A 288,358-nucleotide genomic window follows, 5' to 3' on the forward strand; every position below is an offset into this window, starting at 1 on the left:
ATTGCAATAAGGTTGGTTGGTTCTTTGTTTAACGCCACACTCAGCAATATTCCAGCTATATGGCGGCCGTCTGTAAATAATCGAGTCTGGGCCAGACAATCAAATGATCAACAGCATGAACATCAATCTACACAATTGGGATACGATGACATGTGTCAACCAAGTCAGCGGGCCTAACCATGCGATCCCGTTTGTCCTATTTTACGACAAGCATGGGTTGCTGAAGACCAATTCTAACCCGGATCATCACGGGTCGTATTGCATTAAGGTCAATGAGTGATCACGATCAGTGGTTATGATCAAATGTCTGATCACCCCAAAATGTCATCAGCTGTCGACATGAACACATTAACAATTTCACGTAGGTTCTGTATGTTCTGATCAATGTACAATCATAAGTAGCATGCAGAGAGAACAGTAACCAACTGAAGATAGATACCTGCTCAAACAGTAGTGCTTTTGTGTGGAAATGTGGCTCAATATAAAAGGTCATAGTCTTATTATTACTCTTGATTATGAAGCAAAATACGGATACCATTAACAAATCATGCTCCATGGTTTTCAGTGACAAATACAACTCTCTGTAACACTGTCATGGTGCTTAATATTGTAGCTGACTTACGCGAATTATTTTCAACGTTTCGTTTATCTTGAGCTCTTCCTGCATAACCAGCAGGTCAATTCCACACGGGATCTGCAATTATTCTTAAGATCTGCATGCTCTGATAACTATACAGTCATGAAGAACAATACAGTAGAGATACATCTCTGATGGGACTTGCCTCGCCAAAGGGCTGCAAATAAAGATAGATATTCACAAGAAAACATGTTGTTTTTCAGTGGACAGCAAGAGTCCGTCTTGTCATTTTTTAAACAATGTTCTTCCAAGAATAATTACACACGTATCAGTTACATCCTTGAAATATAGTCTTGTGTCTGCTACATAAGCGGGGAATAGTATGTTTTTTTATATGTACGTCAGGTTGCATGTTGAGGTAATGGAATAGGCATCTTCTTGACGTCAAGGATGTGTTACATTAACTATTGAATTACACATTTATTTCAATAACATGTTAATTTGACATGATATGTACTCACTGATGTTCACCTGAATAGAGTTTATGAATGTTATGTATATATCAGAGTTCACATATCATGAACAAAGGACTAAGTAAAGTAACTTATTACCGCTTTCATATGCGAAATGATACTATACATATATTGCTTTTGTTCACATGAAGGTATCTGATTACCATGCTGGGTTTGATTCCATTACACAGTATGACTAACCCATGTTTTGAGATCAACCCGTCAAGATCGGAGTTAGAATTGGTCTTCAGCAGCCTATGTTTGTAAGAATCCACTAACAGGATCAGGTGGTCAGGCTTGCTGACTTGGTTGACACATGTCATTATATCCCAATCGATGTCCATGTTGTTGATCACTGAATTGCCTGGTCAACACTCGATTATTTACAGACTGCCGCCACATACTTGGAGTATTACTGAGTGCGGCGTTAAACATCAAGCAAACAATTTTGTCAGAGACGAATGCGTAAGTGCACTTGCTGTATGCAGTGACAACTAAGCAGTGTTTTGACAGCACAAATGCTGGCTAAATTAATAAGAAACAACAACGTTATACTTTTTACAGTGTGCTCTCTACGCCAGCATACTCTTTGTTTCAAATACAACGATAACATCTAAATAGCACAGTTTTCCCATCAAAGTAACTGAATTTAAAGTTTGGGAACCACGAAACCAAGAGTGATAGTCCCCTTTGTCGATAGGGAATATCTTCAACAGCACATTCAATGTCAAACATTTTTCGATTTTTGAACTTGCCATGTCCATTTACACCATCTATTATCCAATCGGTGATTGGTCTCTCCCATCCTGTCACAATCGGAGCGACTTCTTTTGATAACTGTTGGTTTAAGTATGGTTTTTAATCTAATTTCCCACTCAAGACGTTTCTATTTCCTCTCTTGTTTTAAAGCAACATCGAGAAAATTGATGTCACTTACAAACTTGAAAAAGGGTCAAATTTCATAAAATAAATAACGTTAAAGTAGTTTGGTTCGTGGTAGATAAGCAAGTACATTGTGGCTCTGATATATACAAAAAAGAAAATGGTATGTATCCTAGATAAACCTGTAATAAAAATTGTCATCTTTAAAGTCTATATGCCATCATCAGTAATTACATATGTGATGTATTTTTATCTTTTATCTTTTATCTCAGCGGAGAAAAGAGTCATGTATTACTGGTGCAAAATATTTACCTTTTTATTTTTTCACTCGCATTCGGTTTTGGGTCTACCATTTATATTAAAATGATATGAATTATATCTGTAGATATTTCTCGCAGGGACGATAGCTTCCTCTCATAGTCGTCACTTCATTCCAGACACAAACGTTACGACAGTTTCTCCTTGGTTTGGACAAGAGGACAACCATGATGGAGTATAACTGGGTGGATGAGGTCATCAGAATCCTCATCCTAATGTCATACTACCAATTCGTTTCCAACTGGTTCAACATGCATCATCCACGTTGATATTCGAGCAAGGTTGCTCGTAGCTTATTTTTTATTCTGACGAAGAGAGTAGATGAAGGCGTAACAATGACGTGCCCTCCGTGTAATGTTCCAGGACCAGCTTTCTGGGCATGTGCCATCCAAATACAAAAAAAGCATCAAAACATTCCAAATAATGCAATTAGTCTGTTTAAGAAGAGCGAAACAAGTAAAGTATACTGATATTCCTACAACATTACAAAACCAAACTTTGCATCAATTCAAAAGGGGTATTTGAGCTTTTTTTGTCAAATTTTACTTTGAAGTCTATAAAACAAACAAGGATTTTTGCATTGTTATCAACAATAGAGTGAATGATTGATATTATCTGGTGGTGAGCGTAAAGATTGAAATCTAGTTTGCACATCACTCAGGAAACTCATCGTTTCTTGATATTTGATGTACCAGTCATTGAATACACTGGGATCTTCTACTGAAAACCGACGGTTCGAAGGTGGTCTATATGTAGACATCATTCAAACTTCTCTGCAATGTTTGTCCACTCATTGTAGTAGTTTTGTACAGGGTTACAAGGCTGCCCATGTGAATTGTAATTTTTTAAATAGCTTTTACACGAGGACAACGATTTCAAAAATTAGGCTTGTGCATATTCAGACCAACACCTGTAGACTTGAGATAATTTCCTTGCATGTAGCAGTGTTTCTCTGCCGACAAGGATTTATTAAAATACCAAACGACAACCTAGCTTTTCAATTAGTCCACACTACTTAAGACGCTTGGTAAAGACGTTGAAAGGTCATGTTTCTCTTCTAACATTCAAGCACGTTCTTCGAACCGTTTTTTCAGGAAACTACAATGCCACTCTTCTGTAATTAAACTACTTTTCTTTAGTTCATGGTTTATTGTTAATTAAAATCTCGATCCTACTCCACACGCAAGCACATTTTTATTGGTTTATTTCTGTTCTTTTGATCCAGGCTAACAGTCATTTGGAACAAAGCGTTGTTTGATGTAATTAAATGTGTCTTCGACCGAGGGAAACAGCCCAATCTTGAGAGTAGATCTAGATGTAAAACTTAAAGGTGTTTGTTTTATACAATGTTTTAGCAGAATAATTGCAATTAGAAAATATCACACACAAACGGAGCCATAGATTTGTTCCTCAATTGTAGATACTGATCCTTTGTGACATCTGTTATCCTTTTGTTGACTTTGGTCATCTGCGTCACATTAGTTACACCCATTTTTTGTGTTAGTCTGGGAGGATTCCGAAATAACACAAATGCAACCACGACAGCAGCGTATTTGTATGACACAGAATATACCCATTTCTGTTGAGCTAATGATTTGACAACCTTCTGCCTTGATTCCAGTATGCCCATTTAATTATATGGTTTATTGTTACGTGTCCTGCGTGTGTACAGCAACGACACATACTACATAACCAGTAAGAAGAAACTGCCATGTGAACGAATGAGGACCTGAATGTATTGCAAACGTGCCAATACCAGAATGTATATGTTCGTCAAATATGACGCGTCCAGCTCACAAATTATCAGTGAGAGTGAACTGTCCCAATCTTCACCGTAACTAATCACCATAACCAACATTTGGACAATTATGATACTTTCCAGACGTGATGCCATCGACATTTCTATGTCTACCTCTCGATGTTTAATTTCATAACGATATTGCCAGAATATACAGAAACATGGAGAATTGGCAAGTGGTGTATATTTTTCCTAGTTTGTTTTTGGTCTATTCCAAAATATCGAAATGTCATTTACAACAAAAAACCATCAACACGATCAATAACTATAATATTTACTTACTCACTCTGCCCTTACGTGTTGCAATTCAGGGAAAAACGATGAAACCGCAAAGGCCAATTAGATGCTTGATTGTCTCAAAGGCCAGTTGTCTCACTGTTTGTTGACAATATTGCAAAGACTAACGTTGAAAAAAACGGGCAACTGACCTGTCACATACTGTAACATTTGGATACGTTTACTTCTTGGATTTAGTTTTCCGGCTTTTTTGAATCAATACCCTATCTGATGCCATTTGAAGTCTCCTGCCAGGCAAAGAGACATTGTCCATAACAGGTAATTGGAAGCCAATGTCACATATCTCTATCGGGTTCGGGGCTGTTACCAATGAATCATGTATATACCAAAACAAATCTCCTTCACGAAGGCTTTCTGTGAAAAAGGTGAACATTTGGCTGTCAGTAAAACGGTCGGCACTACACGTCACTTACCTTCGTCAGCTTGAATTGTACTCAGGAGAATTCAGCGGGTCGAAAATAGCCAAGAATCTGTGTTTAAGCCAGTTAGAATATTTCTAAAGACAATTCCTTTACACATTCTATTCACAGGAGAATATACGACCATTAAAGCTTCAGTTGCTGTTTGTGGACATGTCTGTCGATTGAGTGAATGGAACCATTACATACACGTTAAATCACGTTATTTGCTGACGGGAATGACACTGTCGTTCTTTTGTACCATTTAACTCAAATGGTGACATAAATAAAGTAGGCTTGCATTTAAGAAATGAATGAACAAAAGATACATCTCAGTCTCACAGAGCGACAGTGTGTGAAACCAATTCCAACAGGTGACTTCCTATGAAAAGAAGTTTGTTAATTGTGAGGATGGTTCCGTGACCTCCGTTTGTGTTCTGAAAATGTAAAACTACACTCATTCAAGCAACATGAGAATGAAAAACTGTTTCCCATAAACTAACAATGTAACACCGGATTTCCTGTTTAGTTATTGTTTTTCCAGACATATGCATGACGCGTGAAGAAATTACGTCAAGGCGAAGAATTGACACACACAAGTGTACAGCGCAAATGGATAAATGGACAACAAATCACCCTTTCAAAGTTAGAAAAAAGAAAAATAAAATGCTCATTCATGCCTTGACCATCTTTCTGATCGCACACGAATAAGACCAGTGTCGCTAATAATGTTGAGGTATTTGGGTTACCATTTGCATTATCAGCACATGTTGCTTTTCATGATGAATTGCAAAATAACTCAACATCGGAACAAGTCTATTATAAGGTAATATAGTACACGTCAAAGAATGAACTGTGCTTTACAATAACTACTTTTTAAACATAACGGGGAAAAATGGTTTAAGAAACTATCTCCATTACACCGGATAATGACATTGTATTTAGGCAAAACCCCACTATTACTATTCAGGCATAATGAGGTAAAAACCTGTCCAAATTCACCATAAATGATGCTTAGAGTAGGGACTGTTGTATGATTCCAAATGTATTATAAGCATGTGTTAGCGAACTACCCGTAGGGATCAGGGTTTGCATGGATCTGCAGCAACCTATGACCGTCACAAGAGGCGACTAACGATATTGGGTGGTCAAGCTCCCTGACATGGTTGACACGTCAGATCGATGCGCTTGAAGTCAATCAACGGGTGGTCTGGTTCCTACCCGATTATTTACAGACCGCCATCATATATCTGCTATATTGACGAGTGTTACGTAAAACTTCATTAACTGTCAAATCTGAGGGAAGGAGTACAAAGCATCTTTCTCTTTGGAATATACGTTTGATGTTTTCATTTTAGAAAACCATAATTCCAATTTTTATAAAGAACATCAATAATTAACTATTTAAGCACATTGTACCGGTGTATCACCTTGGCTTTAAGAACCTTCTCCGTTCCAGAAATCATCTGAACAGCTCTATGAAATATCCATTTTCTTTATTGTTTTGTTTCTCATATGTAATTTCCTGTTTCGTGGCAGTTCCATTTCCTCTGCTGATCATTTCAAAGTCTCAAAACAAAGGTTAAGCCATGTCGGTCAGATCCTTGAGTGACTCCGTTAAATAGTATAAGTATAATATCGGAAAAAAAGGTCAAATGATTACAAAATCGGAAAAAGAGAAAGAAGGTTACATGGAAAGATGATAAATGTGTGACACAAACTTGTTTCCTCATTTCAAAGTGTGTTTCTTGTCGAACGCCGCCCTCAGCTTTATTCCAGTTCCACATGGTTCAGTAACACACTGAGTCTAATGAGTGAGTGAGTATGGTTTTACGCCAGTTTTAGCAATATTCCTGCAATATCACGGCGGGGGACACCATTAATGGGCTTCACACATTGTACCCATGTTGGGAATCGAACCCGGGTCTTCGGCGTGGCGAGCGAACGCTTTAACCACTAGGCTACCCCACTGCCCCCTGAGTCTAATGATCGACAAGGACAGACATTGATCATCGAACCTGATCACACAATCCGTTAGTTGCATTGGCGAAATAACACAATAGCTGGAGTCATTGTAACCCGGAATTTTCTTGGGGTACCATGAATGTAGTTACAATTACATTAAGATGCTTGAAATGTTTACAGACTTGAATTCATTCTCGTCGTTGAAGGAAAACGGATTTACATGGATTTGTTTGTTAAACAACTGTGTCATCTTTACCGGTTCCATTATTCATATATTGGGTATTTGATGGAATTGTGCTCCATACTTAGGCATGAACATATACAATGTTGAAAATTCTGAAATATCATATTTAACCAAAACAACTAAGAGCAGTGAGGGCATATTGTACACATGTGATGGTGTCATACAAATTAGTTATATTCCACCCAGCTAATGGGTATAATGCCATAGTTCTCACATTGCAAACTGTTCTAAACACTGCTAAAACGCATTTCATAGCTGGCAAGTCTCATATCTGATAACGGCTTCCTGAACGAAATGTCCAAATTCCAAGACATTCACATAGATAAGTTCCATTTTGTTCTTGTTTTTCCTTTCTTCAAGGAAAGTCGAACAAAACTCATACCAAATGTTTTTAATCATTATCCAACACAGCAAAAGTTGTTTCAACTCATGTCTTGCACAAATGTAAACATAATCAAAGGTTTACCATTTAGTTTTAAAGAAACACGTATGTTGTAGTTGATCTCCCACACCAAGTGTACATTTATATCCATACATTTTGATATGTATGAACTTCTTTGTATTTGTACTCAGTACTGAATAAAGTCTCCCTCGTTCTCTCATCCATTTGTGTACCACACCGACAGACAATTACAATATACGTTCATTTAATTACATCACAATTATACAAAAACAACAGTAGATGGTTATTTAGTCATCGGTTCTACTTCAGCATCATCCACAATTAATATTTGTACAGAAATGAGATAAAATATCAAAATATTGCCTGCATTTTCTGAAACATCATGCAAATAACATTGAACTGCAATGCTAACGGTATATCTCCCTCATGATGACAATAATCCTGAAGTCAGTATTCATTTATTGTACAGCCCAGCAATACACACATCCAAATCCAATAGTACCTTCCCCAAAGCGGATCTAGAAGACTTTGAAAGTACACAATATAAAAACGTGATTGTTTTCAAACGCGCCTCTTTGACTCGCGAGTATTGTACTGTCGTAAACACTTGCCTATGTCCTCTCCTAAGAGAACAGCAGAATTTACTGACTGCCACATGAAATCAGGTTCAAGGTTCCTATCTGACAATTACATACGGGTCATTTAATGGATACTGACAGGTTATTCAGAGGGGTATCGCAGCATGACAAAGTACATGAGATAGATTGGTCAGGGAACGTGAAACGAGCTTCCGAGGGACGGCACTGCAGGGCATTAAATATCGTGTTTATCCGATGTTATTCATTTGTTATTGTAGGCATTCTCACATCACATTAATTATTACTGAAATTATGCGAAGCCTTTGTAACTAATACAGAAATGTTTCGTGAGGTTCTGAGTATGTGTAAATGTTCCATCTAATTACGAACACCACAATATACAATAGTGTGTGAAAGCTGGTTACGTTCTGCATATTAACCGCCTTTGTCTTATGTTAGTTTCCCCACAAGTAGAACAAGTTTCTTCAAGTATTGGAGAAGGCTCTGTCTCGAGCATTGACGCATCGACTATAGATAATGAATAATAATTTCACAGCAGGGTAGGGTGGGAATTGGGAGCAAGGTCAATTCGTTCCTGTAGGGGGTAGCCTAATGGTTAAAGCGTCCGCTCGGCACGCTAAAGGCTCGGGTTCGATTCCCGAAATGGCTACGATGTGTGAGGACCATTTCTGGATTTCCCCGCCAACATATTGCTGGAATATTACTGAAAGGAGCGTGAAACTATACTCACTCACCCAAGTAGGGAGGACTTCTCGGCCTAGGTCTTTGGGGTATACGTTGTGGGTGGTGGATGTTTGGGATGTCTTGAGGGAAGTGTTCTTTTGATTATGCTTCGTTGTCAGTTGCACAAGTTGGCACGTCTAATATATGTGGATGATGGTTGATTGGGTAGTGGGTATAGCGACGTCCGATACACTGGCGATGTCGTGAGGTTGTGATTGATGGAGGTGTCAAATTTGGTCATTTTGGCAGTTCTCATCTGTGTACTCCTTGGTGAATAGTTTGAGATGCTGGGTGTTATATACAGTGGTGAAGCTGATGGCGGAATTGTGCTTTGACGTAAAGATTGTGAAGTTGTAATCAACCTTTCTGAACCTTCTGCAAACGTGCTGGTGGAACTTATTTTGCGAGGTGATTGAGGAGGATGTCTCTCTCTCTCTCTCTCTCTCTCTCTCTCTCTCTCTCTCTCTCTCTCTCTCTCTCTCTCTCTCTCTCTCTCTCTCTCTCTCTCTCTCTCTCTCTCTCTCTCTCTCAACCTAGCCTTCAAACGTGTAGTACATTCAAGGAAATGTTCTTCATCGCAATCTATCTAATGATAGAACCTTGATTCATTGATGTACGGATACCATATTATGATCTATATTTAAAAGGAACGTGAGACATTTACCAGGATTAAAAATATATTTCGTAGAGTATCGAAGAGTTTTATTCCCACTGAGGGGAAATTGTGAGTGACATTTGGGGGTGTCATCAGTGTCCCCGTCAGATTTGAATCATTTGGGCCCACCCAGAAATCTTCACCAAATTGATACTTCGTAATTCTTAAAAAAATGTTACTTGATATTTCGCACTCATCAACCAGTATAAATCGACTAGAGACGGATTGGGTTACAACATGCAATCATTCCTCCGTGGCTGCTGAAGTAATACGAAAGTAACAGAATAAGCAGAGTGGGCCAGAATGGTTTTGCCTCGTGCCAAGATGTCATGCTGACTTGCTCCAGCAGCCAGTGTCTGGGAAAGTCGTCCACGAGGCCACACGTTTGTATTAAAGTCACTTAACTTTCATATATGTCAGGAAAAATACGGTCATGTCTGCAGCGGCGCCAAAACATCATGAATGTGATCGTAATTGGTTAATGCCTCACGTTTCAAAGGTAATAGCATTACGCCTACGCAGCTCTTATGGAAATTGCGAACATTGTACACTAAGGATGTATGATACAGTTACGCAATATTGCATCATGTGCATCTGCACACGTCATTTTACTGACTTATTTGCCCATCTACTACAAATAATAGTGTGAAATGGGACAATAGTCATCATGGTGATAATTTGTTCATCTGACAATGAGGATAAATATATTTGTCATTCACATTGTACATGCTTCTCCATAAAAATCATCACCACCACCCTAGCCATAAATTATGAACGGTCCCTAAAGTTAGTAAACCAAGCTAGATAGCATAGCAAATGATTGTATAAACAATTCAATTAAAAACATGAAATGATTATTTTTTCAGGAGTGTTGTTTTCCAAGACCAGTTCTGTAACGAATCCATGTATGCATGTTTCGCACGAACGCAGCATTAAGTACATTCTCTGCTCCCCTATTTAATGAAGTTAACTCCACCTGCCGTTTTTGCCACTTGACCCCCGGGTCATGCATATGTAGAGTAGCTCAGGTCAAGCTGAACGAGCTGTACTGAAACAGTTGTTTGTGAGTGAGTGAGATATTTTAAGCCGCACTCAGCAATATTCCAGCTGTATGGGGCGGTCTGAAAATAATCTAGTCTGGACCAGATAATCCACTGATCAACAGCATGAGCATTGATCTACGCAATTGGGATACGATGACAAGTGTCAACTAAGGCAGCAAGCCTGACCACCCGATCCCATTAGTCGCCTCCTACGCCAAGTATGGATTACGGAAGATCAATTCTAACCCAGATCTTCACGGGTCCTATTGCATTCAGGTCAATGAGTGATCACACTCACAGGTTTGCGATAAGTATATCTGATATCAATAAATAGGCGTGGTTAAAACGAAACGTTATCGACAATATTATCCAACTCATCCCGGATCTTCAAATGAAGATTGACACAGGGACATATTCACTGTCGATGAGACATTTGCAGAGTGCTTAGGTAATGTAAACACGAAAGTCCCCCGGGCTATTGGGACATAATTTTCTATTCCATTTGCTCTCTTGGGTGCCCTTCTATTTAGTGACTTAGATGTAAAGCTGCGTTGAAGGTTCCGGACTGACTGAATACATGTGTGGGTTTACCGATTGGTACTGACAGATCGTTCAGATTCACGTCAATGGGGTAATATCCAGACTCAGTAGTTTGGGCTTGACACCAATCATGGTAGAATTAAGTGTGCAAACGTTATCATATTGCCCCTGTTATGCTATGCCTTATGAAATGAATTATCGGGTGATTTGAAACGAAGCCGTTAATAAAGGAATCCAATCACCCACGAATGTATTTGAAATCAGCACATAGTCAAGTTCAATGAATAATCAATATATTAGTTTCTAAAACGCAGTTTAGGTCTAAAATTAAAGAAAGAAAAAACACAAACAAACCAAAATACCAAAGCAATACACAGGTTTAATCTGCAAGCCCAACACAGACATGAAGTCAAACGATCCTTTTTAAATGGAACTGAAAAAGTTACTACGTGTCATTGAAAAAGAGTCAAGCTAAAATGACTTTTCTTTCGCCACAAAGGATACAGAATGGAGGATCTGGTTTTCAAAAAGTATTCATGAATATATCGTGCATGACCAACAGTACATCGTTGCATAATCTCCTCCTCAAGTCTGAACTGACTACCCAGTAGTTGTGGTTGAGAATCGATTTATAGAGAATGTAATATTTGTGTTCCTACTGGCACATCCAACTTCTTTGCATTTAATATCTGCTACTATCACAGGTGTAAAATCACCACATGGGTGAAGAAGTATCTCATATTTCGTTGAGTGCTGCTTCGGTCGCAATATCAGCTATCGTGTTACCAACGATTCCAACATGTCTGGACAACCAGCCAAACGTGGTTTTGTCTCATAGGAAGATAATTATGAAATTTAATGTTGTCACGTAAAACCAGATCTGACATGCATTATCTTTGATAGCCTAAAGAGAGTGCAAGGTGTCCAGAAATTAAGTGAGACAGTATATGTATATATTCCAGAGTTGTTAAAATGTCCTTTGATTCGGCTGTAAAGGCAGGGTGAAAATGAGTTAATGTCAGTGAATGAGTATTTCGCAAGATTTTGTTTTGTGTAATTCGTCACGAATAAATATTGAACTGATTAATAATTCACATTAGGCTTTGCTGTTACTTCCTGTTGCAGCCGCCGTCATGAGTCGAAATTTTGCTGTTTGCAACTGTAAGCAGTAAACTTAAAAACAAGCTGGAAGCGACGGTTATCCCCGTCGTCAGTTGTGAGATCTTCATCATTCATTATTAATTCAGAACTAGTAAGAGTCTTTCAAACGAAAATATGCATCACTTTCATAAAAAAAACGTCATTTCATTGCCCTTTGCATCGCCCTAGTGCATATCATTTCATCTTCATTTAAGGCATCACAAAATCATTTTTCAAAATCATCCATCACGGTTAAAACCGTCCGCCTTCGAAGTAAAGTCTTTGACAACTTCTGAGTGTCAACAAGTGTTTATCAATAAGTGTGAGTGCCCTGAGGTAAAGTGAGATTTTTTGTCGTGACCTAATTTCCTTTTCACCACGCGTGAAGGAGGCACATGAAAATGTGCCGCAGCGAGTATTATTGCAAGATATTTTTCATTCTATTGACAAAGCAGCAGAAGCTGAAGCGACATTGGGTTGTTTGGCGTCGTTGGATTTAAATAGAGTCTCAAATGGATTTTAAATTGCCAATAAAGACGTTTACATTTTACACAAGTAGTTAACCACGTAATATATTCCTTTTACGGAAAAAACTCAAGAGCTCTAACGCATCGCTATGGGAAGGTCTGATTTCCCCCAACGGAGCATAGCAGTTCTCCACCTCCAGGATTGGACAAGAGGATGACATAGAGCTTCTATATAATGAATGATGTACGCAGACGGATGCTTTGCTGTTACCTTATTGTGGGATTTGACGAAAATGAACTTGCATAATAGCACTCGTCCCATGCGTTTTCAAGATGACGATACACATAATCTGTGGTTTGTTGTACTGACCCTTCTCAGTCAGATATTGTGTTTCGTGGTCATGTCGAACCAGATGGCTATTTGCTTCTTACTTGTGCCTTGCTGTCAGTTAAAAACTGAATACTAGTAGTGACGAAAGGTACAGTTGCTCAAATAGTTATAGTAATTGAAGTAGAAAAGAATTAAGTCCCAAAGTGACCCAGATCAAATACAAAGACTATGAAAACCAGAAGTCGCTGGCTGAACGGCCAGAAAAGTCCTTGTCAGAAGTTAAACCATGATGGCCAGACCTGTAACCTTGACAGATATTTTTGGGTGTGGTTGGGTAGACACTGTAGAAGGCTGGAACTGCCTGTTCGAGACGATGTTAGCCAGACTTGTGATTTTAACTCACTGGGGCTCTTAAGAGTGAAGAGAGAATATTGGAGAATCCTTGTACGAAGGGTACATATCTCTTGGTCTCAGCCAACATCTGCACGATCTGGCTTTGTGATTCTTGTGACAATTAAAATAAATATACTGAATTAAATTCAACGACCGAACAGGTTCAATGCTGGCATCAAGACCAAGAAGTTAGTTAAAAAATGTCACCGAAGATATATATTGATACCCCATATTCCAATCGAAGTAAAATGTTATGACGGTATGTAGAATATATGTTACTGAAGGTAAAGTATCCTTGATGGCGAGTATATAAAAATTAAATAAATAAAATGAGATTAAAATTTTGCCTTCAATTATATTGTCTTTCACAAGATGACCCAAGGAGAATTGTCCTTCATCTTATATTGTTATGTTATGGAGTAAAATTATTATTAACAAATAGGTAAATGTGTAGGTGCTTCGATCCTCAATGATTGGTCATATCCTGAAGAAGTGTTTTGATGCCGAGAGATTTCTTCTGACTTGCTGGGATAAGTACACTCCGGAGTAGTTCTAGTATCAATTGACTCTTCAGTTAATCTATCACGGGACAGACTAACTTAACTTAATCCAACCAAACCGGCGCTGCACTCTGCTATATTTAAGTATATGGTCACGGCTTTTCAATAATCGAGACTTTCATAGAACAAGAGATTGATACTCTCAGCACCAATTCACGCCACAGAGATCGATAACACACAACGGACCAAGCCAACAAATCCGACAGCCTGATCCATTAAGTTGCCTACAGCGACCAGAAAATGTTGCTAGAAATCAGCTGAAGCCCAGAATGCCCAAGGGAGCAATATTACTCCAGAAAGTCACATACCTTTACATAATACATGGGCCAATTGACTTCCTTCCGAGGATCCGTTTCAGCTTGTAGAGACGGTATTGACCAGAAGATGATCTATTTCGCACTTTAACTTATGATGTCTGGATGTATGAAAGGAACACTTACAACTGTAACATGGTGGAAGATACGTCTGACGAAAAATCGATATTTCTCTGGAAACATATTCATCCATTTTGGTGCAAAACGGATATTGGGATCTACGCATCTTTCTCAACTGACTCAGTGATATATCAGGTGGCCGTTCGATATCACTTTATCACATTCAACTCAATATATCGGCCCGACAGACATTTAAAGTGTTCGTTTCAATTTCAGGTAATATGGAAAATAATCAGATGAGTCTACATTTTATTTCTGCTAGAATCCCTCTCAAGAGACTTGAGAGACTAACGCTGTACTATTTTTGGTCAATTGCTGGAGTGTTTTTCAAAAGTTATAAAACTTGACGCTTCACAATTAATGTTTCTCATGGCCATATGCAAGTTAGTTTTGCAGAAAGGTCTCCCAAACGTTTACACGTAACCGGATACGATTCGTCTTGACTGGATGCAATGAATATTATAGTTTCATGTAACTCTGATTTTAAGCCGTTTACAAATCCTGTTGAAGAACTTTGGCTTGTATTTATGAGGGGCGATGTGATTTAACCTAGTGGTTAGAGCGTTCGCTCGTCACGCCGAAGACCCGGGTTCGATTCCCCACATGGTACAATGTGTGAGGTCAATTTCTTGTGTTCCCTGCCGTTATATTGCTGGAATATTGCTAAAAGCGGCGTAAAATACCTTACTAACTGTATTTATGAATTTGGTGATAAAATGACAGAATACATTATAGAAACAGTGATTAGAACCTCATGACGCCGCACTCAGCAATATTCCAGCCATTTGGCGGAGTCTGTAAATAATCCAGTGCTGAACATCAGAAGCATCGACCAATGCAATTGGGATACGATGACATGTGTCAATCAAGTCAGCGAGTCTGACCACCCGGTCCCGTCAGTCGCCTGTTACGACAAGCATGGGTTGCTGAAGATCAATTCTAACCCGGTTCTTCACAGGTCTTTTCCAGAATGCGTACACGCAGGTGATGTACTGTTCATAATGGCGTCTTGTTTACTCTCAGTACAAAGAAACATCTATGTGAATTGGACACAGCTGAACAGTAACATATTCATAGGTGTTCGGAACTTAGCTGTGTTGAACATGTCTTGGTGTAGTTGCTGCTCTGTGTAGCATCTATTGTGCCATGTCTTCACAACACACTGAATAATACAAACTGTTGAGCCTTACAATGCAGCCGATTGTTGCATTGTAGGAGGGAGGCATTGTGAATAGGTTTACTTTGCCAAGGTGAAGTTCTAAACAGCCTATGAGAAACAGTTCTATCCAGAAGACTATAACGGGTTCATATACATCGGTAGTTAGTCCGACATCCTTGACAAATATATAATTGATCGCTTTTTGTGACGGCAGCAAATTGAATTCCACGTACACATTTAACATCCTGGGCCTAGATTTTCGAAGCTCTCTTAGCTCTAAGATAGTCGTAAGGTAATGTTAATGTATGGCACTTACGACTATCTTAGCGCTAAGAGAGCTTCAGTTGTCTAGGAGGTGGCGTGTAACGTCTACGGCCAACACTGTGGACTTGAGCGAATGTCCATATGTCCACACACATATCATGTCAGTCATCAAAGCTTAATACTGCAGTATCTATAACATCAGCAAAGTACGCCGCTTCCTTGGCATTCAGATCTGGTAAATACTATTGCACTGTTTTGTCCTCTCTAAACTGGACTACCGCAACCCTCTTCATGCAAGCATTACAACCAGATCCATTCAGAAGCTTCAGAGAATTTAAAATTCGGTGACTCTTGATATGATCACATCTTCCGTTCATTTACTGGCTCCCCATCTTTGCTTGAATCAACTTCAAAATTCTCATCCTCAACCATGACTTGAAGGTAAAGTATCCTTGATGGCGAGTATATAAAAATTAAATAAATAAAATGAGATTAAAATTTTGCCTTCAATTATATTGTCTTTCACAAGATGACCCAAGGAGAATTGTCCTTCATCTTATATTGTTATGTTATGGAGTAAAATTATTATTAACAAATAGGTAAATGTGTAGGTGCTTCGATCCTCAATGATTGGTCATATCCTGAAGAAGTGTTTTGATGCCGAGAGATTTCTTCTGACTTGCTGGGATAAGTACACTCCGGAGTAGTTCTAGTATCAATTGACTCTTCAGTTAATCTATCACGGGACAGACTAACTTAACTTAATCCAACCAAACCGGCGCTGCACTCTGCTATATTTAAGTATATGGTCACGGCTTTTCAATAATCGAGTCTTTTATAGAACAAGAGATTGATACTCTCAGCACCAATTCACGCCACAGAGATCGATAACACACAACGGACCAAGCCAACAAATCCGACAGCCTGATCCATTAAGTTGCCTACAGCGACCAGAAAATGTTGCTAGAAATCCGTTGAAGCCCAGAATGCCCAAGGGAGCAATATTACTCCAGAAAGTCACATACCTTTACATAATACATGGGCCAATTGACTTCCTTCCGAGGATCCGTTTCAGCTTGTGGAGACGGTATTGACCAGAAGATGATCTATTTCGCACTTTAACTTATGATGTCTGGATGTATGAAAGGAACACTTACAACTGTAACATGGTGGAAGATACGTCTGACGAAAAATCGATATTTCTCTGGAAACATATTCATCCATTTTGGTGCAAAACGGATATTGGGATCTACGCATCTTTCTCAACTGACTCAGTGATATATCAGGTGGCCGTTCGATATCACTTTATCACATTCAACTCAATATATCGGCCCGACAGACATTTAAAGTGTTCGTTTCAATTTCAGGTAATATGGAAAATAATCAGATGAGTCTACATTTTATTTCTGCTAGAATCCCTCTCAAGAGACTTGAGAGACTAACGCTGTACTATTTTTGGTCAATTGCTGGAGTGTTTTTCAAAAGTTATGAAACTTGACGCTTCACAATTAATGTTTCTCATGTCCATATGCAAGTTAGTTTTGCAGACAGGTCTCCCAAACGTTTACACGTAACCGGATATGATTCGTCTTGACTGGATGCAATGAAGATTATAGATTCATGTGACGGTGATTTTAAGCCGTTTATAAATCCTGTTGAAGAACTTTGGCTTGTATTTATGAGGGGCGATGGGGTAGCCTAGTGGTTAAAGCGTTCGCTCGTCACGCCGAAGACCCGGGTTCGATTCCCCACATGGTGCAATGTGTGAAGCCCATTTCTGGTGTTCCCTGCCGTTATATTGCTGGAATATTGCTAAAAGCGGCGTAAAATACCTTACTACCTGTATTTATGAATTTGGTGATAAAATGACAGAATACATTATAGAAACAGTGATTAGAACCTCATGACGCCGCACTCAGCAATATTCCAGCCATTTGGCGGAGGTCTGTAAATAATCCAGTGCTGAACATCAGGAGCATCGACCTATGCAATTGGGATACGATGACATGTGTCAATCAAGTCAGCGAGTCTGACCACCCGGTCCCGTTAGTCGCCTGTTACGACAAGCATGGGTTGCTGAAGATCAATTCTAACCCGGTTCTTCACAGGTCTTTTCCGGAATGCGTACACGCAGGTGATGTCCTGTTCATAATGGCGTCTTGTTTACTATCAGTACAAAGAAACATCTATGTGAATTGGACACAGCTGAATAGTAGCATAGTCATAGGTGTTGTGAACTTAGCTGTGTTGAACATGTCTTGGTGTAGTTGCTGCTCTGTGTAGCATCTATTGTGCCATCTCTTCACAACACACTGAATAATACAAACTGCTGAGCCTTACAATGCAGCCGATTGTTGCATTATAGGAGGGAGGCATTGTGAATAGGTTTACTTTGCCAAGGTGCAGTTCTAAACAGCCTATGAGAAAACAGTTCTAACCAGAAGACTATAACGGGTTCATATACATCGGAAGTTGGTCCGACATCCTTGAAAAATATATAATTGATCGCTTTTTGTGACACCAGCAAATTTAATTCCACGTACACATTTAACATCCTGGTCCTAGATTTTCGAATTCTCACTAAGATAGTCGTAAGGTAATGTTAATGTATGGCATTACGACTATCAGCGCTCCAGTTGTCTAGGAGGTGGCGTGTAACGTCTACGGCCAACACTGTGTACTTGAGCGAATGTCCATATGTCCACACACATATCATGTCAGTCATCAAAGCTTAATACTGCAGTATCTATAACATCAGCAAAGTACGCCGCTTCCTTGGCATTCAGATCTGGTAAATACTATTGCACTGTTTTGTCCTCTCTAAACTGGACTACCGCAACCCTCTTCATGCAAGCATTACAACCAGATCCATTCAGAAGCTTCAGAGAATTTAAAATTCGGTGACTCTTGATATGATCACATCTTCCGTTCATTTACTGGCTCCCCATCTTTGCTAGAATCAACTTCAAAATTCTCATCCTCAACCATGACTGCCTCTGCAGTGAAAGGTTTCCCACTTATTAAATGGACCTTATCTTTCTCCTCAGTGAAGTCGTCTATCCTTAAGTGACTCTCAATTCAACTAACTCAACTGAAATCACCACATAGCCTCTGACCATGCCTTTCCTTTCTGTAGCCACACGCTTTGGAACTCACTGTCTAAAGAAATCAGAAATATTCCTTCCACGGATACTTTCAAGTCACTCAAGACTGTAGAAGCAGCTGTCTGAGCCTCCCGTCGTTGTACTGTACAATGCTTTAACCTTTTCGATCCTTGTAATCGAAGGGTGCCACTTGGCACCTTTGAGGTTGATATAAGGCACGCTACGAATGTATTATATTATCATATAATTATTATTCGCATTTCTGAAAACAAAGTATGCTTTACGGAGAATAAGTTACTCCATCCACGCTGTGTCTGAGACGCAACCATCAAAATGAGTGGCATGTAACAGACACCAGCTGGCCAAAGATGCTGAGGTTAGGAACAACCAAATCAATTCCAGAGTGAGACATTGTGAGCTCCACGACAGGTCCCGATTATTCTGTGTCATCTCGGTCTCGTACCTCACGGATCAACCCTGTGGGGAAATTAGATCAGCATGTCGATAACATGCTTCTTTGGAGATTAAATGTCGCATTCATGCAACCTTTACTCCAGCATTGTGTGCAAGATAGTTCATTGGTAAACAATGGAACTTTGTTAAAAGACAGAGGGAGAAATTTCTTTACAAAATCCCTGATATACTTTCATTATTTATATCCATATAGTCCATATCATACTTGTCATAGTTTTCGTTTACACACTGTTGTTATTGTGAAGAGTGTTCTTTCCCAATATGATTCTTCATGTTAGATAATAGCATGTCTTATTTGCACACATATAATACTTTATTTCGAGGGCTAAACAAAGAAGAATATTTGCTTGAATTTTGAAAGAGATTCCAGAATGTGTTTTCTATGAGCTGGCATGTCTTTCTAAGTAATCGTATGTTTCCACAAATCCGACTCGTAAGACTAAGCCACTTTTATATCTACAACAGCGTTGCACTGAAATAATAAAGAATTTGGAAATTGATGCAATCGTATCAGCTGAGTCATAACATTTATCGAAATGCTCAATTGCATACTGGACAAGATATCAAAGTAGTCCTGTTCTCAAGGCGTTCTTAGACTGTGGAGGAATATGTACACAATGCCGTTGCTAGAACACTAAGAACAGCAAGCGTTGTAAAACCAGCAGTTTTCGCTTTTGGAAGAAATCCAGAAGTAATAATAGATCTCATGAGTAAGAACTGCTCTGGTTTCAACGGCGATAAAGTACATTGAAAGAAAACAATTACTCCTGTTTCTGGATAGGAACTGTCTCAACGTGAATGATCAATCACCGTCAGCCACACCGCAGCTGTGTATTATCAGCATCAATTCATAAGAGCAACATTGCGAGGTGCTGGGCCAGCGGAATTGATGCAGTTGAACATTGGCACCATAGATGCTGTGATTGGAAACACGTATAATTACCAACATTTGTAGATGACAGTGAAAGGAAAGTTCCAAAGAATACATGAACGAAATGTGTAATCTTTGGGAAGTCGATGAGTTTGTCGTCTTTTAAGGTGGCAGCGGTTTACAGATGATGGGTGAAAAGTCATTTATTGAATCAATTTCCTCAAGTGAACATGACGAAATGCCTCATCCATCTTCACGGCAATATTCAAGTGATGGATGGATTGAAACAGATCAATGATCATGTAACATTGTAAACAAGAATGAAAAACTATATTGGTTAACACAAACTTGTTTTATCGTTCCCCAACGGTTTTTTAATGCCCAGGTCGCCTTTGTCGTAATTCTTTGACATTTTAACTTCTTCTGGGTCATAATTGTCACGCTGTTGAAGTTTACCTTTGATTTTTATGACTCAAATTATCAGCAGTTGGTTGATAGTAGATGTCTGTTACATCCACGAGACAAATATATTCTGTGAAACCCATTTTTAACGTACCCTATGGTGAGATTGCTTGAAAACCCGCAGACCCTTCCTCCCTCACTGTAGATCCCTTATTAGTGAGTGAGTGAGTTTAGTTTTACGCCGCACTCAGCAATATTCCAGCTAGATGGTGGCGGTTTGTAAATAATTGAGTCTGGACCAGACAATCCAATGATCAACCGCAGGAACATCGATCTGCAGGTCCCTTATTAGCATTGTACATATATGGCATAGTGGGCAAGTGCCTTCATTACACTGTGGCGACCACTGAAGTCTGTAATTGACAATCACTTCCTTCCATCCATCAATACGTCTCTGGGCTGGTTATTAATTAAGGAAGCCCAGAATAACATTCCACAGAGATGTTGCACCAATATAGACATTCCTAATGGATCTGTTTGAACATTTTGTCTGGTCAGTGTGTTTAGACAGCGTCACTTAGATACAAGGACGCGTGGTATGTGTAGGCTCTGTAGCATCGTTATCATGGTGGAAATTTTGGTAACATGATTTACAATTTTGAACAATATACACATGTAAATGTTTTCTGAATGTCATCAGTTGTGATTGTGATTCATGAGTGAGCGAGTTTAGTTTTACACCGCACTCAGCAATATTCCAGCTATATGGCGGCGGTCTGTAAATACTCGAGTCTGGACCAGACAATCCACTGATCAACACTATGAGCATCGATCTACGCAACTGGGATACAATGACATGTGTCAACCAAGTCAGCGAGCCTGACCACCCGATCCCGGTAGTCGCCTCTTACGACAAGCATGGGTTGCTGAAGACCAATTCTATCCCAGATCTTCACAGGTCCATTATGATGAATGAAGACGAATAATACACATACATATGCTGAAACCATTAATCCTGGGAAATCCAAATAAGAATCTTGATTATGTATAATTGTCGTCAAATAGGTCAACCTTACTTTACTTACTGCACTTAGTCTCTGACTTTGTATCACACCCATGAGGATCTCGGTTAGAATTGATCGTCAGCAACCTATGCTTGACATAAGAGGTGAATAACGGGATCGGATGGTCATACTCGCTGACTTTGTTCAGTGCGGAGCTAACCAACAAATCAACCAATCTTGGTTCACGTTATGTTACACCTCTACCTACCAAACCTGACCGACATGGTCAAACAGGGAAACTGGTACAGATGGTCCCACATTGAAAGAGACACTGCTCAGCTGGTTGTTGTGTTGACTACAGCCGATCCTTCGCCAACGAGTACATGTACATGTACGTTATGTTATACCACTACCTCTGACCGACATGGTCAAACTGGGAAACTGGTACAGATGGTCTGACATTGAAGGAGAGACAGCTCAGCTGGTCGTTGTGTTGGATACAGCCGATGCTTCACCAACGGCCAGATATACGATGAAGAATTACCGCGCGTCTTCCTGCAGACTTCCTGGTAGTAAATTACAGAGCAGGATTGTGCACCAGGACCATTGGTAACACGGCTTCAGTGTACTGCCACGCTATTACCAGCATGCACCCTGCAACCGTTTTCACTTGCTTTTATGATCAATGTCCGTATGTCTAATTAGTTAAAATCGTCATCATCTGCATTCATACCAATTTCCAGTGAATTTCCAACATTGCTGGTGACAGGTACACATCATTTCAAACCGTCCAAGGATTATTGTTCGACAGAAAAGCGTCATATCACGCATCTTTCTGTCATCAATACACAGAACTGAAATCAGTCCGTGCCAGTCCTCTCTCCTGGGGATGCTTCGATATCTCCCTGTCATGAGAAAAGACGCCAGCAATGAATTCAGTCAGAAATATGCGAGGGGTTCTATGATTGAATCTGACACGTCATGTAATGCCTCGTCACTCCAAACGAGTGAAGTAACTGTATAAAGAAGGGGTTGATTACCAGCATGTACCCTGCTACTTTTTTCACCTGCAGCCTTAGATACCAACCCGCATTCCGTAGCATAATGACATACACAACATGGGAATTTGCCTGATTTCACTTCTCCAAACTAATTCAGTAATTAAGGGTAGACTGAAATCAGCGTAACTGCTTCCTCAATGTGAAAAAGATGCAAGAGGAAACTGGATTCAATATGGTTGCAAACAGTGCGTTTAATGGAATGAAATCAACTTAAACCTACAACTCACCGCAATGTGAAAACATGAGAAAAAAGAACCGATATTGAATTTATACAAATCAAAGTAGTGCCTGAAATGCGTTTTGTTTGGAGGATTGTCCAACTCCTTATCGTAGTCTGAAATTTCTGTGAGATAAATCATGGAGCCAATCACAGATAAATAAATAATACTTGCGTCACGAGTAAGGTGTGAAGTAAAACTTTAAAAGTTTTTATTTGTATTAAACGAATAAGCGAGCGGGAATTTCTGAGCGACGACAGATAAAACCACTTAAAATCCCTAGTGTTACTGATCTGTTTACAATAGCAGACTGAAAGTGTAGCGCCTTAAATTGAAGCGTCACAAGAAAGTGTCAAATTCTTCATTTAACTTGGTTTAAAACAAATACACCACGATAAACTGTTTGTCGGAAATTACCTCCAAGTGTGCTACACCGTTATTTCCTGATAGGAGAGCGATTTAGAGACTCTGATGCTTTGATGTCGTGTAATCATAAAGCGGCAAGACCAAGTTTCATGACAGAAAAAATATTGGCATATTTAATAAAGTTAATTACAATACTGTGATGCAGACACGAAAGGAATTCAGTTCGTAAATTCATCAATCAGAATGCCCCTGTGCCTTGGTGATAAACGGACCAAGGAGCATGGGCATGCATATCAGCAAAATATGTCCAAACAATATTAATCAAATATCATTTAAAAGTGTAAATGATTTCATTAATTCGTCATTAGTTGAGGTTTTACAAACAAGATATGAGGACAAAAAATGCTCAGTTGGGCGATAATGGCAATTTGATCTCACTGGCAGAATGTGATTATAACTGACCGCTTTTTGTACAGTTGCATGGGAAAACTTCATTTACATCCATTTAGACAATATTTACTTTTCTTGGCTTTTACTATAAGCACTAAATTAACCGAGCATCATTCTGTGTCCCCAGTCGTGATATTGCTGGAATATTGCTAAAGGCGGCTTAAAACTAAACTCACTCGATTTTATCAAGAGGGTACACTTGGAGGGTTGGAAATTCAGTTGTCATTGCTGATGAAACTGGTTATATGATTGGGGATGATCACAAACTCATCATGAATGCAGAATTCTCCGATGGGAGAGTACAATACCAAATATAACGCGTTTGAAGGACTCATCACACTACATGTAATATATCAGGCTTCTCTCATAAGTGTCTGCAAGCTGGATTCCAAGACGTTTTACTCCTTAACAGAAACGAGTCAGGTCCAACTTCTCTCGTTCATATGTAGATCAACTTGCCAGGTGAATATTGGGTTCACAACTACCAGTCAGAGACTAAACCACGGTCAAAGCAGTGGAAACTTCTGCAGTATCTAGAACGCTCTCCAAAGTTGCGGAGTGTGTCCCAACACCTGGCATGGCAAATTCTTCGAGCACCTCACGATTGGTCCGATTCTATATGTTGAATGTTAAGCTACTAGACTTAAACACCTGTAAGAGAGAATATGAGAACATCAGCAGCACACGTTATGGAAAATTCACTAAACAGTTGATATTTCACCAATTCATTGCACCTGTGGACAATAGTTAAGTCGTCATGGCTTCAATTATTGTTGATTTGAATTTTGTGAACATCCTCCGTATTCATCATTAGACATGCTCCGCATTCACCAGCTTTTGAACCATAAGATTTTACTCCTTTCCCAGCTTGACGTAAAGAGCTGCTTATCGAGCATTATGCAAAAGATGATGACATCGTGTCTACCATGTGGGACGTGGAAGCAGGAGAATGCCTTTCATACCGGTGTGATCTAGGTATCTGACATCATTGTAAGACGTTGATTATGTTGGAACAATCATTAGAAACTAACTCCTTCAGGGAAATATGTAATATACAAAGTCTATAATAGAGTCTGTCACAGTAGGCTACTCCTGATATTTAATCCTTTTCATCTAAAGTCACAACATATTCCTTCTGCACTTTCACTCTTTTTCTGCGATGCTTGACTGTGTTGTGTTTTCCATCACAAGGGATAACCATTTCAAAGTAAAAACAGTAAAGGATCTGTTTAGCAATTTGGTTATCCTTTAATATTATCCTTTTAAAAGAAATTGAATTATTTCATGAATTTTGATGTAACTGTCTTCTTTTATATATAGGTAGGATATGATTATAAACTGAGATTATTAGTGGCTGTGCCCTTGGCGGGGGTTGATGCATTGTAAAATTATTGTCCCTCGGAGAGGGTATATTATAAGTTGTTCACTGGTCTCAAGGGGGACATTGGCTGATGTACCCTCAATGTTTGTTTATGTTCCCTGAGCCCGAAGTATTTATCTTACCGAATACCTCAATGGTAATTTTGAACTGTTTGAAGCACGGGTATTGGATCATAGTATGGAGTACCAGACGACAAGAAGAACAATTTAGAGTTATCTCCATTCCATTGATTTGCATTCGCAAAACATCGGTCATTTCCGTTCATCATACGTGATTCAATCATTATGTTATTCGAGATAAAGTGAGTGAGTGAGTGAGTTTAGTTTTACGCCGCACTCAGCAATATTCCAGCTGTATGGTGGCGGTCTGTAAATAATCGAGTCTGGACCAGACAATCCAGTGATCAACAGCATGAGCATCGATCTGCGCAATTGGGAACCGATGACATGTGTCAACCAAGTCATCGAGCCTGACCACCCCATCCCGATAGTCGCCTTTTACGACAAGCATACTCGCCTTTTATGACAAGAATGGGTTGCTGAAGACCTATTCTACCCCGGATCTTCACGGGTCTTCGAGATAAAGGATTACTACTACGAAGTACTAAGTGAGTACGGCATTCCCAGCGGGGTACATAGAAAATGTTACTCGCTTGTAAACGGGATATATTGAACATAATACCAGAGCGCTCAGCCAATCAGAAAACGACATTTATGTGTGAGGCAAGATAAAAGACTATGTCTTTCAAAGTGTTATTATATCTACCTGAAGTTTTAAAAGTGATGAATAATTGTTCAGTTTTAATGTCTGGCTAAACCTTTGACAACTGGCAGTTACAAGGTATAAATCCGTCTAGGAAACCATGCATACGTAGGAATCAAAGGTACCGTAAGTCCCCATGGTCCCTAGTATAGTATCAGTAACTGTGTTGCTGGCGTCCTCTAGCCCCATATTATGTACAAGTGTCAAATTATCAGTTGTAATGTTCTACAAGTAGTCTTAAAAATAAATATGTGATATACTGCTAGTTGTTTTTTCTGTCTATCAATGACAGTTTTTAAAAATATCGTTAACTTTTTATTGAGCAAGACAACTGTAAAATCTATGATATCCAAAATCATATTTCCCAGTTGAGAATGTTTCTGTTTCATCCACGAACACTCTGACAACCAGCCTTCAACGTGAATGACATATAACAGACTACAAAGTCATCTGGTCAAAGACGTAGGGTTATCTCTGTCTCTAAATCAATTTTAGAGAGAGAATCCTGTTCCCCTCATCCGACAGTTCCCGATCACCCTGTGTCATCGTGGGCTTGTACTTCCCGTATAACCCGTGGTGAAATTGGATCTTTATCACGATTGAATTGGCGTTTCTTCTGTCAGTTGGTAAAAGAACGGCATGTTCGTGATTGAGAAAAAAGAAGGAACGTGATTCAAGAAGAGGACAAATACTTACGGTATTAAAAAGTGTGAATACCCCATAGCGTGTGTTTCGACAGTCCATGCATCCTTTCTATACTTTGATACATTGTAACATACGAAGATAAGGCAAGATCTTAAAGTGATCTTAAAGATCTTCATCACCTCGAAGGTCCAATTTCCCCACATAAGTGCAATGTGTGAAGGCAGTTTCTGAAGTACAAGGCCGTAATATTGTTGTTATATGGATGAATCGGGCGTAGGATCATACTCACTCACCTTTATAATAATATGCCATCAATTCGTTGGGGTATTCCATTTTGGGGTGTCATTATTTGGGAACCAAGTTGCTGGTGATCTTCAGCCTGTTATTATATAGTATTGTCCCTACTATTTAGATAATTTTAAAGTTACATGCTAGCTTTAATTCTCTAACTGTGATAATCTAGTTGTTTTACATTTTGTTTTAATTCAATTGTGTTAATTTATAACTTTTTAAGTCACAATATGGCTGAAATATTGCCGAGGTGACTGTAAATCTTAACTCACGCACTCACTCACTTGCTATGGATTTCGTGCAAATACTCCAACTTCGTGAAATCGTTTTAAATGATGTTGCACGTGAACATGGTCGGGGTCAAATTGAATTTTACAGTGAAATGTTGCTGTACATTTCAGTGATAAAAACATACTGGCAGTTGTTTATTGTAGCCCAAGCAAGTTTGGAAATTCACAGATTGCAATCATTATATCGACGGAGACAAAAAGCTTTGATCACAGACGTCGATCTGGTTGACCAAGGGCGACAAGTGGCGCACGAGACCGTTTCATGAGAACGACTGTGTTACGAAACCGTGCCTCTCTAATTGGAGATGTACATCACAGAGGCACAAGTGTTAGAGTTAGACGGCGGACGATCCTTAATTGGCGACACAGATGGAACTTGCATACGCGACATTCACATGATATCCCGCTTTTGACGGACCGCCGCATTGCTGAAAGACGTCGTTGGTGTCCAGAACAGCAGCGCCAGACCAAACGTTAGGGCTATAACGATGCAGTGAACTATCGATGGATTGCAATTGTTGAGTCTCCGATAGCAAATAATCGATAGTAGAAGCGAAAAACTATCGATGCATCGATAATGATAAATGCGCAGCGCAAAACACAGGAAGTATCAGATTCGTTCACTTTGATTTAGAGTTATCCGCCCCTATTACCTCTTAAACAAACATGACTGTTTATTTGATCTGGGTTTCAAGTTTCTTGTCATATATTTAAAAGAGACTGAAACTACTTCAACTTGTTTTTGTTTCATATAAACAATACAATCATTTGGGAATGACTTCAAATCGGAGAATTCAAGGAGAAAAAAACTATTGCAATGGTATTGTTGAATAATGAATAGACTGTCGCTATCGCAATAGTTGATTCCCCCCCAAAATTTACCCTAGCAAACGTTATGTATTCGGTGGCATCAATGGTTACTTTGCAGTTCCTTGACAGGCACAAGTGTAGTGTACACGGAATGGGCGTTCTCATTCCGTTGACGTTGGACAAAACGATCGTTGGTGGGCTTGCTTAGTAATGGTGTGGGTTGGGAACACTGTGACTGGCAGAACACCAGTCTTTCACGAGCGTCTCACTGGGTAGAACTGCTGCTGAGACAACATGCTGGAGGGAGACGTGGTGCCATCTGTACGTCGACTTGAGCGTCGTTTTGTGTTTCAGGATGACAATGTACGAGCACAAAGGGTTCGTATTGTTACTTTGGTGTGTTTGTTGTTTAACGCCATACGTTGTATAATTGCAATCATATGACGGCGTATTGGTACTGAGTACCTACAACAGGAGAACATAACCACCTTACTTTGGCCAGTATACGTACTCACTCCAGACTTGTCACCCTCAGAACATGTATGGGAATATACTTGGACGGCGGCCTTCACCGTCAACAAACACCGACCACGTTATAGGAACTTGGCGCTGCCCTGCAAGAGGAATGGGATGGAATGAACCAGGTTGACATTGGACGATTGATCAGGAGTATGTCTCGTCGTATCCGGGATTGTCCTGAGAAAAGTGGCGGATTCACGCGATAATAGTGTGTTGCAATTTCGCGGTACTTGACTTGATGGACAGTTGGGCGCTCTGGCCAATCATCTAACCAAACGTGAGATTTACATGACTTATATCACTGAAATATTATTTTCAATGACAGCAGTAAACAGTTATTCGTTTTGGAAGTGTTCTGACAAGAACACCATGTTGCGTCCCCTTCATATAGCATAATTAAACATATAAATCCAGGAAAAATGCAAAGTGACATACACTAAACGCCAAAAGAAACGTTTCCCTCCTTCCTTAATGACGGGGTAGGTACCTATCTTCAGCTGGCGTTGTGATGCGGTGACCCCAGTCTGTCTAACGCACTGAATAAGTCTTATAACCGTGATACGGTGGCATCCGAGGGCGTTGGCAACAGCATTGTATGCCGACCCCATCTGCATCATCCCAATGGCTCTTTCTCTCCCTTCAGCTGTTAATCGTGCATATTTCTCGTACTTGTGTATCAGATCATGTCTTCTAGGCTCTCTTTATACCCTATACAATCATTCTACATGTGAAATGGATGTAAATACTGCTTGAATATTGCTGCGTTTTGGCGATTGATATTGTTATGTGTAAACAGAAAATGGAAAATGTTACTTTGCAAGCAAAAATTGTTAACATAGATAATTTTAGATGCTCCTATACATTTTTCACAATATCAAAGACACGTTTTACTTGTCTTCACTAATGCAAATCAGCAGAAAATGTTTTAAAAGACTGAAATCATAGGAATGATTATTTTGCAATTTTACACACTCTACAACAGTTGTTTCTTGTTTTAATAGTTGAAAAATGGTTTATCATTGTCCCAAAAAGCATTTCATCTAAATATGAATAATGCATTTGAGAATTGTTTTTCGTGATTTGCATAAAGCTGTGTTGTTAAGCTTTTTGTAAACTAAAACCTTCTAAAATATCTTTGATACTTTTTCAGTAATTCATAAAGGTAGGAGGGTAACGTTTATTTTGGCGTCTAGTGTATAAGAGTTAGATAAACTCTTCTTTGTAATACAGAAAATACTATTCAGGTTCAGTATATCATATGCCCTGTTGAACGGAAACGAAGTATGTTTTATTTTTACTTGGCTACATTGATTTAGAATCTCTTTAATTGCTCTATTATATGACGTATTAATCTGGTAATTAACCTCATGTGACACATCGGTTTGTTTCCCCGATTTATCAAAATCAACATTTGGCGTGAAAATGTGACATTTCCCGGAGAGGTGTCACGTTTGTGTTCATATGTGGAAACGAATTCAAAATGACAAATAATATTATAAAATAGCTACTTTATGACAAAAATGCCAACATAATCGTTGCACCAAATTAAGAAAAATCAAGGATGCCAGTGCTAATAACAGTAGCAAACACACATACAACATACGATCAGAGAAGGCAGTCAGTTAACTTGTTATTAGCATGAAGTTTGCAAACTGTCTGCCTTCAATGTTTCGTACTCTTACACATAAAAACAAGGTTTATATTATATATGAAAATAATACATCAGCCATGGGCGTGATTGCCTACATTGTGCGTACAGCTATCATTTTTATATCATCGCAGGCGCCAAAGGTCTACAATGTAATTGAGTTTGTTTCGCTGAAAAACGCTCCCACCTTCACGAGAAGACTCTGCCAGCTGGGAATGAGTCGCGGTACATGTCCCCGAGCTTCCAAACAGAACTATCATCAACCCTTCTTTGTACAATCACTTCACCCGTTTCAAGTGACAAGACATTACATGATGTGTCAGATTCAATCATAGAACCCCTCGCATATTTCTGACAGAATTCATTGCTGACGTCTTTTCTTATGACAGGGAGATATCGAAGCATCCCCAGGAGAGAGGACTGGCACAGACTGATTTCAGTTCTGTGGATTGATGACAGAAAGATGCGTGATATGACGCTTCTCTGTCGAACAATAATCGTTGGACGGTTTGAAATGATGTGTACCTGTCACATGCAATGTTTGAATTGTAATTGATATGGTTTGCAAATAATGACGAACATATTTAATTAGACATATGAACATTGATGATAAAAGCAAGTGAAAATGGGCGTAGGGTGCATGCTGGGAATGGAGTGTCAGAACGTAAATGTACACTGAATGTATACTGAAGCTGAGTGACCAATGGTCCAGGTGCAGAATCCTGCTTTGTAATTTACTACCAGGAAGTCTGCAGGAAGACGTACGGTAATTCTTTATCGTATATCTGGCCGTTGGTGAAGCATCGGCTGTATCCAACACAACGACCAGCTGAGCTGTCTCTCCTTCAATGTGAGACCATCTGTACCAGTTTCCCAGTTTGACCATGTCGGTCAGAGGTAGTGGTATAACATAACGTGATACAAGGCTGGTTGGTTGTTGTTTAACGCCGCACTCAGCAATATTCCAGCTATATTGCAGCGGTCTGTAAATAATCGACACAATGTGTCGGTAGCAAGTCCAGCAAAGAACAGACGACAACCATATTTATTTTGCAATCGCATTAATTCTATATTTTATTCAGTCACTGCATCAATAGATCTGTTAAGGATAAGGTCGTGTGAGTTTGTTCACTTGTGGTTGTGACGTTAATGTGTTATTTTAAATCACTTGGGATAACAGGAGCGTATCCTGGTAAGATTTAAGTGCATGCGAAAGATGAATGGTAACATGTCGACATGTGAGGACCACTATTCTTGATTCAATATGCGTTTGCAGTTCTTGAGTGCAGAATAACACAAGCATTGAATTACAGTTCGACTGAAAACAGACATAAATAACATCATTTCCCTCTTTGCTATCTAATGTCTGTCTGTATGTAAACCACCCGCGAAGTTCCGAGTTATAATTGGTCTTCAGTGACCCATGCTTGCCGTAAGAGGCGACTAACGGCATCGGGTGGTCAGACTTGCTGACTTGGTTGACACATGTCATCGTATCTCAGTTGCGTAGATTGATGATCATGCTTTTGATCACTGGACTGCCTAGGCTCGATTACTTATAGACGGCCGCCTTGTAACTGGAATATTGCCAGTTGGTTGTGTATATTTGTAGTGATCATCCAGTCTATCATGTTACATTGTGTTTTATTTAGTTCTAGTTCTATGGACGATATGGCTGCAATATTGCCGATGTGACTTTAAATTTTAACTCACTCACTCTAGTTCTATGGACACTCAGCATGTTTTCGTTTCTCGATGTTCAATGACACAATGGTTGCTTCGTTGTAAGATCTCTTCGTGTTTCAACCGAAATCGAAATGACTTCTTTCTATATGTACGTATGGCACTAACCGTTTCGTCAACACCTGATATCATCACTGTTCGATATTTTCATTGTATAGTCGGAATCGTATAGGAACACGATAGGAATAGATTACTTATGATTATGGAAAACTGCGTGTGCTTACGTGCATTTATTGAAAATGTATATCCCCAGAATCCAACCAATTACACCCAACTGAAATGTTACATGATTAAATGAAGTCAAAGTATAAAATGTTTAATACATAAATATTACAGCATTAGATGAGGAACCGAGTTTTTGAGTCGATTTGTCTGAAATTTCGAATTAAACCTTGTAAAATGGTGGAAGTGTTACTGAAACTGATTTCAAAATGGATCCGTTCTACAGCTGGTGATGGCATTCTGGAACCAAGTCTGCATCATCGCCACATCACAAGTGAAGTGAATTGATTGAATGACACACGGGTCAGATCACCAGACGATCATGTCAACGAGGACAACGTTCCCGAAATATTCCGGTAGAATACCCTCGTGGTTAAAGTGCATGTCAAGGAAACATTCAACGACAACGGAGAATGTGATGCTAGTTTTTGCTATTGTATTTGACATGTCTTGTGATTTTTGTCAATAGGCAAGATTAATTCACAGGATAATCGATTGTGACAGGTTAAGGGAAGAGGTGTAATATGTATTTGCATATTAGTGTCTTTTAATGCTACATTTCATGGACAGGTGCATACTTCTACAAATATGTTGGTCATTTAAACAAATGCGATAGACTCAGGAATAGGTCAGGTGGTTGTTTTGTTGTTTAATGCTGCACTCAGCAATATCCTAGCTATTTGGTGGTTGGTCTGTAAATAATCGAGTCTTGTCCAGACAATCCAGTTATTAACAGCATGAACATCAATCTACGCAACAGGGATACAATGACATGTGGCAACCAACCACCCGATCCCGTTAGTCGCCTCTTACGACAAGATCAATTCAAACCCGGAGAAAAGGGAGTCTTTCTACGGCAGACATGTAGATTCTAATAGTATTAGGGAAACATTCTGCAAGTCAATCTGAACTAATTTCACGAAGTTAATTTCTACAATAAATTTGTAATTATTAGGGATTTTGGGGACCCTAAAATAAGTTCGACACAACCGGGAATTCGACACATCTAGTTCGAGACAAGAGGAGAAAAATAATCATAAGATATAAGCAAATCGTCAGGGACCGAGACATGAGTTCGACGAAACCGGGAATTCGTCTCAATCGAGTTCGAGAGGCTGAGGTTCGACTGTATACTCTCGAATGTCATATAAGTAAAGGGGGCGATGGGGTTGTCCAGTTGGTAAAACATTACACTCTCTCAACATCAGCGTTTGAGTCGGTTCCCGTACAACATTGCCAACAATAATATTTTTGCTCTACTCCAACGACACTCTGACATTCAATCTAATCTAAACTCTCCTGCTCAGTATGCCTTGTGCCTGTGTTCTGAACATCAATACGTTCGTCTCGTACAGAATTACATTCACAACATTAGTATACCATTGCCCCTCCGGTCCAGCATGACACTCGAAACGTAAACGTTTAAGTGTTCCAAAAGTAAACGTACAACACAAAATACAAGTGTAATTTTTTTTCAAAACCCCGAAGTAGTTGAAATATCTTGTGCCTTGGATTGCTGGTCGTGGTCTATTTGTGGAAATAGAAATGTTCAATGATAGATGCCGATTCGATTCTGACTATCTCTGCCCGGATTTTTCTTGAAAGCTTTCATCCAGTAACCATAGTTAGGAAAGCATTGTACTGCAGCAAAAAGGTTCACATTGCATATTCATAACAATCATATATTAACTAGGTGACGAAGAGCGGATTACAGATGTATTTCATTACCTGTGGGATTTGGCTTCCCGAAGAAAAAAGACAAATAAAAACATTATGCTGAATATTGTAAACCAAAGTTGAATAGTGCTTGGAGACAGACTAGGTGAGAAACCAGGAAGGCATTTGGGAGTTTAATGCATTATCGCTGTGTATATAACCGTAAAGATTACTGTTAACATTTGTAAGTTTCTTGAAAAACCACGTGTGGCATTTAATCGTCACGGCTCGTTCAACAATACCTCTCTTCACAGTCCAAAACTATTTTGGAAAAACTATAGCTCCACCCCATAAGAACTGTATGACAAACAGAAGTGTTCTGTCATTTGATGAATCTATTCTCAAAGGAGGATGGTGTTTATGATGTTGACAATGAGACTTTAGTTTAGGATACCGATTATGTGAGTACAGAGTAAAGTAGATAGAGTTTAATGTGGACATGTCTGAGAAATAGAGGTTTGAAAGGGAAATGACGTTATCATAAGATCGAGGTATTCAACTGTAAACTCATCGTTGTGTTGATGTTGTAAGTTACCATTTGGATTGTCCTGAAAGATGTGTTTTAAGTCCAAAAGGTTTCTCAGTGATTTTAAACGAGTTATATTTTCATAATATGAAATGTGGTAAACATGCCATTCAGCTTTCTCCTGATCCAGTAGAACAGTTCATACTCTAAAGAGTATTATGCAATACAACTATTTGCTTGACTGTAAAACGTTTCGTAACGTTGGCATGTTAACACCAATAGCTATGGCTTGACGGTGAATGGATGAGCTTGTACATTGTACAAATTATCCCAATCTCGTTTTTAAAATATTGGAGTGAAATACTGAATAGATCTGAACACCATTTACATAAAAAGCCAACAGTATGCTTGTACATCTTGATAATCTTAGTAAGATTACTTTGGCATCATATATGCGCATATTATTGTTTAGACATGACTTTGGTTGTATCGCAGACAGTTGGCAATATAAATATGTTTCGTATGCATGCCGTCGAGATGTGTAGGTAGGAATGACATTCATCTGTTCAGGACGGTTCCAGGTATGATTCCTACCGTCGTAGCTAACCCATGCAAAAGGAATGTTCGTAGTGTCCGTGGTATAGTGATTTAGTAATCAACTGAGGACGATATTTATCTACTGAAAAGAATAAGAAAGATAATTTTCATTGTGTAACGTTATCAAACATGATTATCACTGTTCAGTTTTGTTTGCATATACAAGCCCCTAATTACTTATGATGCATTTTTATTCAGAAATAAATTCATACAGTAAATTGGACAATATGTGTTAATGGTAGTATGCATCTCTTGCCTATGCACTTCCATGCACTAAAGCTTTGAGCTGAACAGAAACAGATTTATCAAACAACGTAAGACTATGCAAATCTTGTTTGGTCAGATTTCACATTTCGACTGTTTCGATCGATTGTCTTTAATTAGCTAAGTGAGACATGTGATTTTCATTTTAGAAAATATATGAGAAATCCAAAAGCTGTTCAACTTGATTCAAATTCCTTGAATATAAAAACATCACATTACCTCGTTTTTGGCCAACGTAGCGTTACCCTTTTAAACATGTGTTCCTTAAAATAATTAATTAGTTTTTCCGTACTCACACCAACAATATCCCGCATGGCCTCTGAAAAGAGTTATTTTTCTACTTGACGGGAATGCTTTACAACACAGATGAATCACTTTCCCTGTCAAGCTAACCTTGTATGGAATTCCCTTCTCATGGGACAATGTTCTGTTCCAGAAGATTCAGAGCTGATTGAACAATCTGTTTTAAATCAGTTATCCCCCTTCATTCAGGACTTCTGTAAGTCAGCTGCCAATCCCCTTGATTTCATTTGAGCTTATTCAAGTTTGCCCATGGGCCACCAGCTGAATAATTGTCTTGCTCTGTGAATTGAACCATCCGAACGGAATCCCATTAAATATCCTACTTCGGCATTTATCACTATCAATCGAGGTTCGAAAGGGGTTGTTCTTCCTTTGGAAGCTGCGATCATCATTTACGTGGCAACGCTAGTGTTTCAGAAAAGGACGCCAGGTTTTCAACACTATCGTTCAATTTGTTTCCGTAAATTAGTTCAATCAATCAAAGGAAGCTGTTCAGCTGCAGCCAGTACACAATCAATGACAGCACTATTTGAACTGTAGAGGTATTACATCTCATGCATCTCTCAAGTGTTTAGTTATGAAATGTGTTTTCAAAAGCATTCTGTTTTCACTAAGTTGTATTAAAATCATTTCAGCCAAACAGTCTCTATGGAAGCTAAGCCAATCCGGGTTATAATTGATGATTAGCAACCCATGCTTGTCGTAAGAAGAGACTAACGTGATTGGGTGGTCAGGCACGCTGACTTGGTTGATGCATGTCAGTGACTGTTTGTGTTGACCCAACTTGAATAAGAACCATTAGCAAAGACTAAACATCCATATCGGTTTATATCCTATGTAGCAGTAGAATTCACTGTGGAACCGTGAGTCAGTGGTTTTGTGCCTCTTTTATCAACATTCCCGCAATATCACGGCGGGAGACACAAGAAAATTGGCTGCAAACAAGGGAATCGAACCTTGGACTTCGGTGTGACGGGCGAACGCTTTAACCACTAGATTACCTCACCGCCCCGTTGAAGAACAGTGTTGAACTTGTATTATTACATGTACACTGTTTCTGTTGAGATTCATTGGATGGATATGGTGGGTTGGTTACTATATTTAGTCTATGAGTTAAGACAGGAAAGCTTCCACATCAGAATAACATTGTGTAGTTGCAATTGGCATGTTACAGAAAGTTCCAGAACAGAAACTTCTGGACGCTCTTTATATACACATACAGAGACACACTTCCTTGCATTGTCCATGTCACAAACCATTCCCTCCTACGTCAAGAACAGAAGTTTTGTGAAGATCACTGTTCACCTTGCATTCCTAGCCTAAGCCTGTTTACCACTGTTACAGAAAGGTGAATGATGTTGTCACTGTCTTTACTGTTATCGCTGTCATATTGTGTTACTGTTGCATTTGTACTGCCATTCAATTTATGCTCCCACACTAAAAGCAAGTTGTATGCTTCTCTCGATGGTAATAAGGTCTGATGTATGCCTTTTTGTAGCAGTGTCATCCCTCGCCTACCGGCTCGTATTTATCTTACTGCCATGTTAAATGTACAAAATATCATTTATTTTATTTTGAAGATCGATAATGTATATGACATGTACACAAAATAGCCTCAGCCTCTCGAATGGATTTTGAAACATATTCTGACAAGCTTAACGCTGCTATGAAAATGGTTTATTATGTTTAAGTTGAGTGTGCAAACGATTCAATGTTTAAACTAGTTTAATTACAGCAGTGAAAGTCAGTAAAATAAATGTGTACATAGTGAACTCAAAAACAGAGTTTTGCACTACATACGTCATATTTCATATTATGACGTCATACGATTGTAGCGATACAGCTTCTCTGCGGAGAGTTTGGCGGTTACCGTGGCAACGGGTAACATTTTTGCGAGTTCTCACCCTCCTGGGAGGGGGTGACGAGGAAACTTGTTAAAGCGCCATTGATCAATGAAATCAAAGTATTTCACATTTGGCAATATTATATTTAGTATTGCCATTATATTCATTGTGTGACAGTCTTAACAGAACTATATTTACCTCAGTCTGTGTCTCGGCCTCAGATGTACAATGTGAGAAGAAGTAGCATTTGAATTCTTTTCCAACGTAGATTATGTTGCATAAATTGTACCACATTCTTTTCTCGATATGACCGATGTAAAATGATGTTCTGAAAAATAGTAATTTACGTACGATAGAGAGTGACTCATACAACAAACAATACTAATATATCAGCGGTCCTTAGTATGGTGATCAACCTTCAGTTGCTGGGGATCTATAGCCCGTTCTTATATTGTACTGTTGTCTCTCGTGATATATTTTTATGATAGCGTACTAGTTTGAAATTAAGAGCTGTGATATTCAAGTAGTTTTACTGTCCTTCGATGACAGGTTTTTACGTTAATACATTTATTGATTTGAATATTGAAATAAACTGTTCTCGTCACGATATGGCTGCAATATTGCCGATGTGACGTTAAGTTTTAACTCACTCACTCACTCTAATATATCAACATAATTCATGAATTTCTCTTCGCTGTCTTTTGTGACAATACAAATCAATTACTCCAGTTGTAATGGACATCATGAAGAATCTACTTTGACAATATAATCAACCACTTGGTTTCATGGTCAAAGTCAGCTTTAAAATCTAACACCAATTTGTTAATTAAATATTGTTTCAAGGCTTATAATTCCTGTATGAGCACTGGCATATTACTCTCATATCATTGCTATCAAGCTGCTATATTGCCCATGTGGTATAAACGTCGATCTTAATGACTATGTTTGGATATATGTCCAAGATGCCATAAAATGCTTACATTCCGGGACAATCGTTTTGTCAAGGTGTTTCCAAGCACATAAAACTATTCCCCTCACCTCAGATTCAGGAAATATGTCAGTATGTAGAATGTGTCCCTTACCATAATGGAACTTATTGTGTCCATGTAAGTGAAAATTACAGGCCACTTGCTACCTTCAATGACCCGAGCTTACCGTAAATACCAACACACACACACTTGAAAAGATTGATAAACGCTACAACAGTCAGTGCCAAGACTGGGTTAAAGACTGAAGGGAAAATCTAAATCAACAGCGGCACCCCAGGACTCTCAGATCCCACATATACATCAGAAATAGGTAGGGTTGTCTGCGTGGCGTCTCTCCGATTCAGCCCCCACAAATCAAAAGAATCACGCAAGACGTCTCATACACAACAACACAATGTACACATATACTTCAGGGTCATTAACAGGGGTCAATAACAGAGCTCTGTTACCGTCTCGTATTACATGGCATAATTTCTGAAAATCTTGACTGACACTGAATTATTTCTGCTGAATGGTCAGTAAGAAACCATGCAGTTTACTCATTCAAAAACAAATAGGAAAAATACGGATATTTCAACGAACATTTTGACTACCCTAAATGCTATAATGCTTTTCCGTTTACTTCGCATTTCTTGAAAGCAGTATTTCAAATGAGATGACCCTTCTCTGGTAAGGAATCAGCTGCACCAAGAAAGCATTCAGTGAAAAACTTCATACATTGTTTTCATGTTGTGTTGTGGGTGGAGGCAAAGGACATTACAGTCGGTTTGAGATGCACAGCACTCTTTATAGATTCATCATAAACAACTAATGTTTGGTGATCAATGGAGAATAATACACAAATACTAGTGCACATATTTCTTGTAGACTGTAGCACTCTGTGAATTGTTGTCCATATTATGCCTGACCCTTTATCATCGATTCATCTCAAAACATCAATTAGGCTACGTGTGTCATCAAAGTATGTATACACAGCATGATTAAAATATTACTTAAAAGAGTTTTAACAATTTATTTAATTTCAGTTATGCAATAATGTGTTGTAGTGGTGTTCCGATTAATTGAAATAATCGAAGATTGGTCGCAGTGACCAAACGACCAAGCAATCGATCACATTTTCTCATAATCGAACACAAACGATTTTGGAACTACTGTTTTAGTCTTTGAAACACTTGTCGATGGAACATATCTTCGAGGTTGTCAGGGCCTGAAAACATGTTTACTTCTTAGAAGGCTCATTTCACTGACTCAAACGTCAAGACTGATTATTTCTTGAAGACTCCAGGAAGTTTATGTTCATGATATATAAGTCATAACTTTAAGGTAACAAGTTGCATCATGTTATACTTATCTGCAAAAACAACCTGAATAGGAACATCTGAGAAATGACGCAAACCAATTTCTTGCGATAATTTCTCGTTGGTAATGAAGCAATCATCAATTGTGAGATTTCAACCAATATCCAACACAAATGTGTTGATAAATATGCTTTCAACAACAACCATCAATAATAGAATGGGATTGGCGTCTGTTTTTGTCAGAATCACTTTTCCCAAATGAGACATTTGATATTCCATCCACGTTATGTCTGAGACTCAACTCTCAACATGAGTGGCATGGAACAGACACCAGACGATCAACGACGTAAAGGTTAAGTATGTCTACAAATCAATGCGATATTGGGAATGTAGTGTGTCAGTCTGTCGACAGTTCTCAGTCATCTGATATCTATTCGGTCTCACAAAATACACGTTATTTGGAAAGTGGATGCTGTTGCAGTCGACAGTTTCGTGTTCTGGAAAGATATATAAGAACTTCCATTCGCTTTATGCTGGATCAATAACAGATACAACAGTGCTGAAGACACCACTGTCTCTTACAATTTCTCCTGGATTGATTCATGATCTATTCATTCGTAATTTTACTTCATTAAATGAATAACATCTGGATAATATTTTGCGACTTCTTGCAAATAACGATTTAATTAAACGAAACAGGAATTATATCTTGTCTTCCTATTCAGATATAGTAGAGGTTCGTCAGGCAACGACTATAGTAAGCCAATGGTAAAGTAAGGGATCTACAATCATATGTTACCGCTATCTTAGGGGTATATGTTACAATATACTTGGGTGAACTTTCTGATTATCGATGTCCGTATGCGAAAGTGAATGAATATGGACAGTCAGGCTATTGTCAAGCAACATTACGTCATTTAGATAATGGACACGTCTTTCACAGTAACACGTCTTTCACAGTAGTAAGTTATTTATTTATCAATCCTCGTGTGTGTGTGTGTGTGTGTGTGTGTGTGTGTGTGTGTGTGTGTGTGTGTGTGTGTGTGTGTGTGTGTGTGTGTGTTTTGAAGTAGCGTAAAGTTATTGTCCTCCTGGGAGGATACGTAAGTCCCAATACTTTTAGTTATGCTTACCTGATTTTTAGACGTAGTGTATTTGTTCTTTTGGAATTCGGCTGGACTCTTCCTACAGTCGCCAGCGGGTGGAGGGATGGTGTAGGTCCAACTGCGGGTAGCAAAGGTACTCTAAGTGCCCATGGTCTCTAGTATGGTGATCTACCTTCGGTTGTTGGCGATCTATAGCCTGTTTTTATATTGTGTTGTCCCCTATAGTTAGAATGTTTTAGACTTAATTACTAGTTTTACATGTATTTCTGTGATACTCTAGTTGTTTAACTGTCCTTCGTGGGCAGGTTTTTAAAATATCTATATATATTCTATTTCAATGTCAAATGTTCTCGTCACGATATTGTTGGAATATTGCCGATGTGACGTTAAATAATAACTCACTCACTCACTCACTCACTCACTATTTACTTATCAAAGGTTAAACATGATTGAGGACATGGCTTTCATCACAGTTTGCTGCATAAAATAACATATTAAACAATCAGGTCTGATTCTGATAATGCAGTTATCGATATTGCGAGCTATGACAGACGACGTGAGGTTACCGTAACAAACAATGAAACAAAATCATTTGATAAAAATCAACTGATTTCATATACCGGATCTACCCGTGATGGTCCGGGTTAGAATATTGATCTTCAGTAACCCATGCTTGTCGTAAAAGGCAACTAACGGGATCGGGTTGTCAGGCTCGCTGACTTGGTTGATACATGTCATCGGTTCCCAATTGCGCAGATGGATGTTCATGTTGTTGATCACTGGATTGTCTGGTCCAGACTCGATTATTTACAGACCGCCATATAGCTGGAATACTGCTGAGTGTGGCGTAAAACTAAACTCACTCACTCATATACCGGATCAATATGTGTGTACCTATTAGGATATGGTACGGAATCCCAAAGTTGTAGAGGAGCATAGGTAGCTAACCCAGAGTCCAAAAGCGGCAGACCAGAATACGTAGCTGGCTACATGAAGATCCTAGTTAGAATTTGTCTTCAGCGTCTTTGACTTGCAGAGTGTCACCTTACTACTGTCAAAATCCACATGTCTGTGAATGTGTGAAGTGCCTTTATCCAAAACGTAGAGAGACTCCCTTCCCTCCGGGTTAGAATTGATGTTAATTAACCCATGCTTGTCGTAGGAGGCGACTTTCGGGATAGGGTGGTCAGGCTCTCTGACTTGGTTGACACATGTCATCGTGTCTCAGTTGCATACATCAATCCTTTTGATGTCAATCACTAGATTGTTTAGTCCATATTCGATTATTTACATAGCTTGAAAACTGCTCTGTACGGTGTTAAACAAACAACTACAAAAATCTAAGCTGGATCCAAAAAGGTTCTGCCCATTACCATTCACTGAAAAGTGGCGTACATGAAACGTAAATAGTAATGCATTATTTCTCCCCATGAAATCTTGTACAGTGTGTCTGGCATTTTCGATATCAACACAAACATCAAACTGAGCCTTTCAGAGTGTTTTCAATCGATTCTCTGAGTACACGTAGGTCAGATTGACTCTATAAACTACTTGCAGAAGGCTTCCCTAGACTGTTGGCTTCCCAATAATGCCTGTGAAATGACTGAAGCGACTTTGTAAAAGCTTTCCTTGAACCGATTGTCTCCTAAATTACCCACCCTCCAAAGGAAAGCAGAAGGTGGGTCATTGAAGGAAATCTCCACGTCCGTCATTGAGACACTCAATTTCCGGGACTGATAAGGTAATACCGTTGGGTATCCGAAACAATGTCTTGGCATTGCCACGTCCAGCGAGAAGGAAATTCACCTGTAACAAGGGCGCCGAAGTAATTCACTTAATGGGAAATGTTAAGTTGCCTTATCTCAAACGGAAGGAAGATAATCCAGGAGTTGATCGACGGGCAACTTCGTATAAGCTTTCACAGCTTGTGGTGTTAGACGGCATGATTAATGTAGGTTTACAGATTTGGTGTGCGGTGGCTCTCATATCGCCAACTAAATAGGGGTCAATGGAGAACAAGAAGTAGACACTCTCTGCAGGATAACGCGGATTAATGTAAACTGTGTCACGTTGTGACGGACAACCGGCGCTGATGTGCATATTTGTAATGCATTTATCTCTGGTCCACTTTCAACAGCAACGACTACAATTAACAAGGGTGACCATGCTGAGTAAGGACGTCCACGGAAGCTACAAATGTTACCTCACGCACAAGACTGAAAACTGATGAAATGTCATGTACCAACAGTCAAAATCGGTTCACCGAATAGAAATATAATGGTTATGTAAGATTTGTCCCACGATTACTCTATACCACATGATGATGTAAATATAACGCCATTTGAGTTTCAGTTATACCTTGTAGAAGAAACACCTTGACATTTATCTGAATATCTGCTTCCATTTTGCTCAGTGACGAGTGGTGTTGGGAATAGAGAAAAACGTATATTCTCTCATATAGGGTTCAAAAACGAATTCTGCAATTATTTTTTGAAAATACTTTTCACCCAGATGTTTTCTGCAAAGGCAAGGTACTACTAAATTATGATATATTAAACTACTGTTTGCAGTATTAAACTTCGAACTATGCAGATTGGGTTTGTTATTTATCCATTTTAAAATATAATATGCATTTTTAGGCATGTTTGGATACTATTCAGCTTGCATATAATTTAATGAGAAATGTTACTCCCAAAACAATGTTTAAGCATAGATCCCCCATATATTGACCTACAAGTATTTGGATGGTCAAGCTAGCTGATTTCATAAACCTACTAAATGGATCAATTGTTATGATTGTAATGACAGTATTATGTGGCCAAGACTCGATTATTTACATACCCTCATGTTACAACTGGAATATTGCTGAATGTGGCCTGGAAAAGAACATATTCAAATCTGTGTCAGCTTAGCCTATTAACTTGAGTACTTTGAGAACGCAAAAAGAACTAAGCAGCGGAACAGCACTAAGTTTAAAATCGGAAAGGCTCCAGATGGAACCTGCAAGAAGTATTTTAAACAGGACTTCACAAATATTCTTCTTTTAATTCACTTTATTATGAAACAGGCTTGAAAGCACTATCAGAGCGTAGAAGAATAAGAAACTTGTCTTTGTTCTATAATATTCAAAACAACAAAAGTCCAATCTACCTAAAAGAAATAAATCCTCAGCGCATGGGCTCAAGGAGTCAGAAAGAAATTCAGGCAATATCTGCTTGCCAAGAACAACAATAAAACATTCTCACGGGTCGTTCTTCCCATCGGCTATTAGATTGTGGAACAATTTATCTACAGAGGAAAGAAATTGTACTTCACTATCAAAATTTAAATCGACCATAATACGATCATATAACTCAGCTCCACTGTACTTTCTTACGGTATTGGAAAATTTAACATATTACATACGCAAATACGTCATGGAGCTAGTAGATTGAGTTACGATCTGTACAGAGTAGGACTAATCACTGATCCACCCTGTGCATGTGGTAACCCATCCGAAAATGCTCATCACTATTTCTTAGAATGTTCTTTATACAATCAACACAGAACGATCATGCTTACAGCTATTCAAGATGTATGCGCTAGTAATTCTGTGATTACACTATCTGTTATTTTAAACGGCATTGCAAATCTGACAAATCATAAAAATGAAAATTATATTAAAAAATGTACATCAGCATATATGAAAATCTAAATGATTCCAGTAGTCTTCTTTCTATACACCTTTGGTATGATAACATTTCCCCTGAACTGTCAATCTTCCTCTGTCTCTGTTTCAAATAATTGTTTGTGATGTAATTAGTTATTGTAAATATCTTTAGAGAGATGTTGTAAGAACTTGTATTAATGGTGTGGTTGAAAAAGTTCGAAGGACAATTATGGGCAATAACATCCTGTTGAAACTAATTTCATCAGAAAACCCCTTTTTTTCTTGTAAGTTGACACATACATAGACAAATGCAATTATAGAATGATGTTTCTTTCAGTTTGGGATTTCCGAATTCTACATTTTTTATCACTGCATCCAGCCGCACATCTCCTTTCATTGTTTGAACCAACTTACTAAAACAGATCGAATGATAGCATCAGACACCCGGTGTTCTGTTGAAACACAAGCATTGCCACCTAAAGGATGATCGCCCCACTCAGCGAAAGAACTAACCCCTTTGAAACCTCGATTGATAGTGACGATTGCCGAAGTGGGATATTTAATAGGATTCCGTTCGGCTGGTTCAATTCACAGAGCAAGACAATTATCCAGCTGGTGGCCCATGGGCAACTTGAATAAGCTCAAATGAAATCAAGGGGATTGGCAGCTGACTTGCTGAAGTCCTGAATGAAGGGGGATAACTGATTTAAAACAGATTGTTCAATCAGCCCTGAAGCTTCTGGAACAGAACATTGTCCCATGAGAAAGGAACTCCATACAAGGTTAGCTTGACAGAGAGAGTGATTTATCTGTGTTGTAAAACATTTCTGTCAAGTAGAAAAATAACTCTTTTCAGTGGCCATGCGGGATGCTGTTGGTGTGAATAAGGAAAAACTAATTAGTTATTTTAAGGAACACATGTTTTACAGGTTAATCCTACGTTGGTTAAAAAACGATGAGATGTGTAATTCGTATGTCCAAGGAAAGTGTTACAAAGTGAGCGCCTTTTCAATTTAGAATGTTCAATTATATCACATCTTACATATACAGTCTATAGTCGATATGGATGATTTGTACTTGAAAGAAGTTGAAGCTGAAACACCATTTCGTGTATTCCAATGGTCTGGTTTGTAAATCTGCTCTCTTTTACACATCAACCTATTCAAAACACATACAATGGATGACAACTTGTTCATTGCATTAAGCGACGTTTCGATGTAGATTCTGACATCGTTATCAAGCTAAAAGTGACTACAACATAATGGTGAGAAGCATATATAGATGGTATGTTATGACAAGCAGCAGATGAACATTAACAAAAGCAGGTCATTATTTTAGTTAAAATTCATAGTCACTTTGGTAATATTTCAGCCATAACATGACTAAAAAGGGTCATATTTAAATAATTTATAATGTTAGATCGTAAAATGGTAATTGAATAACAGGTGATACATCTACTGTGTTATTCAAATGCACCTGCTACAACAAATCTCCTCAGTGAAATTGCGATGTCAACACTTCATTTTGGATAACAAGTTTCATTGCCTGTAACCACGATCCAGAATGTCCTTTCCTTAAATGAATCGAAGTAAGTGCAGAGTAGTAACCATATATACATACACACACTAACATATATGCGTCAAATACGTCATACCTTCAAAGATGCAGTATCAAAAAGTGACAACCGCCAGTGGTGATGTTCATGCTATGTGAACAAGGAAATCTGTCCTTGAATACTTTACAATATAATATTTCTTCTGTGAACACAGATATATGAAAGATTAGAATACACCGCTGTATGTTTTCTTACTCACCCATAAACAATTCGACAGTTTTAGAAAACACGGATACAATGTATAAACATTTACATTTGTGGTAATGCAACATTTCCGTCGAAACACCCTATCATGTGTATATAAAAATATTGGTTACGGTATTGGTGTTTGTCTTTTCGGCTGTAGAAAATGGATGAATGTTATTTACTGTACATCTGCAACATGTATTTGTGAAACAGTTCACAAAAACGTACCTACTCATGAATAGAATTTGTATTAGACATGTGCACACTCACATCATGATATACATTAACACTAAAGAGTAATTTGCTTGGGGTTTGTGCTTAACTATAAATGTATAAATGATCTCAAAGACAGGCAGCAGTCGGTCTCCATAATTTGCAACATATTTAGTTGTACGTACAGGGCAAAAGACTGGTGAAAGTTACATAAACTGATTTGGTAAAATTACTCATGGTACCTGGTGTCCAACGAACATGGAAATCATGTCCTACTGTATTGCAAGAAAGGTACGACCGAGTTTGCGACTGACTGGATATAATTGATTAATGTTCCTAAACTACGGATGAAATTTTGTGACAGTCACTTAACAATAATATTTGTTCAATTTATTACTCTGGAATAGAAAAAGAGACAGAACCAGCTGCTTGATCTGTATTTTCATAACATAAATCAAATAGACATAAGGGGAATTCGGTTGAGAGTTTGTATGTAAACGAATTTATCGTATTTGGCATACTTGCAAACAAAGGTGGGGTACACTTACAAATGACATCATATTGTTAAGTGTCATATTGCGCTGTCTACGTAGGGAACAGCTGCGCATCATATAATTTCATATAATTTCAGCTAGATTCATTTTTTGAACCTTTGTAGTCCCATGGACCATTCCTACTCAGCGTGGTGACCCCTCTGCAGGTTCCTTCACTTCTATGAATTGTAGGGGCGGTGGGGTAGCCTAGTGGTTAAAGCGTTGGCTCGTCACGAGGAAGACCCGGGTTCGAATCCCCACATGGGAACAATGTGTACAGCCAATTTCTGGTATCTCCCGCCGTGATGTTGCTGGAATATTGCTTAAAGCGGCGTAAAACCAAACTCAGTCAGTCAGTCAGCCTATGAATTGTACAAGTCGATGCAGTAGAAACTGTACCACAGATAAATACAATACAGATCCGGCTGTCCCTCACAACGTCACATACATGTAGTTTATGCTAATCCGCGTTATCCTTTGAAGAGTGTCCACTATTTGTTCTCACTAACCCTGTTTAAGCGGAAATATTTTGACTGCTGGTACATAAATTTTCATCAGCTTTCAGTGTTCTGCATAAGGCAAACCTTGAAGCTCCCATGGACGTCCTTAATCAGCAGGGTCACACTTCTGCTTGTTCCTTCACTTCTGTTATTTGTAGTCGTTCCTGTAGACAGTGGACCAGAGATAATTGCATTGCAAATATGCACATTAGAGCCGTCTATCCGCCGCAAAGTGACACAATTTATGCTAATCCTCGTTACCCTGTGAATAGTGTCTACTGCTCGTTCTCCATCGATCCCTGTTTAGGTGGACATATGAGAGCAACCGATTACTAAATCTTTTATTCAAATTTCCCCGTCCATCAACAGCTGAATAATCGTCCTTACTATTGAGATAATGCAACTTAACATTTCCCATAAAGTGACTTACGTAGGCACCCCTCAGAACACATTTCCGGAAGAAGTCCTTGTTCTCGTGGAAGTTGATGTCTCCAAACCACTGTTTCTGATACCCAAATGGTATTACCTTATCAGTCCCGGAAATTGAGTGTCTCAATGACGGACGTGGGGATATTCTTCTATGACCCACCTTCTGCTTTCCTCTAGAGGGTGGGTAATTTAGGAGACAACCGGTTCAAGGAAATCTTTTACGAAGTCGCTTCAGTCATTTCGCAGGCATTATCGGGATGCCAACATAGATGTCTAGAGGAAACCTTCAGCAAGTAGTTTATAGAGTCAGTCTGACCTAAGTGTACTCAGAGAATCGATTGAAAACACTCTAAAAGGCTCAGTTTGATGTTAATGTTACTATCGCAAACGCCAGACGCACTACACAAGATTTCATGGGGAGGAGTAATACATGACTATTGAGGCTTGTTCATATGCCACTTCTCCATGAATGGTATAGTGTAAACCCCGTGAGGATTCCGGCTCAGGATTATGTTCGATCAGCATAAAATGGTGGTCTACAACGTTGGGATACTGCCTTAGAATAGGTCCCAAGCAGCTTCGTCTGGTGTAACAACGTGGTCTCTTGGTGCGTGTCATCGTATCCTAACAACTTGTGTCATTGATCACAATACTGAACACTGTATTTTCTGAAATTCTTCAAAGGCATTTAGAAGTTGGTGTAGTAATACAAGACAAATCTTATGGATAACAACTTCTTGATTTATTTTTTCACAACGTTCTGTATTTTCTGATCCTACTTGATTATTTACAGGTAGGTTGGATATTGCCAAGTGCGACAAACAAGAGTTAAAGACATGTCCTCTGTATTCTAAGTTCACTCTAATTTCATGAGTGTGTGTCACAGTGACCGGAAAGGGATGATCTTTGTATATATTATCAATCGCCGATTTCGTGGCACAAAACAATATTCAATCTACTTGACAGTAGGACATCCTGCTACATGGATGCAAATTCTATGAATGACTTGACGACTAATGAAGAGAGGATGACAATCTATGGATGAACAACTTCTTTACTACAGCGAGAGCGTCATTTCTGTGTAGGCTCTAACACTGCTATCAAGCAAGTGACCAGAGGAGATGTACATACCCCTGGTTCTAGTTTGGCGGTGCATGCGTTATCTTGCATGGCACCCCACATTTAGATGTCCAACTGGATATGGCAGTAACAACATTCTCTTTAACTATTATTTTTGGCCATGCTGTTCACATCTCATTAGTATCCCCAGTTGTTAGACCACATAACTGGGATATTGCTGAGTGCGGCGTAAAACTAAACTCACTCAGTTGTTATGAAGACGATAACAAAACTCACAAAATACATTCGACCCGTATAGTATTGAAAAGGAAGACAGGATATGATATACGTTTCTTATAATTCTCTCTAATTTTGTGTAAAGCTACACAATCGTCTCGTAAGTAATTGCTTAATGAAGTTAAAATAGGAATTACTAGATTGCAAGTCAATCAAGTAGAAACCTTTAGGAAACAGTAATCTCTTCAACACTGTTCTAAGTTCTAATATGTCCACAGAAACAAACTGCCGACTGCAACAGCATCCACTTTCTCCATAACGTGTATTTTGTGAGACTGAATGGATATCATATGACTGAGAACTGTCGGCAGACTGACACACTACATTCCCAATATCGCACTGATTTGTAGACATACTTAACCTTTACGTCGTTGATCGTCTGGTGTCCGTTCCATGCCGCTCATATTGAGAGTTGAGTCTCAGACATAACGTTTATGGAATATCAGATTTCTCGTTTGGGAATATTGATTCTGACAAAACAGAAAAAAAACTAACAAAGCAGGAGGCAACACATTGAAATACTTACATTGAAAGTTTATTTCTGGAGATGGTTTTATATACATTTCACTTTTTAAAACGTTCCTGCCATAACCAATATTTTGTGATGGCGGCTGTCATTTCTAAGTGAGAAATGGATACACTTTTGATGTGTGACTACAACACGAAAAGGCTATTTGATGTTTAAGATGAATCCATCAATATGAGCAGGCACGACTTAGCAGTAAGTGATACTGATCTTCCAAATATGCGCAGCAATGACTCACAGGGCAACACGAAACTATTTATTCAGAGATTATATTCAGTATTTGCACTAACTGGTTCAATTACTCAACTGTCGTTTATCATTGTTGCTACTATTTGAATTCCCAAGTTAAACAAAAATATCTGCATGAGTACTTTTATACGTTTTTTACTTTGATCTTCAAAAATTCATGAGATAGTCTTTATCCATTTGATTTGTATACTTTTTATGTGTTCTATAAACATTAGCATCTGCATGAAAATAAATCACTGTGCCCACATACGTTCCACGTCAACTTGGCCAATAAGTAGTATATTCATGTAACTGTACCCGATAACGCATCCTCAGGACCTGCCTTCTGATTGAGTAAGTGAGTAAATATTGTTTTCACACCGATTTCAGCAAAACATCGGCAAAATCACGGGACACCAGAATGGGCTTCACACATTTTACCCACGTGGGTAATCGAATCCTTGTCTTCGGCGCGACGAGCGAACGCTTCAACGTCAAGGCTTCCCCACCAGCCCGCTTTCTGGTTCCCTGATTATGCGCAAACCTACTATTGCATGTATATCACATGCCATGTCCGTGCTGATATACAGTGCTTCTATTGTCACGTGATTGTTAGATTTCTGTACGGAAAAACTCAGGAAACACAGCAATTGCATGGTACTCTCTGGCAGCCACCAATCTTATGTTATGCTTGCGAGATACCGTAACGGTGCGCTCGGGTTACTGATGCTAGTGACAGAAACATTTGTTGCGTTTAGTAACCTTCATTTTTTTCAGATTTATACATTCTTCATATTTGATGATTTCCTGCACCAACACTCAACATTATGTGAGTGACGTAGCTAACGTCTCATCGGTAACAAGTAACGTAGCTAACGTCTCATCGGTAACAAGTAACGTAGCTAACGTCTCATCGGTAACAAGTAACGTAGCTAACGTCTCATCGGTAACAAGTGACGTAGCTAACGTCTCATCGGTAACAAGTGACGTAGCTAACGTCTCATCGGTAACAAGTGACGTAGCTAACGTCTCATCGGTAACAAGTGACGTAGCTAAGGTCTCATTGGTAACAAGTAACGTAGCTAAGGTCTCATCGGTAACAAGTAACGTAGCTAACGTCTCATCGGTAACAAGTAACGTAGCTAACGTCTCATCGGTAACAAGTAACGTAGCTAACGTCTCATCGGTAACAAGTAACATTACTGCTCATAGTGCAACCACTGATAGTAAACATTATGACAAATTAAATCCACAGGTCCATGTACAATATATATAAAAACCCAAGTGTGTTCCTTTTGGAACGATCATTATTTGAGAACAGAGTAATGGTGTAATCGTAATGACCATACATTTTGTCATAGTTGATATTCATGTTTTTGATTATTCATCTCAGATTGCCAGTAAATAGTTACAATTTTACTTCAATTGTAATAGAGTGAAATCTGGTACACCTACCGTTTTCATACGCGGTCTTTGGTAATCTGTGATACGTATACACCGACATGTCGTGTTTGTTTTCGTATCACACAAAGACGTGACTGGTGCTTGATTAATCATCATGTTGGTATATCAAATCATAGTTCAACTTCATCAGCAGATAAAAACACATCCCAACTACGACTGGCTTCGATAACACTGAGAATGGTAACCTTCGAGTAATTGAATTGATATCCCTGATGTCAAACTCATTTGTGGAGCCATTATGTAGCTATTTATCCAGCTGGTATCCGTTCTGTGCCACTCACGATGTGGGTTGAAATAACAGGATTCTCACGTTTCTTATGAGCGACAGGTGATTGTGAAAGTGGAACAGCCAGTCTCGACTGTCGTCCTAAAGAATTTCCATTTGGTGTAAAAACGAAATATTAGCGAAAAGTACATGACTGGATCAATGAAAATCAATGATGAGAAGAGGCTTTTGAGAAAACGCCCAACAAAGGTTGAAATATTGAACACAAATTTTGAGTCTCAGCAACACTTGCCTGAAGGAGTGTATTGTATATAGGTTTTGTGAGTGTTATATTCCAAACTCTTATGTAATATAATTCTAATAATGTCCTTTGGTATCAAAGGATAAAACACTTGAATGCTTATACAATCTTCTACAATACAAGTACAATGCAATTGATTCTTAGACAGACAAGCATTATCTCCCATGACACATATTGAGTTCATGATAGTAAACAAAAAGAATTGTTTAAGCACTTTAGGATGTTTATGGAAAAGCTCTTTTATAAACTGCGATATGTATCATTGCATTTTATATATGACCTCTGTACGTACAAACTGTTTAGCGGATGACCGAACATTCATCAGAGATATGCTGTTATGCCTCCACATGTTCTTACATTATTCCAATGGTGTTTAGATTTGTGTGTTATACGAGACCAGCTACATCTTTGTTAATCAGAAGAGTATTGGTCTATTATCATACAGGAGAAAAACTCTCCCTTCACATTGTCTTGTTGTTGGTGAGACATCATGTCAAGATGTACTTTTTCTGTCTTTGGCCAAAACGTATACGAATGTTTCAAACAAACCACAACCTACTCTTGAGGTAGTGTTTAACTGGGAGTCCCTAGAGTGGTGCTGTCGATAATTATAGCTCTTTCTTGATGTCTGAAGCAAAATACTTCAGACGCTGCTAAAAGCAGTGGAGATGGTTAACACATGTGTAAGAAGTAAATCTTTATATTGACACTTTTAATTCCCAATTTTCGCCAGCGGAAACGAAACATAACCCTGCGTCGCCACCGCGGATGTTAGCCTGTCGACAAACAGAAAAGCAGATATCGTTAAGTGACGCCAGAGCATTTCCTAGACGCTTCCTTTTGTGCTTTCGAGACGATGGCAGAGACAGCTATTAGATTATTCTAAAGTAGAACCCTCGACTCTGAAACCCAGCGATGACATCAAACTTTCTAGCAGTCATCCATCTTTTCACTTGCTGGTCGGATAGTATTTACAGTGAGCTCAGGTCATTAAAAGTAGCAATTGAAACGGGATTTTTATTCCCGCTGGATACAATAGGCTCCATTATCGTAAAGGACACATTCTTCTACTCTTATGGATGTGGAAAGGGTTTTGTCGCTTCTGTCTACATAATGGCATACATCCAAAGCTGGGGTGAGTTGGAGTGAGAGGAACATCTCTTCGTTCTTGCAAAAACATTAAGATAACGGGTTTAGTGGAATGGATGAGCAAGTGGAGCAATCTTGGACATTTTATGTGTAGCGTGAGTGAGTGAAATCGAAGTTGAATGCCACAACGTCAATATAGCAGGCGGAATTTAGTAATAAGTCGTTAATATAGAATTGAAGCAATTCTGAAAAAGATACATGGAAGGGCAATGTTCATGTTGATGAAATTTGGGTTTAAGTCTAATATAGATTTCTAGTCCGAAAACGAAATCAAAACATTAAGTGCTATTGGTTAATTAGTTCATAAGAGTATGGTACATTCAACCAAGCATTAACTAATGTTCTGAATTATTTGGATGAATACTCGGGGATGTCACCTGACTGTCTGGAGGATAGACCTCCAGGCAAACTTGTCGCATGACTGCTTTGAATGTTGAATGGACTTTCATAACTGCGGGAACACCCTGAAATCATGACTCTTTGTCTTATTGGCAAATGCAATATCAAGCATTTTGTGGGGAGTAGTCAGGCAATCGTAGCTGATTAGTATATAGATGTAAAGGATGATTCTGTTGTCAAAGCTGGTTCATCATGTTGTCCATTACAGGTTGGGATAACGAGGTGTATTGTCACAAGTGGCAGTGAAAGACATGTTGATCGATGAATAGAATAAATCGCGCTTATAGACTGATTTCATGCTGAACATTGTTCATTGAATGTGTCTCTCACTTTGGCAAGATAATTACTGACCTTTTTCAGAACACCATTAACTGCTTACGTGTTGAGACGTGAAAATGACACAGTACAGCCATAACAGTAATATTGCGAACTTTATGTGACGCGTACTACGTTGGGAAAGAACTGGATTACATGTTTTAACTACATTGCTAACATTGGAATATCATAAGCTAAAATGCGAATTACAAAGCGAAACAAAGTCCAGGGAAGATTGACGTCACTAAATTAACATTCTGTATCGTATCAAGTCACTCTTAGGGTATGCAAAACGCTTTTCGGTATTTGTGAACTAAATACATTACTTGTACAATTTAAACGTTTCTTGTTCTGACCTCTTAAATGTCCGGTTTGAAATAAATCGGAAGCAACATATGTCATGATTCATCGGGTGTTTATGTCTGATGCAGGTGACTTGGGATATATTTGTGACGGATGATACCTGTGTCGTAGGATATGATTACTAATATTAACAATAATAATAACCAATAATTGAATGCCGATGTGTATAGAGTCTTACCCATGTCAGAATATCTGTATCGACCCCCGACAACTAACTGGTACCGTTATTGAGCTGGTACCTATGGCTACAGTGGAATAATCATTGATTTGCAGACATAATATATAGGATATAAGAATAACATTTTGTCTTGTTACACTTCCGGGAGAAGTCAAAGTCACAAAGGTGGGGGATGAGGAAGGTGATTATCACTATAAATGCTGAAATATATTTCAGTCGCATGTAGCAAATGGAGACGTTGCTAATTTCTTGCGACGGACATGCAGCAACAATGCAAAACTACGTGAATGCATGTAGGAATAACGCCGCTTGTGAAAAAGGTTTAACGTCACTTTCAACGTCTATCGCGGCGTTTTATATCAATATGGCAGTTACGTTGAAAGTATGGTCCTTCCTTTGGAGAAATAAAGTGCTGACAAACCATGGAAAATATTCAGTTCTAATTGTCGATTGAAACACTTACAAGAGACGCCACTCTTCAAAATGAATTGCATCTTCTCCAACGGAGTCTCATACTTATGTATGGGAAGTAAAGATGAAGAATGTCATGTCTTCTGTTGGATATTGAGACGTCGGACAACCACTCCTAAGTCAGTATTGTTGTGACCACGAAAGCGCTTAACATATTTAACTGTTCAAAACAAATTGCGGCTCCATAAGTAACTCGACTATCTTCCCCGCCAAGGGGAAAATAAACTACATCATTCAAAGAAAATGATGCAATATTCCCGGTCGTTACACCACAACATAGAATAGTAGTTCACCCCCACATCCACCTAAGTAAACTTTTATCATGATCTGCGTGCAATTTTGCGGCGAATAGCTATCGATTACCAGAAGCCTACAACTGACCCGGGTCGAGAAAGAGATATTTCATCAAGGCAGTTTAAAGTAGATATGATTAATTATAGACAACTTCGCACTCAGTCATCTGCCAATAACGTTAGCATGAAATGTCACGATACACAATTCATGACTGGAGAGACCAACAGGCAACAGTTATGCGGCTATCAAGACACAGCCCCTGCGATGTTAAGTTGTCTGAACAATGGTTTACTGAAGGTAAACTTAAAACATAAGGAATGCGTTACACGCGTGGGCTTAAATTGAAAATACATAGCTTTCTTCAGAACATGATACATTTCAAAAGAAAGGACATCCCATCAGTAAGACAAAAATATCTCGTAATAGACATAAATTGTTCTGCTGTTACAGGTGAAAATAAAAGCGACAAAGCACTGTTTGTATTTACATGAAACGTCTGTCAAAAGGAGAATCAACTGTATAAATCAACTGTCTATATAAACATAGTCTGAACACGATAGTGCGCCATCAGTGTTTGGATATTGATAAACATATACGAACATGTATGGATCTGACTATATTCAGCATAAGACAAAATATAAGAAATTGTAATAAGAAACTCCTGCGATGTTAAGTTGCCCGAGTAATAGTTTACTGAAGGTAAATAATAATAATAATAGTAGGTTTGTATTGTGCTTTTTCCATACTTGGATATTATGGCTCAAAGCGCAGTGAGGATTGATCAGAAGAAAGCTTGTCGGAAAAGATTGGTTTTGATAGATGTTTTGAAGGCAGAACAGGTTTGACATTGGCGGACATCAAGGGGAAGATTGTTCCAGGCAGTGGCTGCAGCATATGCGAACGATTTCTTCCCATAACTGAAGAGTTTCACTTTTGGAACATTAAACAGATGTTTGGATTCAGACCAAAGTGTTCTGCTGGGACTACAATTGAAGTAAGTCGCAGAGGTAATGAGGGGCTGTTTGAGAGTAGCATTGGTATGCCAGACAAAGAAGCTTAAAGTCGATCCGTTGTTTTACCGGAAGCCAGTGGAGTTCTTGGAGGATGGGTGTGATGTGGTTCGACATGGGTGACAGAGAGACAAGGCGAGCAGCTTTATTTTGAATCCTCTGGATTCTGTTTAGGATGATATTTGGAGAGTTGGCAAGAAGACTATTGCAATAGTCAAGTCGAGAAATGATAACAGAGAGAGACAGCGTTTTTGTAGCTTCTTTAGTGAGACAGAGTCTGATCTTGCCGATATTCCTTAATTGTAGGTTGCAGACTGTAGAGAGGTGACTGATTTGCTTGTCCAGACTAAGATCAGAATCGATGACAACCCCGAGGTCTTCCACATTGGATGACAGAAGTATGGTAGAATTGTTCACTCTCATCGAGTGAATTTGGCATTTCTGACGCCTCTGTGATGGACCAATGAGAATTGCTTCTGTTTTCTCGGCGTTCAGCTGTAGCTCATTGTTGGCCATCCAAAGTTTGATTTCTTCGCAACAATCAGATGTTTGGGAGATGGCCATGGCAGCAGCAGAAGGACATGGTGTGAAAAGATTACACAGCTGAGTGTCATCAGCATCCAAATGGTGTAGGAGATCATGTTTGCTGCTGATGTTGCCAAGAGGTAAAGTTAAATGCGTGGCAGAAATTGAGAATACATAGCTTTCTCAAGGACATAATACATTTCAAAAGAAAGTGATTGGATTCTTTTAATTTGCCCCACACAGGTTTCCAACGTCACCGTGTCTGATAATACCACTTTAACAAAAGAGTGAACAACATTATGGTATCAAGGCTTGTATGTGTCAGCTGAAGATAGAGCGTTTGCCAAGCATGATAATACCATAAACCTTTACTACACATAAAAAGCACGGTTACATTTGTATAGTTATTAAAAGGGAACAATGAACATCTGGTCTAACCTGGTAGCCAGTACGACAACCAATATTATTGTATTTAATACTGCCAAGGGCATCCTCAACGTCGCAAACATCTCACGTTATTTATTGGAGGAAATGAATTGTAAATGTAAGCGAAGAGATTATTATTCTTGGAAGTAGTTCCTATATCGCATTGAGTACATGGGTCGTATAGTACTTGCTAGAAACTATGTTCTTTGTATGTCTTTTTTTTCACTATCATTTATCCAGGACTCAAACCTTGGCGTTACAACTGTGTCGTATTAATCCAGACACCATCTTTAATTTTCACTACTAAAGCCCTACCGATATTATTTTGCAATGGAATAAGCATGCATGCTTTACAGTTGTCACTACATTTCGTTGCCGACGTAAAAGGTCACATAGTAAGGCCCATGCGTCTATATTCCATCTGATGTCATATTTAGCATTACGTTTCATGTCCTTCTAGAGATCGTACCTTATACAGGTTATCATTGGCTTATTCATGAGTTAGACAGGCAGAGTTTCTCGAGGTTCCAGTTTTAATGTTCCGGAACCTAGAAAACGTCTCGAAGTATTTGCAGATGGCTAAACAGGCATGTAATAACAGACGACTGTCTATCTTAGTCTCTCTGCTTTCACTCAAGGAACTATTCCGTGTATATATTAAAACGTATGTGAATAACAACCCGACCATAACAAACATGCAGGTCACACAGGAATCACTGTATCATTTATGCGGAACACTGCAAGGCACGTTGCGTTTATATTTACACTCAGATTATACCTGTACAGTTCTTATACCTAACAGGTTTGAACACTGTCTTCAGATTAACCAAGTTTCACTGTTCGGGTAGTCCATTCATACCTCGAGATACTCAGAGCAAGCCTGTCAGTCAGCAGCTATTGTTCGAACTAGTTCCTATACCGCAGAGTACAAATGTCAGAAGCTCCAAATGAAGGTTTACAATTTTCGTTCCCTTCCAATACTACGACACAGCATTGTAGTTGCCAATACCAGCACAAAAGCATCAAAGCAGCTACTTCCCTTTAGCTCCGAGTTCCTATCGTAAAATTATCGAACTTATTCAAGTTTCCCCGTGGCCACAGACTAAATGATTGTCCTTCTTGAAGAATTGAATCAGGCAAGGCAGGGCAGGGCCTTTTAGTCATCAGGCTATGCTGTTATCCAGAACATCCAAAGTTCCTGATAATATCCATTTTTTAGCTGAATGCTGGCGTCAAGTTGGACACAGCAATGCCACCATTTCCTACAACACATTATCTAGCCAAAGTAGCATTTCTCCACCCCATACACTTTCTCCATACTTATATAAAATGCTCATTCCATTATTGTTACTTTTGTCATAAAATGTATGTCCGGGGTTATAATGTTTATGTTTTGCTGAATTCTTAGCAAGTAAACATTCACATATAAAGCTTGGCCTATATTTGAATGTAAGTGTTTGGTTTGAGAGTCCCGAGAGTAGTGGTGTCTTTAACTATGAGCATTTCTCGACATCTGAAGCCAAATACTCGAGACATCCGACTGAAAGCTAGATTGGAGATGGTTAGGACATGTGTGAGAAGTAAATCTTAATCTTGGCACATTTAAGCCCCAATTTACGCTAACGGAAACGGAACACAAACCTACGTCACCAGTGATATGTTTCCTTGTGGGCTAACAGAAAAGCAGATCTCCTTAAAGTAACGCCCAAATATTTTTCAGACGGTGTCTTTTGTGTATTTCGAGACACTGTCAGGCTTGGCTATTAGATTAATCTGAAGTAGAACCCGAAACTCCAGCGACAGACTTACACTTCTTGAAGTTATCGATCAAGGCCTGGCAGGTGCTATTTACAGTCAGCTCAGACCATTACACTTTGTAATTGAAACGTTTTCTTAAGTCCACATGGACACAGTAAGCTCCATCGTAAAAGACACTTTCTTAGCTGTATTGCTTTTCTTCCTGAACCTGGGGTGAAAGGATGACGGGAATAGGTGCATGTTATGGGGACCACAAGAAGGTAAGGAATTTGTCGAATAGGTCACCAAGTTGGACATACACCCAAAGTGAGTATCAGTGAAAAGCAGATTAACCAATGCTTTTAGCGTTAGAATACCTTAATGAGCAGACTGAAACGTACGTCCATGCTTGCATACGTTCTCGCAAACTAAGGGCCATATTCATAGTGCATTGTGTGGGGAGCAGAACGTCGACAATTGGCATCTCCAAACAATGTATTACCCGTAACACAGGAGCCAAATAGTGAATCAAAACAGATTAATATAATTAAATTACCATTTATTAATTACCATAAGAAAGATAAACCAGCACTAATCCACCTGTACTGGCTTAGAATAATTTAATATTTCTTTGATGCCTCTGACGTCTAGCTGAAACACAAGACGATAGGTGTTGAAGAAGGTTCCACCAAACGAATTACAACGCCACGAAGCAAGCTCCATTCATTCCTACGGACACAGTTGAAACACATGCAACATGAACGTTTTTCCAGTTTTGCCGATTAGTTTTTGAAGAAAATATTTGTCCAGATAGTTAAAATTGATTGATTATCTTGTGTCTGGATTATGCATGAGATATTAAAACTGAAACCCGATGCTCACATATGATTCAAACTTTAAACCTTAAAATAAAGTCTGACATGACAGTATTGATGTTGATTACACTGAAATATTTAAACAGTCCTAATCACGAAGACTTGACAGCATTTCGTGTCATGCTCTTCTCTTGAGAGGTATTCGATTGCTAACAGTTACACGATTTGAAGCCATTCTGTCAAAACATATTACACAATTTCTGATTGGTACTGACAGTTCGTGAAGGTACACGTGATGATATGTGCGAAATGATTACTGTCGATCCCCGGGGATGGTCACAATGAGAGATGTGAATTTTTCCATAGTTCAATATAATGTTTAAAACGGGAGATTTCACACGACGAAATAATTATACTCATGAAGACCTGAAAACAATTAGAGTTCTTGTCTTCGCTTGAGAGTGGTTCTAAGTCTAAATGTAAAACGATTTGAGGCCAAAGTTCGTTCCATTAAACATTGCGTCAAAATTATCAACTGGAATGAAACCTCTCATGAAAAGTGATAAAAAAGACTCACTTTGTAATCAGCGATACCTGCATAGGGTTTTTCCCAGTTGAGGTGAGGTGTGAGGTGAGGTGAAACTGGGTTTAACGTCGTGCTTGAGAATATTTCGCTCATATGACGACGTGCATGCGTGTGTATGTGTATGTGTGGCTGCTTGTACTAGCCCAGACTTAAGCTGGTTTTATAGTGCTAGCCCACTGAGATACCATGCCGCAGTGAAGCATGAATACCCCACTCAGACACATTATACTGACTCCGATTGATGTGGTTCTCTTCACATCAGATGAACCGTGTTACCTATTATGGGTTAGATGATAGATATTTATTGTCAAAGTCGGAATGAAAAGGTTGAAATGATCCACTTTTTCTTAAACCTGATTTGGATTTGAAAATCATCAGTGTATTTACCATTCTCTCTCGCTAGCAAACAAATGTTTTAATCACATCTTGCTTTCGCCTATTAATCGAAAGAGGTATTACATTTTCACTAATAATTGAAATGTCTTGCAATACGTGTATTTCCATTTCTAATGAAATGATAGCAACACCCGTGTTTTTATCATGTAATGCTAGTATGTAATCTGCGGAACATACTACAATATCAGCACCAATCTCAATCGACGGAAATTCGTGTTCTAATGACTGCATGTTAGCATTTCTCGAATAATAAGAAAAATGTTTCATCCTATGGTTAACCACTCTCCACACACTCCATCTGCTTCTAACATTGAAGAATGAAACATAATGACAATTATCATCAACTCAACTTATCATCAACAAGGAAGTGCTTCTAACATTGTTTACATCACACGCCAAGGTCTTGTCAGAATAGAGTGTGCAGAGGAAGGACATTATCAGTTTAAGGGTTGAAACAGCTCCAACCTCACTCTGTGCGGATATAGTGGAATGAATAATTCGGATGTTCAGGGTACATTACCTGGAGGATTACCTACCCCAACCGATCGAAGTTGATCTTTGTTCATTATTCTGATCACTGTCCTGATCTGTCACATATCTGGTCCATTGTACCATCACACGAAAACAAAATAAATCTCCTTCCAAGAACGCATCGAATCTAAAAAATAACGACTACCACTGTAACAGCAACATCTTCGAACTTCACAGATCATATTAGACTCACACAATCTCTACTGTAGTCAGTTGAAAGCCTCAACATGAAGATACATGATTCCCAAGGTGCTGAACATCTCTTTGAAACTTTTCTTGGCTCTAGATTTACGGGACAACCTTGAATAAGCTTTTATTAGATTAAGTTCATGTATCTCTTGATGAAGTCAACTCGAACTGTCGATCCCATGGGATACGGATGCGGGAAAAATATCACCTTAGTGACAGAATCGGATATATCTTAAGGGAACAAGAGAGTTAATACATTTCGCTTGCGGGACTGGCAGCCTACTTTATTCCAAGAAACCAATGCTACATGGATGGCGGTTGGATAATGCCATTCTGAAGAAGTTAATATGATTGAGTGAGTTGCATTTAAACCTGTGTTATATATCGGCTTGTCAGCTTGATGTTGGCGGAAAAGTGAAGTGGGCCTTTAACATTTTCCACTTCAGATAAACTGACTGGCACAAGCAAGGTCCAGGCAGGATCGCATCGTCTTGTCACGAGTGGAACATGTACAGTAACTGTTTGCATTTCAGACGACTGGTCCACCTAATATCTACCATGGATGTGGGTCATGACTGTTACACTGACGATACTCAGTTGGTGAAAGCATTCTTTCCAAAGGATTCAGTGTTGGATGGATGTTAATATGCAGAAACTCAACACTGACAAGACGGAAGCCATGTTAGTCGGGACTCGTAAGAACAAAGAGACAGCAAATATATCAACGATATGTGTTGGAGAGTCTCACGTCCAGGTATCAGACTGTATCAGGAACCCGGGAGTCCTTCTCGACAGTGATCTCTCAATGGAGCATCATGTTAGTATGATCAGCAAAGCATGTCGTTGTCATCTGAGAAATATTGGCAGTATCAGACACAGACAACTCCTGACCACTGACGTCACTCACATCCTTGTCAGAAGACTAGTCCCATCAAAACTGTACTACAATAATACTAGTAGTCTGCTGGTTAACATCTCCCAGGAACAGATCTCAAGACTTCAGAGAATACAAAACAGGACAAAGAAGTCAGCACACATAACACCTGTGCTCATCAATTTACATTGGCTCCCCGTACAAGCACGTGTGCAGTGCATACCAATGTTAACATGGATCAGCCGCATCAGGTCGAAATCACACATGTGTATAAACCGTCCAGAGTTCTTCGTTCAGCAGACGAGCATCTCTTTCACATACCGATGACTAATGTGAAACGATTTGGTCGAAGATTTTTCAATTATAATGCTGCAGTTCTATGGAACAAACTCCCAACTGAAATCAAAGAAATCGAAAGAATCTCGCTTTACAAGTCCCAGGTAAATACATATCTCTTCAGACAGTCATACCTGGACTTAAATCTACTGCCTTGTGTTTGGGTCCCATTGACAGAGTTTAAAGGAGAATACGAACGAAAACAAAACTTTTGATATATTGTTAAGAATATTCTAAAAGTCATATTCCGTGATTAAAATTGAACAAAAAGTTTGTAAAATAGCAATAAAAACACAATATAAGTACTCGTATTTCCGCCTATTACGGAAACACCTGACAGTTAATGAACAGAGGGGGTATCACGTGACATGACGTCATATGTGCCTGTTGCTGATGGCTTCCCCTATGATTTTACCTCACAACTTAACAGTGTCCATGGATTCTGAAGCAGCAAAAGATGTTCCTGATGTTATTTCTGATATGGATGTTAGACCGTATCAATACGATCCGATTTTATATCTTGCAAGACAATCTTCCAGTGATGATGAAGAAGAAGAATCAAGCGAAACGGAGGCACCGCTTGAGGTCAAAATAAATTCAAAAATAGACCATATCATTTAATAAGAATACTATTTGTCAGCAAAATGTGATACAGTTCCAGCCAGCAAACCCACCCTTATAGATATATGACCAGTCCCTAAGAAATATTTTTTTAAACATGTGATTGCAGTTCTATTTGTGTCAAACGGGTGACTATATGGTGTTTAAAAACAAAATAAGTATGCTTCAGACGGGGGAAATAGAAATTATCTACTTCAAAAATTACACTTGAATTGTTTTGTTGAAAAAAATTAGGATCCTAGTTCTCATTACTAACGTATGAAGTCTCCATACAAGATCCCAGCCTGGTCGAGCAGAGATAACATTTGCGACGCAGATAAGTTATTCCCCGAAACTGGTGAATTATAAAATACTAGTCAGGACAATTCATATCTTTCCCTAAATTTTGGTTAAGGAAATAGTTATGGTACTCGGTCATAGCCTTAGAATGACATCTTGTCAGCCAATGAGAATACAGAACAACTTTCACGGCACACACTACAGACAAATGGCGAGTCTGATGCCGACATGCGTAATTGAACAAATTGGAAAACAATGAAAGCAACAAGTACTTCATGATTTGCCGTTGTGTTCGGCAATGTTTCGGGTAGACTGCAGCATTTAGGGCTCCCAACCGAAAAGACCGTTATATCGAAACATTTTCAAGCTCATGTAAAATCTCTTACTGATTTTGATAATATATATCTCACTGCCCCAGCTACAAAATGCCACAGCAAATTTGGGCAAATTTATTTAAAATGATTAAATATATGCCGTAAATGCATAGTTTTTGTCAACTTTGATATTATGTTCTTCATAAAAAAGTTCTTAGGAAGTAATATTTCTGAAAAATGTTCCATTAGTAAACTTATAACTATGTATATCATTTTAAATAAATTGGAGCAATTTTGACTACCCCCTGGGGCAATATGACCAAACCTTTGGGCAATTTGACTAAAGCTGGGGCCATTTGTAGCGGGGGCAATTCGACTGGCAATCTGACTTTAATCTTATTTATGTTAAAAATACCACTGACAGTAAGTTGTAACAGGGAATGATGGAGTATAAATGAATCTCGTGGGTACTTCTTCCTTCTTCGGCCTATAGCTTTGGGATTTTTATACCCCATGTGTGCATGTCTCTTTCATACACGTCCGACTCGGAATGATCGGAACATTTCTCCTGCCTAAATCTGTCTCTTTACTTGGAAAACGGAAGAAATTGTGGCTGTTTCCATTGTTCGATGATTCCGTGCATCCCCAGGCAACGGTATACATCATCGTACCATTTACAAAAACGACAGAAACAACCCGATTTGTATTACTGTAGCGCTGTTTCTTTGGCAATATGGCGGATGCTTGTCACATACGACGTCACAAGCTCAGATAGCAGAAACTGTTTTCGCGATAAAAACATATTAATAAACCATAGTTTTGAAATAAAAATTGGGGTACATGTTTCTGATGACTTGATCTTTCACCCAGCAAATTATTGCCATTGTCTAGTATTCTCCTTTAAATTCAGATTATAATATATTTGCATGGATTTTGGGCAATATAAATGGACTCATTAATATCATTTTATTGTGTCATAGGTAGAAAATGATCAAACGTCCACTATCTCACCGGTAAAAACATACCAACCAAAAAATAAACCGTTACGTTTAAACGGGAAATAATTTATTCAGTGTCTACATGCCATCAAATAACGAGAAACAGCTTCCCACACACCTAAGATAACGTTAAACTTAAATGTCACGATAAACAATTCATGATTGAAGGATGTAAATTTGTTGTTATCAAGAAACGATTTCCAACAGTGTCAAGTCAACTGAAAATTATTGTGCAGACACTACATTTAAAACGCAAGAATATGCTTGAGCAGATGAATATGAAACATTTCTCAATATAGTGTAAGCAAAGTGAGAAGAAAGAAATGTACGGCAGTTTAAGATATTGGATGACATCTATGAAATAATCATATATGCATCACTGAAAATCGCGGTAGGCATTACACATACACTAAAATGATAAATGCCCTTGCAGTTCAAGAAACATAAATCTGCTTTCAACAAGGTATTCATGTGATTTAAAGTATTGAATCCAAACATCACGAATCAGACCAAATGGAGGTGCCATATGGTCTGCCTATACTAGTTTTAGGTAACAAAGTAATGAAACGTAAACCTAGTTCCAGGGATACCACGATGTGTATAGTGCAGTTAAAGTGAAACACATCAAGTGACAGCAAATGCATTATGGAGAAGAAACGCCTTGAGATCTGTATATGATACATTTGTATCATATTAATCTGAGAAAAAAACATCTATGGAATAACAAATACGAGGGGCGATCAATAAGTTTGCAACTTGGGCATACAATGTAAACTTGTGGCAGGTGTGACACAAGTCATAACATGAGGTTGACACGTGTCATAACAAGTTCCAGACACAACAATAAGTTGGATATGATGGCTTCAGTCACTTAAGGGTGGTGACAATCATGGATACCCTAAAAATGAACAATGCACTGTACTAAACGTCCTTTAAATTACCAAGGAGGGATGCAAAGCAAATGAAATGCATGGTCGCATGTGCAAAGTGATAGGTGAGGATGCTCCTGACTATTCCACTCAGTGCCGTTGGCCTCAAAAGTTTACCCTAGGTCAGGCAGGCCTTCATATACCATCCAACCGGAAACCATAGGAGCTATAGAAAGCAGTTTGTCTGACTGGCTAATAAAAGTATCTGAACTTTCTAAGGAACTCCAATGTCAGTTGGAACTGTTGAAGTCAATCTTCGCGAGCATCTTGGTATGTCCAAGGTATCTACAAGATGGATACTTAGAAACCTCAGAACTCAAGATCACCATCAGAGAACTGAAAGTTGTCGAGAGTTCCTGGGTATCTATGCTGCTGATGAAGCATGATTTCTTTCTCGTGTTGTGCTAGCTGATGAAACATGGATCCACCATTGGGACCCAGAAACTAAATTGGAATCCATGCAATGAAAGCACCCCACTTCTCCGTCACTGAAGAAGTTTCGCACTCAACCAGGCACTGGCAAGGTAATGGCCACCATATGTTTAGATGCAAGAGGCATATTACTGATTGATTATATGCCACCAAAAACTACAATCAATGGACAGTGTTAAGTAATTTAATGAAAGATGTGAAAAAATCTGTTTGCATGAAACGCTGTGGGATGTCAACACATGGTGTTCTACTTTTGCATGACATCGCCCCGGTTAACAAGTCGAGAATTGCACAATCAGTTATACATCACTGACTATTCGAACAGTTAAATCAACCACCCTACAGCCCAGATCTACCCCCAGTGACTGTTTCATTTTCCGGCACTGAAATCTGCCCTACGCTTTCAGGTTGACTGAACTGAACTGAACTGAACTTTTATTCACTCAAGCTGCAAACTGCAGCATAAGAGGTACATAAATAATATTTACATTTATATACAACATACAAAGTATATACAAACGGTATGATAGGTGTAATGTACATCGAGCTAGTTACATATTAAGTTAATGAAATTATTTCTTAAATAAAGCCATAATTATTTTACAAAAAATTGAGAGTTTTCTTAAAGTTCCTAGTTTGTTGGTGTTAAAAAGGATATTCATTTTATACATATTTGGTCTAATATAATAATACTTTTGGATATATTTTTCTCTTTCTAAGTCTAATTTGGGACATATAAATAAATAATGAAATTCGTCTCCAATATCATTTAAGTTACACATAGTACACCTTCTATCATTTACTGGGATTCGTCGCCATCTCGATTGGAAGAAAATGATTTGAAGTTCGAAATTATTAACAAGTTATTGTAATGCAGAAAATTTAGGTATGGTTCAAAGTTGAGAGATGGATTTTTGAAAATGTTATAAGTGGTTGCTTTGGATGAGGTTTCAATTGTTGAGATCCATGTCTGCTGGTAAATATCTTTTAATTTACTTTTGATAACAGTTTTAAGCCAAAATATACTTTTAAAATTTTGGGATTTCCAGATAATCGTTAAAAACTCAGTCCAAGATTGTCGAAAATTCTCTCAAGATAGATTATTCATTTATGTTCACACTTGCCACAATATATAATCGTTAAATATTCATTTATATATTAAGAGGCATAATTTTGATGATTTTCCGGTTAAAGGTTTAGCCCCCAAACATATCATTCTGCTTTTGATAACATTAACAAGAGGGAATCTACCAAACTCGCCATATAACATAAAGTTAGGTGTACTTTTCCTGAGTGATACTAAATATTTGAGAAAGCGTAGATGGACATTTTCAAAGCAAAAAATATGGTCTGTTGGCGAAAGAAGTATTTTCAAAACCCCAGACCTTAGTAGTGATTGGTCTATAATTTTCAGGGTTTTTAGGATCGCCTTTATTTTTATAAATTGGTTTGATGATACCAGTTAGCCAAGTACAGTGTTTAAAAGTTTAACATAAATATCTAAGAATATATCAATCGTAGTAGAGATATTTTTCATTTACCACATAATCAATTCCAGGGGCTTTACTATTTCTAAGATTTTTAACACATGATACTATTTCATCAAAAGTAATTTCAGAGTTTAGTATAGTGCTATTCCCATTGTCGACATGGGGAAGATTATCATCATAATTATGTTCGACAGGTGGCTCTTCATTTTGCGATTTAAAAAAGTAAAAAAAGAATAAATTTGTGGAGAATGTTCTGAGCCCTTTTCTGCTTTACATTTTTTTAGTATTTTCCAAAAGGAACGTGAATCATTTTTCCGAAGTTGTGAAATGATTTCTATAACAGTGGTATTAAAAGCTTGAAGGACAAATAGAATAAGTGTATTGAGGTGAACGTAGATTATAATGGAGATTATAAGTGCAAAATGATTTCTGCGACTTGGTCTTATATTGAAGTTGCAAAATATATTGAACGTACTAGCACACTATATATAATGCACCTATGTGTTTTCTTGCATATGTACTCAAAATAAGATGAATGACAACAATCTGCTTTGAAAACCAAGATGTAATAGTGCTATGGTTTCTTGCATTTCCTTACCATTGACGGAATCAAATGGTCATGTGAACCTTTACAACGTATTTTGATCTGACAACACGATATTAACGAAAGCGTGAGTGATGGAGCATATATTAAAGGCGAATACAGAAGTTAATCCTTGAAGTCATTGATCAACTGTATGACCAGATATTATTATGCGTCATTTTGTTTAGTTAACCTACTGTAACGGCTACCATTATTACGTACATATGTAGGCTCAAGGGCGTACTCACTGGAATATACAGTAACATATATGTCATAAATGTGTGAACTTTTGTATTCTTAGTTGACACTAATTTCACGACTGTGTGTCACAGTGACCCAAAAGCGATGATCATTGCATATGCTATCAACCGCCGATTTAATGGCACAAAACAATGTACAGTCTGTTTGACAGTAGGATATCCTGCTAAGTGAATGGAGATTCTATGAATGACTTGACAGCTAATTAAGGAAGGATGACAATCTATGGATGAACAACTTCTTTATTACAGTCAGAGAGACATTTCTGTGAAGGTTCTAACGCCGTTATCAAGCAAGTGATCAGATGAGATGATATCAGCTCCATATGCTTGTCATAAGTACATACCTCTGGTTCTAGTTTCGTGGTGCATGTGCTATTTTGCATGGCACATGCAATTTGACACGTCCAGCTGAATATGACAGTGACAACATTCTTTTTAACTAATATTTTGGGCTATGATGTTCAAATATCATTACCATTCCCGGTTGTTAACAAACTGCATTCGATGCTCTATAGTGTTGATCCGAAAAGGGGACAGGATATGAGTTTTGTTTCTTATAATGCTCTCTTATTTTGTGTAAAACTACAAAATATTCTCCAAATAATCGCTTAATGAAGTAAATATAGGAATTACTAGATCACATGTCAGTCAAGTAGAAACTTATTGGAGACAGTAATGTCTTCAACATTGTTGTATCTATTATTGATCTGGCATAAAACAAATCAAAGTTCTAATATATCCCTAGAAAACAAACTGTCGACTGCAACAGCATCCATTTCTTCCATGACGTGTATTTTGTGAGACTGAATGGATATCAGATGACTGAGAACTGTCGACAGACTGACACACTACATTCCCAATATCGCATTGATTTGTAGACATACTTAACCTTTACGTCGTTGATCGTCTGGTGTCTGTTCCATGCCACTCATGTTGCGAGTTGAGTCTCAGACATAACGTGGACGGAATATCAAATGTCTCAGTTTGGAAAAGTGATTCTGACAAAAACAGAAAAAGCAACAAAGAAGGATCGAGTCACACGCTTTAAACTAGTTACAATTAAAGTTTATTTCCATTATAATCATTTCAATTACATTATATTCATTTCACATTTTAAACCGTTCCTGCCATAACTTCGGTCACAGATCCTTCTCACACACTGCTGCGGTCTTGTGGAACTCTTTACCCTTTGACCTGAAGCTTTCACCAACTCTGGACTCCTTTAAAAGCCATCTCAAAACGCACCTTTTCATTCAGTTTTATGACTCATAAACAGCTCACTCTTACTGTACATATTGTTTTAATTGTAGCGCCATGAGCATGCTTACGAGCGTGGATTTGTGCGCACTATAAATAGGCACTATTATTATTATAACTAATATTTTTATCATTCTATCCACGTGGTGGATCTAAGTGAGAATTGGATACATTGTTGATATGTGACTACAACACGAAAAAGGCTATTTGATGTTTAAGATGAATCCATCAATATGAGCAGGCACGACTGAGCAGTAAGTGATACTGATCTTCCAAATATGCACAGCAATGACTCACAGGGTGACAAGAAACTTTTTCTTCAGAGATAATATTCCGTATATGCACTAAATGATTGAATTACTCAACTGTCGTTATCATCGTTGCTGCAATTTGCATTCCCGGGTTAAACGTTTCTACAATTTCACTGTGATCACGAGACACTTCGTGAGATAGTCTTTATCCATAAATCGTCAAAACAACATGACCCTGATTTGATTCTTGTCCCTTAACGGCTTTGTCTGATTTGCATACATTTTATCCGTTCTATAAACATTAGCTTCCCCATGTAAATAGATCACAGAGCCCGAATATACTCCACGTCGACTAAGCCTATACACAGTATATTCATTTAACTGTACCCCAAACTGCACCCTTTGGACATGCCTTCTGGTTGTGTGAGTGAGTAAATATGGTTTCACACCGTTTTCAGCAAGATATTGGCAAAATCACGGGGACACCAGAATGGGCTTCACACATTTTATCCGTGTGGGTAATCGAATCCTTATCTTCCGCGTGACGAGCGAACGCTTCATCATCTAGACCATCCCACCGCCCCACTTTCTGGTTCCCTAATCATGGACATATACCAGTATATCACATATCATGCACGTTCTATTGTCATTTGATTGTTAGATTTGTGTACGGAAGAACTCTTGAAAAAAAGAACAACTGCATGATACTCTCTGGCAGCTATTAATCTTGTGTTATGCAAGTGAGATATGGTAGCAGTGCGCTCGGGTCATCGATGCCAGTGACGGAAACGTTTGTTGACTCACATAAGCATAGTAACTTTCATTTTTTTTTTAAATATATACATTCTTTATATTTGATGGTTTCCTGTACCAACACTCAACGTGAGTGACGAAGCTAACGTCTCATCGGTAAAAGGAATACTACGAAGATAAAGTAATGAGTATTTCATATCAGCATTTTACCCTCAAACAAAACTGATAGTGATATACTGATGGCAGCCTCACATGTGCCACAGCAATTGATTGCTAATATAAATTGTAATCTCCAATGGAAAGCATGCGTCCGATTCTTTTACACAGAATATACAATACATTATTACATTTCCTTACCTAACCTAATGAACTTCTCTGGTGTTGTACTGATGTTGGAGGATTAGAGCAGTGTGACAATCAGAGTATGGTGAAACCATTGTGACCATAGTTTTGGTCATAGTTGATATTCACGTTTTTTGATTATTTATCTCAGTTTGCCAGTAAATAATTACCAAATATTCATATCATTGAAATAGAGTGAAATATGCTACACTTACCATTGTAATATGAAAGCATATGCTCCAACATGTCGTGTTTTCGTGTGATATGAAAACGTGACTGGTGCTTGATTAATCATTATGTTGATATATAAAATCAAAGGTCAACTTCATCAGAAGAAAAAGTCATGACAACTACGACTTGCTTTGATAACATCAAGAATGTTAACCTTTGAGTATGTTGAATTGATACCCTGTTACGACGTAAATTGTAATAACGCGGTAAAATGTAATAAACTGCGGCAAATTGTAATAACACCGCGGTAAAATGTAATACCGCGGTAAATTGTAATAAAAAACGCGGTAAATTGTAATTTACGTCGTAACATACCCCTAATATCAAACTCCTTTGTGGAGCTGTTAAGTAGCTATTTTTCCAGCGGGTATCCATTCTGTGCCACTCACGATGTGTGTTGAAATAATAGGAGTATCCCGTTTTTCATAAACGACAGGTAATTGTGTCTCGACTGTGGTGCTAACGACTTCCCATTTGGTGTAAAAACAAAGAAATAGTGGAAAGAACATGACTGGCACTTGAGAACACGTCCAACAAAGCTTGAAATATTGAACACAAGTTTTGAGTCTCAGCAACACTTGCCGGAAGGTGTTTTTTGTATATAGGTTTTGTGAGTGTTAAATTCTAAACTTTTACAAAGGATAAAACATGGTCGTCGAATGCTTATACATTCTTCAACAATGCAAGTAATTGATTCTTTGACAAGGGAAGCGTTATCTCAGATTAAACATTTTGATTTCATGAAAGTGAACAAAAAGTAATTTTTAAGCACTTTAAGATGTTTATGGAAAAACTCAATTATAAAATGTGATGTGTATCATTGTATTTTATATATATGACTTCCGTACGTGCAAACTATTTTGCCGATGACCCACCATTCATCAGAAATATACTTTTATGTTGTCTTTTATTATTCCAATCCTGTTTAGATTATGTTCTACGAGGTCAGCAAACTCTGTGTTAATCAGAAGAATATTGGTCTATTATCATACAGGAGAAAAACTCTCCCTTCACATTGTCTTGGTGTTGGTGAGACACCACGTCAAGATGTATTGTTTCGGTCTTTGAATGTCTCAAACAAACCACAACCTACCCATGATGTACGTGTTTAACTGGGAGTCCCTAGAGTGGTGCTGTCGATAATTATAGCTCTTTCTTGATGTCTGAAGCAAAATACTTCAGACGCTGCTAAAAGCAGTGGAGATGGTTAACACATGTGTAAGAAGTAAATCTTTATATTGACACTTTTAATTCCCAATTTTCGCCAGCGGAAACGAAACATAACCCTGCGTCGCCACCGCGGATGTTAGGCTGTCGACAAACAGAAAAGCAGATATCGTTAAGTGACGCCAGAGCATTTTCTAGACGCTCCCTTTTGTGCTTTCGAGACGATGGCAGAGACAGCTATTAGATTATTCTAAAGTAAAACCCTCGACTCTGAAACCCAGCGATGACATCAAACTGTCCAGCAGTCATCCATCTTTTCACTTGCTGGTCGGATAGTATTTACAGTGAGCTCAGGTCATTAAAGATAGCAATTGAAACGGGTTTTTATTCCCGCCGGACACAATAAGCACCATTATCGTAAAGGAAACATTCTTCTACTCTTATGGATGTGGAAAGGGTTTTGTCGCTTCTGTCTACATACTAGCATACATCCTAAGCTAGGGTGAGTTCGAGTGAGAGGAATATCTCTTCGTTCTTGCAAAAACATTAAGGTAACGGGTTTAGTGGAATGGATGAGCAAGTGGAGCAATCTTGGACATTTTATGTGTAGCGTGAGTGAGTGAAATCGAAGTTGAATGCCACAACGTCAATATAGCAGGCGGAATTTAGTAATAATTCATTCATAGAGAATTGATGCAATTCTGAAAAAATACATGGAAGGGCAATATTCATGTTGATGAAATTTGGGTTTGAGTCTAATATAGATTTCTAGTCTGAAAACGAAATCAAAACATTAAGTGCTATTGGTTAATTAGTTCATAAGAGTATGGTACATTCATCCAAGCATTAACTAATGTTCTTAATTATTTGGATGAATACTCGGGGATGTCACCTGACTGTCTGGAGGATAGACCTCCAGGCACACTTGTCGCATGACTGCTTTGAATGTTGTATGGACTTTCATAACTGCGGGAACACCCTGAAATCATGACTCTTTGTCTTATTGGCAAATGCAATATGAAACATTTTGTGGGGAGTAGTCAGGCAATCGTAGCTGATTAGTATATAGATGTTAAGGATGATTCTGTTGTCAAAGCTGGTTCATCATGTTGTCCATTACAGGTTGCGATAACGAAGTGTATCGTCACAAGTGGCAGTGAAAGACATGTTGATCGATGAATAGAATATATCACGTTTAAAATTGATTTTGTGTGGACATTTGTTTATGGAATGTGTCTCAAACTTTGGCAAGGAAATTACTGACCTTTTCAGAACATCATTCACTGCTTACGTGTTGAGACACGAAAGTGACACAGTACAGCCATAACAGTGATATTGCAAAAATTATGTGACGTGCACTACGTTGGGAAAGAACTGATTTACATGTTTTAACGACATAGCTTAACTATGAATATCATAAGCTAGAATACGAATTGCAAAGCGAAATAAAGTCCAGGGAAGATTGACGTCACAAAATTAACACCCTGTATCGTATCAAATCAAGCTTAGGGCATGTGAAACGCTTTTCGGTACTTGTGAACTAAATATATTACTTTTTTACTTGCCGTGTTTGTGAAGTGAACACGTGACTTGGAATACGTTTGTGAAGGATGGTACCTCTGTAACAGGATAAGCATGCTGATATTATTAACTTCTAGTGCCAATAATTGCATGCCGATGTATATAGAGTGTTACCCATGTCAGAAATTTTTATCCACCCCGACAACTTAACGGGAACGTTATTGAGCTGGTACCTATGGCTACAGTGGAATAACCATTGATTTACAAACGTGATATATAGGATATAAGAGTAGCATTTTATCTTAACGTTGCACATCCGGGAGAGATGAAATTGACTGAGGACGAGAATATGGACAGGGATTATCACTATAAATGATGAAATATATTTATGTCACATGTAGCAAATGGAAACGTCATTGTTGTCTTGCGACGGACATGCATCAACAATACTAAACTATCTGAGTGCATGTAGGAATAACGCCGCTTGTGAAGAAGGTTTTAACGTCACCTTCAACGTCTATCGCGGCGGCGTTGTATATCAATATGGCAGTTACGTTGAAAATATGGTCCTTCCTTTGGACGATAAAAGTGCTGACAAATTATGGATAACAGTTCTAATTGCTGATTCAAACACTCACAAGAGACGCAACTCTTCAAAATGAATTGCAGCTTCTCTAACGGACTATTATACTTATGAAATAAAGATGAAGGATGTTATGTCTTCTGTTTGATATTGATACGTCGGACAACCACTCACTAAGTCAGTATTGCTGTGACCACGAAAGCGCTGAATATACTTAACTGTTAAAAAATATTGCGGCTCCATAAGTGACTCGACTCTCTTGCCCGCCAAGTAGAAAATGAACTACATCATTCAAAGAAAATGATGTTACGTTCCTGGTCTTTACACTACAACGTCGAATAGCAGTTCACTCCCACATCCACCTAAGTAAACTTTTTTTACGATCTGCGTGCAACTTGCGGCGAATAGCTATCGATTACCAGAAGCCAACAACTGACCCGGGTCGAGAAAGAGATATTTCATCAAGGTAGTTTAAAGTAGATATGATTAATTATAGGCAACTTCGCACCCAGCCATCTGCCAATAACGTTAGCATGAAATGTCACGATACACAATTCATGACTGGTGAGACCAACAGACAACAGTTATGCGATTATCAAGACACAACTCCTGCAATAGCTTACTGAAGGTAAAATTAAAAGATAAGGAATGCGTTACACGCGTGGGCTGACGTCGAGAATACATAACTTTCTTAAGAACATAATACATTTGAAAAGAAAGGATATTCCATCAGTGAGCAACAAAAGTCTCGTAATAGACATAAATTGTTCTGCTCTGACACTTTGGAAATAAAAGCGACAAAGCACTGTTTGTATTTACATGGAACGTCTGTCAAAAGGAGAATCAACTGTATAAATCAACTGTCTATATAAACATAGCCTGAACACGATAGTGCACCATCAGTGTTTGGATATTGATAAACATACAGAAACATGTATGGATCAGGCTAGCTATATATTCTCTAAATGTTCGTAGCCCTACGAACGTCTTAAGCCCATTCTTAACACACTGGCTACGATCAAAGTTAAGAATTCTTAGGGCTACGAACGTTTCGAGAATAAGGGTCCTGACTATATTCAGTATAAGACAAAATATACGAAATTATTATGAGAAACTCCTGCGATGTTAAGTTGCCTGAATAATAGTTTACTGAAGGTAAAATTACATGCGTGGGCAGAAATTGAGAATACATAGCTTTCTTAAGAACATAATACATTTCAAGAGAAAGTGATTGGATTCGTTTAATTTGCCCCACACAGGTTTCCAACGTCACCGTATCTGATAATACCACTTTAACAAAAGAGTGAACAACATTATGGTATCAAGTCTTGTATGTGTCAGCTGAAAATAGAGCGTTTGCCAAGCATGAAAATACCATAAACGTTTACTACATACAAAAAGCACGGTTACATTTGTATATTTATTAAAAGGGAACAATGAACATCTGGTCTAACCTGGTAGCCATTACGACAACCAATATTATTGTATTTAATACTGCCAAGGGCATCCTCAACGTCGCAAACATCTCAAGTTATTTATTGGAGGAAATGAATTGTAACTGTAAGCGAAGAGATTATTATTCTTGGAAGTAGTTCCTATATGGCATTGAGTACATATGCCAATGGGTCGTATAGTACATGCTAGAAACTATGTTCTCTTATTCTTTGTATGTCTTGGTTTGTCACTATCATTTATCCAGGACTCAAACCTTGGCGTTACAACTGTGTCGTATTAATCAAGACACCATCTTTAATGTTGACCATTAATGTACTACCGATATTTATAATCAAATACGCATGCATGCTTTACAATTGTCACTACATTTCTTTGACGGCTTAAAACGTCACATAGTAAGGCCCATGTGTCTGTATTCCGTGTGTGATGTCATATTTAGCATTACGTGTCATGTCTTTCTAGCGATCGTACCTTATGTAGGTTTTCATTGGTTTATTCATGAGTTAGACCCGCAGAGTTTCTTGGGGTGCAAGTTGTAATGTACCGCACCCTAGAAGACGTCCCAGGATATTTGCGGCATTTAATTCCAGGCGACTGTCCATCTTAATCTGATTTCACTTGAGGAACTATTCCGTCTATGTATCAATACGTATGTGAGTAAGAAGAGCACCGTGAAAAACACACAGGTCACACTGGAATCGCTGTATCTTTTATGCGGAACACTGCAAGGCACATGATGAAAAGACTCAGTAAACGTTGATGGGGATCAGTTAACAAAACCAGATTATACCTGCACAGTTCATCTGTATTGTCTGATAAAATTTCGTTTACTGAAACATCAGTCTTCTGTCCTAACAGTCTTGAACGCTATCTTCAGTTTCACTGTTCGAGTAATCCCTTCATACATCGAGATACTCAGCCCAAGTATGCCAGAGAGCAGGTATAGTTATTGTTCGAAGTAGTTCCTGTATCACATAGAGTGCAGATGCCAGAAGTATCAAATCAAGGTTTACAATTACTTTCCCTTCCAATACCTATCGTGAAATCATCAAGCTTATTCAAGTTTCCCCGTGGTCACAGACTGAATGATGTCCTTCTTGAAGACTTGAATCAGGCAAGGCACAGCCTTATAGTCAGGAGGCTACACTGTTAACCAGAACACCCAAATTCCTGATAATATCCATTCTTCAGCTGAATGCTGGCGTCAAGTTGGACACATTTCCAACAACACATTATCTAGCCAAAGTAGCATTTTTCCACTCATTTCCATGAAGGATGAAGACAGGATAAACGTCTGCTTTTCACTCACGTCCAGAATGAGCTTAACTTGGGAGTATCTTGAGAGTACCCTACTTTAATACTTTAAGAAAATCGGGTTTCAATGGCCGATCCTCTGTATTGAACTAAACAAAATAATTTAATTAAAAATGGATTTTAGATTTCTCATTAGAAACAATTATTTCCTCGGTAACGTTCAACTATGGAAATGAAACTGGCGAAACACTGTACTACATAGCTTTACATCACCTTAAACGAAACTCGTTGAAAGGTCGCATGAGCCTATAACAAAACGCTTAATTTACAATTAACTAGATTTACTATTTGTTGATGCAACATTTCCTTCATTTTGTCTCCAAAATTAGCAACTTCTTTACTTTGACTATAAGTGCAATTATTTTAATATATTTAAGGTTACACAATTAATAAGCTCATCTGATAAACTATCTTACATTCGATGAAAAATTACTGAACCATATGTGGAAGCATTGTGATAACGGAAACCGTAATACTTTCCGCATCAGAATGACGATTCATTCTACTGTAATTTGGAAATCTCTTAAGTGTAACTTTACAGATTTAGTCTTTACATTCAAGCACCGTTTTCCCGCCATCGGGTGGGTCACAACGGTTCATTTAATAGGTGCCACCATTGCTTCCAATGACAGTACGGTGTGGTTGACAGGAAAGGGACCACGGAGAATAAGAGTATTAAAGTACTAACGGAAATAGAAAAAAATACAGTTTTGAGGCTGTTACTCTGTATCCCTAAAATGTACACAATTACAAATAGCACATGTCGAAATAACCAACATTGGCCTAACTGGGCGTTGAGTGGGATGCCTAATAGGATGAGAAGAAAAGCATGTTTACTCGTAAAATCGGGCTTAACTGCTGAAAACAATAAATCAGACTATAGATCAGATGGCAATTAGGTTGCTCAGCCAGGTATGATGACAGACCGTCGACTCACCTGGCATGAAATGCATGTGCTGCCTACGGGCACAAGGGGTCATCTCAAAGATATTTTATGCTTTTTAATGTGTGTTGAATATGTCTCATCTATTGATTAACATACCCATTGAAAAGCTTAAATCATCCATCGTAGTAAATGTCTCAAAATATATAGGTGGCATCACCACCCGGAGATCGACATAGCTTGATATTATTAGCACATTGTTGTGACATGCCGTTTGCTTCCCCAGTTTACTTCCCCTTCAGGATTATCTTATCTCAGCTGATATCTATATCCACCAACCGGACCCCAACCACCGTCTTTGACACCCGTTGACACTGGTGATTTCTGTATCAATAGTCTTTGAAGTACAACTCAAACTGGGATATTAATCCATTCAGTATGTTTGGTGGAGAACTTCAAAGATTTACTCTGGATATGACTTTGGGAGGATTAGGTATATAGGCCCCTTAAGCAGGATACGGATATTATTGAAACACGTTACAAATAAATAAACACGTTACTTCATGTCCATTTGGTGGTTCACGGGTTCGGTGTTTCAATGATATCATTCTCCCGCTTCGGGGGTCTGCGGGTACGGATTTGTGACAGGATAACTAATTGCAGAATCATTTTGTAACAATCTGTGTCTGTTTATTTGGAAGGACATTATTGCCTGTTATTATTGCAAGCCAAACACACAGTAAAATTAATTCTATTGACGTCGAGAGCCTGGCTGCTTTACGTCTTGTTCATGACCGTGGATTCTTTCTCGTCCTTAGTACGATTCCCTATAAACCACAAGTGAAATATTTTAGGTACACTGACATGTCGATATGAAACAATTCGGCATCATTTGTAAAAGATAACTCATACCCATGCTATTTACAGACAACATCTGTGACAGGTGACAGTCAACATCTCGTTGGCTTAAACAGCATGGTTCGCTCTGCATTACTCCCTTTCTTTCTACTAAAAGGTCAAATTGGTTGATGTTGTCATTTGTATTGATGCCTATAATCATCAATATTGAGACTTGATATAATGAAGGAATCCTTAATGAATGAAACTTACGAAGAACGGCAATTCACCCATGTCATACTTTGTAATTAATATCCAACAATGTTAAAAACTGCTTTGTTCTTTTGTACTCAATATAATGTCTCTTGGCTCCATTGTACATTAAAAATACAAGTCTGTGATGACAGGCTTAGAACAACTGGGAACGAATCTCACATACGTCAGTTCAGGTACAGGAATTCGTTCCTTGCCATATACGATACAATAGGTCACACTGGCTACATTAAAAGGTGTAAATGTTAGCGTGACATGAACTATTGATTATTCCTTCAAGAGATGGAGAGAAGCGGCTTACCCAGTTGTTTGTAATGATAACGTATTTCAGTGATTAGAAAAAGGTATCATATATGTACTTGCATATACATATATACTAGTATTGTATAAAAATATATATTCATATAATAAACAATAATCATGAAAAAAGATCACTGAGCAATATGTCTCTTTAATATTCTTTTAGATTGCTTGTTTAAATTGCTCATTTTAATATTTCAATACAGTTGTCATACAATGTATGGCTGTGGTATAGGGTTTATGTTTTTGCTGAATTAAAAACAAGTAACCAGTCACTGCCCATAGGTGAATGTACGTGGTTGGTTTGAGGGTCCGGAGAGTGGTTGTGTCTTTAACTATATTGCATACGTATGCCTTGACATCTGACGCCGAATACTCGAGACACCCCACTACAAGGTAGATTGGAGATGGTTAGGACATGTGTGAGAAGTAAATCTTAATCTTGGCACATTTAAGCCCCAATTTACGCCAACGGAAACGAAACACAAACCTACGTCACCAGTTATATGTTTCCTTGTGGACTAACAGAAAAGCAGATCTCCTTAAAGTAACGCCCGAATATTTCTCAGACGGTGTCTTTTGTGTTTTTCGAGACACTGTCAGCCATGGCTATTAGATTATTCTGAAGTAGAACCTGAAACCCGAGCGACAGCATTACACTTCTTGAAGTTATCAATCAAGGCCTGGCAGGTGCTATTTACAGTCAGCTCAGACCATTAGACTTTGTAATTGAAACGTTTTCTTAAGTCCACATGGACACAGTAAGCTCCATCGTAAAAGACACTTTCTTAGCTGTATTGCTTTTCTTCCTGAATCTGAGGTGATAGGATGACGGGAATAGGTGCATGTTATGGGGGCCACAAGAAAGTAAGGAATTTGTGGAATAGGTCACCAAGTGTACGTTAAATTGGACATACACCCAAAGTGAGTATCACTGAAAAGCTGATTAACCAGTGCTGTTAGCGTTAGAATACCTTAATGAACCGATTGAAACGTAAGTCCATGGTTGTATAACTTCTCGGAAACTAACGGCCATATTTATTGCTGTTTGGAGAGCAGAACGGGTAATGTTGTCATCTCCAAACAATGTATCACCCATAACTGCGGAAAATCGGCAACACAGGGGCCAAATAGTGAATCAAAACAGATTACTAATAATATAATTAAATTACCATTTATCAATTGCCATAAGAAAGATAAACCAGCACTAATCCACATATACTGGCTTAGGATAATTTACTATTTCTTTGATGCCTTTGACGGCTAGCGGAAACACAAAGCGATAGGTGTTCAAAATGGTTCCAGCAAACGAATTACAACGCCACGAAGCAAAGCTCCATCCATTCCTACGGACACTGTTGAAACACAGTTCATGCAACATGAACGTTTTTCCAGTTTTGCCGATTAGTTTTTAAAGAAAATTTGTCCAGATAATTAAAATTGATTGATTATCTTTTGTCTGGATTATACTTGAGATATTATAACTGAAACCCGATCCTCACATATTATTCAAATTTAAACCTTGAAATAAAGTCTGGCATGACAGCACTGATGTTGATTACACTGAAATATTCAAACAGTCCTAATCACGAAGACTTGACAACATTTCGTGTCATGCTCTTCTCTTGGGAGGTATTCGATTGTTAACAGTTACACGATTTGAAGCCATTCTGTCAAAACAAATTACACAATTTCTGATCGGTACTGACAGTTCGTGAAAGTACACGTGATGATATGTGCGAAATGATCACTGTCGATGCACGGGGATGGTCACAATGAGAGATGTGAATTTTTCCATAGTTCAATATAATGTTTAAAACGGGAAATTTCACACGACGAAATAATAATACTCACAAAGACATGAAAACATTTAGTGTTCTTGTCTTTGCTTGAGAGTGATTCTAATTCTAAATGTAAACCGATTTGAGGCCAAAGTTCGTTCCATTAATCATTGCGAAATTTTCATCAGAGCTGACTTACTATCGTAGTCCATTGGGGTTTCTGCGCGAAGCTGCAACGGTCATTGCGTCAACATGAATAACTGGAATGCAACTTCACATGAAAAGTGACAAAAAAGACTCACTCTGTGCTCAGCGGTACCTGCAAAAGGTTATTCCCATTCGAATGTACCATAAATACTACGTATGTGTTTGCATTATCTAGCCAATCATAGACTACAAGGTAGTAGCCAGAGGTATTATGACTAAATAATTATTATCTACTTAATCGCATTCTTTTGATGCGTTTTTCCCCTTTTATTTTGTTGTTTAACGGCGCACAAATCAACATTCCAGCTTTATGGAGTTGGTCTGTACATAGTCTGTAAAAGACAATGCAGTGAGCATCGATCTACGCAGCTGAGATACGATGACATATGTCAACCAAATCAGGAAGCCTGACCACCCGATCCCATTAGTCGCCGATTATGTCCAGCATGGGATGCCCGGACTTTCACCGGTTCCTTTCATGAGAGATAGGCAGGTTGACAGGTTGTGAAGGGCACCTGTCACTTCGTCCTTGATCACAATTCATATTAGTTAATGCTTTAAAAAGAACATATTCAGTGATTGTTCCTTAGCAGTCCCTTTACACCAAACTGACCAACCTGTTTTGTATATCCCTAACCTTCCCACTCTCAACAATAATCATAGCAAATTTATTAATGTTTAGTCTGCTGTAATAATGCTTTCTATTCACAAAAACCATTAACATACACAATTAGACACTTTCACATTTTGACAACTAGATGCAGCTTCGTATGTACGTCAAGTACTAATTAACGTTGTCAAGTTGTTTGATTGAATATTTCACAGTAAGACCCGACTGTCTGGGGAATAGACCTCTGTCACTAATGAATGCTGGGAATATTGGAGTTCTCATCAATGCAGGAAGAAAATGAACGTAACCACGTCTCATCACATATACAACCTGAACACTGTCTGAAAGAGAATTGATGGCCGCTTTAATCTAGCATAGATAAGTAGTCTCTTGTTTAGATAGCCGATGATGTAATATGACCAAGTTGATTATTCTAGTGATTGATATGGTTCTTTTTAAATCAGATGAACCGTGTTACCTGTTATCGGAATAAATAAGACGTGATGATCCGTTTTTTCAAAGGCGATTTGGATTTTGAAAATCATCATTGTATTTACCATTCTCTCTCGCTAGCAAACAAATGTTTTAATAACATCTTGCTTTCGCCTATTAATCGAAAGAGGTCTAATATTTCACTAATAAGTGAAATGTCTTGCAATACGTGTATTTCCATTTCTAATGAAATGATAGCAACACCTGTGATTTTAACATCTAATGCTAATATGCAATCACCAATCTCAATCGACGGAAATTCGTGTTCTAATGACTGCATGTTAATATTTCTCGAATAATAAGAAAACTGTTTAATCCTATGGTTAACCACTCTCCGCACACCATCTGCTTCTAACATTGTTTACATCACACGCCAAGGTCTTGTCAGAATAGAGTGTGCAGAGGAAGGACATTATCAGTTTAGGGGTTGAAACAGCTCCAACCTCAATCTGTGCGGTTGTAGTCGAATGAATAATTCGGATGACACCAGGCTTCACATATATTACCGGATGAGGATTGCCTGGAGGATTCCTCAACCGAACGAAGTTGGTCTTTGTTCACAATTCTGATCACTGTCCTGATCTGTCCCATTTCTGGTCCATTGTACCATCAAACGAAAACAAAAAGAAGACCACAATCTTGAGGTTGGTCTTTAACATTTTCCACTTCTGATGAACTGACTGGCACGAGCAAAGTCATGAAAGGATTGCATCATCTTGTCACGAGTGGAAAATGTACATTGACTGTCTGCATTTTAGACGACCGGTCTACCGAATGTCATAGGTAGATAGTGATCAAATGTCCACTAACTCGCAGGTACTTGTAAAAAGCTTTCCTATCAAGAAACAAACGAGAAGTGATTTCATTAAATCAGTATCTACATGCTATAAAATTACGAAAACAGCGTATCACCCACACACCTAAGATAACGTTAAACTTAAATGTCACGATAAACAATTCATGACTCACGTTCGTAAATTTGTTGTTATCAAGAAACGACTTCCAGCGGTGTTAACTCAGCTGAAAGTTATTGGATAGACATTGCATTTAAAACAGGAATATACATGAAAAGGCGCTTGAGGATGTGAAGGCATCGCTTTCTCAATGTACATGTAGTGTAAGCAACGCGAGAAGAAAGAAATGTTAGACGGTGTGGTCGTCTTTATTTCTCACGATATGTTGTCTCCTGAATGACACAAAGTGGCATACTTGTATTCTGCTCTAAGCTTTGGAAAAAGATTGATTCACATAAACATAGTTTTAATAAAACTGTTTAACCCATACAACTGTTTAACCCATACTGGCTGGCATCTATGAAGTGATCATATATGCATCACTGAAAATTACTAAGGTTCTGTTCTGACTAAAACAAAAATATACAGGATCACGTTAGACATCACACATACACTTCAATAATAAATGCCCTAGCAGATAATCAACATACATGTATATCTGCTTTCAACAACAAGAAATCCATGTGATTTAATATCATGCATCCAAGCATCACGAACCATAACAAATCGAGTGGTCATGTGATCTGGTGACACTATTATAACAAGGCATAGAACTTAATTAGGTTTCAATCATTGTTAGATGGAAAAAAGACATCTAAGGTATCGAAATACATAGCACGCAATATATAATGCACATACATGTCTCGATGTAAATGTTCTCAGAGTAAATAATAATTTGCTATACATGACAAGAATCAGCTTTGAAAAACAAGATTGTGTCAGTGATGCGTCAAATTTGGATTTGGATTTTTCAGATGTCACATAGGAAGTCCGTTTGAGCAAACTATTGCAAGACATATTTGCCCTTTCCCATTTGAATAATGAAGCAAATATCAATGACACCAGGAAATGTTTCTTCAAATGGTATCGGTGTTGGTGTGACGTCACATTAGTGTTAGAGTATCAATCTTTCGTTGAATTTGAATGGATTTTATACCACTAACATGTAACCTGCAGTAGATGTTAGTGGTAGGTTTGAGAGTCCCGAGAGCATTGCTGTCCTTAAATATTATTCTTTCTTGAAATCTGAAGCCGAATACTTGAGACGTCCCATTGAAAGCTTGATTGAAGATGGCGAAGACATGCGTAAGAAGTAAATCTTTATATTGGCTCTTTTAATCCCCAATTTACGCCTACGGAAACGAAACATTCCCCTACGTCGCCAACGCTATGTTTGCTTGTCGACTAACAGAAAAGCAGATCTGATTAACTAACGCCCGACTATTTCCAAGACGGTGTCTTTTGTGTTTTTCGAGACGCTGTCAGACTTGGCTATTAGATTATTCTCAAGTAGATCTCTTGACTCTAAACTCTAGCAACGGCATTACACATTCTTTGAGTCATCGATATGTTTTAATGCTGGGCAGGTGCTATTTACAGTCAGCTGAGACCATTAAAGGTTGTAACTGAAACGTTTTTATGTCCACATGGACACAATAATCTGTGTTATCGTAAGGACCTCCTTCTTGGTTTCTTTGGTATAACCCGTGAAGGTCCGGGTTAGAATGAATCTTCAGTAACACATGCTTGTCGTAAGAGGCGACTAACGGGATCGGGTGGTCAGGCTCGCTGGCTTGGTTGACACACGTCATCGATTCCCAATTGCGCAGATCGATGCTCTTGCTGTTGATCACTGGAGTGTCTGGTCCAGACTCGATTATTTACAGACCGCCGCCATGTAGCTAGGAATATTCTAGGGTGCGGCGTAAAACTAAACCCACTCACTCTTTGGTATATTTCCTAAACCTGTGATGGTAAGGTGACGGTAATATGTGCATGTTATGGGGACCACACGAAGATAAGGAATTCGTGGAATGGGTTAACTAGTGTGTGTCGAGTTGGACATTTGTATTCAAAGTGACTGAGTGAGATTGACGTTTATACCACATTTGGCATTTTTAGTTTTTGTCTGTTGTTTATCCAGCCAGTAGTATTCCAGCTTTAAAGCAGTGGTCTGTAAATAATCGTGTCTGGACCAGACAACACACTGATTTACATCATCAGCACTGGTGTGCGCAGTGGTGAGACGATAACATTTGTCAACACAGTCAGTGACCCTCACAACCCGATCCCGTTAGTCGCCTCTTACGACAAACAAGTGTTGCTGAAGGCCAATTCTAACCCGGATCTCCTCTGTTCTGCACTTCGGTCATATATATTGGTATTATAAACTCGTTATACGGGAAAGAAATGGTGTCAGAAATACATGTAAGCCAGACGTGAATGTGAAAGTAGCAATATAACGTATTAAAAGCAGCCTTTCATCATTTTAACAAATCGATGTCGTTAATGCTGTTAATACCTTAAGTTGCAAATGGGAGCTTACAAACCAGGGATCATATTTATAACGTATTATGGAGTTGTTGCCAACAGAAAGGTAAATTTGTGGCACCTAAAACCAATTTGCCACGTATGCCCACTGACAACCAATGAGTGACATCTGCATTGCAACCTGAACTTTGTGCCATTCCGGGCAGTTAGAAGATGCCCAGTTTAAAAAGAAACTATTTCTCCAAATCAATGAACACTGTTGTCTTGTTTTGACTGCTCAGTGGATTCAAAATTTTAAGCTTCAAATAACACTTGACATAACAGAATTGATGTTGATTACTTTTGAAATATCCAAACAGTCCTAATCACGAACACCTGACCACATTTCGTGTCTTTGTCTTCTCTTGAGATGGAGTCGATTTAAAAAGTTACGCGATTTGAAGCCAAAGTTTCATTCTGTCATAAAATATTATGGAATAATGTATCAAAACTGACAAGCCATTCATGACCGTACATGTGAATTTATGCGAAAAGGTCTCTGTCAATGCACAGGCCTTGCAATAGAAAAAGTGTGAACTGTTCCATTGTTTAACTTCAATGGCTAAAATGTTGGCATCGTACGAGACGAAATAATCACAATCAACAGGACATGATAATAGCGTCCTTAGCTTGACACGCATTCAAATTCTAGATTCTACACGATTTCAAGTTTTATTCTGCCTTGAAGCATCAGAAAATTCCACATGAGGGCTGGCATTAATTCTTAACCCAAAGGATGTTAGGTCCAAAACTAAAACAGTCATTGCTCTAACATGATCGCACCAAAAAATGACAATGAATGGTTCATTCGCATTCAGTGATATCTGCAAGAAAATATTAGTTAACCGGAAGGATTCCCAATGTCAGTTGTCATCAAACCAAGACGGTCCCTTATTGCAGCTCACACACGAGAGAGAATAGACACGATAAAGACGGGGTACTCACTCTCACTCACTCCTGTGTCGAACTGTCTGTCGTGACTGGCATTGAAGTCACAGCGACTGCTAATCAAGAACAGAATGGCGTTAAACAGTTGGCATCACACAATGTTCAATCAAACATAGTTTCCTCGCAGCTTTCATGATGGCCCAGTTAATGGTTGAAGATGTGTTACCAAACATAATGCCACAGAACTAAAGGGGCGGTGGGGTAGCCCAGTGGTTAAACAGTTCGTTCGTCACGCCGAAGGCCCGGGTTCGATTCCCAACATGGGTACAGTGTGTGAAAACCATTTTTGGTGTCCCCCTCCTTGATATTGCAGGAATATTGCTAAACGTGGCGTAAAACAAAGTTCACTCACTCGCTCACAGAACTTTCGTAACTATATGGAAGTTTAACGATGGTCTGAATTGAATACTTACTATATACGCGGTCGGTAGGATATAAAGAACGTAACAGATTGACAGTCCTTGATAAATATTTATCGTCATAATTGGAGTGTGAAAATATGTGATGAACCACGTTCTGAGTCATTTAAATCTTGAATATTTTTATCGTATTTACCATTCTCTCTCAATAAACAACTATTTTCAATAGCATCATATATCACTTAATCAAAAGAGGTCGAACATTTCACTCCTAAAGAAAATATTTTGCATTCTAAGATGCCTAGCGGTTAGAACAATCGAAAAAAAAATACATTATCAGACAATAAAGGTATAGTTTTTTGATGACGTAACAATTGAATGACGTTTTCCCGTCACTGCGCCATTCTAGTGTGCCCCCTCGTAATCGAACCATTTTACATAAGGTCATAATGTAAGCGACGTCACGATGCATGTCAGTTGTCATCGCCTCGTACGGCCTCCTACAGTAAACTACACTGTTGCATCCAGTTTCTTGGTTTGCTGTTGCTTCACGCAGCTAACATCACTGGTGGAAACATTACGTTTATGTTTTACGACGGTTAAAATGTGTCATTTCGACTCACAAGTTTTCAGCGACACGGTAACGTTCGTAATGTTTACATTCCCACAATGCAATTGTGGAATGTCGCTTGACTACTCAACTTCCTCTGGATGTACTGATCTAAACGCTGGTAGTAGAAATGCAACGTTCATATTGCCCCATATGGTTTACGTTAATGACAGATGTAATTAAAATAATTCAGAGAAGATATTTAATCCGTTATTTTAAATGTGTAACCCTTTTAATGATCATAAACTAATCCCATTTCCATTTGGAAAGAAAAGTAATGAAACATCACCCTTGTTTCATATACGGATCATGTCGCCTGGATACGACTTTATTCCATTATGTTCATGTGTTTTCTGATGAAGTCGAACTTCTGGACCTGCAGGACGAGGATGGGGAAAATATCACGAGGCCGGTTCTGATATATATATTTTAATACAATGTAAAGGAAAGGTCGTTAAGTTTGTCTTTGTGACGACAGCCCACTTTTGACTGAGGTGAGTTGAGGTGAAATTGGGTTTTAACGTCGTGCTTGAGAATATTTCGCTCATATAACGACGTGCATGCGTGTGTATGTGTATGTGTATGTGCGGCTGCTTGTACTAGCCCAGACTTAAGCTGGTTTTATAGTGCTAGCCCACTGAGATGCCATGCCGCAGTGAAGCATGAATACCCCACTCACACATATTATACTGACTCCGAGCCGACCAGTCCTTGTTGTACCCATTAATGCCGAGCGCCAGGCTGGGTACCAACAAGTACCACATTTTAACGTCTTTTGGTATGACGCGGTCGGGGATCGAACCCGCGATCTTCCGCTCTCCGGCGGCGGACGCTCTAACCACTACACCACGGAGGCGGTCACATTTGACTGAGAAACAAAAAACACTATATGAACAGTGGATACATAATGCAACATTAAACAAGTTAGGTTGAGTGAGTGAGTGGTATGGAAACCTATTAAACCGTATGCAAGTTATAAATAAGCCTGTCAACTTGACATTTGAGGAACAGTGCATCAGGCCTATAAGACTGACCACTTCAAGTCACAAGTAAAGTCACCCAAGGATTTAAAGGTCTTGGTACATCTAAGAGCGAACAAAGTACAGTGACAATCTGCATCTTAAACGACTTGACCACTTTATGTGTGCGTGAGAGTGAGTGAGTGAGTGAGTGGGGTAATGTTTAGCGTCACATCTACACTATTTCAGCCATACCGTGAGGACACCAATCTATGCATTACACCTAAATAAATCTATACCATAAAACATGTCGTCAAAGGACATTAAAACACCGGAGTATTACAGATTTGGTTTATAATAAAATGTATCACTACAGAAAACCAGTACAATATAAAAAAGGTTACAGATCGCCAGCAACTGAAGGTACATCACCAAACCAGGGACCACGGGGACTTACGGTATTTTGTATGCATGCATGGACCCGAGCTGGATTTACACCATCCCTTCAGGTGTTGGCGATTATGGAGAAATTTCGAGAAACATTAAAACAACAAATATCCGATTATCAACACGATGGTAGATATTAGCATGCTTCAAATGAAATGGGACGTATGTACCGTGTACGTGTGTGAGAGAGATATTGATCTAATGTCCACTTACTCATCCGGCACCTTTAATAATCGTTTGTGTCTTACTTTCGGTACAAAAACATCTTTTACAACAAAAATCTGTTACTTCTTAATGAGAAGTCATTTTATCATTTCAGTATCTAGATGCTATCAAATAATGAAAAAACGGCTTCGCACTCACACACCTTAAGATAACGTCAAACAAAAATGTCATGATGTACAATTCATGACCGAGAGATTGTTGCTATCAAGACACGATTTCCAATGCTGTTAAGTCAACTGAAAGTTATTAGACAGGCATTACATTAAAAAAAAACACCCAGGAATATGTTGACCGAATCGCTTGAAGATGTCAATGCATAGTATTCTGAAGTGTTAAACAATATGACAAGAAAGAAAATGTGACACTTATAGAAATTATAAACAGTTTAATGCATTTAAATCAACATAAATTTCATTTTAACAATAAGAAAAACATGTGATTAAATTCTTTGCATCTAACCACCACGAACCAGCCAAAAGGGCGATGTCAGTTGGTATACCGATACTGTGATAACGAAGGCATGAGTAAGTGAGTGAGTGAGTTTAGTTTTACGCCACACTCCAATATTCCAGCTATATTTTATTTTAAAAAATAAAAAAAAATAAAAAGATATTCCAGCTATATGGCGGCGGTCTGTAAATAATTGAGTCTGGACCAGGAAATCCAGTGATCAACATCAGGAGCATCGTTCTGCGCAATTGGGATACCAAGTCAGCAAGCCTGACCATCCGATCCCGTTAGTCGCCTCTCACGACTAAGGCATGAAACTGAAACTGCTCTTCCCGTGACAGCACCGTGTCTATGCACGGTGTGCAGCTAATGAGAAACATATGAAGTGCTAACATATGTCGCCGCAGTTCGTGCGATCTCTATGTTGCACTACGTCCCCATCATCTTCAGATGGAAAAACATTATGGAACCAAAATATGCAGTACACAAAATACAATGCACATATACATTCACTCAAGACCTGGTTCGAATCCATACATGAGTACAATGTGTGAAGCCCATTTCTGATGTCCCCCGCCGTGATGTTGCTGGAATATTGCTGAAAGCGGCGTAAACCAAACTCAGTCAGTCAGTCACTCAAGACCTCTTTCTTGGCTTGAAGTAAGTAAATTTGCTCAAGGTGAACTACAACGAATTATAAACAATTATAACTAAAATACATGGAATTATCATGAAACGGCCCTCCTGTTATCAGAAATTTGCGGTCCGCTGCAAATGATATTGTGGCTTTCGACTGGCAGATATTCTGGGTCAAACAAGTCAAAGCAACCAAAATTCCCGCTTTAAATAGCGGTAATATTGGCTTTCTTGTTGGTGCTAACCTTAACAATTGCACTATTAAGACTGTTGATGGACCAAAACCGAACACTGTCATAGCTTGACATGTTGCCGGCTATGGTCTTGTCAAAGGCCAAGGTCGAATATCGTCATTTTCTGTTGTGACGTCACTTGAATTGTTCGATGACGTAATTGCATTCGGGCAGTCAAGCCCGTCAGAAGTTGATTTGGGTAAACTAAGTCAAATTCCTTCATTGTTTTCTTTTTCTTTTCAACACAAATTCCATGTATTTTAGCATTAATAATAACGGTAATTATTTTTGAGGGCATTATCGTTTGCAGAAGCCCTCGTCTTTATCAACTGCCCTCCTTCGTCGGGCAGTTAATGGAAGACCTCGGGCTTCTGCAAATGATAATGCCCTCAAAAATAGCATTACCCTTATATAAGTTTTGCTTTTATTGCATTTGCTTACCATAAGCCGTATATGCTGATATAAACGTTTACAGCGCCGTTTGATCTTTTAATGAATTGATGTATGTTGCAGCTGAATAAAGAAACAGTCCTTGATGTAGATCATAAACGTTATCAAAGTGGACGCTTCCCTCTAGTCATCAATGCTAGTTGCCCAGTACTCTCGTTTCGGATAAGATTGATCAGACAGCCTCTTAACAGAATATCCAGAAACAGTTATGAACTTCTAAAGAAATTAGATGGTACGGGAAATATAAACTGGGTCTCATCTGTACGTGAATTATTGTTTCAATGTGGATTTGGCCATGTATGGATCGCACAAGATGTTGGCGACAGGGATTCTTTTTTTAAAAATGTTCAAACAACGATGTAAAGATATATACCAGCAGGGATGGTTCCATGACGTCCGTTCTTCAAGCAGTATTAGTTATTATGCTGCGTTTAAATCCTTTATCGAACCTGAATTATATCTATCGTCTCTAACATCTACCATCTACGCAGAATTGTAACTATGTTCAGATGTAATGGCCATGATTTTAAGAAAAAAGCTGCAAGGTTTTCTAAACACCCGTATCATCAAATTACCACTTGTGATCATTGTAACCTCACAGAGGATGAATACCATATACTTTTAGAATGACCTCAATATTCATGTTTAAGATATAAATACTTACCTTTATATCTATGTAGACAACCATCAAAAGAAAAGTTTATTGCTGATTTAACAACGAATGACTGTACAAGTTAGCCTTATTACTATACCATATAAACCGAAATAGATCAAATCGGCAAAAACTGTATATTTCACTTAACATTGCGTATCTATGGTATGTTATTTGCGTCGTATTGCATGGTAGCGCTGTCACCGTGTACATTACAATATATTTACATTGTACTGTTGGCCTCCGGGCCATATAAAGCAATAAAATCTGTCTGTCTGTCTAAACGTTATCGTGTATCAGAAGCACAGGCATGGCGATGAAAAATTAAGATCAGATATCAAGATATAGATGCTCATCTAATAACGATTCAGTTCATGTCCACTGATTTACTCTTCTGACCTTGCAATCGAAGAGACCACCACATGTTTTCTACAATTCTCTGCCCCTTCCCATTGCACAACACTGCATTGTATAGTGTTACACAATCTTCATTACAACCAGTGTAGATGTCAGTCAGAATATGTTTTCGACAACCCATGCTTATCTCAAGAGACGACAAATCGGGTCAGTCGGCTGACGCCTGTCATCGTATCCTAACCATCTATGGTCATGATGTCACTCTCTTGCCTGTCTGTTCCGAACACGATAAATAACATACAGGCGTCATTGTCGAATATTGCTGAGTGTGGGTTTAACAAAATCACACATTGAATCGAATATCTAAAAGTATACAGAATGTTCTATGGAGAACGTTTTTTTCAAAACGGCCAATATCCATTCTTCAGCCAAATGCAGGAGTCAAGTTAAACGCGCCAGTGCCACGATGTCTTGCTCCTTCTAACCGAAGTAGCATTCTTCAATTACAAGAATGATGAACACGGAATTGCAACATCTTGCTCAGAAAGACTGTGAACCTTGAGTACCTTAAGTACGTTTGAAGAAAGCAATATTCAAAGAAGAACGGATAACACATTAAATGCCAACAATTTCATACATTATTAATATATCTTCCTACAAATTAAATCACATTTGAAAGCCGAATGTCCTTGCAGAAGAATTGCTCTATTGCCATTCCTTCAGCATTGTCTAGCTAACACTAAAACGCTTTATATGATTGACTTTCTTCAAATGTAATTTCAGAAAAGATGCTTACAGTGCCAGAATTCATCTTGATACCCTAAGAGCATCATACATGTTCCGGAATGACCAAATATAACCTTTTCAATATACCACCAAAAGTAATAAAAATATCTATAAATATAAATCAACTGTATATTTTGATATGAGATTGTTGATATTATTGATAGCGAAACCAGAATCTGTATCAGTTCCATGGCAACAAAATCCAAATTTAACTTGCTAAATGAAAACCCAACAAACGAAGCCCAGTGATTTCATCGGCTAACTGACCCGTGAAGATCCGGGGTAGAATAGGTCTTCAGCAACCCATGTGCTTGCCATAAAAGGCGACTATACTTGTCGTAAAAGGCGACTAACGGGATCGGGTGGTCAGTTTCGCTGACTTGGTTGACACATGTCATCGGTTCCCAATTGCGCAGATCGATGCTCATGCTGTTGATCACTGGATTGTCTGGTCCAGACTCGATTATTTACAGACCGCCGCCATATAGCTGGAATATTGCTGAGTGCGGCGTAAAACTCAACTCACTCACTCACTCACTCATCGGCTAACTGAGCCTGAGAGGTATCTTTGAGTGCACAAACGATTATTGTGTATACGAGAATGTTACAATACGTATTAAGCAATTAGGCAAATACCATGTGAAAATTATGTAAAATACGCATAACAATTTTGTGATATTAACCATTTGGAATAGAGGCGTTAACGTTTTTGTGGAAAACCTGGAACACCGTCAAGCATATCCATTCATGCAGCACTGAGATATTTTGAGTGTAACTACTGGACACATATAAAGATGAGAACGACACAACCCACTCCATAGTCATAAGAGATCTGCAATATTGTTGACGCCTAGGAACAGGCGAACGTATTCTACACTACCGGTCAAGACATCAGAGGTACGCCTGTATTGTCCCTATGAACATGCATTGCGCGATATGGCCGTGTACATCCGTCACGTATCAACCATAAAGCTATTTGAAAGCTGATTGTACGCCCTTACATGTTGTAACTCAAAGACTTCAAAGACTGGAGTTGTCAAGATAATGCCTGACATAAAAGGATAGTTTAGCATAAGTTTGAAGGTATACATGCTGTATTATTAAAATGTCAAGATGGAAGGTTTTTTTGTAATACTGATAAATAGTTCTGTTAGACAAGTTGCATTTATTAGATGTAGGGAACACGAAGTTTTAATTCCAGATGTAATGGTTCACAGTTCACGTCCAAACAGATGCATTGACCAGTTGTCACCACTTGCTACAATGAATGAATATGTGTAACATATGTTAGATTTGGGATTACACTTTCTTTGTAAAGTACAAATTCTAGTACTCTTTGGGTTGAGTCCCATCCGGGATTCGAACCCACACCCTCAGAGTCAGGCACCTAATCGTCAGGAAGTCGGACAACTTGTAGTCTAGACTGCGGACTTTGTGTACCCCTCTGATAAGCGTAAATTGACACGGCTCCCACGGCCGAAAGCTATGATTACACAATGTCGTTTAGAAAGTGGTCAAATGTAACATATGTTATATTTGGGATTACACTTTCTTTGTAAAGTACAAATTCTAGTACTTTTTGGGTTGAGTCCCATCCGGGATCCGAACCCACACCCTCAGAGTCAGGCACCTAATCGCCAGCACACAAATATAACATGTTACATTTGACCACTTTTTAAATGGCATTGTGTAGTCATAAATGAATAAGGCTTTACACCCTTGAAAAGGATGCCATAGGTATAACCAGTTGTGTCTTTGTGGAAACGAGTTGAATGGATATCTCCGTTTGCTGACACATTTAGACTTATTCTCTGGAAAGGACACTTAGATGCTCCAACTCAAACGACTACGATAATCTCATTCTATGGATCAGTAGAATATATTCTAGATATATCGTGATTATGAGAGTAAAATGAAGATAAATGTATGCAATATGCATCTTGGTCTTGTGTAGCTCAATATCCTTTGTTCGACATATGTGTGGGTAACTCCAGCAAATAAAACAATCACAGGACACAACCTTCGCCAATATATCACTTTTGCGAACTCCGAATTAGGCGTACCTACATTGTGAAATTTCATTAAGATCGAAAGTTCAGATCAAACGCCACGGTATTGTAAATGTACTTTCAAATCAATAGCTCCCTGATTTATAATTGTGTTACATATAACTCTTTTAATCTCAGATCTTGCAGGCAGATAGATAGGTTCCACGGAACTGCTTGATATAATAAAATTTGAAGCCATAGTTGACATCAAACTTAGAGTGATTGTCAGTATTACGCAAACAAATACTACTAGTTTATACTATGGACCAGGGACTGGATGCTGACTAATACGATTGGTACAGTATCTTAACCCATCTACTGAGTCATGGTATGGTGAGTGAGTTGAGATTTATTGTCAAATCGGCAATATTTCAGCCATATTGTGACTTTAGAAAGTTATGAATTCATAATAAACGCAACTGAATGATAACTAAACTGTCAACGAAGGACAGTAAAATAATTAGATTATCACAGATAGAGAATTAAAAGTAGCATGTAACTGTACAATCAAGGAAACTTGTATGGAGATCACCAGCAACTGAAGGTCACCATACTAGGGACCATGGCATTGTGAGAAGAAAGATGATACTCTTTACAGAAGTTAAAACGCAAATGGCATTTTAAAGAAAAAGATATTTGACGACAAAAGGAAATGTACAGCTAAAGTCCTCCATCAATGAACTCGTAGCCCTACACATACTGACCCTACACATACTGACCCTACACATACTGACCCTACACATACTGACCCTATTCCAGGAACAAATAAAGCCGAGACAGGAAATCCTCGGGAACCAGTCAGTGTTCCAGTTTTTCTAGCGATCGAAATCTCAGGAGGAACTTTCTTTGTACTCAGTCCAGTTACTTAGACACTGGATAACAGGCGAAGAATGTGCTGTCTGGCACTGCCTCTGCTTGTACAAAAGCAAGTGATCACGTACAACCTGTGAGCCAGAGTGATACTCTTAAATTTAGTGACTCTATCAGTTGGAATGTTCCAATCACAGGAAATACGCCTCACCAGCCTAGAAAGGGATACAGTTTTCCGATTTGTCTGCCAGGAGATAGTCAAGGAGCATAAGCTTCGTGATCCTCTTCTTCAGAAGAATGTCATTGTAGATTAAAAAACAAACCATGGAAGACAGCTTTCGTTCACAAATCATTGACCAAGTAGGTACAAAGAGTAGTACAACTGCCTCGTGTTACAAACGATGTTGGCGAGGAACTGACGAAAGAAGATTCTTAGCTCAAAGCTCATAAAGAAGGAAGCTTTTTCAAACTGACCTCAAACATCCCACTGGTGGTATCGACAAGCCATTTGTCTCTGGGGTGATATTTCCAAATAACGTTTTACATTTATCAGCTTCTCTATATAAGGGAACAGGTAACATATATATACTCAAATTGAATCTGAAAAACCTAGATATACTCAAATGGAATCATTCTAAAAAAAAGTATATATTGTTAGGCGTTGATTACCAAGTTAGAACTAATGCAGCAGTTACACAGAAATCAGTCCGTACAAAAAATCGCTATGAAACCAACAAACAACAAAGCAACGTGAAACAATTAAGAACTGTGAATCAAGACAAATCACTTTCAAGGTATTCCAGTGCACTACAAAACCCAGTCCGAGTACAAACGCAAAGGCTTTGCAAAATATAAAATGATTACAGCAATAAAGACAGAGATGGTAATCTTCACCTAAATGCAACAATGGTTGCTAGTAACCGAAATAGGTTAAGTATCCACGATAAGATATGATTTCCGCACAAAACTGGTCTTCTTGTACTTGAAATGTAATGTGACGCAAGATTTACCTCGCCTTATACACCTATGAAAAAGCTACTAGGTCTTGCCATAATGTTCTCTGCATTAGAAGAGGACTGTAGGAGATTCCAGAGTTCAGTCTAAATACAGCACAAGTCTAAATATAGCACTAGGGTGCCCCTCACTGACTATCCACATGTACAATTATTACACTAGGAATAAGGGGTATTCTGGCAGTATGCATCTTTGGCAAGTTCCCCGTATAAATCTGAAGCATTGTTCTGTTGAAGAAATGGAAATCAAATTCAATGTTGTGAATGTGATCTGCAGAAATATAAAGCATCTGGAAAATGCATTGCTTTAACAACCATAACCACACTGTTGGGCTGTAAACATAGATTAAGCCATCAATAGAAATGTCTCACACTGCGATCTATATTTCTTTTCTACAATACAAAACTAAATAAGTAAGTGTTCTGTAAGTGTGAACAATTCATCTCCTTACTGACTATCCATAACTAACGCACTGAACATCTGGACGTCATAAACCATCCCAGAAACCTTGACGTTACTCCAACAGTATTCCAAGAGAGTGATTTCATGTAAAGTGGTTTCTGCTGATATGACGTAATGCACATAGCAGAAATGGCTCCATCTATGACTCGTGACCTTTTTCAAATGTCACCAATAAAGCACATGCACTCACACTTGATCTCGGTGATGAATGTGACAGTCCTGAGAGTGGTGCTGTCAGTAATTTTGAACCTTTCACGAAGTCTGAAGCCCAATACTTGAGACATCCCACTAAAACCTTGATTGGAGGTGGTGTAGGACATAGATCAGTATTATTGGCATCTTTAATCCCCAGTTGTTGCCAGCGGAAAGCGAACATAATACCGAGTCGCCACCGCGGATGTTAGCCTGTCGACAAACAGAAAAGCAGATATCGTTAAGTGACGCCAGAGCATTTCCTAGACGGTTTCTTTTGTGCTTTCGAGACGCTGTCAGAAGTCCCTATTAAATTATTCTGAAGTAGAACCTCCACTCTAAAACCCAGCGATGGTATTAACCTTTCTAACAGGCCCCAATCTTTTTACATGCTGGTCGAAGGGTATTTACGGGGAGCTCAGATCATTAGAGGTAGTGATTGAAGTGGTTTTGGGATTTTTTTATGGCCCATGGACTTGAATAGCTTCATTAACATAAAAAATACATATCTCGAAGTATCGGTTTACTTCCTGAAGCTGCGGTGAGAAGGGGAGGGGTGTATGTGCTTGTTTTTGGAAAAGGTTTAATAGGATGGATGAGCGAGTGCATGTCGCTATCAAAGTGAAGGAGGTTTATGCCACGCTGGAAACGCCTAAAATGATGAAACAGATTATACAGTGAATGGTGGAAAGCTTTAAGCACATCACAACAGAAGCATGAAGTAACTTTCATTGTAAAACGACTTAAAAATTATTAAAATATTATTTATCTAATACAAGCACAGTACGGGCCTCCAGTAACCAATGCTGTCTTGGCTTATGGATTTTCGTTGATGTCTCAATATGCAAAGTGAAAGCCACTGATATATAGTGTGGCAACATAGTCACAAGTGCATTGTGGATCCTCAGAACAATATGTCTCCTTGAAAGGTAAACGTAACCCGGCAAGGGTTATTATTACACATAGTTTACCCACGTGGAATATCCGTTTCATCAAAGTCTTTCCAGTTTTGACTGTTAAAAACACCTTAAGCAGAAACATCTGTAAAAATGTATGTTTTTTTCTGACAAATACCCCTTGAATCTTCAGTTAAGGAATTATTTCATCGGGTAATTAGGGGAAGATTTTGGTGAATATACATGTATAGGTATTAGTACTACCATTGTGTGTTACTACATACATTATACATTTTTTAAAAAGCTGGAAGCGAAGGGCAGTATAACAACTAGATTATCACAGATTAATTAAAACTAGTTTGAGATCAGTATAAAATGAATAATTATTTTTTCAACAACACAATATAAAATCGGGCTATAGATCGACAGCAACTGAAGGTAGAACACCATAATGCTTAAATCCGATGCTACAAAACCAAAGTATCAAACGTTTTAAAGTGTTGATAGGCATTAAGAAGTTCCAAGAATGGACTGACATGTTTTTTTATGGATAACAACTTCTTCATTGTTTGTAATTAACCTTTCATGGGTACTACAAATTATTACTGAGAAGTACAAAATACCCAATAAGCTTATCCGGTGTTCATATGACGAAAGAGCAAAATGACCTCCGTAACAATTCTTTAAGAGACCGAATGTGGCTTTACGCCCCGTCTATAGAAAAAGCTTCTGTTTGTTTTGCAAGTCTTGTCAATGTTCATATCTGATTTGTTCTCTAGACTAGGAGTTCAGCATTGTGGTCGGCACAAGGAAAGATATTTATATGTTGCTCTATTTCGGAAAGCAAATATTCACACACGCAATAAATATTCTCCCACATAATGATCCACAGAATTTGAAAAATCATTTGTTGGGAGGTTTTGATATGCACGATTTTCAGGAATATTTGAAGACATAAATCTGAACTTCATTCATTTCATCGTTTCGTGAACACGTGGAATCGAATCTTGGGTAACCGTCGTCCTACAGAACTGTCCCTAGTATGGTGATCTACCTTCAGTTGTTGGCGATCTCGAGACCGTTTTTACATTGTGTTCTTTCAAAAATATGAATTTATGCATATGGTTACTTACTTGTTTTAAAACTGAATGTGATATTCTAGTTATTTTACTGTCCTTCGCTCACAGCGTTTAAGATATTAAAACGTATATAGTTTTCATGCACTGTCACGATATAAATATCCTATCAAAATCTGTCTTCATTGATGATGATATGGCTGAAATTCTGCCGATGTGACATAATCTAACTCACTCATTCACACATCAGATTATATTGTTTTAGAAAAGCACGATTTATGGATGTCTACTTCTTTATTGTGAATAACACGACGTTTCAGAGCATATGGATTGCTCATCGAGGGTACATCAACCCATGGCCCCAAAGGGACCAGTGAACAACGTATTTATCTTACCGAACACCTCAATGGTAATTTTGAACTGTTTGATGCACGGGTATCGGATCATAGTATGGAGTACCAGACGACAAGAAAAACAAATTTAGAGTTATCTCCCTTCCATCGATTTGTATTCGCAAAACATCGGTAATTTCCGTACATCATACGTGATTCAATGTTATTCGAGATAACGAATTACAACTACGAAGTACAAAATGAGTTCGGCATTCCCAGCGGGGTACATAGAAAATGTTACTCGCTTGTAAGCGGGGTACATTGAAAATAATAGAAGAGCGCTCAGCCAATCAGAAAACGACTTTTATGTGTGAGGCAAGATAAATACTATAGATACATTGTTTTGATCATAATATGTGTCGCAATGATTTGGAAGACGATGGCAAGCACACCCCTGTTGGGATATCGTGTTATCATTGGTCACCAAGCTGCTTACATGCCGGCTCAAAATACGAGTATCATTCACTTGTTTGTCTGGTCCAGATTCAAATATACTACTCACACGTTGCTAAGGATCACAAAATTCCCAACTGTACTTAAACATAGATTTATAATTTGAAATTGCATCCATTTCAACCTGGATAAATATATGGTAACCCTTATTTAGGCAAACAGTCACTTTAAGCTAACCTTATGCACTTGATGCATGAGTAACCATAAACATGGTTTTCATGGCACCAATCAACCATTTTGCAAATCATGAACGAGTCATTGACAAGTACACAACACCTATCAGTAGCAGGTATGGGATCCACAAGATGTAGTGACATACTGAAAACTTGGAACCATGCTTACAATAAGCTTAGATATTAAAACCAGATTAGACCCCACATCATACTTCCCTGTTGAATCAATGATTTGATCCTTAGCAAAGTGTGAATAGTATATTTACAGCCCGCTGCCATTTGCCACACTATTTCGGAGCGGTGCTGAAATGTGGAAAACAAAGTCTTTCCACTAAAGCATCAAATCTATTAATGCGCGCCCTTTTAGACAAACCCCAGGTATCTACAGATAATGTTATAACACTCATGAATCTATATGGCTGTCAGTTTATAACATGAACCTGAGAGACAGAACTCTCTGGATCTTTCGACACACGTCATAAACCTATGACAGGTTTCGAACTTCTTGTAGGATTTATGAGACAGGTGTGGATATGATACCTATGGGTAAACCTGAACAGTTCATGATTAGATAAAGTGAAGGAAAAACTGATTCACAGACCCCCAGGTGACATAAGGTTGTTTGTGGAACGTCAACTCGGACTTCCGGTTCAGAACATGGCCCAAACACGGACGAAAATGAACTCACGTTTATGATGTTCACTGTCTGAGTACTTCAATTGTCCAAGAGCCTCATTTCGACAGCACGTCACTCTTTGTAATCTGCGAGTAACTCGCAGCAAACATACATCGATCAGAAGAAAGCAAACTGTTTACTTTTGTTCACGAGATCTATTTCATTAACAACTATAAGTTGATATTATAAAATATAGACATTGTGTTTCTCGCCCAACCGACTGATATCGGATATCGGAAATGTCACCATGTACTATTCATGACTAGACAGACGCACGCGTATTGGGTTCCTGTTGCTGACGCACACAAATGAAAATTTTATGTGATATTTTCGACATATCTACAGATTAAAAAGTAGCATTATGAAGGTTGAATTTGAATACCTATGAAGAGCCGGGTAAGAATAGGTCTCGAGCAACCCATGCTTGTCGTAAGAAGACTAACGGGATAGGGTGGTCAGACTCGCAGACTTGGTTGAAACGTCATCGGTGGCCAATTGTCAGACCGATGCTCATGTTGTCAGTCACTGGATTGATTATTTACAGACATCTGTTATGTAGGTGGACAGTTCCTGAGTACGGCGTTAAATATCCAACAAAATGAAAAACCCGTTAACATTTTGCATTATAAACCACATTATAATGATTTAAACAATTAGATAAAAGTGAGGTTTAAATTGTTGGTATTTGTCGGAAAGGGAATTAATATCTGATAGATAATTATCTGTCACAGTATAGCCATTGAAATAACACTAAAACACAACGGCATCAGCCAAACGCGATTGTTATTGACCCGAAAAATTGCATCAAATTGTGATAAAGTGATCGCCCCAAATCAGTCATCGATCTTTGTGCCTAAATCACTTTTAGGTGTCCATCTTTCCAAAACAAACCAAAGGAAGAGAATGACTCTCTTCGTCTATTATGAAAAATCTGCTGCTTCAACAAGTGACACTGCTGTGAGTGATTATCCTTTTAGAACAATATATTGAAAGCATAAAAGAAACACACTTAATTTATTTAGCGGATCATCAGTCTGACAAATTGGAAACAAAACAATAAACAGAACCGTAAATCATGTAAATTAATTATCCAGCTTTAACTAAAGAGTGGGATCACATATCTTTCTTTTCGTTCATTATTTTCATTTTCTATTTAGCGTTCAAACATTTTTCATTTATTATCCTGCAAGGGAAAATGCCGAAGCTTAGTAGATAAAGCGTTCGGTCGTCACTCCGAAGACTCAAGTTCGATTCTTCACATGGTCAAACTGTGTGAAACCCATCACTTTCTTCCCGCCATGATATTTTTTCTTATGTTTAATCAGCCTAAAACAATACTCACTCTTTCCATTACGGTCTTCTCTCTAATAACTGGAAATTTGAAGGGAAATGTGTAAAGCATGATGGAAGTCGACATACATCAAATTAAAACATCTCATTTAATCTTCTTCTTTAATGACTTAACATTAACAGTTTTATTTAAAATGTCTTTATGTAATGATAACATAAATCGCCACAAGCTCAATACATAATAGAGAGTAGCGAGTTACAGGGTTACACTGCATCGTCTATATTGAAGCCAGATAGTGATGAGAACAAGCTAGTTGTAATTGCAGATCGGTCAACAAAGAACAGTAAAGCAATATGGCATGTATCACGGTTTAGTATAATAGAAGCGACAAAACCTTTTCCCTATCCAGTAGAAATCTCTGCTAAAACATCAAAATGCTATCTTGGAATTTAAACACTACAGTTAAGTTGTACTTAGTTATATACACTGTGATACATGGACATACAGTGTACATGCCTTCTGTACAGTTTATTGTCTTAGGCACATGTACATTCCTTTGAATACCAAAGCCAAGCAGATCCTTTAAGGTTTAAACGTGATGCCTATAAACTTAGAAAAAATAAATAAATGAAGCATTACAAGCTAGAAAACAGCTGTTTTGCCCGGTTAAAATAATGAGAGCTGCTGTAACCAAGTATGTTGTCAGAATGTCTGAACGCCAGGGATGTGACATCTCCAAACGCTGCAAGACTTGATTCTCAGGTCCGTTATTATTGATCTCTCAGATTCCGAATATACCTGACCAGAAGAAATCTTTTAGTGGCGCTTCATCTTAACCTATCGGAGTTGTTGCTTAAACGGCAACAGTCCACTTCATCTGATAATCGTTAGTAATTTTTGCACATTAGCATAAATATTCGCAGGAATTCTAACTGGAGTTGTTCGTTTGCAAAAAATGTAAATGGTATGGAATCATTGATAAAAATTCTTGCATTTTACAACACCACCCTTGTAAAGCCATAAACCCTCTTTTCATACGGCTTCAGGATCTAATCTCATGGGACACTGTTCGCCGTGTCAAGGTCGCTCTAGGCTATATGCAACCATTATGTACTCAGATAAAAACCCTCTAAACATATACTTAACATCATGTATTGTATGCCCTATGCGCCTGCATGTCTATACACCAACTACTATACCTATGATCCTGGTTGGAATTGGTTTTCAGCAACCCATTCTCGTCGACTTGGTTGACACGTCATCGTATCTCAATTGCTGCTGATCGATCCTGATGCTGTTGATCACTGGATTGCCTGGTCTAGACCCGATTATTTACAGACCGCCGCCATTTAGTTGAAATATTGCTGAGTGCGGCGTAAAACTAAATCAACGAACCAACCAACCTGTGTTGGTCGCTCTTGAATATCCAAGAACACTGTCTACCTAATGTACTTCCATTGTACGCCCATGTAAAACACGTCTTATATCCTAAATGACCTTGTATCCTTCACCATCCAGCTTCACCCTACATTCTGTTGTATAGCCATGTACCACCAATACGCCTTCGGATATCGTCATTGTATATGCATATACCACCATCTGTAAACCTTGTATATGAATATACCACCCATACGCACATACGGTGGCGGGTTGGATCCCCGAGTCAGGTCGGGTTCGAAAGACGTTAAAATATGGTACTTGTTGGTCCCTGCCTGACGCTCGGCATTAATGGGTACAACAAGTACTGGTCGGTTCGGAGTCAGTATAAGGTGTCTGAGTGGGGTATTCATGCTTCACTGCGGCATGGTACCTCAGTGAGCTAGCACTATAAAACCAGCTTAAGTCTGGGCTGGTACCAGCAGCCACACATACGCACGCATGCACGTCGTCATATGAGCGAAATATTCTTAAGTCCGACTTTAAACCCATTTCGCCTTAACTCACCACCCATGCACTGCCCTTGTATAACTTCTACATCTTTATACCACCCACTCACGCCATATACTGTCCGTATAGGTTAATATACCACCCACACATTACTCTTGTATATGGATCTACACAAATATACTGCCGTTGTATATCCATATTCTACCATCTAATGTCTGCATATTTCATAGTACAAATACTCAATATTTTTATGGTAATCTTGGAATTTATCTGGACTAAGTAGAGACATACCTTCATTTATCCATTCGTTCATACCCCGGACGGTGGGTTTGGGTGGCCTAGTGGTTAAAGCGTTCTCGTCACGCCGATAACTTGGGTTCGATTTCCCACATGGGTACAATCTGTGAAGCCCTTTTCTGGTGTCCCTGGCGTTATATTGCTGGAATATTGCTAAACCGGCGTAAAATTAACTCACTCATTCATACCCCTATACTGATATTGTATATCCACTCTTATACCACCAATCTACACCCATATAATGTATGTCTGTGTGTATTCATGAACCACCATCTACACTCACCTGCCGAAGTATATTTCCATGTAACAATGTCTACATTATAAACGGCCCTTGTGCGTCTATATACGCTTACATCCCTCTACTGCTATTGTACATCCATCCATACAAAAATAGGTCGTGTATAATGTACACGCTTCCCATTTCCTTGGATTTCCTTACTTTCTTTGATACACGAAGCATATCTATAATTCATTTGTTACAAAAAAGCGTACACGTTCCTTGGATACACATCAATATAAATCATTCATTTGCTTTACCGAAAACGCATATATTTCATATTATATCGTACGTTTCATGTCAATGGTGTGTTTGATACTATACCTGTTTATATATCATAACCTTATGAAGATCCTGGTTAGAATTGGTCTTCGGCAACCCATGATTGTCACAGGAGGCGACTAATGGGGATTGGGTGGTCAGGCTCGCTGACTTGGTCGACACATGTCATCCTATCCCAATCGCGTCGATCGAAGCTCATATTGTAGATCACTGGATTGTCTGGTCCAGGTTGGATGTATTAACAGACTGAAGTCATATAGCTGGAATATTGCTGAGTGGTGCGTTAAACAAAAGAACAAACTTATAAGTGGAAATAAGAATAAAATGATTCCACTTTTCACTAGTAAAATGTTGATGATAATCGATCTGGAACCGGTCCATTCCAATGCGGAAGTAATTAAAACTGGAGTACAACTATTTGAATTAATAATTCATCTTTACCATTATCGGCATCCCTGCATTAAATATATTATAGAAATGTTAAATGTAAAACCACCATGCATTTTAAATGCAGCTATCAGATCATACATACTACTATTGTTTATTTGTAGAAACATTGTCCCGTTGCTATGGTAATGCACAAATAATTGAACAGCCTAAATAGATTTTCTTCTGATGGTGCTGGTACTGTTTCTTTCGATACCTAAACATATTTCTTTATAGTTTCCACGACGTTATTAGCAACGGTAATTGTTGTACATGACATAGTTCCTCAATGTAAACTACGCATTTCAATTCAACAAAAACAAAATTCAATTCACAACGTGCTAACACTTTTTAAACTGTGTTCCAATATGACTGCTGTAGCATTTGGACAGTTCACAATCTATACGTAAAAACATTACATAGTCACAAAAATACATTGCTGCAAGAATATGTAGGCTAATATTAGGCATCGTTTTAATCATAAAACATATCTGGGTCAGCAGCTGTTTTGAACAAATGCCTTCGTCAGCTTCTTGTCCAAAATAGTTAGTAATGAATCTTTAACGATGTCTGTTTATGAACGTATACAACACGAAGTTTAAGCTCCTTGGGTGGTGGTGGTGGAATTGGGTTTAACGTCGTGCTTGAGAATATTTCGCTCAAATGATGACGAGCATGCGTGTGTATGTGTATGTGCGGCTGCTTGTACTAGCCCAGACTGAAGCTGGTTTTATAGTGCTAGCCCACTGTGATACCATGCCGCAGTGAAGCATGAATACCCCACTCAGACACATTATACTGACTCCGAGCCGACCAGTCCTTGTTGTACCCAGTAAAGCTGAGCGCCAGGCAGGGACCAACAAGTACCATATTTTAACGTCTTTTGGTATGACGCGGTCGGGGATCGAACCCGCGACCTTCCGCACTCCTGGCGGACGCTCTAACCACTACACCACGGAGGCGGTTTAAGCTCCTTGGGACATCGTATGACAATACATGACTTGATGACTGAGTGTTCATTGCCATACTCTGCCATAATCGTGACCAGCATGTAGCCGATTCTTGACAAAGAAAACCTGGCACCGACACAAGACTCAACGATCTACGCCATATGGTCAGTCTGACATGTAACGAGCGAAGCAATCAGGCCAGGTGACCACAAGGCCCAGCTTAGCCGACTCGTAAGTATTATCATACTTACATGTATACGTCTATCATACTTGGGACGTATCCATAACCGGAATCAACACGTTTTGTTGACAATATTGCTGAAATGTTTACTCCCCAAACAACGCCCGAAAAAATCAATGTTTTAATAAATCAAAATCGTATTTATCATAAAGCTATAGTTTATCTGATACGACAGAATGAGACTGAACGATCAGATTTCTTTTATTTCTTCTGAGGAGTATGACTTGAAACAAATGCAAAATCATCTAACATGTGCTCAAGCGAAATTATCAGAAACTGATCACAGTAATGCTATCACGTTGTCCAATTGGCAACTTAACTCAACATGCAGTAGCACATGGTAATTAAATTATCAAACGACACTGAAAGAAAGTTGGCACCAGGCATTCGAAACTATCCAAAAATATCCCTTCACTGTTAAACAGGATTGGAATGTCTCCTTCAGTGAGACAAATAGTTTAAAACTTCTCTAATTGTACGGCTTGCTATTCACCAACAGACGGAGCATATTGAACGTGCGCGATAACGATCGGGTCATGGAGGCCCTCAGTCGAAAAACTTCCAGAATTGCTGCCTTCAAAGAGAGTGTGTCTCCTTGCCCAGACGCCCTCTGTTTCCACCGGGCTACAGTCACGCCAACAGATCCCTTTACCCAAATTAGAGAGTTACCAAATTTCCCTGAAAAACAATGATGTTTATTTAATGAAACACTAACGATTTTGGGTAACTGACTCGATTTGGAGAAGAAGTATTCTGTTCACTTGATTTCCAACCGGATTGTCGATTGTATAATCTAATCACCCTCTTCCTGACAAAGGACCTCCACTGTGAATTGCACATGCCCTACAGAACAACCCTGACACTGTCCCACCCGAAGTTGATCGATATTGTTTGATCTGGACGCGTGTGATGCAAATTAACTCCAAATATTGAACATTGAGCATGGGTCTTCACCGCCAGCGTTATGCAGGTCGACTGGGAGTTCCATGCTTGTTATTTGCCGCGAACCGTGCAGAAGACACTTGAAGTACCTCCCATCGGTCGATAGTTGAGTTTCCACGTTTTCATGCCAAACCGGTCCGGAGATTCATTTTACGGTACGGCTTCATGCCGGCGGGCGATTGCTACAAATTAGAAGAATATTGTCCACTTTTAATTGGCGCTAACTTGTAGCAGAAGGCTCAGATCGTGCCTCGAGTCGAGGAGTAGAGAGCACGTTCAGTACGCAACAGACTGTTGCCTAGGTCTAACGCCCTGGTATCAGGCTTTGTTGCATTGAGGAAGTCCCGAGACGATAAGACCTATCGTATTGTGTCTTAAGAACTTCCGCGCTTCGTGAAGCATATACTTGTAGCTATCGTCTTTGAAGTTGCAGCAAGATATGGCCTTGTGTGTGGACCGAGTCTACCGCTTCTCTTCTTCCATGAGATAGATAATTGGCTGTGTTCTATCTCCGCGAACACTTACTCCGCTTGTAGCATTGATTAATCATCTCTGTGACAGATAAGAAGATTTTGACCCAAAGTAGATGATTTAATATACCGGATTGTGTAGCACTGTGGACTGTTTTTCTGCGGGATATTCGGAAATCCAAAGACAAGCGTTTCGATTTTCTTGTCATTACACCAAGCTACGTATGTTTAATAAAATACGCCAGTTATTGGATACTCGTCTAACGACAAAGTGAGTCAGTTGTACACGCGGCTCTCGGCGCAGACGGTATGAGAATACGCGAAGAGAGCAGCAGACGATAGATTGAATTCCCAGTGCTCGAGCAGACGACAAACGATTCGAACTCGGAAGGTGCACATTTAGGTCGCTATCGGATGTGCCTGGCCCAAGGCATGTCTGCGGACTGAACACTCTTCATAGAAGTAATAACTGCAAATTCAAGCATCACAGCAGACGACAATTTTTTGGTCGATGGATAATGAAATGACAAAGTCGAGATGACATAGCTTAACAGTGAAGAGTGTAATAGATGTGATATGATGTCCTGACGTGCATGCTTTGGAGAGCAATATATCTCGTACTGACACAGATACCCTAACCATGGAGCCTCATGTCCAAGTGATCCAAATCCTCTTCATAGGACTTATGGGGTGTTCCTCAACACGTGGGGATTTCCATGCACCGTGTTACGGATGTCGACTCTTCAACATCGTCCACAGGGAACACCCGGATCTCTCGGTACGGAAACCGGTATGTATCTCATACATGTATATTCTCCATGTGCGTAGTGCTTCGTACTTTATTGCCATTGCCATGACATTGATATAATTATATCTGTGATTAGCGCAGAGTACATACACGGCTTACATAGGGTAATGTTGACAGGTGTAAAAACAATGGTGATCATGTAGCACGGATCTTGTTCTAGACATAATACACACACAGCAATCACGGGTTAGGACGACCATTGTCTGTGTTACCTGTTGCGACCTGGGGTTACCCTCAATTAAGGTATATCAAAATTACCAAGATCATTTCAGAACCAAATTCGTTCCGAGCATCAGATGGCATCCCCATGGATTAGTTGAATACACATGATTAGAAAAGTGATACCGTGACTTTCGCTGGCGATTAATTGGCAATTCCATCGGAAAATCGATGAAGGGAAGAACAAAATACATAAAATGAAGCCATTTGTCAGATGTTAATGTCTTTGTGATATTTTCTTATTTGAAACGTGACATATGCAAGCTGTAATATGAACTGCTGCGGAATCTCCTCGAGATGAAGGATAATGACTGCAAAATAAAAACAGACAGAAATACCTTATATGATGCGATGAAGACATTTAAAGAGTGCATCTCTGATTGATATTTTCAACTTCAAACAAAGCTATATTTCATCGATTCCTCATAAAGGACCGGGTATGAAGAGATATCTCGAGGGGTGATTAATTAGACGTGTACTTTAAAGGAAACTTCAGATCTGGAAAAAATAATTCTTTCGTTAGTGGTAACTTATGACGTGATGTCGACACAGTCTTTCTAAACTATCCAAATTTGTATTATGTTCCTGAACATCAGTAATGAATATATACCCGTCAAGTACAGTTTAGAACTAGCCTTCTGTATGCTTGCCATACGAGGCGACTAGCGGGATCGGGTGATCAGTCTCACTAATTTGGTTTACACGTGTCATCATAACTGATTTCCGTACATAAATGCTCATATTGTCAAACATGGATGCTTGTTCAAGAGTATCACATACCACCATGACATGGACTAGATTATTAAACAACAAACAAGCAAACACGTGGTAAACATGTACTTATTTACGACAATACCGCCCACAAGCAACAGTAGCATAATTTTCTGTGTGACACTAGATACAAAACGATCACTTGCAAGCCTTTAACAAAAGTGTTGATTCACTAAGCCTGCTTGTTTCCACGATTGTCCAAAATCCGTCTTTATTACTTGTCATCTTGCATATAAATGTCATCAGGCCAAACCGACAGGCGTTACTTTTCACGTATATTGTCCCAAATGAATCGCAAAACCGCGACACTGTCTATTTAATTTACTTGTAACGGGATTGATTCAAGAGGCAACAATTAGATTACACGCCTCTTTCCGTAATGAAAGGGTCGCAATAACATTTCTCTTATTTCACCGACTTACAATAAGAAACTCATTCACGTCGTACCCATAACGAACAGGAGACGTCAGAACGTGTGAGGTTGCGAATAACACGATTCGTTTAACCTTGAAGATTTCGCCGTGCCTCCTTTCAATTCCTTGCGATCGGACAGTCAATCATGGAAACGAATATTATTGATATTCCTGGTTAGGGAAACTCTAGCTGCCGCGCGAAGATTTCCCATCTTCTGGCAGTTTTATTGGAAAGGAAAAACTTTATGGTTTTTCCTGTCCCAGCGATCTCGTGTAGGTTAGATTTCTGTCCTTACTTACTTTGGGGTCTAGCCAGCGTCTGCGATATGTAGGTCAAGAATGATATTAATGAATAAAGTGGCATGGTTTTGATGGTTGGAACTATTGGATTTCTCCGCGATGAATGGTTTGAATAAAGCATTGACACGTGTTGTACGGATGTAAGCACTTAGCACACACGGAATCGACCTATTTCTGTTGATGGAGGGGGAGTACTTTTAATTAGAGTTAACTGGTTTTATCAGAACAGTACAACGACCTGTTCGCTATAAAAATTCAGAATTAAAATTGGGTCTTTTATAAGTCGAATGGCCATCCCTGTAATTATTGGATATATGATACGGTTTTTGATCTGTTGCCCAGATCATTAATAATTACTCGTCGTGCAGAATACCCGACCGGGTGTAAACTTGATGTTGGTATTTTGAAGAGTGATCAGTAGACTGTTGTCAGACTTAGCTGTGTTATTGTTGTCTCTCGTCATGGCAATCACATACAGACAAGGGTCGTAATAAAGTACTTAAGCCATAGAATTATTTGTCAGAATTAGCTGTGTTATTGTTGTCTCTCATCATGGCAATCACATACAGACAAGGGTCGTAATAAAGTACTTAAGCCATAGAATTATTTGTCAGAATTAGCTGTGTTATTGTTGTCTCTCGTCATGGCAATCACATACAGACAAGGGTCGTAATAAAGTACTTAAGCCATAGAATTATTTGTCAGAATTAGCTGTGTTATTGTTGTCTCTCGTCATGGCAATCACATACAGACAAGGGTCGTAATAAAGTACTTAAGCCATAGAATTATTTGTCAGAATAAGCTGTGTTATTGTTATCGTCATGGCAATCACATACAGACAAGGGTCGTAATAAAGTCCTTAAGCCATAGAATTATTTGTCAGATTTAAATCAGTTTATGGTGAAATAATACAATTTTACATTTTGTGTTGGTGCGAACTTCAGAAAGTAATTAACTGCTTACACATGATTTGCTATTTTTAAAAGGTGTTTGTCCGTTTACAACCAGTCAAATTCCTGCAAGCTACGTAATATTAGATTGCAAGCCATTATCCCATTGACAGGGTCAAATATGCTTTTGGGATGTTTGTATTCTCAAGACAATTGGGCAAGCAATAGCTCACTGGTGTCCATTTAGATGGAGTTTCTTTCACATTTTCCTGGAATGATTATGACTGTACTACACTATTAATATAATTCCAACAATACCCGAGAGAACGAGTTTCAAACAGTGAGCTTTGCCGGTAATCGGACCCAATGAGCCGTTCCTTTAATCGCTAAGTTTTCCAACCATTATCGTTCAATAATGGTCAAATGGCCAATTCCCTTCCGCTGATTTTCCCACCTGCGCTAGAAATAAAAGCGACCAGCTAAACTGCCTCATTTTTTAGATCTGAACGTAACGATGACAAAGAGTGACAAAACACTACCCACAAGAATGCATGTTGTGCAATCTCCCAACAGCTATAGCATGAACGTCTCTACACTTCACAACCTTCGAGATACAATCGAGCATGCCCTTTCAGTGAAGATTTCAAAGAGCCGCATAAGACTCAAAAGTTATTTGATCAGCGTTGCAAATTTCGAAGGTTCACTAAACTTTATGTTTTCTAAAAGCAGACCAAAATTATATTCCCTTTTGATCTGCAACATAAACTCCAGTCTTTCCAGACACACAACTGATCTGCCTTTGTATGTGTTTTCGACGGGATACGCTCAACTTTTAGCGAGACGCCTTGTATAACCACTATCATTATATTAAATATCTATTTGTCACACATGCTCAGGAAATAGTAAGATTATAACTGTATACTTCTTTTAATCATGGCTAGCTTATATTTTCTATGACTTTCTGGACAGTGCTAAATTTGCCTTTGAACAGTTAGAAAGGGACTATTTACAAATAATTATTCAAATAGTGGTTTGAGCGAACAGATAGATGTGTGCTGTTGGTTTTTCTGATTATTCTGCATCCAACATCATTCCCGATGAAAAATGACCTTACGTGACGTGCATCCTTGTATATGATTGTATGTTTTTGTAATTCTTTTAAAGATTTATCAACAGAGTCTATCGAAAACTCTATGAAGGAGGTTGAAGTTCATAATCATTGTAACAATACCAACTTTTATACATGTACCTCCTTTCATAAGCAACGTAACTATCTTAACTTGAAGTCCGTAGACAGAATGTTCCCGATGTCAGATATACATGTACCTCCTTTCATAATCAATGTAACTACCCCAACTTGAAGTCCGTAGACAGAATGTTCCCGATGTAAGATATACATGCACCTCTTTCATAATCAATGTAACTATCTTAACTTGAAGTCCGTAGACAGAATGTTCCCGATGTCAGATATACATGTACCTCTTTCATAATCGATGTAACTATCCCAACTTGAAGTCCGTAGACAGAATGTTCCCGATGTAAGATATACATGTACCTCTTTCTTAATCAATGTAACTATCTTAACTTGAAGTCCGTAGACAGAATGTTCCCGATGTCAGATATACATGTACCTCTTTCTTAATCAATGTAACTATCCCAACTTGAAGTCCGTAGACAGAATGTTCCCGATGTAAGATATACATGTACCCCTTTCTTAATCAATGTAACTATCCCAACTTGAAGTCCGTAGACAGAATGTTCCCGATGTAAAATATACATGTGCCTCTTTCATAATCAATGTAACTATCCCAACTTGAAGTCCGTAGACAGAATGTTCCCGATGTCAGATATACATGTACCTCTTTCATAATCGATGTAAACTACCTCTTTCCAACGTAACTAACTTGAAGTCCGTAGACAGAATGTTCCCGATGTCAGATATACATGTACCTCTTTCATAATCAATGTAACTATCCCAACTTGAAGTCCGTAGACAGAATGTTCCCGATGTAAAATATACATGTACCTCTTTCTTAATCAATGTAACTATCTCAACTTGAAGTACCGTAGAAAGTGTGTTCCCCGATGTAAAACATACATGTAACTCCTTCCATAAGCAATGTAACTATCCCAACTTGTAAATAGCATGTGTAATGATAAGATATGACAAATTTGCTCTTGTATATAACCTTATTCTCAAGACTCTTCTTGGACAATTACTGTATATTTATACAAGAACTTGTTCCGGTCGTTATATTGCTGAAATGATATCGATGCGCTGTTTAACTTTAACTTTCACCTTGTATTTACCCAATTCCCTGCAAATGCGTATATATGGTGACAAAGTACCATTCATTCATGTCTGTCTGTTAAAATAAAGTTGCCCTGTAACAACACTAGCGGTGGCGTTGAACAATTATTTTGCTTTATTTGCCGTCTGCAGTCCTTCAAAGGGAATTTAGTTTGAGAATAATGGGCAACTGCGATGCTCTGTTGTCAGTTACATGCAGTTGCGCCACTCCCCACTGCCATACCCACATGTTCTCCCGCAGTCTCATCCGCCAGATTTGAGTCTGTTTAGTTTTACGCCGCACTCCAGCTATATGGCGGCGGTCTGTACATAATCGAGTCTGGACCAGACAATCCAGTGTTCAATGGCATGGGCATCGATCAAGAAATAATACATACTAGCTTAAACTACTTGTTCCTTACCAGCCCTGGTGAGATAATGCGACATCGAAAAGCCTCTTTCAACATGTTACCATAAATGCATTTGCAAACAACGATTGCTCACACTTTGAAAAACCATCGTCAGATTGACGTCATAGGATTCGTAGCGTTGTTTTTCTTGACCAGACAATCCAGTGGTTGACATAATGAGCATCAATCTACGCAATTAGGATAGATGACAAGTCAGCGTGCCGAGCCACCCGATCCCGTTAGTCGGCTCTTAAGACAAGCATGGGCTGCTGAAAATGGATTCTAACCCGGACCTTCACGGGTGATTCATGCCACTGATTCTTGCATAGAATTATAAGCAGTACGGTCTTCTGTAATATATTTTGTTGACTTGAACAGTCCGATGTCCACAATTAAACGACCTTACCAAGTTTACCTGACTCAGTTGTATATATACGAGGACAATTTAAGGTTCTGGGACATGTAACGACAATATGGCATAATACAGACTATGGTTTACTCGAACCCAAGAAGAAACACTGTAATATAAAATAAAACCGTAAAACAATTCATATCCTAATTCGATTAACCATGAGTTACCTGTATTGCTGAGCACATGTTGTGTGTATCTGCGCCGAGTACAAAAGAGATACTTCTAGACCTTTTTGGGGAGTATTGATATTGATAATCGCTTGTTGACTCGGGAACGCGGCAACATTTATTATTCAGAATATATAAAATGGATGCAATAGCTGACGTGCAGTATTTCCAACGATAGGTTGACAGCAAGGCAGATGGAGTTTCTCTGTTGTATTAACTTCGCACTCAGCTATACGACGGGTGTTTGTCAATAAACGGGTTCGGACCAGACAATCCAGTGATCAACAGCATGAGCATCAATCTACGCAATTGGGATACGATGACATGTGTCAACCAAGTCAGCGAGCCTGACCACCCGATCCCGTTAGTCACCTCTTACGACAAGCATGGGTTGCTGAAGACCAATTCTAACCCGGATCTTCACGGATGATTCATAGCACTGATTCTTGTCTATATAATTATATGTAGAATTATATATTCTCTAATTATTATATCTTGTTGGCGTGAACAGCCTGATGTCCAGACATCTTCATAATAATAATCAGGTCCGGACCAGACAATCCAGTGGTCGATGTCATGAGCCTCTAAGCAATTGGGTCACGATGACATTGCATCAACCAGGTCAGCAGACATGACCACCTGATCCAGTAAGAACCCGATTCTGATCCTAATGGACAAGCACGCGTTGCTGAAGACCAACAGCATCTGTTGTTCAATATGTTCGAGACAGAAAAGAAGTCAGAAATGTCAGAGAAGACACACGTCAAATAGCCCTAATAGCGTGTCTATCTCTGGTTCCAAGCAGACAATTCCTTCAACTATTTGCATTGCGTTGCAGAACAATCAGAAGATACACTAAAACCTTTTTTGCTATCTCCTTGCATTACGTACAAACTCTTTTTCTCTGCGTGTTCGATCTTCTTTGTTTCTATTTAAACTAAAGACTAATTACGTGTGTTATATATAAAACCTTAAGGATCTGGATTCAAATCGATACAGTTCACACTCATTATCCAGCTAATTTGAACGATACGTTATGGAAATAAAATCAGGAATGCTAGCTCGTGGACGCTTTTTCTGTGACGCCTACCAAAGTTTAGCCGTGCCTTGAAGGGAACGTGATAAGATGACTCTAAATTGCAGATATGTGAATAATTGATAACAACCTGCCTCTTGCTCTACAACGGTCCTGTCTAACTCTTCTGCATCCATAACAACTACGAGGAGCCTGTTGTCGTCTTGACACAACTATATAAAAAGCTCCGACAAATGAAGCATCGGTTTTTCTTATGCGTATAATCTAGTTATTTCACTTCAAGGCTCTTGAAGGGAGCGGCATTAGAAACATGCCAAGACTGCGTACCAGCGAGTGTGTTCACCAGTTTCCACCAGAGTTGCTCCAAAACCTTCAGGAAACCCTTTGAAACCGGAATATTTTCGGATGCATGATAAGCTATCCTAAGATTTTGATAAACCGCACGTCCGTCTCTCTGCTATGCTTTAAAGTTTGCCTCTTTGTTGTTTAAAGCTATACTCAGCAATATTCTAACTATATCATTGCGGTTTTGGGATGTAACTAGACCACACAATCCAGTGACCGGCACCAAGAGCATCAATCTACGGAACTGGGATACGATGACATGCATCAACCAAACTTGAGAACACGATCTCGTTTGTCGCCTTACGAAAAGGATGGGTTTACGAAGACTGAATCTTCTTAGGTTTGTAAAGTTCCATATCTTAGCCAGCAGGTTAATGTAATCATAAGGTTTGTTCAGTGAGTGAGTATGGTTTTACGCCGCTTTTAGCAGTATTACAGCAATATCACGGCGGGGAACACCAGAAATGGGCTTCACAAATTGTGCCCATGTGGGGAATCGAACCCGGGTCTTCGGCGTGACGAGCGAACGCTTTAACCACCGGGCTACCCCACCGCTCGTAAGGTTTGTTCAGTATCACGAGATTCTACTGTAATTATGTATATATACTACCAATTATTGATTTTTTTCCCACATCAGCCGTATGACGGGAGTAACCTCTGTGGGAGAGAATGCATCAGCCATGGAAAACCACACGCAATGCGCCGAGACAGAGCACGTCGAATGAAATGCGTTCCGAACGGTTTCGAAAATACACAGCATTATATATTTCAAAGAGATTTTCAAGAAGCTGTTTCAGGCAATTATAATCGATGAAGACCCAGATCAAGGGAAAGGTAAACTGACAGAGACTATGCCTAAAGCGTAAACATTTCCCATGAAGTTCAGTAAGTGAATGACGTTATCAAAATCAGTCTGTATAGCACACATACACGTACTATACACCACCCAAAGGAAATTAAAGCGTGAAAGAACCGGATCCCTTTACTATTGTTAATCTGTCCTGGGTACTATATGTAATACTGGTTCTCAGTGAAATACCGTTAGTCCGCACAGAGAGTTCTAGTATCTTTGAAAATGCAACACCCCTCTTCCGAATTATCTGCATACGAACAGCATTTCGGTTATGTGAACTGCGGGTCTATTTAATTCTTTTTTTAATTTTTATATTTCAATTAAAATAAAATTTTAGAAACAAACCTACGCTAATTGTAGATACTTCTCATCAACGACCCCATTCATTCATTCATTCATGAGGGAGTTGAGATCAGTTTTAAGCTGATCTTAACAGCGTTTCAGTTGTGTAAACTATGGGTCTTTTTATTTTTTTTTTTTTTATTTCATTTAAAAAAAATAGAAACTAACCTTCACTAATTGTTGAAACGTATCATCAACGGTACCATACAGATCACAATTGTTGAGATTCCAAGTTAGGAGGGGTCCCCAGTAAAGTGTCGCACAGTACGATTGCGTATGGTCGGATGGCCTGGTTCTAACACATGGTTGATGTCACCATACTTCAACGGCTTCGGACAGGACTTTGATGGTGCGTTAAGCTTCACTAGAATAAATATGCAACCCCAATGGATACTGCGTCGTTTCATATTAGAATTAACAAAGAAAAGTACATTAATTTACAAACCTTTTCATTTCCCACGTCAACCCTGAATTCACAAATCAAATTACTATTTCATTTATTATGTGAGGCCCTCATGCATGGTTAACGGATCATAAACTGTATCTTTGTCATTTGAATACAGTCTGTATTCACATTTATAAAAAGTAAGGCTGCTGTATTATGTATTCATTGCGCTGTTCGGCTCGAACAGCCAAGGATACAAGAAGACATGGTAATTTGACGGAATGAAACAACGTTTTGTTTGTGCACTCGATAGACGTCTCATGAAGGTTGCTTTGTACCAGAGCTGTTTATGTAATGAAATCCTCTTTATTGCGAGCGTTTTGAAATATAATCGTCGGATGAACAGAGTCAGTGTCGTGGGGTGGTGTACACTGTATTTATGTAAACGTAGCTTACAGTGATCGAGCGACCGTGGGTGTCCGGATTCATGATGTTCAAGCTGCAAATGTACTAAACGCTTAAGAAAAGTATGATACTTTATGGATGACAACTTCTATACTACTTTATGATGCGATGTTTTGGTATAGGTTCTTATACCGTTGCCAAGCAACGTGAAGCTTTTTATGCATAAAAGTGACCGCCTCCGTGGTGTAGTGGTTAGAGCGTCCGCCCGGAGAGCGGAAGGTCGCGGGTTCGAACCCCGACCGCGTCATACCAAAAGACGTTAACATATGGTACTTGTTGGTCCCTGCCTGGCGCTCGGCATTAATGGGTACAACAAGGACTGGTCGTCTCGGAGTCAGTATAATGTGTCTGAGTGGGGTGGGGTATTCATGCTTCACTGCGGCATGGTATCTCAGTGAGCTAGCACTATAAAACCAGCTTAAGTCTGGGCTTGTACAAGCAGCCGCACATACATATACACACGCATGCACGTCGTCATATGAGCGAAATATTCTCAAGCACGACGTTAAACCCAATTTCACCTCACCTCACCTATGTATATAAGTAAATGTATTTCCATTTAACTTTTACCCAAACCTTCGTAATGTTATCAAGCTTTGCCATCAGGCGGAATAACGGTAGTAGCTCAAATGCTCTAAATACATCACCAATTCGACGTAATTCCGTCCGAATTTACCAACAGCTAACCCTACAGTAAGCATATGCATATACAATGATGTATCCGCGTATGTTGTAATGTATTTATATTTTCACTGGAATACAACAGAGATTACGGTCTCAATACTGTGACCAGACAAGTGCTTGGTGATGACTCAGTTTTTCAACCTATTTCGAGTAAGAACTTGCTGAATATACACGAGTACTCACAACACACGTCTATTCATACACTACAATATCCCACATGGGCATTTGATTGTTCATTCTAACCTCATGTAAACCAAATTAAATTCTTACAGAAAGCGTGTGGTAGCGTTTAAAATGTATGCATACCAGACATGTGACAGCGAGGAGAGAAAAACAAAAAACAAAACGAAGGCTGTATTTTCTCTCACTGGTGGAAATCTATAGAGGCAACATACATCTGAGTGCAAATCTCAGTGTATTGTATAACACAACAAAAGCTTAACAAGATTCCCTGCAAATGAAGACACAATTTTTAGACTCATCTTGAACAAAACTACAAAATGCGAAACCGAGGAGAGAAAGGGTGTATTTTTCTAAACAACAACAAAGCAAAACGGATATTTTCTCTCATCAGTGCAAGTGCATAAAGGCAAACTAACAGAATTAACCAACATATATCTCAATGCAAAACGTGAACTGTATAACACTACAAAAGCTGCCTTAATAAAATTCCCTGCAAACGAAGACACAATATTTCGACTCAGCTGAACAAAACTACAAAATGCAACAGCAAGGTGAGAAAGGGTGTATTTTTCTTTCCCAAGCAAAACAAAACGAAACAGGTATTTTCTCTCACCGTTTGAAGTACATAAATGCAAACCAACATAATTAACCAACATACACCTCGGTGCAAAATGTGAACTGTATAACACTATTAAGGCTGCATCAAGAAAATTCCCTGCAAACGAAGACACAATATTTCGACTCATCTTCAACGAAACTACAAGCCAGCATTTTCCGCGCGACGTATCCGCAATTCAGCGAAAGAGCTGCAATGAACGGCCTTGTTGCGTGACGATACACGATTGCCTGTAAGTAATTAATTAGTTTGTCAGCAATGTACAGTGTTATGAGAAGTGTAGGAAGTCATTTCGTAAATAAAATATTACACTCCAGCCCTGATCCAACAATGCATGTTTCTTCCTGTACAATTATCCGTTAAAGTGCAATGTTTGCTACGGCAATCTTTACACACCGGAGTTAAACACCGATTTGAATATATTGTTTTTAGATTTTAATTTAGGAAAAAATGTTTTCTGTGTTTTTGTTTGCTTTCTAATGGCACAATATGGCACAGTAGTCCAGCTATAGGACGGCGATCTGGATTACATAATCCGGTGATTGACATCAAGGGCATCAATCCACGCCAATTGGTGTGACGACACTAACCATACTTCTCGGCAGGGCTTCACGTTTGTCTTTACGATACTTATTTATATCCCTATAAACGTAACATTCGCTGTTTGTAAATGTCCGGATCTATTTTCTTCAGAGTATGTCGTGATGTTATTCTTATTTCGATATTATAGACCCGTATGATACAATTCCTAACGGTTCATACACACGTCTTTCATACATTGGCTTTTACAAGATTCCTACCATCATGTTCTCTGTCGTATATAAGTCGTACCTACGGTGTGCACGTACAGAGCAAATTAACACCGGATATTCTGCATCTTTGTATATATGCATATATTTTCTACAATGGCTGTTCGGAATGTGGAGGTTCTAGACTAATAGTGTCTGACTGTATATAGTTATCTCTATTGATCATTCATTTGAATGTGACGTCATGGTAACCAACGAGATCCTACCGCAGTAACATTCCCAGGGGAGATTGCTCGATGTCAGTCAGATGATATGCCTCGTAGAGACAGTGTGAGGGGTTAACACTTCAGACCGTTATCCGCTGCTCATTTGACAGAAAAATACATAACGCCATCGGTATGGAACAATTCCTCTCGACCACGCACCGGAACCAATTCCATTAGGCGCAGAGGGCAAACTAGCGGCCACAGTTATATGAATGTACTCATTGTCACGACACCAGGTGTTCTTGAATGCATATTATCTCAACGTACACCCGTCACAGTCAATATGCTCATTACAGATTATAGATATATTTACATGTATATCATTCTGAGCCGAGAAGATCTGGCTCGAATTGGTCTTACCCGTGAAGGTCCGTGTTAGAATGAACCTTCAGTAACCCATGCTTGTCGTAAGAGGCGACTAACGGGATCGGGTGGTCAGGCTCGCTGGCTCGATTGACACGTGCCATCGGTTCCCATATGCGCAGATCGATGCTCAAACTGTTGATCACTGAATTGTCTGGTCCAGACTCGATTTTTTACAGACCGCCGCCATATAGCTGGAATATTGCTGAGTGCGGCGTAAAACTCACTCACTCACTCGAATTGGTCTTGAGTAACATGTGTTTTGTGGCAAGAGGCGACTAACAGGATCGAGTGGCCAGACTCACTGACATGGTTGACACATGTCATCGTATCCCAACGGCGTAGATCGTGCCGGTCACTGGAATGCCTGCCCAGACTCGATTATATCCACCATCTTTTAGCATGGAAATTACTAAGAAGGTCAAGCAAAAGTATATCATTTATGTGTACTACAGACAGTATTGACAGTAACTATATGTTTTCAAACCACCATCAGTAAATAAACTCGTCATACAATGGCAACTAGTTCATCTCACAGTGAAACAGGCAATGAAGCGATGAACTGGCCACGGTCATACAACCTCCGCCTGGCCACTGAGCTCCCAACCACGACACAATCAATATTCCGAGTAACGGTTTGTGTAGACACCCAGCCTCCCATCGCAAAATAACCCCACACTAAAGACGATCTCATTTTAACAACAGTTCTGGCCCTACTCCCAGCGCGATATCGCCCAGCTATATAATAAGCCTTAACTACCTCCCAGATACATGCAGTTCTTGATTATAGCGGACGAGACAGGTTATCAAATGGGCATAAAATGTGACTTGTGTAACAATGACATGCAAGATGGGGGTTGTTACCCCGCAGCTGTAGTCTGTACAGAATTGGCCACACATAATACTCCGTGAAATGAAGATGAAATATTAATAGCGGTACTTAAAGACATGTTGACGTGAATATCCTTTTCACTACTGTTTTGACCTTTGGGTACAGCAATTTACCATCCTGCTACCGTTCGGAGATAAATAATTCATTGAGATGATAGAATCGTTTTAATGGTGTTCTTATGAGAGGAAAGCGTAAGTATTTTGCATGTTTTCAGAAGATACGATAATAAAGGTACATGGTAGTGCATCTTGAAGATCATATGGAAATGTTGTAGTCGTAACTTTGGCAACTGTGTGTAATTCAAAAGGATCAGTGATGTCAAAATTAGCAATCGATGCAGCAACTGAATGATATCATGTAATAGATAGTATTTGGCATTGCAGTGACGACAAAATGGTGCCAACAAGAATCACTTAGTTTTGGGGTGTAACGAAATATATATAGGTCATGCTATTTTTATCTTTTTAAGTCACGGTGGAAGTATTTAGATAATGTTTCTTAAGTATTGTATCAGTAAGTGAGTGAGATGGGTTTTAAGACCGCTTTGAGCAATATTGAAGTAACATCACCTCTGTTTGTTGTGCGTAAGCCCTAAGTGATGCAGGTCCAGTTCCAGACGCTTGCGGGGCGGTGGGGTAGCCTAGTGGTGAAAGCGTTCGCTCGTCCCGCCGAAGACCAGGGTTCGATTCCCCTTATGGTTACAATGTGTAAAGCCCATTTCTGGTGTCCTCCGCCGTGATATTGCTGGAATATTGCTAAAGGCGGCGAAGAACTAACTCACTCATTTACAGTCTAAGTAAACTTAGCCTCAGTATTTTTCGTTACACTACTATACTGAGTAGAGGAGTGTAACGAATAGTACTGAGACTAAGTTTACTTAGACTGACTCATTTACTAACTCATTCTAGACGCTTGCCCCTTCTCTGAAACATTTAAGTTTGATCACGGTGTCTCAGAGCATGTATTCCAGAAATGGAGGAGGTCTAGATCTAGATGCTTGCCTCCTTTCTGAAACCCACTAGGAAGGGCATAACCTATAAACACGGAATTCGGAATTCGCGCCTCTGATCATAGAATTCTAGTATCCCAAGGTAGGCAACTCTGGACAGCAAATTGTGGCCAGCTCCATGGATTGGTTGACGCCGTGTCATTAGTTACCAGCCACAGGATAGATTGGTCCAGCTACGACACTTTGTGGCCACCCTCATGCATATATACCGGGAATACTGCTGATTGCGACGTTAAACGACAGACAATGCAAACAGCAACAAAAAACAAACAAAACACAACAACAAACACACACATTCGCAGGAGTGGCATTTACAACGAGTCTTGAGTCCGTTCATCACTGACCAAGATGAATTACTTCAAAATATTTACAAATATTTTGTACGTTTGTTCATTATTTGCATACATGTTACCCAGAAAGATAATTAGATTTGAAGAACATTCCTCCTCGCAGACACGCAATGTTCCTGTCACGTAGATTGCAGTCATAGCTCTTGTTGGCTCTTCCTTGAAGCCTAATAACACTTCTTGTCAGAACAAGTGCATGCACTGAGAATTAAACTGCCCATGACTTCTTGTTCTTCCATTTCGACGTTGTTTGGTGGTGTCAGAGGATACTCTGGCGCGGTACGTCGAGTTACGTTTCCTCGGTGTTCGGCCATACGTATTCTCACCATTTTAACCTTGGTCTGCTGGTTTGGACAAGTTAGCTTAAAAGGCGTTTATGGCAACCCCATCTTGCTGATACGCTGTTTTATGTCCCGACTGTTCCTCACTTGTCCATTGCGAGAATTGTTCTTCAGCAACCCATGCATGTCGTATTGGCGACTGAGCGAGTTCATGTGGTCAGGCTCGCTGACTTGGTGGACCCACGTCATCGTATCCCAAAATGCGTACATCGATGCCACTGATGTCAACCACTAGATTGTCTGGTCCAGATTTTTATTTCTAGACTGCCGCCATTGAGCTGGATAACTTTTGAGCACGGCGATAAACAACAAATAAACAAATGATCATACGTCAATGTTGGCACATCTACGGAAGGTAATGACCCGATCATGGTGGACCTTGTACACGAGCATGTGTTGTCCATTACAGAAAAACAAAATCAAATAGACATTTCCGTTTCCTTTTCGTATTTCCATAAATTTAATTGCGCTTCTAGTGTGTCTGTGGGAGAACTTTGATGGGTTTATTTATTGAAAAAAAAAATGTTTGGAAAATGATTTCTTTTGAAAGAAAAGCGCAATGATGATGTTCAGAATAGCATAATGATAAACTTTGTTACTTTCCCATTGGCATTCTTTCGTTCTTTGGCGCCTGCGACGTGGCATTGTAGTACAACGTAGTTTTTCAAATGACATTCACATTACGTTTTATTGACGTATATTAATGAACAAACACCAGACATTGTCAACACTCTGACTCAGGTACACTTATCATTGATTTCTTAAATGCGCGATTTTGCATTAGGCAATGACACGCTAATTGCAACAAAAACATCGGTTGATGTCGTCCCGGTGAGGGACGTAAGCCGTCGTAGTGGTTGACATTGATTAATACATATGCAGCCTTTAAATAGACCTTATTAAGCGGGCACATATATTTTATGAGTCTTCGCTGTTCTTGATTGATTCTTGCTGGTGTTTCGTCAGCATGTTGTGGAGTTGATCACCACACTAACAGCCTCTCTTGACGACCTTTTGGTCGGGATGTACTCGACAGATGCTATTGATTCTGGTTTTGGAGCCATCTTGATAAATATTAGATTGGTATTTTGTAAATGAATCATACCCTAGCCAGCATAAAATGTATTTGTTGGAAGGTATATGGGTAGGGTGGGGAAATATATTCCTTTTCCTCTGGAATACACATAAGGCATTTGAAAACCTTTCTGATCCCCTATTAGTAACATTTTGGGGTTTTAAAGTTTTTTATTTGTTAAAATATCCAACCGCTAAATTTGAAATGCTGTCTGCGTTAAGAGTACGACGTAATGGGACACAAGTCATTAAAACATAGTAAGAAACGTAATTAAAAGCAAAACACCAAATTTCAGAACATGGTCAAAGTATATTTTAGGAAGGGTGAAGAAAGACGATGAAATTATTGTGGTTGTCTAGTTTTATAACTTGTTACATTATAGATATGCATAAAGATATATTGGTCAAAACTGCATTTTTATCTATATATATGTATATATTAAATACAATTAAATCCAGGTTAGAACTGGCCTCCAACAACCCATGCTTTTCGTAAGAGGCGACGGACGGGATCGGATGGCCCGGTTCATTGGATTGTCTGTCCACATTCGGTTATTTAGATATCGCCACCTTGCTGAATGTTGCGTTAAGTGAGTGAGTGAGTGAGTGAGTATGGTTTTACGCCGCATTTAGCAATATTCCAGCAATATCACGGCGGGGGACACCAGAAATGGGCTTCACACATTGTATCCATATGGGGAATCGAACCCGAGCCTTCAGCGTGACGAGCGAACGCTTTAACCACTAGGGTACCCCATCGCCCCTGAATGTTGCGTTAAAAAACAACCAAACAAAACCAAACATTCCAATCCACCATATTTCGATAGGTTGAGTACCAGATGTACTTTGGTAACTCAGCAGATTGATCTCTTCAATTACCACTGTTTGAGAGCTAAGGTTCAATTCCAGGCTTGTAATCTATGAAGCCGTCTCGGAGGAACCGTTGTATTTAATTATGCGATACCAGACCCAGTTAATCCAGATTCTTTGCACAAGAAAATTGACCTCGGAAGAAAACCAAACTAAAACTAAAGAGGCAAAGAACAATAGAGAGGTCATTACTGAACGAAAAACCTACCAGATTTGGGCGCTGGTTTGTCTTAATGAGGTGAAACAGAGGACTTCGCAGAAATGGGCGTTGCATCAAACACGTTGTTAAGAGACAATGGATGACCGTGATGAGAAACTTAGATGGGAAACGTAATTAACTTTCCGCCTGATTCACTCACTTGGTCCTCAATGTACGAAAGGGTTAATCGTAAAGCATCCGTGGCACCTTGGTCGTGTAAACACACATGAGCGAGTGAGTGGGATGCGTTTATGCCAGATGTTGAAATGTTTCGTCTTCACGTAGTACCTCTGTGTACGGAAGGGTTAATCTAATGTATGCTTGGCACCTTGGTCGCGTCCCCACATGTGAGTGGGTAGGATGCGTATATGCCAGATTTAGCAATGTTTTGGCTACAGTTGCCTGAACAGACGGGGTACTGAACCTACCAGACTCCAGTTGGACGTGCTAACAATTATGTAGATTACAAAAGCGGGTAAAGGCAGGTGTCTGTCTGAAACCATCCGGAAATTGTCAATATTTAGAAATCAAATTGTGACTGAGAAGCATCTTGATAAAAATAATAACGCGTGTTTGCTTGTTTATTTATTGTTATTATTTTATTTATTAAAACATTCCCTTAGTTATGTGGCATTTTCATTTTAAGTTTAATTGTTGTTTAACGTGGCACACAGCACTATTCCAGCTATATGACGGCTGTGTGTAAATAATTCAGTCTGAACCAGACAATCTGGTGAGTGACATCATGAGCATCGATCGTTCTAATTGTGATACGATGACATTTGTCAACCATGCGAGCGAGCCTGACCACCCGATCCCGTTAGTCGTCTCTTGCGACAATCATGGTTTTTTGAAGATCAGTTCTAACCAGGAACCTCACGGGTCACAAAGATGACGAAACATAGGTTCGAGGTTCCCTTCCTTTGTAGCAATATTTTCACCACTGATTCGCTAAGACGTCCAAACTGTTCCGGCAGATAGTCTCATGCGCTGAGTTGTTATATATACTTCGCAAAGTATGAGCCTGATGTTATTGTCAAGGCATAGGACGTTAAGTTCTGAACTGATGACGTACCCAGATGATGAGTGAGTGAGTGAGTGAGTTTAGTTTTACGCCACACTCAGCAATATTCCAGCTATATGGCGGCGGTCTGTAAATAATCGAGTCCGGACCAGACAATCATGTGATCAACAGCATGAGCATCGATCTGCGCAATTGGGAACCGATGACATGTGTCAACCAAGTCAGCGAGCCTGACTACCCGATCCCGTTAGTCGCCTCTTACGATAAGCATAGTCGCCTTGTACGGCAAGCATGGGTTGCTGAAGACCTATTCTACCCCGGATCGTCACGGGCCCGTACCCAGATGAAAGAGTTACCATTTTGTTTCATTTTTGTCTCTGTGTAAGGACTATAGATCCTCAATATCAATTTTGAGATATTTAATCATTTAAACCGGTATTTTGATTGATACTTCTCATTTAAAATAAAGTTTTAAAAAATAGGTATCAACAATATTACAGCTACGAGTATAACAGCGGCCTGTGACTAATCTTGATTCTGGATTGAATCCAGTGATTGATATCATGAGCGTCGATTTGCGCAATTGAGATTCGACCAAGTGACGAACCTGAAGTCGGGATTCTGTTAGTCGGCTCTAATGACAAGGATAGGTTGCTGAAGACCAATTCCACAGAACAAGATCTTTCCAAGGACAAGGCTCTCATATGACTAAGAGCTTGCATTAGTCGTAAATCAAATATAATGGTTAAAGTATACCTTACCGAACGCAGGCATATTTTGTTCCAGATGACATTTAGCTTGGTAAAAACTGATTCACATTAAATGTTTTTGTTCTACACAGATATGGAAAGAGCATCGAGTTCATTTTACACGCGGGGTTTGGAATGCCTTGATATATGTCTGATAGTATATGGAATATACAAATCTCATTTTCTTAAACAGATACTTTCTTCAGGCAAATCGTGAACGCTAAGATATTGCTCGCCTGTTCTTATCCTATGAAGACAATGTACTACAATAAGGGTTATGAAATAGTCCACTTGCAACTTCACCGAGTCTCAGTGTATACTACTTACACTTTGCTAAGGATCACAAACATCCACAACTTTACTAATGCGTAGATTTATAATTTGAAATAGTATCCATTTAAAACTGGATAAATAATAATATGGTAACCCCTCATTAGGCAAATAGTCACTTAAATCTGACCTTATGCACTTGATACATGAGTAACCATGAAAATGGTTTTCATGGCATCAATCAACCATTTTGCAAATCATGGACAGACATATAAACAACACATGTCAGTAGCACGTATGGGATCCACAAGATGCAATGCCATACTGAAACCTAGGATGGATGCTTACAATAAGCTTAGGTATTTAAACCAAATTTGACCCCACATCATTGCTTTCTGTTGAATCCATGATTTGATCCTTAGCAAAGTGTGAATGGTATATGTACAAGATGATCTCAAAGAGAGGAGCCATGATAGGATTGTCTGAGGCGATAGGCTTTCAATGGGAATTCGAATGAAGAGGCACATGGAAGGTTTCGAATTATCAATTTAGATTGTTCAATTCTGCTGCTTCAGTGTATAAGATAGACTAACGCTTAATGTCTGAATATATATGATTTTGATAGAAACAATCAATTCCTATAAATTGAAAATGAGACCAATTGAGATGGGAGATTTAAAACCTGAGGGCGCTAAGACTTGCTTCATTTAGGGCTCTAGCATTGCAGAAAGGTCTGGGCGGTAGGAAACATAATGCGGGTGAGGGACTGTGAGAACTGAATTCTCGATGAGGCTTTGTTTCTCGACGACGGTTTTAACTGAGATCTCAGTTCAACTGAGATTTGTATACCATGTATAAGATTTTGTGCTCAAAGCCCATATGAACAGGATCACGGCGGATCAACGTTGGAGAAAGGCATGAAGTGATGCCGGTCCTTAATAGCTGAGAATTGTACTGGGGGAGTGAGTGAGTTTAGTTTTACGCCGCACTCAGCACTATTCCAGCTATATGGCGGCCGTCTGTAAATAATCGGGTCTTACGACAAGCATGGGTTACTGAAGATCACTTCTAACCCGGATTTTTACTTGTTCACATGCCGCTGTGATATTGTATTGGTTACCGGTTAGAATTGACTTTTAGTAACCCGTGCTTGTCGTAAGAGGCGACCAACGAGATCGGATGGTCAGGCTCGCTGACATGGTTGACACATGTCGTTGATCGATTGCTCATGATGTTGATCACTGAATTGTTTGGCCCAGATTCGATTATTTACAGAAATGTTGCTGAGTGTTGCGTTAAACAACAAACCAAAATCAAACCACATATATAACGTTGTTCACTTGGGTTGAACATGTTCCCGACCATGACAAGGACGTACATTCACTTCAGTGCTTGCAGGGAAATACGACTGAAATTGATAATGCTAATTTCGCCTTGACATAAAATCATTAACTTCCCCGCGGAGTGATTCGGGTTCGAAAATTCGATATCCACTCACTTCCTGTAGAATAAATGTCTGAAAGCAAAACTCTCTAATACTTTCTAACACTGGCCCAATCGGATTAAATCGTCCGAGAACAATCGGTACCTTACTCTGACACTTCAAGTACCCTCAGATCGATAATGCTTTATCGATTTTACACAGGCTTTTATTGTTTTCCATTGAAGACCTTTTCGTCAACAAGAAATGGACAGGTTTGGTATACATAAAGAGGCCATGAAAGGCAATACCCGCAGTAACGAGGAATTCTCAACATGCTGCAATTATGTTTTATTGCACTTCACGAAAGAGGGTCGTATTAAAAATGCACATTGTACGAAGGCTGCTTTTATATCTTTTGATCGTTTTTTTTTAGAAATTTCAGCGAAAACATGGATTGTCCTCGAGAAAATTGTTTTGATATTGATTAAATATCTTTTAGAATGAGCATTTTCTGCAATACCTTTGAGAATAATTACTTCATTTCGCAACTCGAACCATCCATTTATTTGATTACGGAAAACCCTTTTATTTTAGAACATCTTATACCATTCTTTATGAAAATACAATTTCTCTGGGAAATACGGACAAAGTCTGCATTTTGAACGTGTCCAAATGTATTAGGTAACGCCTCACAGATGTGTGACTCCGACTCCTTCAGTGACGTTCATGCTATCGACCTCTCGTTTCAGTTTCTGAGCACATATGGCCTACTGTAGTTCGTGCTGGAACGTCAACATTCATATCATTCCGACGACTAATAGTGTCACGAATATGGAGTATACATTTTGAATACTGTCTGTTTTTCTCGTGTTAAGGTAATTATTGTTTCGTTTCCCTTTGCCAAGTGGGGCGTTGAGGTAGCGTAACGGTTAAAGCATCCGGTTGTCACTCTGAAGACCTGGATTCGATTCCGCGAATGGGAAGCAAATGTCTGGTGTCCTCTGCCGTGATATTGCTGGAATATTGATAAAAGCGACGTAAAACCCACTCACTCACTCACTCACTTCGGCCATGTTATGATACGCATCTCAGAGATATTAAGATTCGATGTCAAGATACTAAACTGAAATTGAAATGCAGCAACAAGTATCAATTGCATCTTACTTCAATTACCTATTCATGCGCTTCGTTTAGATATCTCATTGTCAACAACAATGGTATCAGTTTATCGGATTCCATTTGAGATGGAACAGCCTAAGGGAGGCGTAGCTCGTCGCGGCGACGATCCGAGTTCGATTCCGTACTGGTCTTACACAGCATTAAAAACCGCTTATTGTGTCCCCCGTCGTGATGTCGTTTGCGTATTGTTCAACACCGCTTCAGTTCACTCAGTAAGGTACGGCCCATTAAGTGGATGTCCAATACATCAACTCAGGATAATGAATATTACTTCATCTGTTAACGGACTTGTATGCAAACACTCTGAAATAAAAATATTGCACAAAAAAATCAATGACCTACTGTGTCAAAAACGTTTCCATATGTTTCCCAAGAATCTATTATTCAAAATCACCATTCCACTAAATCCTCACACAAAGTTCTGATATACTCTCCGTTCCACCACCGGCCCAGTAAATTGTCTAATTCACTTTGCCCTCAGCGTAATTAACGTTGGTAGCAAACAATGCTGAAGTGCTTTTTAGCTATCGAAAAGAGTGTGTTAATGCGCAATACAATACGACAGCCCAATCACGGTGCCCAAAAATCCATGAAAGTAAAGTGTCTCCCCGTGTCGGTGTATCTTAGGCTTTTCCTGTTTCAGTTTTTACTTTTGTTTCCTCGTCCTGCCGGTTCGTTTCATATCCACGTGACGTTGAAGCACGGACGTAAAAGTAAAGCGTCGATGGAGCGCTAAAAGCTTTATTGTTGTAATACCGCTTGAAGGTGGTAAAAGGAACGTTGGGGAAATTTGCTTAACGTACAAGTCAACTGCATTGATTGACTTGCTTTTTATCCTATTCAGCTGGACACTTTTTAGAAACATTTGGCTTCGTTGCATTTTGTTGCGAAGACAACTTTTTATATTCAAGCGTTTATGAGACGTGATTTGCGTGGTTGGGTATTCGAGTGTCCGCATTCTCCAGGGTTGCAGAAATTATGTGTAGAGTTGTACCTCGTTAAACCAGATGTATGGGTTCCTTGTGATGACATAATCCTTATTAGTTGCCTCTCAACGTCGCCACACGAGTGTGACGTTTTGCAACAAATAATCAAATCTGAATGTTAAGGGACACTTGCGAAAAACGGATGTATCGTTTACGGAGAAAACTAATAATCTTGCTTGGCCTAACTATGTAACAGGAGCAGAATAACATATCGACTATTCCATCTCACTATCTTCGCTATCTGATCACTTTATGATTATGAACATAGATTTATCATTATAAGTAGCGTGAAAGCAATCACTTACAGTTTCATTACTCGTGATAATGATGCTATATATTGTGGAGTTATCTCTTATCTCGTGATTAATAGTTTATGTTGGTTATATTCATTGATTAAATATGAGATCCCACACGTAGTGGAAGGTATTTTCCTTACGTGTACATCACGCTTTCACCGCAACGAGCTGCGGTAAACTCCACATAACGCACTCGTTTGACAGCTCCCTGCAGTGTATTTGATCGGTGTCAGCTGATACAGAGGTCCATCCAGTGTTTGGAAGTGTCCCAGATGTTTTACGGTGTGCGCATTATACAAGCACACCTTGTACAGTACATTAATATAATGTCTTAGAGATAGCTTAAATGGGGCGATTGGTTATCTAAATAGTGAGTGAGTGAGTGAGTGAGTTTGGTTTTACGTCGCTTTGAGCAATATTCCAGCAATATCACGGTGGGGGGCACCAGAAATGAGCTTCACACATTGTACCCATGTGGGGAATCGAACCCTGGTCTTCGGCATGACGAGCCGATTAAAACATTGATTACACAACAGTCTCGTTTCCTGTTGACTGGGTTCCGTCCTATTGCGCAAACTTAGTACAATAACCAGTCCCGAATTTTGAGACCAATTCATTAAACTGGATACATAAATATTAATCAGTATTATTTGACACATCTAACCACTTGTATATTGCAACACTACGCTCCTTATAATCCTTGTAAATATGTCGTGCAGCGTGCTCTGTCGTACAGCGAGCACTGACAAACAGAAACCTGGAAATCGTGGAAATCTCAAAACGAGGCTCTGCCGCTAGAAAAGTTTGGCGGTGTCGTACGGATTTGATATTATATCAATCATATTGTGCGTTACTGAACTACACGGAATAAGCGCAATAAAAATCATAACATGTTAGCCAGATGCGTTGTGAATCATTTTACGACCTCATCAAACTGGGGCACTCTGTGACGTCTTAGTTAAGGTCATGCTGCCTACACCTCGCCATAAAATATAGAAATACGATGTTATTAAAGTTTAAAATTAACATTCAGTTGTAAATACCATTTTCTTATGAAACAAGAAATTGGAATTCAGTGTAACCATAGTTGTTTGTGATGTCTATTTTCACTTTCACACGAGAAAATTCGGATCGGCTGAAAAGTAGGTCATTGTCTGAATATAGGTTAATGAGACTCATGTTTCGGTCTGAACGCTTTAACCACTAGGCTACCCCACCGCCCGATTAGCAAATACAAGGGTGAAAGACACCTATACGCCCGTGAAGACCCGGGTTCGAACTGATCTTCAGCAAAATAAGCTGGTCGTAAGAGGCGACTAATGGGATCTGGTGGTCAAGCTCGCTGACATGTCATCGTATCCAAATTGCGTAGATCGATGTTCGTGATCTCAAGCACTGTCATGTAGCTGGATTATTGCTGAGTCAGCAGTTAAACAACAAACAAACAAATGACCAAAATCATATTCAGCTCGAACCTGTAAACCACAATTCTAGGGAAGGTAACGACCACATCATTTTTGACTTTGTACTCGAGCATGCGATGCATTTCAGAAAGAGAAAAATGAAAATACACGCTCTAGATGATCTGACTAGAAGCCCCACCGTCATTTGGCCGGAATATTGCTGAGTGAAAAACAACAAACACCAATAACAACAACAAACAGCAAATAATAACGATTCAAACAGTACACAACAAACACCAGTAACAGCCATACACTGTGCTGGTGGTCCCTGCACACTAACCCAGAGTGATGCTCATACCATCGATCACAAGTTTGCTTTCACAACCGATCAAAAAGATGGATTTGGCAATAGCGTCAAATACACCCCTTTCACATTCACCAAAATGACCTCCGTATTTTAAGCACTGGTATTAACCCATTTGATGCTATGGATGTGAATGGCCCTTTGTGTAAAGATATTCCCATCGTCTTGGAAAGAACTAGACGACGCCGCTTCAAGGTCATGTAAGTAATTACAGTAACGTATTGGCAGTCAAGGTAATTCTTTTAGTTAACTGAAGCAAAGAAATCCTATTACCCTTGTGATTGGGAATGTCCGTTTGTATTCCCACTCTACTTTGTCTCTCACTGAAATTGTCCTAACGTTTCCGTTGTGTTTGTTGGTCACGTGGTGTTAGTGAGCCCTTCGTGGCAATCTAATTTCATTCATCTCTTGTACGTGATCACTGGTTGTATCTGGATCAGTATCTGTTTCTCACGAAGTCATGATGGTACCAATTGAACCATGCACACAATTGGCTTAAAATGTGCACTGAAGACGGAATGGGTCATACAGGGTTTCCACACCTGATAGTTTCAACTACAACTTGTCAAAATCCCAACACCTGACTAGAAATTTGATTGTAAGCTTAACGTTTTTCAACATGATGGTTCAGGCTATACCTCTGAAGATCCAGCAACCCATGCTTGTCGTAAGAGGCGACTAACGGCATCGGGTGGTCAGGCTCGCTGACTTGGTCGACACATGTCATCGTATCCCAATTGCGTAGGTCGATGCTGATGTTGTTTATCACTAGATTGTGTGGTCCAGACTCGATTACTTACAGACCACTGCCACATAGCTGGAGTATTGCTGAGTGCAGCGTAAAACTAAACTCACTCACTCACTTTATTCACATGTACAACCACCCATGAAGATGCAGGTTAGAATTGGTCTTCAGCAACCCATGCTTGTCGTAAGAGGCGACTAACGGGATCGGGTGGTCAGGCTCGCTGACGTGGTCGACACATGTCATCGTATCCCATTTGGGTAGATCAGTGCTCATGCTGTTGATCACTGGATTGTATAGTCCGGGGTCCTGATCCACATAACGGATTCAGGTGGTGACATGACATCGTATCCCAAGTGGGCTGATCGATGCTCAAGATACCAATCACTGGATTGTCTGATCCACACTCCACTATACATATTATATTATATTAATATTATATTATATGATATTTATATAGCGCACATATCCACGTAACTAGTACATGCTCAAGGCGCTGGTATTGTTCCATCGATCATTGGATGTCAATCTCAACGGCATATCGTATTATTAATCTCCACTCCCTGGGGATCATACAACTCCTGCAGCCACTAGGCGCTCCCAGTTATTGTGACTTTCCCATCCCTTTCCCTTTCCCATTCCCATACACCTGGAATAAGAATAAGAAACAAAAAACCCAATCCAAATTCAAAATCAGTAAGAGAAAGATGACAACTACCACGGTTCCAACTGAAACACACACACAATATGCTAAAATAAACCGCGATGAATTAATGTTTCAACAGTCTTTCGACATATGCTAATTGTGTTAGAACTTGTCGAAATGCCAACCGAGTGCGCCAGACATTAATACGACAGCCATGGTGTAAGCAGAATCTGAACCCAACAGAATAATGGCCGACATCGCTTAACGAACCATGTCCTAGTACGATGATACAAAATCAACGAGGTCACTCAGTGAAACCTACAGAAACGTTCCAATCGCTTCATTGCGTACTTAGGATACATTCTGTCTTGAAACCCCATGGAGGATTCGGACCGATATTAGAGAAACCATGGCAGTAGCTTGAGCATTGATCCACGCCGTCGGTGTAATTGCAAAGCAATAAATCAGCTGGGTCATTGCAGAAAGTAGATCATCATCCAAATGGCTACTAACTCAAATACTATCAATTTTCCTGATCAAAAGCGACCGTCTACTGGACTAGTAGGTGGGGTGTTTACTCGGAGCGCTGAAGGTCGGTGTTTCGGTTCGTGGCCGCGTCATATTAAGATTCATTTAAGGGTGGTAATTATTGTTACTCTGACTGAAGTTCGCCTTGAGGAAATGAAACAAGGACTAGTCGACTAAGATATTTTCCATGTTGAATTGAAGCATGTTATTTCATGGATAAAGCTATCAAACCGTCATTAACACTTTCTAGTCCAAGAAGATACGCTTCGTAACTGCAAAAACCTTGAACGTCGTCAAACGTCATTTCCCCTCACATCACGTGTTCCGATGCCGTCGTGATTTCCCTTAGCCCATGTAGTAAGCTATTACTCTATGCTTTAATATCAATGCTGAATGTATTATTAAACCCGTTCGGATTGGTCTTCAGCAACCCATGCTTCTGAGAAGAGGCGACTAATGGGATCGGGTGGCCACGCTCGCTGATACATGTCATAGTATCCCCATTGCGTATTCGGTGTTCATGCTGTTGATCACTGGATTGCTTGGTCCACAGACGGCAACCATATAGCTGAAATATTGCTGAGTGCGGCGTTAAACAACAAACAAACAAACAAACAAAACTGATGTATTAAGCATAAACCACAAATCTTGGAATTGGCGCTGAAGGTCCGCTGAAGAAGGATAAACACGAACATTGCTGACAAAGTGTGACCAAACTATTTCTGTCAATTATTCCTGTGTATCCGAAATGTCAGATGTAAATAAGTAATGTGACCTTTACGCGTTTCATGTTTATTGTTATGTTTATGAATTATTCTGAATTACTTTCAGATATATTCAATTATATATGCCCAATATTACTGCGTGATTGTCAGTAGCGTCCATACGCGTTCTCTCATCCATTAGTAACTGATTTTGTCATGTGTAGAAACAAAACAAACATGACTGGTACAAATGTAATTCCCCCAAATGAACCTACCAGAAAGGAACTCTCATTGGTGGCAGGGGGCTGTGGGGTGGCCCAGTGGATAGAGCGTCCACTTGTCACGCTGAAGGCCCGGGTTCGATTCCCCACATGGGCACAATGTATGAAGCCCATTTCTGGTGTTACCCCGCCGTGATATTGCTGGAATATTGCTAAAAGCGGCGTAAAACAATGCTCACTCCTCATTGTGTGCTTGATCATAACACACATTCTCTTTCATAATTCTCTCGGAAACATAACAGATATATGAATAAGGGGTGAGTGAGTTTTGCAATATGCCGCTTGTAGCAATATTCCAGCAATATCAAGGCGGGGAACAACAGAAATAGGCTTCACACATTTTACCCATATGGGGAATCGAACCCGAGTCTTCGGCGTGACGAGCGAACGCTCTAACCACTAGGCTACCCCACCGCCCCCACAGATATAGATATATATGTGATGGTTGATGAGACAATTTAATTGTTTGCGGTATGAGAAACCAGATCCAGGGTCCCGACCCACAAAACGTTCGCTGCGGTACGACGTTCGTAAGCATTTGATGAACTATAGATTTAGACAGGTCGTAAAGTTACGAACGCTTTGTGGATCGGTACCAAGATCCCCAATACATGTCGGTATGTACGAGGATCACGCTCTGGAATCCCAATAGGCCATGACATGGACAATCAGTATGCACGGATAACATAAATACTAGATGAGTGTTATTTATTATTCGCGTTGTGACGTCAGTACCATCAACACAATGCATTTAGACTAGCGTATTCAACACAGAAATAAAGACGATGGTTACCATTCTCTGCTATACAGATGGCTGCACGAACTCTAATGTTAACGGTTATCTTGAAAAAACTACACAATAAATACGCCATTCTCTTTTATGGCCTTTATTGTATTTTGTTTTTACATTTTTTATAAATACAGAATGCCATTTATGAATCCAGAATGTCATTTAGAAAGTGGTCAAATGTAACATGTTATATCTGGCATTACGCTTTCTCAGTAAACAACAGTGTGTAGTACTTTTGTAGGGTTTCGTCCCATCCGGGATTCGAACCCACCCTCTCAGAATCAGGCTCCTTATCGCCAACATACAAAAGCAGCCATCTAACCCACTCAGCCATCGCAGTTCCTCAAACACACAACATAAATATTCATGTGCCTTTTATAAAGGGGGCGGTGGGGTAGTCTAGTGGTTAAAGCGTTCGCTCGTCACGCTGAAGACCCGGGTTCGATACCCCACATTGGTACAGTGTGTGAAGCCCATTTCTGGTGTCCCCCGCCGTGATATATTGCTGGAATATTGCTAAAAGCGACGTAAAACAATACTCACTCACTCCTTTTATAAAATTGTACAATTCATACTGTTATCACAATGTCTCCACGATAATGTTTGGAAATCTTTCGATATATATGTATACATAATATATTAATGTATGAAAACAAATATTGCTTATCATCATCATTTATCATAACATCGGTGCAGGATGTTCATTTTTAGTCAGGATCAATCAATATATAAATATGATTGCAGTATCAATGGCATTCTAGATGAATTAATATCGCATTCCATTTATACTTCATGAGTATTCAAAAGAAACGTTCAGCATAACAAAAGACAGTGTGCATATCTATACGCATGGATAACTATATTTAATTTATTTTATATTCAAAATGGAAATTCAGTTATTTGTAGGTTTTGATAGAAAAGTACTACTTCAGCCCACGTTGGTAGTGGTACAATCACGCCTTAAGTAGCCATGGCCTTTACGCTTACAGATGTTATTTGCAAGCCACACTGTGCTTTGATCAGGTAAATCATCTATCCCGATAGAGACTTACGCGCCTCTTACATCCATTCAAGCGCTTGTATATCCTTGCTTTACTCTCTGTATAGGCACAAGTAGAAGCGACGGTGCCGAGATTGCCAATAAATTGATTTGGTACATGCCAACAGAATTCGTTTGTGCTCATCCTGGATATTCGTTGAGCATCTTTGGCGACTAATAAATCGCGTTAGGCTGGTGTTTTACTTGCGGGCTATTGCACTTTTGCCTCTTCAAGGACCTTTTATACGATTTATTACCAGCATCGTAGCGTTTTCCCCGCAGTTAAACTATTCAATAAAAGCGCCAGCGAGACAGATATAACTAATGTATACGGTTAGTGAGTACAAGGACTCTCGATCTGATACCCAGTCAGATACAATAGGACTGTCGGTCGGTTTATCAAACCAGAAACGTAATGGAATGTGATAAATAACAAAATTCTATTCCGCGCTCTCTTGTTGACTCGCTGTCTGTGGAGCATAGGCAATGGGCGATGATATTGTTGAAAAAAGAAGGAAATGTATTGTAATTCGTGTCATGTTCGCCAAGACTCCCTGTCAATTTCTATGTAAATCTGATTATTCTTTTTCTTTTCTCATATCTTGTTAACTATACCGTCAGAGGAGCAATGCTTCGTCTCTATAATCATATATACACACTTTCATTTTTTGGGACAAGTTGGCAACACTTGGGTTGTTGCAGTTGATGTGCCGAGTTGCTAATTGGCGTTATCGATCAGATAACGCTCCTGATAAAAGACTCTCATGATCCAAGTACATGAAGCTATAATAGAATTAGATTAGTGAATATTAGAAACGTTCCAGACAAGCGTTTGAAATAATGAGAATGCCATTTCATTTTGTACACTGGGAATCCGCTGTAAGTGAGATACATCTGTTATGAAATCTGAATAGAAAACGCAATCCAAACTCAATTATAAACAAGAAACTACTTTAACAACGATGTTTTACTGTTGTTCAGAAGGTGCCAATTTGGGGCAATCTGTTCTTGAAACAACGTTCACTTGAGAACTATTTTTTTCTGAATAGTTTCACAGTTACGTATTGAATTTAATTATATCCTATTTATCACGTTTAACCATCTTTCACAACCACAGAATCGTTTGATATTGTGATAAATGTGTATATACATTATACAAAAAAATAAAATGTACTTGTAATTTAAGTCGTTAAGTCTTTAGTTACACTTACAGTATAGTTACAGTTACACTTTAATGTCTGGTTCATGTTTCAATTCTGTGAGAATGAGTGTCATATTAGACTGAGAAAGGTATAAAAAGGCAGGAAAATAGGTATATCTAGATGAATAGGAGTTAGCAGATGAACAAAGATCTGTTTGGTTGAAGTCGACATCGCTCAAATGTTCCAATACTTAAGACTCTTTACCTTTACCCTTAAAAATGATAACACAATAGGGTAATCATATCAGCTGATTTAACAGATCGGAATGTTAGTAGTGCTGATAGTTATTCAGGTCGACATGTCAAAGTAAAATGGTCCTGTGCACGTTTCTGTGAAAATATCAAACGATTTGTAAAGGCTGTTACGTACATACATGTTATGCATTGTGACCAAGTCTTTAAAATCCGTTACCTCTATATGCTTTAACCTAAATTGATAACACATTAGCGTAGTCATATCACCTGATTTAACAGATCATATTGAATATTTTTAGATGCTAATGTTAGTAATGGTAAAATTGATTCAGGTCGACATGTCAAAGTAACATAACCATGTGGGCGTTTCTTTGAGGATATCAAACACGAACTGTTATGACCAAACGTGTTATGCATTGTGACAAAGTCTTTAAAACTCCTTATCTGACAATTGATAACTCATTGGCATAATCATGTTAAATATATGGGTTCTTTTAGACCAAAATGTAAGTAGTGTTGATAGTGATTCAGATCGAGGCGTCAACGTAGCATTGTCAAAAACAAACGAACTGTTAACACCGCAAACGTACAAACATCTTATGCATTGACATCAAGACTTTAAAACTCCTTACCTTCATTCGCTTTAACTTGAGTGAGTGAGTTTAGTTTTACGCCGCTTTTAGCAATTTTCCAGTCAAAACCACGACGGGGGACACCAGAAAAGGGCTTCACACATTGTACCCATGTGGGGAATCGAACCCGGGACATCGGCGTGGCGAGCGAACGCTTTAACCACTTGGCTACCCCACCGCCCCTAGCCTCAACCTGAAAATTGATAATACATTAGCATAATCATATTAAAAACAAATTCAGATGAGAATGTTAGACGTGCTGATAGTGATTCAGGTCGACATGGCAAAGTAAAATAACCCTGTGCACGTTACTTTGTGAATATTGAACGAACTGTTAAAGCCGTCACGGATAAACATGCTAGGCATTGTGACAGTGTCTTCCACTTCATTATTTCCACCATAGCCGTGATGCGTTTGAACAACGTTTAGATCCCCTTCAGTTCGAATCTCCCCTTGCAACGAAATTAATCCGTTACAGCCTTCCACCATTACAACGTTCTCTGTCATTCTGTCAGTAAGTTGTTCTTTTATGGATGTAGTTCCATACTTGGTGTAAATAATATATGTGTATAAAGTGTCTTTGGAGCTTTAAAGGTGTAGAATGCGCAAAAGACCTACTTAATTGATGAGCTATGTCAATTTCTTTCTTGAGATGTTATGTCTTCGTGTTTTTGTACGTAACTGATATTTCCAAAGGATGATAAATTGGTGATGACGACTGTCTCTTCTCAGGTCTGACAATGATCTCATCTGAAATTAACAGATATGTTTTGGGTTTTTCCGATCCAGATCTTTTACAGGACCTTTTTGTGTTTTATAAACAGTGACTGTACTGATAAAATACTGCTACACCTCTCAATCATTGTCATTAACAATGGTATCTGAATCTTTGCAACAATGCATCACACTCGCTCACGGAAAGCTGTGTATCCTAATCGATGAAACATTACGTTCATACCCAAGAGTCAATTTCATCTCTGTAATCTTAAATATTGAAGAACATCTATGAGTCTCGTCTTTGTCTCCAGACGCAATCATGTGTCGTGTATCTGGCATCCATCTTGTGTGGCATAGATTTCCTGGCATCTAGTAAAAAATCCCTCGAATCTCTCGGGAGAGAATGTTCAGGACAATTAGTTTAGCAGACAGGGGTGATCTAGGGAGATGTATTGCATGGCCATCTTTTTGCCTGTTGATACAGTCAGTCGTGTATTATTAGGTTTATTTTTGTGCCTATGAGGACAAAATATTACAGGAGGTTGCCATGATAAATGCTTCTGAGCACAAAATGGCAATTTTTAACAATAGAAACTCAGTTTCTTTGGAGGTGATATACATTTCCCTGAACCGACCTTTGATGATCGTTGTGTCATAATATTTTTATCAGCATGTGTTTCATTTTGAAATCACAGCTCACTAATATCTAGAAGAGAAATTGTCTTAAAAGCGACAATGTTTTAGTGCTTTGAAATTCAAAACAAATTCGCGTGAATTAGAAGAAACAGAATGCAGGATATAAAGCCTTGTTAAAGCGGTGGTTGAGACGCCAGATGTTACAACATGCATGAAGACTAGGATTAGTCTTGGAAGTGATTTTCACTCCAAGAATGTGAAGACGAAGTCGAAGTTTGTTCATATTAATCAAGAACAATAAGTAGAGTGAATCGTGTATGTAAAGCGAGTTATAGTACCTTGAAATAATGCTGCTCCTTGTCTTGCAATTTACAGCAGCATATGATAGTAAAAATTACACCTAATAGCAATAAAGTAAACACACCCAGGACTTAAAGATATTAATGAAGAATGTTGCAAATATATTCGAGCATCTACATAGGAAGTCTTTCAACGACATTGAATATTCCTTTCGAGATATACAAAGAGATGTTTGAATAATTTGTTTATTTGTTGTTTTAAACTGCATTTAGCAATATGCCAGGTTAGGCATGACGGGGATCTAATAACATTCGAATCTGGACCAGACAGTCCAGTGACTGACATTTTATGAGTAGAAGTCCATGCCATAGGAATTCGAAGGCCCAAAATTTACCACATAACAGAGCCTGACCACCCTATGCATTATAGCTCACTGCAGAGCAATGTTAAACCACGATAAATAAATGATAGTAATTTTACCTCCCAAATATTTACCAACATCAACACAGGAATACTTGCCCAGGAGGTGAACCTCCCAGTGCGATCAATAAACAGTAATATGCACTTCTGAAGTGCAGCATGCCCGAAGATGAAGGTGGAAATCTAGACCAAACACGGTCTCAGACAAAGATGAGACTCTATTTTAATATTCTAGTATTATAAAGTTGAAAATGATCAATGATTTAGAATATTAACTTTTAAACTTTCAGCAAGTTTACTTTGAATGGAGTCGTAATCTTAAATAATTGAAACGAACACTCTCAGCCGTCTTGCAATCACAAAACATGATTTACTGACGTAAAAAAACATAATTCACGGTGTTATTTTAAGTTCACAATAAGTCGTGAATAAGATCGATTCTTTTAACTAATCAAACCAGGCTTGGGGCAATGAGAAGCCATCCTTAGCTGATCCCATCCTCAAAAAATGACTTCTCCAGATCAGCAAACAGCTATGTTTTTCAGAAAATGGAGCCATGTAATGCTTTGCAACTGTCCTTCTCATTGACGACTCTACTTCATCAATCCTCAAACTGGGATCAACTGAGCTTCTCATCGTAGTATGACTGCAACCGAAAAAAGGACGTGCTTGTTAAAAAAATATCCGGGAAAATCCGTACTCGGTGATTGACTCTGTGCTGTTGCCATCTTTTCAATCAATACGTACGGTTCTTGATGAATCAAATTAACGTCGTAAAGGCTAAGTTCGGAATTCCCTGTAATCATGGCGATCTTTCCCAGGGTGATTATGGTACAAGGAGCTGTTTTCGATCTAAGCTGATTTGGAGCGATATAAAATGTGATAATTGCATCCAGTTCTTCAAGTATTGACAGAGAGGAAAATATGTTTGCTCTAATAGAAAATATTGAGATTTACTGTGCTAATTAATTATTTCAACCTGCTGAATCAAAGTTAGTTTCCTTCATGTCAATTACGTTGTGATCTGTGGACTGTGGTAACAGTGAGTGTGACCGTGCTTGTAAAGTTTGCAACTTTAAGGGCCATGGTGTGTTTTTTGAGGCATGCCAGTTGAAGAGGCGTAACTGATGCTGACAAACATGTGATAACAGCCGCGATACGTGTTGTATTCACAGAGATGTCACTGCAAAATGATGTTCGAGCTGATGACAGGAATGCCAGCAGAGGTGAATTATGAGATTGGCTTGTGAGTACAGAAGTATTACATGAGCTGTTGATAGGTGTGTTAGTTCAGAAGCGATATATGAGATCTTGACACTTGTTACTACAGAAGCGATATATGAGCTGTTGATAGGAGTGTTATAACAGAAGCGATACATGAGCTGTTGTCACGTGTTATAACAGAAGCGACACATGAGCTGTTGTCACGTGTTATAACAGAAGCGATATATGAGCTGTTGTCACGTGATATAGCAGAAGCGATATATGAGCTGTTGTCAAGTGTTATAACAGAAGCGATGTATAAGCTGTTGTCAAGTGTTATAGCAGAAGCGATGTAGGAGCTGTTGTCAGGTGTTATAACAGAAGCGATATATGAGCTGTTGTCAAGTGTTATACCAGAAGCGATATATGAGCTGTTGTCAAGTGTTATAACAGAAGCGATGTAGGAGCTGTTGTCATGTGTTATAACAGAAACGATTTATGAGCTGTTGTCACGTGTTATAGCAGAAGCGATACATGAGCTGTTGTCACGTGTTATAGCAGAAGCGATATATGAATTGCGTTATAACAGAAGCCATGTATGAGCTGTTGTCACGTGTCATAACAGAAGCCATGTATGAGCTGTTGTCACGTGTTATAGCAGAAGCGATATATGAGCTGTTGTCACGTGTTATAGCAGAAGCGATATATGAACTTTTGTCACGTGTTATAGCAGAAGCGATATATGAGATGTTGTCACGTGTTATAACAGAAGCGATATATGAGATGTTGATAGCAGTGTTACTTAGGAAGCAATATATGAGGTGTTGAAAGACGTGTTTCTACAGTAATGTTATATGAGCTTTTGACATGTGTCACTACAAACTGTGTTTTTAGCTTTTCACAAGAAGACAAGAAGGCCACTTTAGTATTATCGTAGACGATGACAGAAATGTCACTTGAGAAGTCCTGTGTTTACATGAATATCACAACAGAAGTGCATTATGAGATGCACACATGAATAACACTTCACAAGTGCCATATTAGATATTGACAGAACGCCACTGCCGTCTTATATCCAGACTGGAATGTCACCGTAACATTGTATCAGTGGAATATTTGTATATCAGTAAATACTTCTATTTCTCGTAAGTTTGTCATATTCACATATCTGGTACATTAAATATAGTCCAAGGACACTGACAGTAAATATTTTCTGAACATTCACGAATTACTGTCACAGTGTTGACACCAGGTACTCGCAAACTGCTGCGTTACGTCCGGGACACCTGTCGATGGAAAGGTCGCATGGCAATAGCACCATGAACCATTCTACGACCGCCTGCGTCCAGGAAATGGTTCTTCCGTTGTGTTAAGAGGACAGCATCTGCAGAAAGGTGGCAAATGATAAGACCGACTTGTAAGGATTAACCTCGTTCCGTGGTCGATGGCGAGTAGTTCTTAAGACCAGGAAGTAGTCGTAAATTGCACTGTTGACTTAAACCCAGCAGCCAAGGGCGGGATGACACACACTTATAATGTCCATCTCATACAAGGAACTTGCCAAAGGAATAATTTGTCATCATATCATTCACATTTCAATATGATCATCGATGTGTCGACCCGTGAAGATCCGGGATAGAATAGGTCTTCAGCAACCCATATTCTTGCAAAAAGGCGACTATGCTTGTCGTAAGAGGCGACTAACGGGATCGGGTGGTCAGTTTCGCTGACTTGGTTGACATATGTCATCGGTTCCCAATTGCGCAGATCGATGCTCATGCTGTTGATCACTGGATTGTCTGGTCCAGACTCGATTATTTACAGACCGCCGCCATATAGCTGGGATATTGCGGAGTGCGGCGTAAAACTAAACTCACTCACTCACTCATCGATGTGTCGTTTTTTCATTATGGACAAAGGCCTACACCTGGTACCAGACTTTAAGTGTATAGATGAGGTCGTCTTTTAACAATATTCAAACAACAGCAAGCCGGGAGTACAACGGAAGTCGAGCTCACACCTATTCTTTGTGGAAATATCGAGGTTTTCTCTCTGAATTTCGGCGTTACCTTCGTGGATTTCAGATGTTACCGCGGCCTTGGTAAACATTTTCGGACAAAAAGCGTCTGTTTAGTACTCTGCAAACCGACTTTTGTCGTAGTAAAACGATATAACTGATATTGGTATAAGGACCGAGGAACTTAACCAGTAATATCATGTTGCAATTTCCTCAAACTATCGCCCTTCAGTTTGATGAAGGAATTCCCAGGTTAAGATCTTCGGCAACCCATGACCACGCATGTTGTTCTATCAGAATCGGGTTGTCAGTCTTGGTAGATTCGTGTCATCGTCTTTCTTCTGAGTAGGCCAACGCTCTTAATGTCGTTTCACAGATCCAGACTGCGATCTGGTCCACACTCGATTATTCATAGACCACCGTCGTATAACTGGACATTCCTGAGTGAGTGAGTGAGTTGAGTTTTACGCCACACTTAGCAATATTCCAGCTATATGGCGGCGGTCTGTAAATAATCGAGTCTGGACCAGACAATCCAGTGTTTAACAGCATGAGCATCGATCTGCGCAATTGGGAACCGATGACATGTGTCAACCAAGTCAGCGAGCCTGACCACCCGATCCCGTTAGTCGCCTCTTACGACAAGCATGGGTTACTGAAGATCTGTTCTAACCAGGATCTTCACGGGACGGAACATTGCTGAATGGGGAATCAAATACAGACATACAAAGAAAAGTTTGTTAAGGCTTCATCACTCATGTCCCATGATCACGCTTGTTGTTCTAACAGAATCGGGTCCTATACTATTCGTGACATTAACGGGGCGGTGGGGTAGCCCAGTGGTTAAAGCGTTCGCTCATCACGTGAAGACCCGGGTTCGATTCCCCACATAGGTGAAATGTGTGAAGCCCATTTCTTGTGTTCCCAACCGTGACATTGCTGGAATATTGCTAAAAGCTCACTCACTCACTCACTCACTCACGAGATTATTCTAGGGATCGTTGGCCGTATTACTGTGGTGGTGTGTGGTCTAGTTCATAGTCCACAATGGGCGGTGGGGTAGCCCAGTGGTTAAAGCGTTCGCTCATCACGTGAAGACCCGGGTTCGATTCCCCACATAGGTGAAATGTGTGAAGCCCATTTCTTGTGTTCCCAACCGTGACATTGCTGGAATATTGCTAAAAGCTCACTCACTCACTCACTCACTCACTCACGAGATTATTCTAGGGATCGTTGGCCGTATTACTGTGGTGGTGTGTGGTCTAGTTCATAGTCCACAATCAGGTCCACAATCAGGTCCACAATCAGGTCCACAATCAGGTGCAGTTAAGCAACGTTGGTGGCGGAGAGTTCCTGTATGGGTGACCGTGTTCGGCAGATTGACTCCTGAGAGTTTCTAGGACTGTCCCACAACGAAGCACACATTGTGGTCTCACCTCAGGCAAGTGGGTTTATTCAAAACTGCCTCTGTTCACCCAGCAGAAAAAGGGTACCCGGTGGGATAGGTGATATGACTGTTAACCTTCTAGCGCCTAACAGGCAGCTTCGGTTATTCGGGGTAATAATGTTCATCATGTTGTATGCTCTTAGACCATATCATGTCCCTGCGTCGTGGAGTTCAGAGCTATATAAGCGGCCGTATTATTATTACTGTGAGAAGCAATACCACGGATGGACAGATGCTTGATCGTCACTTGAACATCACCTAGCAGTGATTCGGCAATGTAATATGCTTCTGAATTTTACATCATGTAATCTCCGAGAGCACATGATATATTATATGTTGTCCAGTGTACGTAGCGTTCCATTATACATTAATTTTTCTTTCATAAATAATGAACATACCAGGTTATTTCATTTGATGAACTGTCGATTGACATATGCGAGACATTCTAGAACTCTGTGATCATATATTCCTGGGAGACCTAGGGTCTCCTGTTATTTGGTAGCGATAATTATGCACTTTAAAGCCGAAGGACTTAAAGGAGACTGGTGTGTTGTTAAATGTTAATGACTTGTAGCCATCTTTAGGATAGAATGATTAGTCATCGCATGGCAAGTGTTCCTTCAAGGTTGTATGGTGCATCCGTATTAGAGTATCTGGAGGTCTCCAGATTAACAATTGTTATATGTAATTCCATTGTGTGGTGGTTAATGGACCATTATCAATACTACAATGTTTTTGCTGTTATGCTTCTTTGAGCGGATAATGGGCGGTGGGGTAGCCTGGTGATTAAAGTGTTCGCTCGTCACGCCGAAGGTCCGGGTTCGATTCCCCACATGGGTACAATGTGTAAATCCCATTTCTGGTGTCCCCCGCAATGATGTTGCTAGAATATGAACGGTAATTTCAGTGTCAATCCACTCGAGAAGCCTTGAAGGTCAAGGTTATACTTGCTCTTCTGTAACCCATGTTTGTAGTAAGAGACGGCTGACGAGATCGGATATTAAGGCTAGCTGACTTGGTTGACACATGCCATCGTACTCAGTTGCGTAGCTCGAGCTCATAATGTCAATCGTTGGATTATCTGCTGCAGAATCAGCCGTCATATTGCTGAAATATATGGACCAAACATATATGCGGTACGTTTAAGTAATCGATGGCCATATTCCAAGGCGTTTGGAGATTATGTCATTATAAGTTTGGCAAACTCTGAGAGATCATCTTGGTTAAAGCGTTTGTTCGTGATGCGGGAGGCTCTGGTTCCATTTCCTTCATGAGAACATGTGTGATCATTTATCGTGTTCCTTCCACTGTTGCCTTGCCGAAACACAATGAAAGGATGTCCTGGCTGAGAATTGGTCACTCAGGCGGCCATCTATCCCCGACCATGTGGGTAGTGACCGCATTTAACCATTTTGACCCTTGCGGCTGAATATTAAACCCCCTTCTGTCTCGGATTCCTAACGGGAACTTAATTTTCATACTTTCAACGTCCACACAAACTGCATTATAAGTTTCTTTCTTGCAAATACTTCTCGAAAGGTTAGCCTATTCGCAATCAAATGACGTACACTAATGCTATTTCAGCCTTACCACAGACTGCAAACATAATGGCAAACACCAAATAGGATTAACCAACGTCGCATGCTACAATGTGCAAATATAAATTACGGAATTCATTTCGGAAATTTTCCATTTATTTAATTTGTCACACTATTTCTCTGCTGACAGTCAGCCGTAGGAAGTATTCCAGTCACATCGACAGTAGAATCTCAAGCCCGCAAACTGTTGGCGTCTTGGCTTAATGTCCTCCTCTGAAGAAGATACTTGACGTCGATACGACATGCGTCAAATGAAGGGTGTAGAAAGGACATCGTGCTTTGACTCGTTATGACACAATGAGGAAGCTCAAATGAATTTCAAGGCCTTCTAATACGACAGTTTCAACTCTTTAAGCTATTGGATTCCTCTTGGTATGTTCCTGTTTCACGAAAAATGAATTCCTTGCAAATAGGTTGGACAATCCGAGCCTACGGCATGAGGAAATCGCTCCTGCTGCCTGATTGATGAAGTCCATGACTTGTTCATTTTAATGTCATCCTCGTGCGTCTGTCTAGCCTCTCTGCCCACGTCTCTTCGTTTCATTATGATTTTATTACACTTTTAACATCAGTTAGTTACGCCTGTAGCTCGTTAACCAGTGGAATGACAGTTGTTGTTATGCTAATACAGGGACATCCAATACTATGTAACTGTCGGTCTTGTTATTTCGAGTGATTGGGTTAAGAATGGTCGCATACGTATCAACGTGGGCTTCACATTGTTGCCTTCTCTGTAACTGACTCTCGACTTAGTTGTACTTTTTTCATCGTTCTTTTAACAGCCTTTTTCATAATTGCATTTTCATAATCTTAAGAAAATGCTGGTAAATCCGAACGACTACATAATATGTTTGCATTTATGAATCAATATCAAGGAGCGCTGGTAGTACCATAACCTCGTGAAAAGTTATGACACATCCAAAGGCAAGTTAAAAAATGTACCAGAAAAGATTCACTGTGTGTCAGAAGGGAAAAGGGTGTCCATGCTAAACTATGGCATGATATTTGACTGAGCTTGAACAACACAAAGGGCCTTTATGTGGACTAGTACAAGAAACTAAGCACACACGAACGCTCGCACGATGGCTCAGTCACACGTCGTTATAAAAGTACCATTACCTTGAACCGGAAGTTAAAACTCATTTTTATCACACCGCGTAGTCTTTTCTATATATAGTCGAAGAATACTATACTTCGTTGATGACCATGATTAAATTACAACATGCTGGCGATGCACCATTCAGCCACAAAGCACTGAACATGTTCCGATAAATCTGTACTTTCGCTACCATTGAGAAGTTACACGTTATTGACATTTTCCCAGAAAGACTTATTCAATACGAGCCCAACCACTTGTACCCGACGCTGGTTCAAACCCAACATAAGTCAGTCCTTGAGAACTTTGGAGAATTTGATTCGATTAATTCGTACCTACACCGGAATTGCTCATTATTTCCCGAGGCGGGACTCGCTCCCGGTGCCAAATGACAATTTAAATAATATCCAGTCCGTCTGACTGGGGTGCCAAATCCAACACTATTCTTAATTATAACAGAAATGTTCTCACGCTAAAGGCCTAACTCCCATCTTTCATCCCCCGAGAGAGCTCCTCAACAGAGTCGCCTCCCAGCGTGTGCCTTGAATGATTCTGAGTTGGAACTGTGTCTGAAATTCCCATCAAAGCACATTAAAGGTTAGTCAGTTAACTTGCCATTGAAAACCTAACACTGATCTCATTTCCTTTAATATTTGAAACTTTTGGCCATTTTTAAACGCAATTTCACTCCATTGTGTCAGCGTCAACTTGAATGAACGTTATAGAGACACATCAAAATGGAACCTTCATTTCTCATAAGCATTTGGTCTACAAATAACTTTTCATTACCATTACACACATGTCCGATTCATTTCTGAGGACATATTTGATGGGGAAAATTGAATGTAATTCTGAAACTGCGTTAGATGTAGAGAAAAATATGCTTGTGAAACTAGATAAAATGAAGCTGTTAATTAGATAAAATTTACACTTTGTTATGTAAAATTTAGATTTTTATCTTTTTCGTACAAGATGCGAGAGCCAAAAAATCCTTTTTTTCAAACAAAAGCTGACGTTTTATGTCAAATTTGATTGACATCAAGGAAAGTAACACATGCATCTCTCAGCATACTCTAGCTCCAAAGTCGGCGGCATCCGACAGATGAAATGCAATTACTTCTAATGGCAATGATACAGAACCAGCGATCTGACAGTTATTTTTGCGTTTTTGAAGTCCCCTTGTTCAAAATAATGACACTGATTACTCCAAATTGTAATAAAATAGATCTTTTGTTCAAATTCCCGTTTGACATTTCTCGAGTAATCACAGATCCAAGACAAAATGACATTTTTTTCTGGATGTCTGTGATCAGGTTTCCGCCTCACAGATGAAAGCTTGTACACAAAGAAGCCCCGAGCCATGAAATAATATTCGTACAGGTGCTAGGTCCAGGGAGATTTGAATCCGTTTTGATCCTCACAGAGAAGTCAATCAAAGAATCCGTTTTGTTAAAGTCTCTACTTTTGGCAGGGCGCTGTTCTCGATGTATCTTTTCTCAAAGTATCCCTTGGGGATCTCTTTGAAATTTAGACATCCTTTTCATATTAAACATAACAAGACATATTCAAAAATAATTAGTCACCGCGAGTTATAACTAATTTAACTGATTTCAACCGAATGTTAAATGGATGTTAAAATGCTGTACTTGATCAAATTCGGAAAACATTTTTTTACTGACGACATATCAACCGTATTTCACATCGGTACACGTTTTTAGACTAATATTTCGGTAGTTTGTATTTAACTGGGTTTGCTGCTGAGGAAATATTCTACCAAATGTTACCAGGAATAAGAGCATACTTCTGTCGTCTTCTGCTGATGGTTATCGATGATTTCTGTTTCCACCGGCTTCCATGTTTATCCCTGCAATCCACTGTTATCCCTATATTTGTTATCATCACAATGTTATTCCGCCTTGCTTTAGTTGTCTTGATGTGTATATATCACCCGTTCTCTCCCTGTACCAGTCATACTTGAAAACGATACAAGAACCTGTATCGAAACGGCGTGCTCTAGTATCAAAGAAGTTGTCATCCATATATACTTGTTCTATCTGACTTTCAACTTCTAAAATGCCACTCAGAGAAAATTTCTGTTCCGTTCAGTGTGAATTACTTGATAGAATTAGTCTGTAAGAGACCACAGGCCCTCGTGTCTTTGCGAGGATTAATTATTAAAACAAATATTGTATTTGAGATGACTCCCGACTCTAAATGCTTCACAGAACAATACATCATGACAAGGCCGGACACTTCGGTGCACCCCACCCGGCTGCTTTGCCGATCGCTACGCTACCATCGCATGCAATCAATTAAAACTTAATGGAAACATAATCATGGATGATTGGCCTTTCGAGACCCACTCATGACACCTACCAATTCTTTATTGTTATTTCTGCAAGTCGATTGAAACCCGATTTGGACTCTCAACTGAACGATCTTGACACAAATGGCTGACGATATATACGCGCGAAACGGGTGTGTGGTCGAAGCAAGCCCATTGTAACGTTATAGACGTTCATTAATAAACAAACGTACGTAGGGGTAGTCCAGTGGTGAAAGCGTCCGCTCGTCACACAGAAGGCCTGGGTTCAATTCCTAGCATGTTTGCAACGTGTGAAGCCCATTTCTATGATAATGTTTAAATGGTGTAAAAAAAATCATATACTCAGTAATGCACAAATCGCCATATACGACCTTGAACTTCTTGTTGTAAATGAGAGTAGTTCCCCTTGAATCAAGGGGCCAACCACTGGAAAGGTTAGCCTCATGTGACCCAATACATTCCGTGTCCGAGTTTGAATATCTATCATGATCATCACCTTCAATTTAATTACGTACAAGCCATGAGCTGACTCTTTGGGGCGGTGGGGGTAGCCTGGTGGTTAAAGCGTTCGCTCGTCACGCTGAAGACCCGGGTTCAATTCCCAACATGGGTACGATGTGTGAAGCCCATTCCTGGTGTCCCCGGCCGTGATATTACTGGAATATTGCTAAAAGCGGGCAACTCAACTCACTCACTCACTCAGCTGACTCATGTGAAGTAAAAGTCAACAAGACATGATTCATTGCCGTAGAAGTCTCTCGTCACATACCCTGAGCCGAATTTGATATATTGTAAGGTCAGAATTTTCCTTTTCAATCATCCTTTTCTAACTTTGGGATGTTTTTGTTTAAGTTGTAGCTAACATGTTTGTAGAATCGCATCTTTTCTTATTATCGATTTCGGAGAAGCTTCCTACTTCCCTGCCTCGTTTCACCATGAGAGAAAAGCCTACGGCTGAATCATCATTCAAAAACGTTGTATTCATACACCGTCATTTTTTAACGTTGAATTTAGATAACGTTACATTTCTAGCTCGTTAAGTTTCTCTGTGTATTTCAAAACGTCTTTCGCTTTACATATTGTACCTACATAAACATTTTGAAATGTGTCTAACAGGAACTCTTTCAGTTATCTATATGTAGTGCATTTTGCCCATCGTGAATAATTCACAGTGTACATTTCACAGTTTTCCCATCAAACAAAGATGTACACTAATATGTTGCCTTGTAGTCGGAACAGAGTTGCGTTACTTTTATGGTGTATGCGTGTCATGATTTGCTGATCGATTCTCAAATTGTGGTAATTAATTATGTGTCAGTATCACTGACCTGTGATCATTAATTTCACCAGACAGGTTGATATCTTCGAAGTAGCTCACTTCAAGCTATCCTTCGAAAGCCGGTGAGTGAGTGAGTTTAGTTTTACGCCGCACTCAGCAATATTCCAGCTATATTGCGGCGGTCTTTAAATAATCGAATCTGGACCAGACAATCCAGTGATCAACAGCAGTGATACGATGACATGTGTCAACCAAGTCAGCGAGCCTGACCACCCGATCCCGTTAGTCGGCTCTTACGACAAGCATTGGTTACTGAAGCTCAATTCTAACCCGGATCTTCACGGGTCACGAAAACTGTTTCAAAAACGAACATCAGGTCAGAACGCTTAATCAAGTTGGAAAAGATGCCCTCATTTAATAGAAATGCAGTACCTACAAGTATTTCTTATGTGTTTCAGCGCATTCAGCAAAGATTTGAAAATGTATTAGGGCGGCCTATAAATAATGGAGTCTGGAATAGACAATGGAGTGTTTAGCATATGGAGCATCGATCTACGCAATTGGAATAGGATGACGTGTGTAAAAGACAATAATAATAATAATAATAATTGATTTATAGAGCGCCTATTTCCAAAAGATATTGCTCAATGGCGCTATAAAGAGAAAAGATACCTGAATATGAATATGGCAGTAGTGTCTCTCTACTAACGTTGACTCTTTTGACGCCATATATCAAACTCAAAGTGTCACGTCAAAGGAGTCTTAGATTAGCGTCGTGCATGTACGGAGTGTGTGTCTGTGTGTGTGTGTGTGTGTGTGTGTGTGTGTGTGTGTGTGTGTGTGTGTGTGTGTGCGTGCGCGCGGGCGCGTGCGTGTGTGTTCGTGTGCATGTATGTATGATGTATGTGCGACGTGTGAATTATATATATGCAGTCCAACACAGTTGTGTCAAAGCATTAAGGGTCTAAGTAAACTTCGAGCTATCAGAGGTTCGACAGAACCGAAAAAGGTATCACGTGCCTCAGTTGCCATACATTACAAACTCAGTTCCGAGCTGTTCTTGTTTCATTGCTGTAATTCTGATTGTCAGAGGGTGACAGGAGAAACCATATTTTAAACACCGACCTTTCTTTCTCCGGGCAGTCTATCTGTCAATTGCTAATATGCGGCCTACACTTAGCACAATTACATGTTAACGGTTTATGAAAAAGCATTACCATAGCATGTAATTATAGCACTGACAGTGTTACCATTATTGTATTTAACAATTTGACAAAACGAAAAAATAAAAAAATGTAATTTTGAATGATAATAGAGGAGCAATATTCATGTCAGTTGAATTACTGTCAGCCGTGTGACGTCGGGTTGACTAAGGAGGTAACAACAGTATCACTCCTATCATGTCGTTATTTTGTATAATCCACGACATAAAATCAATACATTGAATAATGCAATTTAAACCGACTACTTGTTCGTGTCAACTGTGTGCTCTGATACACAGATATGAACATCCGTGTTCAAATTGACTGACTGACTGAGTTTGGTTTTACGCCGCTTTTAGCAATATTCCAGCAACATCACGGCGGGGGACACCAGAAATGGGCTTCACACATTGTACCCATGTGGGGATTCGAACCCGGGTCTTCGGCTTGACGAGCCAACGTTTTAACCACTAGGCTACCGCACCGCCCCTGTTGAAATTGAATACAAAGGCCTTTAAGAAAGTGGTCAAATGTAACAAACGTTACATCCCTTTTTGTGGAAGCCGCGATGGCTGAGTGGGCTAGACGGCTTACTTTGTGTGCTGGCGATTCGGTGCCTGACTTTGAGGATGTGGGTTCGAATCCCGGATGGAAGTCAACCCAACAAAGGTACAGTAACTGCACAGTGTACTTTACTAGGAAAGTGTAATCCCAAATGTAACATTTGTTACATGTTGACATTATCTGTAAAACCAAAACTATGTCACACAAAGTAAGTGTTTGAAAACATGACAAGACTCTTGATGTGTTCATATTGAAATAACACCTTTGTGACCTTTCGAATATCGTTTAGATTAGATATGGAGAATATTCCTATCTTTAAACTCCGTGAAGATTACTGCCTGAATCTCTTTAATCTACTGATATCCTACAGGGTACGAAACGTGCATGCAAGAGGTCCCGTTTCCGTGACATCGTTGCCTGTAAATTAATTCCACATCCCATCCATTCCAATCGCAAAGCCATAAGGCACACCTCGTATCTCACACTCTGAAATACCCCTAAGACCCCACTTCGTCAAATCAAACCCAGATCATGAATGATTTATTAAATATCTCCCCTTTCCCACTGACCATTCCCTGGTCAAGCACTCACAACGATACCTTGATTAAATCATGCATGAGTAACTGGGCCCCACTGGTCAATTACGGAATATATTATTCATCCCTCCTCTACCGGTCACGGCAAGGTCCGGTACAAAGCATGCACGAATACAATGTCCTACTGCAATGAACGTAGTACAAGAAAACGCCAAACGGAGATTGTAAATAACATGTGGTAATTAAATAATATATCAACTCAAATATGCAGCGTCATTGCAAAAGTGACCCGTGAAGATCTTCAGTTACCCATGCTTGTCGTAAGGACGACTGACGGGATCTGGTGGTCAAGCTCGCTGATTTGGTTGACACATATCATCGTATCCCAATTGCGTAGATAGATGCTCATGCTGTTGATCACTGGATTGTGTGGTCCAGACACGATTTTTTACAGACCGCCGCCATATTGCGGAGTTAAACAACAAATAAATAGACTGAAGAAAACAACAAACAAATAAAACTATATTGATCCATACTTGATCCATATAGGCAATATCTTCTGCGATGAAGTGAATACTAGTTATCAAAGGTTTCACCAGCCGAGGTTATTAATACTGTCACGTCAACAAAATCCAGGAAATATTAATCGGCCAATATGAGAGTCAGTTCTATTCATAATATTTCCATATTCACACCCACCCCACCCCCACCCACCCCACCCTTCTTCACCATTAATTAAGTCCAGGGTCTGTCTAGGACATTTGGGACATGTCTGCGCGTGCGGCGTAAAACACCATCCAAACCATACCAAATCATTGCAAAAGAATACCTAGTGTTAACTACCCCCAGAAATAGATGTGAAAATTATATTAAAGAATTTCAGACAATCAGTTTGGACACCAGGTGTTCGCGAAAAGGATAATAGTCTCCTGTGCCACATAGATCAATTTTAAGTGTTTCGTTATTTTATGTTTCGGGTTTCTAGCACATCAACGTTCACAAACATGATCAGCGCAACCAGACATCGAGACACCAGGTGTTCAAGGGTGCTGCGTGATTTGCCTTACCGGTAGTTCCCGTCTTGTGTAAATCACAGGGGAGTAATTGGTTGGCTGTGATGAAGCTCCTTTGTCGTCAATAGACAACGGGAAGCATCACAATGGGAGAAACGTGAACGTGTAACCAATGCAGTTTGTGCATATGTGTCCTTACTTTTACTTTCTCCACATTGCATTGTATACACTCTACGGGTCTCACAGATAATTCTGAAAACTATCAAAAATGAGACCAAGGATTCAAACTGTATAATAAGTTCAACATCAATATCCGCTATATATGGTGGGATATTGCTGAGTGTAATGTTAAACAACATGACCATGTATTTGGCCGCCATATAGCTGGGATATTGCTGAGTGTAGTGTTAAACAACATGACAATGTATTTGGCCGCTATATAGCTGGATTATTGCTGAGTGTAATGTTAAACAACATGACTATGTATTTGGCCGCTATATAGCTGGGATATTGCTGAGTGTAGTGTTAAACAACATGACTATGTATTTGGCCGCTATATAGCTGGGATATTGCTGAGTGTAGTGTTAGTGTTAAACAACATGACTATGTATTTGGCCGCTATATAGCTGGGATATTGCTGAGTGTAGTGTTAAACAACATGACTATGTATTTGGCCGCTATATAGCTGGGATATTGCTGAGTGTAGTGTTAAACAACATGACTATGTATTTGGCCGCCATATAGCTGGGATATTGCTGAGTGTAGTGTTAAACAACATGACTATGTATTTGGCCGCTATATAGCTGGGATATTGCTGAGTGTAGTGTTAAACAACATGACAATGTATTTGGCCGCCATATAGCTGTGATATTGCAGAGTGTAGTGTGAAACAACATGACTATGTATTTGGCCGCCATATAGCTGGATTATTGCTGAGGTGTAGTGTAGCTGGGTGAAACAACATGACTATGTATTTGGCCGCCTATATAGCTGGGATATTGCTGAGTGTAGTGTGTTTAAACAACATGACTATGTATGTATTTAGTGTTAAAAACATGACGCCATATAGCTTGGATATTGCTGAGTGTAGTGTTAAACAACATGACTATGTATTTGGCCGCCATATAGCTGGATTATTGCTGAGTGTGGTGTTAAACAACATGACTATGTATTTGGCCGCTATATAGCTGGGATATTGCTGAGTGTGGTGTTAAACAACATGACTATGTATTTGGCCGCCATATGGCTGGAATACTGCTTTTTAAACAACAAAACAGACGTCAAGGAATTTGGCCTTAAGGCCTTTCGTGTAATATACAAGAGTGATTTTATATATCAGCCTGATATCAAATGAAGAGATGTAAATTCGTGACAAGTATGACCTAGTTTTCTGCCGTTGTGGAGGGTGGCGTCAGAATACCCTGCACTGTCAATGCTTGGATCTATCCCCTCTGACAGAAATCATTCCAATAGTTACTTTGTTAAAAGATTTGATCCTGTTAGATCACGCGAATTACTGTAAGCATGATGGTTTAAAAGCAGTTCTATATCGATCTTTCCAAACGGATCTATCCCTCTGACCAAACGCAGCTTTAAGCCCAAACTGCCAACAGTATCATATGATTCTAAGGGACATTGTATTTTGTGTACGTATCTTATCTGGAAGTTCTAACACTTGTGTGTGTACACGTGTCATTTTAGGTCTGTTGTAATGGCCTCTCGGTATCTATCACCTGTTTACCTTTAAGACTATTGCCGGGTGTGCATCATCATCATCATCATCATCATCATCATCATCATCATCATCATCATCATCATCATCATCAACATCATCAACATCATTAACATCATCGTCATCACCATTATTACCAATACAATAATATATCCATCATCATCGTCATCGTCATCATCATCATCATCATCATCATCATCATCATCAACATCATCACCATCATCATTAACATCATCGTCATCATCATTATTACCAATACAATAATATATCCATCATCATCGTCATCATCATCAGCATCATCATCATCATCATCGCCATCATCACCATTATTAACATCATCGTCACCACCATTATTACCAATACAATAATATATCCATCATCGTCGTCATCATCATCATCATCATCATCATCATCATAATTAACATTATCATCATCACCATCATTGCCAATACAATAATATATCCATCATCATCATCATCATCATCATCATAATTAACATTATCATCATCACCATTATTGCCAATTCAATAACATATCCATCATCATCATCATCATCATCGTCAGTTTTAGTATATATGTGTTTGTCTGTGTGTGTGTACACGTTCACCTTGCACATTAAAAGTGACTTACACAATATCATTTCATATTGCTTTACATCGCAGGTAAAAAAAATTAAAAATACAAGAAACAGGCATCAAGTAATGATTTGGTCCATACAAAAGGAGACAAAAATATTAAAAACCGGCGACTTCTCCTATGTTTCTGACACGCGTATTATGACACTAAAATATCCTGCTGCTAACTTAATGAGAAATAGATTTATCGGGATGGTTGCTCGCCTTCCAGTGCACTCAAGCGTGCGTCAAGACATTGTAATGCATGTACGTATGCCTTTCCTCATATGCATGCTGGACGCTTGATGAATCGTTCCTCTATGTTCTCAAGCTTAGCAGAACGGAAATTAAGCTGTTCGGAAACTCTATTCATCACTCCCGATGGATTTCCCTCGGAGAACACACCGGTGGTAATATTTCATGGAGGAAGGCCTTTTGTTATCCATTATTCTTCTCCTCATTGATAATTCATTCACAGCTATTCAGAAAAATTCAGGTGGTGGAGTACAAAAGAGGTTTAATGCATGACTACATATGCTTTTAATGGATTTTTAAAATTCAGCATTTTAACTAAACCTGTGTTTTAATTGTGTTCTAAAGGGAGGTAATTAATATTTGATCCCAGATACAAATGTATTGCCATGTATTATATTTTGAAGAATAGATTTGAATTTCTACAAGTCGCTGAACATTGCCTTTTCAACTCTTCATCTATCGAAATGTGAGTGAGTGAGTGAGTGGGAGCTTGGTTTTACTCCTAGTTTTTCAATATTCCAACAGCGGGGGACACCGGAAATAGGCTTCACCCATTTCACCCATGTGGGGAATCGAACCCGGTCCTCGGCATGACGAGCGAAAGCTTTAACCACTAGGCTACCCCAGCGTCCCCAGAATGAAAGAATTAAACACGGTCAATGGAATTATATATTTTGCTGCTATTCTGAATCGTTACTTTATACGAATTGGCCAGACAGAAAACACAAGAAAAAATGTTGTCAGAATATTGTATTCATCAGACACACCTGTGAGCAATGGCATTAGTTATTGAATGGCGCAGCCGGTATTCATACCATTTACAGACGTCATGAAAACAGCCGGCGCTGAATAGATCATCGTGGAGAAAGCTATCACTGTTTTCACAAAGGATGCAGTATTTATTGGGTAAACAGCCTGGCAATGTAGCTGTGACAATAGCCAGTGCAGACCATCAACAAAGTAACCACAGTTTCGAAATCGTGTTTATAAAGCCCATTATGCGATGAGAGTACCGCCAAATACAATGAATATACACTTCTCCCAGTTTAGAACAGACACAAATAAAGTGCTCTACCAATGTCACGTAACAAGTCTCGTATGAAAACATCAGATAGCATGTGTCCAATTGGATAAGACGCAAAGGAAAATATCACAGTTCCATCTGTTTGCCTCTGTCAGGTTTTCTCATTCAGTGAGATCAAACATCGACCAGTTGTGGTGCAGGTATGTATGCACCCATGTGTAAGGAGTGAGTGAGTATGGTTTTACGCCGCTTTTTAGCAATATTCCAGCAATATCACGGAGGGGGACACCAGAAATGGGTTTCACACATTGTATCCATATGGAGAATCGAACCCGGGCTTTCGGCGTGACGAGCGAACGCATTAACCACTAGGCTACCCCACCGCCCTCTTGTATAAGGGACTGCGTGAGTAAGAGTAACGCTGTGGGATGCCTGTCGATTATATCATGCCCATGAAGATCCGGGAAGCATCCCATGCTTGTCGTAAGAGGCCACTAACGGGATCGGGTGGTCTGGCACGCTGAATTGGTTGACACATGTCATCGTTTCCCAATTTCGTAGATCGATGCTCATGCTGTTGATCAATGGATTGTCTGGTCTTGACTCGATTTTTACAGACCGCCGTCATAGAGCTGGATTGTTGCTGAGATGTGTAACAACAAATACACAAAACAAACAACTATTTATATCAAACTGTGCCAGCTTATACACTCTTCAATATAAGAAACGCATAAGTTATTTTTAGAAGAATTTATTGAGTTAGTACAAGAGCAATTATTATTATTATTGCGATGGTAGACAACTGAGTTCGCCAAGACAACATCAGTCTTTATTGCTGTGTTTCTGTTTGATTGAGTCCACAAGATGGCGTCAAAGTCAGTTCTTTGTATGGCTACCATCGGCAGCAATTACTGCTCGGCACCGTCTCGACACGGACTGGATAAGTCGACGAAATTCTTCCCCACTCTTCCTGCAATGCGATGGCCAGTTGTAGAAGTGTCTGAGGCGTGTTTTGAAGTTGATGTACACGTCGATCGAGTTCTATCGGGTTTAGATCTGGTGATTGGGAAAACCATGACATTGACGTTAGAATTGACGCGTGCTTAATGCGAAGTAGCGTTGTCCTGCAGGAACAACTGCCTCTGTCGGTCCATAATCGGAAGCATTTGACGTGCAAGGACTTCGTTGATGTACCGATGTACTGTCAAATTCCTCTGAACCACCACTAAATCAGATCTTTTTGTGCTGGATATCGGACCCCACACCATGACACCTTCTCCACCGAGTCTGTCGACCTGTCGAGTGCAAAATTAGGCAAAACGTTCATTTCTCCGACGGTAAACACGCTGTCTCCCATCTCGCCGGTGAAGAAGAAATTGTGATTCATCAGTGAACCAGACACGCCTCCAGTTTCTAAGGTTCCAGTTCCGGACTCTACGACACCACCGCATGAGTTTGCGCCGATGGAACTCTCTCAAAACAGGGGCGAAAATGGCCTTCTTCGTCGAATCCCCACTTACAGCAATCGTTTGCTGACAGTTGGGTCGGAAATTCTTCTCAAACTAGGGATGCGTTGTGCAGTCTCCACGGCTGCGGCAAGACGAGTAAGCAACCCGGATGTAGCGGTCCTGGGCTTGGGTGGTAGCTCTTGGACGGCCGCTTGTCGGGTGATCTTGGGCGGAATTGGTCTCTTTGTAACGATCCCAAAGGCGAGATATGGTGTTCTGATAAACGTTGAAATGTCGGGCAACTGCAGACTGCGACTCCCCAGCTTCAATGCTCCCTGTTGGCGCAACTCAGTCGTGGCATGATGATTTCCTCTTTTCCAGGCAAAAACGAATGACAAAATTAAACACAGCGTTTGCCTTTTTATAGTGATCAAATACTTGCTGTTCCGCTTACGTGCACGCGCATTTTGCTTTGCATGTTTTCCTGGTGACGTTTTGATGAATATTTCTTCAAACGCTTCTAAGACGAGCGATTTTTTCACTGAATCTGCTTACAATCACACAGAACAGAGATGAGGTTTTGGAAAAAGATAGTATATTTGTATCGTTTCTGCCGCAGCATGAGTACAATATTCACAATATCACCCATGCGTTTCTTTTTTTTTGAAGAGTGTATCATTATTGCTCTTGTCGAAGACATAGAATATTGTGGTGAATCCCAGGGGCCCGAGGACCATAATTAGTGGAATATGTTATTGGAAACAGATGATCCTGGAACTCCAAATCAAGAATTACGATGCCAAGAACTACATTCATTATTCAAGGATAATACTTCGAATCTTAGGGGAAACGAAGTTGTGTATAAGTGAACTGATAATTGATTTTATATTAACTTGGATGAAAGTACAATGTAAATATCGAAATTAGATTCTCATGAAAACCTGTCAAGGAATAAACTCAGACTACGCTTGCATGTTCAGAATATTAGCAAAATATATTCACCCTGTAGTACCGTCGTTATGAATGAATTTCCATGTCTTGTGTCGGCCATAGATATAAATTTGTCGTCTATTTATCCTCCCCAAAACAGTATGTTCATCAATCCCGGATAACGTCATTTGATAATTTTAAGAAAGATACGAAACGCTTATCTGATGCTATTATATATAACACTGTTTTTGTAATGGGACTTCGAGAATCATGTCACTGACGTATACAGTATGAAACTTTAACGTCAGTGGCGTGTAGAATATGAAACTTTAACGTCAGTGACATATACAATATGAAACGTTAACGTCAGTGACGTATAAGATATGAAACGTTAACGTGAGTGACGTATAACATATGAAACGTTAACGTGAGTGACGTATCAATATGAAACGTTGACGTCAGGGAATAATACGCCGAGGTTATCTTCAGAAACAGATTTTATAAGGTAGGGTTGGGTAGCTCTTGTAACAAACAGTCAGATGATCATGAAGATAATATAAAGTCAAAATTGTACAATAATTGCGGTTAAAACTTAAAAGGACAACTAATTTTAGTTCGTAATGACCATCGTTCGTTAAAGGCATTTCAACTAGAATATCCAGCAGAAGGTCGGGATCCCCGAACAACAGATCGTTATGAGCATGTTTGCTGTAACAGAGGTTAAGCGCACCCAATTATTTTCGATACACTCGAAAATTTAACTTAATATGCATACGTAAACACTTCTATTTCTAGTCAATAAAAGCAATGTCAATCAAAAACGCATTACCATCCCGTCACACACTGTCAAATATAATATTTTAAGTCCATCTTGAAGTGGAGTGAAAGCACTTAATTGCTTACATGAATTCTTCTATTTTTAACAGAACTTCCTCCACTGGATGTCAGCTCTCTTCCCACGGGAAGGGAGGGATTGATGTAAGACGTCAACGTGTGGAATTTATTAGTTCTATTTTTGACGTTATTGTGGCGGTATCTGCCGTTAATGACTGCTGTTTCACACACAGGGCAACTTGTGCTATCGCATTTGATCGAGTCAGATTTTATGAAAAAACACATTCTTCTCAACATCTGGCGTTTCGTAGAGACTCTGATCCATGAACTTGATATGCACGGGGTCTTTGTTCTTTGCAGGTTTTTTCCGTTTTTCTTTGTACACGGTCAGCTAGTCTCATTAAAGAGACGTGTGCATGCTTGTATGTGCCAGGGATTCCGTTATTTTTATGGAATCGTGTGTGATGTACGTGCCGGATTAAACTTATTTGTATGGGCCAGTTAGACGTTTGCAAACAATTCATAGATGCCTTTTCCGAGTTCTTGCTCTTTGCGATCTCCTGCAGAAATACGTTTACTTAAGTAATGGACACGTCATAATACGTTTTGGGAATTAATGTTCCGACGAAAAAGAAGTTCAACGTTTGATCTCTCTTATCTGGAAGGAATATTGGGTTCGACATTGCCACAACTTAGTTTTATACAGATTGTCTGTAGCTCGTTAAGACTGACAGTCTATCGGGAACATCATTGCAGAGCTGCTTAAACTCGACACATATATATATACTCATGCCAATAATGGTTGTCACAACACTCCCCACCCCCACCCCACACCCCACACACACCCCTCTCCAATTAAAAAATTGAAGGGGTGACAACCATTATTGGCATGAGTAAATATGTTACAGTAAATGTGTCAAATCAGGAAATGTGTGAATTTCCTGGAATATTTAGGTAATGTGTTCATTTCCTGATTCACTCAGTAAATGTACACATTTCCAAAATATTCAAGGAAATTTACACATTTCCTGATTTGACACATTTACTGTGACATATATACCTGTTGTTCGAGAGAGAGTGCTGAAGGCCATAACGGAAAATGGTTTGGAACAACATTGCAGTTTTAGCTGCATAGACATTCGAAAGATAATGTACTTCACTCATTGTACCTTTGTTTGGAATCGCACTCGGCCCTTCGACTTGACGAGCGAACGCATTAACCTGATTTCTACCCTACTTCGGTAGATCAGAAGGGGGTCTTAGGACTCTCATGCTGGTCTAACTCGAACAGGACTATCTAGACACGACAGGTTCCATGGTTTGAAGGATATGGAAATCATACAGTATATCCCAGCTGCGTAGATCGATGCTCATGCTGTTGATCACTGGATTATCTGGTCCAGACCCGATTATGTACAGACCGCTGCCATATAGCTGGAATATTGCTGACTGCGGCTTTAAAAAACTAACAACCACCTCGATTTTATACAACCAAGGGTGACATGGCTGTGTCTTAATGCTTCGTAAAATACAAAAAAAATATCAATCACTTACGGAAACTGATTATTGGCCTAACCTGTCTCACATAATTACGGAAAGTAAAACTTGATGGCGGGAATGCATTGGCATAATTAACTGTTCCTGACGTTATTCCAGCTTATGAACAGAAGGATTTAAGGAAGTCAATAAGTTATCCTGTGCTTTAAGACGTGTAACCTTAACGGATGTCAATATGGAATCAGGAAATCGCCTTTTCTTGTTGCCCCACGTTTCCATGGAATTCTTTGAAGTAAAAAATCAATGGCACCTTCTACCATTACGACGACTGGGAAGGAGCAAGTTGAAAGTATCTGTTTCTTGTGTTAATCAGGGTTTTCCTCGTGCCAGCATCGAGACAACATCGCGAACAGAGCAACTTGTCCAGACATCAATATGCCTTTGTGTAACTTTATCTATTACTTCGGGTTTAGGAGGGCTACACTAATATGCACAGTTCATTTGAATGTGTATGCATTGTAACTATCAGTAAAAGCTACACTACTGCTCAAAACAAACCTCCCCTTGTCTGATGGGGCAATAGTTCCTCACGATGTACGTACCACAAATACATTTATGCTCATTTGTGGATATTTGTTTTTTTAAAATGGTTATTTTCTGTAGTCATTATGTTTGCCGTTTTGAAAGATGTTTGAAAACTGATATGAGCTTTCCAGGAAAACATCCCAATTAAAGTTAGGTAGGTAGGCACATATAGGTAGGTAGGTAGGTAGGTAGGTTGGTGAGTGGGTATTAGGTAGGTAGGTAGGATAGGTAGGCGGGTGGGTAGGTAGGTAGATAGGTAGGCACATGTAGGTAGGTAGGTAGGTTGGTGAGTGGGTATTAGGTAGGTAGGTAGGTAGGATAGGTATGCGGGTGGGTAGGTAGGTAGGTAGGCACATGTAGGTAGGTAGGAAGGTTGGTGAGTGGGAATTAGGCAGGCAGGCAGGTAGGCAAGCAGGCAGGCAGGTGGGTGTAGGCAGGCAGGGTGGGGAATTAGGCAGGCAGGTAGGCAGGCAGGAGGCTGGTTGGAGTGGGCAGGTAGGCACATATAGGTGGAGGTAGGTAGGCACATAGGTAGGTAGGTAGGTAGGCACATGTAGGTAGGTAGGTAGGCACGTGTAGGTAGGTAGGTAGGTAGGCAAGTAATCATTCAAATTCATGACTGACCATGAGGTAGCTTTATGGCTAAGGAGATGGCCACACCGATGGTCAATGTGCAACTCCCTATAGGGTTAATCCAGTCTGGATAATCCAATTTGCTTGTGCTGGAATACTACTAAATGCGGTGTCTAGGCATGTGAGTAACACGTTCACTCAAATGCAGACACAAGCCAGATCTATGTGATTCTGTTCGCATACCATCATGGATTTTTTATGAACCTCAAATCCTGTTTGGTGCAAAATCTGTCCAATAAGGATCCGCCTGTCACACCTTTCAGCCTGGCTATCACACTTCTAGAGTCTGCTCAAAGCTCGTTTGTGTACTGCCTGGAGTTATCTATCTGAAATGTTGTCGACTGTTTAATAATTTATCAAGCTCAGCAGCGCTATATCATCACCACTCTCAGTAAGTTTGCACTCGGATTCAATTTTAGCTGCCATGTTGGAATACAACATAAGTTGGATATGAGGCGCTTGAAGTTTAATAGTCACATTACCCTCTTGTCCTACCGGGTACCCATTTAGTGCCGGTGAACTGATTTGGTATTGGAGCACACGTAGATACTCGAAGACACCATCAGAATTCAAACATACATAACACGTTCCACAATCCAACTACACTCAGCAACCAACGTTAAAATCCGGGTTAGAATTGATCTTCAGTATCCCATGCTTGTCGTAAAAGGCGACCAAAGCGATCGGATGGTCGGGCTCATCGTATCACAATTGCATAGATTGATGCTCATGCTGTTGACCACTGGATTATCTGGACCGGACTTGATTTATTTACAGACAGAAACAATATAGCTGAAAATATAGCTGAGTGCGGCTTTAAACAACTAACACACACATATAAAATTAACATCGCTTGATTTGTGACGTGCGTTGTACACAGTAGCACTCGATTACAACAAAAACAGAGACCCATTTCATCATTTCATGTTATTGCTAATCTAAGCATCAGCAGATGTCTCTTCATTAAAGACAGCACAATGATATCCAGTTTCTGAATATCTAGACGAACCCCGAAGTGACATGAAATAACATATATCATAACATAATTCAATTTGTAATTTGTATATCAGATACGTCCCTGGGTATTGGGATTGGAATTTGTATGGTATTGATTTTCCTGATTAAACCCAAGGTATGTTGGTATTAATATGGCTACAATAATTTGTTATTGGAAATTGGACAGTTCTGCAATCACTACGATATTAATGGAACGTGATATGCATATGTCAATAAGAGGAAGATAATGAAATCAATGTAAATCGACTACTATAACTCAACGCTGAACGAATCATGTGTGATTGAGCTGCCCAAAAAATGACGGACATATTGCAAACCACAAAACCCTTTCCACAGCCATCTCTGCTAAAAGCAGAGTAGATTGTACAATTTTGATTATATTAGGAACAATGTTTGTTCATTTAATACAAATCTGATCATGAACGTTTCCCTATTCAAAGACAAACTGAAAGAAATATAAATAATAGTTTGAATAATAATCTGTGTTTCATGTGTTCTTTGGGGGCGTGGTTAGCCTAGTGGTTAAAGCATGCGCTCGTCACGCCGAAGACCCGGGTTCGATTCCCCATATGGGTACAATGTGTGAAACCCATTTCTGGTGTTCCCCGCCGCGATATTGCTGGAATATTGCTAAAAACGGCGTAACACTAAACTCACTCACTAATGGATTAGGGGCTACAGCTCAATTAATTTCTTGCTATAGGCTGTTTCATCTAATGTGGTTGACAAAGCATATATACACGTTTCACACAAATATTTTATAGTTAATCCCCCATTTTGCACTCATTTGTCAAGGCCGACTGCATTTGCAACAAGAACATTAGGGTGGTGGCGAAGTGAGACGACTCCGAAAAACATACTGAAAAAACAATAATTATGTAAATATGTTCCTCGACGTATAATCTGCTTCTAGGTCCCATATGCAGATTGAATCTCACTGTTCTGTTCATGTGTTAACGTGGTATAGTCACGAGTTGTAAAGTCCTCTTCAATGACGTTGGTTGTTGAATCATACAATAGATGGTGATTAAATATATATTAATCAAGCGAAAGAAACACGCTAAGCTGCTATTTCCATATTTCTGCTCGAAGAGGAATTATCCGTGCACGCCTACCGGATATAATATGATGTATATTTAATGTGACTGATAAATTTACATTCTACTGTATTCTCCCCGGGGAGTTGAGACCGCAATTTGTTTCCTGTTACTGAGGTAATAAAACTGTAGCGCCATGATCGTTCATTTGGTAAATAGTATGGCGGCTTATAAATTGAAGTATTACGATTAACTAAACTACCAGCGCCAATATCGCATAATGTTCTATTTTACCGTTAATGAAGACTGATGGTAAGTTGGTTGACAAGTATGACGAAGTGGAAGTACTAATACCTTTTATCGTTCTTTGAAAATGACTTCAGTAAGAACTGGTAAAAAGCACCTACAACCTAACGCAACCACTCAGCCACTTGCTGAGGCAATAACGATCCGGGTCGATTTTTTCACAGGAAGCATTTTCACTGCACACCGGTGATTACTTTAATGCGGACAGGTCACAGATGAAGGCTCAAAGATCATGGTCTCGTCCCTTCCGTGTTGTAAACGGTGTCTGTAAAGTTAAACTATGTCACTTTTTGATCCGAGGCAATAAAAAGATCGATCTCTTCCTGCCTTTGAGGTGATGGCGGCCAACGGTATAATCCCCGCCGTTGCATCAGCGACTTGATGGCATGTAATCGTGTTAACTGTGGAGAGGAAAGGGGGAACTAGAGGGGGGCCTCGAAGGAGAAGAATTTCAGGGAAAGGAGGCTTTGATTTCCGGACTCATCATGTTAAATACGGACCAAATTGCCCATAAGTCTATATTTATGTGTCATTTGGGATAGCCGTCCTCCAGAGCACAGATATGATTTGGGGTTTAGCTCAAGCTCGGGTCTTGCAAGGATATGGTCGAAGTAGATCACATTTTGAAATGGTTAACATAATGGTATCTAATTGCTCAATACTTACATCAGGAACTCGAATATATAATAATGAAAATGGAACTAAGGAACAGTAATTTGTAACACTGATAATTAACAGGATTTCTACGTTTGTTTAGTACTTGGTTGATAAGGTGTTGTCTCCAGGTTAATAACGCTGATGGTGGATATACCAGTTGTTAAATACCCAAATACAGACTCTTTAAGTCCTTGAAATCAGGCAAGTCTAGATGAAAATGAAATAAGTCTCCTGGCTCTTTTTCCAAGATATTTAGAATATAACAATCTTTTGTTCCTGTAGAATATGTTCATTCACAACGAAGCACACGTGATGTGTGTGGTCTCACATTAGGCCAGTGAATCTGTTCATGAATTGCCTTCACCCAGCAGTGAATATATACTATTCACACTTTGCTAAGGATCAAACCATTGATTCAACAGAAAACTATAATGTGGGGTCTAATTTGGTTTAAATATCTAAGCTTATTGTAAGCATGGCTCTTAGGTTTCAGTATGTCACTGCATCTTGTGGATCCCATACCTGCTACTGACAGGTGTTGTGTACTTGTCAATGACTCGTTCCATGATTTGCAAAATGGTTGATTGGTGCCATAAATGCCATTTTTATGGTTACTAATGTATCAAGTGCATGAAGTTAGATTAAAGTGGATGTTTGCCTAAAGAGGGGTTACCATATGATTATGTATCTATACTGGACAAAATCAGTTAGGGATATTGGTATTTTTATTGTCAATAAAAATATAGATAATTATTCATAATTTCAAAATTTACATATATCCCTAACTAGTTTTGTTCATTATAGTTTTAAATGAATACAATTTCAAATTATAAATCTATGTTTAAGTAAAGTTGGAAATTTTTGTGATCCTTAGCAATGTGTGAGTAGTATATTTACGAAACCCTCCTTCGTACAGTCTGAACCAGCCAGTACAGATGTTAATGAAATGGTGAGTCAGCAATATCATGCCAGGGGACACCAAAAATGGTCTTCACACATTGTACCCATGTGGGGAATCGAACCCGGGCCTTCGGCGTGACGAGCCAACGCTTCAACCACTAGGCTTTCCCGCCGCCCCCAACGCAATAGACACCACTTCATTATTGCATTTAGGTTTTAGGAACGAGCAATCACACGGGCCACGCAAACAAAACATCACACACTGCTTCGAAATAGTATTGAACACATACAAGTGCCCTCTATATATCCTTCATTCAATTTGCAAAAAATAATCAAACTGACTCTTTCAATTTCAAATGTCGAAAACCTTCATCTAACCACACTCTACAAATTACCCTCCCGAAACCGTCTCCAAACAATTGATGTTATCCTCGCTCAATGTTGAATCTATACATTCAACTAAAACTGCAGTCGACCGTTCGATTACATTCAGTAATGGACGTGCCAGTTATTAAGCCGGGTGTAGGCTGTGGTACTGGTAAAACCAGTCTTTGATTGCTACGCCTTCAGAATCAACCATCCTTACAATAACACCAACGTCAACTTTGGACAAGATAACCCGACAATCCAAAGCAGAAGCTGTTTGTTAAAACCCTTTCCCCATTACCTTGTACAGATACCATTCGGACAGGCTTCACTTCGTCTCAATGAAATTTATGCATTAAAAGATGCCTATCTGTAATATAACCCGTTTTATACTTTTTTCATCAGCTAAAAAGCCCTACGGTGTCAGAGAGTGTGATCTGAAGTCGACAAATGGTGATGTAGTTACGCCACAATCCACGCTAAGCTCCCACGGGGCTCCTAACATAGGAAATATGCAGACCACAACCCTTGAGACTTGTAGATAAAGCTTCCTATCAATGCATTGTCGTACAATACGCGGGATCATGCATAACCGCCAATATGTTTCTAATGTCTGTGGGTTTTTTTCCTTTTGGCGATGCTTATAACCGTAATCATTTTGGATTACAGAAACTGTAAAACAATCATACATCGACGCGGGCCAGATAAAGTCGACCTATAAATAAACAAGAGCGTTTTTTCCACGAAAATCTAACAGCTGATACGTTTGAGTATTATGGCGACGAGGTCGTACAATTGGCTCGAACTGCAAGGACAAAAAGCCTCGTGTAATCATTTCAATTAAGGATCGTGGTATTTTTTATAACTCCCCAGTTCCCTAATCATATAAATTTTCGCAAAATGCAGTCCCGATTGTATTGCAGTTCCTTGGACTTTTTACGTTTGTTTCCGAATCCTTTGAACATGTTTTGCTCAGCAATATATCTCACAGTGACAAGAAATGGATTGAGACGCTCACGTTTTTGTTCACGTATATCGTAATCACGCTTTTGTGATAAGTAAATTGGCATGGTAAATTGGCATTGTTCTTTGCGCAAAGACCAACTTCTTCTGACTGCCTGTTCATATAGATGCATAGACTCAATGGATCGACTAAGCCACAAAGCAAGGTCTCGTTAACAGCATTAGCTATTGGATCAATAATACACATTTGTGAACTCTGACGTAGTGTGTGTTTTACAATTCGACACGACTCTCTTATTTATAAAAATAACCAGACAATACAAAGATGAAGAGACAAATGTTTTCTTTCAAATGCGAGTGATGGAGGAAGATGTTTATGTTTGATTGGGAAGAAAGTCGCGGTGGAGGATGCTACGTCTCTGTTGAAAGCAGCGCCACCTATGTGCGATTAGCGTGGTACTAATCATGATTAGGTCAGCCAGTGCTCCTTTGTACTTTGCTCAGCTTAGTAAGGTGCGGTCATTCGGCTACGAGCGCAAGGAGGTGAAACCGGTTCAGTCCACGATTGATTAGGGCAAACGTTTGATATATAAGCAGTACAACATCTGTGATATGTATCTTTGGCTTTCAACCTACGTCAAGCTGTTACGATTGTTGTTGTTGTGGAAGTGGTTCGATTGAGACTTGGGTGGTAGTGGTGGTTGGCGCTTATGGGTGGAAGTGGTTGTGATATAGTAGTAGTAGTAGTAGTAGTAGTAGTAGTAGTAGTAGTAGTAGTAGTAGTAGTAGTAGTAGTAGTAGTAGTAGTAGTAGTAGTAGTGGTAGTGGTGGTTGGTGCTTATGGGTGGAAGTGGTTGTGAGAGTTGTGCTGGTAGGGGTTGTAGTCGTATCAGTAACAGTAGCAGCAGTAGTAGTAGTAGCCATGGTAGTAGTTGTCGTAGTAGCAGTTGTGGTACTGGCTGAGGTCCTGGTGTTGCACTGGCTGTAGTCCTAGTGTTAGTAGTCGTAGTAGTAGTGGTAGTCGTAGTCGTAGTAGTAGTAGTAGTAGTCGTAGTAGTAGTGGTAGTCGTAGTAGTAGTAGTAGTAGTAGTAGTAGTAGTAGTAGTAGTAGTAGTAGTAGTAGTAGTAGTAGTAGTAGTAGTAGTAGTAGTAGTAGTAGTAGTTGCAGCAGCAGCAATATTAGTAGAAGTATGTTTCGTCCACTTTTGTTCTTGTCATTCCACCTCAGTATATAAAATGATTTTGTTTGTTTGTTTGTTTGTTGTTGAACGCCGCACTCAGCATTATTCCAGCTATATGACGGCGGTCTGTAAATAATCGAGTCTGGTCCAGACAACCCAGTGATCAACAACAGGAGCATCGATTTGGGCAATTGGAATACGATGACATGTGTCAACCAAGTCAACGGGCCTGACCACCCACCACCCTTTTACGAAAAGCATGGATTGCGGAAGATACATTCTAACCCGGACCTTCACGGGTAGCATATAAGTGAAATACCAATGAGGGAGTTAAAATTTAAATTTAAATGCATTATGCTGATTTGAGCATTATTTCTGTTACATGGTGTGTATTAAGCATAGCAACGACCACTAGTCTATTTTGGGTGCTGACAAATTAAGAACAATAATATCCGTGGATTCTCCAGGCGATTCTCTGTGTCCCTGAACGAGCAACGCTGAAAATCAACTTATCGTCAGAGGCGGACCTAAAGGGGGGTTGCGGGGGTGCGCACCATCCACTCTCCCCCGACTTTTCCTCCCAGAGGAGCATTTCCCCTTTAAAAGCTTTGGACTTCATGATGCATGTGCACACACACCCAACCATCACTCCCACCACCCACCCACCCACCAATTCTCCAAACTCCTGAATCCACCCCTGATCGTCCTTCAGATCTCTGTACCACTTGCAAAATGGTTACTTCTAATAGCTATTAAACAGTCTATGTATCTTTGATTATGCAGCAAAATCAAAGATATAAAAACACCCACATTAGTCACATGATGATGTGCAAACAGCGTGTCAATCTTATACAGACTGTTAGGTCATGCTCTAAGAAAAGAAGGACGTCATTTAGAAGAGAGCAACATTTCTTTATCAAATCATGGAACGTTCTTGAAAAGAAAACTATCACGCCTAAGGAAATATCAGTTGTAAACACCGCAAATGTTCTCTCACATGTCTAAGTATACATACATGTATTGATTTCCGGAGAACTGCTTATCCGTAGTTCGTGACATTTCATTACTTGGAAATCTTCTTCATTAACTGATTACGTACATTCGACGTATGACCTGGTGATTCGTGAGTTTGTGTTTTTTATGTTTTCTGACATCGTGACCCATTTATCTGACTAGTTGGTTGACAGCTGCGTGAGGTAGGTCAAGGAGAAAAGATACTGAAATAACTTTCTTCTGATTGACTGTTCACTTTAACACATCCTTCCACGTGTATAATGACAGCACGCGTCACGAGGCTCCAACGTCAAATTTACCATCACATCCACGGCCTTAAGGCGACGTTACGCAGCCCTAATCGACGTAATCTTTTCTCAAGCAAGGCTTTTAATATTTTTAAATATCGATCCCTGACTTTTATTGACAGACGGAACCAAAAAGCCTCAGGTGGTTTGCTGCAATGGACGTGGCCATGTCCATTTCTCTGACACCTTGACACGAGAGAGATATACAAGAGAAACGAACTAACCCCTCTGATACAGCGGCATTAAACGGCACTCAATGCAAGGCTTAATGTGTCTGTTCGTTTCAGATTGACAGTATTGCGTCCCCGTCTTGTCAACGGAATGAGATTGTCTGCAAGTCTTGTCGATTTCACATTTAGATTTCTCTGGTAGGGGAAAATGAAGATGTCTTCGGTCGTGTCGATCTATTCAAATTCCAAACAAATTATCCGTCTGACACGTGTTCATCCGCGTTGTTAATTCCACAGCCAGTGTCAGACGTCAAATCATATGGGGCTTAGCGCTGTGAGTTAACGTTAACTGTTGAATTAAGCAATGCTGAAACAGTCTGCGGGAAGACAAAAAGGTAGCGCTTGAATGACAGGGGGGCATTACGAGTGCAATCAATAGCACCTAGGAAGTCTTAAAAGAATGGTCAGATTGCGCCAGTAATTGCAAATGTTGAACGACGTCGACGGCAACTCGCTGTGCGTCTCCTGGATTGCTGCTTTTTTCACTTTAACATTTAATTATATGTCTGATTTGGGGGATTCCCTCTTGCACTTCATTGTCTACTACTCTGATCTTTTCTGAGAACTATGTCTATTCTCGAAGGCGATAACGAAATCGACTTTCGCGCCAATGGGTACATGACACCTCAGAATCAGTTTCAAAGGTTATATGATCATACTCTTGTGAAATTCTTGGGAGGGAATATGTGATAATATTTAAAAACGAAGACGTTGCGACATAGAAAGGGAAGCCGTTCCCATGGAGACAGTATGAGGCAGTTTCTCGGGTGGGGACAGTGAAATGCGTTACAGGTTGTGCTGACTTGGTTGTCAGTGGTAAACTGAACACGAACCTAATTAAGGTGGAAATGCCAAAAGGGCATTGGCTTTAATGACCGCTTCACTTCCCTCCTGCCCAAATTTTAATGAACCAATTAACCTATGATAGAAATGTGCTCACAAGGTCATTTAGGGAAGTAATTGGTCAGGCTGGACATCTGACAAGCAAGTGACTGTGGTAATGTTTAAGACGACGTAAAACGTGATATGAAACGTTGATGTTTAATCTTTTAATTCAATATTTCAAATGTGTTTACATGAACATTTTCGATGTAACATGCCAATAAACAAATTTGGGTGTACTTATTTGTGACAACAATTGCATTCTGTCAACAATCTCAGCAGCGGACATGCGGGTGCATACCGGGCGATACAATACCTGTTGTTTTTGGTCGAATTTAAACCGGGCCTTAATGATAGCGGGATACGTTTAAAAACAATAAAACATGTTCTTACCCTACCAGCCACTCGCCACGTACACTGTTCCAAACCCAGTGTCACTATTTCATTATTAACTTTCGTACAGTTGTTTAAACGAATACATAGTCTACTATTGGTTACCGTGTTTATGTTACATAAGTAATAACAAAATAGTAATATCAGGTAAGCCTGCAATCAATGGATATTGACTAAATGACTTACTGTATGTATGTATGTATGTATGTATGTATGTATGTATGTATGTATGTATGTATGTATGTATGTATGTATGTATGTATGTATGTATGTATGTATGTATGTATGTATGAATGTATGTATGTGTGTATGTTGAATGTATGTGTGTGTGTGTGTACGTACTTACGTATGTTATGTTATGTTATGTTATGCTATGCTATGTTATGTTATGCTATGCTATGCTATGCTATGCTATGCTATGCTATGCTATGCTATGCTATGCTATGGATGGATGGATGGTTGTATGGAGGTACGTCATGTCATGTCATGTATGTATGTTTAGCTATCTATACATACATGCATACATGCATCCACCCATCCATCCATGCATGCATGTCTATCTATATATACATGCATCCATCAATCCATGCATCCATCCATCCATCCATGCATCATGCATCTATCCATCCATCCGTGCGTGCATGCATGGATGGATGGATGGATATATAGATAGCTAGACAGATAGTCAATTAGATAGATAGATAAATGGATAGATAGATAGATAAAGATATACATATAAGGATTTCCTTATACTATCATAGTCAATAAACATCTTCCTCCAAATGCTCTGATCAATACATTAACATTTCCGTTGATGACTGTCTGTGTACATGCCCATGTGATATATATACAATCATATTTTGTTGCAAACTTTGTATTATATTGCATCTCAGCCATTTATCTGATTCATATTCGTCCTTTGACCTTTACCATAAAATCTCAGCTTCTCATGGTAGAGGCACACACGCGGATGAGTATCCGATTATATCGGAGATATAACTAAACGACCATTGATCTCTTTAAGCTTGCAAATTGTCAGCTTGGATCATGGAGGTTTGGCACGCACCAGTTGCGCCAAAGTTCAATATTGTTGAACAAACCTTGGCTTTCATCCAACACTTGGAAAGAACGTTCATATCAAGGACGCTCCTGGCCGAAGGTTCTCCGGGTCTAACGAGAGATATAAGACCTTCGTTTGCACTCATCACCTTTTCTCCAATAAAGCTGGGAGAACTAGCAATAAAGGGAATGAGAACGCTATTAATCGACAAGAATTCCTCTGTCAATTCGTTTTGAAGTGACTATTTCTCGAATCTCTGGTACTTCATTGTTTAGGTGTATAATTAATTCGGCGGTCATCTTTAATTAATTGAACTTGTCATCGGGTCAGGAAGTGGGACCTTTTGCTGTAAAAATCGATGATAATATTGTCAGAACTTGATGGGGGTCCGTGTTAAATTGGTCCAATTTTGAATGGACCGAATACATTTCTCGAAGTAGTTTAACAGTGAACAAAGACGGTACGCATCCAAGCAGACAGCGGTTATCTACCCTACGTATCAATTCTTCTTATCAATTTGAACTGAGTATACAAGGCTTCTGGTAACGTCTTATACAGGACATATTACATGAACTATCTCTGTGGTTTTGTCAAACGAACGTTAAGATATATTAAAATGAAAATATGATTGATTTTTTCCAAAGTTCTATCAGGTGAGACATAAAGGGTGCATTACATCAGTTTGGAAATGGAATTTCTGGGTTATTACTCTTGTAGAGCATGTCCTGGTACTTCGATTTTACGTCAGTGCGAAACGTCTTTCAATGTTGATATCTTGGAGATGAAATGAGATGTTATGTCACGAGGGGGCAGCGTCTATCATCACATCAGAATGCACAATCTTCCCGTGAAGGGCAATAATAAAACCCAAGTATGGATTTCCGGGTTACTCAGAGGAAGCGGAAGATGTATGTTTGGCGCTGTTTTGCGATGTCATTTTTCAAAACGGTTTTCCATTCCATTCGAAATTTCAAATTCCTTGACCCGATTAGGATTTCAATTGATCAAATGTCCATCAGTGTCCAATGACTTTTCTTAATATCGACCTTGTCACATAATGACCCAATGTTTTGTTTTAACCATGAATGTTGAGACGTTGTAATATACGGTGTTTACATAATGAAGTTATTTATCAGCACGAACTGTGAGGCCTGGTTCAATATTTTCTGGAGAGCTTTTATCTTGTCTTATCAGACCAAAAAAGGTTCAAGAAATGTTAGGATTTGTTCTGCGAAACCTTATATTGATTTTTGAATAAACTGAACATGATCTTTTTTGAGAAAAGAATAACATGTCTCGTGATCTAAATTACTGTTGTTTAAACCTTCAAGACTGCTCCGTAAGACAGGCATTAAGTCTGACATGCAGACACGGGTCAATAGTTTAGATCGTCTGTACATTAGGTTACCAGCTGCCTCGTTATCTTACAGATACAATGTATGCGTAGAATATTCGGAAAATGTAACACTACCACTACACCTCTTTATTTGTACATAGTCTAGAAGGTTGACTCATGCATGATAACAGTGATTGAGTTTTGTTTTACGCCGCAGTTCAAGTGTATGTCTCTGTGTATCATTCCGAAATGATGTAGATCTGAAGTATATTTGTTGGTTGGTTGTTGTTTAACGCCGCACGCAGCAGTATTTCAGCTATATGGCGGCGGTCTGTAAATAATCCGGTCTGGACCAGACAGATCCCGAACTTAATTATATGAGAAGAAAGGGAAAAAGTGAATATGGAAGTATTATGAATAGAACCGACTCTCATATTGGCAGATTAACATTTTCTTCATTTCTTTGACGTGAGAGGTAATATTAATAACCACGCCTTGTGAAACATTTAATAACTAGCATTCACGTCATCACAGTAGATATTGCCAATATGGAGGGAATAGTTTTATTTGTTTGTTGTTTAACGCCGCAATCTGCAATATTTCAGCTATATGGCGTCGGTCAGTAAATAACCGAACCTGTACCAGACAATCCCGTGATCAACAGCATGAGCATCGATCTACGCAATTGGGATACGATGACATCTAACCTATATCGTTATGGTGTTATCCATAAAGGGCATGGTGCTTACACAACTGGAAGCGTAATCACGGCGTAATCCTTGATCCTGGGTTTCTGGCACACATAAGCTATGAATATCTGCTCAGAGAATTTCACGTTGCTTTGGACGTGGCACCAATGTCCACTCAAACGCAGTAGGTTACAATGTGTTGGGTTGTTGTTTAACGCCGCACCCGGCCATATTCCAGCTATATAGCGGTGGTCTGTAAGTAATCGAGTCTGGAACTGACAAACCATCTATCTACGCAACTGGCATACGATGACTTGTGTCAACAAAGTCAGCGAGCCTGACCACCCGATCCCGTTAGTCGCCTTAAAAGACAAGCATTGGTTGCTGAAGACCACTTCTAACCCGTATCTTCACAGGTCGTTATTATGTGATATCTTTGGCATCTCTTTAACTGACATGTTGTTCTTGCAGGACAACAAGATGTGCCGTTACCCGTGCCAGTGTCCGGTGGAGGAGCTCCGATGTAACGAGGGCGTGAACATCGTGAAGGACGGCTGCAGCTGTTGCTACATGTGTGCACGGCAACGTGGTGACTTCTGCAACAGCAAAGACATCTGCGACACAAACAGAGACCTCTTCTGCCATAACAGTACAGGGACATGTCAAGGTAAGACCATTTATACAACCCCAAATAGTTTAAGGAACACCATCGGTGACAGATTAACTGCAGCAATGTGAAAGACTCAGGACTTTGATGGCTTCTTTACAAACTTAAAGCACATCCATCCATCCATCCATCCATCCATCCATCCATCCATCCATCCATCCATCCATCCATCAGCCATCAGCCAACCAGTCAGCAACCCACCCATCCACCCGACCGTCCATCATTCATTCATCATCCATCCACCCTTTATCCATCCATCCATCCATTCATCCAACCAACACCACCCATCCATCCATCCATCAACCCACCAATCGATCATCCATCCATCTACCATCATCCATTCAGCCATCATCCATCCGTCCATCATCCATCCGTCCGTCCATCCATCCAGTCATCCACCAACCCATCCGTCCACCCACCAATCCATCCATCCATCCATCTATCTTTGGAAATGAAATATATCATTATCTTTAGACCATGAACGTCCACAATACCGAATTCACCCAACCATCCCTTTTACGTAATGCACTGAATATTTCCGGCGCATCCACATCATCGTCATCACATAATATAGCCCAGGACACCATTAGCCCAGTGGTTTCGGAGCCACGTTATCTGGCAGTCCAGAAATCGATGATGGTGAGTTTATATTCCGATCTTCATTGGCTATGTTTCCTTTGTTTTGTCAGCAACAGAACCGTGCTCGAGGGGCAATTCAGTTTTCCTCCAACTCCAACTAAAATTAAAATCAAAACCTCTTTAAACCAAACTCACTCACACCGCTAAGTGGTAGATGAGCCCAACGTGACGAAGGTTCCAGATTAAAACATTCAGGAAATAATGTACCACTGATATGTTACTGACAAACAACAATTAAATTGGAGAAGCGATACTGTGTCCAGAACCCTCGCCCCTAATTAAGGAACGTTACCCCCGACAGTGAGCTCTTCTGCCCTAGGCCTTGAGTATCACCACATCCGGTCGCACATTATTATTGAGTTATTAACATTGAATACATAAATGATTTATTTTCTAAAGCCATCGAAAAATACTGATATATTCCGTGGAAGATAATTCCACTTGGTCTTATCTCTTCATGTTCATTAATTTTGAAACATCATATATGTCTTCAGGTATTATAACTGGATATGTTGCCAATATTCATTTCCTTAATGTCAGTGCAGTTGAGATTATGGTAACTTTCAAAAGTGATCTCAATAGTCATTTATATGCAGAAAGTGTAAGAAAGAATAACTTTTTACAGATGTTGTACTTTGTTGTGCAAATATCTGCTGTAAACGTGTACATATGTTATCTACGAGTCATACAATTTACCTCTGAAGCTCTATTGACACAGAATGTCTTGTTTGACCGAAGACGCCTTTCGAAATTTTACCTATATCGCGCTAATCCTGTTAGCGAATGGCATGAACGTCTTCTGAGACATTAACAGCGATGACTGGACAGTAATGTCTGTATATCACAGACTTTCCCTCGAAGGGGCCAAGAATAGCGTATAAATTTGGACATAAGTAATCGGACAATGATAGAATGAATCTGTGCTTCTTAATAGCATACATTGATATGGACAGTACATTGTCAGCATTTCTCGTGTTGCAACTAGGACCATTTGCCATGGAAACCACAAGCATCCAATCGATACAGTGTATATATTTTATTTGTAACTGAATCCCCCTGTATAATGTATCGAAAGCTATACACACAAATGCGAGTGAAGCGGAAATAACGAGGGTTTTAATGGTTTTAAATGGAAACTTTAATATCACATTTTTGACCTTTTCAGTCATGTATTTTGCAAAAGACGATAACGAATTTTTATGATCGATTTTCAATACAACTGAAAACTAGTTCGTCAGCGATGGAACTCTAGTGCAAAATAATTTCAGGACGACAATGGTCTTAATAATTATCTTTGGCATTTTGACATTCATGGATGGACAATTCATATTGTCCGCCAAGAAATATTACCAGGCACAATATATTCACAAATACTCACTTCATTTATACGATAAGAAAGCAGGTCTATATGTCGATCGATGTGATGTACAGAATCACAATTTGGACATTTATGAACAAAATTTTCGTGCCAACACGTTCCATGGAACACTGGTGCTTTTCATATAAGATACCAATCACGCAGTCACAAAGAATTTCCAAGAAATCGACGATCAGTGTTTTTTTGTATTATGCCAAACGAATTGGTCTCTGGCAATGGGGTAGCCTAGTGGATAATGTGTTCATTTGTCACGCCGAAGACCAGGTTTTGATTTCCCACATAGGTGCAATGTTTGAAGCCCATTTCTGGTGTCCCCCGCCGTGACATTGCTGGAATGGTTGTAAAAACTAAAACTCATTCCCTCACCCAATTGTTCTCACCACAAATACTTCAAAATGGGAAATAATAATAATAATATAATAAATATACACTTGTATAGCACTTGTTTCCAGTATAATCAACTGCTCAAAAGCGCTTGTGAGCAATGAACTGTCCTTGGAATACACAGTGTAACAGTAGCAGACTTTAATCAAATGTGTTTTCAGTAGTGATTTGAATGATTCAAACTCATGGGCACTTCTTATTTCAAGTGGGAGGGAGTTCCATATCTGGGGTGCTGAGATTTCGAAACTTCTCTCGCCAAATGATGTACGAGCTGACGGAAGCTTCAAAAGACACTGGTTACATCAACGTAGAGTTCCCTGGTTACTATAACGTAGAGTTCTCTCAGGTTTGTATTCTTGGATGAGTTCAGAAATGTACGGAGGAAATATAGCGCTCTTGATTCTTTCGGCAGTATATATTATTATGTCATTATAGTACAGGAGTTTTATACCAAAGTTTCCGAATGTTTTATTTTCCGGCATTCCACTCGTAACTATGACAGCACCTGTAACTGCAACGACATCATATGGCAGGTGTTGGCCATTTACGTGGCGAAGCTGAAGATCATTATGGCTGGTTAGATTATCATTCAGTCAGTATTATTCCTGTACCACCAATGTAACTGAAGAACCTTGTGTGAATCTTAGGAAGGAGTATCCTCAAGGGATGTACGGATGTGGCCAAGAAAGGAAAGCTGATATACAGTCAACATCATGCCTCTTGACATTCAGAAGAACGCAGTGAAATATTTCATAAATACTTTATGTTCCATATCCATGTCATGGCAACTGACGTTGAAAAAAGGGTGCGGGCGTTGGGGCTAGCAAATAATGTTATCGATAATGCTTTACATTAACGTTTGTGATAGAAGAAGGCTTTAATTAACACCTGCAATATACAAACTTTGGCCTTTATTCACCTGCTGCTTCCAAATCATGTTCGTTACGCTGTTTAGTTAGAAATCCATGCATAATCATGCACCGCCTCACCAGCAGGGTTTTACACAGACTTTGAAAAAAGAGAGTCATAGTGACTCACAGTATTTATTTTGGGGAGTCATTTTCAATGTTTGGGAGTCATGAAATTTTTAGTTTAATATTTATTTGTGTATATCAAAAAGCAAGAGTTTTGCAGAGATTTTGTTGTTTTGTGTTGTATTGTCATTTAAATGTTACCGGAAGTTAATAAATATTTTATTTTTCACAGTTCAAATCAGTCATAACAAAATCCAGTAAACTGAACAAATAATCATGCTTGTGATTTATTCACTGTAGCATACAGTTATTAACATGAATTGAAAGAAATATCTAAATTAATGAAGACCTCATGAAAACTATCATTGTTTGCTTATCAACTCAATGTTATTGAACTGAATTCTGGGGGTCACTCATAAAACTTGCGTCAAGCTTGACTCGTATGATAATATTTTGAGAGTCTTTTACAAAATTGTTGCGTCAAATACGCAGGTTAATCACGCGTCATGTAAAACCCTGCTCACCAGTAATGAGAATTTAATTATATTCATTTCTGTCGGACGTTTTTGGCATTGTCGCTCAAATTTACTTCGCCGATATTTATAGATAATCGATCGATATTTAGATAAAGAGTATCGATCTCTGTATATCGTTAGCCAACTCTAACGGACATTTTAGATGTTCACCTGCGCAGGGGGCGGTGGTGTAGCCTAGTGGTAAAGGCGTTCGCTCGTCACGCTGAAGACCTGGGTTCTATTCCCAACATGGGTACTATGTGTGAAGCCCATTTCTGGTGGCCCCCGCCTTGCTGGAATATTTCTAAAAGCGGCGTAAAACCCAACTCACTCACTCACTCACTCACCTGCACAGACAGGGCAACATACAGACAAGGAGGTAATGGCATTGTGATATCGTTGTTCTCACCAATGCGTCAGTTTTAGAAATGTCTCCACTTGTCCCCCATACAACTTTTGAAATATAAACTAAGTCTTTGAATGTTGTAACCCAGGTCTAACAAATATAGTCAACACTTTCAGCGAAAGGTAAGGTAAAACTTTGTAGTTTCAAGGTGGGGAACGACAAACATGAATTTTGACAGCTATGTCAAGCATCAAACTAAAGTCTTTTATGTGAACCAAACACGAGCTGACCAACAATCCGCTTTCTTAACTTGTGTCTTCATTTGTGTACTGCAGATGCTACAATGTCCTCCTCTTGGCCGCTACTACCCGTGAAGATCTGGGTTGGAATTGATCTTCAGCAACCCATGCTCGTCGTAAGAGGCGACTAACGGGACCGGGTGGTCAGGCTCGCTGACTTGGTTGACACATGTCATCCTATCCTTATTGCGTAGACCGATGTTCATGGTGTTGGTCACTGGATTGTCTGGTCCAGACTCTATTATGTACAGACCGCCGCCCTATAGCTGGAATATTGCTGAGTGCGGCGTTTAACAACAAACCAATCTTGCCCAGTTCCACAGAAGGGGTACTTTTAAGGGAGAAGCCATATGTACTTCAAGGTTGTGTCCAAATTAATTGCATCGGGTTGCTTAATCAAATGCATATCATATATTATGAATCTATAATAGGTTTTCGTCACGACATAGCTGAAACACTGCCGATAATACTAAAACTCCTATATCACACACTGAAAATGAACATTTGATTCAGGATTTCAAGTTAGCCATGAAAAATTGATAAGTCTATTTGAATCCTAGGTCCAATGAACCATAAAACCTTCATCAAATCTTTGAATCGTGTTATCAAATATTCTATGATGATGATCAGATTGCTTGAGTTGGATGGTCAAATTAGCCATTTAGGTTACTTGAATGAGTGGTCAGTGAGGTAATTTCAGTTGAATTGGGTGGTCAGATGTTGCGATCAAGTTCTTCGATTTGAATTGGGTAGTGAAATTTACAGAGGCATTTGAATCGTCCTATGGAACTATCTATATCGCGGGGATGAGGTCACTGGAACTGGTTGGTATGTTAGCCATTAATGATCATCAGGTCCTTTGAATCGATGATCCCATTATCCATTCACGGTGATCATCTCATTTGAGTCGGGTGATCATATGAGTCATAACATTGGATCAGTTCAAAGGGTCATTTGATTTGCCCGGTCAAGTTATCTGTGTGGTGATCGGGTCACTTGAACCGGAAGGTCAAATCAACTGTATAGGGTGGTCAGGTCAGGTCATTTATATGAAATAATGTGACCAAATGACCTACATAGAGTGGTCAGGCACTTGGATAGTAGAACTACTTGGTCAAATATTTGAATCGGTGAAACATCATCTGGTCAAAAGACGTAGAATCGTAGCAGTAAAAATAAATAATGTGACTTTGACCTTTGGGTAAATATTTGAATCGATGGTTGTGAAATGAGTGAGTGCGTGAGTTTAGTTTTACGCCGCTTTTAGCAATATTCCAGCAATATCACGGCGGGGAACACCAGAAATGGGCTTCACACATTGTACCCACGTGGGGAATCGAACCAGTGTCTTCGGCGTGACGAGCGAACGCTTTAACCATTAGGCTACCCCACCGACTGGTTGTGAAATGAAGCAGTCAAGCAGTGATGATGCATGGAAGAAATGAAGCTGTTTCTTCAATCAACTATTGCTTTACCCGATTTGGAAAGAACCTAATTGACAGGTCATCACACCTAACACCATTACACAATGTCAGCAAATGACTGTGCCTACAATCTTACTCAAATAGTGCAACTGCCGGTCTCTTTTATCATGGTCACACAACCCATGTAGCTCGATGGCGAAATGTACCTTGAAGACATTATTTACGGTATCATCTGGTACATTCATCATCACATCGATTTCTAACCATAATGCATCGTCGTCTATATCTAACTGACCTCATTATTTAACCAACTGATCATGGGATACAGACATGTGATATAGACACACAGAACATGATGCATTTGCCTTGTCGATATCAGGCGGGTGTGAAATGAACACACATCAATCACAAAAACAGAGTAGACATGTATGGACTATGATAACGTTTCCCGCACCGCTGAGAAACAGTGAGTGATTTAGCCCTTTGTAATTCACTACACTTCTTAAGCAGTCGATTCGCTTACACGATTGAATGAAAATAATCAGATAACGCTGTAAGCGGGATAAATTGGGACGGTTCAATAACCCCAATTAGGTCTACAGTTCTTGTCGATACCTACAGGGAATATAGGGGTCAGACATAGGAGGAGAGGGTTTTTAGAGGTGTTCGCTGGTTCCTCTAAGTACAAGAGCCTTAGAACCGTAAGGAGTTTTGTACACTCGAACAGCTACGGTCATTTGGCTAATAATATGGAATTATTTTGCAGCCAACACAAGCATGATCCGTCTCTTTTCATTTTCCCCGATATCATTACATTCGCATACAACTAATAATGATAAGGAAGTATCGTTATTCGGACTGAAGTCCCGGTGTTTAATTACTTGCTCATTAGATTTTATCTATAGTCAGTCATGTTTGGGCTCAGCCATTATAACTGCTCCCACCATGTTGCAAAACGAATGGTTGGTTTAAACGCTTTTCATTACTTATAGTCTGCAGAGTGAATCTTTTATTGATTTCCCATCTGGAAACACAATTAAAAGTACTTTACACATTACAATAAACGTAATAGCATGTATTTAAGAGTAGCATGGCATCCATGCTGATCGGAAAACCTTTTTAGATTGTGTAGATTATGCTTTTATGGCAATATCTTTAATCTTTTCTAGTTAGAGAACAATGTGTAGTCATTGCAACATGATGCATTTAAATTTGACATTATAACTAAAAGTATTTTATTTACTGTAATCCTTGCTCAAGATATTTTTAGGCAGGATTCATTTTCCTGGCAGTATACACCGTACATATACATCACAGTAGCCTGGCAAGTTTATGTACATGTGAGTGAGTGAGTGAGTTTAGTTTTACGCATCACTCAGCAATATTTTAGCAGTATGGCGGCGGTCTGTAAATAATCGAGTCTGAACCAGACAATTCAGTGATCAACATCATGAGCATAGATCTACGCAATTGGGATACGATGACACTCGTCAACCAAGTCAGCGAGCCTGATCACCCGATTCCGTTAGCCGCCTCTTACGACAAACATGAGTTACTGAAGACCAATTCTAACCCAGATCTTCACGGGTCTTATGTACGTGTAGTTTATGATCTTAATTTAATTTCATGAAACTATTGAAACATTAGAGAAAGTACTGACTTGATTTCATGAGGTCTGATGATCAGTTCTAACCCGGATCTTCACGGGTTTTCTGTACATGAAAATTACGATCTGAATTTAATTTCATTAAACTATTGAAACATTAGGGAAAGTACTGACTTGAATTCATCTGTCGATTTACGTTCTTAAAATATCTTTTCGTGGTTGTGAATGCCCTACTAGAAGCTCCTGTGCTTAGTTCGATTTCAAGATCGGTCCATCAGTACCAAAACCATTGTGGTGTGTGGCCCTGAGCTCAGGTCACAAATCAGGTGAAGTTAGAACGTTGGGCGTGGAGAGTCCTTGGATGGGTGACCGTGTTTAGCAGCTTGACTCCTGAGAGTTTCTAGGACTTCAGTCCTGCCCCACAACGAAGCACATGCGATACATATGGTGTCGCCTTAGGCCAATGAGCTTGTTCAAAATTGCCTCAGTTCACCCAGCAGAAAATGGGTACCCGGTGGGATAAGTCATGTGACTAATAACCGTCTAGCTCATCACAAGCAGCTTGGTTTATCCAGGGTAATAATAATCAGATTGTGATTTCAGCGCCGTTGAGCACCGTATGGAGGAAACCAGTCACTATACAAATCCATCATTACCTTCATCGTTACCCAGTGCTGACACACGGAACATGGCGACGACATGTCGTGATTGGGGGGTAAAACCTCCAGCAAACATTTACCCTGTCAGCTTATCGTACATCCATGTAATGCTTACCCCCAACGTCATTCCGCGGATACGTCATAAAACGGTTGGACTGTAAGTCCCCATGGCCCCTAGTATGGTGATCTACCTTCAGTTGCTGTCAACCTTTAGCCTATTTTTATCTTGTCTTGTCATCTGTAGTAAAAATGTTAGATTTAATTACTAATTTTACATTTACATCTGGGATAATCTAGTTGTTTTACTGTTCTTCGTTGACAGGTTTTAAGAATTGACCTTTAACTATTATCAATCTACAACTTGATTTAGTAACAAGATGGCTGAAATACTGCATGGGGCGGATACAGCTTTCTGAGTAGGGGAAGGGGATGCACACTTAATCTTCATCCGTTTTTCAATGGTCATTTGTTAAACTTCCAGGACACAAAAGGGGTGGGTCCGCACCCCTGCACCCCACCCCATCTGGTTCCCCCTATGCGATGTGACTTACAATCCTAACTCACTCACTCATTACAAGGGTTGGACTGGGCACGTGTCGTTTCCATCATCCACAGAATATGCGGAATGACACGCCCTCGCGTCTGCCAACCTCATCGATAACGACAGCGACAGTAACAACAAGTGGAACCTCGTGGTGCATCAGCTGATACTATTCCTCACACTATATCGTTATACTGATGCTATCACACTAATCTAATTGTCTGCAACTGGTTAAGCCAGGTCTGCGCACGGAATATTTGTCTTGGACGGTTGGGCCGGATGCCACATGAATATATTTTTGAACCAAACACGAACAGATGTGCACGACTTGGTGCAGTGGCCTCCTCCACAAAGGGAAGGGTGGTTGTTAGGAAGACCTCTCAGAGATAATGGTATAATATCGGTATAAAAGTAGCGAAATTGCGGAGGAGCAAGCTTAATTACTGCCGTTCGGAGAATTGTGTTTTGGATATAATTGATGCTTCTTGAGCACGTCTTCATCCTTCTTGCACGATAGAGTCATCCCGAAGGGTGCCCTTAGGTTACGGCAACAATTCAATCTTCCGCTGCACGTTCAAAGTCTACCTAATGTAGTGATTAAAAAAGAGAAATTACACACTTCTACAAGGATGGTGACGTGAGGAGGCAAGGTGTGTTTTATGTGTTTGCATTTGTCTTCTCGAACCATTGCCTTTTCTTAATGTGTCTGACTCGAATGCACGCACACATGCACACCATACAGTGAATGAGTGAGTTAGTGAGTTTATTTTTTTACACCGCTTTTAGCAATATTCCAGCAATATCACGGCAGGGTACACCAGAAATGGGCTTCACACATAGTACCCATGTGGGGAATCGAACCCGGGGTCTTTGGCGTGACGAGCGAGCGCTTTAACCACTAGGCTACCCCACCGCCCCTCATGCTTTAAGAAACAAGAAAGATATACAACCGCCCCACACACCACATAGACTCCACACACATACAGACCATACAAGCATACATGCCCATTACTCGAATACAGCACAAATTCATTCAAACATCGTTGTGTCGAACTTCGTACGGCTGTCTCGAAAATAGAAGAGTTCTCCCTGTATTTTCATAGTCTAGTGGTACTGTTTCGTGTATGTCGAACCTCTGATAACTCTAAGTGTTTACATAGGTCCTTTTAACTTCGACACAAAGGTGTTTGACTGTACATATATGATTCACACATGTCACTCATAAATTATGAATATATGCACACCAACACATATATTCACATACACACAACACACACACTGAAGACGGATACACACACGTAGACACATAAATAGATCCGTGAAGCGTGCAGCGTTAAATATCAACCAACCGACATATATAAATACACACACATACGCATCACACGCAAAGACATCACAAAGACATCACACGCATTACAGACTAGCTCATCACAAACACACACGCCCGTCACACACCTGCGTCATACGCACACTGCACGCGTCACACGTCAAACACAAATGCACATTACACACGTCATACGTCGAACGCATACACACAATACACGCCTACGTCATCATCACACGTTTATATTACTCAAAATAATCCACCATCGGTGGTACATGAGTATAACAAAGAGGTATGTTACATACAATATGTACAACAAGATGACTAAATGATGCATCAATTAAAGTGTTTGCAAACAATCTTGATGAACTTGGATACATTTTTAAGGGTAGATATTTTACTTGAAAACAGTTGACGGAATTTCGATAAATTTGGCCAGGAACTATAAGGTTCTTTTAACAACGATTTACGTATGTCTGCAAAATAATTACATTTAAACAAATAGTGGAACTCATCTCCGATGCCATCTCCCTGTTTCTATGGGGAGTTTATGGTTGCATGTTCTAAATTTTAGGATCGGTTTAGAAATAGCATCTGAGAGAAGTAGGTATTGTTCAAAGTTTGGAGAGCGCTTCAGAACTTTATAGTATATTCCTTTAGAGGAGTTTTGCATATCGCTCGTCCACGATTGTAAAAATTGGTCCTTTAAGATAGATTCAACATTTGAAATGATCCATGAATTTGAGTATAGATGAGGGTTGTCAAAAACGTCAGGCAATCCGCACCTACAGAGAATATGTTTAATATGACTTAGCCAGACATAGTTATTCGATGTTTTGTTTTGTTTAGTAATATATTGAAGAATGAAAGTTGCTATTTTGTTATTTGGATGTGATAATGTCAATTTACACCAGTACGAGATTAGTCGTTTCGAAATTTGAAGCTGAATAGGTTCCCTACCAAGCTCCCCGTACACCATGAAATTAGGGGTGTTATATTTTAAACCAGTTGCTAATTTAAGAAATTTTAGATGTACTCTTTCTATCATGTCAGTCTTCTCATGTCCCCATATTTCACATCCATACATCAATATTGGTACTACTAATCTATCAAATGCAGAAAGGAGCAGGTCCAGTGGTAACTTAACATTTCTGGCACGTTTTAGTAACGCTATTGATGCCTTCATACCAAGATCGGCTATGTGTTTAACAGCAAAATTCATACGACCATTTCTGTGTAGTAGAGTTCCCAGATATTTATAAGTGTCTACAACTTCTATTCTATCATCATATAGTGTAAACGATTTCTTATAACTAGCTGCAGGTCGGAACCAAAACAATAATATTAGTTTTACTAATATTTACTGTAAGTTTCCATATGTCGCAATATACAGCGAATTTATTCAGTGTATGTTGTAAATCATCATGAGTTTCAGCTAAGAGGACTGTATCGTCAGCGTAAAGTAGAACTAGCAATTTTAGATAAATAATAAACTCATCATTATTTATTTTAATTCAATACCGACACATGCTTGTTCTTCTAAATGGGATTCTAAGTCATTTAGAAATAAAGAAAATAAAAGAGGGGACAAGTTTTCACCTTGTCTAACTCCTGAAAGACAATAAAAGAAATCTGATCTTGCAGATTCTACCATAACGCAAGATTTTATATCATTATACATATTTTGTATTAAAGTCAGTATTTTACCCTTGATACCAGTTTGTCTTAATTTGGTCCACATTCCAATTCTCCAAACCTTATCAAATGCTTTAGAAAAATCAATAAAGGCACAAAAGAGTTTCTTTTTACATTTCTTCAAATGATTTAACAAATTATGAATAATAAACATATTATCTGTTGTGGAGAAGCCTTTTCGGAAACCGGACTGGACATGCGATATTATATCGTTATCATCACAAAATTTATTTAATCTCTCGTTTAGGATGCTAGTAAAAAGTTTACCAAAGCAGCTTAAGATAGAGATTGGTCTATATGAAGCCGGGTCCGTACGATTACCAGTTTTCTTATAGATAGGTTTGATAGTACCAGTAAGCCATGCTTCGGGCAAAATTCCAGTCTGAAGTACAGCGTTAAAATATTCAACATAAAATGGTAGCAGTTTTGGTAAGGCTGAAGATAAGTGCTCATTTGAAATCAAGTCTAAGCCAGGCGTCTTGTTTTTCTTCAGTTTTTGAAGGGCAACGACGATTTCATTTGAGGTTATTTCATCATTGAGTACACTAACATCATAATTTGGGGGGTCTGACATTCCATCCCTGTCCGCATCATCGTTAATGGTACTTTCGTTAACATTTTTAAAATAATCATAGAATTCATCTAATGGGATAGGACAACTGTCTTCTTTCTGTTTTCCTTTCAATAATCTCCAATAGTGTTTTGGAGATAAATGCTCGGTTTCGCGTAACTGTTTTCTAATAAAATTATTTTCTTTCTTTATATACTTATTCATTGTTTTCTTATACTCTTTACTTGCTTTACGGAAAAGATCTATTATGATCGGTTTTGTTCTTATAATAGACATATTTTGCTTTGAAAAATGACTTGCGTTTCTTCTTACAATTTGATCCAAACCATGGCTTATAGTAAGCGTTCGTTTTACTACGAGTAGTGGTATTAGCCTTATAAGGAATATCGCCAAATGTTTTTCGTGCAGAATCAATTAGCACGTGGGCGACCTCGTGAGCTATTTCATTCACAACCTCTAGTGGGTTACCTTGACCTTCCCTTAGTGACCTTGCCTTCGTGCACAGTGTGTTTACACAATTATCTGAAATGTTTTCAAGGAATACAACAACTTCATCATGCATGATTTTACCTGGTTTGCTGTCAGGAATGTCTGTGTGGGTATGAGCTGCCGTCTGCTCATGACATATGTTTGCATAATGGGCGTCTGACATATGTAGACTGAAGTGAATTGGTTTATGTACATCAGATAGCATTGGACAAAATTCTTCAATATTAAAATCATGGAATAAAGGTAGTGCATTTGGTGAGGAAATGACATAGTCTACTGTACTGACGTCTTTACATGTTGTTTTACCTTGGTGTTTATCCAAACCAAGTCTACCATTACAGATGACTAAATTATGATTTTTACACAACTCAATCAATCTAAATCCATAATTGTTTGGTTGGCCTCTGTCTTGAGATGTTCTCTTGAGTGGAATGCCAAGATCTTCGAGCATTGATTCCGAGTCAAGTTCAGTCGTCATGTCCTCAAGGTCTAGATCTTCAGATATATGTCTATCAAATGTACAGAAATCAACCAAAGATTTAGTCCTTGCGTTAAAATCACCAGTTAGGATGATAGTGTCGGAATGAGTAGATACTGATGTGAGATCGTGTTCAATTGACTCAAACATGTCATCACTAGAGAATCGGGAGCATTCTGGTGGTATATATACAATATCTACATGTACATCTTGGGCTAGGTTGAACAAACAGCCTGCTAGTTTAACCCACATAACTGCTTCATTATCTAGGTCTAATAAAGTAACATAAGGGAACAAGTGATCTTTGACTGCTAAACCTATTCCACCAGATCGCCTAATGAAATTTCTTCTGTTTTTCAATAAAACTGAGTAACCTTTTATTTGAATATCATCTAATGAATCTGTTTTAGTTTCTTGTAAACATATAAAATCATGTTTTTCAATAAATTCAATGAACTCAGGGCATCCTAGTCTTCTCCTTAGTCCACAGACGTTGAGACTAACACACTTGAGCTCTACGCCATACGCATGTTACACACACGTCACACATGCATCCAACAAATGCATCACAGATCACACATCACAGACACACGCACGCACACACACACACACACACACACACACACACACACACACACACAAAGTTCCAAACACACACACACTGGCTCGTATCAAAACATGAACACAAATATATATTCCTGATCAGTTGCCTTCGCAACGAGCTAAAAAAGCAATCAACTACATCTTGGCTTCTGAAGAAAGGCAACCGATTCGAGGGCAAGTTGATTATTATGTGCTCTGGCGTTTTTCGCAATTAAAGATGAGATCATCAGTGCTACTTTCAGCAATTACCCGTTACAATAATGTAATAGAACGTATCTCATTTCAGTGCACTCAGTACGACATCTAGATCCAGCCTGATTTGTCTCTCTTTGATCTAAGATTAAGTAATATCTGTGTCATGGAAACGCACTTCATAATATGTGGCTTAATCTGATTATGACCTGATTAACTTCTTTAGATTGGCACTTTGTGAAATATGCAAATAGCACTGGTGGTTTCATTCGAAGTGTGCATGAACCTTATATCAATGTTCATTGATGTGATACAAAACATCTTCCATGACAATATGCCGAATTGCATGGCTGAAGTCGTGTTTGATCGTGGGTTGGATTCGCGAAGTCTCTCCGATTATATTTGCAGGTTTCTCGTGCTTGCGTTTGTCGGTTTCATGATGCTATTTATTTATCCGAATACTGTTTAAAACCATTCCTACATTATTGATATCAGTGTTACCCAGCTACCACACAAAGTTCTCGCATCATTTTGGGAAGAATGTAGATTGGTAACGTCATGGCACAACGTTGTGACAACGTTAGTATTACGTCATTTCATAACGTTATGTCACAACGTAGTAACAACGTAGGATATTTACGCTGAGGAAGCATTATGTTTTGGGCTCCTCACAACGCAATAACAACGTTTCTTATAAGTTGTCGCGATCGAGGTTTCTGGAAAACTTTTCACTTTGAGATTCTGCTTTCACTATTCAGCTACAGCTTCAGAAAAAACCACAACCAAAACAACATGCAAATTGACGAATAAACATTAAAGCGAATTTCTGCTTTGCTTCTTATGTACTGTTCACTGCTGGGAAAACTGTTCAACTAATAACGTTAAATAGAACGTTAGACAACGTAAAATACGTCAGCGTATATATCTTTAACCTTGTGGCGACGTAAAAATGACGTATGACAACGTAAGTCCACAATATAACTGGGAGTAATAACCTTGTAACAACGAAAGCATAACTTTGTGACAACGTAAATGGGAGTCTACAGAATAACCTTGTAACGACGAAACTATAACGTTGTGACAACGTTGTGACAACGTGAAATTGTTAGTTGGGTATGCTCCCAAATTATCCGAAAATTCTATGGCACTATCTCTCCATTTCTGATATTTCTTATTCCAAAATGATATAATACTGTTTCTCCATTAATGATGCCAGTTTTATAACCCTCCCCAAATGTCAGAATTCTGTATAATACTATTCCTCCATTGCTGACGTCAGTCTTATAACGCTGCAAAATGTTAACGATGATAAATGACAGTGTTACTCATTACCGTTCTCTACATATACATGAACCATCATAATCCACTATGTATATATTTGAACAATCACCTGATAATCTGGCATATATAATCAAGGAATTCTTATCTACATTACTGAAACCTTCACAATCCACTGCTACATGGCAAATACGAAGGGCGCTGTAGCACTGGGCAATGCAAATACGTATGTTAATCACTCTAGACTATTCCAGTTTACATTCTCGCCCTTAAGGACTCGAACAGGAAGAGCGTTTACTCGGACCATTCACATGGCTTGGCTGCAAATATTAATATAGTCAGGGTAAATATGATATTGGTCCCACACTGGCCAATATCTCGTGAAAATCCATCATTTTCATTATCACGAGTTATTTGGGTGAAGGGTAATCCTGATCCGTATATCAAACAAAAAATATGATTACCAGATACTTCAGGCCTTCAGAGATCAGTTTGGTTTTTCTGGCAACAGGCAAGACCTTTATATTACCCTAAATGACGCAGGTTTTATTTCAATACAGCTAGACCATGCATACACATTTGGGTTAATCTCGTTATATTAAAAGCTCTGAAGGGCTGGTGCTTTATTTAATAACCAAGACAAGCCATAAACAGCTTTGACTTGCCAAATTATTCGATTTACTGTACAGGCAATTTTATTTCATGTGAAATCAATTGAGTGGTTGCCTTAACGGGAAGACTGTTTACATGGTGCCTTCACCAACAACGCAATATCCAGCCATTTGCCTCGGCTGTTAGGCTCGTTGTTTAGTGACTTAATACACGTTTAGGGACCTTTATGAATTTGGGAATTAATGCTGTCATAGCACATAATTCATACCTGTCAAGTGTTTCCGCAAGTTGAATTATGACTTTAATATTGAGCCGGGTTAGAACTATTAGCTTTACTTTTTCCATTAAAGCACATTAATTGTATGGAATCAAATTCACATGCCAAAGCCAATGACATAATGTTTATTTATATGGAGGTGAGATGAAAAGGGGTTTAACTTCGGGTTATACTCCAAGCTGAGCATGTCTTATCGTATGCCTTTATTACACAGCGCCAGGCAAAGGAAGCAACAAGCATCATTTTTAACTTGATGTGAACGGGAAGCAAAACAGCTACAGTAAAACACCGTTATGTCGAACTTTCATGTCTTGAACTTGCTGTTGTTTCGAAGTTGAACTCAAAGTCTCTCATTATTCCTAATATAGTCACCATTTCCGGTTGTGTCGAACATCGGATAACTCGAAGCACTTACCTAGGTCTGAAGTTTTGTCTTGAAGTTGAAGTCTGGTCCCTCATTTTTTCTTGTCTAATCATACTTTCCGGTTAGGGCGAACATCGGATAACTCGAAGTGTTTTCGTACGTCCCGTCACCTTCGAAACAACTACATTAGACCTACCGATCCCGGGAGACGTTCCTTCTGCTTCTATCAAACAGCGACTATCGTCAAATCTATGTTACTCTACGGGATTATAGCGTTGAGATTGTTGAGGAATCGGAACAATATGTAATGAGTACCCAGACATGATATTTCTGGAATACTGGTAAACGTAGAGATGTCGGAAAAGACAACACATGTGTACTGGAAGTGGGGAGATATTCCTGGCAAAGATACCATTAAACAGCGACATCAGTATTGAGATGATAGGATAAGGAAACTACGTACCTATTATCTAGGATCCAGTAATACCAGATATACGATGCTGAGGTCATCATAAGCTCTTAATAAAGTGAGTGTTATTCATATTGCTTCGTCCATTCTCTCAACGCCATATTGATAATTAATAATATGAGATATTTATAAAGCGCACATATCCAGGCAACTAGTGCATGCTCAAGGCGCTGGTATATTTTTTCTCTCGATCATTGGATGTCAATCTCAACGGCACATCGTATTATCAATATCAACTCCCTGGGGAGTATACAACTCTTGCAGCCACTAGGCGCACCGAGTTATTGTGGCTTTCTCATCCTAACGAGGTACCCATTCACAGCTGGGTGGACTGGGACACATAGTCACAGTACTTTGTCTAAGTTCACTGCATGTTACTGTACCCGCAACTAGGTGTTTGCACGTATTCATGTGGCCACCATCTGGTCATATACCAACGGATTCGTGTGTTGTTTTGAGTGCACAGGGTTGTGTACTGTACACTAGGAGTTGTGACAACACTGAAAGAGTCTGCACACAAAGTTGACTCCAAGGTTTTTACACCCGGTCACAGGTGGGCTCGATACCGGCACCTCAACCTCGCTGGATCACTAGCCTGGCGCCTTAGCCAACTCGCCCATATTTACAGTATATACATTTTTTTGTGAAATCATATAAGAACATGCAAACAGAAAGCTGTAAATTATTTTACCTGGACTGAAATAAATGTCCCAGACAGATCCCGAACTTAATTAAGGGAGAAAAGGGAAAAGTGAATATGAAAATATTATGAATAGAACCGACTCTCATATTGGCCGATTAATATTGCCTTCATTTCTTTGACGTGACAGGTAATATTAATAACCACGTAATATTAAAAACATTTAATAACTAGCATTCACGTCATCACAGTAGATATTGCCAATATGGAGCGAAATAGTTTTGTTTGTTTGTTGTTTTACGCCGCACTCAGCAATATTTCAGCGATATGGCGTCGGTCAGTAAATAATCCAGTGATCAACAGCATGAGCATCGATCTACGCAATTGGGAACTGATGACATGTGCCAACCAAGTCAGCGAGCCTGACAACCCGATCCCGTTTGTTGCCTCTTGCAACAAGCATGACTTTCTGGTGAGCAATTCTAACCCGGATCTTCACGGGTAGAAACGAAACAGTATGGTTTTATAGATGGTATTCATGGCAGCTTATACCACTGCAACCTTCAAACCTATATTATCTTTAAAGTCTTAAAACTTAAGTTAGTTCAGAATCAATAACATTCAAAACTCACTTAAAGTTAAAACAAAAACAAGCCAAGCTTGGAAATAAAAACAACGCTCAAGCACATTAAGTAAATACACTTTGGAAAGATCACATCTTTTAACACACTGTTGTGTAAGAAAATGACCTACTTGAACAGGTAAGCACAAACTCATTTTGAAATCTGATGCATCGTTAAATAGGAATTTATGTGAAACATAGAAGCAAACTTATAATGGAGAAATACATTACTTGATCGATACAAGCCTTGGAAACAAAACATGTAAAACCTACAAGCATGTGTGTTTTTAACTCTATGCCATGTTGTTAATGTCATGAGCATGATTGACAGTTGAGGAATAATGTTAATTGCTTGTCTGAAGTGTATTGCGAAAGTCATTACTGCCCACGTCAACAAATCGTCTCCGTGATCAGGTGGATGTTGCAAGTGCAAGAGAACGCAGCGTCGTTTCGAGCCAATGGTCGCAGCAAACTGAAAATGGTCAATAGGTGTTACTTGTTGTTACTTTGTCTGGAGCTTAGTATTCATGGGATACAGCAATGGTCGGAATCAGTGTACGGATTCAGTTGTGAGCTGGAAGATATGTGGGAAGTTACACACCATGGATTTAGTGAGTATTGTTGTTTTACGCCGCTTTCAGCAATATTCCAGCAATATCACGTCGGAGTGGGCGGGTTGGGTAGCTAGTGGTTAAAGCGTTCGCTCGTCATACCGAAGACCCGGATTTGATTCCCCTGCCTTGATATTGCTGGAATATTGCTAAAAGCGGCATAAAACCATACTTACTCACTCACTCCCGCCGGAGGACACCAGGAATTGGTTTGACACATTGTGGGGAATCGAAACCGGATTTTCATGTAGATGAGCGAACCCTACCCCACCACCCTGCATTTGGATTTAAATGTTTGCGCTCCAAACAACTTCAACTTCAATAGCATACTTTCATTTGGACACTATTATTACAGACAAAACATATAAGCCCTTTTTAACGTAAATGTTTGCCGACATCATCATCATCATCATCATCATCATCATCATCATCATCATCATCATGTCATGTATCATGAAAGTTGATGATGTAAAATGCATATATCGATCATCACGACAGTCAAGGACACAGTTATGGGCTCCTAAACCCAGGAATAGCATTAGCATGAAACCGGTATTCTGTCTTACATGGATTGTGTGGACATCAACGCTTGCAATAGCTACCATCCATTTAGGAGATAAACATCATGTGTTGGCCAATTTCCGGGTGTTATTGAGTATTTGAATCACGGGAATTCATTTGGAACCGACGGCGTTTCAAATGAAATATTCCCGTGCTTCAAATACTCAATAACACCCGGAAATTGACAAACAAATGATGTTTATCGACATTGTAAACACAAAAGTAAACCAAAAGGTCCACACACGTTTTTGTGTCTGCACTCAATGACATCGAGTACGGGTACGGCAGTGAAATATCATCAGCCGGCCGTTTCGGCTGTTTCCCATGGTAGCATCTGGAACTGCTCATTTGTGACGTCAGTCGGACTTTACGTCACAATATGATTTTAATGACGTCATCACAGCTGACGACGTAACAATACAATGGTGTGAGCGATGTTTGCATGTATTAATACGCAGCGAATTTCCGGGAATCGAATACCATTTGATCACGTTTTCAACCAATCAGATTAAAGAACACAGTGACTTTTGGTTTACAATGTGCATGGATTCATCTGTAACCGAAGGAGTAGTCGTTTGATTGCTGACCACGTGTGTTCAATATATTGTAATATTGTTTCAACAGATATGCATTGATACTGACCAATGGAATCTGTTTCGACGGATAATCGATATAATGTTGATAATCTGGCGCTGCAGTTTATATTGACATTAACGTTGGGCGATACCCATCCCCTATTTGTGGACCTACGCTTAATATTCTGGGGCTTTGATTTTTGTTGCACACATAATCTCTTCAACAGACACACTGCTTTACTTTGAACTAAGCATACAGAGTGGCGAATGATTGTGATAGCAATTTGATTTTCAATTTATTTGCTTCATAATAATTTCAGTTTTTGAGTAGATAGAGTAAATCTGTTTAATGCATATCACGTTTGCGATAGGTTTGTATTCAGCTAAAAACCAAACACCCTACCCCCTTTCCTCAGTTCCACACCATACCCGCTTATCCCTTCACTCAACATCACAACCAAAAGTTCATACCCCTTTCTTCCCACGTCGCATCGCACCGAATAGTCATACACTTAGACACCACACCGCACTCGCACCGCACCGAAGTCATACACTTAGACACCACACCGCACTCGCACCGCACCGAAGTCATACACTTAGACACCACACCGCACTCGCACCGCACCGAATAGTCATACACTTAGACACCGCACCGCACCGCACCGAATAGTCATACACTTAGACACCGCACCGCACCGCACCGAATAGTCATACACTTAGACACCACACCGCACTCGCACCGCACCGAAGTCATACACTTAGACACCACGAAGCACTCGCACCGCACCGAATAGTCATACACTTAAACACCGCACCGCACTCGTACCGCAACGCACCGCACCGCACACGCACCGCACCGCAACGCACTGTGACCGCAACGCACCGTGTATAATGACCTTCTGATCTTATATACTGAATATCCTTATTGCAGCTAAAGTGAAGAAATCCTGCGTCATGGACGGTTCCACGTACCGTGACGGGGAGCAGTTTAAGCCTGATTGCAAGCGCCTGTGTACGTGCCAGAACGGTTACTATGGGTGTGTCAGTCTGTGCCCCCAGGAAGACAGCAAGCCGTCCCTCAAGAACTGTAAGAACCCTGCCCTCCTCCCTGTCCCGGGCAAATGTTGCAAGGAGTGGACTTGTGACAAGTTAGAGGACTTCGCATACAGAGACAGCTCCATGGCGCTCGAGAGCCAGAACCTCGTCATGTACAGGCCCTTTGTTTGTAAGTACCCGTATCATGTTTTATTGGATCTTGTTATGCACAGACCCTTTGTTTGTATGTACTCGTATCATGTTTTATTGGATCTTGTTATGCACAGACCCTTTGTTTGTAAGTACCCGTATCATGTTTTATTGGATCTTATTATGCACAGACCCTTTGTTTGTAAGTACCCGTATCATGTTTTATTGGATCTTGTAATGTACAGACCCTTTCTTTGTAAGTATCCGTACCCATGTCCTGTGGGATGTCGTAGCGTAGAGACTGTTAGTAAGTACCCCTACACATATTCTTTGTAATGGTCAGGCCAGTTGTACGTACCCGTATCCTTGTACGTATCCGTATCCATGTTCTGTGGAACCTGGTCATGCACGTACCATTGTTTAAAATTATCAAACATCGTGGTATGTGGCAGCTTGTAATGTACAGACCCATTGTTTGTAAGCATCCGTACTCGTGTTCTCTGGGGCCTTGTAACGTACAAACCCTTTGATCCTTAGTATCCACACTATTGTTCTCTGGGGCCATGTAATGTAGCGACCCATTCTTTGTAAGTATCCATACTATTGATCTCCGAGGCCTTGTAATGTACGTACCCTTTGTTTCTAAGCATTCGTACTGTCATTCTTTCAGGCCTTGTTGTGTACAAACGCTTTGTTTCTAAATATCCTACCTATTGTTCTAGGGCCTTGTCATGTGGGATCCTTGTTAAGTACAGTACAACCAGAAATTATTGAGAATTTAAAGATTGTAATTTTTTTAAAATTTTTCACTCATTACTCACGTATTAAATGTGAATATTAGCAGAACATAACTCCAGATTCAAAGACAGGTGAACAGTTAGTATTTTGTCAAGTCATCATGGGCAGCAATGCAGGCTTCAATGCGGCGGGGCATACTACTGATCAAAGAAGTTAGAAAGTCGTGGTCCATGCTGTCCCAATATCGGACCACCTCTTCTTTCATTTCAGCAATATTTGTCAGATTTTTCTTATTGACACTTTCCTTCATAAGTCCCCAAACATTTTCTATTGGATTTAGGTCAGGGCAATAGCTTGGCCAATCTAATAATGTCATATTTTGGGTCCGAAACCAGGCCTGTGAAGGCTTTGAACGATGTTTTGGGTCGTTGTCCTGCTGGAAAATCCAAAAATTTCCATAGAACACGTGAGCAGATGGAAGTAAATGTCCCTCGAGAACATCTGTGTACCGCTCACTGTTCATATTCCCCTCAAATACACAGAGGGGCGTTGCCCCTAACACAGATATGTCACCCCACGCGTTAAATTTCGGACTGTACTTTTGGCGCTGATACAAAGGTTTTTCAGTTTGTTTGGTACAGAATTTCAGTGTATTATTAAAAACAGCCACACAGAACTTTCATCTGAGAAAATCACATTGTCCCAGTTAAAATTTCTATGCTGTAAGCACCAGTTCAACCTTCGCTCCTTTTGTTCAGGTTTCATGATCGGTGATGGAATTCCTCGACTTTTCTGCCAACCCATTGCATGCAGCTCAGTTCTTATTGTCTCCTTACAGACAGCCACAGTTCCTCTATCAATCATATCCAGCCTTAAGTTTTCTAAACTCTTTCGTTTGTTTTTAGAAACAAGAATACCAAGCCGCCTCCTGTCCCCGACAGTCAATTTTCAGGGCCTACCTGCGCCTCCCTGGTGCTCAATGCCATATCCATTTGCAATATTTTTCAAAATACGATAAACAGTGGTCAAGGGGATGTCTGTTCTACTTGAAATCACTTTAACTGATCTGATGTCCTTGTAATAATACTCTAAAATCAACTACCTCTTCTCTAAATCATCCATACTGAGGATCACTGAAAATGTCGTCTGCTAGCAAGTAAACAAAGGGGATAACTCTTCAGAAACTAGCGAAAAAGGATTAACGGAGTTGTTTCTCTTGAATGAAACCAAGCACTTGATAGCTGATCAAGGTTGTTTATACCAGAAATCCAATTAAACATATTCCTAAAATTCTCAATAATTTCTGGTCATACTATATATGTGCCACTGTTCTGTGGGGCCTTGTCTTGTCATGCTAAAAACTCTGTACGTGTTTTGACCAAATGTTTTTAGCATCTTATCATGCACAGACACGGTGTTTGTAAGTGTCCGAACTAGAGTTTTGTTCAACCTTATTTCGCACACAACCCTTCTTTGTTATTTCCTGAACAAGAGTTATATGATACTTGGTCATGTTCACTTCTTTGTAAGCATCCCTATTCGTGTCTTGAGAGGATTTGGAGTATGACATTGTCATGTAAGTGTATTACCCCTTTGCATGTAAGAATTATAATTTTATCCATGGACCAGAGGTGGATTATTGTTAAGTTTAGAATGTTTACCTGTTAACGTGCTGATTTCATGCATTTGTTGTTGTTGTCGTAAGGGGCGGTGGGGTAGCCGAGCAGTTAAAGCGTTCGGTTGTCACGCCAAGGACCCGGGTTCGATTAACCACATGGGTATAATGTGTGAAGCCCAGTTCTGGTGATATTGCTGGAATATTGCTGAACGCGGCGTAAAACTAAACTCACTCACTAGCACGTGGCATTCTGTCTATCAGGAACGTAACTGGGGCAAACATCAAAGACAATCTAAGAAAGGAATTGTATACCTACTGTTTTCATGGCAACATGATACGTAAATACAAAATAATACATTTTCTCCAATGAAACTACTGATGTCATTTCAGCCCCTCAAACAATGACAACTCCAAAGCCAGTCGTGACAACGCCGCCATGTCACTTGACGTCAACGGACTGGACGCCTTGCTCTGTAACCTGCGGCGTGGGCGTTTCTGTCAGGGTCATCGCCGACGTCATCAACTGCAAAGCAGAGCAGGAACGTAGAGTGTGTTTTCTCAGGCCTTGTGGCGAAGAAATTTCTACTCTGGTAATTATGACAAATTTTTAGCGGACGAACATGTGCAAAAAATATCACAGAATAGCTTTGTATCAATTACGTCGTCACTGTAATGCTCTGATGTATTGAAGAATGTATCATTAGCCAATGACAAGTTGTGCTAATTTATCAGATCTGCTGTATATTAAACAATTTCATGATTAACCTCAATGCACTAGTTCAGAGCGAATGAACAGAATCGGTGATCTGAGGTACGACGTTTCAGTAGAGGACACAGAACAATGGTAACCGGCAACATTTGGTAATAACCAAAATTGTGATAACAATTGTGACAACTGATAACTACAGAATAACATATATAATATAAATATGTTACACTCATACGTAATTACAGCTAGTCTGAATGGGTAAGTTGTGTTTAAGCGCAGCAATAGAACGGTATTGCAATCATACTACGAAAGTTAAAATATGCAGTCACAATAATCAATTTTCGTCAAAATGACCAACAAAAACGAATATGCGACAAGAACCCTCAAGCTGATCCTGTTAGGAGTAAGGGACATAACCCTGCTCAATGAAATCCGTCCTTTTACACAGGGTGATCAGCCAAGGATCCCTACCACAGCTCGTATTTATAAAACGTTGTCATAATGTTCAAAGAGATCATTAACATTGAAATCATTTGGCAGTTTGAATTAATAACATTCCCTTGAACTTTTTTTTCCGAATTGACAGAAGATGCTGGTTTCATCTTATGCTGTCCAAAACGAAATTCAATATATATTGAATATGAAATTGAGTTTTTGGTTTTCTCAAAACAGATGTGCATTTACTGTGTTTGATGTTTCGAGAACGCCCCGAGAATAAAGGATTAAGCCCCTTTAACATAATTGCTCAAGAATAACAACGCGATCCCATATAATCTTGACAGGCTTTAACAAGCTGAAAGAAGATGTGACGTATTGAGGAATCTGAAGTTTGAATGACGTCCTCTTCTTTGATAATCTTCTCCGGTCTTTTAACCAGCCATAGCGTATGATCAGAAAGTTTATCAAATTATCTGGTCAATTTCATTGCCACAAGTGCCTATTTCCTAACCAAAGCTGTGTTCAATTTCTTCCACTTACAATTTCGTCCAGAAAATTACCTCAATTTCCCAGTCGCCTAGCCGCCATGATGCAGTTAATTGCTTGTTTCTTCCGTCCATTAAGGAACATCTTTTAAAAAGGCGTTAATGCATATCCGCTAGCCCACTGATCTTTCTCTGTCAGCTGCAAAACGAGAACTCCATAAGTGGTTTAAAAACACCCCTCCTGGATGTAAACATTTGACGCCATCTGACGTCATTACTCTGTGAACGTTGTTTGCTTTATACGTTTTAAAGGTTGCGTTATCTTTCTGCGAAAAGGCGGTTAACTTCAACAAACAAACATTGTAGTGGTTGATATCGTGAGCAGAGACCAACGGGTCAGGGTATGTTGACACGCTAGCGAATCGGAACATCCAGATTCATTAATTTTGGTCATAATATTTCTTTATTTTCTTTATTTCTGAACTGTAGGCCAGAGGCCCATAATACAAGTAAAAAACAGTTACAATGGGTGTGTGGTACAAGCGCGTTTGCGTTTTAACAGTGCATGGTGTATAAACGTAGCAATATTCTGAAGTAGCTGTACATTTTCTGTTGACATTAGTATGCTGAATTTGTAAAATGTGGGACAGGGGGTGTACTTAGATGGTATATAATACTTTCTTAGGTCTTCATACTGTGGACAGATGAGAAGGACATGGTATTCATCTTCAGTAATATTCCTGTCACACATTTTGCAGGATTGGTTCTCAGTAACATGACATATTCTTTTAAAATACATTAAATCATAGTAGCCACATCGAAACTGCGATAACGATACTCTTAATTTCCTTATACTTACGTCTGTTAAATACTTTTAACACATAAAATGTTGTTTAAACAATGAATACGAATATGAACATTTTCCAGTTTGAATATTTCTGGTCCACGCTTACATCCTTACATCGTTGTTGAAATAGAAATAACGAAATAAAGAAATAAAACATTTTTTGGTCATACAACAAACACAGGTGTCTGTGACTGAGAACCAGTACTCACCATTGACTCACTACATTGTGAGTGAGTGAGTTAGGTTTTACGCAGCTATGAGCAACAGCCAAGCATCACGGCGAGGAACACCAGAAATAGGCTTCACATATTGTACTCATTTGGAGAATCGAACCCGGATCTTTAGCGAGACAAACGATTGCAGGTACCACTGCACCTAATGGGCTGTCTACCCCGCCCACCCCATCCCAGCATCCCTCACGTTACGTTCTCACATCAGCGATGCAACTTTGCGCGGCTCTTACTCTTTCAAATATGGTTAACCTAAACAAGTAAGCGTTTTTTGTTTCTTTGTTTCTTTCGGTCCTTTTCGTAGTTAAACGCACGCTCAGTAACAGTACAACTATAGGACAAGAGTTCCAATCCCGGATGGGTCTCAGCCCAACAAAAGTACTAGAATCTGTACTTTACTAAGAAACTGTACTCCCAAATATAACATATATTATAATGTTATACATGACAAGGGTCTGAAAGTAATCGAGTTTGGTCCAAACAACAGCAATTCGTAGTATGGTCATCAGAATTTTCATTGAAATAGAAGTGGAGAGATTACAATTTTGAAAAAGCAGTTCCACAAAGTAAATACGTTGATCACGTTTCTCAATACGTTTTTCATACATTCCATAGAGAGACAGCGTCATGACCCTCGAAAGCCAGATCCTTGCGATCAGGGCCGTTCTTTGCACGCATTTTAGAACCGATGTTCTTTGGGATCTCCCCAAATACAGACTGCTTTTTGAAAAAAGTGTAAGCAATTTAAAAATGTATGTATTTTACCATTTTCAAAACAAAGAGAAGATGATAGAATTTCGTTGTAGTCACTGTGGATGCATAACCAGCATTCAGCCAATTCCATTGGATAATTCAGAATTTACCAACACTCCAGTCGAGTTTCCCGTCCACTTACTGGTTTCCCTGCGATAAGAAAAGAACCCACAGAATCATTCCCAAAATGAAACCCGTTAAGTATATTGAAAGATCAGACAGCTATTACGATAATGCCTGTCTGATGGCCCCTCACAAATTTTCCACCTGACATTGTCGAGAAAGGAGAATATACGATTTCCTTTATAAAACTCCGCGGGCGACATCGAAATAGTATTGCACAATATCAATGGAAAGGTTAATTAATGACAGTCCTATTCCGAGCGTGCGTCACTTGACAAACTGACAAAGACCAACACAAGTGGTAAATATCACGACCAGTTTCATATTGAATACAAGGATGACAGGTTCTTCTGTAGGCCATCTTGGGCAACTATTTCAACCTACCTTTTTTGCATCAACAGTATACAACAGCTTAGATTTGCTTGTAATGACGGATGACAAACCCTGTATAAAACACGTCGGAATACCTAAATCCTGGATAACTTTGGCGTGTCTAATGACATTGCATTTGCTTTTTGGTGGAAACAAAAATACACGGAGATAGGTTTTACTGTTGGTCATAGTGGGCAACTATACAACAGTATACAACAGTATACAACAGGTTGGATTTGCTTGTAATGACGGATGACAAACCCTGTATAAAACACGTCGGAATACCTAAATCCTGGATAACTTTGACGTGTCTAATGACATTGCATTTGCTTTTTGGTGGAAACAAAAATACACGGAGATAGGTTTTACTGTTGGTCATAGTGGGCAACTATACAACAGTATACAACAGGTTGGATTTGCTTGTAATGACGGATGACAAACCCTGTATAAAACACGTCGGAATACCTAAATCCTGGATAACTTTGACGTGTCTAATGACATTGCATTTGCTTTTTGGTGGAAACAAAAATACACGGAGATAGGTTTTACTGTTGGTCATAGTGGGCAACTATACAACAGTATACAACAGTATACAACAGGTTGGATTTGCTTGCAATGACGGATGACAAACCCTGTATAAAACACGTCGGAATACCTAAATCCTGGATAACTTTGACGTGTCTAATGACATTGCATTTGCTTTTTGGTGGAAACAAAAATACACGGAGATAGGTTTTACTGTTGGTCATAGTGGGCAACTATACAACAGTATACAACAGGTTGGATTTGCTTGCAATGACGGATGACAAACCCTGTATAAAACATGTCGGGAATACCTAAATCCTGGATAACTTTGACGTGTCTAATGACATTGCATTTGCTTTTGGTGGAAACAAAATACACGGAGATAGGTTTTACTGTTGGTCATAGTGGGCAACAGTATACAACAGTATACAACAGGTTGGATTTGCTTGCAATGACGGATGACAAACCCTGTATAAAACATGTCCCTGTATGGAAAACACGTCTAATGACAATACCTAAATCCTGGATAACTTTGACGTGTCTAATGACATTGCATTTGCTTTTTGGTGAAACATAAAAAAATACACGGAGATAGGTTGGCTTTTGGAACCAAAATACACGGAGATAGGGTTTTACTGTTGGTGCAATATACAGGTCATAGTGGCAATACAACAGTATACAATTGCAACAGTATACAACAGGTTGGATTTGCTTTAATGATGACAAACCCTGTATGAAACATGATCTACTGTTGGGCAATAGTCTTGGTTTCGTTGGCACAAGCGGAAACGAAGACTCTACAATACGAGATTAAATCTGAGCAGACACACAACCGAACAGTTTGAACACGCAGTCATGTATGAAACATGATCTACTGTTGGGCAATAGTTTTGGTTTCGTTGACACAAGCGGAAACGAAGACTCTACAATAAGAGATCAAATCTGAGTAGACACACAACCGAACAGTTTGAACACGCAGTCTCAAAGTTGGGGATCACTTGACCAAACAGTCAAGTTAAATAGCGCAGGAGAGATGAATTATATTGCAGTCAGATATAATTCCAAATTGGATCTGTTATCTTCCCTGGTTTGGCAGCATCTTACAGTTCTGTTAACAGCATTTGCCTCGCTCGTGGAACTAAACAATGTTATTGTTCCTAGTACGTGGTACAGACCAAATAATAATGGCGATGAAACACTTCCATAATCATAAGACATGATCTGTGACAGCAGCCTGATTCTTCTTTACGAATCCGATGATGTCCTGAACATATACTGAGTCAAAAAAGAAACTTCACAAAATGTAATTTGAAAATAATGAATAATTTTTCTCTGATGATACATCTATGTATCCGAAATGGGATCCCTATCTTTCGACTCTAGAAAAACGTTAGCAAAACCCACTCAAACCCATCCATTCGTCGTGCAAATGACGTTAGGGCCAAATCAGGTTTTGCACTTGCAGTCGATCACGTGATCTTCGCATCGAAGTTTTCTTCATATGCACTTGTTTGCATTGGCCCCAAGAATTGAAAAAAACACTTTCAAACCACAGTTCTAACGGTGCTTGAAATGCCACGATTGTCAAATGTGCAACGTGAACGTGCCGTTGGCATGTTGCAAGCGGGAAGATCAGTTATTGACGTCGCAAGAGCAATGGGATGCAGCCGCCGTACTGTGTATGACTTGCGAGGTCGTCTACAACAAACTGGCACCACTTCTGATCGCCTAAGGTCGGGTCGTCCACGTGTGACGTCACGAGCAGAAGACCGTCAAATCGTCCTACGTCACCTACGTGACAGATTTCTGCCGGCTACACGAACCAGGGCTGAGATGTTTAGAGGTCGACTGTCCTCAAACCATTCGAAATCGGTTGCGGGCTGCCAATCTCCATTCTTGACGTCCATATCGTGGGCCAATATTGACGCCGTTTCATCAACGTCAACGTCTGCTGTGAGCCCAACGTCACCTCCGATGGACCCAGAGAGACTGGAATCGAGTCGTCTTTAGCGATGAATCCAGGTTTACCCTTAGATTCGCGGACGGCAGGCATAGTCTGGAGACGACGTCGTGAACGGTATGCCCAATGTTGTGTACAGGAAGTCGACAGATTCGGGGGCGGAAGTTGCATGGTGTGGGGTGCTGTCTGTGGGAACAACCGTTCCCGACTTCTGGTCATCCGTGGAAACCTCACAGCTGCTGCTTACCGCGACCAGGTGCTCACCCCTGAACTCGTTCCTTTCATGGCAGCTCATGGCCCAGGTCTACAGTTCCAGCATGATAATGCTCGGCCGCATACCGCGATGTTGACACGTAATTTCCTTCACAACGCTGGAATCAACGTCATGGACTGGCCATCGAGGTCCCTGACCTTAATCCAATAGAGCGCGTTTGGGATGCACTACGGAGAAGGCTTCGTGGTCTTAGGAACCAACCTCAGAATTTGCAGGAACTTGGCGCTGCCTTGCAAGAGCAATGGCGCAGAATCCCCAACCACGTGTTCACAAGCATCAGGCAGTCGATGAGGAGACGGTGTTTGGCAGTGGTGAATGCGCGGGGCGGCCATACACGATATTGAACTGAGAAATTTCGCCTTTTTATTCTTGTGACTTGACATTCTGTATACCCATGTTTTAAAAAGGGCGGTGTAGCCTAATGGAACTGATTATGGCACTGTCAGTGTATCGAGTACATCACACAGATCTCAGCAATGAAATAATAACAATTTAACCATCTTACCATCTCTTGTTCTTTTATAGTGCCCTGAAGAAAGAATGTGAAGTTTCTTTTTTGACTCAGTATAGGTTGATGTATCAAACACTGACAATATCTGGCTAGTCCAGACTCGATTATTTACAGGCCGCCGCCATATCTTGAAAATTGTGAGTGCTACGTTAAACAACAACCCAACCAGCCAACATCTGCCATAGTAAATGCCTGGTACTCGACCTCGTTATGGGTGTGATTTGTATCATCAATGAAATATTTAATATGCCACGAGGAGCATTGTACTCCGAAGGGATATTTATTCCATTCCATCTCAACTGCGAAACAAAGGCCCATCTTAGTTCGTTTAACACGCCACTTCACAATCTGGCGTTTAAAGAGTATTGTTTCTCTTCAATTTTGGTTCGTTTGTCCTGAATGGGATTTTTTTTTAATGAGATTAGATGAACCTGATAGAACACAATGTTATGTGCCCGAGACAGAACGCACATGCTTGATCTGAACACCATGATCTTTCCTGTGACCTTCTGTGATTTTGTTCTGATTATTTCGCCCTGCAATCAATCCAATCCCAGGAGACCCATCCACAGATATGTTCCACGTTCTCAATCAAACATAAACTGATTGCTTGGTCGGTGCTAATCGGAATCTGAAATAATTTGCTGTCTCTTCTTACATGAGGATGTGGTTCTGGCACGCAGGGAATTACTGTTGTGGTCAGATTGTTCAAATGAGGGACATCATCAGACTAACATTACACCCAAGCCGTCCCATGTGCTGGATTTTGATTTCAAAACACATACATCAACAATATCTAGACATGGTGTATTTCCATATATACACATGGAAACAAATATGGCAACACATGAAAGTACAAGTGTTCAATTATTTATATCCTGATGTTCTACCATAAAGCAACACATACCTTGAGAAGAAACCAGGAAAAGAATAAAGGAACACGTGTACGTTCTGCCGGCTACACGAACCAGGGCTGAGATGTTTAGAGGTCGACTGTCCTCAAACCATTCGAAATCGGTTGCGGGCTGCCAATCTCCATTCTTGACGTCCATATCGTGGGCCAATATTGACGCCGTTTCATCAACGTCAACGTCTGCTGTGAGCCCAACGTCACCTCCGATGGACCCAGAGAGACTGGAATCGAGTCGTCTTTAGCGATGAATCCAGGTTTACCCTTAGATTCGCGGACGGCAGGCATAGTCTGGAGACGACGTCGTGAACGGTATGCCCAATGTTGTGTACAGGAAGTCGACAGATTCGGGGGCGAAAGTTGCATGGTGTGGGGTGCTGTCTGTGGGAACAACCGTTCCCGACTTCTGGTCATCCGTGGAAACCTCACAGCTGCTGCTTACCGCGACCAGGTGCTCACCCCTGAACTCGTTCCTTTCATGGCAGCTCATGGCCCAGGTCTACAGTTCCAGCATGATAATGCTCGGCCGCATACCGCGATGTTGACACGTAATTTCCTTCACAACGCTGGAATCAACGTCATGGACTGGCCATCGAGGTCCCTGACCTTAATCCAATCGAGCGCGTTTGGGATGCACTACGGAGAAGGCTTCGTGGTCTTAGGAACCAGCCTCAGAATTTGTAGGAACTTGGCGCTGCCTTGCAAGAGCAATGGCGCAGAATCCCCAACCACGTGTTCACAAGCATCAGGCAGTCGATGAGGAGACGGTGTTTGGAATTGGTGAATGCGCGGGGCGGCCATACACGATATTGAACTGAGAAATTTCGCCTTTTTATTCTTGTGACTTGACATTCTGTATACCCATGTTTTAAAAGGGCGGTGTAGCCTAATGGAACTGATTATGGCACTGTCAGTGTATCGAGTACATCACACAGATCTCAGCAATGAAATAATAACAATTTAACCATCTTACCATCTCTTGTTCTTTTATAGTGCCCTGAAGAAAGAATGTGAAGTTTCTTTTTTGACTCAGTATAGGTTGATGTATCAAACACTGACAATATCTGGCTAGTCCAGACTCGATTATTTACAGGCCGCCGCCATATCTTGAAAATTGTGAGTGCTACGTTAAACAACAACCCAACCAGCCAACATCTGCCATAGTAAATGCCTGGTACTCGACCTCGTTATGGGTGTGATTTGTATCATCAATGAAATATTTAATATGCCACGAGGAGCATTGTACTCCGAAGGGATATTTATTCCATTCCATCTCAACTGCGAAACAAAGGCCCATCTTAGTTCGTTTAACACGCCACTTCACAATCTGGCGTTTAAAGAGTATTGTTTCTCTTCAATTTTGGTTCGTTTGTCCTGAATGGGATTTTTTTAATGAGATTAGATGAACCTGATAGAACACAATGTTATGTGCCCGAGACAGAACGCACATGCTTGATCTGAACACCATGATCTTTCCTGTGACCTTCTGTGATTTTGTTCTGATTATTTCGCCCTGCAATCAATCCAATCCCAGGAGACCCATCCACAGATATGTTCCACGTTCTCAATCAAACATAAACTGATTGCTTGGTCGGTGCTAATCGGAATCTGAAATAATTTGCTGTCTCTTCTTACATGAGGATGTGGTTCTGGCACGCAGGGAATTACTGTTGTGGTCAGATTGTTCAAATGAGGGACATCATCAGACTAACATTACACCCAAGCCGTCCCATGTGCTGGATTTTGATTTCAAAACACATACATCAACAATATCTAGACATGGTGTATTTCCATATATACACATGGAAACAAATATGGCAACACATGAAAGTACAAGTGTTCAATTATTTATATCCTGATGTTCTACCATAAAGCAACACATACCTTGAGAAGAAACCAGGAAAAGAATAAAGGAACACGTGTACGTTCATGTGTTCCCTTATTTGTTTCTTTGAGTATATGTCCAGGAAAACATTCGGTATGTTGTTGTGATGCATTTTGTTACTTACATGGCTACTTTGGGACACAGATTTATATGCCAAAAGGAATGGTATAGACATTTGACATTTGCCCTTAAGGCATTGCATGTATTTTCAAGCAGTTTACAACAATATAATGAAGGTCATGGACCACATTTGAGGTGTGATGTCACACTCCGGCGCAGTGATGACTTAGCATAACATCACTGCCACAGGCTAATTTGCATATCACGTGACCGGACTTTTCTCTTGTTTGTAAACAAACGCGCATATTCGTAAATAAGAAGAGACTGGCCTCACGCAAACGATTCGGCGCGGTCTTCATAATGTTTTACATTGTTGCATAATTATTCTTCTACATCTGCGACAGTAAGGTTTTTTACCTCTACACCAACACAAATCTGTATTTGAGGATAGCAGAGACTGGGTATTCTTTTGCGCTGACATTTTCCAGTTACATCATGTTTGGACGTGTGAACAGGTATCCCGAGTGTGTGTGTATGTACTCGATCCAATCACACACATAACACGCTGGTGAGGACGAGGTGTCAGAAACATTCCCTTAAGACCAACGTCCGCACTGGTTCTGCCAACCTGCATCTGTGGGGTGATGAAACACGAACCTTGGGAGACAATTATCTTTGCTCCAATGACGTAACACGGGATGTCATTGGTTTTGTCATTTAACAGTAGGGATGTAGCAAGTTGCTGGAAAGACTTGACGATTCAATCAAATTGTGACCCGATCACTCATATATAATGCGCTCTTGGGATTGTTATTTTCATGTACAAAATTGGACTCCTTCATAAACGAACATTGGCATCATGATAGCCCTGTGTCTATTGAGCGCTTTTTCTCGCTAGACATACTTTAATGTTGCACCGAATTCCCTTGTTTCCCCGACACCACATTGCAAATAAGGATTCTCTCGCTACGACGCACATTTCATTCACGGTCCACCTGAGGAGGCAAGGCTACTGGTGCCCCTGAGGATACCGCGGTCAGATGCCCATTACGTACGAAGCGAAAATAAGAACTGTGATACCACAGGGTGACAGAAGAATCGCTCTCCGCGGAGAAGGTAGATTACCACTCGACAAAAGCCTCCACGGGGAGACTACATTGATGTTGCTGCGGGAAACAGAGACTCGCCCTCTGCGCTGTGTAAATGCCCCCTTAACGATCGCTTCCTCGGGCATCCATTACGAATCATGCCCCATATTGTTTTATTGACGGATATGAGGGATATGAATGATGATAGATTTTTCCCGTGACGTTCTCAAATGAATATATTTTTTTCGTCTTTTCAATTCGTTCTTTTAAAAATTTACTTTTTTAGGTGATCATATGATTCCAATTTTTTTTCCTAGCGGTGAACAAATATTAATTTTCGCTTTCCGTTTTTTTTAATAATGTGAGTCATTATCTTCATCTCGGAAGTCTTTTCTTTCATGTTCAAATTCCGTTACGTTTTCGTGCAAGCTGTTAAACTTCGTATAAGATTATATTCAAACCGGTGGAATATGCCACGTTTTAAAGGCGTAGTTAACTTTGAGATAAGTTTTTCTTGGATTGCTGAACTAAAGCTTAGAGTCTAAAAAATATATAGTTTGACAGAGATAAATAACTCCATGTAATATTAAAAGGGGCCTCTGTGAGAAAGGTTATTCAGTAACTTCATGTGGGGTTTATTACAGGAGAGGTACTCGTGGATATCCAGGTTTAAACTAATCTTCAGCAACCCATGCTTCTCGAAAGAGACGATTAACGGAATTGTTGGTTGACACTCGCTAACGTGGTTGACATGTCATCGTATCCCAGTTGCGTAGATCGATATTCATGATTTCAATCACTGGATTGTCTGGTCCAGACTCGATTTGTTTACAGACCACCGTCATATAGCTGGAATACTTCTGATTGCAATTTTCAATATTCAACAAACAAACCGGTGTTCCCAGTGTCAATCCGGGAACGTAGAGTTTTCGGCCCAAAACAAAAACAAACAAAAGGGCAGAAAGGAAGAGCAAAGAAAAGTGTAAGACCACTGGGTAATCTGTGAGGTCATTCCTTCCCTCTGGATATCACATCTTCATTACAGACACCAGGCCATAATTCTGTACACACACAAAACATGAATAAGTCAATTTAGGACTTGTAAGTGTACGTCATTCACTCTATATCACGATGCTCGGGTAACTAGGGCGAATCCTTGTGTAATCTCCTTCTCCGATGGCATGGGATCAGCATTCGGAACTCCTCCGTCCCGATCATTGATTCCGCGAGACCTCGGATCACATTTGGGCAAACATGATATTGATTTTGTTTCAAGACGGACTAATTGTGTTTAATTTGTGTCGTAAGGATGTCACATAATCCGCTCCGCGTGAACCGAGCACCTGTCGACAGGGAAGGTTCGGTTCGAAAGCGCCCCGAGATCGATGGTCAAGATTGTGGAATGGACGCTATATTTGCGCATTGAGAAAAACATGATTAGAGGGATTGAGTGCTTGCTGGGAAGAGCAGGGATTTTGGTCTCAGTTTCACTATCAATAGTATCGATGCTCTCTTACGATGTACTTGAATGTTAAGGGTCAGTAGTGTTGTGAACTGACGTAAATCAGGGGAAGGTTCCTGGAAATCTAGACGTGTATGTTTTATGTCTTCAGCCTTGGATTTACCGTCAAATATTGTAGTTAAGAATGCACGGAAAATATCGATTGGCACAGAAGTAGGCGGAGTGCTGATATACGCCAGTGTGCCGATGTTATCTTTTAAGGTCTAAAATGTTCAAATGTTTCATGAAAATAGAATCTAGTTATCTTTTGTCGAACTCGCCATATCGAACGAGATGGTGGTATCATGGTGAACGTGGCATCTTTTACCGACAATTCGTTTTACTCGAACAACGGTAACACCTGCATATTTTTGATAGATGGATGGATGGTTTGTTATGAATGAGTGAGTGAGTGAGTTTGGTTTTACGCCGCACTCAGCAATTTTCCAGCTATATGGCGGCGGTCTGTAAATAATCGACTCTGGACCAGACAATCCAGTGATCAACAGCATGAGCATCGATCTACGCAATTGGGATACGATGACATGTGTCAACTAAGTCAGCGAGCCTGACCACCCGATCCCGTTAGTCGCCTTTTGTGACAAGCATGAGTTGCTGAAGATCAATTCTAAACCGGATCTTCACGGGTTATATATTTTCGAAGTATCACGGGACTGTACCGAAGGTGAAAAACATATGCAAAACTATTGGATTGGTAATTTGAATTATAAGTGAGTGAGCAACGTAGCGACGGTGGCCGGAAATGGACCCATTTTGGGAATCGAACCCTGCACTTCGGCTTGACTAACGAACGCTTTTAACACTAGGCTACTCCACCATATGTTGGATTATGAATGATTTATGCTTGATCAAATGATAACTCCATTATAAAAGAATCCCCAAAATACTGAATACATGATTACTTCTTAAAGGCTCTATTGTCGTTGTAAAAGTTTAGCGGAACTTTTGCATGTGTTCAGCGTTACCATTCCAACAATGAGTGAGTAAGTTTAGTTTTACGCCGCACTCAGCAATATTCCAGCCATATGGCGGCGGTCTGTAAACATTCGAGTCTGGACCAGACAATCCAGTGATCAACAGCATGAGCATCGATCTGCGCAATTGGGAACCGATGACGTGTCAACCAAGTCAACTAGCACGTTATCATAAAAGGATATCATTATAAAGAACAGTAGAATACAGAAACGGGTTACAGGTCGTAAGCAACGGAAGGTAGATCACCACACCAGGCACCCCAGCTGGATTTAAACCATCCCTTCATGTGTTGGCGAATATTGAGAAATTTAGCCGAACATTAACAGAGCCCATTTTCTACAATCAAAACAGTGAAAGATACCCAAATACTTTGAATGGCATGGTTTTACATACCCCCTCAGGCATTATCTTTATGGTACCTCAGCCCCCGCCGAGGACACAGCCACAATCCACCTCTGTTAATAATCATATACTACCAATGTATTCAATACTTCATACATAACAAGATTGTGAATGAGATCTATTTCATTGAAACATAGACCAACTTAAATGAGAACTAGCTATTGAAAAGGTCTTTTAGTATTTTGTTACGGTAATATGTAGGCCTTGTAATGGAAGACCAACACAGTCAAGCAGGACATCTTGGACAGTGATTCTTTTATCAAAGGCATACAATAAGGAAACTCCTCACATTTCAGTAATCTTTCATGAATATATTTGCTGTGGCCAATACGGCAACGTCTCAATATGACCTCTACAAATCTGGACTGACAGCGAAAGTAGGTGTAACCGAGTGTGTCTCTATTGCATGTAGATTGTTTTAAATTAAATCTCTGATATAACATTAAATCTCTGATATAACATCTTATAACTGTCTTGTAATCGGTATATGGTATCAGGAGTATTGCCACATATTTGGTTACTGCCTTAGCAACAGAATCAGCTATTGTGTTACCAGACATTCCAACATGGCTGTGTAACCAACAGAAGACATGTCGTATTTGCCAGTAGCAAGATCATTATACAGTTCAATCTTTTCGATTAAAAGTGGATGTTCACATGGCAAATTTTAATAGCCTGGAGGCACGAACATCAATCTGAAAATATCATATACTGTTTACATTTGGACTGAGTATTGATACATTTAAGAGTTGTTGACATGGCAGTTACTTCTGCTGTGAAACTAGAAAGCTGCTATCCGGTAATCGAGAAGACATTGTTCTAGGTCCAATGATAGTGCGCCAACTGCGTCACCATTGTAAGATCCATCTGTAAATATAGATTTGTATGGATTATATTTGTTTTTAAATTGATTAAGTTTTGATTGTGTATACTGTCAGTCATTTGTTTCTGATTTCTTAGTTTGTTCAGGGGCGGTTGGGTAACCTAGTGGTTAAAGCGTTCGCTCTCGACAAAACCCGGGTTCGATTCCCCAAATGGGTATCATGTGTGAAGCCCATTTCTGATGGCCCCGCCGTGATACTGCTGGAATTTTGCTAAAAGCGGCGTCAAACTAAAATCACTCACTCACTCTACAATTTGGTCAGTGTCAGGATTAACGAACAACCAAGGTGGAGAAGAGAACTGAAAAGGAGATGTAATTTCGATATTAGCAGCAGAAATGAAAGGTTTAATACGTATTTCAAGTGACAGAATACCAAAAGATTTTTCTTATTATACAAATCGTCAATAAAGGGGATTGAACACACAGTTGTATGCAGGGTTGGAGTCATTGTGCAATGCCATGGAATGATAGCCTTTCAAAATATACTTTATACAGAGTCCTTTATGGTGGATTCGAGTCAAGAAATGTTTGTTATTTTCTTTTGTTTGTGAACGTGATTATAGTCTGTTAGTGGGTTTCATTAATGTTTGAAATGTCTGTGTCACAAGTTCCACATTAAGCTGCTCGACTGTGATTTCAACTAAACTCTTTATCGTTGCTAATTTCAGGGTCGCAAAAAGTGCACACCGACTACTCGCAGTGGGCAGCGTTACAGAGTAGAGTACCAGGACTGCCGAAGTGTGAAAGAATTCAACATGAAATTTTGTACGAATTGTAAAAAAGACCGTTGTTGTTACCCTCAGAAAACCAGGACCAAGTTCGTAGAATTCGAATGTAGTGGTGGCCGACGTGAAATAATGAACTTCATGTGGATCAAGAAGTGCGCATGTGACCGAGAATGTTACATTCCTAACAAGAAGAAGCGTCATATTTGGGACAATCGGCATTGAATACAAAATAAAATTGCACATGTCACCAAACTCAAAAGATCATTTCGAACATGCATATGAACATGATATATTACATGTGCAGAACACAAACAAAACGTTTAACATATTTGAAGCCAAAAGTCTTGGAACCAGATTCCCAGTGGATGAGTACCACCTCATCGAGAACAGAAATGATGGGAATCGACAATTGATCAATACTATGAGGTATTTCCATCAAACAGACTGGGAAAATCTCCAAGGATTAGTTTACATAAAGACGTTGATGAATAATAAGATGCCTATTGAAGCTTCGTCAATAGTTTGTGATAATCTGGAAGGAAGCCGTTCATGTTTGGGAATGGTCCTTTGTTTATATTGCAAACTATTCCAGTGCCTGAAAATAACAGAACCCTACGTGTTCGTACAGCAAATAGCTTAATAACAGGGACAGCGTTTGCTGATATCACCCTGACGAAGCTGCGCACGGAACATTATTGACGAGTCTGCCCATAACAGCTTTACAGACTTCAAAGAAGTGTGTTGTTAAAACGCAAGCAAAAAACCTTATGACAAAATAATCACAAAATATGATCGATCCAGAAAGCTGTCTCATACTCCCATTGCACTTAAACGTTTGTGGTAAGATGGGGATTTCAACAGCGATCTCGACTGTGACATATAATGACACAACTGCTTGCAATACGAATATGTTGACCGAAGTAGGAGACTGAGGTTGGTCTCTAACATAAGCGGTTGGCATAAAGTTTCACAGTTCGTCAGGGTAACTGGATACACTAACTAAATGCTAGTGTGTCTGACCCTCTCAACGTTAAGGCAGTTAGTATTGGTTAATTGAAGTCTACGGTGACTAGACTAGAACTACTTCACAAAGGTAATATTTTAAAATGATGAACTAGTTACGGAGAAGCTTTTGTTCGGACACACCGAATCCCCGACAACTGTTTTGGGGTATGTCTGCAAACGGCTGCTGGAACTTCAGTCACCGATTCGCGAAATGGGAAAAGGATTAATTAAGGAGCATTGATTGGAACGGTGCCATCTGGATCAACGACGTTTCTGTGTGGTATCATATTTGTACATATTCGAGTACTGAGATACTCTAAATCAGACACAAAAACTGTCCCGCTACACCGTTTGATTTTTGTGACAGTGTAGGAAGCTTTCATCACGACATTATCAGACTGTGAGCCTGGAACTACCTTAGACCGACCATTAAATAATCTGGGGTTTGAAGTCAGGAAGGGCAGCTTCTGGAGTCGTTGTTTGGAACATGAACGCTTTCGGGTACTGCTTAGTTTGTTTTTTGTATTTTGTAAAACGAGAGGCAAAACCTTCCTTTTTACGTTGTGTTCTAAAACAAGGTATTCATTTGTAAGAATCACACTGTCCACACCCCGGACAACTGATATTATTAGGCGTATTATAACCTGATATCAAGGGTATATATGAATATAATGTTGTGACGTTATTATAATAAGATCCTTCTATGAAAACTAACGTTAAATGTAAAATGTTGTGTTTCAGGTAAAAAGCACACTTTATGCTGAAGAATAATTTTTTGGATTTCTTGGGTTGACAAGTCCATTTGTGCTTAGATTTGTGAGTGTCATATTTCAGACTGGAAATCTACAAGCAGAATCAATGTTGAACATTCCTCACTGACCCTTCACATTAAAGGAACACATTATATTACTTAAAGATTGGCGTGCTAAGCAGGAATCAGAAGTTTCATAAATACCTCATTATCTTCATTTTGGCCCAAGTAACGCGTGTGTTTTCTACTCAAAATAACATATGCCAAAAGCATTTACGTGAAGAAATGGTTGCTTGGACTAACCACAAGGAATTTTTCCTGGCTCCAAATGAGCACGTACTGCTAATATCGGTTGTATATATGAATATTTGTAGCTTTAATATGTATTTAGTCCATGAGTGATGATTGCTGAGTTGGAATTGAACCCAATTGTTGTCCTTGACACTGAAGTTCACAAAATACCGAAAGGTTTTCTCTGTAAATACACACAGGAATGGTCACGGCATACTGTTTCTTGAAGGTTTAAATAAGGAACATATTTTGGATTATGGAAACTATTTATGTATTCATATACATATTGATATGATTGTTACTGCAGCTATCACCGTGTGCACATACAGCCCAATCTGGAAAGGTCGAAACAATGTGCGTGTGGAACATCTCGTTGTCATTAAATGACTCGGATTACGTTTGTATATAATAAATTAACAACCGATGATACGCTGTACAATTTTGGAAGCATGTTTCGAGTGACTTTCTGTTTGGCCTTCAAAACGGATTTGTTTATGTTTGGTTCAAACAAAATATTTTACCTCAAGTATGGAGAACAGAAAATTGTTCAGCTTTGATGCCTGGCTCGAAAAGTGTTATTATTTACGTAATTTCACAAACATATGTCAGCAGATTGTACTGATTTGTTGTAGCATGTTCACCGTTTGTACATTTGATTTTTCTGATTTGGAAAAGCATTTTGTCAATTTCAGTTTTATTGTAAATTTCATTTTTCAGGCTTACAATGTGTTTTTTGTGAAGATTCCTCCGAACATCGCTCTTTAATATGTAACGGCACATATATTTAAAAATTACCGTGTCTACCTTTACAAACACCATGCCAATAAATATAAGGATTCCCTGCAAAATGTTGTATATAAAGAAACATTAAGTCAGATATACGACATACGTCTGTATTTGTCTGTGAGTTTGGCAAAATGGACATCCTTGTCTAGTTCACATATACTAGGAAAACAAAACACACACACACACACTCATGCATGCATGCATGCATGCATACATACATACATACATACATACATACATACATACATACATACATACATACATACATACATACATACATACATACATACATACATACATACATACATTCATATTTAAGCCTTAAGTTATCTGTCCAAATTGGTTTGTATTGCCATTTAACACAATAAATACAAACGTTGACAATGCCTGTTCACAGTTAGACGTCAATAAATATCTTATTTGAGCATTCTTAGATATGCGATATTGTACACAACATTCACGGTCTATTGGACTTCTGTGATCTGTGCGTAAAAAGAACCTAAGTTACCTGTTATTTTAGAAGTCATATATGGCGTTTATATTTGAATCATGATGACATCTAATGTTTGCCTTCATCACATATATTGCAACAAGTTGCATGAAATTGTGGGTGTTGTTTATTGACAGTTACCTGAAGTTACATGTATATAATGTTACCATGCACATTTTATATAGCACATGTTGTAATTAACAGTTCCATACTGTTTGTGTGTTATTATGTTGCTAGATTTAATACAAATGTATTTTTGTTTGAAAATGTAATAACATTCCATTTATTTTTTTATACTTATCCCAAGGACCTTTCACGCACTGGCAAATTTATCTCCCACAGAAAGAGTACCCATTAGATCTTTGATGATGATTTTCAAATCCAACTTGCTGCAGGTGTGACGTAAACCAGATACATTTTTATTGTAAGTGGATATGGGATACTTCGTAACAAAGTGTGCTTCTTTTGTTTTCATATAATGTTATGTTTTAGAGACGAACACGTTTACGTTGGAACACATTTTAATTGAAAAACATGATATTGATCAAGTTTGTTTTTCATTATGAAACACATTATTAAACCTGCATGTGAAAGCATGATGACCAAGCCAAGATGAGCTTATTTCACCTAAATCTAGAAACAGATTTCATGGGAATTGAAACATTCTGGTCATTTATGGAGGTGTGTCCATCGCATTAATAACGATATCCTTAGCACACATTAGGTAGAATACTCCATCGTATACACGTGTTTCATGGCGGAATACAGAACGTATATTCCACTAAGAGTGATGCCTTCAGATTATGTTGAAATGCCTAACCATGATAACACGCTGTACGTTGTATCATGCATTTGATATACTGTCTGAGTGATATACAATAAATCCATCTCGCTTAACTCTGTTTTTTTAGTCTGTTGCCGAAGTTGGTATCAGGTAGAACAGGATCGCCCCCGCGGTGTACTGGTTAGAGCGTCCACCCGGAGAGCGGAAGGTCGCGGGTTCGATCCCTGACCGCGTCATACCAAAAGACGTTAAAATATGGTACTTGTTGGTCCCTGTCTGGCGCTCGGCATTAATCGGTACAACAAGGACTGGACGACTCGGAGTCAGTATAATGTGTCTGAGTGGGGTATTAATGCTTCACTGCGGCATGGTATCTCAGTGGGCTAGCACTATAAAACCAGCTTAAGTCTTGGCTAGTACAAGCAGCCGCACATACACATACACACGCATGCACGTCATCATATGAGCGAAATATTCTCAAGGACGACGTAAAACCCAATTTCACCTCACCTCACCTCAGGTTGAACATAAAGTCACATTAGAACCACGCCAGTATCGTTTTGGATTTGATATCTTATTCCAGTTGAAGAACCTTAGTTGAAATCATCAGTCATTTCAAATGACAAATATCACATAGTTGTTACATTTAGCGATCTGCGCATATCGAACATGGTCAACAGAGCTTTAAATACCCGGTACTACATGTGCACGTTTACTCTTTTATGTGTAGCTGGAAATGCATATGCTGCTGAATTAAGTCAGTCGTTAATTACCATTTATTACTCACCCGTTAAATATATCACTGCTTAATAAATCTATAAATTTATAATGTTATTACACATTGTGTAATAATTACACATTGTGTAATCATTACACATTGTGTAATAACATCGCGTGCCGCCGGAACTGTTTTTCTTACACACGGTCACATGACCGAGTATACGCATGACCCAGCTGCAGGTGTGCGGGCGTAATGTACTCGTTGAATTCTTAGGAAAGAATTTTCAATTGTTCTTTGCTCTGTTGCGTGTAATAGAATTAATATTAAAAAATAATATGTTGGTTGAAGTCATTTGGTCCCATTTTCATACCCCGTTGTTTATTTTTAAAAAATCAAATCAAATAGATGATCGTTGACAATCATAAATGAAAATTAATGTTACCCGTGTTATGACGGCGTAATGCACTCGTTCTGTGAGCTGAATTCTGAGATATTATTTGATAATGTTGGGTGAGTAATAAATAATATACTAACCGATGTCCCGTGTAATGCCATATTTATGAAACTCGTGAATGGTATAGGTATCTAACGAGCGAAAGCCGTTTACTCGATTCATAAATATGGTATTACACGGGACAGGGTTTAGTATTCTCTATATTTCGAATTGTAACGCCCTGATTGATGATCCTAAAACAAATTCATATATTCAGATGTGCATATTTAAGGGTTTTAATTCACAAATGATTTGTTTCTGGTTAATTGTGACAATTCTATTATACAACATGTGGTACAATTTATTGTCATCTATATGGATTTGGATGAAAGATATGTCCAGTTCGAAGAAACACGTGCTGTCACTGGATTGTATGGTCCAGTATATTGTTTACAGGCAGATGTAATATTGCTAGCGTAGTGCTGGATGGAGTCATGAGTTCTACAAATAACAAACACAATGTATTTTTCGTAAGAGACATCGTGTGTTGGTAGAGCACACTTCTACAAACAGATCACGACACCTTCACTCTTCACCTCTACCTTGGTGTCATCACTTCGTTTCAGGGGACCAATTATATAATTTCCAATGCGATATCGCATTTTAAGCCCACCACACCCATGAATTGAGACTGAGTTGATATCTTATATTTGCGTATATATTGGATTATTGTACAAGAGCTATCCAGAAAAAGGATTTTAAAACAGTATGTTCACTACCAAGTTGTTTTTGAAGAAGCACCTCTAAAGATTGGTGACAAGTGAAGATCCGGGTTAGAATTGATCTGGAACTGCAACCTATGCTTCTTGTAAAAGGCGAATAACGGGATCGGGTGGTCAGGCTGGCTGGCTTGATTGGCACATGTCAGCGTATCCCAACTGCGTTGATCGTGCTCATGCTGTTGATCACTGGATTGTCTGGTCAATAGTCGATCATTTACAGACCGGTGCAATAGAGCGAGAGTGCGGCGTTAAATAACCAACCAGCCAACCAAAGATTGGAAGGACGGCAAATGACAATAAACATGAGTGAGTGAGTGAGTTTGGTTTTACGCCGCTTTTAGCAATATTCCAGCAATATCATGGCGGGGGACACCAGTAGTGGGCCAGTAAATATGAAATATGTATGCACGATGTGTGCTTTCAATGGCACATATAGCAGGTGTTTGTCGTCTCGAGTCATTTGTTCAGATGTGACAAAGAAATATAGGTCCTGCGAAAATGTACATCATTTGCGAATGTTGTGGTTTCTGTGTCATGTTATTCGTCAACCAAACACCAATAATGAGAATGAATGTTTGACATATCTGGACAGGAACGTGAATTCTTGGCAGCCATTTGATTATTTACTAGCCTACAGTATATTTCCTGCCGTAAAGAAACGTGGATGACGTCATATAGTATTGATTGCTACTACGGGACTTCACATATGATGTCATTTTATTACATTGAGAGAAGAGCTCCATGGCAAAAATGGCAACATGCGGTAAACTGCCGATAAATCGATAATTACCTGAGAATAATTATTGGAAAAAATATCTTACCTTGACATCCTTGCATTTAGTAGCTATACAATTCAAGTAAAACCTTAATAAATAGTTCGTTTGTTGATGTAAATACCGTCCACATTAGACATTCATTTTCCATAATGATTGAAAATGGGAATATACACGAATGCATACCTACATACACAAACACACACCTACACTCACACACACACACACACACACACACACATACACATCCATCCATCTATCATTACGCGCGCGTAGTGACAGACAGACATGCTACATACATGCGTGTCAACAACCTACTAAACTCTAACCGCTGATATGTTTGATGTTCATGACATCAATCACCTGATTGTGAAGAATATCTATAGACAGCTCTGATAGAGCTGATTTATTGCTCAGTGCGGTGTTAAACAACATATCAACCAACAAAAGTATATTGGGTATCACTTGAATGTCCACGTTGAGACGTTGTCTTCACTTCCTGAAGGTTTTTCGTCATTTTTAGAGGAAATCATTTATCAGTTTCATGTCTCTCGTTTTCCCATACACCGTCAATGTTCACATGCACAAAATGTTTGTATATTATTTTCTATCGCTACTTTGTTAACTTCACCAGCGTCGTGTATCTGTCGTGGCAATACACCGTCTAATGTTCATGCAAAAAACAAAACAAATTTTCTTTTCGACATATTTTACCGGTGTCAAATTTTCCTGTGATGTTCAAGTACATGAAAAAATAAAACCTAATTTTCTATTGCCAAGCTGACAATATTCACAATGTCTTACATTTCAGGTTGCAGTACACTTTCTGGTGTTTTTACATTATCACATTATCACTATCACATCATCTTTATACTGAATTTCTTGTGGCAATTCTCATTCGGATGTTGTGGTCCAAAAATGATTTAATCCAATATTCTATCGCTGTTTCGAGTTACATGACGTGGGTTGCACAGTCCGATATTACAAAATATATATTTGTCTATTACTGTATGGATATCATCTATCTCATGTCGCATTCCCAAATATAAATGTCTATTTTCTCATTGCCACATTGATAGACAATCACCATTGCCCTGTATCCTATGTGGCAATATATCTACTGATGTTGTGCCTACAACAAATATGACATCTATTTTCCCACTGCCACATTGATAGACCATCATCATTTATCTGTATCGCGTGTGGCAATACACCTTCTGATGTTGTGCCTACAATAAATATGACATCTATTTTCCCACTGCCACATTGATAGACCATCTTCATTTACCTGTATCGCGTGTGGCAATACACCTTCTGATGTTGTGCCTCCAACAAATATGACATCTATTTTCCCATTGCCACATTGATAAACCATCATCATTTACCTGTATCTGGTGTGGCAATACACTTTCTGATGTTGTGCCAACAACAAATATGACATCTATTTTTCCATTGCCACATTGATAAACCATCATCATTTATCTGTATCGCGTGTGGCAATACACCTTCTGATGTTGTGCCTACAACAAATATGATATCTATTTCCCCTTTGCGACATTTATAAACTGTTGTCATTGCCCTGTATTTCGTATGCACCGTTTGATGTTCAAACCACACAACAGGTATTAAATCGCTTTTTCACCTGCTACATGTACACCAATATCGCCAATCGTCCAGTATCTTGCTATTAATTATCACATATCCAATTACAAAACTGAAATGAAAAACTTTACCACAGCTACGACACATGTCAGTGCCTGTATCTCATGTGGACGTACACCATACGTACACCACAAGTATATTGAGCTAGAATTTGTTTTCACAGTTTCCTCTGATTCTGCTGGCAATGACAGGCATCTTACAGACTTTGACATGGCACTCTTTTAGCGTGTTGGGAAAGTGGATCAAGTACATACTGAGTCTGGATAATTGGGGTTATCTATTCTTTCTCACGAGACTAGTTCCTAGACAGCAGAATCTTTGAAGTGGAGAAATGTCTATTTTTGGTTGGCAGTAGTATCCATCAGGTTTCCCTGCGTCAGTAAGTTATACCGGTACTACTTTCTTAATAGGTGTACATTTAGTAAAAGTAGCATGTGGAGATGAAAGGTGGTGCCGCCAATATGACTTTAGTTGATTAGACCAGAAAGCAAAGAAATACTAGACAGTGGGAAAGAATCAATAGCATAGGATTTAAGCTTCCATGTGTGAAGTTGTGAAGCATGAAGTGGTCATTGGGCTCTAGATGGACATTATATATCGACCGGAGTATACTAATGAGTGAGTGAATGACGATTATCTAGGCTTCCATAATATTTGAAAAATAGTCAGAAAGGAAGCAACTCGTCGACTTTTACAACGTTGGGGAATACACGAGAACTGGGCAGAATCGGGGAATCGAACAGGTGATTTTAACAAACGGGTCAGCGATTTGAACATAATTCGTAAAGACATGAAACGGACAAAACCCACTGGGCCAAATATGTTCACTATCTATCATAAAACAGAACAACAGTGCTATGCCATTTGTAACCATCATCAACTTTGGTTATTAACTAGTGTCGTGGCATTATTTTAATACGAAAATGCGTATGTATGTTCCTTTGTCAAACGACCCGTGAAGATCCGGGTTAGAATGTGCTTTCAGTAACCCATGCTTGTCGTAAGAGGCGACTAACGGGATCGGGTGGTCAGACTTGCTGACTTGGTTGACACATGTCGTCGGTTCCCAATTGCGCAGATCGATGCTCATGCTGTTGATCACTGGATTGTCTGGTCCAGACTCGATTATTTACAGACCGTTGCCATATAGCTGGAATATTGCTGAGTGCGGCGTAAAACTAAACTCACTCACTCACTCCTTTGTCACTGAAACGGTGGAGCTCGAAGACAGAACCAGGATACCTGTAAGAAAAACATCCAAATCAAATAACCATAACCTATTTGTTACACTCAACATCAAACATGGGGTATGGTTTCATTTGGACGACAATGTATTTATAAGAAGGCTGTGATTGGTGATAATCCATACTATTGTTAACACTATGTCACGGTTACAACTACCCCTACCAGGAAACTAGTGGAAAATAACTAGAGGTGCAAAGTCAAATGGACGTGGTTAAACGTGGTCTAATTTAACTTGGCCGACTGAATAACAGCATCTGTGCTTGTTTGCCCGAAAAATTAGCTACAGCTACCTTATAAGAAAATGTATAGGGAATTATATTGCATAACAAGGGCGTGAACTACAATACAAGAATGAACACTTAGTTGTTGTTAATAATTAATAATTTGCAAAACAATGGCGATGTTGAGACAAAAACACAAGATTGAACATCAGCAGAGCTGCGAAGGAAACATGGCCATAAACAATGGTAGAATGTGGGTACACTCAAATAGAGTGACCATACATTACCCCATGGTAAAAAACACATGGAAATAATGAATATAGGGCAAGGTTTACATAGTGGGTTATTCATGGGTTTCATCACTGGCAAGTAGCAAGTTTTATCTCTTCTCATCACAGCAAATGCTGTTGATTTTGAAAACATTGAGCATTCTATCATCGACAACATGGCGATGAAGGGATTACATCCAGTCTACTGCCTACGTAGGCTGGATATAAATACTAGGCAATATGTTCTCATTAAAACATTGAGCAGTTTTATGTTATCGAAAAACGTCTGTTTCCAAATCCCAAATTAGATATGGATATCGCAAAGATATCAAAGGAAAGTACTTGTGTCTTGTTTGTAACCATCAACAATCTGGTAAAATCTTGATAACATCATTAACCCCAAGTGACCATGTTAGTGGATAAATAGGTTGAAGAACGTGAGTAATTGTAGCGTCTGCTTCCGAACTCCTGCCGCCAAAGTAGAAATTGAAATGTCTACTAACAAAACAGGAACTCATAGCTTTGCAATTACTTCCCATTTAATCAGCTCGACCGTTGACAGTTTCGATCATCGATATTGTTCATTTGGTTCTATTGTAACCACTTTGTCTATAGGCAAGTATGGTTATTTGGCCATCATGTTGGCAGACCAATTAGAACTCATAGCTGGTACCGGGTGTAGCATCATTGAGGGCGTAACAAGCAAATTTGCTTTCATTTCATGGAATTAATGATGTTCCTGTGTTGTCTTGCTCCTTCACAATGGGTCTAACTGCATGAGCCGTTAAGCCTTTACAGTAACTCCCTGTGGTATGGTGTCTCCAGCAGAATTCGGATGGCCATTACAGCCCGATTGTATTAGCGTCAGAAACATTGGAATGTAAACGGAAACCTGTGATGAATACTTGTGGTCACCTGCGCCTTCGAGTTGGTGTAGACGTTGGCGCGAGTGAATAATGTGTTTATCCCCACAGCTTCGTGAAAATGTACAATGTGGAGAGTTGACGGTCGAAGCTCTGATTTCAGAGCCACCTCATCGCCTCAAAGAATGTAACGGCGACCATCTCTATGAAGGGTTGTTTCAGTGATACTCGTCTTTCAACGCCACGTTGTTTCATATTAAGTTGCTCTTTTTGAGTTCAGTATATTATGTCTGTTTTGGGTATGTTCACCTGCGGTATTAATACACTGGAACTAATCCGGTTAGACTGGCCCAGTAGAACATACAGTGAAGGGTGGGGTGGGTGGTGGGGTTTAGAGGGGAGGGGCAAGAAAGAGGGAAAGGGAGGGGGGAAGGGATTGGAGAGACAAAGGGAGTGAGAGAAAGAGACAGGGGGGAGAGTATGTAAGAGGAAGCGGAGAGTAAGAGCGGGAGCGAAATAGAGAGGAGAGAGTTTACAGAGGCAGGGGAGTGAGAGCGAAAGAGAGGGAGGGAGGAAAAGTGCGGTAACGAGAAAGAGAGGAAGGGGAGAGGGAGGGGGTCATGAGGGAGAGAGAGAGCGGAATAAATATGATTGAGAGAAACGAGGAAAAAGACTAAGGGAGAAGAGTCACAAAGAGGAAGAAGAATGAGAGATAGCGACGGAGAAAAAGAGTGTGAAGGAGAGAGATAGAGAGACGGGAGGAGATGGTGAGAGTCGCTATATTTAATATGGGATAATATCTCCCATGATAATCATTTCATTTTTTGAACATTTCTTTGCGAAATGAGTATCAAACTCGGTATCAGCTGTGTTTCCGAAATAGTTATCAGCTGTGTTTCCAAAACAAGTTTTAGCTGTGTTTCGGAAATGGCTATCAGCTGTTTCCGAATGGGTATCAGCTGTGTTTCTGAAATGGGTATTAGCTGTATTTCCGAAATGGGTTTCAGCTGATTCCGAAATCAGCTGTGTTTCGAAATGGGTATTGCGAAATGGGTTTCAGCTGTTTCCGAATGGGTATCAGCTGTGTTTCCGAAATGGGTATTAGCTGTATTTCCGAAATGGGCTTCAACTGTTTCCGACTGGGTATCAGCTGTGTTTCTGAAATGGGTATCAGCTGTATTTTCGAAATAGATTTCAGCTGTTTCCGAATGGGTATAAGCAGCAGACTGCTGTATTTTAGAAATGGGTATTAGCTGTATTTCAGAAATGAGTATTCGGTGTGTTTCCAAACTGAGAATCAGCTGTTTTTTTCCGAAATGAGTATCAGCTGTATTTCCGAAATGGGTATCTGCTGTGTTTACAAAATCTGTATCAATTTACCCGAAATTCTCATATGGCACATCTGTTACTCTGCTATAAAATTCTGCTCTGGAAGCAGCCCGTTCCCAACCAACAAAGGAAACCGATATTTAATACTAGCCACTCTAGACACTTGGGTTATTGACGAATCTATCAAATACGAGTAAACTGGTAATTGTCAAAGCAATCTCCACTACACAAAATTGCCTAGTTCGATCAGTTACGATCGGACTTGTATTATGTGCTTCTGGCCATTGGCATGTCCTGATAATTGCTAAAATATGGTCGTCGTTAGATTTGTTCCTCAGGCGGAATAATTGAGATTAATGGGAATACGATATAAAGAGTAAATATGTGCATATTATAGGTCATGATGACAAAGTCATTCAATAAACTGCGTCTTTCTTGACTAGGTGAAATTGTTTCACCATTCGATGTGAAACTTTATTCTGTGTCATCAAAGGGTATTGGTTCGGCTCTTCCATAACTTATATCATTTTCAACTTGTAACGAAAAGACGTCCATTTTCCAAACATCAAGGTTCATGTATAAGGGATTAAAGGAGTTGGTTAACGGTTGGAGTAAACAGTTTTTTTTAATTATTTAACAGTTCTTCTAATCACAAAGAAACACAGATGAAATACCTTCTCAACTCAGCTCGATCATTTGAAAACAAATCAGGTAAAAGAAAACAAATTCATTCAGATTATTCTCCTTCATATGATATTAACAACAAGTTAAATACAATATGGATCGTGTTTCTAGAATCACGTCTTGTGATACCGAGAGTGCTGTCGTTGACAAAAGAAACGAGTTTCACAAAACATCTATCTTTTTTAAAAATCGCAAAGTAAGCCGTGTCTTGTAAAATGTACGTTTTTTCATCCAACCGAGTAAGCAAATGCTTATCTTACGCATACATAACAGACAAACCATGATGCGATGTCCAAATTGACAGAAACTATGAAGAGAGTCCGCATCTGATTCCACATCCACTCCTTAACTGATGTCACAATATTAGATCAATATTAGAAGTGGGTCCACATGGCAATATTCAGTTGTTATCACATTCTTGAAATTGTTAATATGTCTGTACTGATTTATCGCAACTAGGATCTGCCGGGGAGTCGTGTATATATTGTATTGCTGTTCAGTGACGATTGCTCGTGTTACACAAGGAAGCGTTTTGAGATTGACTCAATCAAATGCAATCCATTGTTTTAAAATTCCAAACGTAAATGTCAAACAAATAGTTAAAATCTGAACTATTGTATGCAATACAAGACAAATCTTACGGATATCAACTTCTTTATTTGTTTACCATAAATAAAGACGTTGTTATCCATAAGATTTGTATTGTTTTACTACACCAACTTCTAAATGCCTTTGAAGAATTTTATTGTGTGTATCCATTACGCTTTTACCCATGGTTTCTTTGCATTCTATAGATACAATCTCAGCACTTTCTTCTGGACATTATTCTGGAATTTATTCAAACAAAAATCACATTAGGTATTTCATAAGAGGCTACAAAAACATTAGTCAGCACGATCGAATCACCTTTATAGCACAAGAAACTCAATGTTCAAAAACATGCTTTGGTCTGATGGACCCTAACACCACTAAGCTAATCGTTAACAAACGTCAGACACGAAAGAACCTTCTTTCAAAAGACTATTTGCTACGATGCAGTAATCCAGGATAAGATACTGATATCATCAAGAAGCATGGCAGTAATCTTCCATTTTCAAGGGTCTTTATTGAAACGCCTGGGCTCCATTTCCGTTCCAAGTGTGTCCATCTTCTGTAGCTAACATGACATCTGGTTGATAGGAGATACACAATTCACCATTACTGATCTGTCTGGGGAGATGATTTAGTCCGTTTTCTGATATTTTATCCTTGGACTTTCCAAGAAGTCATGCTTGATCAGATAAAAGGGAAGTTGATCCCCACTATTGATTTATGCTAGTTGGGTTCCTTAGAGTTGAAATCTACAGTAAAAGGAATCGACTTCTAACAAAAGGAAACAGAACGTAAATCAACATGGTGTGTTTTCGAACATTGTTAATGCAACGCCATATATCAAAAGCTAGTTTTATCGATTTCCTTTTTTCAACAAGAGAAAAAGATGTCAATATTCACTGTATAACTACTCCAGGTGTATAAAGGCTTTTGTATGCTGTAGGTTCATCTCATGTATGCTAATATTTGGTAATGCATCAATACATATAAAACGAATACATAATGTATCCATGTTTGTGCTAACATTATTATACAATGCATCGATGCGTGAGAGAGCACTATTACACAATGGACTATATTAGATACAAAGCATATTATTGACAATATACTCATTATATCCTGTTGGTCTTTATGAATTGCTCATTAACTATGAATGCATCAATATATGTATTTATCATACCGAAATGGCTTCCACATGAGATATCGCTTGGGTGAGATCATGCGGTATATCCCTGGGGGTGTTGCTGCAATAAACATTGCATCACAATGCATTGCTAACCATTGTGACGTGATCGGTTTCAATGGCGTCACACATAACATCATTAATATCTCTTCGGTGAACACTTGTTAGCTATGGCGATTGCGCACGCACGCAGGTCAGAACTCATGATAATTATCACCTTTTGTGAACGTTTTAGTTGCAAAGTGGGAAACAACCGTGTTTCGACAATGGGTATCAGCTGTGTTTCCACAATGGCCATCAGCCATGTTTCCACAATGGGTAACTGCTGTGTTTCCACAATGGCTATCAGCTGTGTTTCCACAATGGGTATCAGCCATGTTTCCACAATGGGTATCAGTCGTGTTTTAACAATGGCTATCAGCTGTGTTTCCACAATGGGTACCAGTCGTGTTTCCACAATGGCTATCAGACGTGTTTCCACAATGGGTATCAGACGTGTTTCCACAATGGCTATCAGACGTGTTTCCACAATGGCTATCAGACGTGTTTCCACAATGGCTATCAGACGTGTTTCCACAATGGCTATCTGACGTGTTTCCACAATGGGTACCAGTCGTGATTCCACAATGGCTATCAGCCGTGTTTCCATAATGGCTATCAGTCGTGTTTTAACAATGGCTATCAGCTGTGTTTCCACAATGGGTACCAGTCGTGTTTCCACAATGGCTATCAGACGTGTTTCAATGATGGGTATCAGCCGGACAAGATTTACATCTGATGTCAGCTGAAGTTTCAACACCCACGTTTTGTATAACCATTTAGAAGTTTCATATTGTCAACAGACGCCATTGTCGTAAACAGTGTCGAAACGTAAATGATCCTGTTATGTTTTCAAATGAGTCCCGATTATTTTGTAATTGCTGAAAACCAAAATCGGTTGTGGTGCGAGGTGGCTTCATTGTGCATTGGCCATTTCTACTGGGACACCCTTTGTTAGCCTATTTCTAAGGAGTGTGGATCGACGTTTTCTCTTTCAGGATGACAACGCCCATGCTTAGTATGAGGAGGCGTCAATACTCGCCTCCAGCAGTACAACATGCATGGAATGCCAAGACCAGACCTATCACACATTGAACACATCTGGGACATGAGTGAGTGAGTTTAGATTCGTAGAGATTCGAACCCGGGTCTTCGGCACTGACGATCAAACGTCTTAACCACTAGGCTACCCCATCGCCCCTCCCTCTGGAACATGACAAGGTCCATCAATACCACATGATGTCAAATTTGAAGTTATTTTCGAGTATCCCCGACATTTTTTTAAGGGAATATACAAAATTAAAGACACATGAGTGCATTTTGCTCTTATTTTTAAACATCAATTACAATATTGAAAGGCAGTAGTCATGACAATGTTTAGACTTAAACCCACGATCAGTTCCATAGCTCAGATGCTTACGGCGTGTTTTCTGTCATAAACATTGGCGATAGTGTTTTAGAACGCCTTCCCCGGGGCGAAACGTTTCCTGAGTGTTCTTCATTAAATACTAGTGAACTGAACAGAGCAATACAGAACTTAATAAACAGAAAACCGTTATCAACACGACTATATCGGACAAACAAGCCCATGTTATTTCTTTGTGTCACACATGTCTGTAAATATGTACACAGTCATCGTGTAAACAATACGCCCTTGTGCTTTCGTGGTGGTATTGATTAGCTTTGCAATGCTAAGATGCTTTGAGAGATTTAATATTACGGTCCACATCGATCGTTCAGATACAAATACTGGTAGCTCCATAAGAATAACTCCTACTCGGATATATTGGCCTGTAAAGGTTGTGAGTGTATGCATACAGAGAACGGATCATACATCAACATTGAATCTACCACCCATATACATTGATATAGGACGTACATATGTACATGTAACGTGAAGCGTTTCATCTGAAACGTAATGGTACTGGTTGCATGTGTACTGATATGTAAATAGATATGTAGTGGTATTAAATTGGAATCCATACACACGCACACACACACACACACAGACAAACACACATACACACACACACATACATACATATATATGCTTGACACTGATGCGTTGGCATTGATGCGTGTATATATTAGATGGATGGATGGATGGATGGATGGATGGATGGATGGATGATGGATGGATGGATGATGGATAAATAGATAAGTAGATAGATAGATAGATAGATAGATAGATAGATAGATAGATAGATAGATAGATAGATAGATAGATAGATAGATAGATAGATAGAGAGATAGATAGATAGATAGATATAACACGCATCTGTGTGAAACATTGAGCACCATGATATGGATTTTCTAAGAAGATTCATTTAACGTCTGTAATGGTTCAGAACGAGTATGACCTTTACTAGTCAACATCCGAGGTATACATGGCATCATATTGTACGGTTGGGCAAGTGTCTGACTTCACTGATGCCGTTTTATTGTCGATCGTTTGTCACGTCCTACATGTTTAACGATTGTTTTCGTCTGATGTTATGTACGGGAAGAATGTTCGCTGCGGATTTTCTCCCACAGTGCAATACAAAGCGTGCCAAGGAACCTGGAGAAGGAACTCTTGTACTTTCATGTGTTTCCTTATTCGTTTGATTCAGTACATATACGTAGGTATGCTTAACACACCGGTGTTTTATTGTAAGCCATAATTCAATTGTTTTGGATACAAAATATTTCCTTTCGATCTAACCTTATGGGGCGGTGGGGTTTAGTCTGGTGGTTAAAGCGTTCGCTAGTCACGCCGAAGACCCGGGTTCGATTCCCCACTTGGGTACAATGTGTGAAGCCCATTTCTGGTGTCCCGACGTGATATTGCTGGAATATTGCTAAACGCAGCGTAAAACTAAACTCACTCACTCTAACCTTGTGCTATGTATAGAGGTGAATATTTTCAAAACAAGAAAACGTATGATATAATTTGTGGAATGCAAATCTTAAAGATTTACAACCACTGCATGCAAAACCATGAGCTTTATATAAGGGACCATTCCAAAGACACGGCGTTTGTAACAGAATATTTCCTTTGTGTATTCTTCAAAATAACATACACTTGATCAAAACGTCTGACATCAAACAAACAGTTACCATAACATTTCTACACGGAACGCTCGTAACATCCCAAACTGATCAGCTATTCCAACCATTAGCACATTTCAACTATTGAAATATGCACATCCAAGTCTCGCCTTGAGTATAAAATAAGACACATTGCGTGCGAATTCAAGTGCTTAATAGTCTTTCTTCTCTCCACTTGTCACATTTGTGTTGAACCCTTTAATTAGATTCAAGAAGTCAACATGTTAATGGTAGAATAACGCTACAAATAGACACCTGTTGTCCTTCGAGGGCATCAACATCATGAATGATTGAGCACATTGACTACAATAACGCTGATTGCAACGACGGTTTGTGCTCAAACATTGAGTCCTCGGGGCCTATGATAACACGGGCTACAAACGTGTTCGGCGTACGGCCCATCTGTGGGAGTTTCGTGTGAGATCGTCAATAAAAGGATCACATTAACATGGTGTTTATATCACCTGTTTCATGAGAGACATCCATTCCAGAGACATTCGAATTCTGTTTGAAATTTAAGCACATTAAAGTGAAAGGGTTTAGGAAATAGGTCAATGGGGCATTCGCTATACATGTGAGTGAGTATGACTTTACGTCGTTTTTAACACCATTCCCGCAATATCACGGGGGTTTAATATGGCATCCATCAGGGGAATCGAACATTGATGTTTGGCGTGACGAACAAACGCTGAAACCACTAGGCTAGCAAACCGCCACCACAATACATGTGTACGTTCTAGTCATGTTTTTCGTGACCTGCCGACTCGTGAAGATCCGGGTTAGAATTGATCTTCAGCAACTCAGGGATCGGGTGGTCAGGCTCGCTGACTTGGTTGAGACATGTCATCGTATCCCAATTACGTAGATGGATGCTCATGCTGTTGATCACTGGATTGTCTGGTCCAGCCTCGATTATTTACAGACCTCCGCCATATAGCTGTAATATTGCTAAGTGCGGCGTAAAACTAAATTCAATCAATCAATTCCGAGACATTTCATGCACATGAGCACCATGGCCCCACTGGTGTGAGTGAGTGAGTTAGAATTTGCCCTCCATCGGCAATATTTCAAAAATAATTATGAATCATAAACAAAAATATATTTTGCGTCAATAAGATCCTATCAGCGAAAAACAGTAAAATAACTAGATTCTCAATATTCTACTTAAACCAGACAGAGAGCACATAAAGTGACGTTATCTCAGTTAGCACGACAAAATGAAAAGGGGCAAGAGATCTCCCAAAACCAGTGTGGCCACCAAACTGGAGACCGTGGTGACATGCAATACACTTACGTCCTACGCGGTTCCCCATCAGGATTTATTCCATCCTTTCAGCCAAAGTGAATATCTCTGATATCCACGAAAGAAGCTTCGAGTAGCAGCTGAGATATTTTTCCTTGGAACAGTGAATATCGCTGATATATTATCGAGCGGTGATTTGTACATGTAAGTCTGAATTTTCATTACCTTTACTGGGGCGTTGGGGTAGCCCAGTGGCTAAGGCGTTCGCTCGTGATGCCAAAGGCCCCACGTGGGTAAAATGGGGTTCGAATCACCACATGGGTACAACGTGTGAAGACAATTTCTGGTGTCTCCCGCGTGATATTGCTGGAATATTGCTACAAGTGCCGTAAAACCCACTCACTCATTACCTTTACTGAATCAATATATCGACTGTGTATAGCGATTTAAAGTCATAATAATATTATTACTGGAAATGATCCACATTTGAGTGATATAAACACAGTTGACGCTTCTGTTCCACCTGGAATTAGAAATGAATATACTCATGTTGTTTCGTGAAGCCCCTTGGAAACACAACCTACACGGGTTCTCTTCAGCAAGCGATCGATAGTTGCACTGTGTCTATTGTTAAGCATAGATTTACGACAGTCGTCATACTACCATCGCTTCGTGGAGCCCACATTAGGTCATAATGTTGTTTTATTTAACCAAATGCTTAAATGTTGAAATTGTACTTTAACATGTGCTCCATTAACGTTTGATGTATGTGTACACAGGGTTCGAGATGTTGATGAATTTGGATTATGATGAAGCTGGAACTAGCATGCAATACCCTTTCACTTTCAAGCTGTTCATCAACCGACACATATAATGACTGATTGATCTGGATTTAATGGCATTTAAACATTATTCCGTGTGAGTTGGAAATATGTTGGACGATAGATAGAGGAGATACAGGTCAGACGCTTACCACTCTGACGATCCCACTAGCAACATAATCAAAGCCAATCTGGAATTCGAAACAAGAACAACAGGTATCGGACACATCTAAGAAACTCTGTACTTTGTACGGCGAATATCGACCCCTGAAAATGTGTAAAATGTACGCTGCGAACGACGGAGCTGCTGAAATATTACTCGACATAATAATGAAAGCGACTTTTTGAAAGATGAGTATATAAATCCAGAACAGGCTACTTGGTGATAATTTACCTTTATCAGGTCAGCTATGAACCTGAAGATTTGGACTCCTCCTCGACATTTCAATGAAAGCAGACTATTTGTAAGATGAGTACACAAGTCGAGGACAAAGAGTTACTTGATCATTTTGCCTATAACAGAGTACCAATGTACCTGAAGCTTGAATGAACATTCTTGACTGAATCCCTTTTTCATATTTTGCCAATCAAAGCAGAAAATACGTTTCGAGTGGCTATAGAAACACACTGGCCAGAAGGGGCTACTATCTGGAATCTATCGGGACGACATTGTTGCACGAATATCTCATTACCACACCCTAGCTCGTGTATTACCATATCTAGCGACACACAATATTTATATTCATATTCAAGTTGGTAGGAAGTCACTCACGATATGTTGTTACATAACTGAAGGTGGTGGTTATGGTGACGAGAAGTCCAGTATGATTGTATCTCCAACAGGCGAGTCTTGGCTGCTACAGGTTCATGTAGTGGAATTTACATCACTTGCTGCCAATTCCACTTTCTGCAACTCGATCATTACACATCTTGTTCGTATAAGAAAATGAACTTGTCATTGATTCCAACAATTTGAAATATCTTGGTACATTTATGTAAATGGTATGTGTCTGAGAACGTTTCTCTAGATCAAAACATCAGTTACATTGTTTCCATATTTCGGATTCAGAAACATATTCAAGGGAGTGATAAAATGAATAGTTCTTTTGTGTCTACGCAACACGAATCAATCATAAATGAGTACGTTCAAACAGAAAAGAGGAAGTCTCATTCAAGTGAAGAAAAAGTGTACACCATTTATATTTTTCTTATCTAACGGGGATTTCAAAGAGCGTCATACCACTCTTCCTCAAAAGTTGTTTGATCAAGGTTACAACATTCAAGGCCTCAGTAAAGCTTTCAAGCAGTTTTATGGTAGACATGTGGAGGATATTTCGAAAGTTGATGCATCAGTGACAAAAATGATGTCTGATACAATTCCCTGTTTTGACTTTTATCATACTTTCCCAAATTATTTCAGGTGAACAACTGACTAGACTTTGCATATGTTTATGATAGTACCACCGGTGGGGCAAGATACGCAAACCTTTTCGCGAGCACCTATTATCCTCACTATTTCATAGTGATTTATATACAGATGCTCTGTCATCGTATCGCATGGTGACAGTCACTGGATTGTCTGGTTGACCATGACGTGTCAACCAAGTCAGCGAGCCTGACCACCCGATCCTGTTAGTCGCCTCTTACGACAATACCAATTCTAGAGACCAATTCTAACCCGGATCTTCACGGGGCTCTACACATGGTTGGATTCGGACACAGGCGTGAGCAGAAAAACTGCTTCCATTACGCAAACCCCAATGTCAACATAGACTGTGTAAAAGAGTGAAAAATAGATCAATTTAATTGTCAATTTCGTACACAACATACCTACGTTTGCTTTGTGTACATCCGTGTCACTAACAAAGGATGTTCAAAGTACAACAATTGTGTCAGCACATAGGACAACGATTCATTGACATTTTCTAATACGGGAGTGTTTACCATCATTGCGCTTTTCTGGTCTTTTAAAAGAAGACTGAAATATAAACATTTTCCTTTCATACTATGTTCAATTGAACAAATATATTTCCATTTATTGAACACAAAGCCGAGGAAGGTAAACATAGGATAACATGATTGACCACAGACCGTGTCAACATCAGATGTATTGAAGACACTCGGTTCAAATTGGAATTTTATGATGTTATATCATTTACGATTTGACGATTTGTTTTCAGAATGTGTGTTTGGTTGGATTAGTTTCTTGCTCAAACTGACAGGAGGCTATGACTGTTGTGTTCTTATTTAAAACATAATGCTGTACGAATGTGTGTGTTGGTGTAGTTTTCCTTGAGCATTTCTTTGAGTTCTTAGGATACATCCAGACATACAATTTCTCTAAGCGGAAAGTAGGCATATGTTCCGTACGTACAAGTAGCTTTCAAGAGTTATGTCACATCCAAAAATGATAGGCTTTACGGAGTGCATTCTATCTCATTAGGGCGGTTGGGTAGCCTAGTGTTTAAAGCGTTCGCTCGTCACGCCGATGACCAGGGTTCGATTCCCCACAAAGGAACAATGTGCAAAGCCCCTTTCTTGCGTCCCCCGCGATGATATTGCTGGAATATTGCAAAAAAGCAGTGTAAATCCAAACCTACTCACCCACTCACTCTCTCTCATTAGTGAGACGCGGGAGGAGAGATTTCTTTCACAATAATGATTGGATAAATGGAGCGCTCCTTATGGAGGTTCCAAGAATTCTTTCGTTTTGAGACAAGAAATACGCCATAATCACGCAATTGGATCACAAGAGAGTTCTCTGTGGGCAGGTTCGAACCATTCTTTCAGAGAAACAAATATATCATATTCACACGATTGTTTCAGATGCGAGAGTTTAGTGTTCAGTTCATTCTTTCCGAAAAACAAATGGATATTATTCACACAACTGTATAAGAGGAGAGTTTAGTGTGGGCAGTTTCGAAACATTATTTTAGAGACATGATATACACCACATGAAATACGACTGGATTTCATGAACTTTTTCCGTCGTCAGATTCGAATCTTTCATTCAGAGAAAAATAGTTCATGTCAAATGAAGCCGGTCAGATGAATGGATAATTCATTGTTGGAAAATTCGAAACAACGGGACGCAAACTCAGTTTAAAAAATACAGTTCAATCTAGCACCGTGTATATTATAACAAAGTATAGTTTTACTACAGGAAAGTTAGGGTACAGCCATCAATTTAATCAACCTGTAGTTAAAGAAGCTTTTTCCACTGACACTTTATGAACGAAAATGTTGATGCAAATGTGATGGGACTGAAGTTTTACCCAAAATAACTATTCCTCTCCTGCTCAAGCTACACAATTAAATTACGTTTTGACTAAAAATAACAACTCTGTCATATACCAAGGTGACATTTACACATCAAGTAAACTTTAATTATGCATAATCAGGAAGAACCCGAATGTCAGAGATTCAGACCTTTTTCCAACAATTCAGATTGCTAATTGACAAAAACTGAAAAAGGCCTCATTAATAAGATTTTGGAATTTGTTTTATAATTTTGAGTTTTTTGTAATGAATAAACACTTCTCCTTGCCGGATACTGATAATTACAGTTAAAACCTGTTTGTTTTGTTTGTAAAGCAACTTTTACTGCATTTTAAAATTTTCCTTTTTTAAGCCTGACTGTAACATTTCCTCAATGTTAGTTTACAAACTTTCATCCATTCACAATAAATAACGAATTTATAGGCCACACAACAATCAATTATTACTTTCACTTTTCAAAATAAGATAACTTGTTTTAGGACCGAAAAAACACCTGTTTTAAATATAGGCAACTATCCTAATTAAAGTACATGGTAATTTCAATGATGTTTTCGTTTTTGAAATGTTAGATACTTCCTCTATCAAATTATAAAGGTTATTTTTTGGAAAGAGTTTAGAATTTGTAATTTGTAAAAATACAGGGAGGTGCTTATTTTATGCACAGATGTATACATTGACGATTTAGTCTCTTCAGATATTGACAAACAAATTGTTTGAAATAATATTACATTCTGTTTTATAGTGAATATGAGATAGTGTATAGGAATTGTGCTTGGGTTCATAATATTTTATCTCAAAAGTATTCATTCATAACGATATTGGAGATGAATGAGAACTATTTTGGAATGTGTTTTACTCTTTCTCTGAAGAACAATACTGTTCATTCAAACCAGATATGATTTTTTGTACTTTCGTGGTAATTAGAAGGGAATGGTAGACCACAACTTTGTAAGATATATCACAAATAATGGTGTACAAGGTAAATTGGGACGGGGGATCGAAGAGACCATGGGTGTAGACGTCCTTGATATTTTTTCTTACGAAAGGTCACAATCGGGAAAATGTAGTGTTAGAATTTATATGTTCCACAAGGGACGCAACTCTGCAACGTGAACCACTGACAGTGTTTGCAATATCGTCGCCATAAATGTCATCATAAAGAATGCATAAACATTTCACTGCTGTACATAAGACACACAATACGAAGCTTGCAGTACTGGCTAACAGATAATCAAACTGCAGTGATACGTAAATGAATTGGATCTTTTAGCCATGAAGACTCTTCTCTTCAAAGAATGTATGCTATCGCATCACCAAACACATCTGATATTACCTTACTTTTATTGAACACAATTATCGTGTCTAAATGCATTTAGTCGAAGCTACGCATAAAACAAAACCAATTGGCACGAGAGCTCTTAAATCTTAGCAAACTGGAGAATACAAGTTTGATGTAATGTTTCGTCTGTGTGTGCGTTTATGGCGGATTTACAAAACAAGATTTAGTTTGGTTTAGGTTGACAGAACAAGACAATAGCTGTTGTTTAAGATCTACTCAGGCAAACGAGTTGCTGAAATGAAGAAATATTAGTTAACTGATATATCAGTTATAACATATTAGCCTAGTTGATTGTCTTTTCTAAATCTTTCAAAAATACCTCAGCTAGATCTAATTAGGAAATAAGTTAGCAATTCATGTTTCTCCAGATCTTGTTCATGGATGATGCAGGGAAAACATTATACCCAACAAACAATCTTTACTAGTTTTTTTGTAAATCAATGTCGTGTAGACACTAACGCAAGGTAGTATGTAAAATAGATGTTGCACACGCGAGACAAAAAAAGAGGTTTCGTGCCGATACTGGGGAGACTTTAGTGTATATTATTCAATGGATTCAGCATACAATTTCGTTTAGCGACACTGTGATAAACTCTAATTATATGGTGAAGATGCGTTATAGCTCAGGAAGACATTGGGATTATTTGGAGCTTCAAGCATTCTGGACTTCATTCAGACGAATCCCCTTCTTCAATTCTCTTTGATGCTAGAAGTGATATTTTAGTGTTCTTCGTTTTTACATGTCCTCTGTGTTTTTTAAACTGTCAGCATTCCCGGAACTCATTCGGATTAGGTCTTTTGGGTGGATTTTATCCAGAAATAATACCACTTTCATCCCTATTTCACACAGGAGAACTAGTTTTGTTATAGTTACACTCTGTCCTTTGCTTTTTTTTCATGTCCTGTAACTATCCTAATCGTCGTTCGTTTATCCAATAGATGCTGCTTATCACTGGTTAATGTATCATAGGAACCTGTGTTTTTTCTTTTGTGTTTTATGGGTTCTATGTCCGCAGTGAGCAGACATCATAATCATTGGTGATACGTATAGTCATAGAACATGTAATTTACATGGTATTCAGTCAGTATTCATACACAGATGTATATGTACGTTAACACAGTATTCAGTCATTGATTATACCTAAATGGACACAAAAGTTACATGGTATCCAGCCAGTATTCATACCCAGATGTATCTATAGGTTAACACAGTATTCGGCCATATTCATATGCCTAAAGTAAGTCAAAACTTAAATAAATCTGCTGCCATACATAAATGTACAATATTGAGTATTAATGAAATAGCCAGTAGTATGCATACCTAAATGAACATATATGTTACATGCTATCAAGTGGGTTTTCATACCAAATGCACACGTATGTCACCCCAGTATTCAAATATATTCATATGGCACAGTGCTTAAGTTACCATAGTCTTCCGTCATATCCAAAGCTTCTGCTTTCATCCCTGACTTGACTGACGATAGTGTAAGGTAACGCTACATACATTATACAATCTTATTAATTATACGATCATCAGTCTATACAGTGGACCTGTCAACGTTGGGCAAAACGAGGAGTTACCGTATCAAAAGATGAAAAAGATTCCACTCTCAGTTGTTAGATGATCAATATGGTTGAAAGGTTTTCGCCCCAGTCTCGAACTGATGATCCGAAACTGTCCAGATTGACTGATTATATAGGCGTTGAAAGGGAACCTGAGAAACAAATCGAAAGATCTCTGCTATTTAAATAAACACTTCAGATTAAATGATGTATTGGTTTGAAGCCAGGGAAGGTGTCAATTATATCCCTGTCGCCAGTGGTATTTGTTTGTTGGCACAATGGATTTGAGCTCTAATCATTACGGTACCATCCTTGTCTTTCCACTTTAGTATTATATTATTTAAAAATCAATAAAAACGTACCTTTAAAACGACATGCTAATTCTTACTTGACAGAAGTTAACAGGTCAAATATACAGAGCGGAAACATATGGGAAATCGAAACGACAACATATGAGACGGCCTGGAATGACATGACACATTACAAACCCTATTTACACCTATATCCCGGTACGGAAATCAAGAATGTTTAAACCTCAGGCTTACGAGGGATCGGGAACAACAGCACAGACACACTATCACTATGCACTAACCAAGGACATATCAACGTTTTTGTTTCTACCTGCATAGCGCAAACTTGCATATACCAGAAACTACAGAGCTTCATGTTTCCACTTTCAACATCACCCTCGATCGCGCTTGAGGTAATTAATCTATTCCTCCTTTAAATATCACCCCATGTATCATATATGAATCTTGGGAAGTTATCATAGCCATGTAGAAAGTCGAGATGTGTACTTTCACTTTTCAGATGATCAATAAAGTTTAAAGATTTTATACAATGAGAATTAGAGGGCGTCCTTTGTATAGTGACCAAGCAGAAGTCATTTGATCTTGTTTCTAATAATACATGACAATATATTTAATACTAAATGCCGAAAATGCAAAGGATGTGCTTGTGTACATTCGGAAAACACAGGAACAATGTTCAATGATAGATACAACTATCCACAACAGGAAATACTGTTATTCGTAACCATAACTGAACACATTATGTCGGATTCAAATCCTTCATTTAACTTGTGAATATTTACCATATTTAGGGAAAAGTACAAATTTAAAATATACCTATTGTTCTTTCGATTTTGGGTAATCAGTCAGTTATGGTTACGAACAGGTTTTTTTCTCACTAAATTTGAATCTGAGATCAAGAGAACACACATTTAAAAAATGATAACCATTCATCATGTAAATAAAGCTTCCCATTTAGTTATAGTTTGGGCGTTATGTAACCAGGTGTGTTTCAGTCACAGTGGATTTGCATGAGGCCTGTGGCAAATACAAGACTCAATAAAGACAGGAATGTGCACTTGTTGTATTACTTATTGAACCAAATTGCGCCAAATGTATTAAACTGTTAGATGACTAATAACTAGTATTTCTAGAAGCAAAAATCAATATGTTCGTTCGTCACGCTGAAGACCCGGGTTTGATTCCCCACATGGGTACAATGTGTGAAGCTTACTTTTCGTGTCACCCGCCCTGATATAGCTGGAATGGTGCTAAAAGCAGCGTAAAACTAAACTAACTCACTCACCCAAAAGAGCAAATTTGGGTTGAAGACAGAAAATGCATAAGCACAGAAAACGACGGTTATAACAAAATCAAAGTGGCCACCAATTTTCGTTCTTAACGATCCTAGTTCTTTAAACGAATTTCGTAGCTGGAAAAATACACATGAAACTATGAAAACACGAAATTACGTAGATTGTACATGGTGAGGTCGATCGACTGAAAATGGCATGCATCGATGAAGACACTGTGTGGTTAGGTGCAGAGAGTACTTGGGAGTGTATGAAGTGTATACAGATGGATGCAGATGGTTTGTGCAGAGTCTGAACCACGCACTGATAGATGTGTCTGAGAGCGCTTTCACAACAAAGTATACATCCATCATCTTTCAACATTTGATCTGTATTCTTGGCCTATTACGAACATTTTCTATTCTTTGTACAGATGGCAAATAAGCGATTTGGATTGCCAGACAAAGTTTCTCTCTGCAGTTAGGAATAATTCTGCTATCAAATACAATTATATCCCAGAAAACCGATTAATATCACACACGTTCTTCTAATCTCTCGAGATATAGTTTGAACTAAAGGAGACTGACTGACTGAGTTTAGTTTTACGCCGCTTTTAGCAATATTCCAGCAATATCACGGCGGGGGACACCAGAAATGGGCTTAACACATTGTGCCCATGTGGGGAATCGAACCCGGGTCTTCGGCGTGACGAGCCAACGCTTTAACCACTAGGCTACCCCACCGCCCCGAACTAAAGGAGAAGTGAACACATCCTATAATTAGAACTGAATGATAATTAACTCTTCGGTGGTTTAAGTTTACGTGTAGGTCAGACACAAAAAGATGGAAGACAATGAAATTGCACTAGTGCGCCCATTGCTTGCTAAACGCAATTGGCATTGATGCGTTCGATAGACAGAATCATCCTGATTAATTGCGATTGTCAGTGCCAATTAAGCAATATCAAAGATTTCATTAATTTCCAAATTTCGAAAACATTCAAACAACGTCACTGTAGATACACCATCAGAGCATAAATTCTTTTGTGGATAGTGTTTGAGTATCCCATTGATTGTTTCATATTACAAGATTGTATAAGAGCTTCACAAATTGCTATTCACCTAAAGCTTTGTAACAAACAGTTCCGATGTATAGAAAGTGATACGCTTTTCTCCTCACGACTACAAAACAAGCGTATTTGCTCGACAGCACTCTTTTTGTATCAATAGCTACATAGGACATGTTCCTGTTCTGGATCAACTTTGGCGACGATCTGTACCTGTGGGCATGTTTGTCAAATCAAAACTTCCTCATACAAATTGATATCTTAGTCCATGTAAATATTTAGAATAGGAAGACGTGCTGTTTGCGGGATTGGACACAAAGGCATGAGTAGGAGTCATAATACCAAAGAGGATGTATTTTGAGTGAAAGTCGATACGTATCGACAATCTAAAAGCATAAAAATATCTCTCAGTGCTTTGTCATTCTTCAGGGATCCCGAAGAGGATAACTTCAAGAAACAAGAAATGTGACACCAAAGACTGTGTTGCAAGAGGAGGTTATTATACGGAGAAGCTTTGTTGATCAGTTCACTTGAAGGTGTAAATCCGTGTAAATAATAGGTTTATCCTGCTCAAATCCTGAAGAAGTACAATTACATGCAGATAGGGAAGGCATGAGGCATATTTCTATGGGGTTGCACATATGTTCTGAGCGCATTCTCAAATTGTTCCCTGTATCACTTACCAGTGAAAATCTCGGTTAGAAATGGTCTTGGGCAACACGTGTTTAAGGTGACACACGGTATCGGGTGTTCAGGCTCAGTGAAATGGTTGATAGAGGTCATCGTATCAAAGGTGTGTATATGCAGGCTGATAGTGTCAATCTCTGGATTGTCTTCTCCAAACTCGTTTATTTAAAGACCACCGCCACGTAGCTAGACATGTCTGGCGTTAAACAACAAAGAAACGAGCCGTATTGCATACAATATTTTTTATCCCAATTTGCATACATGTGAAGCAAGAATACAGAAGAAGAAACTAATTACTTTATTAAGGTGTCACACATTATTGGTACAACCAAATTCAATAAAATTACATATTATTAACAATATCCGGGCATATCGCCTACGAGACACCAGCGATACCTACAAATACATAATTGTGAAATATTTGGTATTAAAAACATATACACATATCACATCTCAATTTATCTGCCTATCGTGGGAACAGACCACCGCTCTGTGTGAGAATACACACCTTGCTGCATTTCCTCAACATCTAGTGACTGTATGCTTGATCAACGTTGCATGGAGTGGAGTCAACTTAAGATGCAACAGAGGCTCATGTCATGTCCAAGGACAGAAGTTGTATACAAGTGATCATTGAATCATGATGCAGAAAAAGGTAAAACTAAATGAACAAAATGACATTATGATGTATAAAAATACATTTCCAGAAATAGAATAGCCGGACAAAATCTCTATGCAAGTAATCATTGAATCATGATACAGAAAAAAAGTAAAACTAAGAGATGAACAAAATGACATTCTGATATATAGAAATATCGTTTCAGAAACATATATTTGATTTCATGTAGCAACAACAACAGCGATACGAGACCTGTTCCGCCACAGATAAGAACTATTCAGCTATTTGTGACCGAACACACTTAACCACTGCATGACACAAATGCTACTGACACTTATTATTATAAATAAAAAAGCTACAAAAACGTTAATTTTGTATGTTGAACTGTATGTTGTTCTCTCTAGGTGCGCAAAGTATAAATCAATTTATTCTGACTATCATTAATTTTGAAGCGTCACCTTTCCCGTGAAGCCTGTGTTGATGGCACATCAACACATCGAATTGATGTGTTGTTCGTGTAAACTGAATATCTGAATATTTGATTAATTGTTAATATTAAGAGCTTGATTTTCGTTTTGTCGTAACATACCTGCTTCACATCAAATGTGTGGCATGCCAGATGAATGTCAGTAATGCTATGTTCTACCATTGAGGTTTCATGACCATTCCTCCTAAAAAATGTCGGTCCATGTTGTGAGCTGGTCCAAGGCAGCAGGTTAAGATACATTCCCTGGTGTGTTCAGGACCTTAACTTGACAAATACCGGTCCTCCCATCGACAAAATAAATTCACTGACATTTACGCGTGTGCATGGTTGTCGTCCTGTTGCAAGAGTTTGCGAATGGGGTCCACCATATGGGTCCACTGCAACGCAGGAGACAATGAGGGGATGCGGTACAGTTGACGTCGGCAATACTTCAGCTTTATCGTGAAGACAAAAGATCATGCAATGAAAACATATGTTTATACTTCTAAAAACCTGTCGTTAAAGGACAGTATAACAACTAGTCTATCACAGATTATGCACAAATGTGGTAAAACCATACTAAATTATTATTCAACAACACAACATAAATCTTGAGATGGAATGCTGCTGGATTCTAAAGACGCTACTCCCTCAAGCGGGATCCCTACCCCGTCCTCTTTCTTTAACATCTGACACCACATGTCACACCAATATTTTGACTCCTGAAACTTCAGGAAAGATTGTGTTCAATTTGGTCATTAAATTGTCTGTGAAGGCGATTTTTAACCTCTATAAAGGAGGTGCAAGACATGTAACAATATACAGATAAATATTGCTACTACCTTTTCCGTTTGTCCATGACAATAATTCATAGAACGATCGGGGTATTTTTGTGCTATTGGATAGTATTTATGTTATTGTATCCTCTACGTTTGCCAACAATACTTTTACCGGAAGCAAAATAAAGCACATAAAGGCATAACGGGGATTCCAAAGAACATAAAACTTTCTTATAGTAGAATGTATTTATCTAAGAAACCAAATGTTTGTTCATCCCCACGCTCAACAAAATCAATGATTGTTTCGACCTCTGAGGTCTCTGAAGTCAGCGATAACTAATTATTTAGGAAAGTGAAACAAGAAAAAAGAACTGCCTTTGTTTACCACATAAACACACCCGAGTCCCTTGTGTAAGTTGTTTATCGACACTTAAAGGTTAGGGATTGTAGTAAGATATCCATTTTCCGGTTGGACACCTTTTCTTGTTTACATGGCAGACCTTAGTTCTAATCAAAGGCTGAAGCAGCTTGGTTTTGTTTATACAAGGACAGAGTAATTCCCACCATTCTGCTGAGAACTTGCTATTTAATATTACATTGCTGTATGATCGCCTACAAATGAGTTTTAGGCAATAATGAGAGTGTATTCGTCTCATAGTAATCGTTTATCTGCAGCCATTTGTGATCATTTTCAGCTATATGTATTAAAACTAATTTTAACAAAATATTTAGTCTTTGCCAGGTTAAAACAAATGAGCCGTTGTACAGATTCCATGGAAAAGCATGGGAAAAGTAGTGGGTATAACCATCCCACAGTCGGTGATGGCTTTGGGGTACAATATTCTTCGTATAACATTTTTCTTGAGATGGATGTTTAATGGATCAAAGGGTAATTAACAGCATGAGTGCATAGGAATGAGAGGGTATCGCTGACGCATACCCTATGACAACCATAGAGAGGAGGAATGAAATTATACCCTAGCATACCTATGTTGGGGAAAAGGGAGTTTGTTGAACCATAAAAAGGAACATCTGTTCATAGCATGATTTTTTATTCCAGAAATGTTTCCTCTGAGCATAAGGTAATAATGGCAAGAGTCTCTCACATTGAATTAGTTAAAGAAGAGATATTGTCAATTTAAGATTAATCAAACTGCGCTAACAAGAATAGATGTATCTCCGATGCCAGATATTCTTCACACATATATTTCACTTGTATTTTAGTTGTCAAAAGAAATGAACGTAGTTAAAACATTCATAGTTTAATGTAATATTACAGTGTCAATAACAGTCTGTCAACCCAAATCCAAGTGATGTCGTTATTCTTACAGTTGCAGATAGCTTGAATTGGGAGAGAGTCTGTTATTTCAGGCCACATCGATTCACGAGCGCCGCTTTCGATTTCACTCAAAGGATCTTCAGTAATCAATGGCAAGATTAAGTCAGTTAAACACAAGCCGAGATTGCTTTTACTGGTCCTCAGCATAAGATAACAAAAGCTAGACCTCTTCTGATAGGATTCTGCTGGAGAGAACCAGCAACCGTTTATTAAGATGTTGTGAATCCGACAAACTAAACACAGTCCCCTCTCAGTGACAATCACAGACCCTTTCGATCTAATGCTGTTCGATTTGGGTCCCAGGGCTGAACCACTAAGTAGATTGCAAATAGACAGCTGTCAAGTTTTATTTTGTAAGGGAGACTAGTGTTTTGTTTCTTGGGACTTTTTAAAAAGAAAGACATTCCAACAGAAAGTTCTTGTGAGTTCTTCGGGATGACAATTCGTCAATGTACACTTAAGTCACGACATTTTGCCAATGTAAATGAAGTGATGAGAATACTCGAAGCCTTTCTGCTGTGTAGCTTAAGCATGGAAAGAAGTTCCCTGACCATAATATATTTAACTGTTACCCAAGAAAAACAAAACGAACCCATTATGTGCATCAAAGTCAATGCATTGAATTCCTGCTGAAAGAAAAGTGTGTCTCTACAAATTTGACATGAACACAACATTAATGTTTCTTGTAAACTTATTATGTTCGACCACCAATTCAAATGTTCCCAAGTGTCCTTTAAAGAATATTTCCAAACTGGATTGCATTTGATTGCATGTGTATAGTCTGTTTGGTCATACAAGGGTAGGATAATATATTCGTTTTATATTTTTGAGTGAAAGGTTTTGGAACCAATTTATTATCAAATTATCGACCTTCACCTAAACACAATGCTCACATTTTACATGATCAGTGTAAAAGCAGAAGTCTTTCAAACATTTCTGAATACTACAAACTGTCCTTTTTCATTCGATCACCGCCGACTCGAGCCTAAAACTTACTGCCTCGTCATATAAAATGTTTATCTTCCTAAAATGTTTTAATCAGTCGCTGCCACAAGTCCAAAGAACGCGAGAAATTGTAACAAGAATTACAATTAATGAGAATCAAGAACATTATTCGGATAATTTTGTCGTTATTAATTCTTCATTTTTTTAGTTGGTTGAAGTACTGTAAAATTATTGTCCCCTAAGAGAGTATGTAAGACCATGTCATTCAAAGTATTTTATATCTACTAGTGTTTCTAATCATAACATAAGTGTTCTTTTAATGATCTTTTAATGGTTAAATTTATCAATAATCGTCAACAGCTAAAAGGATTATGTAAAACCAGTTCGTTTCCATGCAGGTTGTAAAGGTCCCCATGGTCCTTTGTATGGTGAGATACCTTCAGTTGCTGGCGATCTTTGGATCTTGATGACAGACAACCACTGGCTAAATTAGAACCACTCACCGTCCAGATTGCATCCTGGATGTCAACAAACAAATTAAAGTTGAATCAAGATAAAACAGAAGCTATGCTTATTGGTACGGATGCAATGGTGACGAAAGTAGGTGTTACGCACCTGTCTGTGTGTCACGAAAGTATACCACTTGTGCCTGTCGTTAAGAATCTGGGTGTCTTGATGGAGTCCACATTAAGTATTGACTGTCATATTCAAGAGCTATGTCAAAAAGGCCATTTTCATTTTAAGAAACATCGGCAAAGTAAGGCATCTTATATCCCAGGAAGCTGCCGCTGCATTAGTTCGAACACTATTATTCTCACGCCTGGACTATTGCAATAGCCTACTGTGTGGTGTGTCACAAGAATCTGTTTCAAAGCTACAAAATATAGAAAATACTGCAGCCCGAATTGTGTGTCTTGCTCCAAAGTTTACACATATACAGCCACTTCTACGATCCCTACACTGGCTGCCCATCTGCAGCTAGAATTGAGTTTAAAGTTCTTGTACTCGCATACCAGTGCCTTAACGGTATCGCGCCATTCTATTTGTGTGAACTTGTAAGCCAGTATAATCCAGCCAGAACTCTCAGATCCCAGTCCCAAATTATGTGCACAGTGCCTAGATACAGACTAAAACGATTTGGATTCAGATCATTTGCCTATCAATCAGCTGTTCTATGGAATTCTCTGTCCGAAGATCTCAAAACAGCCAAAGCCTGCTCTCCTTCAAAACTCTCCTCAAAACGTTTCTATTTAAGAAGTACTTTGTCTAGACTCTCACCCAAATAACTTTACTTGTAGCGCCATGAGCATACCAGCTGGCGTGGAGTTTGGCGCGTTACAAATTAATTCATTATTATTATTATTATCTGTAGCCTGTTTTGTATTTTGTATCCTTCTGCATAGTGATATATCTTTTTATGATAACATAAAGTCAAAACATGTGATACTCTAGTTGTTTTACTGTCCATCGACGACAGGTCCTCATAGACTAAATGGTTCCTGATATGGCTGAAGTACTGCTCATTCACTCACGCACTTTAACATGTTTATGAATAACTCGCAAATAGTGAATGATACCAGTTTTTCCCCGAATGTAAATTCCACTACATGTACACGAACCTGCCACGACTCTTCCGTTGGACATACAATCACAGTAGACTTCTCATCATGACAACAGCCACCTTCAGTTATGTAAATAAGTACCAACATATCGTGAGTGATTTTATGCCGGCTAAAATAAAATGAATAGTTCTTTTGTGTCTACCCATCACGAATCAATCAACAATGCGTACGTTCAAACAACAAACGGGAAGTTTCTTTCAAGTGAAGAAAAAGAGTTCGCCATTTATATTTTTCTTATCTAACGAGGATTTCAAAGAGCGTCATACCACTCTTGCTCAGAGGTTGTTTGATCAAGGTTACAACATTCAAGGCCTCAGTAAAGCTTTCAAAACGTTTTATGGTAGACATGTGGAGGACATTTCGAAATTTGATACATCAGTGACAAAAATGATGTCCTATGCAATTCCCTGTTTTGACTTTTATCATACTTTCCCAAATTATTTCAGGTGAACAACTGACTAGACTTTGCATATGTTTATGAAGGGTGCAACCGGTGGGGCAGGATACACTCACCTTTTCGCGAACACCTGGTATCGTCACTATTTTATAGTGTTTTATACGCACATGCTCTGTCATCGTATCGCATGGTGACAATCACTGGATTGTCTGGCCCAGACCCGATTTGTTTACAAACAACATCATATAGCTGAAATACTACTGAAACAAATATATGCTCATGATATAGTGACAAATGTACAATCGACTCTGCTTTCAGCAGAGATTTCTTATGAATGTGGAAAAGTATTTTTCGCTTATATTTAGCATGTATTTTGATATAGCATGTGGTGTGATAGTGTGATATAGCATGTATATAGCATGTAATGCCCCATGGGAAATATAGGATCGTGATGGGGTAGTGTAGACAACACATGCGGATACATCTTGCTTTTGTTTATCGCCTAAATACCATGTGTTATGTTTTCAAATTGACTTGGCATTGAATGTGTTTGTGACTGTTGCAAACTGTTGAACAAGATACGATCACATGTTAACGAACACATGGTAGCCTCTTTGCTTGATAGTGACCCATAACCTAACGTCTATCATAAAGTCGAAATCGAACATTGCACACTGGTAAAGCGTTGTTGTTTTTAGTGAGTGAGTTAAGATTTTAAGTCACATCGGCAATATTTCAGCCATATCGTGACTAAATCAAGTTATAGTTTTATAATAATTAAAAGTAAATTATAAACACCTGTCCACGAAGGACAGTAGAATGAATTCAAAATTAGTAATTAAAAAATCTAAAACAGTTTAACCATAGAAACAGGCTGTAGATCGCCAACAACTGAGTGAGTGAGTTAAAATTTAACGTCACCTCGGCAATATTTCAGCCATATAGTGACGCCAACAACTGAAGGTATATCACCATACTAGGGACCATTGGGACTTACAGTGCCTTTGCTACCTGCATGGACCCTAGCTGGATTTACACCATCCCTTTAGCCACTGGCGATTTTAGGAAAACTTAGTCATAATTTAAAAGCACAAAAATAATACGTTTAAAAAACCCTGGTGAATTTAAATTTCCTTTGAGGGTTGTTGTTTTTGTACTTATTTGAATGGAAATATACTGACGCCACATTTATGTCGTAAGTGTTCGTTATTGCCTACCCTTTCATGAGAAGACGTAAGCAATACAATGCTGGTGGTACATTATTATTGGCTTTACACGTGTTTGGTTGTCTTTTCGGTGTTTAATGACACATTCAACAATATTCCAGTATATGTCGGCGTCTGTAAATAATCAAGTCTGTGTCAGACAATCCAGTGATCAACAGCATGTGCATCGATCTACGCAATTGGGATACTATGGCATGTGTCAACCAAGTCAGCGAGCCTGACCACCCAATCCTAACTGACCAGTTCTAACCCGGATCTTCAAAGGTCTCTACACATGGTTGGATTCGGACACAGGCGTGAACAGAAAAAACTGCTTCCAGTACGCAAAACCCCCAATGTCAACATAGACTAAAAGAGTAAAAACGGATCAATTTAATTGTCAATTTCGTACACAACATACCTACGTTTGCTCTGTGTACATCCGTGTCACTAACAAAGGATGTTCAAAGTACAACAATTGTGTCAGCACATAGGACAACGATTCATTGACATTTTGTAATACGGGAGTGTTTACCATCATTGTGCTTTTCTGGTCTTTTAAAAGAAGACTGAAATATAAACGTTTTCATTTCATACCACGTTCAATTGAACAAATATATTGCCATTCATTGAACACAAAGCCGAGGAGGGTAAACATAGGATAACTTATTTGATCACAGACCGTGTCAACATCAGATGTATTGAACACTCGGTTCAAAATGGAATTTTATTATGTTATGTCATTTACGATTTGACGATTTGTTTTCAGAATGTGTGTTTGGTTGGATTAGTTTCTTGCTCAAACTGACAGGATGCTATGACTGTTGTGTTCTTATTTAGAAACATAATGCTGTACGAATGTGTGTGTTGGTGTAGTTTTCCTTGAGCATTTCTTTGAGTTCTTAGGATACATCCAGACATACAATTTCTGTAAGCGGAATTAGCGGAAAAATGGCATATGTTCCGTACGTACAAGTAGATATCAAGAGTTATGTCACATCAAGAAAATGATAGGCTTTACGGAGTGCATTCTATCTCATTAGGGCGGTGGGGTAGCCTAGTGTTTAAAGCGTTCGCTCGTCACGCCGATGACCAGGGTTCGATTCCCCACAAAGGAAAAATGTGCAAAGCCCCTTTCTCGCGTCCCCCGCGATGATATTGCTGGAATATTGCAAAAAGCAGTGTACAACCAAACCTACTCACCCACTCACTCTATCTCATTAGTGAGACGCGGGAGGAGAGATTTCCTTCACAATAATGATTGGATAAATGGAGAGTTCACCTTATGGAGGTTCCAAGAATTCTTTCATTTTGAGAAAAAAATACGCCATAATGACGCAATTGGATCACAAGAGAGTTCTCTGTGGGCAGGTTCGAACCATTCTTTCAGAGAAACAAATATATCATATTCACACGATTGTTTCAGATGCGAGAGTTTCAGTGTTCAGTTCATTCTTTCTGAAAAACAAATGGATATTATTCACACAATTGTATAAGAGGAGAGTTTAGTGTGGGCAGTTTCGAAACATTATTTTAGAGAAATGATATACACCACATGAAATACGACTGGATTTCATGAACTTTCTCTGTCGTCAGATTCAAACCTTTCATTCAGAGAAAAATAGTTCATGTCAAATGAAGCCGGTCAGATGAATGGATAATTCATTGTTGGAAGATTCGAACCAACGGGACGCATACTCAGAATTTAAAAATTACAGTTCAATCTAGCCCCGTGTATAGTATAACAAAGTATAGTTTTACTACAGGAAAGTTAGGGTACAGCCATCAATTTAATCAACCTGTAGCTAAAGAAGCTTTCTCCACTGACAATTGTACAAATACCATAACCTTTTCTATTCTTTATGAACGAAAATGTAGATGCAAATGTGATGGGACTGACTTTTTACCCAAAATAACTATTCCTCTCCTGCTCAAGCTACACAATTAAATTAAGTTTTGACTAAAAATAACAACTCTGTCATATACCAAGGTGACATTTACACATCAAGTAAACTTTAATTATGCATAATCAGGAAGAACCCGAATGTCAAAGATTCAGACCTTTTTCCAACAATTCAGATTGCTAATTGACAAAAACTGAAAAAAGGCCTCATTAATAAGAGTTTGGAATTTGTTTTATAATTTTGAGTTTATTGTAATCAATAAACACTTCTCCTTGCCGGATACTGATCATTACAGTTAAAACCTGTTTGTTTTGTTTGTAAAGCAACTTTTACTGTATTTTAAAATTTTCCTTTTTTTTAGCTTGACTGTAACTTTTCCTCAATCTTAGTTTACAAACTTTCACCATTCACAATAAATAACGAATTTATAGGCCACACAACAATCAATTAATACTTTCACTTTTCAAAATAAGGTAACTTGTCTTAGGACAGAAAAAGGCCTGTTTTAAATATAGGCAACTATCCTAATTAAAGTACATGGTAATTTCAATGATGTTTTCGTTTTGAATTGTTAAATGCTTGCTCTATCAAATTATAAAGGTTATTTTTTGGAAAGAGTTTAGAATTTGTAATTTGTGAAAATACAGGGTGGTGCTTATTTTATGCACAGGTGTATACATTGACGATTTAGTCTCTTCAGATATTGATTTAAAACAAACAAATTGTTTGAAATAATATTACATTTTGGTTTGTAGTGGATATGGGATAGTGTACAGGAATTTTGCTTGATTTCATAATATTTAATTTCAAAACTATCATTTATAGCGATATTGGAGATGAATGAGAACTATTTTGGAATGTGTTTTAGTTCACACCAACTGAATATAGAAACTGGTGGATATATAAAGAAACCAAAAAACTCAAGATTGTGTGAAATGTGTTCCTGTAACTATGTAGAAAATGAGTACCACTTTTTACTGATTTGTACTTTCTATGATGATCTACATAAACGTTTTGTCCCTGTCGATGTTTTCACCCATCCAACCTTGTGTAAATTTAATCGACTGATGAGTAATGCTACTCCTCTGGTTTTAAGAAATCTTGCCATGTTCATCTTCTATGCTAACAATCGTCGTCGCTGCAGCTTGAAGGCTGCCAATGTATAACGTTGTACCATGGGCCGATGGCCTACATTTACATGAATAAAGACTATAAAGACATTCTGTTTTATAGTGGATATGAGATAGTGTATAGGAATTTTGCTTGAGTTCATAATATTTCATCTCAAAAGTATTCATTCATAACGATATGATGAATGAGAACTATTTTGGAATGTGTTTTACTCTTTCTCTGAAGAACAATACTGTTCATTCAAACCAGATATGACATTTTTGTACTTTCGTCGTAATTAGAAGGGAATGGTAGAACACAACTTTGTAAGATATATCACAAATAATGGTGTACCAGGTAAATTGGGACGGGGGATCCAAGGGACCATGGGTGTAGACGTGCTTCATTTTTATCTTACGAAAGGTCACAATCGGGAAAATGTAGTGTTACAATTTATATGTTCCACAAGGGACGCAACTCTGCAACGTGAACCACTGACAGTGTTCGCAATATCGTCGCCATAAATGTCATCATAAAGAATGCATGAACTTTTCACTGCTGTACATAAGACACACAATACGAAGCCTGCAGTACTGGCTGACAGATAATCAAACTGTAGTGATACGTAAAATGGATTGGATCTTTTAGCCATGAAAACTCTTCTCTTCAAAGAATGTATGCTATCGCATCACCAAACACATCTGATATTACCCTACTTTTATTGAACACAATTATCGTGTCTAAATGCATTTAGTCGAAGCTACGCATAAAACAAAACCAATTGGCACGAGAGCTCTTAAATCTTAGCAAACTAGAGAATACAAGTTTGATGTAATGTTTCCGTCTGGGTACGCGTTTATGGCGGATTTACAAAACAAGATTTAGTTTGGTTCAGGTTGACAGAACAAGACAATAGCTGTTGTTTAAGATCTACTCAGGCAAACGAGTTGCTGAAACGAAGAAATATTAGTTAACTGATATATCAGTTATTATATATTAGCCGAGTTGACTGCTTTCTGAGTCTTTCAAAAATACCTCAGCTAGATCTAATAAGGAAATAAGTTAGCAATTCATGTTTCTCCAGATCTTGTTCATGGATGATCCAAAGCAAACATTATACCCAACAAACAATCTTTACTAGTTAGTTTTTTGTAAATCAATATCGTGTAAACACTGACGCAAAAATACAAGGTAGTATGTAAAATACATTTTGCACACGCGAGACAAATAAAGAGGTTTCGTGCCGATACTGGGGAGACTTTAGTGTATATTATTCAATGGATTCAGCATACAATTTCGTTTAGCGACACTGTGATAAACTCTAATTATATGGTGAAGATGCGTTATAGCTCAGGAAGACATTGGGATTATTTGGAGCTTCAAGCATTCTGGACTTCATTCAGACGAATCCCCTTCTTCAATTCTCTTTGATGCTAGAAGTGATATTTTAGTGTTCTTTGTTTTTACATGTCTTCTGTGTTTTTCAAACTGTCAACGTTCCCGGAACCCATTCGGATTAGGTCTTTTGGGTGGATTTTTTTTTCAGAAATAATACCACTTTCATCCCTATTTCACACAGGAGAACTATATTTTTTATAGTTACACTCTGTCCTTTGCTTTTTGTTCATGCCCTTAAATATCCTAATCGTCGTTCGTTTATCCAATAGATGCTGCTTATCACTGGTTAATGTCTCATAGGAACCGGTTTTTTTCTTTTGTGTTTTATGGGTTCTATGTCCGCAGTGAGCAGACATCATAATCATGGTTGATACGTATAGTCTCTCATAGAACATATAATTTACATGGTATCCAGTCAATATTCATACACAGATATACATGTACGTTAACACAGTATTCAGTCAATGATTATACCTAAATGAACATATAAGTTACATGGTATCCAGTCAATATTCCTACCCAGATGTACATGTACGTTAACACGGTATTCGGTCATTGATTATACATAAATGCACACATAAGTTACATGGTATCCAGTCAATATTCGTACCCAGATATACATGTACGTTAACACAGTATTCAGTCATTGATCAAACCTAAATGAGCATATAAGTTACATGGTATCCAGCCAGTATTCATACCAGTATATATATGTTAACACAGTATTCGGCCATATTCATACCTAAAAGACGTCAAAACTTAAATAAATCTGCTGCCATACACAAATGTACAATATTGAGCATTAATGATATAGCCAGTAGTATGCATACCTAAATGAACATATATGTTACATGCTATCAAGTGGGTTTTCATACCAAATGCACACGTATGTCACCCCAGTATTCAAATATATTCATATTGCACACCTAAGTTACCATAGTCTTCCGTCATATCCAAAGCTTCTGCTTTCACCGCTGACTTGACTGACGATAGTTTAAGGTAACGCTATATACATTATACAATCTTATTCATTATACGATCATCAGTCTATACAGAGGACATGTCAACGTTGGACAAAAAGTGTAGTTACCGTATCAAAAGATGAAAAAGATTCCACTCTCAGTTGTTAGATGATCAATATGGTTGAAAGGTTTTCGCCCCAGTCTCGAACTGATGATCCGAAAATGTCCAGATTGACTGATTATATAGGCGTTGAAAGGAAACCTGAGAAACAAATCGAAAGATCTCTGCTATTTAATTAAACACTTCAGATTAAATGATGTATTGGTTTGAAGCCAGGGAAGGTGTCAATTATATCCCTGTCGCCAGAATGAAGGGGTATTTGTTGTTTTCGCAATGGATTTGAGCTCTAATCATTACGGTACCATCCTTGTCTTTCCACTTTAGTATTATATTATTTAAAAATCAATAAAAACGTACCTTCAAAACGACATGCTAATTCTTACTTGACAGAAGTTAACAGGTCAAATATACAGAACTGAAACATATGGGAAATCGAAACGACAACATATGAGACGGCCTGGAATGACATGACACATTACAAACCCTATTTACACCTTGATGCCGGTACGGAAATCAAGAATGTTTAAACCACAGGCTTACGAGGGATCGGGAACAACAGCACCAACACACTATCACTATGCGCTGACCCGGTACATATCGACGTTTTGTTTCTACCTGCAAAGCGCAAACTTGCATATACCAGAATCTACAGGGCTTCCTGTTTCCACTTTCAACATCACCCTCGATCGCGTTTGAGGTAATTAATCTATTCCTCCTTTAAATATCACCCCATGTATCAAATATGAATCTTGGAAAGTTATCATAGCCATGTAGAAAGTCGAGATGTGTACTTTCACTTTTCAGATGATCAATAAAGTTTAAAGATTTTATACAATGAGAATTAGAGGGCGTCCTTTGTATAGTGACTACGCAGAAGTCATTTGATCTTGTTTCTAATAATACATGACAATATATTTAATACTAAATGCCGAAAATGCAAAGGATGTGCTTGTGTACATTCGGAAAACACAGGAACAATGTTCAATGATAGATACAACTATCCACAACAGGAAATACTGTTATTCGTAACAATAACTGAACATCTCTGATTCAAATCCAATCCTTAATTTAACTTGCATGAATATGAATTTACCATATTTAGGGAAAAGTATAAATTTAAAATATACCTATTGTTCTTTCGATTTTGGGTAATCAGTCAGTTATGGTTACGAACAGGTTTTCTTCTCACTAAATTTGAATCTGAGATCAAGAGAACACACATTTAAAAAATGATAACCATACATCATGTAAATAAAGCTTCCCATTTAGTTATGGTTTGGGCGTTATGTAACCAGGTGTGTTTCAGTCACAGTGGATTTGCATGAGGCCTGTGGCAAATACAAGACTCAATAAAGACAGGAATATGCATTTGTTGTTTTTATTACTTATTGAACCAAATTGCGCCAAATGTATTAAACTGTTAGATGACTAATAACTAGTATTTCTAGAAGCAAAAATCAATATGTGACCTTCGAAGGTATCCATTATGATACAGTGGAAAACAAAATGACGGTACACACGCTACACCTTAATTCCTTCAGCAGTATTCTCTTAGAAGTGGAAACGAGCATGTTGTTCCTTCGACATAACATTCCTGAAAAGGATTAATGAGCTACAGCTAGGCAGAAAACCAATGAAAGATGACGATAGATGGGAAATCAATCTCCTCCAAACAAAATAAAATGCAATCTATATTTTCTGGTTTTGTTATAGCCAACGACCAGATAGTAAATGCATTACGATGAGACGGAAAAGAGTACATGGATAAGAGCATAGAGAACACGGGGAGATGCAGGGTTTAGATGGATGGTCATAAGAGGTACATGAATAGTTCGTGGCGCACGTGTGGCTCAAAAGAGCGGGGCGGTGGGGTAGCCAAGTGGGTAAGGCGTTCGCTCGTCACGCTGAAGACCCGGGTTCGATTCCTCACATGTTTACAATGTGTGAAGCCTATTTTTCGTGTTACCCGCCGTGATATTGCTGGAAGTGCTAAAAGCGGCGTAAAAGTAAACTCACTCACTCACCCAAAAGAGCAAATTAAGGTTGAAGACAGAAAATGCATAAGCACAGAAAACGACGGTTATAACAAAATCAAAGGGACCTCTAATTTTCGTTCTTAACGATCCTAGTTCTTTAAACGAATTTCGACGCTGGAAAAATACACATGAAACTATGAAAATACGAAATTACGTAGATTGTACATGGTGAGGTCGATCGACTGAAAATGGCATGCATCGATGCAGACAGTGTGTGGTTAGGTGCAGAGAGTACTTGGGAGTGTATGAACTTTATACAGATGGATGCAGAGGGTAGGTGCAGAGTCTGAACCACGCACTGACAGATGTGTCTGAGAGCGCTTTGACAACAAAGTATACATCCATCATCTTTCAACATTTGACCTGTATTCTTGGCCTATTACGAACATTTTCTATTCTTTGTTCAGGTGGCGAATAAGCGATTTGGATTGCCAGACAAAGTTTCTCTCAGCAGTTAGGAATAATTCTGCTATCAAATACAATTATATCCCAGAAAACCGATTAATATCACACACGTTCTTCTAATCTCTCGAGATATAGTTCGAACTAAAGGAGAAGTGAACACATCCTATAATTAGAACTGAATGATACTGAACTCTTTGGTGGTTTAAGTTTACGTGTAGGTCAGACACGAAACGATGGAAGACAATGAAATTGCACTAGTGCGTCCTTTGGTTGCTAAACGCAATTGGCATTGATGCGTTCGATAGACAGAATCATCCTGATTAATTGCAATTGTCAGCGCCAATTAAGCAATATCAAAGATTTCTTTAATATCCAAATTTTCGAAAACATTCAAACAAAGTCACTGTATATACACCATCAGAGCATAAATTCTCTTGTGGATAGTGTTTGAGTATCCCATTGATTGTTTCATATTACAAGATTGTATAAGAGCTTCACAAATTGCTATTCACCTAAAGCTTTGTAACAAACAGTTCCGATGTATAGAAAGTGATACGCTTTTCTCCTCACGACCGTAAAACAAGCGTATTTGCTCGACAGCACTCTTTTTGTATCGATAGCTACATAGGACATGTTCCTGTTCTGGATCAATTTTGGCGACGATCTGTACCTGTGGGCATGTTTGTCAAATCAAAACTTCCTCATACAAATTGATATGTTAGTCCATGTAAATATTGAGAATAGGAAGACGTGCTGTTTGCGGGATTGGACACAAAGGCGTGAGTAGGAGTCATAATACCAAAGAGGATGTATTTTGAGTGAAAGTCGATACGTATCGACAATCTAAAAGCATAAAAATATTTCTCAGTGCTTTGTCATTCTTCAGGGATCCCGAAGAGGATAACTTCAAGAAACAAGAAATGTGACACCAAAGACTGTTTTGCAAGAGGTGGTTGTAACATATGTTATATTTGGGATTACACTTTCTTAGAGGTAGTTATTATACGGAGAAGCTTTGTTGATCAGTTCACTTGAAGGTGTAAATCCGTGTAAATAATAGGATGTGCCTGCTCAAATTACATGCAGATAGGGAAGGCATGAGGGGTATTTCTATGGGGTTGCACATATGTTCTGAGCTTAATTTTGAGGGATGTAAAAAGCATTCTCAAATTGTTCCCTGTATCACTTACCCGTGAAGATCCCGGTTAGAAATGGTCTTGGCCAAACCGTGTTTGGGGCGACACATGGTATCGGGTGTTCAGGCTCAGTGAAATGGTTGATAGAGGTCATCGTATCCCAGGTGTGTATATACATGATGGTGGTGTCAATCTCTGGATTGTCTTCTCCAAGCTCGTTTATTTAAAGACCACCGCCACGTAGCTAGAAATGTCTGGCGTTAAACAACAAAGAAACGAGCCGTATTGCATACAATATTTGATATCCCAATTTGCTTACATGTGAAGCAACAATACAGAAGAAAAAACTAATTACTTTATTAAGGTGTCACACATAGTTGGTACAACCGAATTCAATAAAAGTAAATATTATGAACAATATCCGGCCATATCGCCTATGAGACACCAACGATACTTACAAATACATAATTGTGAAATATTTTGTATTAAAAGCATAAACACATATCACATCTCAATTTATCTGCCTGTCGTGGGAACAGACCACCGCTCTGTGTGAGAATACACACCTTGCTGCACTTCCTCAACATCCCGTGACAGTATGCTTGATCAACGTTGCATGGAGTGGAGTCAACTTAAGATGAAACAGAGGCTCATGTCATGTCCATGGACAGAAGTTGTATACAAGTGATCATTGAATCATGATGCAGAAAAAGGTAAAACTAAATGAACAAAAATGGCATTATGATGTATAAAAATACATTTAAAAATATAATAGCCTTTAGTTCATGCTCCACGTACAAAAACTCTATACAAGTGATCATTGAATCATGATACAGAAAAGGCTAAAACTAAGAGATGAACAAAATGACATTATGATATATAAAAATATCGTTTCAGAAATATATATTTGATTTCATGTAGCAACAACAACAGCGATACAGAGACGAATTCCGCCACAGATAAGAACTATTCAGCTATTTGTGACCGAACACACTTAACCACTGCATGACACAAATGCTACTGACACTTATTCTTATAAATAAAAAAGCTACAAAAACATTTTGTTTGTTGAACTGTATGTTGTTCTCTCTAAGCGTGTAAAGTATAAATCGATTTATTTTGACTATCATTAATTTTGAAGAGTCACCTTTCCCGTGAAGCCTGTGTTGATGGCACATCAACACATCGAATTGATGTGTTGTTCGTGTAAACTGAATATCTGAATATTTGATTAATTGTTAATATTAAGAGCTTGATTTTCGTTTTGTCGTAACATACATGCTTCACATCAAATGTGTGGCATGCCAGGTGAATGTCAGTAATGCTATGTTCTACCATTGAGGTTTCATGACTATTCCTCTTAACAAAATGTCGGTCCATGTTGTGAGCTGGTCCCTGGCAGCAGGTTAAGATACATTCCCTGGTGTGTTCAGGACCTTAACTTGACAAATGCCAGTCCTCTCATCGACAAAATAAATTCACTGACATTTACGAGTGTGCATGGTCGTCGTCCTGTTGCAAGGGTTTGCGAACGGGGCCCACCATATGGGTCCACTGCCACGTAAGAGACAATGAGGGCATGCGGTACAGTTGACGTCGGCAATACTTCAGCCATATCGTGAAGACAAAAGATCATGCAATGAAAACATATATGTTTATACTTTCTAAAAAACCTGTCGTTAAAGGACAGTATAACAACTAGTCTATCACAGATTATGCACAAACGTGGTAAAACCAATTTTAGGATACTAAATTCTTAGTCAACAACACAACATAAATCAGGTTATAGATTGTCATCAACGAAAGGCTAACATACTGGAGACTGTGAACTGGAGATAATGAACTCCCGTGAACCGACAATCAAGACCGATGAAGTGAGACCTAAACCGTGCAATCAGTGTGCCATCAACATAATGAGTCTGTTGTGAGATGCTTGCTGTGTTAAAACATCAACTCACTCACGACGAGATGGAATGCTGCTGGATTCTAAAGACGCTACTCCCTCAAGCTGTATTCCTACCCCGTCCTTTTTTCTTTAACATCTGACACCACATGTCACACCAATATTTTGACTCCTGAAGCTTCAGAAAGATTGTGTTCAATTTCGTTATTAAATTGTCTGTGAAAGAGATTTTTAGCCTCTATAAAGGAGGTGCAAGACATGTAACAATTAACAGATAAATATTGCTACTACCTTTTCCGTTTGTCCATGACAATAATTCATAGAACAATCGGGGTATTTGTGCGGTATTAGATAGTATTTATGTTATTGTATCCTCTACGTTTGCCAACAATACTTTTACCGGAAGCAAAATAAAGCACATAAAGGCATAACGGGGATTCCAAAGAACATAAAACTTTCTTATAGTAGAATGTATTTATCTAAGAAACCAAATGTTTGTTCATCCCCACACTCAACAAAATCAATGATTCTTTCGACCTCTGAGGTAGCTGAAGTCAGCGATAACTAATTATTTAGGAAAATGAAACAAGAAAAAAGAACTGCCTTTGTTTACCACATAAACACACCCGAGTCCCTTGTGTAAGTTGTTTATCGACACTTAAAGGTTAGGGATTGTAGCAAGATATCCATTTTCCGGTTGGACAGCATTTCCTGTTTACATGGCAGACCTTGGTTCTAATCAAAGGCTGAAGCATCTTGGTTTTGTTTATACAAGGACAGAGTAATTCCCACCATTCTGCTGAGAACAGGCTATTATATACATTGCTGTATGATCGCCTACAAATGAGTTTTAGGCAATAATGAGAGTGCATTCGTCTCATAGTAATCGTTTATCTGCAGCCAATTCTGATCATTTTCAGCTACATGTATTAAAACTAATTTTAACAAAATATTTAGTCTTTGCCAGGTTAAAACAAATGAGCCGTTGTACAGATTCCATGGAAAAGCATGGGAAAAGTAGTGGGTATAACAAAGTTAAACCATTCCACAGTCGGTGATGGCTTTGAGGTACAATATACTTCGTATAACAGTTTGCTTGAGATGGATGTTTAGTGGATCAAAGGGTAATTAACAGCATGAGTGCACAGGAAGGAGAGGGTATCGCTGAGGCATACCCTATGACAACCATAGAGAATAGGAAGGGAATTATTTCCGAGCATACCTATGTTAGGGAAAAGGGAGATTGTTGAACCATAAAAAGGAACATCTGTTCATAGCATGAATTTTTATTCCAGAAATGTTTCCTTTGAGCATAAGGTAATAATGAGAAGAGTCTCTCACGTTGAATTGGTTCAAGAAGAGATATTATCATTTGCAGTTTCAGATTAATCAAAATGCTCTGACAAAAAATAGATGTATCTCCGATGCCAGATATTCTTCACACATATATTTCACTTGTATTTTAGTTGTCAACAGAAATGAACGTAGTTAAAACATTCATAGTCTAATGTAACAATACAGTGTAAATGACAGCTTGTCAACCCAAATCCAAGGGATGTCGTTATTCTTACAGTTGCAGACATCTTGAATTGGGAGAGAGTCTGTTATTTCAGGCCACATCGATTCATGAACGCTGCTTTCGATTTCACTCAAAGGATCTTCAGTAATCAATGGCAAGATTAAGTCAGTTAAACACAAGCCGAGATTGCTTTCACTGGTCTTCAGCATAAGATAACACAAGCTAGACCTCTTCTGATGGGATTCTGCTGGAGAGAACCAGCAACCGTTTATTAAGATGTTGTGAATCCGACAAACTAAACACAGTCCCCTCTCAGTGACAATCACAGACCCTTTCGATCTAATGCTGTTCGATTTGGGTCCCAGGGCTGAACCACTAAGTAGATTGCAAATAGACAGCTGTCAAGTTTCATTTTGTAAGGGAGACTAGTGTTTTGTTTCTTGGGACTTTTTAAAAGAAAGACATTCCAACAGAAAGTTCTTGTGAGTTCTTCGGGATGACAATTCGTTAATCTACACTTAAGTCACGACATTTTGCCAATGTAAATGAAGTGATGAGAATACTCAAAGCCTTTCTTGTGTGTAGCTTAAGCATGGAAAGCAGTTCCCTGACCAAAATATATTGATCTGTTACCCAAGTAATACAAAGGAACCCAGTATGTGCATCTTCGTCATTGCCTTGAATGCCTATAACTGAAAGAAAAGTGTGTCCATACAAATTTGACATGAACACAGAATGAATGTTTCTTGTAAACTTTCTATGTTCGACCACCAATTCAAATGTTCCCAAGTGTCTTTATGATATCATTTAAAGAATATTTTCAAATTGGATTGCAACTGATTGCATGTTTATAGTCTGTTTCATCATACAAGCGTAGGATAATATATTTTTTAAACATTTTTTAAGCCAAATTATTGTCGAATTGTATCTAAACACCATCCTTGTTCCCTTTGTCACACACTATTACATTTTATATGATCGGTGTAATAGCAGAAGTCTTCAACCATTTCCTCCCAAACATGTTGCATAAGTCCTTTCTGAATAGTAAATACTGTGGTGGTGTGTGGTCCTGTGGATCGAGCTCAGGTAACAAATAAATTGAAGTTAAGCAACTTTGGTCCCGGAGAGTGCTCGGAGGGGTGACCGTGTTTGGCAGCTTGACTCCTCAGAGTTGCTTGGACTTCAGTCCTGCCCCACAACGATGAACATGTTATACATGCGGTCTTGCTTTAGAAAAGTGAGTTTGTTCAAAATTCCCTCTGTTCACCCAGCAGAAAATAGGTACCCGGGGGGATTAGTCAACTATTACCCTTCTGGGTTATCCTGGGTAATAATGTGTTAGCAACATGATCATGCTTACGAGCGTGCATATGTGCTCATTATAAATATCCACTATTATCATTATTATTATTAATGGCTGCCAAGTAGCATATGAGTGAATGAGTGAGTTTAGTTTGACGCCGCACTCAGCAATATTCCAGCTATATGGCGGCAGTCTGTAAATAATCGAGTCTGGAACAGACAATCCAGTGATCAACAGCACGAGCATCGATCTGCGCAATTGGGAACCGATGACATTTGTCAACCAAGTCAGCGAGTCTGACCACCCGATCCCGTTAGTCGCCTCTTACGACAAGCAAAGTCGCCTTTTATGGCAAGCATGGGTTGCTGAAAACCTATTCTACCCCGGATCTTCACGGGTCAGTAGCATAGGAAACAGAAACTATGTTTCAACTTGAGCATTTATCCATCGTTAATGCATGGTATATTTATCATAGTGTTAGTAACCTTAATTTATTATCGTGCAGTATAACATCACATACATAATGTGAGGAAGGCATTTGACGTAGTTGTGTGTCTGTATATATACACATACATAGTGACGTGTTACAAAGGATTTGTATATATTTCATTATAAACAATTTGTTGCATTTGTGTGCATTTCGTAACATACAGGTATATAAGTATAGTTAACATTTTATATTCAAATCGTATGTATTCATGCTGATGGATGGGATCTAACATGGTTCTTACTTTGAAAGTGAGAGGATGTTTACTGGTAACGCCCACTAAAATGAGGGTGGTGCTGACACGAGTGATCATTATCGGCGTGCTTCCTTGGGTTCGACCTTCATCAGGTGGTATTGTCAGCTTTTAGAGTTCTGTTGTGAACAAATACAAGAAAACACTTTCCATATTCATAGAGTCGACCAAGGTTGAAGTTCTGTAACATTATTGTCCCCAAAGAGAGTATGTAAGACCATGTCATTCAAAGTATTTCATATCTATTAGTGTTTCTAATCGTAGCATAAGTGTTTTTAATGATTGGTTACATTTATCAATAATCGTCAACAACCAAAAGGATGATGTAAAGCCATTGGGGTCCATGGGGTTGTAAGGGTACTGTAAGTCATCATGGTCCCTAGTATGGTGAGCTACCATCAGTTGCTGGCGATGTGTAGCCTGTATTTTGTATCCTTCAGCATTATCATATCTTTATATGATAACATTAAGACAGAATATGTGATACTCTCGTTGTTTTCCTGTCCATTGACGGCAGGTCTTTATCGACTAAATGTATCCCGATATGATGCAGTATTGCTGGTTTGAGGTTAAATATTAACTCACTCACTCTCGCACTTTAACATGTTTATGAATAACTCGCAAATAGTGATGATGCCAGTTCTTCCCCGAAAAGTGAGTGTATGTTGCCCTTTACATAGAACATGAGGTACGTAAGTCCCGAAACCTTTAAAGTCAATCTCAACTTATCAGATTTTTTAAACGTAGTATTTCTGTGCTTTTAACTTATGGCTAAATTCGACTACAATCGCCAGCGGCTAAAGGGATGGTGTAAATCCAGCTAGGCTCCATTTAGGTAGCAAAAATAATGTAAGTCCCCATGGTTCCTAGTATGGTGATCTACCTTCAGTTGTTAGCGATCTATAGCCTGTTTTTATCTTGTATTGTCCTAATAGTGCTATTAGTTTTAACCTTCCACACTAGTTTTAAATCTAATTGTGATATTCTAGTTGTTTTACTGTCCTTCGATGACAGGTTTTATAATATACACATATTCCATTCAATGTAAAATGTTCTCGTCACGATATGGCTGAAATATTGCCGATGTGACGCTAACTATTAACTCACTCACTCACTACATAGAACATAAACATAATCGGGCTCTAATTTGTGTTGAACTACCCATGCTTGCTGTAAGAGGTGCCAAACAGAATTGGATGGGCAGACTCGCATGCAATCGTTTCCTCAGTTGCGTAGTACGGCGTTCAACATGTCAACCACTCGATTCTCTGTTTCAGGCCTCGTCATTTTTCCATCATACTGCTGAGTGTCGCGACAAACTAACCAACAAACACAATAATTTTAAGTATAGATCTGTATTAAAACACCAATCTTTTCTTTTTCTTTCTACACTGATCTCGTCTTCAAATATGAAATGAAAGTTTATACTTCAAATTGGAATCAAAGCTATCTTGGGTCAGCGTTCATCCTTTTGCGGAATGGATAACACATTGTATTTATGTAAGAGGTTCTCGTTTCACGTTTCTATCTCTTTCAGGGACTGACTGACTGACTGAGTTTGGGTTTACGCCGCTTTTAGCAATATTCCAGCAACATCACGGCGGGGGACACCAGAAATGGGCTTCACACATTGTACCCATGTGGGGATTCGAACCCGGGTCTTCGGCGTGACGAGCCAATGCTTTAACCACTAGGCTACCCCACCGCCCCCTCTTTCAGGGAGTTAGTCATCAAATAAAGTGAATAGAGAAATTAATCGGGAGGATTTTTAACTATCGATTTAAAATCGATTTTCAATTCTCTGAAGACAACATTATCAGCTAATCAGGCAGAGACACATGACAAGTTTCTCCGCAAGTGACGTCAGAATACCCCCGTCGAACTGTCGAGTGATATCAGAAAGATATAAACATTAAACGACAAAAAATCCAACTTCATTAAATTTAACTGTGCCCACTATTTTCAACAGGTCAACAAAATGAAAATGAGGAATTGAATATTGAGAATGGAGTTTGTTAAATGTGTCTACTGTTACCTTGGTTACTTTGAGTTTTCACCTGATATTCTCTTTTATTCAAATGAAAGACGGAAGTTCTACTTGCAGAGCTAGCCGAAGGTTGTGGTTCGATATCCGACAGTGTCATCCGACGAGGGGTTGTCCAATGTCAAAGAACCAAAGAGTTTACGTTATGGCTACTGTAAGCCTTTTTGAATGATCGTGTGTAATTTTATTCATCCGACTTTCACCTCAGAGAAAACTGAAAGATCTATCCATGACTACAGTGACCTACTCTGATACCTTTTTGCAAGAGGACATTCATTCAGGGATCGAATATACATACATCAAACCTATAAGTACATGTAAAACAATCTGTCATCCTCCATATTGTTATTTGTTCAAATGTTTTCTATTTTAGATGTTGTCATAATGACTATTCAGTAATGTACATACTTGCTTGCATGTGCTACAGTGCTACTCCTATTTTCAGATATGTCACCAAATGTATGCAAGGATTAAGACGAATGGATCATTCAAACGTACTACAAATAGACGAGTGGATCTTTCAAATATTCAACGAATAGACGAAAGGAGATTTCAAATATCCAATGGATAGACGAACTGATCTCTTTTCAAACAGAACATGCTCCAGATTAAAGTGGTATCATTAAGATAAATACATTTCCCAAAGCGCAACATTCGTTTTCACACCTCATAATATATTTTGTATTTTTGTGGGGCCAACTCAGTTTGTCATTTGATGAGTGTGAAAGTTGATTTAACTGGTGTCCCGTAGCTGACACATGTTAATAGTGATTTGTAGACGCTATACAATGTAGGGGTCCTAAATTTCCGCTACCTGTGATAGATATCCAATATTTAGAGAGAAAAGCAAAATTGTTGATTGACCCCGCACTCAGCACAATCCCGCTGTATAACGGAATCTGTAATTAATGGAATCTGGACCAGACAATCCAGTGATGATCTTCGATCCACGCAATTGGGATACACTGATACGTACGAGCCTCAACATCTGATCCCGTTAGTCCCCTCTTACCATAAGTATTGCCCGCTGATATGCACGAGCCTCAACATCTGATCCCGTTAGTCCCCTCTTACCATAAGTATTGCCCGCTGATATGCACGAGCCTCAACATCTGATCCTGTTAGTCCCCTCTCACCATAAGTATTGCCCGCTGATATGCACGAGCCTCAGCATCTGATCCCGTTAGTCCCCTCTTACCATAAGTATTGCCCGCTGATATGCACGAACCTCAACATCTGATCCCGTTAGTCCCCTCTTACCATAAGTATTGCCCGCTGATATGCACGAGCCTCAACATCTGATCCCGTTAGTCCCCTCTCACCATAAGTATTGCCCGCTGAAGATTAATTCTAGCCTGGTTCTTCATGGTTGGTAAAAACCAAAACTAATACAGTGAACGGTTATTTAGTAAAATAGCAATATTTAGGACAAACCTGATTGTCAGAGGTCGTCCTCATTCATCTCTCTTTGCCTCCAATGACTGACCATGATATCACGAAGACATTTAGTTTCCACAGACTTGAAAACAGTCAGGAGTATGTGTGTACTTGATATTTTATTTGGTCATCTTCAAAGTGAGTATTAGTAAAAGACAGTCATATACGTCCCTGTGTCGCCCTTGCTCGATGTGGTGTCATCGCTCGAAAAGCAACATTCAGTTCAATACAAGGTAATAAGATGCCTTCGATTCCCTGCGATATCTGAGGTTCATCTTATAGATATATAATAGCTGTCATGAAACAACATCAGATAAGCCATCTGGTGGCAGAGAAGATATTCTGTGTTCCCTCAAATAAATGTTTATGGCGTTCCTAAGAGCTGCATAGGCTTTGTGATCCTCGAGCTCATTCTACCATATTCCCAATAGTATTTCTCTGAACGTTATCTCGAGTACATGTTTCTTAAAGAAGGGAATCAAAACATTCTGCTCAGAACTAGGTATTAGGTGCATTTTCATCTGCTATATCAAACTGTTCACGACGTATTATTTGTTCAAAACAGAATCGCTACGTTGGAGAAATGAAATCTGTTACTGAAACAAAAATGCAACCAACCCTCAGGCTGGCGGGAGAGCGAGTGGATGGTGTTTTTTTAACGATGCTTTGCGTGAGTGAGCGAGTTTAGTTTTACACCGCAATCAGCAATATTCCATATATATGGTGGCGGTCTGTAAATAATCGAGTCTGGACTAGACAATCCAGTGATCAACAGCATGAGCATCAATCTACGCAATTGGGATACGATGACATTTGTCAACCAAGTCAGCGAGCCTGACTACCCGATCCCGTTAGTCGCCTCTTACGACAACCACGGGATACTGAAGATCAATATTCTAACCGGACCTTCACGGTATTTGCGTGAGTGATCAAGATGTGTTATAAACTGTTTTTAGCGGTATTCAAACAATAGCACATCGGGAGACGCCAGAAGTGGGACTCACACATACGTATCTTTGACGTGATGAGCAAACGCTTTAACCACTAGATTATCCCCATTTCTGTTACAAATATTATATTAATTTTCTATCAGCTCACTACAATTTACTGCAGTCCTACAACTTTAAATCCATGCAAAGTCGATATAAACGACATCCTGGGGGTAATTATATATCTTTCAGCGATCAGCATCAACGCTTTTTCCGAGTTTAAACGCCATATCTTAATTTAATGATTAAGTATCATATTGATTTAAACAGTTCCACGGCAAGGAACCATCTATTTCTATTTTAATGCAATCAGCAATCCGGCAATCTATATTTCTTCACTGTTACCGTATCAATACGACATTAACAAACTATTCTCTGTGAAATATGGCTTGTATCGTCCAGCGAACTATTTCATCAACTTATCCTGAAGGAAACTCTTAAATTCTAATTATTTTCTTAGGAACCGGGTACAAATCAACAATTGTGGATACAAAAATAGTTCAAAATACAAAAAATATGTTGAAGCCAAAGAGCAAAAACGTGTTGTTGCAAGTTGATGAAAGCAAATCTGATACAAGGCGACGCATCAATCAAAAGGAATGATCAAAATCATGATGTCACGATGACCATTAACAAGGAACACCCTATCCTGGCATGTGCAATAGGCAGGAAAGGATCAGCTCATGGCGTTTCTCCCCGTTACACGCAGCAAGGCCAGGAAATGTTGACTTCTTTCAAGAAGCGCTGTCCAGTCGAACCCACCAAGATATCTTCGGAGAATAGGTGAAATTGGGATACAAGGGCCTCTAAACATACTAATAATTGCCATTTTCCAGGCATACCATCATATTTTCAAAGGCTCTTTGTTTGTTGTTTCACAACCTACATATGCTGGTGTTGTGTCAACATTCCAGTCTGAGCCGGACATCCCTGTTTAAGACCTCACGAAAATTGATATTCGCAATGGGGATACGAGGACATGCATATGTATCTACCACGTCTGAAAAGATAGTTTAACATTTATATTCACGGACTGAAAGAGACAATAACAGATATGGTGCGATCAGGAGTCATGTGTTCGTGTCAGCTAACGGGCGAACCCCCGTTATTAAAAGCGCACACCAAACGTCCATCAAATTATATTTTTGCTAAACAATATATCGTGCAGCATGTCATTTTCCAGTCATATAAAACGAACAATATTGCATTTATTTGTGAGTTATGGTTATGAACTGTGTTTTGTCTCTTGTGCGACAAGAGTATGAATACCAATGCTATTTAATACATACTCCGGGGACATATCTTTCCTGGTGTTTCCTTGTCAACTTAGCATTTGGAGCGTGTGTATCCTCTTCCATCAACTGTTGCAAAGTGAAGTTTTGATCACACTTGTCGTCCGCCTCCTATTTCGTTACCTCAGACGACATCTGTACATTGTTTCTGAGGCGAACTAATCGAAAAATATCACAGACCTGGAATATAATTGACACATGAACTAATGGAAACAAGAAATTGAAATCAACAAATATCAGAACAACAAATCCCTGAACAGTTTCAATGCTGCGTCTTGGTTCCTACCATCCCTATGGTTCCTGGTATGGTGATCTACCTTCACTTGTTGGCGATCTATAGCCTGTGTTTTATACTGTATTGTCTTCTTTAATCGGAATGTTTTAGCTTGCTCGCTAGTTTTATATTCATATCTGTGATTCTCTAGTATTTTTACTGTCCATCGTTGACAGGTTTTAATCTTCAAAATGTATTTACTTTATATTGTATAAATTGTTTTCTTCACGATATGGCTGAGATATTGCCGATTTGACGTTAAATATTAACTCACTCATTCACTTACTTGGTTCCTACCAAATATTCCATTTGAACGTGGGTTATTCCGCGATATTTCTGCAAATTGTTATGCAATTCAAAAATCAGTTTTAATAAGTGAGAGTAACTAACAACTAACACTCGTCTAGGTATAAGACACTGTTGTGATGATAACACACTGTTGTGATGATAACAAACTGTTGTGATGATAACACACTGTTGTGATAATGCCACTGATAACAGGCCCCCCTGTGGTTAAACTCTGACCCTAAGATGGCCAGAGGAACATCACATTGGGTTTACTACGAATTTTCTCGTGTTCGATCCATAAAAATCACCATTGGAGAAAATCAATCAGTTCGTCATCAAATGAAGGAAATAACGAAATTTAATCACTGGATGTATTGCTACGTCCTCATCATGTAGTCGATTCTCACTTCTCTGAAGACAACATCTTGTTATTACAGTCCGGCAGCGACCCGGGACACGTCCCCACGCTACAGAAGTCCAAATATCCTTGTGCAACTGCCGATACTCACTTCTCTGAAGACAACATCTTGTATTACAGTCCGGCAGCGACCCGGGACACGTCCCCATGCTACAGAAGTCCAAATATCCTTGTGCAACTGCCGATACTCACTTCTCTGAAGACAACATCTTGTATTACTGCCCGGCAGCGACCCGGGACACGTCCCCATGCTACAGAAGTCCAAATATCCTTGTGCAACTGCCGATACTCACTTCTCTGAAGACAACATCTTGTTATTACAGTCCGGCAGCGACCCGGGACACGTCCCTATGCTACAGAAGTCCAAATATCCTTGTGCAACTGCCGATACTCACTTCTCTGAAGACAACATCTTGTATTACAGTCCGGCAGCGACCCGGGACACGTCCCCATGCTACAGAAGTCCCAATATCCTTGTGCAACTGCCGATACTCACTTCTCTGAAGACAACATCTTGTATTACTGCCTGGCAGCGACCCGGGACACGTCCTCATGCTACAGAAGTGCAAATATCCTTGTGCAACTGCCGATACTCACTTCTCTGAAGACAACATCTTGTATTACTGCCCGGCAGCAACCCGGGACACGTCCCCATGCTACAGAAGTCCAAATATCCTTGTGCAACTGCCGATACTCACTTCTCTGAAGACAACATCTTGTTATTACAGTCCGGCAGCGACCCGGGACACGTCCCTATGCTACAGAAGTCCAAATATCCTTGTGCAACTGCCGATACTCACTTCTCTGAAGACAACAACTTGTATTACAGTCCTGCAGCGACCCGGGACACGTCCCCATGCTACAGAAGTCCAAATATCCTTGTGCAACTGCCGATACTCACTTCTCTGAAGACAACAACTTGTATTACAGTCCGGCAGCGACCCGGGACACGTCCCTATGTTACAGAAGTCCAAATATCCTTGTGCAACTGCCGATACTCACTTCTCTGAAGACAACATCTTGTTATTACAGTCCGGCAGCGACCCGGGACACGTCCCTATGCTACAGAAGTCCAAATATCCTTGTGCAACTGCCGATACTCACTTCTCTGAAGACAACAACTTGTATTACAGTCCTGCAGCGACCCGGGACACGTCCCCATGCTACAGAAGTCCAAATATCCTTGTGCAACTGCCGATACTCACTTCTCTGAAGACAACAACTTGTATTACTGCCCGGCAGCGACCCGGGACACGTCCCCATGCTACAGAAGTCCAAATATCCTTGTGCAACTGCCGATACTCACTTTTCTGAAGACAACATCTTGTTATTACAGTCCGGCAGCGACCCGGGACACGTCCCTATGCTACAGAAGTCCAAATATCCTTGTGCAACTGCCGATACTCACTTCTCTGAAGACAACAACTTGTATTACAGTCCTGCAGCGACCCGGGACACGTCCTCATGCTACAGAAGTCCAAATATCCTTGTGCAACTGCCGATACTCACTTCTCTGAAGACAACATCTTGTATTACAGTCCGGCAGCGTCCCGGGACACGTCCCCACGCTACAGAAGTCCAAATATCCTTGTGCAACTGCCGATACTCACTTCTCTTAAGACAACATCTTGTATTACAGTCCGGCAGCGACCCGGGACACGTCCCCATGCTACAGAAGTCCAAATATCCTTGTGCAACTGCCGATAGTCACTTCTCTGAAGACAACAACTTGTATTACAGTCCGGCAGCGACCCGGGACACGTCCCTATGTTACAGAAGTCCAAATATCCTTGTGCAACTGCCGATACTCACTTCTCTGAAGACAACAACTTGTATTACAGTCCGGCAGCGTCCCGGGACACGGCCCCATGCTACAGAAGTCCCAATATCCTTGTGCAACTGCCGATACTCACTTCTCTGAAGACAACATCTTGTATTACAGTCCGGCAGCGTCCCGGGACACGGCCCCATGCTACAGAAGTCCCAATATCCTTGTGCAACTGCCGATACTCACTTCTCTGAAGACAACATCTTGTATTACAGTCCGGCAGCAACCCGGGACATGTCCCCATGCTACAGAAGTCCAAATATCCTTGTGCAACTGTCGATACTCACTTCTCTGAAGAAAAAATCTTGTATTACAGTCCGGCAGCGACCCGGGACATGTCCCCATGCTACAGAAGTCCAAATATCCTTGTGCAACTGTCGATACTCACTTCTTTGAAGACAACAACTTGTATTACAGTCCGGCAGCGACCCGAGACATGTCCCCATGCTACAGAAGTGCAAATATCCTTGTTCAACTGCCGATACTCACTTCTCTGAAGACAACATCTTGTATTACAGTCCGGCAACGACCCGGGACACGTCCCCATGCTACAGAAGTCCAAATATCCTTGTGCAACTGCCGATACTCATTTCTCTGAAGACAACATCTTGTATTACAGTCCGGCAGCGACCCGGGACACGTCCCCATGCTACAGAAGTCCAAATATCCTTGTGCAACTGCCGATACTCACTTCTCTGAAGACAACATCTTGAATTACAGTCCGGCAGCGACCCGGGACACGTCCCCATGCTACAGAAGTCCCAATATCCTTGTGCAACTGCCGATACTCACTTCTCTGAAGACAACATCTTGTATTACAGTCCGGCAGCGACCCGGGACACGTCCCCACGCTACAGAAGTCCAAATATCCTTGTGCAACTGCCGGTACTCACTTCTCTGAAGACAACATCTTGTATTACAGTCCGGCAGCGACCCGGGACACGTCCCCATGCTACAGAAGTCCAAATATCCTTGTGCAACTGCCGGTACTCACTTCTCTGAAGACAACATCTTGTATTACAGTCCGGCAGCGACCCGGGACACGTCCCCATGCTACAGAAGTCCCAATATCCTTGTGCAACTGCCGATACTCACTTCTCTGAAGACAACATCTTGTATTACAGTCCGGCAGCGACCCGGGACATGTCCCCATGCTACAGAAGTCCAAATATCCTTGTGCAACTGTCGATACTCACTTCTTTGAAGACAACAACTTGTATTACAGTCCGGCAGCGACCCGGGACATGTCCCCATGCTACAGAAGTCCAAATATCCTTGTTCAACTGCCGATACTCACTTCTCTGAAGACAACATCTTGTATTACAGTCCGGCAGCGACCCGGGACACGTCCCCATGCTACAGAAGTGCAAATATCCTTGTTCAACTGCCGATACTCACTTCTCTGAAGACAACATCTTGTATTACAGTCCGGCAGCGACCCGGGACACGTCCCCATGCTACAGAAGTCCAAATATCCTTGCGCAACTGCCGATACTCACTTCTCTGAAGACAACATCTTGTATTACAGTCCGGCAGCGACCCGGGACACGTCCCCATGCTACAGAAGTCCAAATATCCTTGTGCAACTGTCGAGTGATATCAGTGTTAAAGAATATGGCAAACGGTTGAGCTGATCAAAGTTAACTATCCAAACCCTTCTGATTAGATCATGTAAATGAAAATGACCAGTGTAGTACTGAGAAGAAATACATTTTAGTTTATTTGAATAATAACAGCGTATGCTCAAGACATTAATAAAGTGAGAGAGTGCGTCAGAAATGTGCTACGCGGCATGAGCAATTTTGCAGCTATTCCGGCGAGAAATACTTTCTATATCACAATATATTGAGGATACAAATAAGAATGATTGTGAAATTGACAAAACATTCTCAGGCAAATATCACATTCAAAGATAAAACCTGACTATTGACATAAAATTCTATATCTTGTAATATAATTTGATTTTTGTTGTTGAATTAGCAAAAATTAAAGGAGTGGCAGACCGACGGACAAGCTCCGCTCCTGCATCCGTCGCCCCTCATTCAGTTCAGGACAGGAATAATGTGCGACATCCCTTTATGCAAATAGTGTGAGCAGCAGGTGCTACCAGTAAGACAGGATACGGTTGCCTTTTTGGAGAACACAGAACACCTGGTTTCATCAACAATTTTAGTGGTCTCTCTATATGTCTCAGCCAATGCCAATCGGAGCTGTTTCCAAGGTCCTTTTAGGGCGTTGGCGTTTGATATACTCATGACTTCCAGCGTCACACCGTTGCACTGTATCATATCAAGTGTGACTTCAGAGTGCAAAGTCACTTTGATATTATTTCATCCTTAGCAGCCCATCACTGAGTATATGAAAATGAGAGTTAGCAGTCTTCATAAGTCAGCAACAATTAATCGACGTGTTGCTGATTAAAGGGATTGTTTTACCACAGAGCCTAATGTATCTGCATTATTGGAAGTGAACACGGATTTATCCTTAGCAGCCAATCAGTAAGTATATGAAAATGAGAGTTGGCAGTCTTCATACCACACTTTAATGTGTCCATAGAGTTCTCTGATTAAAAGGATTGTTCTACCACAGAGCCTAATGTATCTGCATTATTGGAAGTGAACACGGATTCATCATTGGAGGTGTTTGTGGAAGTGTCGCTTTGCTTGTATTGACTCCTTTGATGTGACAGAGATTTGTGTATAGCATACACCTGAGACACTTGCGTTTTAATTTCGATTAATATAATACTGCACCGGATTGAAAATGTATGCAACAATGAACGTTATGATGTAAAAATTCATTAGATGTTAGTTACACATCGCCAAAGTCATATCCCAACACAAAGTCATGTCCCAACGGACAATTTCAGTCATGATCGTAACATTGTCAGATTAACCATACATATTTCACAACAACATGTGCTTTCAGTGTACATATCAAATGATGAATTTCTGGCAAAACTTGACGACACGAAAGTTTGAAATTGAAATATGATTAGAAAAGCAACTGTTTTCAATTCCAGGTTTCGAATTAGTTCGATGTTTGTAAATATGAAAGCTTTGGTGTGACCTTTTAAACTTTAAAGGAATCAGATTCAGAGATCAAACCCACTGATTTGAAAACATAGTTCGTGTATCAACTATTACAATGACAATATTTACATTATCTTTGGTAACAGTGGATTTTATGAATCATTAAGCATCAGTTTCAGCTCAATATTTATTCTGGGCCAAATGGTCGAATTGAGAGGTCCATGATGATCGATTTTAATATGCGTTCGTTTGTTATTCCCAAACCAGAATAGTATTTTAATCTCTTCATAAACTACAGTAAAACCAAGATTTTCAGAGATTCCATTTTATTTAAGGGCTCCTGTCAAAAGCAAATGAAAGCACCTATGCTCTAACTACCACTGCCAATGGTCTACAAACGGACAGTATTATAAACATGATATCACAGTAACAGATAAAATAGCGCCATATGCCAAGCAAAATGTTCACTACGATGAATTTGATAAAATGCACTTTTCACGTACGTTCCACATTAGTTCTCAATGTCGAGTATGCAAAACCAGCACTTGATCAGAAACGTAATGACTAAAAATCTAAGACTTGAAAATACAATCATAGTTTCCTGAACTTGTACTGCGACCTGCGGCGTCTTAGAAAACTGATTCACCGTGGCCTCGTCTGATTGAAGATACTGTTGAGAAAATTGGCAAAATATATTGTTGGTTTGTTGATTGACGCCCCGCTCAGCAATGTGAGAGAATATATTAAAGTGAGTGAGTGAGTGAATGTTGTTAAAAGCCGCATCAGTAATTTTGCAGCTATTTGCGGCTATAAAATCAAATATTTTCTTATGGAAACGGATACACAATAAACGGGATCACGAAGATCAGTAAATCTGCAGTTTATATTAATATCACAGTAAACAGTGAAAATTGGCATTCAGAACAGAGCATGTTCAATATCAGTCACAGCAGTTTTTCGGCGGTAATTTGGCAATTGGGCAGAAATTACAGGAAAGATAAAACCAACTATGACAGCTGGACACGTGTGAGTGAGTGGCAACTGCTTAACGCCGCATCATCAATTTTGCAGCTATTCACTGTGACAAATATCATAAATATGTTAACTATGTGTTAGAAAGCAAAATGAAATTGAATTGAGTAAAATCACATTCAAATGGTAAGGGTCAGTACACACCTCTAATGCGACATACAACGTGATTTCTATTAAATATGGAAACATCAGGTAGTTAGAAAGTGTTCTGAAAGTTTCAGATAAAGTATGAATGTTTTCCTAGAAGGTTTCCTGAAAAGAACGAAATCAACACATTCACGCAAAAAGAACTTGAAGGTTATTTGAGATACAAAAAGGTGTATCCTCACCATTAAATGAAAACTAATGTGTGCACTAACTGCCCACTGGGGCAACGTTGTAACACATCTTCATCATTGCGAGAAAGGCCAGAATAGGTGTGACCACCAACCAGTGACTTGATGGCATGAAGCTTATTCAAAACATTGGTATTATTTTTTTGTCGATGATCGTTCACATGTCTAATGGGGGGTAGGAGATCGGAATATAGCGAAGACTTGCTTGAAGTGGAGTTATTTATAGCAGCCGTTGTCGAGTACAGTTGCCACTGGTGCCAACATGACAGGACAGCCAACACAACATGATAGCTCTGTGCAGTCATATAAAGGACATCAGCACAACAGTGTACGTCAATCAATAGGTTCAGTGTACTATGTGTTCTGTCTCTCAGAATAACTTCAAAGAGCCAGCTACAACCATTAGTCATTACATATAAGATATAGCGTGAAGTCATGTGAACCTGAGTGAAATGAAACATATTGAGATAAAGAAACTTTCACCTTGTAACCATCCTTTGTAAGGTCAGTGCTGCATCACGGATGTATTATGGTAATTGCCCTACTCCTATTTTATGTCACAATTATGGACAATTTACCATTATGCAAATTTATTGAAACTGAGAGATTCAAATTGGTATACGACTGTAGGTATACAAATTACATCTTCAAAGTGTTCCTATTTCTAAACACATATACCTACGGAAAACCTTACATGTAACTTGTAACTTTTCAACATGCAGCGAAATGGACTCATACAACACTTATATTCCTGTTGTTGCTATATGAAGTGACACGACAGCCAACCATGAAAAATATGTGTCGTAGGTTGTTCTGTTGCATGCTGGCCAATCTGTCACTTGTACCAAAATATTGGTCCCCTGCCTACAGATCCGCCATCTCACAAATATTAGGCGCAGTAACAACAGTGATCACCAGAATTTTCGAGGGCTGAATGGCACATAAAACAGCCTTGAACTTATGGGTTAAATCATGTTTCCATGTCAATAATATTGTTTTAAACCAGGAAGCTGTCTCAACCATGCCCATTTTGTGGGAAGATACCAAAACACAGTTCTACAACAACATATCCCTTTTGTATTCACTTTGATGTTGGCTTTATGTAAATAATCGAATCTGATAACATTGGCCTTGACAATCAAGAGATCAACAGCATGAGCCTTGAAATCGATCTACACCAACTGAGATGCCATGACATGTGTCAACCGTTATCCAAGGCTGAATAACACACAAACAAGAGATAAACAGCATGAGCAAAACTCACTGAGATGTGTCAACCAAGTCAGGGAGCCTGACCTTACGACAAGCATAGGTTGCTAAAGACCAATTCTAACCCGGATCTTTACGGGTTATAATAAAGTACAATATCTAATCACAAATCACTCTGTAAAAATGAAGTGACTGAACAGCCCATTTTACAGGGAATCATATTCTCTCGTTTTTCTTAAAGTGGGTAGCTGTAGTCAGACGCCAAATGTTGGACTACTTTTCTATAATATTACTTAAACTGACGAATGTCTTAAACACACAACTTCACTATGGCGGAAAAAATCCAGAATGTGTCTAGCCTCAATCAAAGACTTGAGGGCATGGAGTACTCTTCTTTTAACAACTCTGCTGACCTTAACAAATAATTCCACTTTAGCCCCTATTCCACGCAAGGGACAACCTTTTCCATATACGTCTTCAGCCCAGTGAGGCCTACATCATCCAGCTTCCTGCTTTATATCCATCCGCATCCTCATCCCAATCCTAAATAAGTTCCCTTAATCACAGACAATCGCATGATAAGGACTGTTTCTTTTTACGTATTATTGCTTCTTCGTCTGCCCTCGGCAAAGACCAGAGTCAGACGAGGACAACATTAATGGTGTTACATAATGCACTCATGTGTCAAACAGAACCGTCTTTACTGCAGGTCAACACTCAACACCTAACCTATAACTACACTGCGGTACCAATACCCTGTATCCATCCACACTTGATCAATACATAGCGAATGGTGGCTGTCCTTATGTATCCTCAGTAGCGACTAATTTTCGAGTTTTCTGATGCATTCTGAATTTTTACCATTTTTTTTATTACTGGTATTGGCTGGTGACCATGGATTATACATATATTTACTGCAATATACCATCATAATTATGTTGAATCACTTCTCGTTTTGAGTTATTACAAGCGTGCTTCAGTACATCATGTTATTTTCCTACCTATGTGTAATGTACTATTCGCAGTATGCGGTAAGTCTCACTGTTGTTAATACCACAGTATTTTATGGGTTTATTTTGCATACTAGACTTTTCAACGTAGTATATTCGTTAGTTTAATGTTTGTTTAAACTCATCAATTATCGACAGTGATTGAGGAGATTTTGTAAATCCAATTGGGTCAATGCAGGAAGCAAAAGCACTGCAAGTCTCCCTAGTTCTTACTATGGTGATCTGCCTTTAGCTATATGGCCCATTCTTGTATTGTTGTATCATGTTTTCTTTTAACTACCATAAACTAATTTTAGATTGTATCTGTGATATTCTAGTTATCATAATGTCCATCGATGACAAACTTCTTTTTCAAACTATATTTGATATTTATATTCAATTCCACGTCACGATACGGCTGAAATATTGCCCCTGTGACGTAAATAACTCACTCACTTCTAGTATGGTGATCTACCTTTAGCTTCTGGCGATATTTATATTGTGTGATTGATCAATAATGTAATCTTTTAAATGCTATCAAACAGTTTTAAATTGTACCTGTGATAATTTAGTCATTATAGTGTTCATGTATCTTAGTCTAACTAAGTTCAGTATTTATGTTTAAATTCTCGCCATGATATGGCTGAAATGTTGCCAATGTGATGTTACATTTAAACTCACTCTCCCGTGTATCTTCATCATGAGCTGACTCCACAAAGCTGTAGACATAATTTTAAGTGTGTGGGGTACTGTAGCCGATATATCATCTTGTCTTCATACAAATTCCGAATTCCGATTATTTGGAAGGAAAAAGGAAACCTTGGAAAAAATCGAATGATCTGTGCTATTTACTTAAACACAACGTCGTCTTAATGGTAAATGGTTTATTGCTCTTTGAAGTCAGGGAACGTGGCAATTATATCTTTTCGCGTGAATATAGTGGTATTTCCTGTCTTCACAGTCAGGTAAAGCTCTAAGCATCATGGCACACTTATTGGATAAATTTGAGCAAGGGTTTTCTTCCTTCTTACGCATTACAAAAATACTGGTTTGTTGTTTAACGCCGCACTCAGCAATATTCCAAATATTTGGCGGCGTTCAGTAAATAATCGTGTTTGGACCAGACAATTCAGTGATTGACATCACAAGCATGGATCTCCTCGGTTTGGATTCTGTGACATGCATCAACCAAGTCTAGATATATGGTATCCAGTAAATAATCGTGTTTGGACAAGACAATTCAGTGATTGACATCATGAGCATGTATCTCCTCAGTTTGGATGCTGTGACATGCATCAACCAAGTCTAGATATATGGTATCCAGTAAATAATCGTGTTTGGACCAGACAATTCAGTGATTGACATCATGTGCATGGATCTCCTCAGTTTGGATACTGTGACATGCATCAACCAAGTCTAGATATATGGTATCCAGTAAATAATCGTGTTTGGACCAGACAATCCAGTGATTGACATCATGAGCATGGATCTCGCCAGTTTGGATACTGTGACATGCATCAACCAAGTCTAGATATATGGTATCCAGTAAATAATCGTGTTTGGACCAGACAATTCAGTGATTGACATCATGTGCATGGATCTCCTCAGTTTGGATACTGTGACATGCATCAACCAAGTCTAGATATATGGTATCCAGTAAATAATCGTGTTTGGACAAGACAATTCAGTGATTGACATCATGGGCATGGATCTCGCCAGTTTGGATACTGTGACATGCATCAACCAAGTCTAGATATATGGTATCCAGTAAATAATCGTGTTTGGACCAGACAATTCAGTGATTGACATCATGTGCATGGATCTCCTCAGTTTGGATACTGTGACATGCATCAACCAAGTCTAGATATATGGTATCCAGTAAATAATCGTGTTTGGACCAGACAATTCAGTGATTGATATCATGAGCATGGATCTCCTCAGTTTGGATTCTGTGACATGCATCAACCAAGTGAGCGAGCCTGACCACCCGATCTCGTTAGTCACCTCTTATAATTACAACACGCATTTGATGCTGAAGATCATTCAGTGAGTTTCGTTTACCGCTGCCGGTATTCCATTTCTCTCACTGAAGGTCAGCTTCCTGTGGGAGAAAATCCCGAAGTGATCATGATACATGTATGAGACGTTTAGCACGTTGATAAATCCAACGGGAATGGTGCTGAAAGAACTAGAAACAGAAGCAGCGCGAATAGGATTTGGAACCCGCTATCGTAGGTTCCTGACAGGTACATTCAATTTATGGACAAAGTGCACATACAATTGTAGTACCTGTAAGTTAGAAGACAGGAGCACCTGTCCGGTTTAATGTTATATAATATAATAATTATAATCATATAGTATTATGAACTCAAACGTCAGACTATTTTTCAGATGAGCGTATTCGATTTGTGAACATCTGATAACTAACAAAATGAACAAAATAGTATGCTGATGAATAGTATATGTGTTTGATTCAATTAACAATTACAAAATCTTTCATACGGTCTGGCACGTTTCGTTTAAGGTGACGAGAGGGCGAAAATCCACATGGTGTCACACGAATTTGGAGAGGATCTGTAGTGTTACATGTCTACCCATATGTTTACTGAAAGCTTATTATCGTCAACGATAACGCTCTGATAATAGCCCGAGGCCACATTCCAGCTGCTGCCATCCGGATGGATCTTCCACATTCACATCGGAAACTGGGACACATATTTCTCCAAATCATTAAGGATTCGAAATGTCAGACTAAACTCGAGGTGCAATGTACGTGATTCACTTGAGACCTGCATAAACTAAGACATATTCCATGGTTGTCCTTGTTTGTATGAATGAATAACAAACACACAATACACAACTCACTTCATAATCATGGGTACCATTTTCAACCACCACATTAAGTGAAACATAATATGATTAGATTTATACATGAAGCTTAATCCAGTGTTTTGGTTTATGCATTCATAAAAATACGTACAATTACCCCAGGTGTACATTTACCCACACACGTTTAAAATTGAATCATAATATTTATTCCCATCCCCAGCCAGAACCATACATGTTAATCAATATTGAACCGATTGTACAATCAAA

At 39.2% G+C, this 288,358-nt stretch overlaps 1 protein-coding gene and 1 long non-coding RNA gene across 2 annotated transcripts; one reads left to right on the forward strand and one right to left on the reverse strand.

Annotated features, from left to right (window-relative positions):
* The first annotated feature begins 107,731 nt into the window (after nt 1–107,731).
* Nucleotides 107,732–220,045, forward strand: LOC124255118 (CCN family member 2-like). The gene is made up of 5 exons (XM_046688960.1): nt 107,732–109,009; nt 179,069–179,264; nt 200,322–200,615; nt 203,322–203,521; nt 218,552–220,045. Exons 1-5 carry the CDS (start codon nt 108,860–108,862, stop codon nt 218,831–218,833), a joined length of 1,122 nt encoding a protein of 373 aa, XP_046544916.1. The 5' UTR covers nt 107,732–108,859; the 3' UTR covers nt 218,834–220,045.
* A 94-nt stretch (nt 220,046–220,139) lies between these two features.
* LOC124255120 lies at nt 220,140–221,254 on the reverse strand. Its single transcript, XR_006892622.1, has 2 exons — nt 220,261–221,254; nt 220,140–220,216 (listed from the first exon to the last, which is right to left on the reverse strand). It is a non-coding gene; the product is annotated as an uncharacterized LOC124255120 (long non-coding RNA).
* Nucleotides 221,255–288,358: the final 67,104 nt, after the last annotated feature.

The sequence above is a fragment of the Haliotis rubra genome, unplaced genomic scaffold (assembly GCF_003918875.1).
Source record: "Haliotis rubra isolate DU_JTF1 unplaced genomic scaffold, ASM391887v1 Scf593, whole genome shotgun sequence".
Lineage (NCBI taxonomy): Eukaryota > Metazoa > Mollusca > Gastropoda > Lepetellida > Haliotidae > Haliotis > Haliotis rubra.

Excerpts from the sequence above, each read along its gene's own strand:
- LOC124255118 (XM_046688960.1), top strand. The coding sequence starts at position 108,860 with ATGGAGCCTCATGTCCAAGTGATCCAAATCCTCTTCATAGGACTTATG. Across the intron at positions 200,616-203,321 it reads CATGTACAGGCCCTTTGTTT|CCCCTCAAACAATGACAACT; the intron begins GTAAGTACCCGT and ends ATGTCATTTCAG. Across the intron at positions 203,522-218,551 it reads GCGAAGAAATTTCTACTCTG|GGTCGCAAAAAGTGCACACC; the intron begins GTAATTATGACA and ends TGCTAATTTCAG.